Source organism: Pseudopodoces humilis, chromosome 17, assembly GCF_049639895.1.
Source record: "Pseudopodoces humilis isolate 2021_Gansu_Grassland_sample_001 chromosome 17, ASM4963989v1, whole genome shotgun sequence".
NCBI lineage: Eukaryota > Metazoa > Chordata > Aves > Passeriformes > Paridae > Pseudopodoces > Pseudopodoces humilis.
The window spans coordinates 6,521,583-6,799,548 of NC_142216.1; the positions used below are offsets into that span (position 1 = coordinate 6,521,583).

At 52.1% G+C, this 277,966-nt stretch overlaps 10 protein-coding genes, 1 long non-coding RNA gene and 1 pseudogene across 20 annotated transcripts in view; 7 read left to right on the plus strand and 5 right to left on the minus strand.

Annotated features, from left to right (window-relative positions):
* The first annotated feature begins 17,193 nt into the window (after positions 1–17,193).
* ARSI (arylsulfatase family member I) lies at positions 17,194–19,993 on the plus strand. The gene is made up of 2 exons (XM_005523575.2): positions 17,194–17,513; positions 18,589–19,993. The coding sequence occupies exons 1-2, from the start codon at positions 17,194–17,196 to the stop codon at positions 19,991–19,993; spliced, it is 1,725 nt and encodes a 574-aa protein (XP_005523632.2).
* A 6,691-nt stretch (positions 19,994–26,684) lies between these two features.
* On the plus strand, positions 26,685–60,804 carry CAMK2A (calcium/calmodulin dependent protein kinase II alpha). Of its 2 annotated transcripts, XM_005523573.3 has the most exons (19): positions 26,685–26,912; positions 32,446–32,540; positions 35,438–35,497; positions 39,169–39,223; positions 39,480–39,545; positions 41,052–41,124; positions 41,484–41,586; positions 42,046–42,129; positions 42,709–42,803; positions 43,190–43,312; positions 44,044–44,127; positions 45,443–45,485; positions 47,235–47,275; positions 51,790–51,822; positions 52,910–52,958; positions 54,243–54,318; positions 55,106–55,200; positions 55,556–55,794; positions 55,988–60,804. In XM_005523573.3, the coding sequence occupies exons 1-18, from the start codon at positions 26,851–26,853 to the stop codon at positions 55,786–55,788; spliced, it is 1,470 nt and encodes a 489-aa protein (XP_005523630.1). In that variant the 5' UTR covers positions 26,685–26,850; the 3' UTR covers positions 55,789–55,794; positions 55,988–60,804. The 2 variants fall into 2 exon arrangements, with proteins under 2 accessions (XP_005523630.1, XP_005523631.1); XM_005523574.3 differs by lacking the exon at positions 51,790–51,822 and having other exon boundaries at positions 26,710–26,912.
* A 2,443-nt stretch (positions 60,805–63,247) lies between these two features.
* Positions 63,248–76,614, minus strand: SLC6A7 (solute carrier family 6 member 7). Of its 3 annotated transcripts, XM_005523572.3 has the most exons (14): positions 76,557–76,614; positions 70,945–71,125; positions 70,124–70,255; positions 69,321–69,555; positions 68,693–68,831; positions 68,276–68,410; positions 67,540–67,643; positions 66,883–67,007; positions 66,403–66,515; positions 66,190–66,321; positions 65,775–65,874; positions 65,333–65,433; positions 64,982–65,149; positions 63,248–64,047 (listed from the first exon to the last, which is right to left on the minus strand). In XM_005523572.3, the coding sequence occupies exons 1-14, from the start codon at positions 76,587–76,589 to the stop codon at positions 63,832–63,834; spliced, it is 1,914 nt and encodes a 637-aa protein (XP_005523629.2). In that variant the 5' UTR covers positions 76,590–76,614; the 3' UTR covers positions 63,248–63,831. The 3 variants fall into 3 exon arrangements, with proteins under 3 accessions (XP_005523629.2, XP_087919595.1, XP_087919596.1); XM_088063469.1 differs by having other exon boundaries at positions 66,190–66,515; XM_088063470.1 differs by lacking the exon at positions 76,557–76,614 and adding an exon at positions 72,846–72,974 and having other exon boundaries at positions 66,190–66,515.
* Positions 76,615–81,187: 4,573 nt separating this feature from the next.
* On the minus strand, positions 81,188–95,249 carry CDX1 (caudal type homeobox 1). Its single transcript, XM_005523571.2, has 3 exons — positions 94,720–95,249; positions 83,383–83,528; positions 81,188–83,158 (listed from the first exon to the last, which is right to left on the minus strand). Exons 1-3 carry the CDS (start codon positions 95,144–95,146, stop codon positions 82,952–82,954), a joined length of 780 nt encoding a protein of 259 aa, XP_005523628.1. The 5' UTR covers positions 95,147–95,249; the 3' UTR covers positions 81,188–82,951.
* Positions 95,250–102,460: 7,211 nt separating this feature from the next.
* Positions 102,461–133,515, plus strand: PDGFRB (platelet derived growth factor receptor beta). 5 transcript variants are annotated; one of them, XM_005523570.3, is made up of 23 exons: positions 102,461–102,965; positions 115,717–115,793; positions 116,776–117,072; positions 117,490–117,759; positions 118,035–118,162; positions 118,442–118,616; positions 119,199–119,391; positions 119,601–119,716; positions 120,247–120,373; positions 120,506–120,717; positions 121,362–121,456; positions 121,715–121,847; positions 122,241–122,345; positions 122,444–122,554; positions 122,915–123,068; positions 123,872–124,038; positions 124,272–124,390; positions 124,923–125,045; positions 126,452–126,563; positions 126,841–126,940; positions 127,051–127,156; positions 127,641–127,879; positions 128,395–133,515. In XM_005523570.3, the coding sequence occupies exons 2-23, from the start codon at positions 115,745–115,747 to the stop codon at positions 128,543–128,545; spliced, it is 3,282 nt and encodes a 1,093-aa protein (XP_005523627.1). In that variant the 5' UTR covers positions 102,461–102,965; positions 115,717–115,744; the 3' UTR covers positions 128,546–133,515. The 5 variants fall into 5 exon arrangements, with proteins under 5 accessions (XP_005523627.1, XP_087919614.1, XP_087919616.1 ...); XM_088063488.1 differs by lacking the exon at positions 102,461–102,965 and adding an exon at positions 113,096–113,128; XM_088063490.1 differs by lacking the exon at positions 102,461–102,965 and adding an exon at positions 114,076–114,084.
* A 3,876-nt stretch (positions 133,516–137,391) lies between these two features.
* CSF1R (colony stimulating factor 1 receptor) lies at positions 137,392–157,259 on the plus strand. Its single transcript, XM_005523569.3, has 21 exons — positions 137,392–137,572; positions 142,110–142,355; positions 143,136–143,420; positions 144,130–144,266; positions 144,945–145,104; positions 145,967–146,156; positions 147,152–147,267; positions 147,520–147,640; positions 148,324–148,514; positions 149,156–149,268; positions 150,678–150,804; positions 151,292–151,396; positions 151,713–151,823; positions 151,985–152,147; positions 152,681–152,781; positions 152,926–153,044; positions 153,804–153,926; positions 154,051–154,162; positions 154,460–154,559; positions 155,138–155,243; positions 155,709–157,259. Exons 1-21 carry the CDS (start codon positions 137,524–137,526, stop codon positions 155,838–155,840), a joined length of 2,907 nt encoding a protein of 968 aa, XP_005523626.2. The 5' UTR covers positions 137,392–137,523; the 3' UTR covers positions 155,841–157,259.
* A 220-nt stretch (positions 157,260–157,479) lies between these two features.
* Positions 157,480–177,115, minus strand: HMGXB3 (HMG-box containing 3). 2 transcript variants are annotated; one of them, XM_005523568.3, is made up of 20 exons: positions 176,962–177,115; positions 176,141–176,291; positions 175,539–175,713; positions 174,536–175,099; positions 173,756–173,854; positions 172,114–172,245; positions 169,909–170,324; positions 169,380–169,555; positions 168,994–169,091; positions 168,328–168,426; positions 167,641–167,790; positions 165,698–165,999; positions 164,201–164,328; positions 163,517–163,648; positions 163,065–163,249; positions 162,348–162,567; positions 161,133–161,266; positions 160,638–160,754; positions 160,095–160,304; positions 157,480–159,389 (listed from the first exon to the last, which is right to left on the minus strand). In XM_005523568.3, the coding sequence occupies exons 2-20, from the start codon at positions 176,287–176,289 to the stop codon at positions 158,919–158,921; spliced, it is 3,957 nt and encodes a 1,318-aa protein (XP_005523625.2). In that variant the 5' UTR covers positions 176,290–176,291; positions 176,962–177,115; the 3' UTR covers positions 157,480–158,918. The 2 variants fall into 2 exon arrangements, with proteins under 2 accessions (XP_005523625.2, XP_014108623.2); XM_014253148.2 differs by having other exon boundaries at positions 165,698–165,996; positions 176,962–177,091.
* Positions 176,488–180,465, plus strand: LOC106628224 (uncharacterized). Its single transcript, XR_001331515.2, has 3 exons — positions 176,488–176,548; positions 178,180–178,240; positions 180,344–180,465. It is a non-coding gene; the product is annotated as an uncharacterized LOC106628224 (long non-coding RNA).
* Positions 180,466–186,244: 5,779 nt separating this feature from the next.
* LOC102112553 (E3 ubiquitin-protein ligase makorin-2 pseudogene) lies at positions 186,245–186,996 on the minus strand (annotated as a pseudogene).
* An 8,319-nt stretch (positions 186,997–195,315) lies between these two features.
* On the minus strand, positions 195,316–202,337 carry LOC102110970 (neuropeptide Y receptor type 2-like). Its single transcript, XM_005523567.3, has 2 exons — positions 202,189–202,337; positions 195,316–196,517 (listed from the first exon to the last, which is right to left on the minus strand). Exon 2 carries the CDS (start codon positions 196,498–196,500, stop codon positions 195,316–195,318), a length of 1,185 nt encoding a protein of 394 aa, XP_005523624.2. The 5' UTR covers positions 196,501–196,517; positions 202,189–202,337.
* Positions 202,338–213,969: 11,632 nt separating this feature from the next.
* LOC102112360 (zinc-binding protein A33-like) lies at positions 213,970–219,720 on the plus strand. The gene is made up of 7 exons (XM_014253029.2): positions 213,970–214,022; positions 214,534–214,808; positions 215,367–215,462; positions 217,060–217,293; positions 217,670–217,689; positions 218,435–218,550; positions 218,648–219,720. The coding sequence occupies exons 2-7, from the start codon at positions 214,536–214,538 to the stop codon at positions 219,190–219,192; spliced, it is 1,284 nt and encodes a 427-aa protein (XP_014108504.2). The 5' UTR covers positions 213,970–214,022; positions 214,534–214,535; the 3' UTR covers positions 219,193–219,720.
* Positions 219,721–223,923: 4,203 nt separating this feature from the next.
* Positions 223,924–277,966, plus strand: part of FLT4 (fms related receptor tyrosine kinase 4) — a 57,690-nt gene continuing 3,647 nt past the window's right edge. Inside the window, exons 1-30 of one of the 2 annotated variants that reach the window (XM_014253184.2) lie at positions 223,924–224,050; positions 245,115–245,211; positions 251,275–251,546; positions 255,231–255,343; positions 256,234–256,396; positions 256,644–256,783; positions 257,450–257,618; positions 258,176–258,293; positions 258,884–259,035; positions 259,667–259,829; positions 261,574–261,718; positions 264,279–264,387; positions 265,450–265,809; positions 266,059–266,205; positions 266,857–266,988; positions 267,268–267,374; positions 267,676–267,811; positions 268,620–268,724; positions 270,121–270,234; positions 270,472–270,560; positions 270,795–270,942; positions 271,511–271,605; positions 271,948–272,070; positions 272,436–272,547; positions 272,928–273,027; positions 273,524–273,629; positions 274,577–274,716; positions 275,313–275,433; positions 276,201–276,286; positions 277,627–277,966. The exon at positions 277,627–277,966 is cut by the window's right edge and continues 3,647 nt beyond it. In XM_014253184.2, the coding sequence (XP_014108659.2) occupies positions 223,993–224,050; positions 245,115–245,211; positions 251,275–251,546; positions 255,231–255,343; positions 256,234–256,396; positions 256,644–256,783; positions 257,450–257,618; positions 258,176–258,293; positions 258,884–259,035; positions 259,667–259,829; positions 261,574–261,718; positions 264,279–264,387; positions 265,450–265,809; positions 266,059–266,205; positions 266,857–266,988; positions 267,268–267,374; positions 267,676–267,811; positions 268,620–268,724; positions 270,121–270,234; positions 270,472–270,560; positions 270,795–270,942; positions 271,511–271,605; positions 271,948–272,070; positions 272,436–272,547; positions 272,928–273,027; positions 273,524–273,629; positions 274,577–274,716; positions 275,313–275,433; positions 276,201–276,286; positions 277,627–277,846 (4,140 nt within the window). In that variant the 5' untranslated portion in view covers positions 223,924–223,992 and the 3' untranslated portion in view covers positions 277,847–277,966. The remainder of the gene's footprint in view (positions 224,051–245,114; positions 245,212–251,274; positions 251,547–255,230; positions 255,344–256,233; positions 256,397–256,643; positions 256,784–257,449; positions 257,619–258,175; positions 258,294–258,883; positions 259,036–259,666; positions 259,830–261,573; positions 261,719–264,278; positions 264,388–265,449; positions 265,810–266,058; positions 266,206–266,856; positions 266,989–267,267; positions 267,375–267,675; positions 267,812–268,619; positions 268,725–270,120; positions 270,235–270,471; positions 270,561–270,794; positions 270,943–271,510; positions 271,606–271,947; positions 272,071–272,435; positions 272,548–272,927; positions 273,028–273,523; positions 273,630–274,576; positions 274,717–275,312; positions 275,434–276,200; positions 276,287–277,626) is intronic. The other variant, XM_014253185.2, reaches the window with a different exon arrangement.

Consider the following 277,966-nt stretch of genomic DNA (forward strand, 5'->3'; position numbering starts at 1 on the left):
AATGTCCCTGGTGGATTTCAAAAGCCAACCTTTCTGGTATGTGCTGTCCATGCCAAGACACTGAGTCACGAAGAGATCGGAGGAAGCTGTTGGAAGTCCAGACAGGGATAAAACAGCTGTAATTGAGGAGCCTGCTCAGCTCTGTCTGCTAATAACCACAAAGCCCTTCCCTGCCCTCAGCCTTCAAGCTGAGGTCTTTGCTTGCTGCCACTTTCACAGGCTCCCTGGTTATTGCTTGGGGTCAAGCTTGTCCACACCTATTCGGTTCTGAATGACTGCTTGTGTGCCAGCCAAGCCTGGGGTCAGGGGTGTTCCTGCAGGCTGGGGAGCACTGTGCTCCCAGCTGGAGCTGACAGCCCCCAGGCACGTCTGCAGGACCCTTGGGCTTTGCTGTTCCCCAAGCTTCAGGTTAATGTCTTTGTCCACCCTGGCACGTCATGTGTTGTAGCAGTGTGGGACAGTCTCTGGTCCCGGTGTTGCCTTTTGTTTGGTGCACATGGGGCTGCTGATGCCCGTTGAGGGCTTGCAGAATGAAGGGAGTGTGATCCATAGGGATCACGGGGCAGGGTGGTGGAGCAGGGACAAGAGGAAAGGTGCTCTGGTTGCTCCTCAGCTGTGGCAGCCCCTCTCCTGACATGTTTCATGGCTGCTGATTCCATCCAGAACGTGAGCTGCAGGCACAATGCTCCTTCTGCCTTGGCTCCAGAGCAGGGTGTGACAGGTGGCCAGGGACAGGAGCCTTGAGACCCCCAAAAAGCGACTCTGATGTGTCTCATGGGTCAGAGCATTGGCTGAAAGTGCAAGTCATGTTTAGAAGGATAATCTTCATGGCCCAGTTCAGAAGCTGAGCTGAATTTCCCTGCCCTGGGGGCACCACCTGGACTGGGCAGAGAAAGGAATATGGAGGAGGTGCAGATGGGGCAGGACAAGATGTAAGAGATAGATGGAGATGAAAGGTGTTAAGGGACAGTGAGGAGAGAAGGTGGGAGCATGGGGGGAGAGAGGCAACAGGGGAGCAGTGAAGGGACAGAGAAAGGGGTTCTTATTTCCAAGGGAAGATGAGTCAGGGAAGGGAGGTAGGAAGCAAAGGAAAATCTGATGAGGCATGGAGAAGCAGAGGAAATGACAAAATTAGCCTGGGGGGATTTGGTCAGTGGGGCCCCTGGTTGGGCAGCTCTGGGTGTGGAGGGGGTTGCCAGGTGCTGCTCGGCAGGGATTTGAGTCACAGCAGATCTCACCACGTCTGGGCAATGTCCTGGGCTGCAGCTAGGAAGCTCTGGAGGCAAAATTGCCGATGGCCAATGCCACTGTCCTCTGCCCAGCCAGTGGTCTCAGGCTTTGCAAGGACAGGGAGCTGCTTTGGGACCAGTCTGACTCAGGAATCCCATTTTATTCTTCCCCCCTTTGTTTTGCTGTACTCTCCCCCCTCCTCCTTTTTCTTTGTCTGCTAATGCACAGCAGATGGGAGGAAATGCCATTTTAAATGCCACAGCATCCTGATGAAATGCGATGGGTTATGGCAATCTCGGATGAATCATGGCATTGTTTTGTGCACACGGCTCTCTCTCGGCCTCGCTTGGGCAGCTTTCTCCCTCCAGCTTTGCAAGTACACCGAGGATTGCTCAGGCATCCCCACCAGCCTGGTGGCAGGTGCCCTCCCCGACCTGGGTGTCCAAGTCACATTCATTAATTTCACCACCCGCATTTCTGGAGGGCAAACCAAGCCCATGACCCTTTGCCAGTGGTGAAACCAGCATTTAGTTTGGAAACATCTGCTCCACATTGCCTTTGGGGACTTCAGGGGTTGTAAATGATACTCAGTTCTCATGTTATGTACATAGGATTTTTGCACAAGGTGGAAGAACAAGCTCAAGGGAGCCTGACCTGGTGAATCACAGCCATCCCCAGCACCTCCAGCTTAGCCCTTGGGCCCTCTGGAAAGCTGTGTCCCCACACCTGCCTTCTCCTTGGCCCCAAAGCCAGGATGGACTCACAGAGCCAAACCTCAGGGCTGTGATGCGGCCACTTGCTGTTGAGGCTTTGCTTGGGGTGATCAGATCATTTCCCCTAAGCTATGAGACAGGCACTGAATAATATTGACTCACTCTCTGGCAGCTTGCTGCCAGATGAGAAGGAGCAGCCCAGAAGTGAAAAGAAAAATATTAAAAATATATATATACACATATCCCAACAGCTCCATCACTGGAACTCAGAGCAACCCAGCCCTTTTAGTTTCAAACTAATTAATTGGGGGGAAAAAAGTCACCTTTAAGCCTGCGGAATATAAAGCAGTCTTTTAAATTTGGTAGCTGAAGGAACAGATTTGAGAACTCCAACGAGCAGAAGACGTGACATTAACATTTTGTTGCAATATGCTTAACAACCTCGATTGGAAGTGTCTCTCTGGCTGTGTCTCACTGCCTGTGTGTCTGCCGGCGTGGCAGTTATTCAGTGCTGGCACTGAACATCAAGTAGCATTAAGCCATTTAATTTCTCATTTTTTTGGGAAGTAGATCCAATATACATGGATGCAGTGAGCAGAAGGGCTGTTATTATTAATCAGCCCCCAGCCCAGCCCTGCTTTCCCGCAGGCTCTTGCTCTCCTTTGTAAACCTATCCCTGTTAAAAGGGCTGGCAGCCTTGCGCGCAGCACAGCCAACACCAACAGCCACAACAGCTCTGCTGTGTTGATCCAGGACTCAGCAGCTCTACCTGGGAGGAGAGGAAAGGGGCTCTGTTTGCCTTCATCAAGCCAGGGATCTGGGGTATTATTTTTCTCCCATCAGGCATCCTTTGCTGCTCCAACTGGAGTCCAAAGGCGTGCGTTAGGAAAAGGAGGGGAAGGAGGCAGCAGGGGGAGGCAGGGACTGTTTGTGCTGGGGTCATGCTGTGGACCTGAGCTGTGGTTTGTGTCCTTCCAACATCCTGAGCTTCCTCAGCTCCACTCTGACCAGAGCAAAATCTTGCTCCTGGTTAAGTGCCACAATATGAGACTGAGAAAGGAGGAACAATGCCTTGGTTTTCAGCAGTGAGCTGCCCCACTACTTTGGCTGTATCGTATTACTTCACCTCAGGACAGTTGGCTGTTGCTTGTGCTCCCACCAGACCAGCAGCATCTGTCCCCCCAGCCTGGCAGTCTCTGTCCCACAGTCTCTGACCATAACCACTGCCTGTGCTGGTGGTTTGCTCTGAATTCCCCCCTGTGTAGGGTCTGGGAGGCTGGGAAAGCTCAGGAGGATGGATCACCCAGGGGAGGATCACTGCAGCAGCATGTCCCACCACCCTCCCTGTGGGGTACAGCCGTGTGCCAACAGTGGGGAGGCAGCAATTTGAAAACAGGGTTAAAAAGAGAGAGAGAAAAAAAGGAATAATTGAGGCCTCTCTTTCTGAGGGTTTCTGCTTTGTACATTAGTGTCCCTTCCTGGTCCCCTTGTGCCTGAATGTGGCTGCTGGGCACGGGAGCACGCCATTAATGGGCTCTTGATGTGTGTTTATTTCGTTTAGCACATCCTGAGAGCCGTGGTGAGAGCCTCAGAGACGTTCATTACGCTGATTGCTTTCCCTGCTTATGAAGATGGAAAAAGCCACAGTGGTTAAGGGAGTGGAATGGACAGATGCCAGATGCATTAGTGCTCTGGGCAGTCATGGAGGGCTCCTTCCGTAGCAGTTTTGGCTCAGGAGGAGAAGAGTTGAGAAGAACATGGCTTCCCCAGGACCTGCACTCATTGACCAAGTGGCCATGGGTTAAGGGGCGACCCCACAAGGGACATGACACTCTGCAAGGGTCTTCCCTGCTCTGGCAGGGCTCAGTCTGAAGGCAGGGGAGACCAGCATGAGCCTTGCCTCGAATCATGGTGCTGCCAGCCCTTCCTGATGCTTGTGGCATGAGCAGCCTGGGGTGGGCAGGGCAATGGTCCTGCTCACAGCATCCTCATCCTCTGGAAGTGTGAGTGCTGAGCCAGCCTGACTGGCTGCAGCCCAAACCCCCTGAGCCTGCCCAGGCAGCCACAGAAGGGTGAGTGGTTCACCCAGCACAACCTCTGCTCTCTGCAGCACAAGCTCAGCCTGTTCTCTGCCAGACAGGAAGGTGGGCAGGATGGAAAGCTCCTGGTACCCAAACCTGTGTGCTCCTGGGCTTCCCAGGTGAACTGTGAGGAACTTTGCCTCTGCTCAAGTGGGACACAACCCCACACTGGCTCCAAGCACATTCTCCAGGCTGATGTAACTTTGATGTACCAGAAAAACTCAAGTTTAAGGCAGGAGCGACATGTACACATGTGCTTGTGAAGGAGTAACGTGGGGGGGACCAGATTTGGACCCTGTACTGATGGGGAGAGCCAAGATGGGTTTCTGTAGCAACATTAGTCCCTGTTCTCCCTGCCTTGCTGAGGGGAAGCATGGCCAGAGATGCCCGTTTATCTGTGTATGACAACAACACACAGGAATTGAAAACAGATTTTTGCATTATCTTGCTCGAGGGTTGTTGCAGTACAAGGATTTATTTTGGCTTTTCTGCCAAAAAAATGTATGCAGAGATTCCACCAAAGCACATATATATATGTTTCTCTTGGAAACAGAAGAAAACCATTATCCGAAAAAGCCCTGCACTGTTATTAATCTCTGGGGCTTTATCCAAGTTTCATTAGGAATCTGGACATACTTGAAATGGCTTTCAGATAAAACTGAATGAATTTCTCTCAGTCTCAGAGGCTGATGCGGCTTAATTTCCTAGCTGAGATTTGGGTGGGTTGGGAATTGGGCAGGAGATTTTCAGCCACCTAAACGGGGAAGGAGGGAGTGCCTTAAAGCAAACCAATCTGAGTGACTCGCAGGCACTATCCACGGCTCGCTGGGAGTGTGGGGTGAGCAGGGATGTCGAGGGAAGCTCTTCCTTGAACTTGAAATTGCCTTGGAGACTCCTAATTCATGGGGCAGGAGAGCTGGGAGAGCCAGTCCTCCGGGGGTGGATAACCTCCCCTGATCCCTGGGAGCAAAAGGCCAAAGCAGGGATTCTGGAATAAGGAGGATGCTGAAGGCACTCTCCTGCCTTCCCTGGACCAGGGGTCCTGGTTGTGGCCACCTCAATGCCACAGCCTGCCAGCCCTTGCAAGCCACAAGAGGGTGACAGAGTGCCATCCTGTGCTGTGGTGGCCCAGGACAAACCCAAAGGTGTCCCGGGCTGGCAGAGGACAGCAATCTCCTTTGGAAGGCAACCAGAGACTCTTGGAAAGTCCTTGATGAAGTCCTGGATGGGAGAGAGTGCTGGCTGGAAATGGGATGCTGGTACTGAGGAGCTGGGGGCTTTTTATTCCACCTAGCTTTAGTTAGCATCAGTTCAGGCATCAGCAAACCATTTTTATTGCCAAAAAAGGGGGGAACTCCCCAAAATTGCTGTAGCAGACAGGGAGAGAAGCCTTGCCCTTGCTCCCCCTTGGTGGTCTAATGTGAAACCCATGTTTTATAGTAATTCTGGAAAAACAGAGAGCTGCTCCATGTCTGTCTTTTGTGCTCATGCAGAGCTCGTGGCCTGCCAAACCTGCACCTCCCAGTGCTTCAAACATGCTGAGGCTTGGAGACATGGATTTGTGGAGGAGCCACCTGAACTCAAACAAGGTTGTGATGGAGGCAGCTTGGTGCCACTGGAAAGGATGCTCCAGGAACATCTGTGCCATCTGAAGTGATACTGAGAAGGAAAGATGCTCCTGTTCCTCTTCTTTCTGCCTGGGATGTGCCCAAGATGTCAGTGTGTGGTCACCCTGGACATGTCACACCTCACAGGCTGCAGCTTTCTGTATGGCCACAACCATGTACTGCTGGTTGTCTTTTGGCCCTGTGGGGGCTCTGTTGCAGATCCCAATCCTTGTGGCCTTCCCTGGACACAAGCAGTGGTCCCTTCTGGCTCCTCTCTCCCTGAGACCATAGCATCACCCCTTGTGTAGTGTGGTCAGGGACCGAGGAGCTTCCTGCAGGATGATCTTTGCAATTCTGCTTCTAGAAGGACAACCTGTGCTTCTGAGCAGCTGCCCGAGGCAGTGTCCAAGATAGAAGATGGAAGAGCTCTGGGAGGTTTCCAAGCCGGAGTCTCATCCTCCCTCCAGGAGGCTGGGGCAGTGGGCTCCACAGCATCTCCAGCCTGGAGCACCAGCCAGCTCCCTCGCAACTTCATCTGGGCTGGGCTGGGAAGAGCCCGCAGTGCAGCAGACAGGAGGCTGGCTCTGCCAACCTCTGATCTTATCTGCTGCTGAGAGCAGCTGGTGGGGGCTGCTCCTGCCTCCCGGGAAATTTGGGCTGCCTGGCCGGAGAGCTGGGCAACATTTTCCCACAGAGTGTGGATTCCTTTTACCCCTCACGCTGCTGCAGGAGTGCACGTATGGATATGGCATATTGGGATGTATATTTGCAAATCCCCTCACTCCTAAGTGTTGTTTATGCTGTTATTGGTAAAAAGACAAGGGGACAAAGGGGTGATTGCCCCCTAAGTGCCTCGGGAGGTGCACGTGTGGCAGGGACATGGGGTGATGTGAAGGAGGGTGTGTGCCTGAGTAACACAGGCTTTTTCTTGCAGCTGCAACTTCTTCACTGAGTTTACATTGCAAGGATATTCTTCTCTGTTCTCTTTAAATACTAGAAGTAATTAGAAGCTCCTTATGAGTAATTGCTTGGACTAAGCAGTCTGGTTTCATTTAAGTGGTTGGTATGAAATGCCTGATGGTTTGGTAGGGAAAAAATGTAAGAAAGACTCCTCTTTTAGGCTCCCAGGAGCTGCCATGAGGTTAAAGCCCACCTTTCCTTACCATCTGGGACTGTGAAGCCCTCCAAGAGGGAGGTGGGAGAAAACATTTTCTCCCTTGAGAAGGGTGGGGAAGTTGGAAGAGGGGCTGGTTATGCCAAAACTAACGGGGCCAGGGGTTTTCAGTGAGGAACAGCTGATCCCACACTTACCTTCAGTCCCACAGCAACATACAGAAACATTTTCTGCCACTCCCCAAGGCAGAACTGTGAAAGCCTAAAGCCAATGTTAACGACCGGCTTGCAACACGCTGGATTTTACCGACCTCAGTGAAAATTGTGACAATAAATCTGCCTCAGGCTCCAGTCGTTAAGTTGTCCTCAATACCACAAAAATCCCTGCAGATTTCGTGTTTACTTTGGCCCTGCAAAGGCCGTGCTCTGCTACAGTGTTAATGGCAAGAGAGATTTTCGGGGCCTTGGACGCTGTGGTGCTGGTTTGGATGAGGCGGCGGCAGGGAGCGGATGGAGGGAACGGGCTCCGTTTGGTGCGTTCAGCACATTTTATCAGCTTATCCGATCCGTAGGCAGATGAAACAGTGCAAGTCAGGCGGGGTGAGAAGAGATTTCCCAACAGGGTAAGCAGGCATCTGGAGGCAGGAGGAGTGTGGGAACTGAAAGGAAGAGGAAGGTTTGGGACCTGGGGCTGGGGAAGGCTCTGTTCCCCTGGCAGAGAGCTCGGGCTGAGGGTCAGGACCATGTGTATGGCGTCCCCTTGCACAAGCTCTGTGTTTATGTCACTCCTCGTGCTGGAGGCACATCCTGATGCATCCCAGAGACCATCCTGGAGATGTGATGCTGAGGAGCTGGACCAGGGCTGACCTGCGCAGCCGTTCCCATGTTATCCTCGCATCCTGGGCTCTGGTCACCTAGCAACTGTGCATCAGATCGCACAGCAGCCTTAAATAAATGGTGTTCAGCAGGACCATGAACCCTGCAGGGCCCCACATCCGCATCCCCACCGCTGCAGCCTCGGCTCTGGCAGCTCTGCAGTTGCCAGCACACAGTCTGTCATGTGCTGCCAGGGCAGCTACATAATCCGTGCTCATGCTTTCCCCCTCTCAAATCCCCTCTGTCATCCTGGATTTAAGCCTGTCCTGTGGCACCTGGTACACTGGGAGTTGCTTTCAGTGTATTTGAGAATCAACTTCTCCCAGAGCGGGATCCCAGCCCTGCCTTGGATCCTGGGACTGAGCTGCATCCCCTGTTTTCATTTAGCTTGGTGTTTAGGGGAGCTGAATATGGGTTATACCTTTCCATTTATAGTTTTAGCAAAGCATGATTGGATTGTGTTCCAGTCATTTTTTATCTTGACTAAAATGTTGGTTTTGAAGACCTATTATTAGCAATTTTTTGTATAGCTTCTGGATTACTGCAGATAATCATGAATCACCCTCTGCAGTATTGATATAGGTACTCCAAGCCTCCCAACAACCACCCTGTGAGTTATGCCTGTGATTACAAGCAGAAAACCCTCGATGGTAACAGGTGGGACTGGAATATGAGGATGGTGCTCCAGATCCAGTGTCTGCAGAGCACATTTCTCCAACATCCTTGTGCGTGGCATTGAGTCCTGGTACACATGCTGTGGTTCAGCTCCAGCTCCCAGTTCCAGCCTGGGACTTTGCTTCCAGCCCCTTCCAACCCCTTTTCTACATTTGTCCTGCTGGGTGCCAATGTTGGTCTCCCAGTGCTGGTTTTGGTGCTTTCTGTTCAGGAAACTGCATCTCTTTGCTTGATCTGGTAGTTCTACTGGTGCCTGGTGGGCAGCTGCCTGCACTGGAGTGAACACAGCTCACCCTGGCTCCAGGAGGAGGCTGCTCCAGGCCCCTCTGCCTTGGAATGAAGTTATTTACATAATAAAATCTTAGAATAATTAAGTTTGGAAAAGCCCTCTAAGATCATCATGTCCAACCATTAACCCAGAACTGACAGTTTCACTCCTAAGCCATGTCTCCAAGCACCAAATCTACATGTTTCAACACTTCCAGGGATGATGATTCCACCACTTCCCTGGGCAGCCTGTTTCAATGCTTGACTACCCTTTCAGTGAAGAAATTTTTCTCAACATCCAATCTAAACCTCCCCTGGCACAATCTCACCCTGCAGAGTTTGTCTGCAAATGCCATGTGCTGCCTCTGAGGAATTACTCCTGGAGTTTTCTGAGTGTAATACTCCAGTATTCTCCTCAGGAAATTCAGCTGAGAGAAACTGGGTTTTATTCTCATTGTTCTGCTCTGTTTCCCATTCAGGAGGGGGGGATACAAGCTCCAAAGTTTAATCCTAGATTTCTCTGCTGACAGAGCTCACTGCACAGCCAGGAAAGGAAGGTCTGCCCGACTTTGGGCATGGCTCATACAGCATCACGGTTGTCCTGGACCTCTTTTCTGCTAGTTTAAGGTCCAGAGAGTGTCTGGGTTTAAACCAGGACCTTCTGGTTTGACTCCTCTTGGGAAACAATAGCAGCAACAAGGCTGCTGTTTTACAAACCCAGGGTGAAGGGAAATGTGGGTGCTCAGCGTTCAAAGTTCCATTCCCTTGTATCTTGCTTTCCACCCTGCTAAAATGTCTGTGGGCACCCTGGGCCTTCGAAGAAACTTCAAAGGAGGCAGCACACCCTCTTCTGTTAGCACTGAAGACTGATGAATAATAGAGTGGACCCACCCACTTGTACTTTAATCTGTCATGTTCTATGGAAATTAAGCCTTTCTCTTACAAGAAAGCAATTTGTGCTCTTGGCATCCTGGCCGAGAAAGAACTCTCATCTCCTGCTGGATTATTGATACCTTTTGTATTAAGCAATGCAGTGTCTAATTGGGCTTTTTGCCTGTTCTGAACCACTCCGCAGGCAGCGCTCAACAGCACAGAGTCCTTTTGAAAGGGTGGGAGCAGAAGCTTCCAACGCCTGTAGCCAGGGCTTGCTGCTGCCTGCAGGGATGGGGTGGGCAGACAGGAGCTGCGGGGTCGGGCCAGACATGCTCCCTGCCCTCTTCCTGCTCCAGCAGCGCGGTTCTGGACAGCCTTGATGTAAAACTCCTTGAAATGCCCCTCCTGAGCTTCCCGACTTCATCTCCTGCCAGGATGGAAAACAAGCCTTGGTGCTGGGGAGCAGCAGCATCTCTGCCGTGGTCCCCCAGGGCGCTGAGGAAACACGTCCTGGATAAACATGCGTCCTTTTGCCCGAAGGGGGTACAGGTGCGAGCCCTGCTGGCACGGGCAGGTGTGTTTTCCTTGTGCAGAAGCGAGGTTATAAACAAGCAGGGCGCTGAGGCCATCCTGCCCTGCCCTGCTGTGAGCTCAGCGGTGAGAAAGGGCTCCTTGTCTGGGCCAGGCACCTGAGCCAAGCCGGGGAGTGCTGGGCTTCATCCTCCTCATCCTCCATGCCTTGGCTCAGGGCAGCAAGCAGAGCTCTGGGTGGGCACCCTGCCCACCGGCCGTCGCATCTCCTGCCAGCCCAAAGCCACCACAGGCTGCCTTTGAAGAGGCTGCACCTGAAAGGGGAGATGGAATTTAAGGGCAGGCAGGAGCCAGGAGGCTGCCCAGCCCTGGGGAGAGGATGGCCAGTCCCTTGCTCTGCTGTGGCTTGGGAGGAGAGCCAGGACCCTGGCGGGGTATTAGGAGGACATGGAGGGGCTGGGGCTGCTCCCATGGACCCAGGTTTGCTGGGTCCCTGCAGACCCAATGACCCTGGCTGCTCCAGGAGGGAAGCCTGTTCAGAGGCTCCACCAAAGGTGCTGGGTTGCAGCCTGGAATGGCTTTGAGGTGGGGAGACATTTGCCATTACTCTTTCTTTCCCAGCCCAGGTGAGGCTGAAAGTGATGCCAGCATCTTGCATAATTTGAGCATTGAGAAGTTTCTGTGTCTCCCATGATAAATCGTGTCAGGAATGAAGGTGGGGGAGTCCAAAATCAATAAGCTGGGGAAGCCAGTGTCAGGGTCACATGGCAATGCTGCCAGAAACCAGCTATGCTAAATGCTTAAATCCTTCCTTCCGCTGCCTTGGGACCTTCTCTGCTTCAAAGAGAGCCCTCAGAGGCCAGGGAACTGCTGACTCTTTTTTTTATACATTTTTTAGCAATCCAGTCCTTCTGGAAGGTGAGTGTGTTGGGGACAAAGTCAAGTCCACCCCAGGAGCCTGGCAGGACCAGGCCCTGCCCATGTGCTCTCTGTCTTCTATCAGACACCACCACACCTGGGCAGGTTCCTCATCTTCAGCCTGTCCAGCCTGCAAAGCCAGACTTGAGTTGCTTCCTGTCACCCTCTCCAAAACCTGTGGGGATCCACATCTCAGTTCATCCCTGGCTCACAGCAAAGGGAATTCTCCATCCAGACTGCCAAGCCACGACGTGAGCCTGGGGCTCTGCCGCAAAGCTCCAGTGGGGAGCACCTCGCTTCAGGGGAGTTCTGGATTTTGGGCTTGAGAAGAGGGAGCAGGACGAGGAGGGAGAGCACCCAGGCGACGTGGAAAGCTTGCCATAAGGCATGGGAAAGAGGGAGCGGTGCCAAACCCATGGGCTCCTCTCCAGCTCTTCAAAGCAAGTCGTTAGAGAAAGGAGAGGAGAAGGCGGTGAGCTGCAGTTTCCCAGAGGGTGGAGAAAGGCAAGGGAAAGAATATTATGTGAAGGAAGGGAAGCTGATGGACTGAAGTCTCCTGAATGAAAGGGAAGGAAGAAAACAAATATGAGCAGGAAGGTGTAGAAGTAATTTCACAGGAGGATTTGCAGAATCATTGAGATGCATCATCACAGTGACCAAAACCAAGAAAAATTCCTTACCCTAAGAGGAACTTTTCTTATTCAGGGCTTCGATTTCCTATTTTTCTGGTACTGCAGGACCCAGAGAGGAGGAAGGGGAGCAGCAGTGTTTTGATGGGGAACAAACCCTGGCCAAGCCCAGCATGTGTTGTTAGAGGCTATGGTTTACATTAGAAAAGACTCTAATACTATGCTATGGCTTCCAAGTGCATTTTGATGGTGATGATTATTTTCAGCTGCTCAAATGGTGTGAAATACAGGCAGGGAATTGAAAAAAAAGACCATTTGGATTTTGAAAAAAATTCAGAGCCCCTGTCAGAGGGACAGCTGATGCTCTCCTCTCTGCTCCACAACATGCTACCCTGGTGGCTCTGGCATCCTGTGCCACGGCTGCTGCTGCACCGCTCCTCGTCCTTTCAGCAATGATTGCATAACCAGGAACTGATGCAGATTTGCTGTTTTCTCCTCCTCTGGCTCCAGCTCCCAGAGAGTGAATTATGGCGTGTTCAAAAACCTCTGAGTTCCCCCAACCCAAACCCCACCCCTGTAATCTGGTCGCGGTCTTGCCGCAGCGGTTGTCACTAAAAAATTGGTTTCTATCCACAGGGTCCATGTGGCCAGAGGCAGAGAGGTGCTGGGCTCTGTGTGGGAAAAATGAGGTCCTAGACTGGGCAAAAGAATATGGAGGGCTGGTGGGGAGGAGGCAGGTCCTGGCACTGCCTGGCAGAAATGCTGCTTGCCTGAAATGCACCAGGGAGGGAAGATGGGCCTTGGGGCTATCCCTGGAGGATGACGCACTGGGGAGCAAAGAGTGCATGTGGCAGGGAGAAGTCCAGGACAGAGCCATTCACCAGTTTGAGGGCATGATGTCCAGAACTACTTGGAGGCTCCCAAAGTCAATGGAGAGGTGCTCACCTCCAGCCCCATCCTCTCCTGGGCTTGGGACTGGCAATGCCTCCAGCCTCTTTCCTTCATCACAAATTACCTGGCCAACCCCTTCTGTCAGCCTTTTCCCCCACTTCTAGACAAAACAACCTTTCCCCATTCCTGGGGCTGCTCCCTTCTTCTCCAGACTTGCCTAGGTTCTTTCATCATGCCAATAAAAGAGTAAATGCATCACACGTTGGCCAGGGAGAGTGGAAACCCTTAAACATCTAAGAGGCGAGAGCGACAAGAGGTGTTTTTTCGAGGCTCCCTCATGCCCTGTTAGGTCAAATGTCTTGCTCTGAAGCAGAAGAGAGGGGACTTATTAAAAACCTTTCATTTTTCTGATTTTTAAGGTCCTGTTTCAGCAGGCCGGAGGCTGAGGCGTGAGTGGGGCTGTCGAAGGGGAAGGGCAGTGAGCTGACGGCGTGCAAACAGATTGTGCAATATTTGCCTTGCACAGAGCTCCCATTGTAAAGCCTGGGAGTTCTGCTTCCAATAAATCCCCTGCCATAATGCCCCATTGATGGCAAGAGAAAGGCAGTATTGAGGGCTGAAACAGCTACAGCCCCGGGAAGGGTTAAAAAATAAAGAAAAGGGGGAGAAAAAAGTAAAAAAAAAAGAGAAAGATTTGAGGCTTAGTTTTAAACTTTGCTGTGTGGCCCTCGTGGCAGATCTCAGGCGCAGAGAAATATGTGGAGCCTGTTTGCATAACCCCATTTGCAGCGAGCACTTTCGGAGCCAAAATGCAAGTGCGGCCGGAGCCGAAGGGTGGTGGGGAGAAAAAAGCAGGAAGGGCTGTGTTTATTTTCATTCTTGCCCCAGGCCACATAAAATTAATGCTTAAAAAAAAAAGAAAAAGTAATAATTCAATATTTGGTCAGAGAACCAGCTGTGCAAATGGGAGGAGCTGTGCCAGCTGCAAGGACATGGAGGGACTTGGTCCAGGCACTGGTCAGGGTTTGATGCCTCACAGGTCGTGCTCCTGGGTGTAAAAGCACCAAAAAGGAGCATTTTGGGCTTTGGCTGGTGATTTTACCCTGGCTGATGAGTGATTCCTCAGCATGGGGACCTTGGCTCCAGCTGGGCAGGGTCTGCAGGCACCTGGAAGGGCTGAGCCAGGGTGTGGGTGGGTGATGCTCTGCCCACAGAGCTGCTGCCAGCCCCACAGCCAGCACCCAGCTCACCTGATGGGCCTCCCCATCACCCTGAGCTGGTAATGCCACTGCAGACCAGGCTGGGAGGGAGATTCAGTGTCTTTTGTCACAGCAGCTGCAGCGACAGGGAAGAGCAGGGCTGTCCTTGCCAGGGCAGATGCAGGACCAAAGCAGGCAGGGTCTGCTGGCTGGCTCAGCATTCATGGCTGGGCCGGCTGCCAGGGGAAATCTCCCCATTGTGCAACATGCTGGAGCTCTCCAAGGAAGCTCCTGGCTCTTGAGACATCTTTGAGTGAGGCTGGACAAGTCACTGCCTTGAATTAAGAGTGGCTGAGGGGTTGCCTGCAGGCCCTGAGTACTTTTTCCTTCCTTAGACCTTGTGATGCATTAATCACTCTCAGAGCAGCTGTGCAGACAGCTTAAATCGTCCTGACCCCAAAGCTCCAGGCTTGTCATTTCTTCCTCCTCCTCCCTGCTAGCTGCTCCCTGCTCCTGTCTCCTGCCATGATATCAGTGAGGCTGGTTGGAGGGCCCCATTGCACCCCATTTCCTGGGATCTAGACTGTTTTCACTGTACCCCTTGCTGCTTTTCACCCTTTTATCCTTTCTTGGAGGAGCACCCAGAAGGTGTCCATGTGCTGCTGAGACTCAGCCAGCTGTCCCTGAACCTTCTGATCAGGGTCACTGCCAACAAATTCACTATTTAGTCACCCTTTGGCTCTTGGAAAAGCTCCCTCAGCTAAGTTAACCCTGCTGTTTCCTCCCCAGACCCGGGGCCAGCTTGGACCCATCACTGATTTAGCTGAGCTGGCTGCCCTGGCTGGCACAGAAAGTCCCCTCTCCGTGTCAGCATGTGCCCACATCCCTGCTGCCATCTCCTTCCCTCCTTTCAGCCCTCTGAGCTTTGGCCACCGACAGCAGCTTAAACCCAGGATGACTCTCCCAGTCTGTGTCTCCTCATCCTGAGGGTGTGAGCTGGATGTGACCCCACCACACGGCTGTGGAGCAGCAAATCCACACACCCTGAAGGTGCTTGTCTCTGCTCTTGCTCCTCAGAGCTGGGATCCAGCCCTGCTCCTCGTAGGTGGGCTCCAAACCACTCCTGTGGCCACACATCCCTTCTGCTGCCCCTTCCTGCACCTCCCTCCTCTCATCCTCTGGCCCCAAGCAAGACATAGTTTATCACTGATCTGTGTTGCCTTGAACAGTTTCTCTGCCATGTCTCAGGCCTGACATCTTCAATTTCCTCTCTCATCTGTAATACTCACCCAAGTGGACCATTATTTATTATTTGGAAAGAGCTCTGATTACAACCCCTGGTGATCACTCTGTCTCTGTTTTGGGGTGTGTACAGAGCCATGTGTACAGGAGAACACAGGACCCAGGAGACAGGGATCCCCCGCCTCTATTTCCCTTCAGTCAAGTCCAGGTTTTTCCAAGAGGAGGATATTGTTCAAAACTAAAGGCTTTGTGGAAGAAACGGGAGGCAAGTGGTGGGAAGGACTGAGGGAAAGGGAGAGGAGGAGCGGGCGGAAGAAATGAGAGATGAGCCCCTGGGGATTAATCAAACCTCACTGAAGGGCTTAGCCCAGCCCTTCCGAGCTGTTGAGTGAGCAGGGGTTCCTGCGTGCAGGGAAGAGCACAGAACACAGTTATCCATCCCTACCTCCTGCTCCTGTCCCCTGCACCCCTCCCTGTGCTCCTGCAAGCCCCTGAGCCCTGGCTGAAACTGGCTTGGTCCTGGTCCCTTGACTCCATCCTCCCTGCCTGTGTCTAAAGCTAGGAGGGAGAAGCCCATCCTCCCTTTGCTGTTCTTGGGAGTCCCTGGGACTGAGGAGCCTCGTGATCCCTCTTCCCCACCCCTCCATGGTGCCCGGGGTCCTAGGGAGCAGGCTGGCGTGGGGCAGGGGGGACACTTGGGGACTGAAGGGTCAGTGGAAGGACAGGGGGTGTGGGAGGAGCCTGGGGAGGGGACCCAGAGGAGGGGATCTGGGAAGGGGACATGTAGGGGTCCTGGAGCCACCAGTCTCCTCTGCTCTTCTGAGCCAGTTCTGAAGGCAGAGCCCTCCCAGGCCCCCAGTGAGCCCCCACCACAGCCCTGCAGTTGTAAAGGCAGGTGGGGTGGCTGGGCTGTGGCTTTTGGGTGTACTGGGACCCCTTGTGCACCCATAATTTTGGGACTGCAAACAGCCACAAGACTCAGCTCCCAGCTCTGACAGGGGTGGGTGAATGTGAGTGGGTTTGTGCTGCCGAAATCCCCCTTTCTGGGCCATGTCCTTTGCTGGGAAGGTGGGGGGGACAAGATGCATACCAGGCAGGAGGGTTTCCTGATGAGTGCTGGCCCTGCAGAAGTAATTGCGTAGGGCCATTGCTCATCTCTACCAAAGCCCCCCAAAAGCATAAGGGCACTGGCCCCTTGTCCCAGCACCTCAGGCTTGGGTCAGTACCCTTACACTGGCAGAATTCTCTGGTTCCCACCAGACCCTGCCCCTCTCTGACTGTGACAATGGCCCTTCGCTGCCTCAGTTTCCCCACTTGGAAAATAAGTGCAGCAGCACCCACCGCTCTGTAGTGCTCTGCAAGTCCCCGGGTGATTTTATTAACACTGAGGGTGTTCAAGCAGGTTTTTGCAGCTTTTCCATGTTCAGGATTTATTTGGATAGTGATCCTGTCCGTGTAGGCAGCCGGCCCCAGCAATCCCTCCCAGAGATCCAGCCCTTCCCGCTGCCCTCCCGGGCTGGGTGCTGCGGGGGCTTCAGCTGAGCATCCCACAAGGATCCTGATCCATGTGGCACACCCCTCGGTGCAAGCAGGGAGGGAAGCACCGGTGGCTCAGGGAATGTCCCGCTTAGGACCCTGCATGCTCTAGGGCTTCCCAGCTTTTTGCTGGAGCTACTGAGCTGGGAGGGGCCGGGCCGGCAGCTTCCCATAAACCTGGCGGCTTAGACCAACTCCTGGACAGATGTTGGGACTCTGCCTTGGAGCGGAGGTTGGGAAAAGGAGAGGGCGGCTCTTGCCCGGAGAGTGAGGAGGAGAGCTCGGCACCCTGGGCTGGAACTTTAGCACCCTCTTCCGCAGGAGTTTAAAGGCGAGGATCGCCGTACCCCGAGCGGGCCGTCTGGAGAGCCGGGCGGGCGCAGGAGCGGACGAGAAGCCAGCAACTTTCTCTGACGAGGATTCTGTGGAGCTCTTCATAAAGAAATAACAGCGGGGAGAAAACCCCGGGAAGCCGGGAAGCGTTTCCAGCTCTCGGGACGCTGGTGAGCGGCTCCGGGCCGCCGCCGGTCCCTGCGAGGAGCCCGTCCTGCCGTGCAGATGTTTGGGGTTGGAGCAGCGCGGGGGTTATTTGCCTCGGACTGAAGGCGATCCCAGCCCCGGCGGATTAAGCTCTTTGTGTGCACGCGAGTGTGCCTTGATGGAAGCTGCTCCCGCAAAACCCGCTGCGGGGAGCATCCCCTAGGTCAGGGAGCCCTTCTGGAGGAGGGGGAGAGGGGGAAACCTCCTGTTTTCGTGGCTCTGAGACGATGCTGGGGCAGTAACTCTCTCGGCAGGCAGCACGGTGCTTCGGGATGGCCGTCTATGCCCTCACGGGTTTCTCGCTCGTCAGCCTGCTCAGCTTTGGCTATTTATCTTGGGACTGGATGAAGCCCAGTTTGGTGGCCGATGTGGCCACAGACCCCATGGAGAAACCACTGCCTCCCACCTTCACCAGGCCACCCCACATCATCTTCATTCTGACCGATGACCAGGGCTACCACGACATCGGCTATCACGGCTCCGATATCCAGACGCCGACGCTGGACAGGCTGGCAGCGGATGGTGTGAAGCTGGAGAACTACTACATCCAGCCCATCTGCACCCCGTCCCGGAGCCAGCTGATAACTGGCAGGTAAGCCTGCTTACAACCTGCTCATGTCCCTTTTTGGTCCTTTCTGTAGGTCTGAGGGGCTTAACCCCAGCTTGCTGCCAGACTGATGCCCTGGTGTATTGGCAGAGGATGGAGATCCTCCAGTGGATCTGGATTTCTCTAGAAAGCTTCCTGGGTGAACAGTTGATTTCCACACAGGATAAATGGTGGCACATGGCAAGAGCAAAAATGTGCATGCTGCTGGGTAATGGATGTCACTCTGGGAGAGGCTGGTCTCTAGACAGGAGGTGCTTGGTGCTGGGCAAGCAGCTGTGTCCCCAGGTAGTCCCTGATACACTGGACTGTGGAGATTTGCTGTGAGGCCCTTGGTCCATGCTTTCCCTGCATGCATGTTCAGTGCTGCACTGGCCAGCACAGGCTGGATGTTGCTCCTTTGCCCTTTCCCATAGCAGCACAGTCAGATGTCCCCTTATCCTGGGCCATTCTGCCTTCTAGGATAGGTGGGGTTTCTTTGGAGCAGTGCTGTGTGGTCAGCACTCAATGGCAGGAGTAGGTAGGAGGCAGATCCCACCAGTCCACCTCCTGGTGAGGAGTGAGCCCCAGGGAGGTGCCTATGGATGTGGTCACCTAATGCCTGGGGTGGTGGAGCCCACCAGGGTTCAAACAAAGTCCTCCCTTCTCTCCTGATGGTTCTTGAGGAGTCCCAGACATCTTTGTGGTGTGCAAAGCAGGGGAGGACAGGGATGGTGGGGGACATTCAGGTGGGGTATTATGAACCCACTTGCTTGTGCTGCCCAGCCCTGACACAGTCCAGCCACCTCCCCAGGCTGGCAGCAGAGGGGACAAATGCTGGTGGCATTTTTGAGAGATGTCTGCTGAGCCTCACCCTGTATTCTTTGCATCTGCTTTTAGTAGTTAAGGATGGATGAGGAGCTCCCTGTCCCTGGCTGGAGCTTGCTTCAGTGGGTTGGGTTGGGTGACATGGAGATCTGTATTTTGTTTTGTTTTGGGTCTCTAACACATAAAGAGCCATCATGTCCTCATCCAGTGCTGCTCCTCATCACCAATGCTTTCCTCTGGCTCTTCTTCCTGGCAGGTACCAGATCCACACAGGACTGCAGCACTCCATCATCCGCCCTCGGCAGCCCAACTGCCTGCCCCTCGACCAGGTCACCCTGCCACAGAAGCTGCAGGAAGCCGGCTACTCCACACACATGGTGGGCAAGTGGCACCTTGGCTTCTACAAGAAGGAGTGCCTGCCCACTCGCCGGGGCTTCAACACCTTCCTGGGCTCCCTGACAGGCAATGTGGATTACTACACCTACGACAACTGCGACGGGCCGGGCGTCTGCGGCTACGACCTGCACGAAGGGGAGGACGTGGCTTGGGACCAGAGCGGGAAGTATTCCACCTTCCTCTACGCCCAGCGTGTCAGCAAGATCCTGGCATCCCACAGCCCCAAGGAGCCCATCTTCATCTACGTGGCCTTCCAGGCGGTGCACACGCCCCTGCAGTCCCCCAAGGAGTACATCTACCGCTACCGCTCCATGGGCAACGTCGCCCGCCGCAAGTACGCGGCCATGGTGACCTGCATGGACGAGGCGGTGAAGAACATCACCTGGGCCCTCAAGAAGCATGGTTATTATGACAACAGTGTGATCGTGTTCTCCACAGACAACGGTGGGCAGACCTTCTCCGGGGGAAGTAACTGGCCACTACGGGGTCGCAAAGGGACCTACTGGGAAGGGGGAGTGCGCGGCATTGGTTTTGTCCACAGTCCCTTGATCAAGCGCAAGCGTCGAACAAGCTGGGCACTGATTCATATTACAGACTGGTACCCGACTCTGGTCAGCCTGGCCAGGGGCAACCTGAGCAATGTCCAAGGCTTGGATGGCTATGATGTCTGGCCTGCTATCAGTGAGGGCAAGGAGTCGCCACGCACCGAAATCCTGCACAACATCGACCCCTTGTACAACCATGCCAAGTACGGCTCCTTGGAGGACGGCTTCGGCATCTGGAACACAGCTGTGCAAGCTTCCATCCGGGTGGGGGAGTGGAAGCTCCTCACTGGTGACCCAGGGTACAGCGACTGGATACCCCCACAGACCCTGACCAACTTCCCAGGGAGCTGGTGGAACCTGGAGCGTCTCACTGATGGCCTGAGGAAGTCTGTGTGGCTCTTCAACATCACCGCTGACCCCTACGAGCGCTACGACCTCTCGGATCAGCGCCCGGACGTGGTCAGGACCCTCCTGATGAGGTTGGTGCACTACAACCGGACGGCCATCCCGGTGCGGTACCCTGCGGAGAACCCCCGGGCTCACCCAGACTTCAACGGCGGTGCCTGGGGACCTTGGGCCAGTGAGGATGATGGGGAGGAGTGGGAAGGCGGCCGGGAGCCCCTGAAGAGCAGGAACAAGAAGAAGAAGAAGTGCAAGATCTGCAAGCTGCGCTCCTTCTTCCGCAAGCTGAACACCAGGCTCATGTCCAACCGCATCTGACAGGACACTCCCCCAGCACCCACCCATCCTGGCCAGGGTGGGGCTCTGGACTGCTGTGTCATGGGGTGGGAGCCAGCGAGAAGGAGGGGAGGGGAGGGGAGGTGGCCAGTGCTCTCTTGCTCTCCCTTGCTCCAGGGTTCACTCCAAAACGCTCCTCCCTGGCTGGAGTGGTGGCCACAGGGAATTGCTCCCAGTGGGTGAGGAAGGGCGATGTGGTCTCTGCTGCGGTGCTTGGTGGTGGTGAATGGCAGTGCTGAGCTGGGCTGGCCCTGCACAGCTGCTTCCAAAGAGAGAGACCTTTTCCTCAAGGATTCTGCAACCAGTCATAAGCTTTAAGTGTTGGCCATCACAAGGGCAGGAAGAAGCTTGGGGGGCTCTGCCTTCATGTTAATCCTCACCATTTCCCTCTATTTACTCTTGGCTCTCAGCCTGCTGCCAAGCAGCTGCAACCTTTGTTCTTCCTCTGGGAACTCGAGAGTCTCGCCTTGAGGGGTGGATTCCTGACCATGGATGTCAGACCTGAGATCAACATGGCTGGACTAAGTCATGCTGCTACAATGACCTCATGTGGGGCTATGGCTTCCTCTCTCCACTGGTTTGGGGGGCCGGGAACAGCCCTGATGAGGATCTGTGGCCCATGGAGGCGTGGTTGGATGTTCTCAGAGGACAGGTGCCTCTCTTTAACCCCACATTTGGGAGGCAGGTTTTCCCCCAGGTTCTGGTGGTGGACTCCACAGGTGTCAGCCACCCAGCAGAGCCTTTCACCCAAAATTTGCCTGGCCAGCCCCTTCATGTGCAAGCCTCTAGGCACCCCTGCTCCTCCTATGAATCCTACACATCCAACCAGCCAACCACCCTGTCTGCCCCATCCCAGTGCTGGAGCTGTCCCTCTCCCCACATCCCATTGCTGAACCTGGGGCAGAGGGAAGATCTCAAGAAGGTCTCTGCAGAAGCTGATCTGCTGTTTTGTAGCTGCGGGACTTTGAAGCCGCGGTGGAGAACGGGGATGATGGGGACGTCTCCCGCCTGCCAGCACCACGCCGCATCCGCAGATGGGCACTGCTCTTCCAGCAGCGCACGCGTGGGGAGGAAACCACCTCCCCATCATCCGCTGCTGTGGGGAGCCAGCCCATCCGATCGCCAGGGGCCAGGGAAGCCAGCAAAGCTCTGGGCCCCCGCGCCTTCGGCGGGGTGCGAGCGCGCATACGTGCGCTCGCAGGAGAGCTGGCAAGGATGAAAGGGGGTAAATAGCTTTAAAATCGTTTTGGATGCACGGTGCATTTCCATTTACACAATGTGTTTTACATTTCTCCCCACAGGTTTCTCTTGGTGCAGCGTGTGTAGGCGAAGGCCCTGCTGTGAATTTTGAAAATAGTTATTTTTGTCTCTGGAAAATGAGGCCCGTTAGGACTTGTCAGCTCTTGGATGAGCAGTGTGGGCTTTCTTTTTTTTTTTTTTTTTTCTTTTCCCCCCCTCTCTTTCTCCCTTGCAAAATAACATTCATTTAAAATCTGTCATTGAAAGATGTGACAATTGGCAGCGCGCACACTGAATACCTTTCAGTGCGCTTTCAAGCCCTGTGTGTGAGAGAGGGATGAGGATGGGAAGAAAATGCAATGACATGTTTGTATTTTTTTTTTCTTACTCTTAGCTGGATTATTTGGGGGTATTGGGATTTTCTATAGAAACAAAGGAAAAAAACCCAGCTGACAGCTAGGCAGAAGAGAGGAGGCCTCTTCTTGTAGAGCTGGGAAGGAGTTTGAAAAGCTGGAGTGTGGCGGTGTGTGCGCCAGTCCCCGCTGCTCCGCGCACGCCCATCACCGTGCCATCCCACCCCTCTGGCTCCCTGCATCCCTGCAGCCACATCCCAAGGACAGGTTTTGGAGGGGACTCAGCTCCTCCATCAGCCCCATCTCCATCCCTGCTTCCATAGCATGCTACTCCAAGAGAACTGGTCCCCATGGCACCACCTGGGCGCAGGTGAACCCCAAGAGGATTCTCCACATCCTCAAACTACCTCAAATCAGCCAGCCTGGTCCCTGGGGATGTGCACCACCAGCAGTGCTGTGGCACCCGCTGCCATTTGGCAAAGCCAACCAGTTGCTGAAAATAAAGCAACACTTTGCTGAAGAAGAGGAGGCTGCTGCAGGCAGAGCCAAAGCCAGGGGAGAGCAGGGGGTGATGCTGCAGGGGCTGGGGAACAAATATTGGCTAAGGGAGAGTTGGTGCTGAAGGGAATGAGAGAGCAGGGCTGGACGTGGGGTGGTGACAAGGCTCGGGAAATGGCTTTCATTTCCATATTTATATAAATGCATCCAAGTTTAGTCCTTCTTTTATTTTTTTTTCCTTCAAAAATGGAAATTTCCATGAAAACATGCTCAATTTTTCTTCCTTCTCTTTTATTAACATCCCCATGAAAATGTTCACCTGGTCTCACTTCCTCTTTCCAGGTTTGGATCTGCTGGGCTGATGCTGGGTTTGTAGTCAGCCTGGCCACAGTGGTGGATCTGCTGTCATCTGTATTTTAATTAAAAAGAGTTGGATTTTGAATCTTTGCAAGAATAAACAACTGAAGGAAAATCTTAGTCCCTGAAAACAAAGAGGAGAAGTAGGCAGGAGCATCTCTGGGTGCTTGGAGAGAGCAAAGCCTCCAGCCCAAGGACAGCAGTTGTCCTTCACCACTGATTCCAGCTGTGCTGTGTCTGAACATTGGACTGGGAAAGGAGATGCAGCTGCTGCCACGTGTTCTCCTCATCACAGCAGTGTTCATTAATGGTCTGTGCTGGGAAAAACGCAGCTATGTGCCAAAATCCCATGTTTTCAGAGAGCTGAAGTCCCCTGGGACGGTGTGTGAGCTCTGGCTGCCAAGGTGTTAATGCAGCTGGAGAGATGCTCAGGCGGTGGAGTTCCCTGCACCCGGGAGATGTGTTTTCACAGACAGGCTGAGCCTCCCCTCCTTCCCAACCTCCCTTCAAAGCACCTGGCAAGCCCCAGGCAGCTCCAAAGCCCGGCAGGAGCTGGGCGTAGGATGGGGCCTGGGAGGGATGGGGCAGGGGGATGCGTCCGGGGCCATCAGGGATGGAGGGGTGGGGGCTGCGTCTCTGTCGGCATGGACTGCCTGTCTCCACCCTGGCTGTTTCCATCCTGCTGGCTGGAGAGAGTGGGAAGGGGATGGGCTGGGAATGAATGGAGTTGGGATGGGATAGAGACGGGGAGGAGGATAACAGGAGGGTGGGGCTGGGGCTGGGCCGGGCTGGGCTGGGAAGAGGAGGGGAGTGGGATAGGACGGGGATGGAATAGGGATGGGATACGTCAGAGCCTCTCCAGCCCCGCAGGCAACTCCCACCCGAGAGAGGGAAGAAGCCCAGTATCCGGACACGGGATGGGCATCCCAGCGAACTGCCCCGCAGGGAGAGTGCAGAGCACCCTGAGCACCTCAGAAGGTGTTCCGCATCAGGTTCTGCAGCAGGGGCACTTGTGCCCTGTCTCATGCCAGCGATCTGAGGATGTGTTGTTTTGCAGCTTCCCCCCACTCAGACCCAGCACACGACGGTTCCAGGGAGCCACATGGCACCTACTGAGTGTCCCCAGGTGTCATGGACATGTCCACAGGAGGCTCTTTGCCTGTGAACGCTGCTGCTGGGGAGAGGGTGGCACTGAGGACACCCTGTCTCAGCCAAAAGCAGCTTCCTGTGGTTGCAGGAGCAAGTGCTGGGCCCGCAGGGACAGGGCACGTTTGCAAACACAGCCCTAAATGCAAATCAGCTCTCCTCACCACAGTATTTATAATCTTATCTAAAAATAACCCCAAATTCAGCTTCCCAGAGGACAGCAACTGAGCATCCCCCAGACCCCAGCTTGCATGTGAAACTGTCCCAGTAATTTTGGGATCTCTGCAATATGTAATTGACAGCCTGGCTGGTTTGGTGTGTGAGGCACTGCTGCAAGCCCCATCTCCTGGGATCAGGGCCACCTGCTGCTGCTCCCCCAGGACACGTGGTGCCCCCAGATCCTTCCTGAGCTGCCCATCCAGCGTGTTTGGGGTTCTGTATCTGACCTCAGGTGCCCACTCTGCAGCAGCCCCATGCTGGGACACAGAAACCAAAGCTCTGCAGGCAGAGCTGGAGCAGGGTGTGGAGAGCAGGAGGCATTTTTGGAGAGGCAGCCTAGTGATGGAGAGGAGCGCTGGGGATGAAGGTCTCCATCAGGTGGCCAGACCTGAGCACGGCAGCAGGAGAGCATCATGGCTCCCAAAGCCCCTCAGGAGAAAATATTGGGATGGCTGGGAACAGACACATCCTAAGAATATCCTGAGGCCTCTGGGAGAGGACTGGGACTATTCCCCTCTACAGGGGAGCCTCCAGCCCAGAAGTGGAAGGTTCCACCCAGAGCTCCTGCTCCCCTCGGATTGTCCCCAGGCACCCAGGATTGGGACCATGCAGCAGTTCCTGCTTGGGAAAACATTATCAGCAGAGCAGAGCATGTTCAGCACGCAGAAGTCTGACACCCCCTTACCCTCAGAAGGAAAAATGTCGAGGAAAAGGGAAAAAAAATCTGAATAGAGAGAAGAGCGGAGAGGGAGAAACTTTTCCTGGAGAGCTGTGTTTCTGGCAGGCAGGAGAACCCTGGGGAGGGAGGCAGGGTCCTCGTGGGGGGCTTTGCCATCAGCCCCTGCCCAGGTGAGGGCTTTGGGGTGCAGCAGGGGCCCCAGAGGAAGGGAGGGACAGAGCCCTCCTCCTGGCCCCAGGAGCACGCAGAGTCACGCGTGTGGGGTTGAGCACGTGTGGCAGCGTGGGGGTGGGCACGGGGAGGGGGCAGGTCACATTGCGGAGCTCACGGGGACACGAACATCAGTGCAGGTGGGAGGGAGGTGGGAGTGAGGCAGGGGCACAGAGCCGCCCACGGGCATCCATGGGGTCTTGGGAGTGGGGGGCTCTTGCTCTTGCCTCCCTAGGGTTCCAAGGGGCTGGCAGCAAAACGCTGGAGGAGAAGAACACTCCCACAAACATCCGGCAGCACCGGCCCCCACGGCAGCCCCCCACCTCCTGGCACAGCCCTGGGGTGGGGAATGAAACCCTCTTTTTTATGGGAGAAACATGGGCAGGAGTTGTGCAGATGCCTGGAGGCGTTTTGGGGACCAAATGTGCATTGTCTGCACCCCAAGTGAGAGTGCCTGGTGTGCTCTGCCCATGCCAGGGCATGGCCAGGGTGGGTCTGGAGGTCACCAACCCTTGGGGACTGTGGCCCCACCACTGTGCCCATCCATGACTGGGAATCAGTCCCTGCTCTGCCACCAGGGTCCCCTGGATGGGACCAGAAAGGAGCAGGAGGCTGGATGCAGGGATGCAAGTTGGGGAATGAAGGTGGGTAATGGTGCAATTAATGGAAAAGCCATTAGACCTTTCTCCTCCTCCCCCTCCTCTTCCTCACTCCGCCACTTGCTGTCCTCCTCCACTTCCACCTCCTTTCTTCTCTCCCTCTCTGCTCCTCCTCTCTCCCCTCTCAAAGATTTCTCCCTATTTTTGTCTGGTTAGAACCTTTTCTTTTCCTTTTAACCCTTACATGGCAGCCTGAAAGGGAACTCAATCCATCTCAGCTGCCAAAGGCAATGCCCTCCCAGCCGGCACAGGGAATCCCTTCTCTTGTTGTGATGAGGGTCCTGTTACTGCAAAACCATCCAGAAACGGGACAAAAGCTTAGTAGAAAGCTGTTCTGGGGGAAGTCAGCAGGAGGAAAGTGCAAGGGGTGGTGTAGACAAGAGGGGGTTGTGTTGGATCCCCAGTGAGGGCTGGTGGGGACTCAGAGGGAAACCCCTTCCCTGCGGTTTTGGACCTCACAACTCCACTTTTATTGTGCTTTTTGTGCTTTCTTATGCTCAGCACAGCAGAGAGGCAACTCAGCAACAAAAATCCAATGACTGGGGGGCCAGACCTTCCTCCTTTTCCCACTTTGAAACTCCTCCTTTCTGCCCTGGCTTGGGCACCACAGGGACACAGCCTTTTTGATCCCCTCTAGTTGTTCTTCAGGCCAGGCTGCTCACCCCTCTCTGGGAGGGACCCTCAGGAGCTGCTCCACTGGAACCCCAGGGCCCCTGGGGGGATGCAGTGGGCAAAGGGGGGAGTGGGGAGCAGCCAGCCCTTCCCTGCAGTGTGATCGGGGCCAGCCCCTCTGGGGACCCTGTCTGCAGGCAGGACAGTGTGGGGACCTGGGGACCTGCCATGGTTTCTCCAGCTTCTCCTGACACACTTCTGCTCCATCTGCTCCCTCCTGCCGCAGCATGTCCCCGTCCCACAGCCCCCAGGGCCCCCAGGAATGCTGCTGCAGGTACCAGCAGGGTCTGTATTTTTTTTTTTTGGGGGGGGGGTGAAATAAACAGTTGCTGGGGTGACAGCATCCTCCTGCAACATGGAAACCACAGTTTCCATGGAAACCTTTTTTGCCCCAATTATTTTACCACCGCCACAGCCTTTAATTTGCCTCTAATATTTGTATTTTAGATACCACCCCTCCGCCCCCCGCAGCAGGTGGGTGACCCCAGGGCAGCCCCCGGGCCAGGTCCCCAGCAGGGCCCTGGTCCCCACGGAGGGCGGCGGGTTTGGGAAGCAGTTGCCCCGGCAACAGAAACAGGGCGTTTCTGGCAGCGGTGGTCACCATGGGGACGGGGATGCTGACGAAGGCTTGTGAAGCTGAGAAGACAAATTGCCCTCATCATTATCTCTGGGCTTGTCAATCAAATATATTCCCTTATTTACCTCAGCGAGGAGAGAGCCCCGGGAGCACACGGAGAGGGAGGGAGAGAGAGGAGAGCTGCTTGCCCCAAATTCCGCACCAGGAGGGAGCATTTCCAGCCCCTCGGGATGGCCACCATCACCTGCAATCGCTTCACTGAGGAGTACCAGCTCTTTGAGGAACTGGGCAAGTAAGTTGGAGATGGGGTTGGGATGCTCAGAGCGGGGCTGTACCCTGGCTGGGAGAGAGACTCAGCAGTGCTGGGAACTGCTGGAGATGAGGGAAAGGAGATGGGCATGGAGAGAATGCAGTGGGAATCGGAGAGGGCACGCGTGTGAAGATAGGGCTTCCAGCCCCAGACCTGCTTCTCTGTCCTTCCCTGAGTTCAGGAGCTGCTGATACGTGTTTGGCTGGGGGCTTAGGACACCCCAGAGGTCTGGAGTTGCCTGGGAAGGGCTCAGCTGCCCCTCTTATGGAAAACCTGCTCCCAAAAAAGAAGGCTGCTAGCTCCCCTGGGAAGTTCTCCAGCCGGGAGGAGGGACAGGACAGCTGAGGAGGAAAGCCAAAGCAGTGGGCACCCCTCACGTTTCTTTAGGGAATTCATCTGTGTGGATTCACCGGGGCTTGACTAGACTTGCAAGAGACCCAGTCTGCCTGGGAACCCCCAGAGAATCCTGGTGGCTTTTGGAAAGATCCAGGATATTCCCCACCCCTGTCCCAGTGCAGGTGAGCCGTAGCCCTGTCTGATCCTGCTTTCCTGCGAGGGAGGGCTCAGCTCCTCCGGTCCGGGTGTCATCGGGTGTGCCTGGATCAGTGCATGAGTGTGTGTGTGTGTGTGTGTGTGTGTGTGTGTGTGTGTGCAAACAGAACTGCCTCTGCACAGCGAGGGGATCCTGGGGAGCACTGAGCACCCCGGGGTGGAGCAGGGGATGCCAGGCTCCCCGTGTGGAGGGATGCTCCGCGTCCCGCCCAGCGTGTGGCTACAAAACGGGCGCAGGAGTGAGCAGACATGTGCCTCTGTTTTGGTTTCTGTGCCTTTTTTTTGGAGCTGGTGTGTAAATCTGGGCCGTGTGGCTGCCATCCCTCTGGAGCAGCTGGCAGTGTGGTGGTGGGTTCAGGGTGCCTGTGCTCCAGAGGGGAAGCTTTGTCCATCCGTGGGCACCGGGATGCTCCAAGCCCGCAGCCCTGCATCGCCCGGGCACACAGCAGCCTGTGCCTAAGCGTGTGCCCACATGCACGGGGGCGAGTGAAATGGGGGCGAGGGAGAAGGGAGAGGGCAGAGATGGGGAAATGGAGAGGCTGAGACAGGAGGACTTTGTGCTGGCTGGGCTGAACGCTGCTCACATTCCCCAGCCAAACTGGGGTGGCACCGGGGTGCTGCTACAAAGGCAAATGGACCTCCCCTGTCCCGGGAAACTCACACCCATCCCTGCGGCATCAGGGTGACAGAGAGGGGCTGGTGGGCAGCAGGGGATTGGGTTGGAGACTGGGTCCCTGTGGCAGGGACAGCCCCAGCTGGCACTGCAGGCAGGGGGATGGGCGCTCGCCGGGGAGCTGGTGGCAAGGTGGGATGTGGGACCTGCTTTTTCCAGACTTTTCTCGGCTTTTCAGGGCTCTAGGGCTTTGTGGTGGTGCCAGGGGCTGGGCAGGTGAGGCAGTGGCTGCTCCGTGACTGTGGTGAGGCTGTGGGGCTTTGTCAGGGCAGAGGTGGCTGTGGGGATGTGGAGGGGAGTTCACAGGCCAGGAGTGATGGGGGAGGACCAGGAGGGCTCCTGAAGGTATCTGGGCTGCTACGCTTTGCTGGGTGGGTGCTGACTGGAGGGCTGAGCACCCAGGCTCAGGGGCTGCCTGCATTGCCCAGCACTGTGGTGTAAAACCACCTGGACAGATGCATTTTAACAGGAATAAAGGAACAGAGCTGGTGCAGCAGCTCACCAGCCCGAGAGAACCGTCCCCAGCCGCCCCAGTTCTGGAGTTATGCAGGGGCAGCAGCTCCGGCTCGGTGAATCCCACAGCTTTCCCATCCACTCAAGAGGGCTGGCACAACAGCAGCACTGAGGTGTTCCCGAGCTAGGGGCTTCACCAGCTTAGCCAAGGTGATGTGGGGCTGGTTGGGGATTTTCCACTGGGATGGTTTCCAGCACATCCTGGCACATTCAAAAATCAGCGGTTTCCCATGGGGGAATTTCTACTTCATGGGCTTAGGGAAATCAGGACGAAGTGCCGCACCTCTGCTCTGCTGCGGCAGCTGCTCGCACGGGGAAGTGTCGTTCCCCCGCCGGAGAGATGCTCCCGGTGCCAGTCGGGGTGGGTCTGTCCTGGCAGGGTTGGGCAGAGCGGATCCCCCCCGCACCAGACCCTGGAAGGGAGCGGCGTCCTGCAAGGATTCAGAGCAGAGAGGGTCCATGTTGAGTTTGCTGTCCCCAGGGGACTGGGGAGGGCTGTTGTGGGGGACACGGTGCGTCCTCAGCCCGGCTGGCAGGACGGCAGGTCTGGGTCCCTGTTTCTCTGCCGTTCCCTCGGCTGTCACCCATCCTGACAGCCGGGCAGGTGAGGGTTCGGGATGCCGCACACCGAATGGCAGCACCGCGGTGGGGCTTTGGGGGCAGGCGGAGATGGGGAGGGAGATCTGCAGAGTCTGCCCAGCAAGGCACAAGCCCTTGGCACATCCCTGCACCTCCCAAGCACGGGAGAACATCTGTCCCGAGCGGGGGACACGGAGCCGGGGAAAACCCACTCCTGCGGCAGCCCCCGCAAAGCTGAGCAGGTGAAGGGCTGCTCCGATCCCCCACGCCTGCAGGAGGGAATCAGGCGGAGGGCGGGGGGCAGCGGGGGGGACAGGGAGAGGATCCTGCCCACGGCCCCCCGGAGTAGGACAAACATGAAGTGCAGCTCCATCGGCGCCTCCAAATCCGCCCCCGCAGCAGGTTCAGGGAGAGGCTGGAGACAATTACCGTGCCGAGCCGTAGGATCAGCCCCTCCGCTCCCGGAGCTGCAGGAGAGGGGGCTTATTAAAAAGGAAAAAAAAAAAAAAAAATATGGAGGAACAAAAAATCCCCAGCCCACACTCTTCTCTCTAGAAAAGAGATAAAATGCCTCGGAGGAGGAGGAGGTGTTGAAGAGAGGGAGGGCGGCAGCAGCACAGCCGGGCGCTGGCAGGGAAGGTGTGAAAAAGGGAGAAGCGGAGCATCCTGGTGGCAGAGCCACTGCTTGAGCTGGTGGGGAAGGCCGAGGGGACAAGGCATGGGGTCATGCCTGGCCTAGGGACCAGGGCACAGCGGCTGCAGGGCTGGGGCTCAGCACTGCCAGGGCTCAGGGCTGCAGGGACAGACAGGGCTGTGGGTCCAACATCACCCTGCGCTGGCAGCCAGCCAGGTGACAAGGACACGGTCTGTACCCGTGGTCCTGCAGGTGATGTACCCGTCCCCTGCTCAGACTGGGACATGCTGTCTCATCCAAGCCAGCCAGAGATGGGGGTCCTCAGCTGCCACCAGGGTTGGGGTGATCCCCATTCAAAGACCCAGCACCCTGGGAGCAAAGTGACACACTGCTGCCCATGACCAGGGAACAGGACATGATTCCTTTCCTCCAGAGGGGTTTCTTGCAGCTCAGGGGAGCTGAGCTCCCTCCCCGGCACCTCCAGCGCTGCCTGCAGTGCTCCATGAGCCCCTGGTGTAGAAGGGGATTCTGCCTTTGCCATGAAGATGCTGTATTTAGATGGAGCAAAGGGGTTTTTTTTCCCCTAGGCTGGAAAAATCCTACATGGGACTGAATAGTAAGGCAGCAGCCTGGCACAGGGAGCAGAGCTTGGCTGGGGGTCAAACATCCAGTGTGGAGGGCTCGTGGTCAGTGCGGACCCACTGAAGGACCCAATTGGAACAAGGATGGGCGTATGGCAAGCATGCTGTACCCCTGCATATCCTGCACCTGCATCCAGTGTTCCATGCTCCACCCACCCTCCAGGCACACAGGGTTTTACTTATGCTTTACAGACCACAAATAGACATTTGGATTCTGTTAGGAAGGTCTGGAGGAGCCAAAAGCCAGGAATGCAGCTGGGGGAGTGAAACAGCCGCTTCTCATGGCTCCCCTTTTTTTGCCGTTCAATTCAAATAAATAGATGAGCAAGTGGCTGTGGACACTGGGACCAGGAGTGACCATCAGTCCCCAGCCTCCAGCGGATCTGGGACACCTACACCCTTCCAGCCTCATGCTGGGCTCTGCAGTGAAACCCCGAGCTGGGGCAGAGGGACATCCCTGCTTGCTGCACTCTCTGCTGCAGACTGTCCTGCCACTGCAGGAGCATCACACATGTCTTTAGGAAAAATAAAAGAGAGAAGATAAGTCACAGGGATCCACAGGAACCCAGAAACCCTACACAGCGTGGCGTTCCCAGCAGGATGAAGAGAGCGAGACCACAGGACTGCCAATAGCTCTGGCCTGCCTACCTATGGCAAGCTGGATATGAAGCATTTCGCCCACCCTTTCCAGTTAATTCTTTCCCAGGATTCAGGGATATTAACAGCTCAGCTCTTTCAGCAGCCAGGCTTAAATGGCAGGACGGGGAAGCTGGGAAGCACCAGGATGTTTTCCCCCAACTCCTGCCTGGCACGTGCCGTGAGCGATGCTCTGTGCGGCAGCACTGGGCGCGTGGGCTGCCAGCTCTGCTGGGGCTCCATCCCCATCCCTCCACACCCGCTGCTCGCCTGCTCTCCTAAAAATCACATTCAAACCCAAATTGCCCGTCTCCACCCGCCCCCGCCGCTAAAATCAATTATCCACCGCTCTCGCCAGCCTGCGGCCTTTTATTCCTCGGCAGGGAGTTGGAGTGGGGTGAAGGGGAGTGGGGGAAGGTGGGGCAGGAGGTGGGATTGCTTTTGATAGTTGTTATTTTAGTGATTGGAGAGGTTTGGCAGGAAAGGGAACCTAGCACAAAGGTTGTGCTCAGCAGGGCTGGAGCGTGCATGTGTGTGTGATTGCAGTGCTGCAGCTCCCAGCACTGTGCCGGCACTGGCAGGGCCATGAGCTGGCAGGACTTGGGCTGTGACGTACCAGGGCAGACAGGAGTCTTTGGAGTGTCCCAGGCACTCGTGTTTGCTTTTCTGCCAGACCCCTGGAGAGCTTTGCACGTTGGTTGTGCGTGTGCAAGGTGCAAGAGCATCCATCTCTGTCCAGCTGGGCTCCATCCTCGCAGCGTGCCCTGAGCTGTCCCTGCCTGGTGACAGTTTTGCAGTGGGGGGATCTGGCACTCGTCACAGCTTCTAAGTCCTGCTGTGACTGAAAGGTCTAGAACAGGCAGAGCCACACAGACTGAAGTGGCCGAGAGCTACGTGGGGGCTGCAGCCATCACTGTTTCCCTTGGGAACCAGCGCCCCCGGTAAATCACTGCCCCTTCCAGCCTGGCAACAGGTAGGGAAAAGCCAGGAGGAAGAGGAGAAAAGGTGCACTGTGCCTGGTGTCCCAGAGGAGCACGGAGGGGAGAAACCCACATTCATCCCTCGGTCTGCATGTGCCTCGTCCCATCATTCCTCAAGGACAGTGGTGCAGGGAAGCCGCTGCGATCCCTCCGTGTTTTGCCCAAGTCCCTGCCCCAGTCAGCAGCTATCCTCATGTCCATCCTTGTCCCCATGCCTGCGGCTGCCCCTCACCCCACAGCCACAGGAGGGCTGAGCTGTGCCCCTTCCCACACCAAACCCTTCACCTCTGGCTTATTCTGTTCCCAGGGGCGCTTTCTCCATTGTCCGGAGATGTGTGAAGGTGTTGGCAGGACAAGAGTACGCGGCCAAGATCATCAATACCAAGAAGCTCTCTGCTCGAGGTAAGCACTGAGGGTGTTTTGGGGAAGGCGAGAGGTGAGCAGGACTCATGTAGCAGGGAATTTGTCCCCTCTGCATGGTGCTGGGATGATGCCTTTGATGTGTAATGAGGTGGGGCCTCTTTGATTGCAATGGGGCCCCCCTCATCCCACCCTGTCTCACACTGAGCTCCTTGATGGATAGAGTGAATGTCCTGAGGAGGTGTCTTGGTGGCTGCTCTCCTCATCCCATCCGATCATAGGGATGCACCCACAGCCTGGCTGTGCCAAGGCTCAGGGGAACTCCCCGACCCCAGTCTGCCTCAGGAGCCAGGGGACCCCATTTCTGTCCCTGAGACCCCCCCCCACCCTGCACACACATTGCAGCTAAATGATGGCTACAGCCTTGCAACAAGTCAGACCACTGCCAGCTTTGAGCGCAGGGTAGCACAGTTATTTTGGGAGCACAACCTTCTGAGACAGCCCCCCCTGACACTCCATCCCTGCTCTGGGGCCTGTAAGTTTTCTTACTCATATACACACATCAGTGAAAGGGGAACATCCCTTCAGGTGGGGGTTTGACTTCATTCTACCTGTAAATGGGTCCTCACCCCTCGCTGCCGTCTGCTCTGCTGGAGCACATGGGCAGTTTGCTGCTGGACGAGGTGCAGCGGGTCTGTCCCGGTGGGTCTATGCCAGCTGCTCCTCAGAGCGAGGCTGGGATGAGCCAGCACAAAAGTAATGAACCAGCCCTTGCCCCAAGCCAGGGACCCCTCTGCCCCCAGGTACCTGGCAGAGGAGCTGTGATGAGGTGGATTGTAAGAATGAGGCAGCAGATGCCGTGTCCCCGCTCCGGCTCCTCCCTGGCTGTCGGGAGTGCAGGATGTGTGCTGGGAGGAAGCACCCTGCCAGGAGGGTTTAATTAACCTCCCTCGGTTTCTCTCCCAATTCCACTGCTGACCTCCAAAGGCAAAACTGAAATGCAGAAAAGAGTGACAAGATCCTTTCTGACCTGGAATTAAACCAGTATGTCGCAGAATCCCTCCCACAGCGCTGCCAAAGCAGCACATCACCGGCACTGAGCCCCTCAGGTCCTCCAGCGCTGACCCCTGCCCCTCTTCAGGGATGAAGAGCATTTTTTTCCTTCAAAGCCAAAGGCTGGGCTCTGGGCAGGGTGTGCAGCACTGGGCTCAGCCCTTGGTTCCTGCCTGTGTACCCCAGCTGGCAAACGCCTCCCAGTTTTCAGGGCTGCCTGGAGCAGCAGATTGAGCCACCCTCCCTTTTCTCCCTCCTGTCTTCGCTCGCCTCCTCCGGCAGTTTGCCCCTCTCCATTCTCTCCTGGGGTTTGTGCTGTCCCTGCAGTGCCCAGCAGTCCCCTGGAGAGGCTTCACTGGGGTTATTTTCCATGCTCTGCCAGCTGGAATCACCAGAGACTGGCTAATGGTTTGGAACCCCCCATTTCTGCAGTGCTGGCAGGGAGGATGACAGGCACTTGCCCAGATACAAAGGGCAGGAAAGAGAGAAGTGGGGAGAAGGTGAGAGGAGCTGCAAAACATCCCCAGTCATGGTGTGTTTTTTTAGACATCCTCCTAGCTGCCAACACAGAGGGGCCAGGAGGAAAGAAAGTGGAGATTTTGGAGGAAAAATGGGTTTTGGGTGTGCAGGAGCTGTGTTTGTGGGGAAGGAGAGGCTGTAACCCACCTCCCCAGAGAAGTGCTTGCCCCACTGGTCACACTGTCCCTCCATCTCATCCCCATCATCCACCCCACAATGGACTTTAGTTGTGAGAACAGCCTGAACTCCAACCTCGCCTTGTCACCCTGTCCCACCCTGGGAAGGGAAACAATGTGAGGACCTGAATGAGGCCATAAAGGTTATCTCAGCCTTCAGCTCAGAGTCCAGCACAGGCTGCAGAACTCACCCCAAGCCCCAGGGTGCCTCTTGGACAGGACACTGAGCCCTGGGGAAGGCTGCAGCCCTGCAGAGAAGAGGCTGAGTCGCTCTCACGTCTCAGCGGTCGGAGACACCCAGGTTTGGTTTGATGTAGAGCGAGACTCTGGAGTGTGAACCTGCAAGGTAGCGATGATAGCACTGAGAGACAGCAGCCCTAATTATATCCTCTTGTCCTGGCTGCTGAGTTCCTGCACAAAATGCCTTCAGTCAGGCACCTCCATGCAGGGTGGCTGGGCCAGGTGTGAGCAAGGAGAAAAATGCAGAGGAAGAAACAAAATGATTTTCAGATTCATTCTGAGCTGTCCCAGGGCAGAGGATTTTTTTGGCACAGCTCAACTTGCTTTGCCCAGAGCTCTGTTGTCTCACATCCCCAAGCCTGCTGAAAGCTGGGGAGTGGGACCTGTGCTTCCAGTTTGGAGGCAGGCAGCGGTCCCAAGATAGGGCTCTGCAGTGTAGGAGAGCAAAGCCCTGGTGTGGAATGGCTGATGATGGAGAGGGGGAGTGAAGCCCATAGCCTCATTTCATCCTGACACCTCTCACTGGTTCACTCTGCCTTCAATTGCTCAAATTGTACCATGCAGGGCCAGAAATGTCCTGGCTGAATGCCTGTGGCTGGATGAATAGGAGAAAAAGGAACAGTGCTGCCAGCAAGGATAACCCAGACAAATCCAGGGTATCTGGGAGGTGATCGGAGATTGTTCAGCAAAGATAAGGCAAAGGGGAGAGCGAGGGATCCTTCCAAACCCAAGATTGCCCACGGCATCAGTGCCTGAGGGGCTTGGCCAGGGACTGCATATGTACGAGGATATTCCCATTAGGTCCTGATGCTAAATTTCCCCCCAAATCTGTAACTCTTTAGCAAAAAAAAAAAGCTGCTCTGTCCCCCCAGGTTTCCTGTGCCAACACCTCCTCTGAGAGCCATTGAATCCCTTCCTCAGATCCTAATTTAGGGCCGTTGCCTCTTTCAGATCACCAGAAGCTGGAACGAGAAGCCCGGATCTGCCGTCTCCTGAAGCACCCCAACATTGGTAAGTGCACCCTGCATCCCAGTGGCTGGTGCTCCATACCTGGCTCTGCTGCCCACTTGCCTCCCCATGTCCCAGCCAGGGCTAGGGGATCTCCATCCATAATCCAGTCCTGTCTGCAGCAGCACAGACTGTTTGTCCCAGAGGCTGAGAAGGGCTCAGTGTCGTCCTGCCCGGTTGATCTGTAGAGCCATCCCTCCTCTTCCTCATGGGAACACCTTCTTCAAACGGGGTCATGGGCAAAAAGGCCCCCACTGGGCACAGGGGGACTGAAGTAGGTCTGGGCTAACCCACTTGGCCATAGCTCCCTCAGGGAGAAGCAGAGCCCCAGGAGGCTGCAAGAGGCTATTTTTACTGCTCTCCCCCCGCTGGGGTGCCGTATTCCTCTGCATGCTCCAAAAAGCGGCTGCAGCTCGGAGCAGCAGCAGCAGCAGCGCGGGGCGTGTAGGAGGAGCGATGGCGGGGGGAAGCGAAGACTTTCCCACCGACCGTCCATCTGAAAGTAGCCTCCTTCGGAAAAGCTGTTTCAGGAAAACTCCTGAGCCCCTGCAAAAGACAAAAATAGGCCAGAAGGAGAGAGAGAGAGAGAAAGGGGAGGGGAAAAAACTGCAGTAAAAAAAAAAACCTCCCAAACTCCATCCTGGAAGTGATGCTGATGCAGGCTCTTGATCCCTGTGGATGGTCTGGATGAAACCCCTCTTCCCTCTGCTGCACCCCAGGATGTACCAACCCCAATGAGATCCTGCAGCTTTTGGGAAGCATTTGGTGGTTTCTGCAGCCCTCTCAACCCACAGTCGGGAGCTGGGAGGGTTCCCCTGTAGCTGAGCTCCTCCCTGGCCCCCTCACTGCTCCGGTGACCTGGATCCATCCTTCCCCAGGAGCTGCTGCAGCAGATCCAGGGAGCTAGATCCAGGGCCACTGGGACGAGCCATGTGGCCCCTGTCCCATAAATATTTCAGTTCCAAAAAAATCTGTCAGCTTCCATCTGTCTCGAGCACAAGGCTGCATGGCAGGTCTCCCCTTCATTGCCCGGGTGCCGGACCCTGCAGCATTCCCCAGCCTCTGCTCCAGCAGCACCAGGAGCTGTCCTGCAGGGGTCCCTCTGGGCTGCCCTTGCCTCCTCTTTGCACCAAAATACATGTGGGGATTGCTGAGACCTGAAGGAAACACAGTGCAAAGTGTGTGAATAGGGAAAAAATACTAAACCCGGAGGACCTCACCGCATGAGATGTGCAGGATGGCACCTGCAGGTTCCCAGGCTCCCAGCTTGGCCACAGCTCTTTCCCACCGCTGTCTTCCACCCTTCCCTCTCCATCACCTTCCCATGGTGCTGGCAAGGTCTCTGAGGACTGAAACACCTCACCCATCCCTGTCCTTGTCCCCCATCCCTACACTGCCCCTCGCAGTTTGTCTGTGACCTGGCAGGTTCAGGGCTGCAAAGTCTGGAAGGGGTTAACAGCATGAGATGCTAACAAGCCCAATCTGCTGCTATTTATACCCAGGAGGCTCTTGTCTACCCCACACCCCACACCCTCTTTCCTTTCACCCCCCTCCACTGCTCCTGCTGCCTGGAAACTTGGGCTTGCAGCTTCCCTTCCGTGCAGCAAAGGCGGCTCCTTACCCACACAGGAGCTGGAGCGAGCGGTGCCACTGCAGAGCAGCCTGGCGTGAGGAAGAGGAGGCACTGCTGCTAGATGAGGCAAAACAGGCCTGTCCAGCCCTTCCCAGGGAGAAGCACCCCAGCTGCTAAGGGGTTTGCTGTGCTCCTACTTGTCCCCTGCAGTGAGGTGGGGTCCTTCCATCTCCCATGAGAATGCCGTGCTGCTGTTCCTGGAGGAACCAGCCTGTGCTCTGCACCATGCCTGCTGGAGCCTCACATAGAAAGTTGTGCATGGGCAGTCAAGGGCAGGCCCAGGTCCCCAGGACCCCACAGCACATGCACAGCACGGGGTGATATACTAGGGAGAGCTGTTTCCATTCAGGGAAGTCTTGCTTTATTGAGAAAACTTTGGCTGCACCCTGCCCTGGAGTTTGGACTCCAGGTACTTGTCCTTGATTCTCACTTCTGCAGCTGTGTCCTGCTCCTGCCTTGGCTCTCAGCTCTGAGCTGGAGTGGTTTGGCCAGCGTGGCTCTCTCTGACTATGGTCAGTAACAGATACTTGTAGGATCAGGCTATATTTAGAGCAGCTGCTCCCTCTTACACCTTCCTGGCTCCTGGCAGCCACAGGCTTTGGGACTTCCCCAAGCAGGGAACATATCCGGACCATATGCTTATGGTTATGCTGGCCCTATCCTCACCAAACTCACCTAATCCCCCTGAGAATCCTTTAGCTTCTGTGAGATCCCAGGCGTGATACCCCCAAATCCCTCCCAGGCGAGATGAAACGGGAGGAAATATGTTTCTTCCAGCAGAGGAGGGCAGAAAAGCTGGGCTTGTATGTTGGAGGGAAAAACAGAGCAGACACAGATGTCGGAGCACAGGGGATGTCTGCAGAGGCCAGCAGTGGGGAAGGATAGTTGGGAAATAAGATGAGCAAGTTGTGTCAGTAGTCAAGACCACAAGAGATGGAAAAGACCAGCTCATCAGACCTCATTTGCTCTGTGGCCTGGCCAGGTGAGGTGACACTGCTGGCAACATGCGCTTGGCAGCCACTGGATTTGCCGACAGAGCTTGGAGACAGGAAAAGGACCAGCAAAGTGGTGTTTGCTGGCCTGGCAGATAAGAGTGACACAGTGCAGCGTCTGCTCTCAGTGCTGGGGTGGTTATCTCCCCTGGCTGGCACTGAGTCTGGAGGATGTTTCCATATAAGGCTCAGCTGATTTTAGGTGCAGCAAAAGGGGGCTAGGAGTAAAAACTCCCACAAAATCTCTCACCTGAATGTTTCTTTTTTCCTCCCTGATTCCCAGCATTCTCAAATATGTTGAAAGTTGTATCAGGCTGAAACCAGGTGAGAGAGAGGAAACATTCATTATTCATAGCCTCAAGAGAATCAAACAAAATATGAGGTAGGGGACAGAGGATGCTGGACAAGTCTCTGTTTATCCACCCTACCTGTTTCTGTGCCTGTCCCCTTGCTGCACACCTGCCTGCTCAGTGTGAGCAGGGATCTGAGCCTGAGTAACCAGCATGCAGCTCCAGGGTGACAGGTTTGTACCCACCTGTACCTGGCAAGGAGTGTGCCCAAGGGGAGAGGGTGCCAGGAGACGGGGAAATTCATCCCTTGGAGATTCCCAAGGAGAAAAGGAAGAAAAAGAAGGTCATGAGCAGAAAATAAAAAAGCCCTGTGGGTGCCAGAGCTGTCAGGTCAACTCCCTGCTGAGCTCTCCCTCTGCTTGGGCACGGCTCCTGATGGGACTGGGGACACCCATGCCTGCAGCCTGCCCAGTGCCCAAGATAGCCCAGCAGCTGCCTGGAACCCTGGCCAGGCATGGCCCAGGGGCAGTCCCCGATTTGGATGTGATCTTTGAGCCTTGCACAACTGCCCCAGGCTGGGGCCATGGCTGGGGTCCCCTGGTGAGCAGGGACTCCCACCCAGCCAGTGGCAATAGCAAGAGGAATAGCCCTGCTGCTCCCTTCTCCAGCTCCTACTTGTGCCCAAAGGGGAGCAAAGGCATTCCCAGGGAGCGGGGTGGGAGCCAGGTGCATCCCATAACCCTTCTGTCTCTGCCGCAGTGAGGCTCCACGACAGCATCTCTGAAGAGGGCCACCACTACCTGATATTTGACCTGTGAGTAATGGTTCACCACATCCCCTAACCCATGGGCAGCTCCGTGCTTCCCCCGGGGCGACGTGACCTCCACCTCGCCCGAGCCCCTCCTGCAGGCTGGCTTTGAACCAGACTCGGGTTCCCCAAGCCGGGCAGAGGGCAGGACCCTGTGCTGCTCCCCTGCTTCTCCCCCCATGCATGGTGCAGTGACATTTTTGGGGGGCTTGCCAGGGCTGAGTGCGCTGTCAGTCAATCAGCTGCCCCTGTTCCCTCGCAGGGTCACCGGCGGAGAGCTGTTTGAGGACATTGTGGCCAGGGAGTACTACAGCGAAGCGGATGCCAGGTGAGCCAGGCTGTGGAGGGGACAGGAGGTGTCCCCTTCTCCCACAAGCTGCTCCCTCCCAGGGTCCTACACGATGGATTTCTGCAGCACCAGCTCATTCTGTGCTGGGAGGTGTTTTACAGACATTCTGCAACACATACTCATAGACCAGAATTGTGGTGCAAAAAAAAAAAACCAACCCCATCCAAAATGCTCTTTCTAACTCCCTCAACTCCTGTGCCAAGAAGTTCATGTGCTGCCATGGGACTGGTTTCCACTTTGAATCAGATGGCTCCCAGACATTGGCCACAGCATCCTCATTCCCCAGGAAATTGGGATAGCCAACATCTGACCTCACTGTAAATGAACAGGGTGTTGGGGTTGGGGGCTCCTTGGTTTGGGGGCACCAGGACTGCCTGTTCTGGGGGCACCAGGGCTCCCCAGGCTGGCAGGAGGAAACACAACACCAGGCTGGTGGCCAGCCAGGGCCACCATAGCACAGACACCCTGTGGATGTTACTCCTTCCCCCTGGAGCTGCATTCCAGCCGTCTGCAAGCGTTTCTCTGGCATTTGCCACTTGAAAGCACTGAGGTGGAGCAGTCAAGACAGGCTGTGCTGGAGCTCTGCTCCCTCCCACACTCCCACTGGCACTTTCCAGGTACCTTCTGCAGAGCCATCTCAGCCACCCCTTTGGTCTCTGCAGTTCATCCAGGGGACAGCATTAGTCTCAGTCTTTTGAGGGGACATGATCTGGCCTTCTCCAATCTCCAGGTATCACTGTGCCTCTTGGCTTTGCCCCCAGGCTAAGCAGAGCCTGTATGGATATCCAAAGGGGTTGTAAACTCTACACTACCTCTCTGCACGGAAATATTCTTTATTTCTAGGCAGAAAACAATCTCATTTAATGGGCTGCCTGCACTGAATCCACTTACAGCCCATCCACTTATTAGTGTCATACAAATAAAATAAAATGCATGTAAATAAAGACCTTCTGCCTTGCACACAAGCTGTTTTGGAGCAGAAGTGATCAGCGCCTCTGTCTTTTTCCCTTCCTGTCTCACGCACACAGCAGAGCTGGAATGTAATGAACTAGATATAAAGCAAGCAGACACAGCAGAGCCACCTGCATTAGAGGAGAGCAGGGAAATGGGGCTGGAGCAAAGGTTGCATAGAGCACATCTCTGCCTGGGTTTGGAGACCAAATCTTTGCTGGTGTTGTGGTTCTACTGTTTGCCTACAGCTCCCCGCCTCCAGTGCTGCTCCTGTGGGGTCCCCACGGGCTCAGCTGTGTCCCCTAAGCTCCTGCTCACCATTACTTGGTGTCCAATAGCTCTGCTGGGCTCTTACTGGGTTAGAACTGCTCCCCACAGGTGTGTGGGTTTCGGTGGAGGGGGATGCTGAGCTGTGCTGCAGGGCTGCTGATGGGAAGTGTGAGGGGGAGAGGGATGAAATGCAGCAGAATAGAAGTGTCTGACAAAACTCTGCCTCACCGGCCACTTGTGTGAGCTTCCTCCTCTCTCCCACAGCCACTGCATCCAGCAGATCCTGGAGGCCGTCCTGCACTGCCACCAGATGGGGGTGGTTCACCGGGATCTGAAGGTAGGAGCTGCAGGGGGAGTGCCTGTGGGAGGACAGGGGACCCCATCTGTGATGCAAAGCACTGTGGAACAATGCCCGGAGTCCTTCAGGGCTGCTGAAACAGCAGGGAGGAACACGTGTAGGGCTGCGGGAAAGCCACGGAGCAAAGACCAGCTCCGGAGTGAAATGACACAAGGGAGATGGGGTAGGGAGGTCTTTGCAGTCCATGATCCCCTACGGATCCAGGGACACCAGAGCAGGACAAAGCAGTTAGGGAGCACACCCAGAGCTTGCTTTGTGCTGTGCTGGGAAGCTCCCCCTGCCAAAAGCAGAGCCCCTGAGGGGTTTTCACTCCTCTCCAACCCCATCTCCTTCTGCAGCCCGAGAACCTGCTGCTGGCATCCAAGCTGAAGGGTGCTGCCGTCAAGCTGGCTGACTTTGGCCTTGCCATCGAGGTGGAGGGGGACCAGCAAGCGTGGTTTGGTGAGTAGGACTGGCCAGAGGTGAGGTCTCCTCCAGCCCTCCTTGGCATGTTAGTTCAGGGGGGCTCCAGGACCCCGAGCCCAGGTTGTGGGAGGGTCCCAGCAGTACCAGCCCAGGCTGATGTGGAGCAAACAGCTCCACAGGGACTCTGTGAGTCACCGAGGTGTCATGGTGAGATGGACAAGCTGGCAACAGGGGCAGACCAGTGGGAGGAAAGCCTCTTCCAAGCGCTGGAAGTGCACAGCAGGGCACTCCAGCCCTAGGCGCCATCTGGGCTTTGGCGGTGCAGAAAAGCAGAGTTTGCTCTGCCCTCGGGAGTCCCAGAGGTTTGTGGAAGGAGGGTGTCTGTCCTAGCGGGTCGGGATGGGGCAGCACTCGGCTCTCGCTGTGCCTGGCCGGGGGCAGTCCCTGCTGTGCGGGGACGGGGCTGTCTGACGGCTGTCTGCCCGTCTGTCCCAGGTTTCGCCGGCACCCCGGGATACCTCTCCCCCGAGGTGCTCCGGAAGGACCCTTATGGCAAAGCCGTGGACCTGTGGGCTTGCGGTAAGTCAGAGCGGGGCTGGAATGCCGGGAGCAGGTTGGGCTGGGCGGGATGAGGCTGGCCGCTCATCCAGCATGTCCCAAGTCGCAGTTGCCAGTCACATCTCAGGGAAGTCAGGGTGGAGGATTTACTCAGGAGGTGGAACATTACCCTGGGCAACACACTCTCTCCCAATTCAGTGGCATCCTTCTCTGAAGGATCACCCCCCTTGTTATGTGCCCAAAGCCCAGTGAGGTGAGGTACTGCCTCTTTTCCCTGTGGTGCTGCTGGAGCCAGGCAATACCTCCATGCAGTTGCAGCCATAGGGAAGCCCTTTCCCATCCATGGTGAGGAGGAACCATCACCCACCCTTGCCAGGGCACCCACTTTGTGCTCTGCATGGTGGCTGCTAGAGCCTTGAACCTCCCCAGGTGCTGAACTGGACCCACCAACAAGCCTTTTGCTCTTTAAACAGCGAGCAAATCTTCATGTTTCCCTAATTTCTGTTTCTTTGCTTGAGTTTGACCAGTCCCCAGGCTTTGTGTGCTCCTGCCTCCAGCAATGAATTCTCTCCCACTGATCTCATCTCCTCTCCTGGGCAGGTGTCATCCTCTACATCCTGCTGGTTGGGTACCCACCCTTCTGGGATGAAGACCAACACCGACTCTACCAGCAGATCAAGGCTGGGGCTTACGATGTGAGTGGGTTTGTCTTGCTGCCCCTTTTCACAGTCTCCTCTCTCTCCTGCTGTCCCTGCCTCACAGCCTGCTGCTCTGGACGAGCAACCAGGACAGATTCAGACAGATGGGAACGAGTACTTTCCTCTGCCCTGGTCACAGAGCATTGGCCTCGTTGCCATGCCCAGGTGCACACACTGGAGTACCTCAGAGACACTTGGTGGGAGAGACAGGTCTTGTCCTGAGCCTTCCAACTTTCTTCTTCCACTCCTGCTATTCAGTTTTCTACCTGGCAGCTCTTTCCAGCAGCTACCATTTCTCCAACCTGTCCCAACTTGCAGGAGAAGTAACCCAAGTGCAGAGGGGCTCTCTGCCATCTCTCATTCTCGTTCCTTTGCTTTGGCAGTTCCCCTCCCCTGAATGGGACACGGTCACTCCTGAAGCAAAAGATCTCATCAACAAGATGTTGACCATAAACCCATCCAAGCGCATCACGGCAGCAGAGGCTCTGAAGCACCCCTGGATATCGGTGAGTTGGGACTGAAGGTAGAGAGATGTGGGGATTCACAAGTGGGGAACATCTCACTGGGGATCACTTGTTAACAAACATGCTGCCAGCTCTCTTCTCCATCCTGGGAAGATGGTTTCCTGGCATGGTTCCTCCCAGTGTTCTCACAGCAGCATTTCCCCTGGGGCTTTACAGCAGAAAAAAGCTTGTGAATGTGAACAGCATGTTCCTGGGGGTCTTGGTGATGGGAGGGACACACGTGCTCCCTGCCCTGGTGGGGACAGGCTGATTTCTCAGTGTCACACTGTGCTGGGGGGGTCTTTCTTCAGAGGCAATGGGAGTGGGCTCGTGTTTATCCATCCACCCACCCCAGCAGCATTCCTCCACCCTTCACTGCATCCCATTGTTTCAGCTGCTGGTTCTTACTCTGAATCAGATCCTAAAGGCAGGAGGAGTCAGTGTGCTTAACCACACACGTGCAAACCCTGAGCACATTGCTAAACATGGCTGGTCAGTCAAGGGGTTAACTCAGGGGGCAGCCAGTTCTCCACACACCCCCACCACCAGAGCAGATCCTGCTGACTCCAAAGCTTCGATCTCCCACTGCCCATTAAACTTTAATCTGCTGCTGCAGGCAGCTCTGGCCCGTGCTTCGGCCATGGGAGATCATACACGTGTGTGTGCATGTGAGAGCTGGGCTGGGGAGCCCCTTCCCTCCAGCACTGCTCTGAGCCAGGTCTCTCTCCCCCCAGCACCGTGCCACCGTGGCATCATGCATGCACAGGCAGGAGACGGTGGACTGTCTGAAGAAGTTCAATGCCCGCAGGAAGCTGAAGGTAACTCTGTCCAAGCTGGCTGCCAAATGCATCATCAGGTCATTGGTGGGCTTGTTCCCTGGGTGGGAAATGACAGGGTGGTGTCTATGGGCAGTGGTGTGGGGGTGATGGGCATTTGGGGACCCCCACTGTGAAGAAGGGGAGAGAGACTGAGTAGGGTGACAGCTTCATCTGGCTGGGACTCCCAGCTGCTCAGAGACAGGCACTGAAGGAAACCACTGAGTCACACTGGACACTGGAGTGAGGACTTTTCCACTGGAGCCACTGTCAAGATAGCTTCTTTTTGGGGCTGGACACAGGCCTGAGAGGCACACTAAGACCCTTTGCCTGATGGCCAAGACTCTTTGCAGCCAAGAAATAAAGTGATCCACAGACAGACAAAAAACTCACCCAACCCAGCAGCCCCACAGCCTTTCCCTTCTTGGATGCTGCCGAGTGCCGCGGCCTGGACCCCTCTGAAATCACCATCACCAGCTTGAGCACCCCCCTGAGGCACCCATCTCCGCGTGCTGCTCAGTCTCAGCCAGCAGCAGGGAGCTGGGAATGGGCTCTGGAAATCACAATGCCTCCTGCAGAGCAGGATGAGGCTGGTCTGTGCCACAGCCAGAGCCGTCAGTGCTCCAGGCCTGAACTCAGTGTGGCACAGAGCAGTACAGCTGCAGGCTACTAACAAGATTATCAAGCAAAGAAACTGGCTATAAACTATTATTACTTTTCAGCTAGACAAGTAATCAAATTAGTTCAGGCATACGCTTCAAAATAGTAATCCATTACTGTAAGCAATTAGTCCAAAGTAATCTCATTATACACTTAGCAACTAGTTAGTAGACTCAGCTGGAAAAGGGGAAAGATTTTTACAAATGTTGTTTTGTGGTGGTGATCTTTGCGTGGCTCCCATGAGCAGTCCCTGCCCTGCTGCTCTGAGCTGGCACAGCTTTAATCACAATTAAATCCAGTTCCACTCCCAGTGGGTCCCTTTTTTGCCAGCTGCTGGCCCCAGTCCGTGGGGTTGTGCTTCATCTTGGACAAGGTAGTATGAGACTGAGAAGTGCCCCACAGATATTTATTATCCCTTTAATCTCAGAGGGAAGGCAGTTTTGGAGAACGCAACCCAATGCCATGGTGCTGGGGATATGGAGTCAGGTATTGAGAGCTGCTTTTGATGGCAGAAGAATATCAGTCCGTGGGCCAGTTTCCTTCCTTCCAGTGGCTGGGAGACAGGTGCTGAGCAGGGCTTTCCTCCCCCAGAGATGGGGGGAGCAGCAGGGGGCCAGGGTCTGGCACACCCCTTCCTTCTGCCTTCCTTGTCTTTCAGGGAGCCATCCTCACCACCATGCTGGCCACCAGGAACTTCTCGGGTAGGTGCTGTCTCTGGGACTCGTCTCCTTGTCTTACAGGATACCCAGGGCAAATCTGTATGGTCTCTGGAGAGCTGGCTTTGCCTCATGTGTCACAGAGAGGCTGAGGTTGCAGCCTTGTGCCTTTGGGGATGTCTGGCTTTGGGTGCTCCTCTAGGAGAGGTCATCCGGCACCTCCAGGCTGGCTGCTGGCTTGGGATGCAAGAAAAAAAGTGTGTGGTTGAGGGTCAGTGATCCACAGTGCTTTAGGGTTTTGGGGTGTGTATGCACCCAACCATCTGGCTTGTGCAGGGACGGGGATGTGGGTGCTGGGGGTAGCCAGAGCTCAAGCAGCTGGTTTTGTGTACTCCTGGAGATGTTTGTGGCTCAGGAAGAGCATCCTCTGCATCGGGAGTAGGGAAATGCCCCTGGTGCCACCGCAGGCAGAAGGCAGCAGGATCTCACAGGTCTCTCCCCAGGCAGGTGGATGCTAATCCTGCACGATTCCCCAGTCTCTTCCTGCCTCCCTACATCCCGAGGGCTGCTATGGAGACAGGACCGAGCATGGCAGCCCAGCCTGTGCACTGGAGGGGTCTCAGTGCAGCCAGAAGCCCCTCTGCTCCAGTGCCCTCCCTGAGAGCTGTTCCCTCTGGGGACACCTCACTGCACTTGGGATTTCACAGGCGATTCCCCAGGCATGGAACCACACGGAGCCATGCGACTGCAGAGCTCATCCCGCCGCTGTCACTTCCAGCCCTTCCCAGCGCTGGGGGTGGCCCTGCAGCGCTTCCACAGGGCAGGGACACACCAGCCGAGCCCTGCACGCTGCTGAGCTGGCTGCTGGCAGCTGTTTGGGGTTAACTGGGTGTTCCAGGGTGCTTTGCTGAGGCTCCCCGAGTGCCGGGTGTAGCAGGTGGGCAGGGGTGCCAGGGCAGAGGGCTGTGGTCAGGGCTGGTATCTGCATTTGTCGTGGCGGGGGGATCGTGCTGACACATTTAGCACTGTGCGGCGGGCGCTGGAGGAGTCCAGCAGCTGGGGGGATCCGATGTCAGGCCCCACGCCAGGAGAGGCGGACAGGAAGCATCAAAAGGCAGGAAGTTCAGAAGCATCTCCCCAGTGCTGCCCGTCCCACGCCCGGCCCCGGGGCTCCGCAGGCTCCGCAGGCTCCCCGGCCCGGGAGCACGGCGGGCCGGGCGGGCGATGGGCGATGGGCTCCGTGGGTCCCGTCCTGCGCTGGGGGCTCAGGGACGGCTTCTGCAGCCGGGGGAGGGGGGGGCTGGGGCAGTGCCGGTAGCGGTGGGTGGGCACAGGGGAAGGCGCCTGCTTTTCATCCTTGTCAAAATGCGGGCTTGCAGCTGTCGGGCCGGCGGGCCGGCAGCACATGATCCCGGCAGCATGGGGCTAAAATTAGAGGGTGGCAGGCGGGCAGCCCATTCCTCCACACTGCACCACGCCGGGTCAACAGCACCGCCCGGCCAGAGCCCGCCTGTGCTCTGCCGGCCCCCTCCAGCCGCCCCGGGGCCTTGGCGTGACGTTAGGACACGGGTCATGCCCCTGGCCAAGAGCCACTGGGGTAGGACAGGACAGTGCTGGCAAGGTCGCCCCTGAGCTCCCACGGGTCTCACCGGTGATTGCTGGAGAGAAGACGAACCCCAGCAGCCGGGCCTGGGGGTCCTGCCGCCCTGGCACCCGGCACCATGCTGCTGATCCTCGCCCTGCTGGTCTTGGTGCCCTGCCTAGCTCTGCTAATCTCCTTCCTCCTCTCTCCAGGAGGCAAAAGTGGTGGCAACAAGAAGAATGACGGCGTAAAGGTAAGCTCAGCCCCGGTGCCCTGTGTGGCTGGGGCGGTGCTGGGGGTCTCTGTGCCGTGCCGGCGGTGAGCGTTTCCCTGCCCTGCTGGCCGTGGGGGTCTCCGTGCTGTGCCCGTGTGCCTGTGGCCGGCAGTCCCTGCGACACCCTGCACTTTAAAGGGCAGCTGTTGGCTCGGCTGTCCCGGTGTGTCCCCGCGCCCCCGGCTGCGCTCCTGCCAGCACGGGCAGCGCACAGGAGGCTTCGCAGCGCAGCGGACGAGGGGAGCGGGCTGGTGCTGGAGGGTGCACTACGGAAACTCGCTGCTGTCCCTCTGCCGGCAATGTGCACTTGTTCCTCGCTGCCCCCAGGAAGGGGGAGAGGCAGAGGCTGGACCAGGACAGGGGACAGGAGGAGGCGGCTTTGCAGCCCAGAGCCGTGGCTCCGACAGCAGCTATCTAGCGGGATGGGTGGCCTCATCTGCTCGCTCAGCATGGGGGTCCTGCTGCAGCTGGTGAGACTGCTCCCAATTCCTGTCCTATCCTGTCCCGAGGGCTGGTGTGCTGTGGGGTGACACATGAGTGCTTTCAGCTCCCTTGGCAGTGCTGCTTTTTCTCTGTGCCCAGTGCAGACAGCAAAGAAACATGGTGATGCTTCGACAGAGTAAATGGCTTGGTAATGTCCTAAAAACAAGCTGGTGCTTGGTGGGTCTTGGTTTTTGGGCTGCAGAGCCTGCAGGTTCCTCAGCACCTTTGAGGTGGGGCCACAGCTCTGCTCCAGGACAAGGCAGCTCCAGGAGGCAGCAAAATTGTGCTGTTTCGGAGATGTGGTGGATAGCAGTGGTTATTGAGCTCTGTCAAACTCCTCCTGCAGGAAGGAATGGTCCATGAGAGGGTCTTTCTCTCCTTACCCGTTTCCTTCGTGAATACAATGGATCACTCAGCAAGGGAGAGCTGGAGACATCCTCCATCGTGGTGACATCCTCCATCATCGGGCAGAGCTTTGGGAGCCCGACTGCAGTGTGGCTGCTCTCCTTCCTCCATAGGGGCCCTTTCCTGGGAGAACCTACAGAACCTTCCCTTTTGCAGGGACCCAACTGTTGGGCTGTGATGGGTGCAGGGCTTTGGAAGAGCAGAGACCTTTGCCAGCTTCTTCCTTCCTCTGTACAAATAGTTGGTGAAGCCAGAGGCCTAGGGATGGCATATGTTTCTCTCACTCTTCCCAGACCGAGCAGCTGGGACAGGAGAAGCCTGCAAGGACTGAGACCATGCACAGCTCTCCAAACGTGGGCTCAGCTCCACAAGAGGCCATTCTGGCTGTGCAGTGTTATTCTGCAGCATGAAGCTGACGGCCTGCATGGCTCTGAGAGGACATTACTTTGGGCTGTCAGGATATCATGAGACTCCCAGGACAGAATTAATAGGGCTAGTGCTGGCAGATCCTATGATAGTCACAACACCCCATGTACCAGCCACTGCTGGCCTGTCCTCTGCTGCTCTGAGGTCCCAGTGGCTTCTGAGAGTCACCTAAGATGTGACACCACAGGTAGAGCTGACTTGGTACAAGTTGCTGGAGCACTGAGGAGACCAAACAGAAGATGCATTTTTTAGCTGTTAAAGGAGAGATTGCTGGATGAAGAGGCTTCATCAGGTGCAGTCCTGAATCTACTTTCCCAGCAGAAAGGGACAGCTTTGAATTTCTGTGTTGTGGTAGACAACCATTTGCCAGCTCAACTTGCTAATGATGCTCCCTGTTGGACTTCAAAGGAGCTTTGAGGGCAGACATTATCCTGGGAAAAGAGGCACTTCCTGTTGTAGCAAAATAGCTTGTTTGGGTGAACAGCCTTCTGGTTCTTCACTGAAACTCAGTGAGGAGAGTCTGGTTTCAGAGTGGGATCAGAGAGGCTGGGTTGCATCCCCAGCCCTTGCTGGCAAGAAGGGAGCAGATCATGAGGCTTCATTCCAACTGCAATCTACCCACCAGCACTCATCTGAAAAGTGTGAACCAGTCCTGAGAATGAATTTGCTTTTTTATTGCCCCCTTTTCAACAAGTAAAGGGGAGACAGCTTGGCTAGATGGCCAGGAAGGTGAAGGAGGAGCAGACAAGGTAGAGACAAGCTCACTCCCAACAGCTTCCTTGCATTATCCACCTTCAGCATAATCATCCCTACCTCTCATTCACATGTTCAGCCTGGGGGGACCTGCAGCATAACTCATTCAGGGGGGCACGGGGAGGCTGGGTGTTGTGGCTGAAGCTCTAATGGCCCACTGGGCAACCAGCAGATGTAAGGACACTACTGAGCAGTTTAACTTCTTTAACTGCCTGGGAAAGCAAGGTAGGAACCTGGAAGCCTGCCTTGAGTGGTTGGCATAGTGGGAAGGGAATGGCCCTGCCTGCTCAGAGCAGGGCCACATGGTGTGGGTCACTGTCAGAAGAGTTGTGTCCCCTCTTGGAGTAACGTGCTGGACTGGCCACCCGTCCCAGGCAGCCACCCTTGCCTTTCCTGCCCAAAGCTGTGCTGGTGGGCAGCAGGCAGCTGAAGCTGCCCTCTGGCCTGTCTGCACAGCCCTCCAACACCAGCATGGTGCCAGCCCAGGCTCAGAGGGCTTGAAACTCACCCTCCTGAGGAGGTTCCTCACCTACTAAAAGCATTCCTGGGACCAGAAATCCCCCTTGAGCCCTGCTCTGGGGTCTGTGGGAGGTCCTCTGGTCCCAGAAGCTATGATACTTTCACTGCCCTGTGTAGTGTCACATCTCGTCCCATTGTAAACTACTGGAATCACTGCCCCGTGTCGCATCCTGTCCCGTCCTGAACCGATGAGCTCACTGCCCCGTGTTGCATCCTGTTACTGTATGTCCAGACTTGACGCGGTCACTGCTTTGTGTTGCATTCTGTTGCGTCTGAAATTTCTGCAGTTTGCTGCCCCGTCTCATGTCCTTGGGTAGCAGAAGCTGTCAGTCCTTCCTGCAACAGCCCAGCTCCAGTGGCTCCCTTTCTCCATGAGGTTCCTGACAAAATACCACAGCTCATTCTGCCCTTTAGGACACCTTTATTTTTTGGTGAAGGAAGGGCCAGAGTTGACAGATGGCCCGGTGCCTAAAGGGGTTACAGGAGTGCTGGAGAGGGACTTTGGACAAGGGCATGGAGTGATAGAAAAAGGGTGAATGGCTTCACACAGATAGAGGGCAGGTTTTGACTAGATATAAGGAAGAAATTATTTGTTGCGAGAGTGTTGAGGCACTGGAACAGATTGCTCAGAGAAACTGTGGGTGCCCCATCACTGAAAGTGTTCAAGGCCAGGTTAGGTGGGGCTCTGAGCAATCTGGTCTAGGAACTGGATGATCTTTAAGGACCCTTCCAATCCAAACCATTGTGATTCCATGATTCTATGACCTAGTGAGGAAAGGGAGAGCAGCAGTAGTAGAGGGGAAAACTCACTGAGGGTGCTGGTGGGAGCCAGTTAGGATGTGAAAGGAGAAATTTGGGGCAATGAATATCACCACTTTTTATGCTGTAGCCCTCCCACACACCCTAATGGGTCCCTCCATAGACTTTTCCAAGAGATTTGCACAGTGTGTGCTGCTTTCCCCTCTGCAGGGCAGGCACAGCTGGTGCCTTGTTAAATATGCTGGTACAGTACTTTGTTACTTGGCAGTGCAGATTCTGATTTCTGCACGTTGGTATTCCCTGACGCACACTGGGATTCATTCCCTGGGAGCCAGAGGTGCAGAAGGGGTATGAGGTCAGCATGTATGTCCCCCTGTCTCCCAGCTAAACTAAAGATGGAGATGGGGAGCAGAGCACAGGAAGGAAGCAGAGTCCAGAAGTAGTTTGGGATTGCAAGCAGAAGAGTGGATATGGGGTCATCCAACCCAAAAACCTTAAAGCCTAGTGGTAGTGGTCAAGGATGGAGATAAATGTGCAGGTCTTCTCTTTAGAGTCCTGATTTTTTGGAGCTGTGCTCAGGACTTCTTCCCGTGCTGTGGGCCTGCCTTGAGGCCTTAAGGCCTTGCTGGCCTTAAACCAGCCAGCTTAGGACTGGTCTAGTTTCCAAGCTAAAGGAGTGTCTCCACAGCAGTCAGTGCCATCAGCAGATGCACCCAGAGCAGATCCAGAGAAGTCAGTACAGCATTCACACTGGGCACAGGGCTGTGGTGAAGCTGCCTCAGCTTTTCAGTATCCCGCTTCTGTTCCTGTGAACTTGCCGGCCTGGTCACAGGCCACCAGAGTGGTCACTGACTCCTAGGAGATTCCCTTCTGGACTAGCCAGGTCCTTGGGACGAACAACCCCAGAGATTGCAGCAGGTCAGGAGAGAAAAGTGCTGTCAGGAATGTGGGGAGGGAGCTGGCAAGTCACCCACCAGCACCGCAGCCAGCAGCACATCCCCGCAAGGAGCAACGAGTCCCTCTGCGCCTTTCGTTTGCCCATGAGGACCAAGAAGGGTGGCTCAGGAGCTGCTGCCTTTCATGTGCTGCTCTCAGCCTTTCTCACTCTGTGTCTCTTCCTGTTCCATCTCTTCTCCTTGTTTTTCCAGAAAAGAAAGTCCAGTTCCAGCGTTCAGTTAATGGTGAGTGTCCTTCGTCTTCCTAAATGCCGATATTGCTGGGCCTCTTCACATGTTCCAGCTTCCCCTGTTTTTGGAAGTTACCTCGGGGTAGGGAAGAAGGGACAGCGGGGTTGGAGGGAACATCCTCAAAGCCGTATCACCCACAAACCCCATTAACAGGGTTGGTGCAGGCACTTGCTGGCCACCAGCTGGTGGGAAGCCAGCCCTGGTTCTTGCTGATGGGTTCTCATGCCGTTTCTCCCAGTTCTCCTGACTCAGGTCTGCAGGCTGCATCGGTCCAAGGAGCCTTGGAGAAACATCTTCCATGCCTCTGCGGGGACTGTATGGTCATGGGACACCTTGCCAACCTACATCGGGGTCTTCTGGGTAATACACAAGCAAGGCTCTGCTGGGAAGAGCTAGCAGAGCCATTGCTCTAGCTCCGCTAGCAGAGTTGCCTTGATGAGGCTCCTGGAGAGAGACGGGGGGTCAGTACCCCTCTCCCCCCAAATCTGTGTAGTGCTCAGCTGTTTCTTGAAAGAGCTGTGTCTCAGCCTTCAGTGGTCCATGTGGGTCTTGGAAGCACTGTTTTATTGTACATTTCTCTCCCTACTCTGCGGTCAGTGTGGTCTCTCTCACTCCTGCACAGTCCCCTCTTTCTCATCCCAGCTCCTCCTCGCTGTTAATTTGTACATCTCTCTCTTTATTGTACAGTCAACATGGTGTCTTCCACCCCTGCACAGCCCCTCTCCCTGCCCCTCCGGCAACGCTCCTAGGAACCCACCACATGGCCCCTGGACCTGCCCCCATCTCTGTCCCCACAGGTGTCGGTAGGAAAGGCAGCGCCGTTCCTACGAGACCCTCCACAGCCCACCTCTTGTGCCCTTGGCGACAAGGAGTGGAGGTCAGGGAGGGCTCTGCCAGTGCTGCCCTAGAGCTGTGGTTGAGGACAGGTTGGACCTGCTGGCGTTTTCCTTGGTTTCTGTCTGTTGGCACAGTTGAGCGCTGTGGGGTCAGACTCGGGGGGCTGTCGAACACACGAGCACCATCTGTCAGGGGGAGAAGACTCTTCTCACCACCCCATGTCTCCTTTCTGTTCTTTGCTCAGGAATCGTCGGAGAGCACCAACACCACCATTGAGGACGAAGACACCAAAGGTACCAGTGGGGGGCAAGTGGGAAGGTGGGCAGGTGGTTTTGGAGGGGTGCCCATGGGTCTGGCCACCCATCACGAGGTATTTGCCACAGCAAAATCCACCACCATCAAACTGCCTCAGGGCCTGTCAGAAATTGTTTTAACTCCTCAGGTGGTTTCACTGCTGGGTTGCTGACACAAGCAGCTGGGGCACTGCAGGTGAGGAGCGAGGTGCTCCCGTGAACAGGGATGTTCCCTGAAAGCAGGTGTGGAAATGGCAGAAATCTGCAGGGATAGCAGCCTGTCTGCTCTTTTAAAATAAGCATCCTTTTGGGAAAAGCCTCCAGGGGAAATCCCTGTCTGCCGCCCGCCTGCCTGCCAGAGGCAGCTTTCCAAGAATAACCCAGGGCATAATTTATCGGTGTTAATTTGTAAAGTCTCTCGAAGAAGTGACCTCTGCACAAAGCAAGATGGACTTTGGCTTGACATGAGAGCTAATGGGACAACTTGTCCTCCTGGAGAGGGGCTCCTTGAGCCTGGCTGTGGAGGCAGGTGGTGCTCAGGAAGTGAGGGGATTCCCTCACCTTTCTGAGCAACTCCTAGGAACACGCTCCCTCGCCTTTCATTAGTCACAATGCAAAGGGAAAAAAAAGTCAAGCATGATGCCAATTTGCATTTGTAGCAGAGCCTTGTTAATAAGCCTGGGGTTACCTCTGACAGCTCCTCCTGCATCCCTGGGAGCCCCAAAGCCACTCTTGCAGCCCATCCCTTCCCAGATGAACTGGCAGTGCCTGGAATCTCTGGCAGCAGCTGTACAGTTCTGTGCCCTTTGCAGGGTCCCTTATTGTATCTCCTGGCGTGGCTGCACATGTTACTCACCTGTTCTCCTCCCTTCTGAGACCCTCTCCTCCTGTTTCAGAGGGAGGCGAGAGCATCCTTGGTCCAGCTTGCCCTAGTTGGCCTCTGCTATGAGTTCATGGGGTAGGGGGACCCAGCTTAAAAAGGCTTTTCAGCCAAGAGCAGCCTGTCCCAGCTTTTGGGCTGAGGGTAGCTTCCCACTTGGTGATTAACCTTCTGGCTCTTTAGGAAATTACAGGCATTTTCAGTTTTTCCCTTTAATAATCTGGAGATGAAGAGCCCTTCTCCACCTCTCTCTCCCCAGTCGCTCTCCTGCTTTTTCCCTGTACAGTTCCAAAGGCTCCCCACATCCTGTGGTCTGTTTCTTATGAGATAAAGATATGGTAACACTAGCACATGATTCTGGTTTGTTTTATCCTTTTATTCCCCTTTTCTCTTTAAACCAACAGTACGGAAGCAAGAAATCATTAAAGTCACAGAGCAGCTGATTGAAGCAATAAGCAATGGCGACTTCGAGTCCTACACGTGAGTGTGCCCAGTGTGGGTTTGGGCTGGGTGAGGGCTCAGCCTCCCAGACTGGGGTCTCTCACTCTCACACCACTGCCCAGGGCAGGGTGACCAGGTTGATGTGGTGGGAGAGAGCGGAGACCATCCAAGAGAAGAAGGAGACATCAGTTTCCAAGCCTGATGCTGCTCTTGTGCTCAGCTGACCACAGTTCTCTGGTCCTGGATGAGCCCAATTTTTGGTTTGCAGAAAGAGGAATAATTATAAATATGACTTATGGTGAAAGAAGTGTTTGTATCCATGGAACCCATTATATCCAGATTGCTACAGACTGCTCTGAAGTGTAGATGATTTCTGCTTGCTGAGCTGATGCTGTTCAGAGTACACCTCTTCTGTGTCCAAGGCTGATTTAATTAGTGATGTCTGAGTGAGTGCAGGTTGTCATCCCTGCCTCAGAGGATCGCAGCAGGGGTATTTTGAGACAGAGCAGATAATATGAGTTTTTTCTCTGATGTCTTCCTTTCTTGTAAAGAAGATGACAATGTCTGAGGAGGTTTAATTGCAGAGGGTGATTGATGGAGAAGGCACCCTGCTTTGGTGGGGTCCTGACTCCAATCAGGGGGGAGGAGGAGAGGTGGGTTGGGCAGAATGCGGGGTTGAGGTCAGATTTTGCTCGTTGTTGCAGACACTCCTCGGCCTCAGCCGGAGGGAGCCATCCTGAGCAGGAAGCATTTGGGTTTTTCAGGCTCTTATGCCAGAAGTGGTGAGATAACCTCTCCCTTTTCTCTCCCCTTCCTGGCTCCCCAGGAAGATGTGTGACCCTGGAATGACAGCTTTTGAGCCTGAGGCTCTGGGCAACCTTGTGGAAGGCCTGGATTTCCACCGATTCTACTTTGAAAACCGTAAGCAGCTCACTTGCTTTCTAAGGGACCCCTCCCACCTCCCATGTGCCTCCATCAGTTAGCTGGAGGGAATAGGGTTAGGGTTAGGGTTGCTGTGGGAGCATCTCTGGTTGATCTGGAAGATCCCAGCAGGAGGTGTTAGGTCAGCTGGGGCCAGGTGTCTGTAGAGGATTTGTTGGGTTAGCTGTTTTCTACATGGACCCATCCTGAATCCAGCTGTACAGCATTCACTCAGCCCCATCAAGCAGAGAGCTTAACACAAGTGTCTCCCCTTCCCACATTGCTGCCACCCTGAGCAAGAGCCACCCAAACTCCTTCCCCTGCCCAAATCCACTTGTGCTTGTCCCCTCTCCAGTGTGGTCCCGGAACAGCAAGCCCGTGCACACAACGATCCTGAACCCTCACATCCACCTGATGGGAGATGAGTCTGCCTGCATCGCCTACATTCGCATCACGCAGTATGTGGACTCTGGAGGGATCCCCCGCACTGCCCAGTCCGAGGAGACCCGCATCTGGCACCGCCGGGATGGCAAATGGCAGATCGTTCACTTCCACAGATCTGGCGCGCCCTCGGTCCTACCGCAGTAAAGCCCTGTGAGCATCCAGGGGTGGGGCACGGGGGATAGGGAGGGCTGGGTGTGGGCTCCCTGCAGCGTTGAGGCTCACAGGATGTGGAATCTGTGGTGTGGAGATGGCCGATTGATGTGAGATAGCAATGGGGAGAGGGATGTTGTACCAAAGGGATGGTCAAAGCAAATTCCGGCTCTTCCCGGTTTGTGTTTTGCAGCTGAAGCGTGGCCCTGCCCGTGTTGGGTTTGTCACTGACTCACTACCAAGGGGAGACCCCCTCCGACATGTTCACCTACGGGACTTTGGCTGTTGGCTCTGCTGCTTGGTTCCTGCTGGAATAACCCCTCGCTTCTCACCGCACACACACGACAGCCCCACCGGTGCAGCACAAACATCCCATCAACCCCCCACCCTGCCGGGGTCATGGCGCTGGGCCCCCATCCTCTGCATGAACCAGAAAAAGAGAAACCGTGAACTTAAACCCACGCATCTGGCCAGTGTACAGGCCCCCCCCCATCAGCTGCATAGTGTTGGTGGGCCTCCTCACTACCCAGCACATCTCCTGAACTGGGCTCAGACTCATCATCCACCTCCATCCCCACCTCTGCTGGAAGCCCTCCGAGGAAGAGGAGGGCAGTTTGGAGCTGCTCTCTGCTGCATCCTCCCTGCGTGCTGGTGGATTTTGCTTTGCTGCTATCAAGGTCCTCGTCTGCTGCCATGACTCCCACCTGCTCCCAACTCTCTGAGTTCCTGCTTCCCAGCAGCCTCATCCGGGAGCTGAAATTCAATCCATTTGCCAAGTCCATTTTTCACGCGTACCTGTGCAAGGAGGGCCGTGTTTGGATGGGTGAGTAAAGACTATCTGTTCTTTTTCCCTTCCCAGCACAGGCTGGCTCCTTCCCAGGAGAGCAAGTAGGTTTGCACCCTGGCTCCAGGCAACTGCTGTGCCAAGAAGGATGCTCTCCCTCCTTCCTCCCTTCTCCCTTTGGAGCAGAGACTGGCGATGCTGGGAGAAGAGAGGAGGAGAATGACGTCTGCTTCCCAGTACCACATCAGCGCAGACGGGAGCTGGGGATCTCCCATCCATGTCCGGGTGGTAGCATCGCCCCTGTGCCCTCCTCACCCACCACCCAGCCCGGATCCTTTACCCCAGCACATACCCCTGCCCCCCACATACAGCACTGGCATTCCCTTGCTCCCAGCTCCCAGGATAGGATGGGGGCAGCCAAGCTGGCTGCTGGCTCGGAGCACAAACCTCCATGGCCCACGTGACTTCTTCCAGCGACAACAAGGAATGCAAGCTTTAGTGACAAACTGCAGAATCTGATTGTGCTTCAACAAAAACAAACAAGCCTTTCGCTGTCTTCTCCTTTGAGCGCATGCCTTTTTATAGGGAAAAGAAACCAACCTGCCGTGTATTTCGTAACTTGATTTTGAGTATTTGCTGAAATGGATCTTTATGTAATAACTAGAAACATTCAACTGTTTAAGTGGGGAGGGAGGGGGGATTTTCAGGGGTTGCTGTTTTTCATTGCGTTTACATTTGAAGTGGGGTTGTTCTGCCACGATGCTCCTACCAGGGGTGCCACGGCTGCCAGCCCCCTCCTCACACCGTGGTGGCTTGTCCCGTTCTGTCCCACAGCATTGGGTGGCAAAGGCACCCACCTCCAGGGGCACCCACATGGCCATGGCACCTTCCTCATGGGTCTTCCTGCAGGGCAAACCATGGCAGTGGCTCTGGGAGTGCCACCAGCGTGTGGCTTTCAGGACAGAAGACACGGCCGGGAAGGGAACGTTGGTCTCACCTCTTTTCCATCAGGTAGAGATCTGAGAGTGGGTGTTCTTCCGGCAATTCTTCCACTTCACATTCTCCTTTTTCCAGCTGGAGCCTCTTCACTCACTGATGTGAGGCTTCTGCAGCACTGCTGCCCCGGGGTACTTTCTAGCTCCACTCTCTTCGTCTGCATGGTGTTTAACTTTATAGACGGTGCGTGTGTTGAAAAACAAAGAAACGAACAAAAACTGCTTGTTTTGGACCTTAAAAAAAAAAAAGAAAAAGGATAAAAAAAAGGAAAAAAAAAAAAAAGAGGAAATGTTTCCTCCATGTAAATTCTGAGCGTGTATTTTGCCTTTTCTGTGGTTTTGAATGCTTTGCTCTCTGTTGAGGCAGGGACGGCCACCATGCCAAATGTAGCTGCATCCTTGCAGACTGCAAAAATATTTTCCCACTGGATGGAGGGGAAGAAATCTAAACTGCTGGGGCATGGACAGGCCCTGAGAAATGTTTTGGTGTGTTCTGTGCCAGCAGTGCAATGGCTGCTGGTGATGTATGTAGGAGATGCCTTTGTGGGGGCAAATCACGGAGCTGATCCATGGGTGCCCATGGGGTTCGCCATGCCTTTGGTGGACCTGTGCACCATAGGCTTGCAAGAGTTCCCCAAAGTAGGGAAATCCATGCAGGGAAAGGATTGGCTTTTAAGGTAGAGTTTGGGTGTTTTTACAGATCTGTTTTTCTTCCTGTAGTCATGTAGTGCTGAAGTTTTTTTAATTTTTAAAGGAAGGACTCAGCTCTTTCACAGTTCTCTCTCTCCCTCTCCAGAGCTGGCTCTGAAGCCAGCTGTGGTCAGTGTCATCCACCTTCTGGTGTCCAAGCTCTCCAGGTGTCAAGAGGATTTTTGGGAATTGGTATAAGGTGGATGGTGACGGAGGACATCATATCAGGCCTCTGCATGGGGACTGAAGGGCAGATGCCATGTCAGCCTGGTTTTGAAGCTGTTTGGATGGGCTGTGAGGGGGAAGCTGCTCCAGCAGCTGCTACTGGAGAAAGAACTGGGGTCTGGTGGGATTCACTGGGAATGACAGATGAGATGTTGGGATAGACACAATCTTCTTTCACTGAGAACCCACAGTTACTTCTAGGGAGAAGCATCTTTGCTCCCAGGAAGGCTTTGAGGTGTCTTCTTGGAGGGAGTTTCTCCTCCTTAAGGTTTCCCTAAGGTCATCTTCCCAAGTGGCAGCTGGATGTCCTTGCAACACTCCTTTCCAAGGGAAGCAGAGTCTGAAGTTTAAACTCATTCTAGTCTTCCAGTCAAGCTGCAGCCTGACCAAGGAAGACCCAACTTCCCAATATGCCCATGCTGGCAGCATTAAGCACCTGCACTTTAGGGGTTTGTCCTTCCTGGTGTCTCTGCCCCACTTTGCCCTGCTTCTCCAGAGCAGGTTCCTGTATGTCCAGAGCATCTCAGCAAGCACTGATGGACCACCACCTTTTCTTTCAGTATCCATGGAAAACATCTGTTTCTGTCTTCCTCCACATTTGCTGATTTCTCCTAGACTTTCAGGAAAGCTATATAAATAAGTTTCCACCATCCTTCTTTGACTAGAAGAAGCAGGCATGCAGCTGTTACATCTCTACTTTTAAGCTGTTGACACTGTCCCTGACACATTCAAATGAGCATTGCCCCAACAATCCCACCATGGCTCTGGGAATGATAGCATCCAGGCATGTTCCTAATAAGCAACATGGACAAGGCCACCTTGTTGGGGTGGAGTTTGCCACCGTGGACCTCCTGTCCCATCGGCCTCAAGGCTGGAGACCAGGCTATGGCACATTTAATTTCCTGGCATAGACAGAACTCCTCTCCTCTGGTCTCCTGGTGCCCAGGTCAAACCAAGTGCGGAAGTCCCCCAAACTCATCCTCTCTTCCACCTCTCCCAGACCAGAGGGGATGTCTAACTGGAAGCACTTGCTGTAGTGGTGTCACGCTCCCAGCTCCAGAGGTGCCTGTTTTCCCTTCCTGGCTGCCACAGTCCACTGGCAACATCATAATTTCTCACATCTTGCTGATCACAGAATCACAAGGTTGGAAGAGGCCTTCAAGATCATCAAGTCCAACCCAGCCCTAACACTTCAACTAGACCATGGCACTGAGTGCCACATCCAGTCTTTTTTTAAACACATCCAGAAATGGTGACTCCACCACCTCCCCAGGTAAACCCTTCCAATACTTTATCACCCTTTCTGTAAAAAAAAAAAATGATGCATCCCCTCTGGAAGACAGAGGCCACTCCTGGGCCTTTGCTTTTTTCTGGAGGAGCAGGCACTTTCCTCCTCACCCCAGCCAGGCACAGCTGGGAGAGTTGTCTTTCCTCCCCAAACCTACATGAAATGCCCCTTCTGCCAGGCACCAAATCTTTGTCTGACTCCAAACCTGCCTCTCCTCCCATGGATCCCCAGAAGCTGGAGCAGGCAGCAGTCATCTACTCCCACTTGAAGCTCCCAGTGGGCTCTGCAGCCCGTGGTGGGAGAGGACAGCCACACAGCCCCATGGACCAAGAGGTGTCTGCCAGCAGGAGATCACATAACCTCCTCTGACCACCCCAGGAGACAGACTGACCCTTCTTCCCCACCACAGGATGGGTTATGTGGTGTACCCCACGCTCTTGATGCTGCACAGATCCTCCAGCCAGCAGAGACTTTGCCTTGTCCCAAGATGCAGGTCCCATCCGTTACAGACAGGGAAACCCAGATGTGAGCAGGCTGTGGGGACACCAGAGCAGGGGCTGATGGCCACTCTGCCACCAGATTCATCTGATTCATGCTTCCCTCCTGCAGGTCATCAACAGGGAGGGGGAGAGAGGGAGCAGTGGAGGGGACTGGATTGAGTGGCTCCTTCCTTCTTTGGATTGTTGTCCCTTTTTTCTAACTGTTGCACAATTTTAGGGCTTTTGTAACATTTTTTGGACAAGCAGGGAAAATATGTTAACAGTGGTTTAAAGGAAAAAAAAAATGAGATCTATCTCTCTCTCTTATATATTATATATATATATAAAAATATATATACTTACAGGAAATCTCTATGGAAATATTTATTTAAGATGATTGCAAAAAATATATTATAATTAAGAGTATACCAAGCTTTGTCACGTAACAAAAAAAATCAAGCCCCGGGGAGGGGTAGCTGCCTGTCCCCTCGTGTCTGTTTGTCCGTACGGTTGCAGCTGAAGCCTTTCTCTCTCTTTTTGTAAATGCACTCGAACTGTTGAGCAGTGTGACCGTGTTGGATTCAGTGGGAATTTGGGGGGGGGGGGGGGAGGGGGGGAGGATTGATTTTGTTTCCTTTTCCTTTGTCTTTTTTTGAACCTGTGGCTGTGAACAGAATGATCACTGCTCAAATCGGATGCTCTGTTTGGGGAGGGCGGTGGTGGGGGGGACGGGGAGCAGGGTGGGTGTGGGAGGGAGGGCGAGTGTCAGTTTTATTCTTGGTGTTCAAGTGCAATAAATAGCTACCAACTTCTGAGCATGGAAACGGATGATTCTCCGTCACTGCAGTGACTCAGACCGTCTGCCACCCCCTTGTCCCTCCATCACCGCACTCCAGTCCTCGAAAGCATCAAGGCTGGGCCCAGGCCTTGGGCAGGTGCTGCAGGTATCCTGCTGCCTGCAGGATGATGGTGCTCTGGACACTGCCCACCCCTGGTCTCCAGCATCTCTGGGGTTTCAGGGAGTTTAATGTCTTGCCCAGACCTAGTTCATTACAATCCAGCCCCTTCCCCAGGGACAGAGCTCTGGGGGCTTCAGGTGTTCAAGCTAGATGGGAGCTGGGGGTGGCCAGTGGGAGGTTTCGAGGTGTTTAGTGGAAGCTGGTACTACAGGGTGAGGGGCACAGGACCTCCAGCCAAGCCCAGGGGCAGTTTGGGGGCTCCCAGGGGCACCTGCTGGGCTTTGCTCATGCTGGTTCCTCAGGGGGACTGAAGTCAGGCTGCCACATTCCCTGTTCCTGCTCCACCCCAGGCCCTGGGGTGCCCCTTTGCCCCCTTCTCTCTGCCATCTGCCCCAGCCCCGGCAGGTGTCAGCACTGGAATGTTCCCGCTGCTGCATCCCCCCCAGCCCTGGGCAGCCACGCATGGCGCAGGACACGTGTCCTCCGGATGTGCCACTGCCCCACTGCCTTTTGCCCTTGGTGTCCTCCCTCACTGCCAGCTTTGCCTCCCAACCACGTCCCTGCCTTGGCTCCATCTCTGACATTGCTCTGCAGCACGGTGCTGGGCGATGGCAGCTACCAAAGGAGAGCCCTGAGGATCCCAGGATCGCAGTGGGGATTTGGGGAATATGGCAGGACCCCATGCAGGTAGAAAAAGCTGAGAAACATGCAGAGACTGGACTATCTTGGTCAGCCCAGAGCAGCTTCAACCCCATGCTGTGGGAAGGTGTCAGTTCTCCTGGTTCTTCTGGTACTTTGTGGCTGGCAGCAACATCACGAAGCACTGGAGTCCGTCACCCTGCACAGACCCCTGTGTGTGCCCCCCCAGGGGCCAGCCCAGCCCGGGCTCCCTGGCCAGCACCATGACCTCCTGAGGCCTCCTGCTCAGTAAATAGTGTCAAGGTTAGAGCGAGGGATTCATTGGGGCCATAAATGTTTATGGCAGGCCCTCCCTGCTCCTCAGCCGCCATGGCCTGAACTTTCCATCAGCCATGCTTTTATGGCCGGACTCTAATGATTAACCTGGGGCCTGCAGTCAAAGGTGCTCACTGCCACAGCCCCACACACCCGGAATAGCTGGAGTTGGGGGACCCCCATCACCCCCATGGGCTGCAGCCATGGTGGGGTATGGTGAGGGGGATGGGGAAAGCCATCAGTGCTCCTGCAGGAGAAGGGAAGGGCACAGCCACCTGGGAATGAGCTCAGCATCCCTGGACAAGAGGTGAGCAGGCAGGAGGACAAGGTGTAGGAGCCGATCTTACACTCTTGGAGGGGCAGAGGCAATAATTAAATATCCTTTGCTTGTAGGAAAGAGGAAGACTAAAGCCTCCTGATAGAATTCACCCTGGAGGCTCAGGCCACAGTGCTGGACCCATTGCACCAGGAGCACATCCACAATCCAGACATAGACCCTAATTTTTTCTGGTTGTCTTATGATTTTGTCTTTTACCAGCACAAAGATTTGCAAAAAAAAAGACCAGGAGGAGCTGTGCCCTTCTAGACACACATGAGAAGCCCTGGGAGCTCCTCTAGATGTGCCTTCCATGCTGAAGACCCCCCAAATAACCCAGGCAGGGGCTGTGTCACACAGCACTGTTACTGGTGATGGCACACAGCAGAAGGCACACATGACACTGGGATAATGGGGACTGGCAGCATCAGCTACAAACAGCCCCATTCAGGAGGTCACCAAGACCCCCAGGCCAGCAGTGTCAGCAGGAGGTGGGGCATGGGCTGATCTACCCCAAAATCACACACAGACACTGAAACCCAGCCCTTCTCCTTCCACTGGGAAAAGCAGCACTCAGGGCTGGGGCCACACCTTGGACCTCCCTTGGTGATAGACACAGGTCCTCCTTGGACACTGGGTCCAGCTGAAACCTGTCCCTGACCTCCTGCACACAAGAGAGACAGGTTATACCTTCCTTCAAGTCACCCCAACCCTGCCAGGCACCACCCTGACACACCAAGGTCCTTGGGGGATGTACAGCCTGTTTTGTTTATAAAGCCTTTTATTTTATTCTTCTGCTTGTTTTTAACTGCTCATTTATTAGGTCCAATTGCTTCAGGAGGACAGCGATTTGTGCTGGTTTTGCTGGAATACCTCCATGGGATCAGAGCACTCTGGCACATGCTGTCCTTGGGGCATGGAGGCTGTTACAGATTCTCTCACATGAGGTTATTGGAGTCAAATACAGACAAACAGAGAACAGATCAGCACACAGGAGCTCCTTCTCCTCCTCCCCACCTGCTGCAGCCTGGACATCCCTGAGAGGGGATGGCAGGGCTGGGGCTGCGGGTGGGAGTGGGACAGCCCTGACACTTCAACCAGACACTGTCACACAAACACACGGACTCATCACACAGTTCTTCACACTGAACAGAAACACATCAGGGGCACCAGGACAGGCAGCAGCTCTGTCCTGGCAGGGCCAGGGTGGTGATGAGGAACCTGGCAGAGTCAGCAGCTCCTGACTACTCCATGAAAGACCCCCCCAAGCTGTCCTGAAGTGCTGCAGTGCAACCTGTGCAAAATGGGACGTGAGTTCCCACCCAGCCTATGGGGCACTGGATCCCCTCATATCATGGACTCCTCGTCGTCCTCCTCCTCCATCTCCCGGTCCACCTCGATGGCCGTGTTCTCGTAGCTGGTGATGCCCCCGTATTTCCTCATGTGGACCATCAGGGGTTTGGGGGACTGGCTGCCAGCCAGGCTCGCCACGTACACGCCGGTGCGGTTCTCCTCCAGGGATGGGCCCCAGTCCATGGCCGGCCGGCTGGCTTGCTGGACTCGCTGTGAGGGGACAGGCAGAGGGAGCATAGCCACACTGCACCCTCCACTTCCCAGGCAGCACCCCACCCACAGCTCCCAGTGCCCTGCTGGCCCCCAGGGACTGAAAGAATCCCCACTGAGGATGGGATGAGGTCAAAAGCTCGTCCTGAAACCTTTTGGGAAGGCAATCCTGTCTAAGTGTCTTGCTGTGGGGTGGGGAGGTGTCATGGGCTGTGGGTGCTGGTGGTGAGGGCTTGCAGGAGCGAGGGGCTAGTGTAGGGCTACAGCCCTGTGCTATGGGGTTAGAGCCACCCAGACAATGAGTTAGGGCCAAGGTGGCTCCAGGCCACGCCACAGTGCCCATGGCTGTGTCAAGCCAGGTTACAGCCAGCAAGTGCTCCAACAGGGGATTGGTACCTGGGGAGGGCACCAAGCTCTGCTCTTCTGCTTTTAACAGCCTGTCGAGAGCAGTGAAGGGCTGGGAAAGCTGTGATCAGCCAGCAGCTCTGTAACCTGCTCCTGGGAGAAGCCTTTCAGTGCAGGGATCCCATCTGGCCTGCCTGCACAGTCTGGCAGCTGCCTGCCTTGCTGTGTCATTGCTCTTGCCAAGTGGGTGCAAAGTCCCAGGTGCCCATGGCCACCCCACGCTGGGGACAATGCGATTCCTCACAGGGCACAGCAGGCTTGTTCTGGAGTGGGAATGCACACTGGGCTGCCCCTTGGGCAGCAGTTTTACTCAGTACCTGCCTGGCATCATGGGAAGCAGCATGGCTGGAAATGTTTTGGGGTGTGCTGCCTCTCACAAACTGTGGATAGCAAGGGGGAATGGGCACACACACTTTCAGGAGAGAGGATACAGAGATTTCCAGAGGATACTGACTTGGCAGGGGCTTGTGCTCACTGCTGCATATTTCTGGGGTACTTCCCAGGAGTGTCAGGCCCCAGTAGCTCCTACCTCCCACAGTGTCCCTTCTTCTTGGAGCACAGCCACCACCATGCCCATGGGAATCATCAGGCAGGAGAGGACTCCCATGAGGATGCCCAAGACCTCTGCCCAGGTGGGGAAGCGGTAGTTGCCATACTCAGAAGGCTGGTACTTGACAATGTTATACACCAGCAGAGCCTGTGGGATGGGCAGAAAGTGAGGTCATCCCAGGGGTCTCAAGCCTGGAGATGATGGACACCTCCCAGCAGAAAGATTGTCTCTGGGGCAGGAGATGCCAGCAGAGTAACTTATCACACTGGGAGGTCACCCAGGGATACTGGCACCACCATGGTTTTCCAGCAGCTCAAGCTGAGCAGTTACCATCATTGTTGCTGGGGACAGGACCATCCAGCAGGTTCTGAAGTAGGGCCCTGGTTTGAATCCCAGCATCATGTGGATATCTCGGCAGAACCTCTTCATGCCTGCAGGAGGGAGGGGGACTCAGAAGCTTTGATCCCTCCCCCAGAGCCTTGAGCCTGTACCAGGCTGTGCTGATCACAGGCAGTGGTTTGTATCTTCTGCAGCAGTCTCCCCACACCCAGCTGGAGTGGAGCCCAGCTGGTGCTGCCTGAAGGACCAGGGTCAGAACCACCATATCTTTGGAGAGGTGAATCAAGTGATAGCCAAGAAAAAACAGGTGGTGGGAGCAGAGCCACATGCTCCCCTGTGAGGCTGTTGGTTTCCCCACTGCTCCCTCTAAATCACTCTCTTCACACAGACAGCACATCCTTTCCTGTGGCCCTGTGGGGACAGGCACCCTTACCATAGACACGTGTCACCACAAGGCAGGTAGTGATCACCACCACCATGAGACCAAAGCCAGCGCTGTAGTCATCCAGGAGGACCAGCCAGTACATCCCACCCTGTGGAGACAAAGCACAGAGGCCAGCATCTCCAGGACCATCATCCCAATAAACCTCCAGCCATGTCCTCTGACTTTTGGGGCCCCTGGGAAGGACAGGAGTCAGCAGCCTCAAGAGACATCAGTCTCCTTATGGGGTTGGTGTAGGGATGGGAATAACACTGTGTCACCCCTCACACCTTCTGGAAGCCCAGGCTTGTCTCTCTTTCACCTGGCTGATATGAACACACATGTGAAAACTTGGCCCCTGACCTAACTTCCCCCTAAAAGGAGTCCCTAGTTGGTCCCCACAATGGATCCATCCCCACACCCTCACCTCTGTTGTGAGGATGAGCCCCATCAGGAAGAGGGCGATGCAGATGATAGCTGAGAAGGAAGCTTTCTTTGGCCGCAGGTAGTAGGGGAATTCGTCCGTCACTGCCGTAACGATGGTCTCCATGAATGCAAACTGCATGCACAGGAGGAGAGGGTCCCCTGAGCCCTCAGGCTGCCTGGAGTCCACGGCTGCCTCCGTGGGCTCTGTCCTTACCTGGCTGTCCAGGCCCAAGGTTAACAGCATGAAGAAGAACAGGAATGACCAGAATGGAGAAAGGGGGAGCATTGTCATGGCCTGGGGGTACACCACAAATGCCAGACCAGGACCTAGGGGAGGCAAAGGACAGCGGGGTGAAAAGGTGGTGACAGAGCTGGGAATGGGGAGGAGAGGAGAGCTCAGCAGAGCAGCACCATGGCAGAGACTTGCCAGGACTCTGGCAAGATGGGCAGGAAGGGTCCTGTGGCAGAGGGTGGAGAAACAGCCAGCTCCTTGCTCAGACCTTCATTAGACATCATTTGTTACTCAATATTTACACCACAGGAACTTGTCTGCCCCCTTCTCTCCCCCTGGCCAGCTGAGCATCCACCTTCATCCCTCATGCTGACACTCTCTGGTGCCTTCCATTCTGGAAGGGATGCTCCTCAGCACACCCAGGCAGAGGGGGAAGGGGAAAACATCTTTCTTTGGCCTCACCTGCTTTTGCTACCTGGTTAACAGGGACCCCAAGCTCCTGGGACATGTATCCCAAAACGGAGAAGATGGCAAAGCCTGCCAGGATGCTGGTAATGGCATTGCCCAGGGTCACTATGAAGGTGTCCCTACAGAGAAGGAAGAAGATGCTCTGAACATGTTTGCTCCTTCCCACCCCACACCAGTGCCCGGTGCCATTGCCAGCCCCAGGTGCTGTCCTTCAGGGCTTCTCATGGCAAGTGCTTTCCAGGGTCAAAAGGAGTGTATATTTTATGGATAATACCGTGGAGTTCCTCCAAAGCCTTCTGCCCCCCATGGATGGGATCAGACCAAATGTCCAACACCCATTTTTTTCACTGAACTACACTGGATGTTGGGGACAGGGCACACATGCACAACTCCAGCCTCAAATATCCTCAGCTTTCAGCACCTACAGCCCAGAACTTCTGAGCTGGGTGCTCTACTGTGGTGATTGGGAGAATTTTTTCCCACAGATCCCTCTGTTCCTCTCAAGCCTCTATAAACTGCCAGGTATCCCCTCAGTGCAAGGAGCAGAACAAGACTGCTGCACCACATGCTTCTGGTGATTTGAATCCACCAGCTCAGGTTTTCACGGCACCCCCAACCCCTAATTTTTACAAGACAGCAGCTGACTCCCACCTGTAGATATTCTGATGGAAGGTGTTGTACGAGGCAAAGGTGAGGAGGCCCCCAAAGCCCACCCCAAGGGAGTAGAAAATCTGCAGGGCTGCCTCGATCCACACCTGGGGGAAGGAAACAGTTCTGAGGAGAGCAGAGCTTTGGAAATCTCCACATGAGGAAGATGGCATTAGAAATCTGCTTCCCAAGAGCCCTGGGCACATCTTCCCCAGCACTCCAAGCATGCAGAGCCTATGGGATATTTGTCTTTCCTTGTTCACACTCACCTCTTACAGTGGATCAGCTGGCTAATGGAAGGGCTAATAAGAATGTTTTAGGGCCAGCCCAGTGTAATTAAGTGCCCTTGTAAAACTGGGTGGTCTCTTGATGATCACCACTGCTGACCCCCACTCCACATGCTGAGATCTCTTGAGAACAACAAACAGTGAAATCCACCACTGGCACCTATCAGCCCATCACAGGGGCTGGGATGATCCTGGTTCTGGTGCTCAGGGGAGTCTTGGTGCCATCCCATCCATGCAGAGCCATAAACACGTGCATGGGGTGGGACACATGGGAATAGTGGCCCAGACAAGGTGTGGGACAAAGATTCTTGGTCTAAGAGCAACCAAGAGAGCTTTAGGTTAGGGTGTGGCCAGAAAAGACACCTGAGTAAGGGAACTGCCTCTGTTGCATTCAGGAGGTGGCAGAAAGTTCATTTTGTTGTGGTGAACAAATTGCACAACATCCTACTCACCTTGGAAGACAGCAAGTGATCAAACTGGGGTGTGAGGTAAAACTGGATCCCCTTCCAGGCCCCCTCCAGGGTCACGCCACGAATGAGCAGCATCACCAGGATGAGGTACGGGAAGGTGGCAGTGAAGTACACGACCTGTGGGAGAGCAGGACCAGCTGGGACAGCTGGGAATGAGAGAACAGCATGACTGCTGTCTCCCTGCTCTGTCCCTAGGGTGGGACACATCACCCTGGGGTCCTTGGGCTGCGGCAGGACTGGTGTGCCAGCTCTGCTGATGGCTGCGTGTGCAAGGCATCCCCAAAATATCTCATACCCAGTGGATGCTGTTTGTGGGTCTCACTTTCCCAGAGGCGCAGAGTCACATGCACTGGTGAGCATTGCTGTAGGTCCCCCACCCAGAGACCAGCCAGCCCTTACCTTGCCAGAGGATTTGACTCCCTTAAGGATGCACAGATAAACAATAGTCCAAGAAAGAAGCAGGCACAGACACAAGTTCCAGCGGATTCTCCCAGGATCCCCAATCCCCGAGCTTCCTTGGATGTGCAGGACATACCGGCTAGGGAGGAAGGAGAGCTGCCAGTGAGCAGCCATGTGCTGCCTTCTTCCAGAGGCCCTCTGACCCTAGAAATGCCTCCGCTGCAAAATAACCTTGTCAACAATCACAGGCACTGCCAGCTCCTTACCAAGCAAACAGGAACAGCTGGAGTGATTTCTCCACCATGTATTAGAAAGCCTGGAAGGGATGCCTGACATCTTGAGAGCAAATTCCCAGCCATTCCAGATGTGGGATGCATTTTAGTCTAGTATATCTCCAGACCAGCAAAGCAGTGCTAGAACATGGACACCTCCCACATCCCAGGGGCTAAACTGAGTTGTCACCCACAGCTGAGCACACGAGCCCATCGCTGCAGCCACACCACCAACCAGGAGTGAGACCTGCAGCATCTGGGCTGTGAGACGTGCAGATCCTTCACCCCTCATCCCATCCTCTCCCTGACCAGGTACCAACCACCTCCCCACAGCCGGCTCGGGCTGACCTCGTTACCTCCAGTACTCCTCGCTGGGGCTGACGGTGTTGCTGATGTTGACGGGGAGGGTGTTGTTCCCCGCCTTGATGACGTGGTGGTCCAGGCACAGCTCAGTGTTCCACCAGTTGCCGCAGTGCTGCCAGGGCAAGTCGCTTGTGAGGGATGCAAAGAGGTAGAAGAGAACGTAAGCAATGATCATATTGTAGTAAATGGCCACCAAGGAGACGATGAGGATCGTGCCCATGCCAACGCCTGAAGGAAGGAGAGGGTAAAGAAGGATGAGCTGGAGCAGAGCAAAGCACATCCAAAAGCAGGGTCAGACACTGCATGTCAGCAGCCAAATTATCAACCAGTCCAAGGTTCACCTGCTGAGGAGCCTCTTATGTCCATTATAACATCTGGACATGCTTTCTCTTGATGGTCTATTGCCTCATACAAAAAAACTTTGCACCAGCTTAATGCTGAGAATAAAAGTATTTGATTTGAACTTGGTTTTTTATAATACTTTATTCTTACCTTTGTTTTTAACAGGTATTGCTTAGCTTTCATGCTCTATTTTGTACAATAGATGGCTTAATAATCTTCATACCATTTCTAGAGCTGGTCATGCTATCCAGAGCCCTCAAAGACTGACCAATCTCATGCACATCCTGTGGCTACTAAAACAGCTAACTCAAAATTCCAGCCTGACACACCTTCCCCCAGGTTATTTTGATTCTATCAAGAGCTTTGGGGATCATGGGATGCTGCTGGTGGTGCATGTTCTCATCAAAGAGCTCTTGAAGATGTCCCTTAGAGGCTCTGAACTTCACTCACGCACCTTTAAAGAGAGGGCTTATCTTCCAGACTGCGAGTGGCCCTAGGCTGGAGAACTGGCCAAGTGACAGCTCCATGAAGAAGATGGGAATCCCACAGATGGCTAGCATGATGAAGTAAGGAACCAAGAAAGCTCCTGCAAGAAAAAAAAAATAAGAGAAAAAAAATTAAAATCCTGGAAGTAATACAAAACAAACACCTAAAGCCCAGCTGTGACAGGGAATAAAGCTCATTCAATATGTGTGGCTCTGAGGGATCTACATCAAAATCAGGAAGATAGGGAGGAGCAAGAGCTCACTGTTAGTGCAGGAGAAAGGGGCTGTGATTCGCCAAGTGCTGTGCTTCCCCTCTGCTCCCAACTCTTTTCTCTTTGAATCTTTCACAAACATCATGAGATTCTCCAGTTGTTATTGCTCTGGGAGGAGTTGAACCAGGATTTTTCACCATCACCCAGGGCTCTTGCATTGCAAAAGGTTCAATTCCTCCTTTGATAGCTGGAAAGTGTTTGCTGACCCAGCTGAGTCCTGGAGGACACCAGACCAAGAAGCTGCTGGACACCAGGAGAACTGGTGTGTGATTCAGCATGGAGACAGGGGTTTGTCCAAGGCCAGGAATGCAGAGACAGGCTTGCAAGTCCCTTCCAGACGTGGATACAGGTGGTGAAAGCCCTAAACAAGCATGGGGAGGGCAGGAGGAGGCTTCACCCCGCAAAAAGTGTTACTTTCCAGCCCTAGGATGGGGAAGGAAATTCTATATTCTCAGGAATATTCTATCAGCCCAGGTCAGTGGGTGGGAGACTGACTGCTGCAAAGGATGCCCAAGTACCTCCTCCATTGGTGTAAGCCCTGTAGGGAAACCTCCAGACGTTCCCAAGGCCCACGCAGTATCCGATGCAGGAGAGGAGGAAATCCAGGCGCCCTGTCCAGTTCCCTCTGTCTTCTGGGCACTCGGAGCCCAGGTCCCCATCCTGGCTGCTGGGGCTTACCAGGAGATCTGGTGTCACTGGCTGAGTGAGGGACCAGGGTATGGGAGAGGGCAGACAGGGGTTGAGCAAGGAAGAAAAACAGAGAATGAAGAATGGGAGAGAGAGAAGGAGTGCCAAGAACTCACGAGTGAATTTGTGACCCCAAGCCACAGCATTGACACTTGTCCCTTGGGAACACCCTGTCCCAGCAGCTCTCTGTTCCCCACCTCAGGCAATGCCCTGCTCTGCCACTGTGGAAACAAAAGGAATAAATGTGATCCCACTTGTTCACAGCTCCCCTGGGAAAGGTAGGATTGTCCCAATTCATTTTGGGAAGGTTCACCAGGACCCAACCACAACCCCAGGCTCCACAGACATCCTTTCAGGGGATCACAATGAACTTTCTGGATCTATGGGCATGAGGACAGCAGGAGAACCACTGTGGCATGCCAGGGAGCGTGACACCCAGCCCCATGTGTGCTGCCATGCCAGGCACTCGCTGGCTGCCGTTAATTGCGCCGTGCATTTTTCATGCTTTTCCAACTGCCAAATCCTGCAGTGTGGGAATTTACTGATACTCCCAGTTGTCCCTGCTGAGATGAGAGATCTCCTTCCAGAATTCCTGATGTGCTCTGGATCAATGCAGCACAGGCAGGGCATTAACCCATTCCCTTCCTCCCCACTGCCTCAGCTCTGCAAGTGGAAGTGCGAGTCCTGCAATCCATTTGGGCTGGGGTGATGCACCAGGAGGGCACCTCCATGTTTGTATGGGTGTACATCAAGTGTTCAGTCTGAATTCCTCCAATTTCCTGACCTCAGGAGAACAGGGAAAGCATCCCCACTGACTCCAGAGCTGAAAGCCTGAGCCAGCAGCTGCCAGATGAGATCCCATCACAGATACACCCACAGCAAATCCAGGCAGCACAAAGGGGTGGAATGAGGATCCTGTCCCTGTGCCACCAGGTGTTGTTGTGCCCTGGCATGGGACCTGATCATGTTTGTATTGAGGCACAGGAGGATTCTGATGTCCCTGCTGACAAAGTACCAGGACCAGGGCAGGAGGAGCCCATTTAGGAGCCTTCTCTTCTTGGACTCTCTGAAGAAGCAGCCATCTCCCTGTCCTTGTTCATAATTGTAGGGAACAAACCCACGGGATGTGGTTGAGGGAGAGGGTCCTGGGTTTGGGGGGATCAGCCAGAAGGAGTTGTGGGTCTCCTGTACCAGTGTGCACTGGTGCTCAGAGCCTGCAGCAGAGCCCAGTCCCCAGGAGGCCAGAGCTGGATCAGAGCTCAGTGCTGCCCTTTCACAGCCTCAGGGAAGGTGGCAGCCACCTCCTCTCCTCTCCAGCTGGACTGGACTGGAGGATGCTCCTGCTGCTGGTTCCCATGGAGACACCGAGCGATGCTGAAGGAGAGGGCTGCCAGCTCCCACCCTGCACAGGGTGCTCCCCAAACCCCCAGCCGCTGGCACTGCAGACACGCTGCTTGCAGCCCAAAGGCACCAAACACAGAGGCAAACTCTTCCCCATCCCCACCTGGTGCACAAACACCTTGAGGGACAGGACAAAGGCAAACTCTCCCTGAGCCAGCCTGAAATGTACAGCTCCAGCAAAACTGTTACACCAAAATCCTCTGTGAAAAGCCCACCCCTGCTGGGTGCCACTGTCACACGGCAAGGGCCAGAAGAAAAAGCTGGAAATACACAGGCTGACAAGTCAAAATATGACCCAGATGTAATATTGTTGCTTTAAAACTGTCTCTACCTGGCAGCACTCCTGCACTTGTTCAACACAGCTCTGAGGTTTAACAACACCTCCAGGCCATGGCAGTGCCTGCTAATTAGCCCAGCACACACAGTGTGTGACCCAGAGCTGTCTGTGCTGGCAGGGGATGGACAGGCTGCTCTGAGCTCCCTCCCAAAGATTTCAGCACCTAAAACCTGTATTCACAAAGATCTCTGCCAGGCAGGGGCTATCACCGCTGGGTCTTCCTCCTGCAAAACAATGCTTCTCAGTCCATCACACTGGCTGGGGAGCTCTTGTTTTCCATGTTTGAATCACAGAAAACCAGCAAGCAGGGATGCTGGGAGATCATTAACTCCTGTTGCCTAATTCCTGCATCTCTGTCTGAATCCTAAACACCTGCAGGCGGGCACAGGTAGAGCTGCAAGATCTCATTACGTGCGGCTGTCTGCCCATGAAATGTAACACAGAAATCAACATGGACTCAACAACAGAAAATGAAAGGAACCAATGGGACCATTTTCAAACTGTAAATGGCCTGGTCCTCACCTCAGTCACCATTTCAAGGGCCACGGGATGTAGTTTGCCACTTGTGTCTCAATAACGACTGCCTCCCTTGTTAATATCTTTATCTGGAGCTCTACAGCTCGAATTTAGGACCCCAGCTTGAACTTGAGCTTGAACAGATCGGAAAGCAGAGACCACTCAAGTGTCAGATAAACCCAAAGGACAATGTCAGTTGTCCCCATTGGGCAAGCTGAGGAGATACAGGTCAGGGATGCTGCTGGAAAACACACACAAAAGCGGCTCCCTGACTGCAATGCTCAAAATTCCCCCAAATCCCAGCCTTTCCATAGAAATCACAGAAAAACTGGCCTATTTGCCTGACTTGAAATGAATTACAAAGCACAACATTTAAGGCTTCCAGCTCATCTTTGTCCCAAATTGCAGAGGGAAGCACATCTCCCTTCTTCTGACTGCTGGAAATCTCACACACCAGCTTGATTCTAGAGCTTTTTTTTTAGGATTAATGCTCTCTTTCAGGCTCTGTCTTAACAGGAATTCTCTTCTACAGCAGCAGCTGAAGTGCTCCAGTGCTCCAGTATTGCTCTAGAGCTTTCCACCATCAGCTGCCATCCTACAAACCAGGCTCCCATCTTGCAGATATAAACAGATGGGGACTAACAGCTCCCTTGGCAACCACGGCCTCTTTGAACACAGCATCACTTTCCATTATTCACCAAAAGATGCTCCCAAAAAAGTCAGCAAAGCAAAGGTCACCGAGAAGAAAACGCACTTTAGTCTCTGCCAAGATAAGAGCTCAGGTCTGTAAGGAAATGGCTCTGTGCTAATTATTTTCTCTAAACCAATTTACTTAAACCAAAACTCGGCTGTATCTGAGTGAGAAAACTTCAGCCAGATCAAAGGTATGTTTTCATCCTACTTTGTCTCCATTCAAGCTGGTATTGTGGGGTTATTTTGTCAGTGTTTTGTGCGTGGATCACAGCCTTTGAGCAAGAGAAATACCACCCAGCACCAGATTTCTCCCCTGCGGGTCTGAGCACAGTGAGTCTCTAAAGTGTGAGTCACTTCAGATTAGTTTGAATTGCTTGTTAATCTCTGAGAGAAAAAAATCTTAAAAAGGCATAAAAATTAATTCAAATGCTATATCACTTAGAAAACAAAGTAAATAAAGCACTGCTATGGTGAAGAAGAGCCCCTTGAAAGGTTGCACTGACCCTGGGTGACCCCAGCCCAGGCTCACAGCCAATGCCATGAGAGGGAGCAAGTGATGGTGGAGCCAGCACAGGGAGGTTGGAGATGGCTGAGGCTGAAGCAAACCCATTACAGCAATCTCCAAAGTGTAGGGAGTATGCATAGATACAAACATTTTGGTTTTTCTGGTGAAAACACCAGGGAAGTTTCAAAGTTTGTGGCAGGCAGAGGAGGGCAGTGGCTCAGGTAGGAAGATGCTGCTCAGCAGCCTGGGCCAGGTATGGGAAGGAACAGCATGACCCATGGCTCCCACCACTGGCTCCAGTGGGATTTAGTCCATTTCTACCAAATAAATCCCAAAGAAAACAATCAAATAAATGAAAACAACCACTCAGCTCTTCTAGGAATACTGTTATGCAAAAATCAACCTGAAATCCTTAGAGTCTGAGAAAGGTCTTCTCTAATCAAGAGGTATTTCCACATGTCTGAAATATGTCTGGTAAGAAGGTTTCCAACTCCAGCTCACCAATGGGAAGTGGATCACAATGAGAGGAAGAGGAGGCTGTCAGGGTCCTGGGTGGGTGCTGCAGTGGGGATGGGCACATCTTTTCATCAGCCACCACCAATTCCAGGCAAGCCCAATGCCAGCATTGGACACGGTGGTCCCAAGGGGGCTGTGAGCACCAGTTCCTCCATCTGGAGCTCAGCAATAGTAGTTTTGGGTAATGAAGAGGGCTCTGAGCAGCACTGGGAATGGGGAAAGTAACTCCAGAGACATCTGCTTTCCATCCCAACTGATCACCACGGGACTAAATGAATTCCTGAACAAATGCTAAAGAGGGTCACCAGCATCAAGTAACTCAGAAAGGCATTGGAAGGGGCAAATACCACTTTTAATGGATCTTGCAGTCACAAAGCCATCTGGAAAAGCAATTTATAGGAAAGAGGAAGAAAGAGAAGAGCTGAATGATGCCTCCAAACATGAGTGGAGAAATAGGCTGTCAAGGCCTGCTGGCTGTCACCAGGATACTGCTGGGTTTTTTACGTCATTTCCCAATATCCTAGGAATTTCCTGGCAGGGATGAAACTCTCCTGGGTTTTCATTCATCTCAACAGGGTCAACCTGTCCTGTGTTCAATGGGCATGGTTTGGCACAGGGTGTAGCTGAAGAGGCTCCCAGCCCTGGGTCACTGTCTGGGATGCTCCAGGAAGGGCTGAGCCATTCAGCAGCAGCACATGCCCATGGTGGAGATGTGGCTGACACATCTCTGCCACCCTGCTCCACCGTGTCCCCAGGAAAAGGACTCAGTCCCCACCGTGGGGGGAAATGGCAACTCAGGCTGGCAAGAGCAAAGCGGCAGCGGAGGGGAGCCTAGCATGGGAAAGCCTGACAGCTGGGTTTAAAAAGGGTTTCCAGCAGGATGTAAAAAGGGTTTGTAGCTCTGCCAGCTCTGCCCTGAACCCCGAGTTCAGCGTCCAGCTGACCCCACATCACCAGAACCTCTTTAAATCCCACGGAGGAGGATGAGGAGGCAATCCGAGCTGCAGGTGGGAAAGGCAGTGCCCAGCTCCCTGTGCCCATCCCGTGGGAGGGACCCCATCCCGGGCAGTCCCCGGGGTGCCAGGCTGGGGGGCTCTGCCCCCGGTGCCACCCACGGCTCCCGGCCAGACACGACATGAGCCACCCACCGCCGGCAGCACCTGCGGCAGGGGAGGGGGGAACACAGCGGTGCCTCCCGCTCAGGAGGGGCGCTGGGCACGAAATGCCCCATCCCGCTGCCCACGATCTCGCTTTGGCCCTCGCACGAACACTATTCCCTAATGCCCCACTGATCCCTGTCGCCTGCCCACGAAGGCTCCCGGGGACGGGATGCGGGGCGATGGGCAGGACTCCCCCGCTCCCAGCCCGGGGTTATCCTTGCTCCCTCCGCCAGCCCTGGGGTACCCTCGCTGCTGGCCGGGGTACCCCTGGTCCCCTGCTCCTGTCCCTGCGGCATCTCCGCTCCCGGCTCTCACCTTCCGAAGATGCTGCTGCCGAACGTGCTTCATCCTAGACCCTGTTGCTATGCGCTCCCCGCTCCGACACTTTTCGTCTCGCTCTCTCCGGCGCTGGGGAAGGCGAAGGGAGAGCGAGGAAACGATGGCACGGAGGGGTGGGCACCCACCTGCTGCCGGGGAGAGCTGGGGACGTGAGGAGAGAGGCTGAAGGAAAGGTTTGCCTTGGGTGGAGGATGGCTGCGTGCGGAGCAGGGAGGGAGGAGAGAGGTCTGTCTGTCAAAAGCACTCCAGACGGGGAAAGGGGGGCTCCGGGACCTCAGCCCCCCACCCGCACAGCGAGGGGAACGGCTGCTGCCTCACTCGTGCCACAAATGCATCAGGTATCCCTAGGGAAGGGCCTGACTTTGGGGTCACTCTGTCACTGAGCACACCCCGTGTGGTGACGGCAGCAGATGCCAGAAGCTCACAGCACCTTCCTGTCTGGTTCTGAGATGGTTTTCCTGTGGCAGGACACAGCTGGAGCTTGAACAGATCAGAAGTGATTGTTCCCCATGATGCCTGAGCCCAGCCCTCAGAGCAGGGGAGGGGGATGCTCCACAGCCATCAGTCCCTTTGGGTAGGACCAGCACATCCCACCACACTGAGGGCAAGAGCCATCCCTGGGCAGCCCCCAGGGTGAGCATCTGAGCCCAGCATATCATGGCCCCAGTGCTGGAGCACAGGTCACATCTGCAGGGTCCAGATGTTCCTGTCTGAGTCAGCAGTGGGATACTGGAGCCCCAGAGCCCAGAGAGACGCTGGCTTTTCACCCTCATACTCAGTCAAACTGAGTATCTGCCACCAGTGAGGTGGCAGAGCTGGTCTGTGCCTTCTCCTCCCGCTTTCATGGTGGAAATGTCTCCTGTGTGTCTGTGAGAAAGGACAACCTCACATGCTCCAGGGCCACCGTGGGACCAGGACAGCTCTGGACTCACAGTGAAAATATCCACTCTTTCCCATGATAATATCCACTTGTCCATCACTTCACCCCTGGACTGTGCCCAGTGCTCTGACACTGGATGTGTCCCTTTTCCTTGCAAGTGCCCTACAGGCTCCAACCTGAGCCAGACCTCTGCCCAGATGCTTTACTGAGGTTTAAGGTGAGTGGGCAGCACTGGAGATGAGGAGGACAATGACAGGGCTGGAACAGAGAGAACTCAGCCTGCCTGATGTAAAAGCAAATCTCCAGGACATCTAATGGCAGTAGTGCTCCTACAGCCCTCTAAGCACTTCTGAAAATTTTCTCTGAAAGGGAAGATATCCTCAGCATAAAGGCACATTTCTGTAGGAGTCCAACACAATGAAGTGGCTCAGCATTTGCACAATGGGTCCTTCAGAGCTAATATTTACCTGGATTTCCCAGGGAAAGGAGGAAAGAGCAAAACTACATTACCCAACAAACATGTCTTTTCACACACTCACAGCTTCCTCAAAAATAAAAGTGTCTATGGGAATTCATCCAGGTTGGTTTAACCTGCCTTGGACTTGCCCATCAATTCTCCCTCTCCCAGATGCTGGCTGGGAATGCTGAGCCCAGAGCTGGCCAGGCTGATGGCCAGGGGCTGCATCAAGCACCGTTCCTACCTCAGCCTTCATGCAGGGCAGGGATGCTTTGTTTGCCTTTCATGCCACTGCAATCTGAATCATCCCTTTTAGACCTTTTCCCTGGGATCCACCTAAAGATAGACATCCCATGGCCACCACCATGTCATGGGAGGGGAGAGCTTGGTGCCACCTTATTACAGCTGTCCCAGCCCCATGGCACCTACATGATCTCTACACAAATCATTCAGCACTCCTGGGCAGATTTCATGGCCTCAACTTCTTGTGCCCTGGGCAGTATTTTTCATTAGAGACACCCAGGGCTGATGGGTGCCCTGAAATATCCATGTTGATACCACTTCTTCTGGGATGCTCTGTACCTGGAACTCGCTTTTCTGGTTTGTCTGGTGCTGCTCTGGTAGCAGCACATTGCATGGGATCACCAGGGAGTAGATGTCTCACCCCAGGCACCTGGGATGTTCCAGCTTAGCATTGCAGGGCTGGAACAAGTCTTGCATTGCCCTGGAGCTGGCAAGAAATGCACTTCATGGAACAGCACACACCAGAGGCAGTAATAGCCAGAAAGATCAGCGCAATCTAGGGACCCCAGAAATACCAGGAGAGGACAGGGGTGTGCACAACTGTCCCCATGCCCTGATCCCCAAGGGGCTGGCACTAGGTAGCACACACAGAGCTTGCAAGCATGTTCTAGCCAGCTTTGTTTTCTCCTACTCCGCCTCTGAGCCACCCCCTGGGACACCAAGTAAACCTTTCCCTTCTCATGGGCCAAAGCACAGCGCACATCCTCCACCCCAATGCAGCACTGACAGACACTGGCACTGTTTTTGTCTTTGTGAGACACTGGAGGGCAAGGAGAGGACAGAACACAGGCTGGGGAAACACCCCTGCCCACCCTGCCTGGGCAGCCCACACACATCCGGGTGGCAGCCGCCTGGGAAGAGACGAGAAGGTGGCTGGCAGCAGGATGGGACCGTGCCCAGATCTGCGCCGCAGACACGAGGAAGGCGGCAAGGCAGCGGTGCTCTGGTTAGTCACTGCTGGGATGTGTGCCATGCTGGAGGCTGCTGGCAGGATGGGTGCGCTCGGCCACCTGCTGTACGTGGCCTTATTTTGATGATAGTTTCAAGATTTCTCCAAGGAAGGGTAAAGTGGGAGCTTATGGAAAGTGCAGGGGGAGGAGCAGGGATGAACTATGGGAACTTGTAAAGGACAGCCCCCAGGGTCCCCTGGCTATGGGGGCAGGCTGTCCCCATAAGGACCAGGTCCCATATGGGACACGTGGCTTGGAGGCAGCCGCAGCAGCTGCTAAAACCAGGTGTTCTTCACCTGCTGGGGTGAAACCATCGAGGTGACACGTGTCCAGGAGGTTTGAGCCAAAGGTTCCAGAGCTGCTGGGGACATGGTGTCTGCCGGCCCCTTTCCTGTCACAGGGAGGGCCCTGCATGGCTCACCCATCCCTGCCCAAACGGCAGATGCAGGGCGCAGGGGAGGACATGGGAGGGGGAACAGAGCAGATGCATTTCGTCACCCGGTCAAGAGGCGTGTGTGTGTGTAGGGGGAAGGGGTGGCTGGGTGTGTGGGTGCATTTATTGCCTCTTCCCGCCAGCGCCGGCTCCCTGTGCACACACGGGTGGCAGGGACCCAAGGGCACAGCCCACGGCTCCCTGGACTTTTACCCTGCTGTGCAAACAGGCAGGCGCCAGATTAGGGTATCAGTTGGAATTTCATCCTGTCAACGGCACCTGCAGCCTCTCTGGGCAGGCAGTGGAGCATCTTCCCAGCCCCTCAGCTCTCTGCCAGCCACCCAGCACCGCAGGTGAATTTGGGAGATGCACATTTCACCCCCACCAGGACTCTGCTCCCCTCTCCACTGCTGTCTGCAGGCAACAGTGCTGCCCAGTGCTGGGCACCCCATCCCCTGCCGGGGCAGGGTCCCATTGCTGGTCTCCACATGGCAATGGCAAAATTGGAACCAAAGGCAGCCAAAGCCCAGTGTGGGGGGATGAGTGTGGGGACCACGGGGACCATGCTGGAGTCTGCACACAGAAGCAGCTCCAGTTTCCCCAGTCCAGCCCAGCTCTTCAGGCAGGTGCCTGATTCAGTCTCATCCCTTTCCTATATGGCACCAGCTCCGTTGCATTTGCATCCTCCTTCCTGTCTTAGTTCCTGATTCCCGTTTCCTTGCAGGGGTGCATGAGGTGGTTCTCCTGCGCCGTGGGCAGCCTGGCACCATGCTGGTGAGTGCAGGGTCACCAGGGTGCAGCCGTAGGTGCAGCCTCTGTTGCAATTGCAGGAAAAAACACTTTGCTCTGTCCCTCTCTCAGCAATGCCACCTCATCCTGTTCCCACTCCTCCATCTCCTCCACCCATGAGGACTTTATCCTGCTTCAGGTGTCCCTCCACAGCCAGCTTGCCCTGCCCTGGCACCTCAACACACCCCACACAATGCATGGCACTGGGAAGAGTTTTGGGGCTGGAGGAGACATTTGGGACAGGGATTTGAGGCCAGCCCCTTGCTCAGTGTTCTTCTAGATGAGGGGAACACTGATGGGATGGAGAAGGGAGAGTGTCAGGCATTAATGCCAGCTGTCCCAGGCACTATCTCACATCCTCATTCTCTGTTTATTCATCTTGGACAAGGAGGATATTCAGCCCATCGACAGCCATAAAGTGAGATTAGAGACCAGGAGGCACCAATGGGAGGCGGCCACATCCATGGGCAGCTGGCCTTGTTCTTTGGCCTCTGCCAGCCCAACAATGGCCTCACCCTCTCCCCTGTCTCCAGTGCTGTGAGTCTGCAGCCATTGTGTCACCCAGCACTGCTGGTGCCAAAGGAGTGAGACGTGGCAGTGCCGTGCCATGATACGAGCCATGCCACTGCCAGCAGTGCCCCTGTGGGTCAGGCACACCGTGTGCTACAGGGACAAGGCTCAAGATGCCCTTCCCAACCCTGGCTGTGCCCGGGAGCATCAGCGCTGGTGCGACCCCAAAGCCAGCACCCTCCCCTGCCACAGCGCCACAGGTCAGGAATGACAGCGACAAACCCGTGTCACACAGGATTCCTGCTTGTTTTTATTTTCACTGATGCCTAAAAAATAAAAAGGAAAACCAGTTCTGCCTTATGTACACAAAAACTGAGCTGAAGTCCTGGGTAGATGCAAACATTTGTCCTCGTCACCGAGCGCACCAGGTAACAGTGGCCGTGGGAAGTGTCACTGGCAGGAGGGAGACCCAAAGCCTTTGAGAGCTGGAGCAGAGCAGTGGACACAGTGAGATAACAGGAACCCACTTGGAAAAGCCACAGCACACCTGGGGATTTTGTGTTCTGGGGGCTGGGAGTGATGGGGGCTGGCAGTGCACAGTGTGGCCAAGGGATATGAGGCACAAGGAGTGCCAGCTGGGATGTGAGGGCACTTCCTCAGCAGCAGGGACATGTCTGCTGCTCCATCTTCCCAGAGCTTGGAGGGAAAATTCTGAGAAATGTCACACAAGCCACCATGCAAGGCTCATGCTCCCTCATCCCTATCTTGGTCTTTGGAACTACGGCTGAAGAGCAGGTGATGCAGCCACAGACCCTCCTGTGTTCCAGCTGGGCCTATAAAATGGTCAAGACTCAGCAGGATGAAGGCACTTCTCAGCTGCAGTTCACCAGTAGGAATGGATGTGGTTTAACTAACTGGCCTAGGGAACACAGTGGGTGAGAGGAGTGCAGTGCATGGAGGAGCAGGGAGACAGGGAGGACAAAAGCTGTAGTTGTGATCTGTTCTAAACAAAATAGGAAAAGAAATGCTTCTCTATCTTTCTGTAAACCACCTCTCCATCACCTGACACCAGGGCACATGCCAGTCATTTCTTGCATGCCTGAGGAGGCCCCTGCCCACCTGGCAGCAGTTACTGTGCTCCCTTGGATCAGCACCCAAAGCTTTCCCAGTATTGGCCCTTTTGGACAGCCTGGGGCTGGTTCTTGGACCCTGTTCCAATGGCAAACCTTCTGTTTTCCTTCCCTTCCCCAAGGAAGGGCTCAGCAGGGTGGTCTGCCCCAAATCTGCCTGTGCTGGGCATACTTCTACCCTCTCCCTGTGTACCAGGGAGGGTATGGCACAGCCAGGGGAACCAGGGCTGTCGGAGATGCCTCCCCAAGGCTCTGTGTGGCTGCAGGGGCAGGGCTGGGGATACAGGGTTGGGTACTGCCAGGGTCACTGGGGACAAGGGTGGGGATGTTCAGGTACTCTTGTCAAGGATGTGCTCCAGCTTGCCACCATCACTGTGGTTTGAAGGGCTCCCATGTCACGTCCTACAGCCGAGGGTCTTGCCTGGTCCCCAGAGCCCAGAGCTCAGCCCTTCTCACCTCACTTCCCAGGAGACCAGCTCAGCAGAAATTCATTTGAGTCCAGCCAGGTCTTTTTTCTGTTTCAGTCTTGTTCGAACTGCCCTAAAGCACCAGGCAGCTGGATTGCCAGGAACACCAAAGGAAGCACCTGGAGCACCAAAGGAAAGCTCTCTTCCACTATCACCCCCTTCCTTCTGCTGACATCAGGACCTTGCCGTGGGCTACAAAGAGCAGAGACCAAACCAGTGTGTGGTTCCTATGGGAGAGCAGTACCTAGCCCATGTTTTTTACACAGGGGAGAGCCCACCAGTCCCTTGGGAAGGCCCCAGTGCCACCTGGCCCAGCCTCGCTGTCTGCCCCCTCGGTTCAGCCAGGGACAGTCATGTCTTTGGGAAGGGACTGTCACCCTTCAGAGCACATGGGCTGGCAGGGCTCTGCTGCATAGTGCTTTTCTCTTGGGGTCCGTAGCTGGTGAAGAGGGTTAAGGCATGAATTCTTCCTTGATTGTCAGTGGAGATGAGGAAACGAGGTTGGGGGCATTGCTGCTGCAGAGGCCTCCGATGGGTCCCAGGGTGCTGACAGCTGGTGGGGTCGGCGTGGTGGTGCTGGTGGGCTGGCTCTGCTGCTGCAGCTTCTTCTTGTTCACCTTCCTCTCCTTCGCCCTCCGATTCTGAAACCAGATTTTCACCTGCAGAAAGGAAAAGATGGCAATGAAGAGACGAGGATGGACACAGACAAGGATAACAACCCCCAGACCTCATGGGGCAGGGAGAGCATCCCAAAGTTTGGAAAGGAAGGGATGTCTGTGGAGCGAGGTGGGGCCTCCTCTGACTGCTTGGGCTAAAGCCCTCACCCTTCCCCATCCCCATCTCCACCCTGGACGTGGTTTTCCCGGGACACTGCAGCACTGACCTGCCGTTCTGTCAGGCCGAGGGCCGCGGCCAGCTCAGTCTTGCGGCGGATGGTGATGTAGCGGCTGTAGTGAAACTCCTTCTCCAGCTCCAGGCGCTGGTGGTCCGTGTACACCACCCGGTACTTGTCTTTTGTCCTGGTCTTGCCTGCCAGAGAGAGAAGAGTGAGGGGTGAGCCAACAGGAGAAGAAGGGGAGCAGTGGAATGGAAGGATCATCCCCAAGGGAACGGAGGAGACACACAACCACCTGTGGAGAGCTCAGAAGAAACATGGCAATGCCCTGGGGACCAGTGGGAAAGAGAGTCATGAAGTTCCTACTGGCTTTATAATCCTTCCTGTTTCGCACCAGAATGTTTCTTCTTGTTGGGAAGTACCTGGGCTTTGGTGGAATTGCTTGGTGGAAAGAGCAGGAGGGGTTCAGAGGCACCCCAGGAAGGTGAATCATAAATCTCCTGTGTCATGACACATGCTCCCTGAGAGGAGCAGAGCTGCAGCTCCTGTGGTGGGCTGAGGAAAGGCTTCCTGGCAGGGCTAAGGAAAGCCCAAAGCTTTTTTTTAGGAAGCCCTAAACCGAGGTGCCATCACTTGAATGTGCATGGATCAGAGCAGGGGAAGGACAGAAAACCCTGGAATGACCACATTTCTCTGCCACCCAGAGGGTTACTCTCCTCTCTCTCCCTGTACTGAGCTAAGACAGAGGGCAGTGCTGCAGGTGCAGTCTTTAAGATGTACTGGAGAAAGCCCACATGATGCCTAAGCATTCCTGGGGACTGGACTAAGCCTGAATCTCTCCTTGGTCCTCCCAGCTATGGACAGAGCTTGGGGCCATCAGGATCCAGGTCTGTGCACACAGATGCACATCCCATGGGTCTGCAAACAGCACCTGCTGCTTCCTAGAAGAAAAATACAGTCAAAAATAGCCCAGCTGTCTCTTCCTAAGTTCCTCTGTTATTCCACAGGCACACAGGGTGACCCGTGGAACTCTGTCTGGGCTGTGGGAGGCAGGTGGCAGTCTGAGGGAGGATGCCCATGCCTGGCAGTTTGCTGACAAGTTTCTGGTGTTTTCCTCTGCAGAAAGCCCAGAGGCAGGGAATAAACACAGCTGTGAATATTTGAATCTCCACCCAAAATTACAAAATCCTGTTCCAGGGAGTCGAGATGGATGATGCCTGGCCATTTGTTTGCCTGGCAGATGTGTTTGCCTATCCTCTCCTGAATTTCTAAGGCTGAGAGCAGTGCTGCTGTGGGAAGGAGTGGGAGCAAGCTCAGAACAGCTCCATGGACTTCCTGGGGCTGCCTGGGTGTATCAGCATGGACAAGTTACTGCACACCACTGCTGCAGATGTGCAGAAAGGGATTTCTAGTGACCCAACAACCTATACAAGCTTGCTTGCAGCCTGATTCTGCCAGGAAAGGGGATCTTTTTGTGCCTGCCATCCTGCTCATCTGTTTTCGCTAATGAGTCCTTTGCACATCCACCCATTTGGGCCAAATCAGTTGGACACTGGGCAGTCTCAGCAATACAATTAAATTCTGATCTGAGTAGAAGCAGGAGTTTAGGTGGTGCAGAGGAAAACTGGGCTCTAGACACCCAAATAAGACATCAGAGAACATCCACAGAGCAAAACCCCAACCTCTAGGCTGCAAATCTGTTGGTAAACCAGCTCAGTTTTATTTTTGATAGTTTCTCTCTCCTGCTCTCCCATTGCTAGAAGATGGAGACATTCCTAAGCCACTTCTTATGCTGAAACCTAAATGTAAAATAGTTCAAGACAGGACAACCCATGGCCACAGAGTGCTGCAGGTGGGAGAGGTGATGCTTGCAGCCTCACATGGGATGGAAGAAAGCAGCTGGTTTTCTGCTGAATAAGCAGGAGCCACGAACATCCAGCTCATGGCATTGACCACCGAGCAAACCAAGTGTGGAAGCACGAGTGGGAGCAAGCAGGGCCTGGGATGGGCTGGGAAGGCATCTCACCCTGCTGGGACTTGCAGGCACACAAGCAGCAGTCACCCAATTCAAGTTAACATCCAATTTCCAGGGCTATGCCACTGTCTGTGTCCTCCTACCACTGCTGCTGGTGCTGCTGGCACGGGCTCAGCACAGAGTGAGCAAGGTGATGGCTGAGGGTCCCAGCACAGTCTCTAAGGAGCACTAAAGCTCTCCAGTGGTCCATGGAAGAGGGAAGGAGCCCAGCAAGGCTGCAACATGACCAGGAATAGAACCAGAGTTACAGCACCTGGCAGGACTTCAGCTACTAACTCGTATTTGAGGGATGTGATGAATTCAGTGGATGTTTCAGAGTGGGAAGCCCAGTTTATCCCAGAGCTGGACAGAAGCAAACACCTAATCTCTCCTCACCACCAGCAGGTCAAACCTGTGCATGCCACACAGGGTGACTCTGTGGGTTAAAAAAGGGTAAAAAAGGTTAATTTGATTGAGCAAGGTGTCCATGGAATGTCTGCAGAGACAGGGCTGAAATGCAGATTCCGTGTGCAAGGGACCAATGGCAGCTTTGTGTCCTCTCACACATCAGCTATGACAGCTCCAAACAAAACTGCCCACAGAGACTCTGCCGGGCTGGAGCGATGCTGGGGGCACCCAGCCCATGCAGGATCTGCACCCATGCAGGATCTGCACCCTGCCCTCACCCTCCCACAGGGCCCCTGACTGTCCTGGGGGTCACTGCTGCCTCTCACCACCCTGCAGGGGAAGGGTTCACCAGCATCAAAAGAACTTCTGCACCCCAGCCCAGGAGGGACCTGTGCTGAATCTGCAAACACAGCAATTCCCAAGAAGTTACAGAATAAACCAGATGCTCTGGTGGAGATTTATGTGAGGTTTAGCAGCTCTGTGAGAAACTGGGCTCCCTCTGGCTGCTCCAGGCCCAGGGACTCCTGCAAGATTTTTCCTTCTCATAGATTTCTCTTTTTTTTTTTTTTTTTTTTTTTTTGAAAGCAAAAGCCTCTCTAAAGAGATAATAACTTTAAAATGGTCTTACTTGCAATGTTTTTATTTTAATACCACTGTTTGGAAAAAAGGAACACCTGAAAAGTGAAGGAGTTGACAGATAGAGTAAAAAAAATAAATGGAAGTCTAAAGAAATGAGGCGGTTTGTGAATATCACATATGCCATGAATTTCAGTAGGAATTATTATTTCCTGCTGCAGCTGTAAATAGATCCATCACAGCCTGTTCTTTGTTATTCTTTCTTCATCCTTCATCCTGGATGGAGGCTGGGCTTTGCCTCAGGGCTGGCAGAGCCATCTCGGGGTGAGCTGGGCACCAGGTTCAGTATCAGTATCAATATCATCACTTGCTGCTCAATATCAGGTAGGAAAGAGTGAAAACAGAGGGCTGACGACCAAGCCAGAGATGGAAAGTTATTCACCTCCACTAATTGCTGGTTTCGGATGTTTGCTGAATTCAGGGATGTACTGTGGGTGATTCACAAGGAAAATAAGAGGATTTGCAAGAAATACTATGGACAATGAATAATTCAACTACCTTGAATATGAATGCTGGCTTACACTTAGCTCTCTCCTGGAGACTTTTTATGGCTCTGTGAAAAGAAAGAGGAAATTTGGGACAAGCCAATCCGGTTCCTTATGTGGAGCCCTCATGCCTATGGCCAAAGAGAGGGATGGAACTGCTCCTGCATTTCCAGCCAAGCCTGGCAAAGCTGAAACAGGCTGTCCCATGCTTGGGATAACCTGGAGCTGGGGCTGCTGCCCCAGGAGGGAGTGTGCACAGGGTGCAGAGGGGGTGCCAGTGATGTCCCTTAGCACAGTCAGCCCCTCCCAATCCTGCCGTGCATTTACAGCCCCTGGCGCCTGTCCCCAAAAGACCAGGCACAGGAACTGCTTGGACAGGCAAACGGAGCCATCCGTGGGGCCAGTGGGAATGGTTTCGGCTCTGGGATCAAGGCAGGGCCAATGACAGCGTGGGGATAGGGTATCGTTACCACTGTTAATGTATAACCCTAATAGCACTCACCTGAGCCACGATTAGATAAGGGAATAGCTTTAATGTGCTGTGCAAACCCCGAGGGACGCGCTCCCGAGTGTGCACGCACACACACGGGGGGGATGGAGTCCTGAGCCCAGCCTGGATTCACTCCCCACAGCAGCCCTGCCCCAAGACAGGGATACCAGAGCTCCTGCCCTGGCCTGGATCAGGAGCCTGGCAAGGTCAGGGAGAATCAAAGTGGATCCTGTGCCCACCATCCCAAGTTCTCTCCCCTCTTAGCCACAGTGAAGGCCGCCAGGAAGGGGATATTTTACCATCCCCACCCCTGGCCTGCCCAAAGGATGGCTTTAAGCAAAAAATTGTGCCCTGAAAACCCTAACAGACTGAGAAAATGGACATTGTGAGAATGGTGCTGAGCAGCTCTAAGAACAGCTGGGAAGGGGCTGGCTCAAACCAAGGAGGAAAGAGACTGTGGGGTGGCAGTGGCACCCTGGGTAGAGGTGGAGCAAAAGCTGGCATGTTATGAAGGGATCAGCCCAGCTCCAAACAGAGGATCCCCATCCGTGGGACACATTTCTCCCAGCCACAGCAGGAGCAGCACAGCTGCCAGCAGCCAGGAGCATAAACTGCAGCGCTTTTCTAGAAGTCTCAATTTCACAGGTCAAAGCAGCTCAAAATTACCACAACCACAAACTCTGGCTCTGTGGGAAGCTGCTGTGCAGCCATCAGGGCTCTGGTCAGGGAAGCTGGGGCACGGCAGCCCCGACCCACTGGCTGGAGCCACTGAGATGACAGCCCACGGTAGTGACAGCTGTTGCTACCCACAGCAGAGGTCCCCAAGGCCGGGGGACACACTGGATGTTGCTTTGTAGAGGAGATGCTGGCAGGGGGGATGGAGGCATTGCTGCCAGGCTGTCTTAGCAGCTCTCATGCCTTGCTCTGTGCTGGCTCCTTGTGCTCCCAGGGCCATCCTGCCTGATCCCATCTTCCTGGCTGTGCTCTGGCTCCACACTGGCTCTATCTGTACAGCCTTGTTTGCCCATCTGTCTGGTCTGGGGGCCTGGTCCCACATTGATATATAATATTAGAATGCTGAAAAACATCTGGGGTAGAAGTCCTGTCACCATAGAGCACCTGGGAAAGAGCTGGTCCATACCAGAGGTAAAGTGCAGCAAGACAGGACACAAGGCTGTCCCCTCCATGTGGGTGCTTCCTCTCCATGACAAAGCTGCTCCATTCTGAATGAGCAGCATCTACTTGCAAGGAGGATAAAATCCTCCCATCCCACAGGAATCAGTGCTCTGTCAGGATCTGCCATTTCTCCCCAGGGAAAGGATCAAGGAAAACTTCCCTCATCCCCAACAGAGCTCAGGCAATGCAACAGCAGGAGAAACTGAGGCACACAGTCCCAGGGTCAGAGCCATGAGATTCCCTGGACAACTTAATCTACAGTCCTTCTGCAGCTTTCCCATGGGGGGAAATCCCCTGCAGAACCCCACAAAACTGAGCACAGCCAGCAGAGAAATGCCCCATGACAGAGACCCCAGGCCCAGGAAAGGGCTGAGGTCGGCTCCTAAAGCTCAGGAGCCTCCAGGCTGGCTGGAACCACCCTCATCTGGCAGCCAGATGTGCTCCAGCTGCCTGTGTGCAGAGGGGTCGATGCTCCCTCTGCCGAGCAGCGTTGATGGGAGCCGCCCTGCACAGAGCTGATGCTGAGGCTCAGGACAGACAGCCCAGCTCATTTCACAATCCCTAAACCGACCAGAAACGGGAACCCCAAAGTCTGCACTGCTGAATTATTGCACTGCTGGTGGCAAGAGCTGAGCCTCTGATGCCCTCCCTCTTCACCCCCTCCCCACACTCATTTTCCCCGCTCCTTTCCCCTCCAGCTCCAGCAGCCACTCCAAAACACCCACGCTCCTCTGTGGCCTGGGAGGGGGGGATAAACCCGAGCCCCTCACACTCCCTGAGCGCTGGGAACCAGCAGCTCACGCTTTTCACAAGCCTTCCCCTTCCCTTGCATACTTTAACATCTTCAGCTATTTTTCCTCTGCCGCAGGAAGCAGAGGAGTGATGGATGGGACGATCGACACGGGGAGAAGGACCAGAGCCATGTGGCTTGTTTCATCACAGCCAGTGAGAAAGGAGCCCCTCTGTAGGGCAATCCTTCCCGAGATCCCTGCCTGACATCATTCCCCAGCCAGAATGCATTGCATTTAGACAACGGCTGGGTGTCAAAAACTGGGTGAGAGGAACAACTCATCCTCTCTGTGCATATTTAATGTCTCAGTGCTGTGGAGGGAGGGAATGCTGGATGAATCCTCACTGAACCGACTCTGCCAAAGCTCCCCCATCTCTACTCTGGGTTGGAAAAATAGGCAGTTGAGACATCAGGGTTGACACAGGACTTATTTTTGAGTCTGAGGGCCCCTCCAAGGAGCCCAGCAATGCTCCTGCACCCAGGGTAGCTCTCTCCGTGGCGGTTCACCTTGCACAACATGAATATTCCTTCCTGGTGCCAAAGGCTTCAGAGCAAACTGCAATTCTCCCATGTGTGCCAGGTAGCAATAACACCTGGTTCAGCTTGGTATGGTGAGCACTGGAAACATTTCACTTGCCAAATTGCACCGCTTGACCCAATGGCTTTCTGGTCTCTGCTCACTGAGCTTCAAGCTCTGTGCTCCCTAAAAGAGCTTTGCTCTAAGTGAGAGTGTGTGGCTGGGGAATGCATGCCTGGGGTTGTGGCCCTGGCAGAGCTCGAGGCAGAGCCCAGGCTTGGTGCACAGCACAGCCAGGCAGGGCAGCCCTGCTGACAGGGAAGGGCAGAATACCTGGTCAAAGAGCTGGATTTGGAGAGTGCAGACCGGCGCACAGGAGAACAGGCTGGCCCTGACTGGGTTTTGCACAGCCAGCACAGGGACAGAGCTGCTCCCACATCCACACCCATTGGTGAGGACAGCCCTCCTGCGAGCCTCATCCTCCTCCCAGGAGGTGCAAACCCCGAGGGGATGAAGAGCAGGTGCCTGGTGCTTGCAGCGAGCTGGCGATTCCCCATCACAACCCCATGTTCTTGGGTATGGACAACACAACCAGACACCCTTCATCCCCAGGGGCAGCAGCATGGAGCTGGGTGTTGGGGCAAGTCTTTCCCAGCCCTGCAGTAATTCAATCCTTTATTTTGGCATCTGGCAGATTCCTTCAGTTGTTCCCAGGTTTTATGAGCACTGAGCCGAGTGCCGCCAGCCTGGCTCCTGCGCTGGGTCAAAGACCGCAGCAGCGCGGGAGGACGGGGAGCGCCACGGTGACACACGGGCTGCTGGCACGTGTGGGGTGGCACAGCCCCATCCAGGACGTCACCACACTCCAGCCCTGACCCAGCTCATCCCAACCTACCACCTGGCTGGACGTGGCTCATCTGCAGTAGGAGGAGGAGGACAGCAAGGCAGTGGAGGCCCCCATGGACACCAGGGTTCCTCTCCCCCTTTGCATCCCCATAGGATTGGGCCCATCCTTGCCATGGGGCAGTGTGGGGGAAGGATCCAGCCCCTTATCCAAGCAATCACAAAGCTAACAGGACTGGAGTGGGTGTCCTTGAAAGGTCCCCTATAGGAAACATCTGTCATTGGCCAGAGGTTTAAAGTGTCCCTCTGCTAATCCCGGGGTATTAGCCAGCCAAGCCTATCACGTAGGTACTGCCAGTGCTCCAGGAAAGCCCCTTTTTGCTCAAGGAAAGTCAATTCTAGGAAAGTTTGAGAGGCCTGTACCTTGGCCAGCAGGCTAAGCAGTCAACAAATCCCAGCTGGGGCCAGGAGCAGGTTGTGGGTTAATAATTCAAGGGGAGAAGACCGATGGGGCCCAACACACACACCCCCAAGTGTCCCAGTGAAGGAAAGGGTCTCACAGGGCATGAGTATGTCCTAAAGAGAGGCTCTCCATGCAGGGACTGACCAGGGAAATGCACAGTCCTCCAGCAAGCACCATCATTCCAAAGCATACCAAGCGCAGCATGGATCCCAGCAGTCCAGGGGAAACGTTTCTGTCTCATTACTGGGATTTTTACGCTTTCCCCCAGTGTTCATGGGCCCCACTAGGAAAATAAACAGAGCTGGAAAACTGACCCAGAAATAATAAAACTGAGATGGAAAACTGCACACCCAGCAAATCACCACATGCTCAGAGCATCACTGCTTGCTCTCCAGCACCCCAAAACCTACGTGGGCACCAGGGCATTGGTACCACACCAAGCCCTGAGCACATTTGCCTCTGCGAGGGTTGCTCCACTTGCACTTTCACTTGCAATATTTAGCACTGCAGCCCCTGCTCAATTAGTGACCTAAAAGCCAGACCCGAGGCAGTATCTGAGGATTTGCATGACTAACAAGCAGAGGGTGAATTTCAAAGTTCAGCCAGCCCCGCTTCCAGCCACCTTCCTGAGCTTTTTATAAACCCTGGGTGCAATTCACAGGGAAGTTTGCAAATAATTGCGAATAAGGAGGAAGCATGAGGCTCTGACATGCTGCTAGTGAAGATTTTATGAGCAGAAAAGGAGGTGACATTGGAGAGAGAAATGAGGCCTGGGGACATCTTCCAGCTCGGCTCCCTGTAACTCCCAATTCCTGGTGACTGGAGTTGCAATCCCTTCTGCTGCTGGGTTATCTCAGCTCAGCCACGTGAAGCACGCATGAATGTAGCAACAGGTACAGGAAATCATCCCCCTGCAAAGCCTGACTCTGCAGTGAGTCACTGGGACACTTCTCATTGATTTTTCTCAAGCTCTGGATCACATTTGCAGAAGTGCCCAACACACTCATATTCCCTGCACAACATTTTATTTTACTACCATGCAGCTCTTCCCCAAAAGCTTTCAAACGATGGCCAGGGGCTGTTCATACGAGCCAAGACAGAAAAGGAACATTAATTTACAATCCTCTGAAGTATTATGATTTATAGCATTCACCATGAAACTGTTGATATTTATGGCAAAAAGCTCCATGTATTCATTTTCTATTCCCACTGCAGTGAGATGAGTTTATCAATCCAGATTGATTAAAGTCCAGTTTATTGGTTTCAATAAAATTATTCATCTAAGAATTTCACCCTTATCTATGTTAAACCTATCTCTGCCCTACTCTCTTTGAGTCTTATTGAAGACTTTTATTTGAGGGGCAGCACTGGAAAACACCAATTGCACCTCACCATCTCCCAGCTCATGGTCCCACCAAGGCCAAATCCTGCAGTTGCTTGGCAGCAGCAGCCTCGGGCCTGGACCCAGCAGAGGTGCAAGGACAGGTCCTTAATCTGTGGGTGACTTAGAAAAGGAGCTTACTGGTCACCCATCCTAAGGAAATCACCCCGAGAAAGAGCCTTTAACGCCTGCATTGCTGTGGTGGGGCTGGGGCAGCTCCTCTGTGTGTGAGGAAAAAGGTTGATTTATTTGTTCCTTTGTATGCATTTGATCTAAGAGATACAAACTAAGCAACTAATGATATTTTTTCAGAATTCAATCAACTCAATTGTCATCTAACTCAATCAGAGGCACTTTCAAGCTCCTGTTTTATCTTGGCCCCACTGCTGGGTGTAAACCCATGGCCTTGATCCAGAGGAGAGGTGTGCTGATGGCTTTCCTTCCCCATTCATTTTCCCTCCCACCTCTCTTCTCAGAAGAAACCAAGATGTTCAGACCTACAAAACCTGCAGAAGTGGCAGGGTCCCTGCTGCAGGGGAGGGCTGCACACCACATTTCCCTTTCCACCCTGGGCAGAGGGAAGCCCTCAGCCCTGGCATGCCTGTGGGTCTCCATCACTGCATCTGGGGGAAAGCATTTTTCCTAAATAGTTACATTCAGTGCTTAAAATGGGACAGGAAATACCAGCCTGCCTCTCCCTCCTCTTTCCAGACTGGGGCTGGGTTTTTTTCCGTTTATCAGGATGTTCTGCCTGCTCCACTGCAGACACTGGTCCCCATCCCTGCCACACATTCTGGGAATACGAGTAGGTGTTTTCCATGCTGGAAGACCCCAGACATCTCTTCAGAAGACCCTTACGTGGCCCTTGGCCACTGGGAATAGTGCAGAGGCAAAAACAAGCCAAAAACTGCAGGCACTTTGCAAACAGGCAGCCCAGGCCCTGATTCCTGGGATACAGGGCAGCAGTAACTCAAAGTAAACTCGCCCCCAAGAGATGCCCACAGTCGCTCCTGTAGTGAGTTTGGCCCCAGCAGTGCTCTGAGGAGTTCATGGCCAGCACGGGAGAGGAGAGGGGTGGCAGGTTCAGGCAAGCCCCATGGGTCCCCCTGGGAAGGGTCCAGGCTGGGAAGATGAAAGGGTGAGGGTAGGTCAGGACAAAGGGCCCTCACCTCACCTCACTGCCAAAGGAGCCGGCCACCATCTCCATGACAAAGAGAAGTCCTTGTCAATTTGGGCTGGCCCCAAGGGGGATTTGCCCACTGCCTTTGAAGTGGGCAGCAGGCCGGGTAGGGGGCTGGGGTCACCCAGACGCTTCCCCCAGGTCAGGAGTTCAGCGGGGACAGGACCCTGGGGACAGCAGCACCACCCGATGCCCAGTCCAGAGTTAATCACAGGAACCAGGACACCCTTTCCTGCAGAGCCAGGCACCTGCTGCACCCACAGCCACCCTGCATGTGGCATTGTCCCCAAAACACACACAGTGCCCCCCCACCCACACACACCGTTCTTCTCACAGCACCCTGCACACACACTGAGCACCTCACCTCCCCCAGACACACCTGGTGTGTGTGCTGTACACACACACTCCTCAGGGTGCCCTGCACACTCACACAGAGCCTGCAGCACCTCACTGATTCCACCCCGTTCATGCACACACAGCACGGATGCACACACAGCTCCTTCCCTGCACACGCACACAGCTTGGGGCACCTTGCACACACACACACACACACCTGCACACCCACCATACACAGGCCCTCACAGCCAGCTCACACTCTCATGTACAGCCACAGCCCCACACTCTCATCCTCGCACTTTTGAGACCCCCCCCCCACCATCCAACACCTCCCCAGGGTCCTGGGGGTCTCTGGCTCTGCCCATCCTCCCCAGTGGCCGCAGACAACGGCACCGGTTGGGGAGAAGGATTTTCCATCCATACAAGCCCAGCTGCCAGTGTGGAAGGACAGCACCCTCCCTGCCCATCCTCAGCCCCTGCCACCTCAGAGCTCCCCTGCTCTTTGAGGACTGGGTGTCGTGCCAGGGGCAGGCCGAGCTTGCTGTCCCTCTGGCAGTCCCCGCGCAGGGACAGCCGCAGAGCAGGGTCCGGCCCTGCAGGACTCCAAACCCAGGGCTCCCCTGCTCTGGGGCCGCTGCGGGGCTGCGGGACCGGGGCTTTCCTTACCGTTGTTGCTGGTGCTGGGAATGTTGCGCCTCATCCACTCATATGGGGTGCGTCTCTGGGCATTAGGGGAGAGCTGGGGGACCGAGCTGCTGATGGGTGGAGGCAGGAGTCCAGAGCCCGGAGGCTGAATGGGGTTAAAATCTGGGGGGCTGAATCCAAACTGCCCTGGGCTGGCGGTGGAAGGCGTCGCGGCGGTGCCATAGGAATGCCAGTCCTCCTTGGCAGGGGTGTAGGGAGAGCCCCAGGCAGCCGCGGGCTGCCCGTGGTGCAGGTCGTTGTTAATCCCCGGCACATGGTGGTAGCTGGCGAAGTCCGAGTACTGCGGTGGCCCCGGCACGTAGTTCTGGGGGTTGAGGTTGAGGCTGGGGTGCCGGACCGGGCTGGGATACATGTTGGTGTCCTTATCCACAAGATATCCCAGGTACATCTTGGCGGGCCGTGCTCATGCTGCGCTGCCGAGCCGCGGCCGCGGCCGCTCGGCTTTGGAGGCGGCCGCCCCTCCTTCGCCACCGCTCACCTGGGCGCCTTGGGGAGCCTGTCCTGGGGCCAGGCACCTCCCTGCCCACAGGCTTTTATTGGGCCCAACCTCTCTCAGCATTTGCATTGAAAGGCAGGTTTGCATTTCAAAGTGCAGAAACCCCAGCGGGTGAGGGGGACGAGTTCAAACTTCCCACTCTGAGTGCAAGGAGGATGAGGCAGGGGGTGACCCCAGGGAGCACAGAGGACCCCCCCAGCCCCTCTGGCACTACCCCACAGCTGTGCCAGTGCCACAGGACGTGGTCCCTCTGTGGCAGCTGGCTTTGGGGACATCAGGGCGCCGCAGGAGCCCCATGAGGATGCCCCGGGGACCCCACCACCCTCCATACCCCAGGAATAGGGTGCCTTGGGATGAACTTCTGTATTAAAAGCTGCCTGCACAGAGGGGACAAGCTGGCCTTGTGTGGGTCTGTCTCCTTCCCTGTCTCCACACTGGGGGACATCAAACTCTTGCTCTGAATGGTGTTTCCCTGTGCCCAGCAGCAGCATCTGCCTCTTTGGAAAAGAGAGGCTGGTGGAGGCTCCGGGCCTGCATTTCCTCCATCCCAGGGCAAACCCACCCCTCCAATCCCGACAGCAAAGCTCAGCCCGGCCTCAGAGAGCAGGACAGATGGGCAGACTCCGTGTGCAGGGAGAATGTCCCACCATGGACACTGCTGGGGGTACCTGGGCTGAAACATCTCCAAGGGGCTCACGGCCCTGCAGCAAGAGGACTTTCTCACCTGTTTTCTCTCTTAAGAAAGCAAAGCCATCCCCATATGTTGGTGATAGGAAAAATCAAGCAGAAAGGGGACGCTTGTGAAGCCCTGTCTGCCTGCAAGGTGGGAGCTGCCAGCCACAACCACGCCAGCAGAGATCACCCACTGGTCACCTGTCAGGTCAGACACACCTGCACTCTGGAGGGGGATGAGGGACTGAGTGACACACTGCCCCACCACTGGCAGCAGGGAGCCCTGGCCCCATTGATGTCCCCCTCCCCTCCAGTGTCACTCCCCAGCTGCACAGGCCACCACTGCAGCCACAGTTGTCTTTTATAGGCTGGCTTTTCCTCCTCAACCAGAAGAAGCACCCACAGAGGCCCTGGGAGGGTGTTTTGCCACTTCCTCAAGGCCACCTCTGTCCTTTTCTCTGCACCAGCCCCTTCCCCTGCTAGAAATGTGAGCAGGGCAAGGACAATCCTCGCCCTCTTGGGACAAGAACAGCCTGCAATTTGACAATAGGAAACAGGAAAAAATAAAATAGATTAAGGATAGCTTTGAGAGGAGAGGATAAAAACTCTGTCATGGAGCTCTGGACCATCAGTGGTCTGTGTCAGTCCCAAGAACCTCATCCCATTGGTCTAGCCCCAGTTCTACCTGAAACTGGGTGCACATATCCCCTGTGCTACATCCACTTCCTGCAAGGAGGTGGGTGCCGGGATGAGATGGAGGGGAGATGGGTGAAGGGTCTGTTTCATGAGGACAGAGAAGGGTAAACCCCCAGCAATGGGAAATCACCCCCAGAGCTGACATCACTTGTGTTCTGCCTCCCCAAACCTGGCATGGCCGGAGGCACCAGAAGAGGTGAGCACTTTGCAGCATCCCCTCTGGGTCCCCAGGGTCCCCAAGGCCTTGCTTAGCCTTGTCCCAGGTCCCTTCCTTGTGACAAAGGTGACTGTCATGACCATCTCACCCAGTGATGATCTCAGCTCACCGCTCAGCTCAGATTGCTTGGTGTGCCATATAACTCCATCTGTCCTGGATTTTCCCCAAGATCTCAATACAGCCATGGCTTTGTGTAAACTAGAGGCTCAAGGCCACCCTGCTCCTCCTACCATCAGCAAAGATGCTCAGGAGGTGGGGAAAAAAATAAGAAGAGAAAATTCCCCTTGAGCAGATGGTGGGAGGTACAGAGGAACACAGGTGGCTGTTGGGTCCCATCCCAGGGGTGGCTGCCTTTTAGGGACTGGGGTTATTCCTGCCACTGGCTGTTTCTTACAGGCACTGACAGGGAGTTCAGGCCCCCTTTACCTTTTCCCACTCTGTGGAACCAGTGCCAAGGGCTCAGGCAGTTGCTGGGGACTGGGGAGCTCAGGAGTCTGGGGCAGCAACCCACACCTGCAGCTTCCCCAGGGGAGCAGGTGACAGGCTTGGCAGGGCACAGCATGGCCAGGGGCCCACTGACAGCTGGGTGTGATCTCCCTCCGTGGGGGTGAAGGGACGGGGAGGACAACTGGGCCATAAAGATCCACCAACAATAACTTCCCTCTTCTTCTTCTCTTTGACCCATTTATCACTGGTGGTGGAGTTTGTGCTGGGGAGGAGCCGGGTGAGGAGCCCTTCATGGGCTCCCCAAGGAACATTTCAGCTGCTCAGCTAGGGCTGAAGGGTGCTGAGAGGGACCCTTGGTGCCCCAGGATGCCACCTGCATTGGGGTCCCATGAGTGAGCAGATCAGGGACTGACAGAGCCCCTGGGGGTCCCCAGCTGGGTGGCAGCAAGTGGCAGTACCCCCTCCATCCATCCTGGAGACCCTCAGAAATGTGTCCAACCCGGGGACCTCCTCCCAGTCCTTCAGACCTGGTATTCCTGGTAGAAACCAGGTGGAGAACAAGAGCAGCCAGGGCTCCCTCGATGCTCCCTGGGGCTTGGTGCTGCTATCTGTGATCAAGTGATGCCATCTCCTGGAAGGAGGAGGGCTGGGAGGTCCCTAGGGCCAGGCTGCACGTAGCTGTCACAGGTGGAGCAGGGAAACCATCCCATCAGCTCCTGCTCCTATGAAGGAGGCACTCAATATGGGAAACCAAGTCCTTCCTTGTCCCCCAGCTTGCTCTAAAGCCCACCATGGTTTCCACAGGAGAGGGAGATGCCTGCAGAGAGCCAAGTAGGTGTCTCCCCTTTCTTCCCTTTTCCCCCACAGCCTCCTGCCCCACCACCTCCACACTCCCTCCAGCTCCTATTGTTCCCAAAGGCAAATCTGTGGCTTCAGACCAGCATATCCCAGAGCTGCATGGCCCCACTCACATCCCAGCCCAGCCAGGACCTTTCACTCATTCCTTAGTTTCTGAATGCCCCAAGAGTAACCTCCCCTCTCTGGCAATGGAGACATCAGGGCAACCCTCTTGCAGAGGACAGCCCCCTGCCTCATCTGCCTCAGCCCCACTGCAGACTCCTGTGTGGCCTTTGGTGCCTGAACCACCCCTGTGCTGTCACTTGTGTCCCCATGCTGAGGAGAGTCTGCAGAGCTGGTCCCCAGGGAGATGGGTGCTGGACTGGGACAGCCCCAATGGATGTGCCACCAGTGCTGCCTCTCCCTGTCCAGGGCTCAGTGATCCTCTTTGGGATCTGGATCAGCTTCCCTGGCAAATGCAAAGGCCACAAATATTGTGACTATCCTCAAGAGGGCACTGGGGACAGGGACACACGCTGGCATCCCTCATCACTTCCCAGCACGTGTGGGTGCTGCTCTCAGTGGGTTGGGGTTGTGACTCCCCCTGCACTGGTGGGGAGCATCCTGGTTTCACTCCCTCGCTGTGTTTCAGGCTCGAAGCAAGCAGAGGGTTAACGATTCCCACATTAAGTGGCTGCAGATGTGTGGGAAAGTCTGGGGCGAGCGGACGGCATCGTTATTAGTATTCACCCAGGAGCCTGTCGCTGCCTCCCGGGGCTCTGCCGAGCACATTTAATACCGAGGTTCGTGGTGGGGGTTAGGAAGAGTGCGTGGGACAGGGTCGGAAAGGCCCCGAGGTGGGAAAGGCAGTGGGATAACATCGTCTGCTGGCTGCTGCCTCCTCCGAGTGCCCCAGCCCAGGGGAGGTAGGGAACTGGCCAGCACCCACAAGGACACAGCACCACACGTGTGTATGGCCCAGTGCTACCTCCTGACACTGCTGGCACCCTGTGGTGTCCATGGCCAGTGTTTCCAGTGCTGCAGGAGCGTTTCCAGTGCTGGGGAATGCTGCAGGATACTCCCCAGCATGCCCCCCTTCATGTTATGATTGGGCATGCGGTCACTTTGGAAGAAGCCCAGCACTTTATGCCTCCCCTTTTTCCCTGGGCACTGGTGTTACCCACCCTGGCAAAGCAGGATCACACACACTCACATGGGGTACAGGCTCCTCTGGACACTAGGGCAGAGCTTTAGAGATGCTGGATGAAGCCTTTTTGCAGCTCCCTGCAGGGCTCAGGAGCTGGATCCAGCCAGGAGCAAGTGCTGGCAGCTGCCACAGCAGATGGGCTGCCCAGATGTGGTGCTGTGCTCCCTGGCACCCACCACTCCTCTCTTGTGGTCTGCAGCCTGACACCACTTCAGAGCAATGCTGAAATTCCTGGGCTGACTTAGAGTTGATAGAGGCACTGAAAAACTGGAGCTGGAACAAATCTGGCCCTCATCAAACTTTCAGAGAAGTGGGGTAGGCCAACATCTGCTGCTCCTTTCGTACTTGCCTGTCACCTGCTGGCACATGGTACATGCTGACCCTGGCATGGCTGTTTCCACCACTGTCCTGGGTCACCTGGCCCTGGTCTCTCTCCTCTATGTCAGGCATGGGATATAGGCTCTTCTCTATGGTCCCAGCTCTTTCTGGGATGGGACAGGAGTTCAGAGTCGTACTTTGATCCACATGATGCCAGAGCAGACCAAATACCCTGGAAAGTCCTGCCTCAGCGGCTGATTTCCCCACCAGAGATGCTGCACTACATGACCTCAAGCCCCCATTAGCACTTAACAATGCTTATTGAGGCTGGAAATCTCAGCTGAGAGAGGTCTGGCATCCCACACTGCAGCTGTCCCAGCCCCAGGGGGACCACTGGGTCCTGCAGCACCACGAAGGGGGGTGCAGGCACCAAAAATAGAGGTGAGCAATGAAGGGCTGATGAGGCTGAAGTAGCAGAGCTGCTGCCCTCCACCCACACACTTGCACAGGCGAGTTCCTCTGGCTTTGGTGCTTCCTCTGAGCTGGCCTTTCCCAGGAGCTGTCGTAACCCCAACGTGCTGTTCCTAAACAAAGTGTGCGGCTGTGGATGCACCCTGGGGATGTACAGAGTGGGCTGACATGTGCTTGTCGGGATGCTTTGGGCTCCCCAGGCTCTCTCAACATCCCCAGATAATGAATCCTGGCCTTCGCTGACTGGGAGGTTTTGTTTGCCAGATTGTTCCTGGTCCCAGCCTGGAGTGGGTATTGGTGCCATCTGTTTGCAAAGGACAGAGGGGGAATATGTCCCATTTCAGGCTCAGGGTGCTCTGCCCTCAAGCATGGTCTGTGTGAACTTTTCCACCCCCTGCCCATCCCAGGTAGCCCATCCCCAATGCAAGGGGCCCAGCAGCATTGCACCAGTGGGTTTCTCTCTCTCCCACTCTGTCTGGAGCAGTCATGTCCTTGGAGCGGGGACACTGCCAGGAAATAGCTTTGCTGAGCAATTCCCAGCAGCCCTTAGGTCCCCACACATGGACCCACCAGACACATCTTTGTCCCTTGGGAAAAGCGTTGGGAAGAGCCATGTGCACAGCACGTCCCCTCTGCCGCCTGCCCCCCACACGAGCTGCTCTCACGCTCGCTGGCTCCATCGGCCCAGGGAGGGGACAGGGCCCCTGACACAGGGACACCAGCAGGTCTGGAGTTGGGGAATCCATCCAAGCCAGGCCTGCATCCCTCCTGCAGCTATCCTGGTGCCAGGGCACGGAGCTGGCACACCAGCCCCAGTGGCACACAGGGATAACCTGGGTGCTGCAGCCTGGCTCTCCTCACCCTCCACAGCTGCACAGAAGAAACACCTCCCCTTTGGTTTTCCATAGATACAAAGACAACATGGAGATAACGCAAGATAAGCAGCAAATCTCTTGGGCTGGTCCAGCCAGGGAATCATTCCCAGTGGCCATTGTGCAGGCATTTACTAGCTTGGCAGGACGGGATGAGGCTGCCTTGCAAAAAAAGGCAGAAACCCAGATTTCAGCAGTGTTGTCATTATGGGCAGGGCTTTTTAAATATTAGACAGGAAAATTAAAGGAAGATGGACAGGTATCTTTTTAGGATAGCCAGTGCAGTTTTGCACTTTTTCTCATTTGGATCAGAGAGAATAACACAGAATGGTTAAGGTTAAAAAAGACCTCTAAGATTATCGAATTGAATCCACCATTGCCATCCTCACCACTGAACCATGTCCCCAAGTGCCACATCTAGAAATTTTTGAACAGTTCCAGGGATGGTGATTCCACTAGTTCCCTTTGCAGCCTGTTCCAATTCCTGACCACCCTTAAGCATCCCTAAGATGAAAACGGTGGCAAGAAGTCATGGGTCAAAATGCAAACTCATGGGTCCAAAGATGACCTGTCCCCTGTTGCAGTGCTAAATTGAAAAAAAATCCCCTTCTGGACACATGATAAGGTTTTGCCTACTGGAAGTTTTTCAGAAACTCGATTTGAACTCATTAAGATGCTGGGAGGATTTGAAGCTGTTTCATCACCTGGATTCCATCCCCCCAGAGCAGTAGGGGTGTAGGATATCTGAGATGATGGCACGGCTGAGGTGATCTCCCCTGCCACCTCTGCAGCTCTGTGCCCTCGGCAGCCCCAACAGCCCCAAACCCCAGCTAAACACACTAAACACACCCTCTGCTGAGGCGTCCCGGTTGCAAAGACCTTTAATTCCCCTTTTCTGAAAAACAAGAAGAGCTGCAAGGGTGCATTGGTGGTCCCCAAGGGGCAGTGGGCAGTCGGGGGTCAGGGGCCAGGAGCTGCAGTGCCAGCACAGCACAGCACAGCACAGGGAGGCATCTGGGGGGAATACACGGAGTCAGTTCAGTACAGGCCTTCTTTAATAAAAACATGAGTCAGCTGCTGGCGTGGGCAGTGGATTTTCTAAACATCCCCTCATATCCTGAGAAAGGGAAAAAAAAGAAAAAAAAAGAAAACGGGAGGGGGGGGCTTGAGGGAAAAAAAGAGAAAGAAAATAAAAGAAAAAGAAAACAGGGAAAAAGGCCAGAATTGAAAGCAGACACAGGGAGAGAGCAGCTCCTTCCCCCCGGTTTAAGGAGGCGATAGTCGGGCTGGTCCGAGCTCCTTTTGTTCCCTGTTATCCGGGCCGTCATCGCCTGCCCCATCGCAGCCCGCAGCAGAACTCCCCTCTCCTCGCAGCCACTTTGGCTTCTCCTCCTTTTAATTTTCTTTATTTATTTTTATTTTTTTTTCCACCCATCACACTGGTCCGCCGGGCGTTAATCTCAAGCTCTGCTCTGCGAAGGGTCCCCACAGAGGGTGGAGGGAGGAAGTCGGAGGAGCTCCGCTCCTCATTGGCGAAACAGCGTCCCCCCTTCTCCTCCTCCCGAGGTCTCTTTTATTTATACACGCACACAACACGCGTGCACATCCCTCGGCCCCGGGCTTTGCTCCGAGGAGCCTGAACCCCCTCCCAGCTGGGCTGGGGGCTGCCCAGGGCACTGCTGACATGCACTAGAGGAGCGGAGCAGGGGCTTGGCCGCAGCCCAGCCCTGGCACAGCCTCACCTCGCCTCGCCTTTTGATTTGATTTTATTTTTTTTCCCCCCCCTCCTCCCCTTCCACTTCATTTCTTTCTTTCCCTCTCTTTCGCCTTTAAGTGGGAAAGCCCTGCCGGCTGGGGAAGGCTGGGAGGGCAGGGAGAGCCTCGGCAGGCAGCAGATAGAGAGTGCGGAGGAGGAGAGGAAGGAATTTCGGGGACGTGCGGCGCAGGCACTCGGCTGGTGGGACCCTGCCCAAGGTAAGCTCTCGTCCCGGGGGCTGACTCGCCCTCCTGCTCAGCTCTGGCTCTCCAGATGGGAAATGTCCCTTTGGAGCTGGTACAATCCCTAAGGATCCTGTCCCTGAGCCAGCCCGTTGCTCTGGAAGGGGCTTTGCTCCCCTCCAAGGGGTTGGCAGCCTGAAATGCCCCACCAGGCTCTGGGGAGATGGTGTTTGGTGGAAAGGAGCTGAATTCTGTGGCATCTCAAGGGAAAAACCATGCCATTAGCTCTCACCAGGTCCTGGACTGGGACGGCTGAGAGGAGCCCAGGCGATGCTGCGGCTGTAGGACAGGAAGGGGGGACCCCACTGCAGCAGGAGTAGGGCCCAGGTGATCTCTGCTTCTCCCTGGATCAGGCTCTGCAGGCTGGTGGCTGTGGAAGGGCTGGAGTGTGCACGGGGCAGAGGCTGCTCACCATGCCCAGCGAGACATCCTCTAGAGGTGTGAGTGTGCCCCACTGCAGAGCAGGGTCACCCCACTGCCAGCCTGTCCAAACACACCCACGGCCATCCCTGAGTGCAGGCTGCTCCAAGGGCCATGTCACCTCTGTCTGTGGCCAGGGCAGGGCTCCTGTGCCTGTGGGCCATGGAGAGGGAGCCCTGCCCTGCCCAGGGTCTGTGCCTGGGAGTGCTGGGTACTGGAGAGGGCAGAGCTTGGTAAAACCCTGCTAGGCATGGATGTGGGCAACTACTCTGCTGTCCTGAAAGCACAAGAGCTAAGGGCCTCCAGCAGGGCAGAGCTGGTCTGGAGCAAAGCTCTGACAGCCCAGGGGTGAGCATGACCTGCGGGTCTTTGGTGCTCACTGTGGGCTCAGAGTATCCAGCTCCTGCACTCACCTGCCAACTGAGAGTCATTCAAAACAGAATTTGTGGTGGAAGGAGATGTTGTGCTCCTGGTCCCAGAGCAAGTGGGGTTTTTGCTGAAGCATGGGGCAAATAGCTTAAAGCAATTGGTCTGGTGTGCAAACCCTGTGTTGGTGGAGGCTTGGCATCCCCAGATCTTTTCAGAGGGTCTCCCATTGATGACAAGGATTAGCAATGTTGAGACCCAGTACTTCCCAGGGGCCATTGAGGGGTGGGTGAGAGGGTCATTTCCCCATCAGCACCCTGCAGGACAAAGTGCCTGTGCCTCCCATGCGCTTGGGAAAGGACTGAGTTTCATGTGGTCCACATAAGCCAGTGTCAAGGATGTGGCTCTGGCTGGCAGAGGACACAGGCCAGGCTGGCTTGGAGGGGGAGCTGCCAGGCAGCTGCCCTTGTTGGGTCTGACATGAGGCTTGGAGTCACCCCTTGACAGGGATGTCACCCAAGCTTGGGTGTGCTCTGGCTGTTGTGGCAGCCACCAACCCTGGGCAATGTCCCTGAGCCCAGGAAAGAGCCTGAAATCAGGCGGTGCATCAGGAGGGATTGGCGTTTTGGACAAGCACCAAGTCACAGCAACCCAATTGCTGCATGCACAAGGCTTTTCTCTCTTCCTAAAACCAGCTGTCCCTTCCTCCAGCTCGAGAGCATGGTCTCATAGAAGGAGCAGGCAAGAAGACAAGAGCCACTCAGTTCCCTGTCCCTGGATCACCTCCTGCATCCCTGCACAGGACTGGGAGCGTGGGGTGCCCGTGGTCAGTGTCAACACAAGCATGGGCAGCTGCAGTACTGCAGCCAGGGAGAAGTTTGCCATGGCTTATTGTCCACAGTCCTGGGCACATCTTGTACTGCAGGGCTCTGGCCTGGGCTTGGTCCTCTGCAATCCCTACATGAACCACCTGGGAGATGGCTGAGCACACATCCTACACCCTGGGATGGCACCAAGCTGGGTGGGCAGCTGGTGTGCATGGGAGTGTGGGAGGATCCCAAGAACTCCAGCAGAGTCCAGAACCAACCAGAGTGACTGTAGTGGACACAAACCAGATTGCAGCATGGTGCCAGGAAACCCAAGCTCTTCCCGAGGGATCTGATGAAAGATGGATAGCTGGAGGCAGCTCAGAGAGGCAGGGTGGAGGGAATGGGTCCTCCCCAGCAAGCGACACTGAGTACTTCAGCAGGGATAGACATGGAGTGTGGAGGCTCAGGGACAGCAGTGAGGACAATGAGAAGTCTAGATGAAGCTGCAAAGAACTGGGAGAGTGGCTGATGTGGCTCATTGGTCACTGGGTGTTGTGGGAAGGTGACACACAGTCTTCATACACAGGAAAAGTCATCACAGAGAGAAAAGCGCTTTTAGGGGAAATGTCTGTAGGATTAAAGACAGAAGGCTGAGTTTCTTCAGCCTCACAAGTCTCAAAGCACGTCAGGGAAAGCTCTGGCTGGGAAGACATGGGCACAGCAACAGGACAATGACACCATGATCTCTTTCAGCCTCATTTTTGATGGGTCTGTGACAGGATTTCCAAGGCATTCAGAACACTGTCAGGGAGAGGAGAGCACTGAGCCTGTCTGCAGCAGTAGAGCAAGACAGGATTGTCTCAGTGAACACCAGAGGAAAGCTGAGATTAAGAAATGCTCTCTAGCTATGGGAGTGATTCTGTGCAAAAACAGACCTTGTTGGCTGGACATGGCTTTGGCCAAATGTCCAGCTGCTGCCAGAGGCTCCAGGCAGGGACTTATCTGCCTGGTCTTCAAGGTTCCTTTGGTGTTGGTGACTTATGGGAAGTGGGATGGGACTGCAGTGCTGTCCAAAGTGTCAGGCTCCAGCAGAGCATCTTCCTGGGATGGAGTGGCAAAGGGCAGGGAGCAGAGGTGGCTGAATCCCGTGGGAGCACAGCGCCGGCGCTGGCAACAGGGGCTGCCTTTGACCCAGAGCTGGAAGGAGCTGGGGACCGTGTGGGCTTGGGGTTGGCTGGATGTATCCTATCCCTGCAAGGGAGGATTGGAGCTGAGCACTGCATGGAGTTTGTTTGTTTGTACTTGAACCAAGGGAAAGAAATCCCCTGGAGAGGAGCTGCAGGGGGAGGGTATAGACTGGGTATTGTTTCCTGAGGGGCTGGAGCAGCTCCAGGAGGCTCCTTCCGCTCCACCAGGCAAATCGGACATAACGAGGCTTGTTTTAGGGGTGGTTGTTCCCCCTCCTCCTCTCCCCCATTGCCTAATTAGGGTTCCCAAGCTAAGCTCACCTCTGTCCTGTTCTGCTGCCACTGAGACACCTCCTCCTGGAAGGGCAGCACGTTCCAGCACCGTGGGGAACACGGAGCAGTGCCAGCTGTGACAGGGACACGTGCTGGGGATGCACAGAGGGGTGCTGGCATGGGTCACGTGCTGAGCAAGGGGGTCCCATGGGCCCATTGTCCCCCAGTCTGGTAACAGGAGCTGTACAGTGATGTACTGCCCCTCACACCCTGCTTTTCCAGTATCCCTGGGTGCACACCGGGCTGTGGCATACCCTGGTCTGTGTGTGTGACCTTCCCTTGGCAACCCCCCGCCTGCACAGCCAGAGGATCATGGTGTGAGGAGCCGATGCAGGGAGTGGGGAGCTCACAAAACTCCCACAGAAAGGCTGGTGCCAGGAGAGCCAGGGTGGGCAGTGTGTGGTGTTTGTCCTGCACCTGTGGATGGGCTCATCCTCTCCAGGCCATGCCTGCAGGGGCACCTGCTTATCCACCCAGGAATTCACAAACACTCACTCATCCTACACTCTTCCTTGGCCTCGGCAAGAGCCAGTGTGTGATGGAGCTGGCGGGAAGCTGTGGGGTGCAGGGAAGGATTGGAGAATGCAGGGATATATCAGGGCACTGCACGGATTGCTAAACCCTGGAAATCCACCAGGAAACAGATGGAACACCTTCTCCCTGCCGTGGAAGGGGCCTGGCAGGTCTCCATGGGCAGCACAGGGGTGATGCTCCTGAGGCCGCAGGAGATGGGCAGCCCTGCTCCTCAGCCCCATCCTGCCAGGCCCTCTGCCTCCCCTCTTCCGGCCCAGCTACCATGAGAGAGAGGCTGTGACTGAAATCTTAATGCTACCAAGACCCAGCAATTGGCACCAATTAAATTGCTACATTCATGTTTGAATTGCTTTAACTGGCGAGACACACTGTCTTATTTATACAAAAAAATATGTTTGCTTGTGGGTTTGTCTGAACCGGTGCCAGCAGAAAATACACCATTTCAAGCCCTGCACTCTTCAAGCTCATTCTCCTCTTCCAAACTGGAAGTCACCTTGGTTTCAGCCTTTGCCAAGCAATGGTGGCAGAACAGAAACTGCTTTCCTCGGGGCTGGGCGCTGCAGGCACCACGAGAGGGGTCCCCTCCTCTTTCCCCACAGGCAGCTGCCAAGTTTCCTTCTCCAGCCTGGGAGCTGTTTGGGAGAATATGGTCTGATTCAGGAACAGGACTCAGTGCCCATTTAAAAGCTGCACTCAGGGGGAGGGCAGGGGGTGCTGGCAGCTGCTGGTGCCAAATCCTGCCTCAGCTTCTCCTCTGGAGGTTCTGACAGGTTCTGGGGGTAGGGGCTGTTTGCAGAGCATGGGTGCAGAGGGGAGCTGATTTCTGATTTGTGACTGAGAAGTTATAAAGGCCCTGCATACGGGTTGGCAAGAATGGCTTACACTGCTTGTACAGACCAGCAGGAGATTATCCATCTCTGCAGTCCTGGTGCCAAGTGACACCATCCTGGTCTTCCTGCCCCATACATGAGCCTGTGCAGGAGAGGGCAGAATCAGCTCGCAGCACCAAGAGCTGCACCAGAAGTTGCATTTTGCTCCCTCTCAGAAATCCAGAAGTAATAGGGCCAAACAAAAAACCCCTCTGAAAGCAGCCTCTGCCCTTCGCACCCAGCACTGCTGGCTCCATCCTTTCCCACCCTGGCCACAGTGCCAGGCTGCTCTCCAGTTCCTGCAGATTGGCAAAGGGTGCCTTGACCACAAAGATGGTGAGTGCCTAATCCCGGCCACGAGAGCCTAAAACCCCAGAACAAAGCAATTAAGTTTGGGTCCCTTGGAGGCAGCTGCGAGGAGCTGGTGCATCCACAGAGATTATCTCCTCCTCCACAGATCTCAGGGAAATGCTCACAAGAGGATCAGGTTGCTCAGCCTTTGCTGGGATATGGGGCTGGTAAGACCACAACACTCTGCCTACTCCTGGGGCTTTACAAAGCCCCTGCATCCTACTGGGATTTAGGATGGCTTTTTTTCTCATTCTGCCTCAGTTGCCCTCCCTTCACAGCTTATTAGGGGTTAATTAGAGCCATCTGGGACCTTTGGCTCCAGCCCTGACCCCCCCAAAGCAGCCACCCTGGATCAGTGTCTGTGAGCAGGTGATGGAGGTGCTGACTTGCTGGGGACTGTTCTCCTCCCTGTGCAGACATCAGCAGAGAGCTCCCCTTGAATCACTGTGGGAAGGCAGACATGGCTTTTTGGCAGCCATGGGACAAGAGTGAGGAAGGCCCTGGGGATGCCAGGACAAGGGATGAGAAGCCAGGATAGTCCCTGATCTTGGTTCTGTGTCCCCTGCTTTCCTCATTCTCTGCTCTGGTGGGGAGAAGCAGCAGGTAAGCAGATGGACTCTGCTCAAGACATGCAAACCCCATCCAGTCTGACATCCCCAGGAGCTGGGACCCCTAAATATGCCAATTTGGGGGTGGAGGGATTGGAGAGCTCTGAGTCACTCAGCCAGCCCCAAGGCTTTGCTATCCAGTTGGAGGGGCCAGCAGGATGTGGGGAGATGTGTGGGTGCTGGTTTGGGTCCCTGCAGCCATGTTCATAATTGACATTGCTCACATATTTGTGAAACGGCGTGGTATGTTCTCCCAAAAATGTCTTTGCTGTCAGGGGTAATGGAGAAATTCAGGGACAGTCATGGCTGGCCCTGGCTGGGCTGTGTTGGATATTTTAGAGCATCCTACTGGAAAACAGCGCTGGGAAGGGCTGAAATGCTCCCAAGGGGCACATTTGTACCTCCCTGGGGGGGTTCATTGCGCTACAAGGGGTGAGCCCTGAGTCTGCACAGGGCTGCTCCCCACACCCGCTGAGAGCACCCCCAGACATGCACAATGCCAGACTGAGGGCTGTGCTCCAAAACGCTGGCCAGCCTCCAGCACCACCCCAGAAAAGTCCCAGCACCACCATGAGCCGGTCCCAGCACCACCATGGCCCTGGCACACACTGTCTGCCCCAGGGAGACCAAGGTGGGCAGGATTTGACCGGGGTGAGGAGCAGGGGATGCAGCAAGGGACAGCTGGGCATTGCCTGGCACGTGGCAGCCATTCCTCCCAACACCCCCTCCCTCCTTCCCCAGGCCCAGGTGAACCCTGGTCCTCACCCAGGGTTTTCCCACAGTCCAGGCCAAGCTGCAGGCTCGGGGGAGCAGCCTGCGGGGTCTGGCGTTTCCTCTGAAGGTGGAAGCAGGGGAGCATGCGCGGCCAAAAGGGCCATGAATGCCATAACTCGGGGCTGGGGGATTATTTATAACACTGGCACCTCTCCAAACAGATGTTTCTTTTTATTCTGAACTTGCACTAAATGGGTCACTCATTTCCTCTGTCTCCCATGGGCTTAAAACAGAGGGGGAAAGAGGAGGGGATATGGGTGAGAGTGCAGGGCTCGCCCTGGTCCCACGTCCCTCTGTGCTGGCTCCTCACAGCGACAGTTGTGGAGAGCCCATGGCTGGAGATCTGCTGGATTCTGTGTGTGGACACTGTGGCCTCCCCTCACTCGGACAGGGAGGATGGCCATGGTCAGGCTGGGCTGAGTGGGGCTTGCCTCCCCACCCCATTCCTCACGTGGCTGACCCCAGGGCAGCTGAATCACTCTGCTGGGGCTCAGTGTGGACTTGTCATCCCCCATGGCAGTCTCCCTCCCCTGCTTCAGGGTCACAGTCCTCATTTTCATCTTTCTGTTGGATGCTGTCAAAGCCTGTGGCAGGCTGGCCTGGAGGAGGCTGGGTGTGCCACCTCGTGTGCTGACATCTACTGCAGGACCCTCATGACCACACAACCACTTTCTCCTGGTGCCACTGAGGCTGGGGACCAGAATCTGGGGTCCTGGGCAGGGGCTTTGGTCATGTCAGATCTGCTCCCCGATGCAGAGGTCAGCAGGAGAGCCGTCCCCTCCTGTGGACACAGTGTCCCTCGGCTCATCCCCAGAGGTGGCATCTGCCCATGCTTTGCCTGTCTCCTAGAGACCTCAGTCCATACCCAGACTGTGGCTTTAGTCACATCTTCACAGCCAAGGAGCTCTCACAAAACCACTCAGAGGGTTTTGGCATTAATGACACTGTCTGTGCTTGCAAAACTTCACCTCCCCCAGACTGAAACAGCCCCAGATCCAGCACATTGCCAACAGGTACCCAGGGCTCTCAGCATCCTCTGGTCTCACGGTGTCTGGGTTAAGCCTCAGGGCTCCCTTGGCACTGGCAGGTGGCCAGGTGAGGAGGGTTTTGCCCCCAGGTGTTCATCTCAGGGCAGGGATGGTCTGTGGGACACAGAGACTCCCCAGCCTGGCTGCTCCTCAGTCTGGTTTCAGATTTCCTACTCCTGTGTTTTATCAGCAGGCATTTATGGGCCTTGGGATGACAGGGTCCCCATGTGTGTGCTCTGCCTAATTCTAGCCTTTTGCTGGGAAAAAGAAAAAGGGCTCTGTGGTGATAATCTGGCCTGTGAGTAAACACGGTGTCATGGGAGCCAAGGGACCCCAGAGGAGAGATGTTGCAACTCTGGACAATTCCAGCCAAGGGAAAAAAAAAAAGAAAAAGAAACAACCACTCAGTTTTATTTAGATTAAAGGGTGGGAAAGAAGCAGTTGCGGAGGCCAGAGGGAGGGTGGCAGAGGAAAACAGGACAAGCCAAAGAGTTTCACTGTTGGACAAGCAAGGTTTGGGTTTCAGGGGTCACCAGCCTTTGTTCAGGAAGCCTTTGGCCTTCAAAAGCAGGGGATGGTGCCCCCGTCCCCCTGCCAGGAATGCCTTTGCTCCCTGGCCGTGAGCAGTATTGATCACAGGATCCATACAGGGAATTTTCTATTGCATATGGGCACCCATGATCTCACTTAATGACTCAGATGTGCTTAGACAAAGAAGAAATAAAGTATATTTGACTTCCCGCTAATTTGCACCAGATGTCCCTTGCCTGCTTGGCAGGGCGGCGGGGCCATCAAGCATTGTGGGAGCGCCTGGAAGCACAGCCCTGCAAGAAAAGGGGCTAGAAATAGAAATCCAGAGGAAGGGAAAGGATTGGCAGCTGTGTGAGAGCTCCGTCCCAGTCAGATGAGATGTCCCCATGGGCAGGGCCAGCATCCAGCACCTCTGCCCAATACCACAGGAGCAGCGATGAGGGCAAGGAGAGCATGGCCAGAGATAAGAGCAATGTGGGCAATGGATGCAGGAATTGCCCCTGGAAATACAAACCAGAGTTTGCTGAGAGGTGGCTCAGCACCCTGACTTCCAGCAAACACTGCATCCCCTTGCTGGTGCCTAATGGTCTGTAGGGACCAGAGCTCCTGCCAGGGTGGCTGTGGCTGCTCTCCCAGTCCCCAGCATGCTGAGCCATCCCCTTCCCTGTGCACCAGCTCTGCAGGCTGGTTCTCAGCTCCCACAGCTCTGGGGGTGCTTGTGGGACCCCACACACACTGGTTATGCACAGGGCACTGGTTGTGGAGAGGCAAGAAACATAGTCTAGGCAGGCTGGGAGGAGGGCAATGGACTGGGAGGACATCCTTGGTGTTCCTAACCCATCCTGTCCCATGGTTTGTGATGTTTACAGGGCTGGAAATGGCCCTGTCCCACATGATCCGTGCTTGGGGATGGGCAGTGCCATGCAGTGTCCGTGCCAGCAGTGACTGCCCTGTGTGTTGTGCCAGGATGCTGGGAGACACACAGGGAGCAAGTGCAGAGGGAAGGGGGCTCAGAGTATGGCAGGACACACAGCAAAGTCAGAGGAAATTCATGCCTTGTTACCCAAGAACAGTGAAGACTGAACCCACACAGCATATTTTGGGCATTAGCAAAGGCATCTTAGGCTTATGAGCATTCTTAAACAAGAGAGGTCTGGAGTGGGGGAACATTAATGAATCAGTAGGGTTTGGTGATGCTTGAGCTGCTTAGCAGGGCACTCTGAGGTGCAAGGAATAGTAGAGATGGCTCCCTAAATGAAGATGGTACCATCCCCAGCAAAGGCTGGATACAGCTCTTGTACCCAAACTCCTGGGTGTTGCCCTGCTCTGGCTGCAGAAATTCCTGTCCAAGTTCATCAGCCACAGAGGCATCAGCCCCCGGCCACTCGAGCGAGGGAGTGGGAGAGGAGGCGCAGGAGAAAGCTCAGCTGTCATCAGATTTGGGATGCAGGAGAAATGGGAGCGGGCTGCTCTGGAAAGGCTGTGTAGTCATGAGATGGGGAATCATGAGACTTGAATCCCAGTGCTGGCGCAGCCGTGGCCCTGGCCGTGCTGTTTGACTTCTGCTCTGTCCCTCTGGCCCGTGTTCTGTCTGTGGGATCACAGGCCATCAGAGCCCTGTGCTCAGTGCTGCAGCTGCTCGGGGATGTTGGGGTGGCCACTTTTATTCCATCCCCAGAAACCCCCTCAAGAGCTCAAGGCTAGAGATGCTCAAAGAGGATTCCAGCGGTGCCTGACCTCAGCCAGCCCTCAAACATTTTCCTTTGCCAGCTGGGAAAGCCAGCAGCCCCAGGGTTGGCTCAGCTCTCCTCATCTCCGCTGCAAACTCGGCTCTCTGCTCTGCCAGGCTGGTGTGATTACAGAGGGGAGATAAGGACAGGCAGTGTCTGTGTCACCAGTCAGGGACAGTTGCCTGTATCTGTGTCTTGTTTGGACTCCAAACCCTCCCAGACACTCTCAGTCCCTCAGTGCCCGGCTCTGGCCTGGCTGGGCGTAGCGTGGGGGCGAGCAAGGACGTGCCAGCTGTCGGGGACCAGCCTCCCCCACGGCACTTGGCCAAGCCCCAGCGTGGCCCCGGGGACCCCCCCTGGGACCTGAGCCCCTGGGGAGCAAAGCCACCCCACAGGGATGTGGGGCTGAATGTGGTGTGGGGCTGTGTCACCCAGCCAGCGCTGCTGCCCTGTGAGCCAGCCGACCTCCTGCCTCCTCTCCCAGCCAAATTCCTCCTTTAGAATAATAAACAGTGTGGCTCAAGAGAAAAGCTCCTTTCCCTGCCTGGCTAGGACTGGTTTGCCTTCACATCGAGGAGCAGCAGAGGGGCAGAGGGAAGGTCTGTACCGGTGCTGGGGGGGAGGAAGGATGGTGAGGGGTGTAACATGGGGATGGAGAGTTGGAACAGCACCTTGGTGGCTGCAAGGTGGGAGGCTGCCAGGGAGCTGCAGGGCTGAGTGAAGGGTGCTGGACATGGCATTGCTGCAGGAGCTCCCTGGCCTCCATTAGTGTGCCTGGATGGGTGTAGGCAAAGGGTCCCACGGCTTGAAAATACTCAGGTGTTGGCTTGTGGGAAGGATGTAGGAATCTGAGGGGTGTGTGGCACCCTGCTAACCCATAGGGGTGAGAGGAGATCACCCAGGGCAGCTGATCATCGTGTAGGTGCCGGTGTTTGGGTCCCTGGGTGGGATTACGCCTGGGTGCCTGCTTTCGTATCACGGGGTGGGATTGCTCCTCCTCGTCTGGCACTCTTAGCGGCACTCACAGTTCCTGCTAAGAACAAAAGCTGGGACTGAGGAGAGGAGCAAGCGCTCTCGAGGCTGGCAGGGTGCTTTGGCATCCCTTGTGAGATGCCTGTGCAAGCACACGTGTGACAGGGAGGGGACAGGCTCGTCCCTCTGCCCTCGCAGGACGGGCCGGGCTCAGCCCCGGCCGGAGCAGACAAACAAGGGAGAGGTCACCGCTCTTTGAGAGATGTTGCCACCCTCCCACTCTGCTTGGGAAGCATCTCCAAGAGAAATGCCTTTCTGCAAAAGCAGCCGCTTTATTGAAAGCAGCGCAGGCGGCAGGCGGGGGCTGCGGGGCTCTGCCAGCCCAGCAGCGGCACTCAGCCGTGCCCGGCTCCCTGCTCCGCCTGGGCAGGGCTCTGGCCATCAGTGACCCTGCAGAGATCACTGCTGGGTGGGGACAGGAGCCAAGAGCTCGCCCGCAGCAGGACTGACAGTGACAGCCACGCTGCACGGGCAGATAAAAGCTGGGCATGAGTTCGGGGGGATCTTGGCCGCTCACAGACAGGTATCGGGGGGGCCGGGGTGGTGGATACAACCTGGCTTGTGCGTGCAGCCAGGGAGGGGTGAAAGGAGAGGATCCCAGTTGTCCTTACGACCTTGAACATTGAATAATGGATGAATCACACACCTCTGTAAAGCAGAATGGGGAAACGAAGGTAATTGTTCTCATGGCAGTGCCTTGGGGGGCAGAGATTAGATTGTCCATCCTTCTCTCTCCTGCAGCTTGGTGTTCTGAGGGTGGGTTCAGAGAGGTCACATTCATGTACAGCCTGAATTTCACCTCGGTCCTTTCATCCTACCCACCCCCATCTCTTGCCCGAAGTGCTCTTATCCCCTCTGGCAAACGAAGAGAGAGAAAGAGTCATAGAGGTTTTTTTCGGGAAGAGGGAGATGGACGCTGCTGAATAAGCTGGAGACCTGGAAGGATTTGTGGTAGATCAGACTTCTGTTGAGCCAAAGCAAGAGAATAATAAAAACATCTGACAAGTGCACGTCATTTAAAAACCATTTCCTCCTTAACATCAAGCAGTCCGGGAGGCCGCTCCAGGGCCAAGAGGCAGCGGAGAGCTCAGTAAGAGGCCGGGTCAGCAAGTCTAGATTGCCACTAGCCCTCCTTGAGCCTGGCAAGAGCTCCCCAGAGCACTGCCAGCATCACAGGGGGCTTCTCCTCGGGGTCTGCCCTGGGAGGTGGCCCAGGCAAGGCAGGAGCTCAGCTCTGGGTTGCAGCATGGTCGAACTGTGAGGTTCAGCTCCATGCAGGAACATCCCCAAGTTCCCCAGGGAATTCATTTCCCCCAGGCTTTGCCCAGGCACAGAGAAAGCCTTTTCTCTTCCCCTTTGTCAGTGTGTTCATTTTGCTTTTCAGAATGACTCGTTCCCACCCCTGCAAGCACCATGGGGAGGGGTACCTGTCACCCCAATACACAGGAGACAGAGCCCTGCTCTTAGGGATCTCTGGCCTCATCTCTTTTGGCTCCTGGTTTGTGCCAGGGAGGGCTGAAAAAGCTCTGTGGAAAAGATTTCTTGAGAAATGTTGATTAGAAGGGTTTTAAACTAAAAAAAAACTCTTAGATATTCTCTTAAATTTATATATTTAAAAGTTAAATCCAAGAAACACAATTTTTGGTGGAGTTTTTTCAGGCTTGTTGTGGCTTAACCCCAGCCAGCAACCAAGTGCCATGACAAGGCTTCTTTTATTTCATTGGAAGGAGCAAACAATGTGGGAGGGTTGAAGGGGATCTGTTTTCTAGCAAGTTTTATCTCACTGTGACTGAAGGAAGAAAAACTAAGGAATAAAGGCAAATGGTAAAGCAGAGGGAGGGAGGGAGGAAGACAGGACTCTGCCAAGGAGGGGAGAGGTATTTCCAGCTGAGATGAGCAAAAGTTGACGCAATTGCTGGAGCCTCCAGCAAAATCCCTGTTTACCAGTGGGAGAAGCCTTAGAAACTGCAGATCCAGCATGAGGGGGAAGCACCACTCCCCAGGAGGGAAAGGCTGAAAATTGGACAGATGGAAGGTTTCTGAGGTGGACAAGTGAGGCCAGGGCTTGGGTGGGGGCTCAGGGACCCCTGCCCAGGACAGCTGAGTGATCCCTCCTCTGCTGAGTGCTGTGCTCATGTCACTTTGCTCTTGACAGGACTCAGACGCCCAGCCCAGAGCCCAGCATGCTGTGCCCCACTCTCAAGACATGTCTCTGGCTCCTCATCCTCACTGGTGAGTGCTGTGGCTGGGCAGGGGTGTGAGGTGGGAGGAAGGGGGCAGTGCCATGGGGAAGCACTGGGGTGCACAGCGTGCTCCAGGCACATCTATCCCTGCTGATGCCTCAGATCCATGGGCTGGCACAGTCCTGTGGCGGGGTGGATGTAAAGTCCCCACCTGCTTCATGGTGATGCACAGCACAGTGAGAGGAGGAGACCTTTCCACAGGCAGCAGTGCCAGGTGTGCCCAGACCTTCCTTAGCAGACACCTGAGAACCCACATTAGCTGGACACCCCACAGCAGGAGGGATTTGGTCAGATCCCATATATCCAACAGCCCCTCACAGCAAGGCACCAGGGCTCCTGGCTGCACCTGGTGCAAGTCCCTGGAGCTGTCCCCAGCTGTCCTGTCCACCTGTGGGGACACCAGAGAGGAGCATGTCACAGCCCCATTGGGACATCTGGGCAGATGGTGAAGCAAGGCAGCTGGGAGAGACATGGGGAGCCATTCAGGAAGACCTTGCCTGCTCTATTACTTCCAAAGGATTTCCTGCAAGGTTTTGCTTTCATTCCTTTTTCACTTTCTTGTAAACTGACATTGTTCCAGCCTCGTCTGGGTCCTGTCTGACATGTGGACAGTCAGCCAGAAGAGCAGGGAATTGCCTCCTATTCTCCTTGGGGATTCTCCACCCAATATTGCCACAGACAGCAATTAGCTGCATTGAACACTGCTGAATCTTGTGGTGTCTGATTTGCTCTCCAGTAAGGGTTGCAGGAGGTACAGGGAATTAAAGGTGACCCACCAAGGTCTCGATCAGCAGGACATTTTTGAGGAGACCATGGGTTTGTCAGTGGTGATTACACTAGGGAAGGCAAACTCAAGAAAGTTATTTTTCAGTGTAAAGGCTGACACTACAAAGCAAACACATTGCCATGAGGTGTGCTTCTCTGTGGATTTCAGAAGAATTCAATTTGGTCTCATGTCACTTCTCTCTCAGGTCTGCTGGAGGTAACGTTTGGGGACAGCAGGCTGCACATCGAACCCAGAGACACTGAGCTTGTCCTCAGCCTCCACAGCACCTTCTCCCTCCTGTGCTATGGGGACAGGGAGCTGGTCTGGGAACGGGAGGGACAGCCCCTCACTGCCTCGCTGGAGCACAGGGACGGTGTCTTTGTCAGCAATCTCACCCTCAGGAACGTGACAGGCCATCACACCGGGGAGTACACATGCACCTACAGCCCTGAGCAGGCTCCAGAGCCAGCGGAGAGGAGAGCCCTGTACATCTACGTTCCAGGTAGGGGACAGCATGTCCTTGCCTCTGGGCTTCCATGGGGTTTAGCAACCAGGAAAAAGAGGGCTTTGACTTATTGTTCTGTCTCCAAGCAACTGGCCTCCCCAAATCCCTTCTCCAATAGCCCTCATGGTAGGTCTCTGGCTGTGGCATATCTCTGTTGTGCCAGCTCATGGAGAGTGTGGTGTGTTGGGACAAGTGGTGGGGGAGCAGTGGTGCTCAGTGGTGCTGGGTTTCTCCCAGGAGACATTGTATGAGCACACAACATGCAGCTCTGCTTTCCCAAGGGAAGTGTGGGAAGAAGCATCCCGCTAGCATGGAGTCAGGGCCCTGTGGTGGAGAGTTACTGGAGGAGCACAAAGCAGCCCTGGTTAAGCTTCCAAGCAGCTTTCTCTAACCAATGTTCCCTCTTTCCCACAGATCCCTCCCTGGTTTTCCTCCCTGCAGTCACCTCTGAAGAGCTCTTCATCTTCATCACAGGCTACACAGAGGCTGTCATCCCATGCCGTGTGACCAACCCACAGATGCAGGTCACCCTCTATGAGAAGAAGGTGGAGAACCCCATCCCAGCTACATATGATCCACAACAGGGATTTAAGGGCTTCTTTGAGGATAAGACCTATTTCTGCCGGACATTTGTGGATGACCAGGAGGTGGATTCAGACACTTTCTATGTCTACAGGATCCAGGGTGAGCTGACATTGTTTTAGCACACCTGTGCACCTGCTGTGGCTGTTTCTTCAGGCCAGTGGCAGGAGACACCAAAGCTCTCCTCCCGTCTCCTCAGTGATGATCAGTTTGGAGGCTGGATTTAGTCCTGTCTCCATTAGAAAATGGGTTTTGCCTACAAGTCAGCTCCATCCCTCAGGGAAGACAGTTTCCAGTGGACCAGTCTCCCCAGGGTAAATGGACTGGGTGTCCACTTATCCCTTCATAATTCATTCCTTTCTTCCACCTTTCCACAGTGTCATCAGTGAATGTCTCCATCAGTGCAGTGCAGACCATGGTGCGCCAGGGAGAAAATGTCACCGTGATGTGCACCGTGAGCGGCAACGAGCTGGTCAACTTCAACTGGGACTATCCCCGCAAGCAAGTGAGTGCTCCACACCCACAGGCTCTGGGCAGCAGCTCCAGCCTTTGCTCAGATGTGCCATGGCAATCACTCATCAATATCCCATGCCAGAAGTTATGGGTAGCCACGCAGAGAGGTTTGACGGGGATGAGCTTGCAGCTGTCTGTGATCAGTGCATGTTCCCTGTACTGAGGCAGCCAGACTGGGGTCTTCTACCATTTTCTCCCCCCTCCCTGTGAGCCCAATGGCAGAACACGTTTTTGGCTCCTCAGACCATGTCTCCGTGTCCCCTTTTTGCAGGCAGGGAAGGCTGTGGAGCCAGTGACTGACTTCCTGCCTGGATCCACTCATGAGATCCGCTCCATCCTCATCATCCAGAACGCAGAGCTGGAGGACAGTGGGACCTATGTCTGCAATGTCTCCGAGGGCTACCATGAGAAAACGGACAGGAAAGACATCACCGTCCAAGTGATCGGTGCGTTGCTGCCCACACGCCCAAAGCCAGCAAACCGTGTGGGCGTCCAGGCAGGATGTCCCAGAGTGACCCCCTCTCCTCTCTCACAGCCTCCAGCTTTCTACCCTCCTCACTTCTGCTCTAAGTAACCATGACAGTGAGCCAAATCTCACCCCATGTCACCCCTGCCCGCTTCTTGGCTTCAAAACATCCCAAATTTCCCTTCATAGCTTTTGTGACCCTTTAAAACTCTTGAGGGTATCGGTAAGAGTTCCTCTGCACTGTGCAGTGCCAAGGTGATGTGAAGACATGCTGTTTTCTGTCTGCATCTGACCTTCCTTCATGTAATTTGAGGAAACTGCCCCATCTCCATTATCTCCACAAGATAACAGGCACATGCTTCTGCCCTGTGAGCTCCTCTGTTCCAGTGTGGCTTTGCACCCACACTCCCCTCAGACACAAACCTGAGGTCTTGAGGGATGCATCTGGAGCTGCCTTACCACTTCTGGGTGTTCAAAGAGTTTTGCTCCAGATCCATGTTTATCCAAAGGACCAGGGAGGAGGTTGTTCCCCTCTCTGACCCCCCTCTTTCTCTTGCCTCAGAGCATGGCTTTGTGCACTTCCACACCCACCTGCCCAGCACGGTGTATGCTGAGGTCCACAAGAGCCACACTATCCTGGTGGAAGTGGAGGCTTATCCCCAGCCCAGCATTGTGTGGCTGAAGAACAACAAGACATTGACCATGGAGAGCAGCAGCGAGTTCACCATCACCAGCAGGAACCTGTCAGAAACCAGGTACGGGCCCATCATTCCTCCCCAGGGTGCAGAGAGGGGGTAACTCACAAAGGAATCTCCAAATTGCTGGTTGGACACAGCTGATTATTGAGTAGTTTTCTGTGAGTGGATTTTGAGCACTCCTCAGGTGGGTGGGAGCTGGTTGTCTCCAAGCACTCTCAGTCCCTGGGTACCTTCCCACATCCCATCTGGGACTGTGTCTCCCCCAGGTACCAGACAGCTCTGGTGCTGGTGCGGGTGAAGCAGGAAGAAGGAGGATTTTACACCATTCGGGCTTCCAATGATGATGATGAGCAGGAGCTCTCCTTCCATCTGCAGATAAATGGTGAGGATGGGCATGCACACATATGGCTGAGGAGAGTGGGAGCAGCCTCAAGGGGTGGCACCATCCTTTGCTGCAGAACCCCCAGAATGAAGCCCTTACTCCTGTGGTTGCAGCTCCAGAGTGGTCTTGCTTAAGGAAAGAGATTTCAAGCAAGAAACTCACTTGGGTGAAATATCTCACACTTGGCCTCAGAGCAAGGGGGACAGGGAGGCAGCACAGACACATCAGCTTGGCCCAGGGTAGTAGATTAGAGATGATTGTACAGCTGTGATGTCCAAGATTTTCCTCCACGCTCACCCTGCTCGCCAGTCAAGCTACATGGGGGTAGATCTCCTCCATAATCCCCTCAAACTTTACCCTTTTTGCTTTTCCCTTTCAAAAATAAAATACAATGGACGTGATGAGTCCTACCTCATCCCAAGACTATGGCAGGGATGCAGTAGACTCACATTCCCCAGAGGAATCATGTTCCCCTTCTATCCTGCAGTCAGAAAGAAAGATTAATTCACATCAGTGTCTTTTTGTTTCAGTGCCAGCTAAAGTGGTGGATCTCAAGGAGAACAGCAGTGCCAGCAGTGGGGAGCAGACAGTAACATGCTCTGCTGAAGGCATGCCCCAGCCGGAGATCAGCTGGTCTACTTGCAGCGACATCAAATGGTGAGTGGAGGGATGGAGGCCATGAGAGCAGCTGGGCTTTTATTTGTTAGAATAATAGGCTATTACTTAATTGTATTCTGGTGGCATGTGGTCCCTGCTGCCTCTCAGCTGTCTTTATCCCCTCTGGACCAGGTGCAGCAGCAAGGGCCAGCCCACCCGGCTGCTGGGGAACGAGTCGGCCGAGATCGGCGTGCAGACCAACGCCTCGTACCACGCAGAGCGGCAGCTCTACCGCGTCAACAGCACCCTGCAGCTGCACAGGGTGCACGAGCCCCTGCTCCTCAGGTGCACTGTGCAGAACTTCCTGGGAACCAACTCCCAGGACATCACTCTGGTCCCACACGGTGAGGGCTGAGACAAGTTTTGAGCCAGCAGTGGGGAGATTGACCTTTCTGTGTCTCCAGCCTGGAAACCTGTGTTCTTCTGCCCCAAATGAAGCTTCCTTTGGGTTGAACAGAAAAGACTGTTTCAGTTGCAGTGTGGAGCCCTTATGTCCAATGGCCATGGATATGCTCTTCCCACTACTGGCAGGGTCACCTCTCCAGGGAGGCAAGACAAGAGTGCCTGAGCAGGTCCCCAGTGTCTTGTTGTTAGCCCGTGGGTCACTAGATGGTGCCACGGACTTGAACATCCATGTGCTGAACATCCCAAATATGAGGAAGGATGGTCTAAGCTCAGGCCCAGGGCTGCCAGCTCTCCCCCAAGCAAAACAGCCTCTCTAGATCTTTTCACCCTCCCATAGCCAAACTGCTCCTGAGGCAGAAGCCAGTAACAACCCATCACCCCATCATCCCTGGGGGACTGGCTCTGCAAGTGCTGGGAAAGTCTGCCCAGGAGGAGACTGTCCCTACCCAGAGAACAGCTCAGGGTCAATGTCTGGGGGAGGAGAGTGCAGGGACCTCTCTGCACTGCTCTCACCTCCTTTCCCTGGCTGCTCAGGCTGTGGAGGGGTGGAGGAATCTGACTGCTGTCTCTGTTATCTTTGTAGCCTTGCCATTCAAGGTGGTCATCATTTCTGTCATCCTGGCCTTGCTGGTCCTCACTGTGATCTCACTGATCATCCTGATCGTGCTGTGGCAGAAGGTAAAAGAGGAGAGTGCTCCCAGGCTGTCACAGTGGTACCCCAGGGTTAGGGTGGCTGGGCCTAATGATGTCCCATCTGCATAGATCCCAGGATCTATGGGCCTCCATCAGTTCCTGCATGCCCCTGGCATCTCTGGGGTAGATGGGGAATGAGACAATGGCTGTAAGGACCAAAGGCTCCCTAACAAGCACATCCCCCATGCCCTCCCTGACTCCCAGCCTCTCAGATGTCTCTTTTCCCTCTGCTCCCTTTTCCAGAAACCTCGTTATGAAATCCGCTGGAAGGTGATTGAGTCAGTCAGCTCTGATGGGCACGAGTACATCTATGTGGATCCCATGCAGCTCCCTTATGACTCCACCTGGGAGGTGCCCAGGGACAAGCTGGTGTTAGGTAAAGGCTCTGCAGGTGCCACTGATGGATCCCTGAGGTCCTGGCTGTTTGGGGTTGAGACGTCCAAAAGAGACCAACCCAGAGGAGACACAGAGATCTCTGGAGATACAATGTGGTTCTGGAACAGGGGGGGGATCATCTAGGACCATGGTGGGAGGCCAGCTGCCCCCTTTGGCATTAAGCACCGTGTTGTTCCGGGCTATCCCACCCTGTAGCTGGCAGTTCTGGAAACCAGCCCCAAGCCCAAACATCATAGCTCATGGCCATGTCCATGCCCAGCAGAATGACTGCAGCAAGGCTGGTGTGGTTTTAGACAAGCAGTTTGTATTTTCCAGGCTCCTCATTTCTCCTCTAGATCACTGCCAGCTTTGTCTCCTGGCTGTTTCTTTGTAGGACGCACTCTCGGCTCCGGTGCCTTTGGTCGTGTGGTGGAGGCAACAGCCCATGGCCTGAGCCATTCAAGGTCCACCATGAAAGTGGCAGTCAAAATGCTCAAGTGTAAGTTCTGCCCCTTTTCCCTCCCTAAAGCCGCAAGATCAATCAGTGCCACGCTCTCCTCTCCTTGCCCTGCTGCTCACACCGGCTCTCCCCAACAGCCACAGCCCGCAGTAGTGAGAAGCAAGCCCTCATGTCCGAGCTGAAGATCATGAGCCACCTGGGACCTCACCTCAACATCGTCAACTTGCTGGGGGCCTGCACCAAAGGAGGTAGTTGAGCCCTGAGCACCTTGTCTCCTCTTTCTGCTTCCCTGGGCTGTGCTTAGGAGGACAACTGTCCTTAGATAGAATAATTCCTGTTTTCTGGTTCCAAATGATTCAGCCTTCTCCTGAGAAAGCCTTGTGGGACTCTGAACACCTTTCTTCCAACCTGATTGAAACTGGGAAGGCACGTGTCTGTGTCACCTCCCTCCACAAACACAAATTTCAAATGCCAAAAAATGCTCAGGACCAGAAAGGTGGCTCTTCCCATTGGCCCTGCCTAGACAGCCTGTTGTCTGGTAATATCCTTGTGAAATTCACGGCCACAGTGGCCAGGGCAGGGCTGATGCAGGTGTTCTGTCCCATCAGGACCCATCTACATCATCACCGAGTACTGCCGCTACGGGGACCTGGTGGATTACCTGCACCGCAACAAGCACACCTTCCTGCAGTCCTACGGGGAGAAGGCACGGCGAGAGGCAGAGCTCTACGGGAACACCCCCAAGGAGGACCATGTGCACAGGTACCAGGAAAGCAGCTCTCTCCTCCTCCCTGCCTACCCCATCCTAGCCCCACCGGGGAGGGAGGCTGGTACTCCCAGGAAGGATCCTGCATTTTTAGAACTGTGAAATAAGCACTGGCCCAGCACTGAGGCACAGCTGGATTCTGTGTTGCCTTGTTAGAGCAGCCCATGTGCCAACCAGTGACCTCCAAGCAGCTCCTGACAGTGAGGAGTTAGCAAATTCTGTGTCCTGGAGCCTGAGTTTGCCAACACACATGCCAGCTTCTCCATGCCAGTTGGGAATATTTCCTGGCATCATTAATTTTATTAGCATAACCACAGCCACACACTGAGTACAGAGACACAGGGTTTTCCAGCGTGTCTTAACCACTGGAGATCTCAGCTCTGCATTTCCAGGGCAGGTTGAGTTGCTACTGAGCCTCAGGGAGAAGTGCTACAAGGAAAAGGAAATGGTCCTTTATCTGGTTGCCAGCTGTAAGGGATGCAGGCACAGCAGCACAGAGAAATGGTCCCCAGGGAAGTTAGAAAGCAGTGTTTCCTTCCAACACACCAAAACAATAGTAAAACAGAGCAGTGTTACAGCTCCCCCTGCCCTTTTTGCCTGAAGGCAGCTGAGATCTTCCTAAGCACCATTTGCACACTACTTCACCCATGATGCAGGGCTTCTTTCCTGGCTGTGTGGAGCATTTCAGTGCTGGGGCTGAGGGACTGGGAATCTCACAAATCATGGCCCTCAGCCCTCATGTCTTCTCCTCTCCTCTCTCTCCTCTGGATCTGAGCAGCCTCTTTGCTTCCCCCCACAGCCACCTCTCCATGTCTGTCGAGAGTGACGGCGGCTACATGGACATGAGCAAGGATGACTCCTTGGACTATGTGCCCATGTCTGACATGAAGGGTGAAGTCAAATACGCTGACATCGAGTCCTCTAACTATGGCACCCCCTATGAGCTGGACAGCTACTCTCCCTCAGGTAACAGCTTGGCCACAGCAGGAGGGAGAGCTGCTTTGGGTGCTGGATGCCTTTGCTTGCAAAATCACTTCTGTGTCTCATCCAGCAGCAGTGACAGATGTCCTCACAGTGAGAGCTCCTGGCTCTGTCCCTTTGTTGCTGGAGGCAGAGCATTCCCCAGTGTGTCCTTCCACTAGTGGGAGGCTCCCCAGCGTGCTGGGTAACACCAACATCCATCTCTGCTTGCCCTCCAGCTCCTGAAAGGACAGACCGGGTGACGCTGATAAATGAGTCTCCACTCCTCAGCTACATGGACTTGGTGGGCTTCAGCTTCCAGGTGGCCAATGGGATGGAGTTCCTGGCTTCCAAAAATGTATGTATGCTGCCTGGTCTGTGGAGTGTGTAGTGGTGGTGGCCAGCAGTGAGTTTTCTGCCATGTCCTGTGGTCAGCTTCCTCCCACTGCCCCTCTGTCCGTGCCAAACTCCTTGTGGGATAAGTGGCCATGCAATTGAGGAGCCGCTGACCACTTCCCTTTGGAAACACAGTCCTGGAGATCAGTATGACTATATTTGCATGTGACAGCTAACCCTGGCTCACACTGAGCTTCAGACCTCAAATTCCCTGACTCTGTGCTCCTCCTGAGCCTTGTTCAGCACAGCTGTGGCATTATCTCATCCCTATTTACTGGGATGACCAAACTGTGTACAGGGAGCTAAAGCTCAAGGCACCCTGCAGCAGAGCAACTACTCTTCCTAGACACCCTTATTGCACTGCGTGCTCTGAGCACCCCAGGACTCAGCAAAAATGTGGTACCTCTGCTAGTGGTTGAGCCAAGATTGTCCCTAGAGGTGAAGGAGACACCTGAAGCCCCTCGCAGTGACAGTGCTCTGTGTCCCCCCTGCAGTGTGTGCACCGTGACCTGGCTGCCAGGAATGTCCTCATCTGTGAGGGGAAGCTGGTGAAGATCTGTGACTTTGGCCTGGCGAGGGACATCATGAGGGATTCCAACTATATCTCCAAAGGCAGTGTGAGTACCAGGAGCCTTGCAAGCTCCTTCTTCCCAGGGCTCTGGGCCTGGCACGCCCTCCATAGTCCCCCTGTGAGCCACCTGTCCATCAGTGTGCCCAGAGGTGGTGACAGGGCAGGACTCCCAGGAGATGACATCAACAGCCAACCATCCTTCACTTCATTTGCTCTGCACACTGAAGTGGCAGAATTGCATGCCCACATCTCCTGGCTCTTTACAGAAGAATCTGAGCAGTAGCAAAATTCAGGATTGTCCCCTGTACATTGTCCCAGTAATGGCAGCAGTGCTGCATTGTGCCAGCACTGAGTGTGTTCCTGAGCTTCAGGCAGAAGGAGGGCAAGGTTGGGCAGCTTGGTAGGGCTGTAGTGACTCACTGGCCACTCTGGGAAGAGATTCACAGGACTCCACTCTAACCACTAGACCACAAGTTAAGAAGTGTCTTCTTGCAAGCAGCTTCTTTCCAGAGAGATGTATCAAATCTTTCAAGGCAGGAGAGGATAAGGCTGTAATTGAGCTTTGCCAGAAAGCATTTCCCTGTGATTTCAACAACAACCTATCCACTCCAGCCCTGAGGCATTTGTGAATCTCCAATCCCAAGCAAAGCAGGCCGTGTAATTCCCAGAGAAACTGAGGCTGGGGGAGCTGAGAATAGAGATAGGTGCCTTAAACCACAATCTTTATCTAATCTGCAAACTACTTAACTTCTCTCATGCTTTCTCCCATGTGCTGTCAAACAGGTACGCAGAGCTTGGTCAGGGGGACCCTCTCCTAGAGGGGTCGGGGTTTTTAGTCCAGCCTTGACATAGCTGGTTTCCTGTCCAAAATGGGAAATGAAACTGAGCCCCATTGCAATCCTTCCTGGAGATTATTTTGGTATTCATTGTGCAAGAAAATCCCACAAGCATCACAGCCAGTGCTGCCTACAAGCTGGTCAAGTGAGGCTTTCTTTGTTATTACTCTGTGTGAGTAAGAACAGAAAAGAAGCTGGATGTATCCTTTGGTTCTTTTCTGGTCATCTCCTAGCCTTCTCCAGCCTGGTCTCAGGTTTCCAAATTCAGATAGGCCTGTACTCTCTTCAGGAGTCTTTCGTCAGTAGCCTCCTCAAGAGCGAGGGAACAGAGAACACACACTGGGACGTGTGTGCATTCATCATGGCAGGCTGTGATGGAAATGGATACAGCACATCCATTCTTTCCTCCTGCCTACTGTGTCTGTTCTGCACAAAGAAAGAGGCAACTGGTCCCTCCCAGAACCGACTGACAGCAAATGTCAGCAGATGTGTTGGACTCACCAACAGATCTGAAGGGTCTTCTTTGTTTGTAATTTGGGTGTCAAGCTCTTATCTTGAAACAAGTGCTGTGGGTACAGCTGACTCTCTTCTTGTTTCATTTTTGATTCTTTCTTAGACTTTCTTGCCCCTCAAGTGGATGGCTCCAGAGAGCATCTTCAACAACCTCTACACCACCCTGAGTGATGTATGGTCTTTTGGGATTCTTCTTTGGGAGATATTCACTCTAGGTAAGTGCCCTGGAGATCATGGTGGTGTCTGTAGTTCTGGTAACATGTTAGCTGGACCCCTTCAAAAACAATAAAAATGCATTTCTAACCTTCAAGTCCCTACTTCACCTGTCAGAGTAGCACTTCATTCCCTCTCTCCTTCTTCCCCATGCTCACGTTGCATTTGGAAGTGAGATGAAAGGTAAAGAAACAAGAAAATCTTGGTGTGAAGTGCATGTTGGCTGGAGGGATGGCAGGCAATCCTGCAGCCTAATTCCTGATCTCCATTTACCCCCAGGAGGGACTCCATACCCTGAGCTGCCTATGAATGAGCAGTTCTACAACGCCATCAAACGTGGCTATCGGATGTCCAAACCCACCCATGCCTCTGATGAAATGTGAGTGCTGTCAACATGTGCTCACCCTGGATGTGCTCTACACACCACAGAAGCATTTCTACCTGCTTTCCTCACCTGCTAACTCAGTCCTCTCCCTTCCCTCTTGGCAGCTACAGCATCATGCAGAAGTGCTGGGAGGAGAAGTTTGAGATCAGGCCATCTTTCTCACAGCTGGTGGTGCTTATGGGAAGCCTCCTGGTGGATTGCTACAGAAAGGTACATCCAGAAAACCCTGTGCTGGAGGGACAGAAGAGGGTCAGTGCCTTGGTGAGGGCCCCCAGTGAGGGTTTGGAGACCATGTTTAGTGCTGCAGTGCCAGAGGATTCTGCTGTGAGCAAGGCTGCGTTAGTTGGAGCAGCCAGTGAAGGTGGTTTGGGCACCCCAGGAACGTTGCCGAGACAACTGCCTCGCCAGACAGGCAGCTGGTAACTCAGCAACTGTGGAAATCAGAGCTGGCAGGAGATCAAAATCCTGCCTCCAACTGTTTGGGATTTTGGAGCTGTGAAGTTGTGCCACTGATCGCTCCCTTACGAAAGGTTCATGGCCTGTCTTTATTGGAGTAAGGGCAGCTGGACCCAGCTAGAATATTCCAGCCCCACAAGGAAAACCCTGGCAGGCAGGAAAAGGAAACATGACTCAAGTACATTCTCCCCACTCACCAGACCTTCCCTTTCTTTGGTAACCTGCCCTGTGGGAGCAGAGGTACCAGCAGGTGGATGAAGAGTTCATGAAGAGTGACCACCCCGCTGTTGTCCGCACAAGACCCACCATTCCTGTTCTGAACAACGCCCGCCCTGCTGCCAGCTCCCCCAGCAGCAGCATCCTCTACACAGCCGTGCACCAGAACGGGGGAGAGAACGATTATATCATCCCTCTTCCCGACCCCAAACCTGAGGCAAACTGTGACCTCCCTCAGGAGGCCTCCCTCAGCCGGGCCAGGTAAAAACATTGCTTCTGAGTGTTGGCCTTTCCCCCAACTGTCCAAGTCTGAAACAGGGACCTCAAGAGGAAAGGGGGATGCTCTGTTGAGGCACAGACTAGGGGTGGATATACTGGGAGAGAAGGAGGGCAGTGTCACCCCATCTGAGGTGCTGTGACCTGCATGAGCCCACAGGGATGGAGATGAACCAGTGGAGCTGGGACATGAGTTAAGATAGGGCACAATGTCACATCCCTGCACATCAGCCTGCACAGCTGAGGACAAGCAACCCCACGCACAGGGAGGAGAGCACACAGGGAACCACGTTCTGTAGAGCCCAGCCAGCTGTGTGTTGTGTTTGAAGGCTGAGTAGACCCTTCATATGGTCTGATATGGTCTGTTCCACTGTGGGAAGCTACTCAGATAGAGTGGGGCTCCTGGGAACTCAACACACTTCTCAGTTTCTGGGAATCCTCTCCCACCAGGAGGCCTGGGACAGGACACTCATTTCTCTCTCCCTCTTGTCTCCCTTCAGCTCTGTGCTGAACGAGGCCAACACATCATCTACAATATCCTGTGACAGCCCTCTGGGCCTCCGGGAGGACGAGGAGCAGGAATCTGACCCACAACCAGGCTGCCAGGAGCCAACCACAGGACACCAAGAGGTGGAGGAGAGTTTCCTGTAGTCACAGCTGGGATGACTTTGCATCTCCTCATGGAGAGGCCAGCTGAGGGGCTGACCCAGATGTCACAGAGAGCTATGTTTGTGCTTGTACATCAGGACATCCCCTCCTGTCCCAGCAGTCCTCCTTCCCTCCTGTCTCCCAGTGCTGGGTGGGGAATTAAGGACTTTTCCCCACTGCCATCCCCTTCCCCCTTAAAAAAGAGGTGGCTCAGTGCCAGAAACCCTCAATATCACTGCCACATCCTCCTCAGTGATCAAACCACTGCAGGAGGGAGACATCTCACAGACCAACATCTTCTCAAGTGGAAGACGTGGGTTGGATCTCCATGGGACGCCACTTTCTGCATTGCTAAGATGATACTCCAGCCTCTTCCTCCTCCATGGCAAGGAGTTTCGTCTCCTTTGCACCAGCACTTCCCTGATAGTCTCAGCAGCAGCCACACCGTGGTTCTGTGAAATACCACTGGGACAGAAAATCCACCTGGAGCCCATTGCTGGGGTGTAGAGAACCTGTAACACCAACCTTCAGCTGCTGGAGGTCAGGAGTACATTGGATTCTCCCCAAGCACAGTCAAGTCCTGAAGAGGCCAGCCAGTGTCTCCTCACTTGACAGCGCTTCTGTGGTGGATAGAGCATCACAAGCACTACAGGTACTCACAGCTCTGGGGCACAGCTCTGCATTCACCTGGAGGCTGTCACACCCTTTTGTGCCCAGCATGGCACCAGGAGCCCCTGGGACATGCCAGGAGCTCCAAATGCCCTCACAATGACTTGGTTATAGAAGCAAAGAGGGTAGTCACTGTTGTTCGTGTTGTCTGTGTGGACACTAAGCTAATTATTCTCCATTGAAGATTTAAAGGGAACAAATATATTAATACACTAGCCAGGGCCAGTATAAGGAAGCAATATGGTTATTCATTAATCTACTGCCACTACACCCAGCTCATCTGCTGGGAAATCATATAACCACGCCAGCTGCAGAATCCTTGTGCCTTGTCTTTGGGAAGAAAAGGCTCACCTTTGATAAACTGTTCACCCAAACACCCTTCCTCTGGATGGGAGGACTCATCATTCCCTCCTGAGTCACAGCAAGACTATGGGCAGAAATAAGGACGCCAGAACACCAACCCAGGGATAGCACCAAAGAAAGAGAGGGAGTCTGGGAAGCTCCTTGGTCACAGCTGAACTGTATCTTACACCCTGCCACCTTCTGGGGTCAGGCAGAGCCACTTGTAGCCTGCCAGGGCTGTGAAATGTCACAGGGAACCAAGCAGGGTAAGAGGAATTGGGGAGGATTCCTCTCTCTTGGAGAGTGTTTTGAAAACTAAGCAGGCCTAGACCTTCCCCCTGCTTCTCACCTCCTTCCCCACTTCTCACAGATGGGTCAGGGGCTTCTTTTGCTCTCAGCTGGCACTTGAATGAGCAGACTCAAAGCAGGAGGAACAACAGGCGTTGGAAATCAGTTGTGAACCCCACCTCTGCAGAGATGAAAGCTGGACCCCCAAAACCACAGGTCTGACACCACAGAAGACAGCAGGTTTTTCTCTGAAATGAGTTTCACTTCACACAGAGCTCTGTTCTCTGCATGTCCCCTGCTCTCATTAACTCTTCATTGCCCTACTCATGCCCATCTCTCTGTGCATCCTACAGGAGCTGCACAGGCAGGTTTACAAAATCAGAAATTCAGTCAGCATCTTGCTGGGCTTCTGCCACCTCAAAGCCACTGAGAATTTCTTTTTCTTTTTCAAAATATGGAACTTCTGCCAGCAATCTCCAGCAAAACAGCTTCTGTTTCAAGTTTTCTACCGTTCCAGTGCAGCTAAAGGAGGAGTAGGTGTTTTGTGGGCCGATGTCCTTGGTAAAATGTGAACATAAGAAATAGCACTTTTATTGGCAGCCAGCAGAGGATATTTTCAGCCTATGTGGTCAGATTCCCCACCATCCATAGGAAACATACTGTGAATGACAACTGTTTTTCCATCCTCTGTTCCTCCTGCTTGTAATGAAGGAGCATGTCCTATGGCCACAGTTCATTAAATGATTCTCACTGCAGAGAAACAATAATTTATGAGATCCTTTGGGTCAGATCACTTGATTTTTTTTTTAACATGTAAGGTGCTTGGTAAGGATCTGTGTCACTGCAACTTGAGCCCATAGGATGGCACATCAGATTATCCTAATAGCCCCTGTCTGCACCAGCTCCATTTTTAATTCATCCTTCTCTATCAAAGGTGACCAGAAATACCCAGTACTCCAGGTGAGGTCCAGCCTAGCCCTCACACAGGGCATTAATAGTTCTGGCCTGTGCTGGTCTCAACTTGCCTGGTGTAGCTTTGGATAATATTGGCTTTTTCCCAGCCACAACATACTGAGAGCTTAGAGTCATCCTCTGACCAATCTAGGCACCTACATCTTTCTACACTTCCAGCATTTCTAACCAGGCTACTCCCTGCTGTTCCAGACATTGGGTCATCAGCAAATTTTGTTAACGAACTGTTTTTTTTGGGCTGGACTGACTAATAAAAATATTAGATACTTCTAGCAACAAGGACAATCTGAGAGAGCTACTTTTACTACCTCCATCCAGCCCAAAGATTTCCTCATCAATTAGCACCTTCTCACTTTCCCTTTGGCCATTTGCTTATTTCAAAAATCCTGTTCTGTACTTCATCTTGTACAGATTTATTTGCTAATTAAATTACTAATTTCCCACCATCAAATAGTTTCCATGGTCCTGAAAGGGGAGGTCTCCCTGCTGGGGGAGCTCAGGTATCCTGTCCTATTAGCTGGGCATTAGCTACATTTGAATGCCTATTGCATTTTGTCCTATTTGTAGATTCAATGCAATTATTATTTCAACAAAATCTGTTCTTCCTGCTGATGGGATGCTACCTCCACCTCCCTATTCCTTTTTATAGTAGGTACACCAGACTCTTTGCAAAATGGTACATTTCTGCACTCCAGAGGAATATAACCAAATACTTGCCCTTGGCTCTGTGATTTTCAGGGCTGAGTCTTGCACTTGGTGGTATTTTCCTGTCCTTACTCAACCTCTCACAGCACTTTTAGCAAGTTGCAGTGACCAGACCTTCTCAGCCAGGGAAAAGCTGGCAGCTGGACAAAGCCAACATATTTTGCTAAGCATCCCTCAAAGAGAGGGCTTGGCAGAGCTGGGAATGACAGATCCAGCCCCACACTCCCTCTCTCTCTGCTGCCTGCGTTCCAGTCCCTGCAAGGGCAGGTGAGAGCCAGGAGAAATGTTTGGCTGTTCTGGGCCCATCAGTTTTGTAGCCATAATTTCTCCAGTGAGACTCTGAAGGGAACTGGTCCCACTGGGGTTTCTGTTTTGCCGATCAGTATTTTTGTTTGGGTGTGTTTTTGTTTTTAGAGGTGGACCCAAACTGAGCCCCCCCACCATGAAGGGGCACATGCCACAGCTTGGGCCCATCTCTAGTGCAATATATTTTTATTTGTAGATTATATTTTACTCTACGGCTCTTACATTGTTATCAGAACCAGTATATGCATAATCCTACTGCCAGTCACTATTTCATACATGTATCCCAGAAACTAATGCAGCACTCTGGTGTCTCTTTCCACATTTAAGGTGTTCCTCAGACTGATGTGTGCACAGGTTTTAATCCTTTTGTCCTTCTCAGTTTGAGTGTGTTATTTTCTAAGCGCGAGTGTCACGTTCAGTGTTTGTTTGTGTTATGTTAAGAAATCTAGAGCACAGTGGACTTTACTTGTAACTAAATTGTCTCTGTTCACCTGCCAAGGGGACTGTGACAGGGTCCCACGGGGATGGGGGGCAGAAGTGCAGTGCAGATGTGCAGCCAGGGGAAGTCAGCCAGAAGTGAGAAGCAGCTCTTCTCTTTCTTCCCAGTCAGGGCTCTGGGCTGAGGGAGAGACAGCACCACAAATGAAGGGCACAGAGCACTTAGGGTTTGCCTGTGAGGAAGCCCAAGGTCTGTGCAAAGTTGGCAGATCTGGAGAAGGGGATTTCACAGAGTTCTAAGGAGACAAACCTCCTGTTCCAATGCACAAGTGCAAGAAAGAGCCCTGCTTGGGCTCAGTGCTTAGCTCAGGTTCCAGGATGATCAGGGAGCCTGGAAGCAGCCTGGTTGTGTTCCCACTTGGAGAACACAAAGGTTGCCCTTAGGTGGCCCTCAGTAACCTTTTGGCATCCTTTGCCTCCGGTGGTTGCCCAGGCAGAGAGCAGCCAGGGCAGCTGCAGGTTCTCCCTGAGCACTGGGCAGCTCCAGGGCCACAAAGGTCATTCCTGCAGCAGACCCCAGCCCTGCCTGGATGCTGAGTGGTCAGTGCTGACTGTAACAGTGGAGGCACCGTGTTGTCTTCAGGACTTGCCCAAAGCAGGCCAGATATTGCTAAGAATAAGTTTTCATAGGGTTCACACGGGTTGCTGGGCTACCAGCATCGTTCCCATGTTTCACCCGGAGACCTGAGGCCTCTGGGAAATGCCAAGGTGGATCTAGTCGGCTTTGGCAAAGGTGGGGGAACTACTCCAGCAACCTTTTGGAGAGATGACTCTTGCCTGAGGTGGGAGGAGGCAGGGAAACCAGCCTGTGCTGGGAGGCCTGCAGTGTCCCTTCTTTCCTCCTTCAAGGACTGATTGCAACCAGAACTATAAATCTTGCCCAAAGTGTGCCCTCTCCCCATCCTGCTGTGCTGGCTTGCTGGCATCACACTGTTCCTCTGCAGCCTTTCTGAACAGCAGCAGCAGCACCTATCTCCATGCTCTCTGTCAAAATCAGTATGAGGGTGAAGGGAAAAACAGAGTTCAGACTAAGGTACCAAAGAGTTAACATTTTTCTAGGTTTACAGTTGTATTTGTAGGATTTGTACTATGTCACATTTATAGCCATGAGATATTATTTTTATGCTGTAAACTTTTACAAATACGTTTTTAAAGAAAGAGTTTAAAAATAAAGGTGTTTTTCATTTTGCAAAGTCCCATCTCTTCCTTTATTTGCCTGCTTTTGGTTGCTCCCGCTCAGAGGGGGCTGGGAATACAGCTTAACCCTGTGGTGGGTGAGGGCTAAGCATGTTAATACACTGTGCATGACCACAGTGCTTAGTGAAAGCCAAGCTGGGAGCCAGGCAGGGAGAAGCCCTGCAAGGAGCAGCCGAGCCCAGAGACAGGGTAAGGAAAAGGGGCAGGATCTGCCCCATCTCTCTGGTAACTGTGCAGCTTGTGGGTGATGTGGCAGGTGGGTAGAGGGAAGGATACCAGGAATGCTTCTCATGTGTATCCCCACTGCCTGGGGTTTGGGCCAGCAGTCCCAGCTAAGGACTTGGCTCCTCGGAGCACTGTTGTGTCTGTGCTCATATCAGGGTGAGGATGCAGGAGAAATGACAAACTGAACAGTGGCTGGCCTGAAGGAGATGGCAGATACCACAGCACTGATTTTCCCACATAGTTTAATAGCTCAGGGCAGTGGGAGGGCCTGGAGACAGCAATAGGGCAGGGTACCAGCAGGAGCCACACTGCAGCACACAGGGCATCCCATGGCCAGCTCTCCTCTCATCCCTGTAGGATGAGGAATTTGCTGATACCCTCAAAAGATGCAACTCCAAAATCCTGGCTCCCCACACCACCACTCTCTCAAATCCACATGTCACTCTGCTCCTATCACCTTTCCCCAGCCACCTTTCCAGAGCACTGAGGTCGCCCAGCCACGTCAGAGACAGGTACCTTGTGAGCCTTGCCCAAAGTTTTCTCCTCTCTCTAGCTCAAATTTAACTGCTCCTCCAAAATTCATCTCAAGCTGCAGAGCAGGGATGTTTGCATCTTCTCTGAGCCATGGGCTTGGAAAGCCCAGGGTTGCTACAAAGAAAGGCTTTTGGTTCAAACATATCAGTGCTGACCCTTTTTCTGGCTACATGATGCAGCCTCCACTGGCAACAGTCGTGCCTCCTTCAGCTCCTGGAAACTCCCTGTGTACCCAAAGGTCCAAGGCATGGAGTGCAGCACAAGCAGGTCCAAGTTCCAGCAAGGCTTCTCTTTCCAGCACAGCCTGTCTGGGTTCCTGCCTTTGCTCATTTTTCCAGAATGGAGGTTTGCAGTGTCCCTGACCAGCTCAGGCTGATTGTCCCCAGATATGCTCTGAGTCACCTGGCACAGCTCAGTCAGGGCATTTTTCTCCAGGAGCTGAATCAGCAGGGAGAAAAAAAAATCCCCTTTTGCCCAGAGAGGCTGCAAAAGCTTGGGGGGAAGCAGAGAGGGGGAACTGACAGACCTCAGCCCTGAACCCTGCAGGCTCCCACTGATCCCCACCTTGCAGACCTTTTGCATGTCAGGATATGCTGGAGAGGGGTCATGAAGCTGGAAATGAGCAGGCCAACACATGGGCCCCCAGCAAGGCATTTCCCCCAGCCCAAAACAAGTCTCCTCTCCAGTGATGAGACAGACACCCCATGGAAGAGCTGAAAAAAGCAGAGACACCGCAGTGACAAACCCTGTAGCTGTGACAGCAGCTGAGTACCAACAGGACACAGGTGATCCACGTGTGTCCCCAAACTGCTGCAGGGCAGTTCAGGCAGGCAGGGCAGCATGGCACCATGGCCAGCTGTGCTCAGTGCTGGGCTCCCATAGGGCTGGGAAAGAAGCCTGAGCTCCCAGTTCTCCCAAGCAGGACTCACAGCAGCCTCCATTCCCCCTTCCCCAGCCAGTCTGCCAGGCAATGAGCAACTTTCATCCCATCTTTCACAACCACCAGGGCCTCCACAGATATTCCTGGGCTTCAAATTGTTCAAAGTAAGGTTGCAGCTTCTCTGAGAGCATCCCTGCCCTGTGCTCAGGGCACATGAGTTCCACCTGCACTCCTGTGGCTGAGCTGCTGCTTGCACTTAAGATTTGGGGTGCAACCTGCAGGAGGAAGAGTAGGACACAAAGGAGGGAGGAACCCCAAGTTTGTCTCAGTGAGCACCCCCAGGTGTGCCCAGCTCAGGCTGGGGACCCATGTGTCCAGGCTGTCACCTGGGGATCACTGCCATCAGAGATGCTCTGCATGGGGCCCCCTCAAAGAGAGGAAGGAAGGCTGAGAGATTGTTTCCCTTCTCTCTATTAAACCTGTCTGGTTTAATACTTATTCACATTGGTGAGTCAGTTCTCTTTGAGCTGGCATTTGTTCCTGGAAAAAAAAAGAAAAAAGAAAAAAAAATACTTAAAAAGAAGAAAGAGGGAAACAAACATCCTTTAAAAAACCCCTTTGGCTTGAAAGGAGGAAAGAATAATCAAGCAGACATCTCCTGTGGCACAGCTGCTTGACAGCCCCCCAGCTCTGGGCAGGAGCCCCCCAGAGCATCCTTCTGCCTCTAATTCATATTCTTCTTCCCTGAATCCTGCCAGGAAAAACTGCTGAGGGGAAATGTTCTTTGGCCAGAAGCTGCCATTCCTTCTCTCTGGACTCCCTCATGCTCTCCAGCCATCCTCCTGGCCAAAACCAAGAGCTCTCCACGTTCCCATGACTCTTAGTCATCTCCAGCACAGTCAGCCGTGCTCTCATCTCCTGGCCCCAGGACCTGGTCTTGCTGGTACCTCTCTAACTGCCCCCTTTGGAGATTCCCCTCCAGGCTATGGAGGCTTTCAGGGCATTGCAGGTGCAGATTCAGCAGCCACCTCTGTGCAGATATTTTGGAACAACTCTTTCTGCCCATGGTTTGTCATGGTGTTCCTGCCACCTCCCTGCTGTTGGGGCTGCAGCTGGGGCAGCTGGCAGAGCCCTGGCTGGACCTTCCTCCCCTGTTCTTCCTTCCCAGCACTGTCAGGAGATGGCTGTCACTTCCCACCCCAGAGCTGCTGTGAACAGCCCTGAACTTCTGTTGCAGCCTGAGGTTATCCAGAAACAGAGCAGGGTGCACCCTGTCTGACAGGATCTGCTAATCCTGCTGACTGGGGTGGCCCTGGGAGGGTTAACAAAGTGTCTGATTTATTCATTACTAACAGTGATAATTAGCTAACTGTTTAATTACCGCTTCAAGGTGCCTGCCAGGTTGTCAACTGCAGAACAGCTCCAAGCAGCCTCCCCACCAGCGAGGCAGGATGGCTGGGTGGGACTGGCTCCAGGGGAGGAAGGGTCTGTGCTTGAGCCCTGTGGCTGCCTGGTGGTGACAGGGTCACTCTGACCCCCGGGACAGGAAAGAGCAGGGGTCCCCATGTGCCCCCCAACCCAGCCAGGAGCCAGAAGGGCTCTGCATGCTGGACTCCAACACCTCTCCCTGACAGAGGCGGTGGTAAGGCTGGCATGGGGCTTGGGGGTGATCTTGTGTGGCCACAAGACCCCTCTCTGCACCAGGGATCACACTTTCGGTTAACACAAAATAATTTGGCATCTTCACAGGCTTTTTCCCACCTGGGAGCTGCCCCAGGCTGAATTGCCTTTGTGGGCCTGTTGTGAAGGAGCCTGCCATGTCCTGTGGGGGTCCTTAGGTCCCAAAGCCAGCAAGAGCCACTGGGCCTGAGGTGAAACTTGTCCTCCTGCTGAAATAAAATGGAATCCACTGCCTGCAAGTGTGGGGACACTTTGTGTGCACGCACAAAGTGAAAGTGTATAAATGTCGCTGGGGATTAGAGTGGCAGTAGCCAGAGAATATCAGGATTATCCCAAACCCCAGCAAGGTGCAGTGGCCCCTGCCAGCCCTGGGGAGTGGTCTGGGGGTGGACACCTCTCTGAGACCCCCCAACAACAGGGGAGCCCTGCAGCAGGGTGTGCACATGGCCCCACCTCTGCCATGCAGTTTGTCACTGGTGACGTGACAAAGTGAGGCCTGGTTTTTTTTCCCCTGTTTCAAAAACAAACAAAATAGGGAATTTGCTAACTTGTGGTCAGCTCAGAAAGGAGAAGCTCCCGACAAGGGAGTGCTGGGGACGGTGCCCACGAGAAGAGGCACCCACTGCTTGAGAGGATCCTTCAGTGGCATCAGCTCCACGCTGGGGACACCGCAGTCCCTGGGGACATGGGTCCTGCTCTCCTCCTGCTGCTCGCAGCAGCTGGCTTCTGGCATGGTAAGTACCCTGACTCCCTAAGCCCCACGTCACTCCAGGGGAGTTTTGGGATGTGGGGAGGGTTTCCTGGGTGTCTGGTGTGAGTGCCCCATTCCTCCTCAGGTGAGGAGGGCTGATGGCCTTGGTGGGGATGGGGCTGTGCTGATGCTGGACTAATAGGCACACAGCTCCTGGAGGTGAAGGGTGAAGCTGGGCTCCCAGTCATGTGTCCCAAAAGGCTGCTATGGGCTGGCATGGTCCTTGTTTCTGGAGGCTGCTGCTGTGGGCAGGTTTGAGGATCCTTGGCATGGGTAGGCAGAATGTGTGGCACTGCAGGGAAGAGACACCAGCGCCAGGATTCAGAGCAGACTTGGCTGTAACAGCTTTCTGAAGGTCATCCAGAGCTGGCTGCAATTAGAGAGGGAGGACAGTGGTGGAAAGAGGGTGTGTTGCTTGTCTGTGTTGGCTCTGGAGCTTGGCTGCCCTGCCAAGGTCAGAGGAGAATGGAGAGGTGCACGTACCATAGGCAGAGCCTTGGCTGTGGGGAGATAAGAGAGGGAAACTTCCCACCCTTTGGGTTTGGACAGGGTTTAAGATGAAGGAATGGTTCAGCAGCAGCTGTGTCCTGAGGCCCTTTCCAAATAACACTTTGCTCAGATGGGGAAGGAGTTTGAGATGTTTGGTCTGTAGGTGAAGGAATTGGGAAAATCAGCTGCACTGGCACCTTCCAGAGCACCTCATGCCCAGCTGGAGTGTCTGAGGATTGCTGGTTTCTGGTAGTGCTGGCATACACAGCAGGGCTGTAGAGCCAGGATGTGAAGGAAACAGAGCTCAGCCAGCCAAGAAGGGACAGGTGAACACACCTGCTTTTTAAGGCTGCAGAAATGGCCAAGAGGTGATAATCCACCAACCTCAGAAAAGAGTCACTAAGCCTATTTTGAGATTTACAACCAAAGAAGTGGAAACCAGCATTAGTACTCTTGCATTTTGAGGTGCTAGGTACCTCTCAGGTCCTGTGTGGCACTCACCTTAATACTCCTTTTGAGCATGCTTGGGGCCACAGTGAGACTGTGGTGTGAAGTCCTCCTTGGAAGGGGACAGCCTGTGGGGAAAGCACTTAGCATGTGGTAGGCAGCGAATCCTTCTTGGGGCACTGCAGTGCTCATCATTTCAGCCCAGGAAATTTGCATCCCTCTCACTTCAAGTGATATTTACAGCATGTTAAGCAGAATTTTCTAGGTCTGCTGTGCTGGGTACTGGGTTGTGAAGGCTGCAGGGTTTTTAATTTCTTGTGGTTTTGTAGGATAATAGGGACTGTAGGCAGGTCTAATACAGATCTGTGAGAGATCATAACAACAGCTGTGAGGATCTCTCCAAAGGTTCCTTGAGCCATGGCCAGTGCAGATCACAGCTGTGCCATCTTCATGAGGCACTGTCTGCCGTGTCAGGCTGTAGGACACACATTTGTGTGAGTACCAGCACTGCAAAGTTGCACTGTGCCAGGGTTCTATAAAGTAATAGCCTCCAGTAGTAGTCAGAGCCTGACTTCCTTCTCTGACCTCCTGGATTGCAAGTGCATCTTCTGTGAGTACCCAGGGCTGATATAATGTGATTGTTGTGACCTGGGCTCTTGCAGAGGGAGGGTAAGGGGCTCAGATCAAGCAGAGAAAATGTTTTAAACCTGATAATCTTGCATCTGTGTTCTTGACCATCTTGAGGTGTATCCCTGGGGGGTTTGTTTTCTTATTGTGGGTAATCTAAACCTCTGAGGTAGAAGCCCCAAGCAGAGCTGTCATGAGCACGCTTTTCTCCATCCCCGGTCCCCCAGATACTGTAGATGACTCTGGGGAAGGGGTCCTCAGAAATCAAACTTTTCTCTGCTATCATTGAGGGTGGGACAAAGGGAGCTCAGGTCTGGTATGGGCCAGGGCCAGACCTTAGCCTAGTTACTCCCCAGGACTAACTCAAGATCCTGGTGTCTGGCTTCTGTGGTAAGGATCCTGGGCACTGCTGTCATGCCAGCCTTCACTTCTCCTTGGGCCCCAAATGCTCAGCAGAGGAAAGCAGTGTTTTGACTGGCACAGGAGAGGCAGGGACAGAGTCTGCAGCTGTAAGGAGAGGCCATGGTTACACAACCCAAGTGTGGTAAAACCTCTGGCCAGCAGTTACTGGCAGTGCTGCGGAAGCTGCTGGAGAGCAGGAGACATCCTTGGGCTTCGTGCAAGATTGCACAGTGGTCAGCAGGGAGAGAGCCTCCCCCAGCAGCCCTGCTTCCCCATTCTGGAGAAGGACCCGCTGCTCTGACTCATCCCCCAGCACACATGAAGGAGTGGGTGCTTGGTGACCTTCACCTCACCTTGTCCTGCATTGTCTCTGTCTGGTCTGTCCTCACTCCACCTGTGTGGTGCTCATATTGTTGATGTGAGTCTCTAGTGATAGCCTGAAGGCTTTTTCCTCACTGCTCTGGAAGGCACCTACCCAGAGCCCTTTCTGGCCACAGCATCTCAGTAGTACCTGCAAGCTGATGACAGCAAAGATGCACAGTGAGATTACTCCCATTCATTTTGTTTTCTTTCCTTGTCCTCCTGCTGTGGTCAAACCAAGGACAAGTGACAACGTGGTCTTTCTCTGAACTTGTTTGAATACAGCTCTGAGTCAGAAGAGCTTGGTCCCCATGAAATGGTGCAAAAGCCCTGGATGTGGATGGATGGCCAAACCAGAGAGTAGGTGAGGGAAAAGGATCCAGTGACAAAGAGTTAAAGCAACAGGATTATCAAGCCCCACCAGAAAGTGCAGCTTAGCAAAAAGGGAGTAATGTTTTGCCTCAGATATGTGGAAAATGTAGCTTTGTAAATTATTCTAGGATATGTTTTTCTCCACTCTGGGCTCCTCCTCTTTCCACAGAAAGATAAAAGTATAAAACAAAACAAAAGAAACAAACAAAACAAACAAACAAAAAACCCAGCCTGGGAGATAAAATGTCAAATATTCCATGCTCCAAAGATCCTTGTCTTCTCCTTCTCCCCAGAAGGCGAGTGACTTTGAGCTAGGCCTTGTCTGAGCTTCCCCATGGCAACTGTGCCATTGACACACACCAGCAATGCTCTCCAGGGCCTTGAGTCTCATCTTCTCAACCCTTGGTTGCAGTGAGGGAGCCCTCAGCCCAAGATGGCAAAAATGCTGCTCCTTGGGCTCTGAGGTGTGGGCTCTGGATGGCACAGCCCTGAGCACATCTTGTAGCCCAGGGCACACAGTTGCACCTTGGCCATCGCCTTCCTCCCCAGAAGAGCTGTGAGCAGGGGTGGATGAGGATGGGGGTGTTGCAGGGACAGTGTCCATGGCAGGAGGATCACAGTCTGCAGAGAAATGAACTGATAGGCTGCACAGCTCCCTTTCTGATTAGTACTATTTGAATGAGGGTGTGTGTCCCTTTAAGATGTGAGGTTGGGTTAGTGACAGGGAAGGAAAGCAGAAGTTGGAGAATAGCCCTGGATAGGGGCTGGAAGGGGGTGCAGAGCCCCCCAAGCACAGATAGCCATTTGCAATGTGTTTCCTGTCCTCCCTGAGGGACTGGCGTGGGGTGGCTCTACCACTTCTTCCCCAACCCTGTGGAACTGATTCATTTTGCACTTCCCCCCACCCTAAATATAGGTGGTAACTCGAAGAACTCGCTGACAGGGCAGAATGGGGAAAAAATATTTCCCTCTGACACTAAGGCAGAGTAGGACCCTGGTTCCCCTTTATTCAGCCAGCAGAGCAGGCATCTTCAAAGCAGAGATGCATCAGAACTCCGTCTGGTTGTGATGCCAGTGCCCACAGGACTGGTGTGTTGTCTAAACAACTGCAGCTATGGGCTTTCATCAGCTGTTTAGCTTTTCCATGCCTCAGTTTCCTCTCCCAGATAGGAATAATAATAATGCTGTCTCATTTCATAATGTTTTACTGGTGTCTGTGAGGAGAACGCAGTGTGTGACTCCATGATACACATGAGGAGGTTTCCTTCAAAATCCAGTACATGGCAACAAAAAGCCAGTTTTCCACTTCCTAAAGAGTATGCACTGACCTGCAGGAGCCCTCCAGGTCTGTTCTAACTCAGCACCAGTGCAAAAGAGAGCCCCATGCACCAAACTTGGTTTAAACTCCACCAAATGATGCTATGGTCTAACCCAGTTCATAGAGCAGCTCCAGCTCTGCCACAAAAGGAAAACTATTGTAAGAAGAGGCAAAAATCAGCAGGAACAATTGCCAAGCTGGCATTTGCTCTAATCAGCTCCAGATGATTGTTTTCCCTGTCCCAGTGCTCTAAATGTTCAAATGGCAGGGAAGAGGGAAATGTGGAGGGTGGTGTTTCTTCCCTGAAATTCATTCCTTGGAGTATTGAGCCATATGGACCTGGTGGGACAGGGAATGAGCGGAGTGATGTGAGCCAAAAAGCCAGTCTGAATCCCAAGCTCAGCCTTTTCCTGATGCTGAGCAGTGTGAACTTAGCAGTGTGAACTCCAGCAGAGAATCTTTGGGCATCATTTTTGCATTCTCACACTCTCTCTTTCCCTTGCAGGCTCAGCATCTCCAGTGATCAGCCCTGACCTCCCTGCTCTGGTTGTCAACACGGGTGATCCAGTCCTCTTGCACTGCTCAGGAGAGTCTGAAGTTGCATGGAACAGCAAACAGAATACATTCAGTAACCACACCATCAGCACGCTCAGTATTCCCAAGGCCACTTACAGGAATACAGGCACCTATAGTTGTGGTTATGTCAACAGCAGTGACAAGGGCATTGCAGCCATCCACCTGTTTGTGCGAGGTAACCCTGCTTCTCTCTTCCCACATCCACTGGCAGAACAGCCTCCTTCCAGGGAGCCCCTGCACAGGTCCTTTCTGCAGTGCTGTGCTCGTGTGTGTGCTTGGGGAGCACTGCAGCTCCCAGTGGAGCCACAACCATGTGAGTCCACATAAAATGGGGCCCATGGTTAAAGCACTGGGATAAAATGCAGAGCTACATCTCATGTGTATGTGGATCTCTCCTGGATCTCTCCCTCCTTCCACTGTGGCTTCCCTTCTTGAAAAAACACGGATGTAAGGCTGTTCAGTGTTGTAATGAGTGGTGAGATTTGCAAATCAGAGAACTGTATTGCCAGTACCTCGACAAGGGAGAGAGTCACATGAATTACATCCTCACAATGTGACCTGAACCCCAAATATTCATTTATCCCAGAAGAAGCTATGCTGTGGTAGCTCTACCACTTGACTTCGCCCCTTCCCTTGTACCAGACGTGCTGCCCTGAACAGGGATGCTGGAGGTCACATCAGTAAAACTAGCAGCCTGGTGAAAAGTTTAGTTAGAAGTATGCATACTTTTCAGCCTCTCTTATCCGTAGACATTTGTGAGCTGCTTGCTGTGATCCCCTCAAATGCCTTAACTGGAACTGGGTTTGTCATGTGAGTGTTTGGAGGCTGAGTCAGGCAGGCGCTGAGCAGAGCTGCCCCAGCATCGAACTCCCACTGGGGAGCAATGCTGGAGACTTGCCTTTGCTGGAATGTGTTTCTCAGCTTCAGAGCATTTTGTGACCCCTCTCCTCCGCAGATCCCGATAACGTGTGGTACTGCCCCTATTTCCGGATCCGGGGAATTGAAGGGGGGAATGTTGATTTCCCCTGTCTCATCACGGCCCCCGAGTACGGATCCAGTGTGACTCTGGTAATGGATGACTCCTCTCCTCTCCCACCTGGAACCAGCTACTCCTTCAGTGCTGAGAAAGGAGTAAGACTGTACAATGTGCAAAGCAAGCATAAAGGTTTTTACCGATGCCAAGCACAGATAAAAGGAAAAATAATGAATTCATCAAGAATAAAACTGGTTATGGAAGAAGGTAAAGAACTGGGGTTGTTGCTGTCCTAAGGGCCACAAATAGCTAAGCTGGCCACAGTAGATAAGGAAAAGCTCCTTTCCAGTGGCAGGAAAGACCTTCTGAATCTGCAGTTTCTAAAGGTTATTTAATGGAGGGAAAATTCCATCAGCCTCTGGCAAACTGGTTCCTTCAGATGGGTTTCCATGGGTTCAGCAGTCTTCAAATCTTTGCAGGCACAGACCAGAGAAAAGTGTCCACCAATCTCTGCAATGTTCTGCAAGTCCTTGGGCCCCAGTGCTCTGTCACCATGGCAAAAGCTTCTCCTTCCCTTTCAACCCCCAGTCCTGACTGCTGTGTCCTCCCCACAGACATGTGCTCAACAGGGAGCGGTGATCACTAGGGAAGGGGAAGGTGGGGGGTAAAGAGGCTAAAAAAGATGGAAAGGAGGAGGTAGAATCATAGAATAGAGTTCAGGTGAGAAGAGACCTTGAAAATCATCTAGTTCCAAGCTCACTGCCACAGGCAGGGATGCTACCTGCTAGATCAGGCTGTTCAGGCCCCACCTAACCTGGCCTTGAACATTTCAGGATGGGGCATCCACAACTTCTCTGGGCAACCTGTGCCAGTGCCTCACCACCCAAGGTAGCCAGGTCCTGGGGAGTCTCCAAAGCACAGGGAATCACTGGACAAGCTGACAAAGCTGGATCTTTCCCTGCTTGCCTTTGTGCAGCACTGGAGAAAGCGGTGTCAGTGATGATGGACCCTGCAGACCACGTGCGCATCGTGGGTGAACCTTTCCAAGTCACCTGCAGAGTGATTGCTCCTTCCCACAAGTATGACATCAGATGGGTGACAGCAGCACAGACAGTAAGTTGGGGTGTGGGGCTTTCCTGGAACCTGGGGACACAGGGTGGTAAGAACTGCCCAGACCCACAGCAAAGCCTTATACTACCCAACCAAAGCAGCAATTCAAGGTGTAGAAATTTGAATATCCTTTCTTTGGGATGACACAGGATTAAGAAACACCTGCCTATTGTCAGAATCTTGCTGCAAGAGAGGGGAGTGTGTTGTTTCAGCTGAGTCTATTGGACAGGAGCCACAGTACCTATTAAAGCAACATTTCTCCACCCAGCCCTGCCAGGGCTTATAAAGCAGCAAACATTTTCAGGACAGAGTTCTCCAGAGAAAAGCTATGTGTGAAGAAAAGGAATACAGTTCAAAATCTCTGTGATACTGACTTCTAACTGCTAGATTAGGTTAGATGAGGTTTACTAGAAGTCCTTATTATAACTGATGCCTTTATTAAGGAGATGAAACAACACACAAGGTATGTTTGGATCACACAGTATAAGGCCAAGTTGCAGTCAGAAGGCTGACAATAGCTATAATCTAACTGCTGTGGAATATCTGCCCCGGATCCTTGGGTTTGTTGTGGCTCTGGGTCTCCACACAGGTTGCTCTCAGTGGTGAGCTCTCCAGCCCAAAGCAGGCAAAGGGTGTTTGCTCTGCCCTTCCAATGTGTGCTGTTCCCTCTCTGCCTGACAGGTCACGAGAACTAAAAGGACTGACTTTGAAAATGGTGACTACTTCATCAATGACTCCCTGTCCATTGCAGCCGTGACCATGGAAGACAGTGGGAAGTACATCTGTATAGCTAACAATTCAGTAGGATTCAGGAATGCCTCAACAGTGCTCCAGGTAGTAGGTGAGTACTTCCCCAAAAGGCTGGTAGGGCTGAATCACGCACAGCCTTGAGCATTTGATGCTTCTGGCTCCATTATCTTCCTAAATTTGTTGTTGAGAACATAATTCTCACTTGTGCCTGAGGATTTACATGAGAGCTATGGAGCTGCTAGGAAAGGAACTGGTGTTCCCTTTGTATCTTGAGGGGCCAGAGGATATGTTTTGGGCTCTGGATTAAAAATTGGAGTGCTCTTCTCAGTCTCTGTGCCTTTATAAACAGCGTTGAGACAATAAAAAGGGAATGGGGCAAGGTTGTACTGGAAGATCAGGAAAGGCTGGTTAGAAGGAAGGGTGAGCCACATGAGCAGAGTGTGGATCTTTGTCTCTTCCAGTCACAGATCCACACAAGGGGATTCAGGCCTTTTACACACTTGTTTGTATCTCAAGATGGAAAATTCATCCTCATAGCTCACAGGCTGATGATCCAAAGCTGCTGCATACCACAGCTCAGAAAGAAGGCTGAGTCTGAGTTATTTCCTAGTGAGAGGCCAGGATTTTAGCTAAAGGGCCTGTCTTTTATAGTCAATTAGGAGATACTGTTTTTAGCCTCATCACTTCTTAGGATACAGCATGTAAAACTTCTTTCCCCATATGGCTTCACTAAGATTTTCTAGCTCTCATCAGGCAGTGTAATCCAAGGTGCCATGACAAAGAATCGATTTAGAAGTACTCCTTTGGCAACATACCTGTGTAATGTTTCACTCCCTCCTGCAGTCTCCCAGCTGAGGCTGCTCTTTCCAATAATGATCCATTTATGGAGCTGCTATAAGGTTATTCCAGGTCTCTGAACATGCCTGCTGACGGTCATGCTCTCCACCCTGCAGAGAGAGGTTACGTGCACCTGATCCCAGGGCAAGCCACCAGCCAGGAGGTTGCTCTGGGAGAGAATGTGAAGCTGCAGGTCCACATTAAGGCTTACCCAAAACTTCTCCAGTGGGCCTGGGAACACACAAATCCTTTAAAGAACTCTAAAACCACCATATTCAAGGACCAAATGATCTCTGGAAACAACTGGTACGTGCTCTTTGTCTTCTACACTGGCATGTTTCCAAGAGAGCTTTCCTTGAGACAGGCAGGCCCCATTCTACAGAAAACTTTCTGGTTTTAAAGAGGGAAACTGTTCTGCATTTCTGTTTTCTCTTTCCAGTATTATTAGCAAACCACAGAATGATCAGATCAAGGAGGACACCACCCTTCTCTAAATTGGCAGTCTTCTATTTAGAAAGCCTTGTGGAAGTCGCTATCACGTTTGTGATCTGCTTGATCAATTCTGCACTCTCCTTACCAGGAGAAATTGCAGGAGTGGATGAATAGTGCAAAAAACCTTAATTCCCTTACTGGTCCTTGGACCCATCCCCTGCTCTGAGGTTGAAAGAGTGTGCACTGAGAGGCACTGAGAGCCCCATGTCAAAAGAAGTCACAAACATTATGTGAATATGATCCAACAGAGCGTATGGGTCTGCTCTTCCAAAGCCTACAGCCAACTGAGACCAAGAGGAGACTGAAAGAAAATCATTCCATTTGTTGGGGTTTTGGGCAATTCCCGTTTCATTTTCTTAGGGGAAAAAAAAACCAAAACAATCCACAAGAGGAACTGTGCCACTTGGCAAAAATTAGGGCTTTGGGGTGAACTCTTTCTTGCACTGAGTGCAGAGAAATGGGCTGGGCGCAGAGGGGAGTGGGCATTAGCGAGCACAACTTCATGGAAAAACCATTCTGCCAAAGGCAGGAGGACCTCTGACCCTTGAGGGCCATGACTTAGATGTTAAATTGTTTCTGAGCCTTCACCCACCTGTAGCCTTTCAGAAGTGCTGAAGTGCACTTGGTGGCAAAAGGTATTTCCTCTAAGGAAGATGAGTCCCTCCCCACTTCCCCTGAAGAAGCAACTAGCAGGTTCCCTGATGGGCTGGGATTAGTGCTGGGAGTGTTCAGTGCTCCAGAGCACAGGAAGCAGCAGCATCTCACTGAGCAAGGCCTGTGTGCTCTTCACAGTGTTTCTCTGTGAGCAGGTACAACAACACGCTCTCCCTGAACCGCCTCAAGGAAGGAGAGGGAGGGTTCTACACATTTTATGCCCTCAACAATGCGACCAATGAATCAGTTACCTTCAGTATCTCTCTGAAATGTAAGTGCCTCGCCATCCTTTCACCCTGCTTGCCCCTGGGACTGCTTCTCAGTTGGAAAAAAGGTTGGTTGGGGTGCCAAGCTGCTTCCAGCTCAGCAGCCACAGGACACACAGACCCAGCCCAAACATGCCTGTGTGTAGCACAGAGGTTCCTTCTGGTTTATTGTTGCACACATGGAAAGGAAACAGAGCATGGGGGATGTGCTGTTCCTCTGATCACAGCATTCACTTTTTATGTGACTTCCCCAACAGCTTCTCCAAGGGTCTGCAAAATCAAGGTGCCAGCCGATGACCCCAGCACCCTTCAGTGCGTGGCCATCGGGTACCCTGCCCCACGCATCGAGTGGTACCAGTGCCCCGTCCACTCAGACAGGTAAGAGCTGCCCAGGGGATGGAGCAGCTCCAGGCTGTGCCCCTGCCATGCTGGCATTCAGCACCACATGGGCTCCTGGACAGGCAATACAGCAGAGCCTGTCCAGTAACAGCAACAGGGAAGTTGCTCTGCTGGAAAAAGAGGTTCTTGGGGTCTGACTGAGAAGAGGGGGAACTTTTTATTCCTAAAGTCCTGGGCTTGAAGAGATTGCCCACCTGTGATTTATGTTCTCCCCGTGTTTTTCCAAGGAGCAGATAGATCCCTTGGAGAAGTGCCCTGGTGTATGTTACTGCAGAGGTACATCCTGGCTGGCCCAGTCATCTTTTTGGGACTTCCATAGGTCTGAGGTTCTGCAGAGCATGGGTTTACTGAGCTACAGAGTCATGGGAAGCAACTGCAGCTGCCTGGACAGGGCTGTTGTGTCTCAGGACCAGCCACACTGAAAGGAATGATGGCAGAAGACATAAAGTGTTAATTATGTGTGTTGAGCCACATAAAGGCAGTCATGGCTCTGTCTATACAGGGCTGTGGTGTTCAGAGAGAGGTCTTTAACTCAGCACAGAATTACACATCTCACAGAGCTGCAACCTTATTCCCACTGTCTTCTCTCTAGTCTGACAGCTCAGCTGTGAGCTGCTGTGCTGCAGAGGAGCACTCACTGTCTCCTCTTGCCATCCCCACAGGTACAGTGAGGACTACAGATTGATACAGAATGACTCCAGACCCCAGGTGGTGAATGTATTGCCCTTCCAAGAGGTGGAGGTGGAGAGCATCATCCTCTTCCAGGAGCTGGGTGACAATTTCACCTTCTGCTGCGTGGCCATTAACGGAGAAGGGAACGCCTCTGACATGTTTCACTCACTCACCATCACCAGTAAGATACAAACCATCAGTTTGGCAGAGTGGGGGAGAATCTGGGGGCTTTGAGATTACATTCTTTATGCATATCCCCACTGTCTTGCAAGTGAGCTGGAACAGATTCCATAAGCCTTTTATCCTCACAGGTGTGAGGCTTTGGCATTTGCCAGCCCTAAGAGCCATGTGGGAATTTCTGGCTGGGTTATAGCCTGGAGCCAAAGCCTGAGCCACACCATGAACATCTTAGAACTGCAGGACTCATCTCCAGGGCATGGTGCATGCAGCAGTTTCTCAGCCCATGAAAATACAGGGGCTGCATCTTTTGGTGGGGCTGTTCTTGCTGAACAGATCTTGGTCCCCAGTTAGTCTGACCTGCACCTGGTGATGTTTGGGTGGAAATAGGGGGGCATGAGGAGAACCATTGCAGCCTAGAGGCTGGCATGCAGACCTTTCCTCAGCTTCCAGCAGCTCCCAAAAGGGTGTGCTGAGGGTAATGCTGGGCTGTGTGGCATACAGAGGAAGCCAAAGTGAATATCTGGATATTCAACTGGATATCCATATCTGGATATGAAGTGAATTCTGGATATTCATGGATAATCCCAGAGTTGGGATTGAAATAAGAGTGTTCAGTCATCCTGTTTTTTTCTCCTCTTCCAGGGAGTGTCATGGCCCTTCCAAACAAGCTCTTCAGCCCTGTTCTCTCCTCCTGCATAGGGGCATTGGTGCTGCTGCTCCTCCTACTCCTCTTCCTGCTCTACAAGTACAGCCAGGTCAGATTCCCTGCTGCAGGGCAAGGGCTGCCCAGCCTGAGGCCACACAGCCTCTGCTGACAGCCAGGGCAAGGACCATTCAGCTTGGAGGTACCAGGCAAGCTGCCTCCTTCACCTCCCCTGCCTCCCATCTTCTCCCTGGAGTTTCCTGCGGCAGGGCAAAGCTCATGCACCCAGCCTGGTGTGTTAATACCTCCCTGCCCTGGTCCTGAGCCCAGAGGTCAGTGTGGTTATTGTTTGTTGTCAGACAAAAGTGTTCACTCTGTGCTGTCAGTTGCAGCTGGTTTTGCTCTGAGGTCTCCACAAATCCATGGACTGAATTAAGGGAGAAAAGAAAAAACAGTGGTTTGCAGTTTGCATTTACTTTTTATTTGACTCATGCCTTTATAAAAAAAAACCCTGTTTTTATGGAGAAACAGGATGATGTTAGAAGAAGTTGTTTCCAGGAAGACTTGGTCACTATTTTTATATAAGAACTTGCCCCATTTTCTCTGCAAGGCTCATTTCCAGAATTTGGATTCCTTCTCTGTTTTTCCACAAATGGAACCAATCAGTAGCAACCTCTGCTTCATCAGTGGGTGAAAATCTCCTGGTTTTCATCTCTCCCTTTTGGCAGCCTTCCTTTGACAGCCTATCAGGGCTGAAGATTTTGCAGCAAAGTGCTGGTTGTCAGAAGATACATCAGAGCCCTCTCTCAGACAAGCGCCTACAGCTTAGCAGGCAGAGCTGCCTTTGGACAGTGGTCCAGAGGCAGATGGATCAATGTGTAAGCACAGATATGAAATTAATAGCTTTTTGGAAGGGCTTGCAAGCCCAAGAGAAGCAGGACATGTCTATAAATAACATGGTTACCTATCTCAGACAAGTAAGTACCAGCCTTCTCTGCTCAAGGACTCCAGCACTGCTTCTCTGCCTTGCCTGGTTACTTCTGCCATGGCATTCTTGGAAAAGAGAAATTCTTACTTCTCTTTCTCCTTTTTTATTTTACCCCTGTAAGGGAAGTGGGGCTGGGCCAGCTCCAGTGTTCTGCTGTGCTCAGCAACCAGGGCTCCAAGGAAGGAGACACAGTGGGGACACCTCCCTCCAGCTTTAGCTGGTCACTGTCAGCCACTGCTCTGGTGGGACAAGCTGGATCTCCCAGCTCTGCCATCCCAAATGATGGCAACAGGCTGCTTCCAGTGGCAAGAGAGCCCCCCTCAGTCATAGGTGATGACCTGGGGGGACTTCATAACTGCCAAGAGTCCAGGCTGTCCAGCAAAAGCCTCTCTCACTCAGTCCTGATTCAAAAGATATTTGATGGGCTGAAATCTGTACCTTCCCTCTGCACCTGCAGAGCTTGAGCCCCAGCTGGGGCTGGGAAACCCTCCCAGCTTGGGAAACAGTGAGTAACTGGAGTCTCTTCCTTACAGAAACCCAAGTACCAGGTGCGGTGGAAGATCATTGAGGCCTGTGAAGGCAATAATTACATCTTTATCGATCCCACTCAGCTGCCATACAATGAAAAATGGGAGTTTCCAAGGAACAACCTCCAGTTTGGTAAGAAGCCTTCCCTTCTGCTTGCCTGCTGGCATGAAGCTCATCAGAGAGCAGAAATGCTTCAAGAGTCAGAGCCAAAGCTCTGGGTGATATCCAAACTGCATCCAGACATTCCAGCAGCATCCTTAACCAGCCTTGTTGCTCTCCTCCACACAAGGTGGCAAGTGGTAGGGTGTAACCTTCCCTCCCTCCTCCTTTGCTCCAAGGAAGGCTGCAGGGGTCATGTCCCTTCTCTTGGATGTGGGGTCATTCCTGAAGGACAGACTTGGTGAGGCAAGGTTTGGAGATAGCCTCTTTCACACCATCTTTGCTCACAGCAGAGTTCCCCACAGCTGTTTGCCAGTTCCTGACTAAGGGATGTGTCATCTTGTGTGAGCCCAGCAGGAATCCCCATCCACCAAGCATCCTCCTCAAGGTTGTGTGCAGGACAGCTGATCAATCTTTCTCCATAAAATGTCTAAAAAGTACATTTTTCTTCTCTCTGCAGGAAAAACTCTTGGAGCAGGAGCCTTTGGAAAAGTGGTAGAAGCCACAGCTTTTGGGCTGGGCAAAGAAGATTCGGTGCTCAAAGTGGCTGTGAAGATGCTAAAGGGTGAGCACAGAGCAACTTGCAAGGGCTAAAATCCTCTGAGCTCCTCTGGGCAGGATGTAGTGTGTGTTCACCACATGCTGGTGCTCACAGGCTGCAACAGCTCCTTTTTAAAGCTGTTTCTGTGCCAAGTACCAGATGCTGGAATCACATTCTTGCCTTTTTTGTGGACAGAGGAACAGTTAGAGACACAGTTTTCACTCTAAGTGTGTCTCCTCCTTTTGTTCCATAACACTGTCAACAGCTTTTTCTCTCCTCTCCCTTCATCCACCCCCCTTGTCCTCCCTCACTCCTTCACAGTCCTTCTCTCACCTCACAGCATCAGCAGACACGGATGAGCAGGAGGCTCTCATGTCTGAGCTGAAGATCCTGAGCCACCTGGGACACCATGAGAACATTGTTAACCTGCTGGGGGCATGTACCTGTGGAGGTAGGACCCCCCAGCCCTGCTGCCCCCACAGACCCCTGGCAGGGCCCCTGAGTGTGAGCTGATGAGCTGTGTGGATTCTGCTGCCCACCCAGGGAAAGCAAACCTCAGGACAGGTCACAATAACCCCATCCCTTAATGAACCCTTTCTGCTGCTCTCCCAGGCCCAATCCTTGTCATCACCGAGTACTGTCGCTATGGAGATCTGCTGAATTTCCTGAGGAAGAAGGCTGAATCCATAATTATCCAGGATTCTGCCCTGGACACCTCCTTAGACAGTGCTGCTGATTACAAAAACATTGAGCTAGAGAAAAAATACATCCGCAGGTAGGAGCAGAGCTCGGGTGGCTGCAGGGCTGAGCAATGCAGGGCCTGGGTACTCACTGGGAGAAGTGTGAAGAGCACTGTGCTGGGGAGAGATCAAAGTCAAAGGTCTGGGGACTGGCAGGATACCAGGACGTAAAACCCACTGGGCTTGCATGTGTTTAGACCTGCTGATAGTTCCGAGTTTTTCAAAGACTTTGACAGCAGTCACTGAATATCCCACAATAAATCCAAGTTTCAGCTCTGTCTGTCCTTCCACAATTCAGAAACAAAACTTTTTGGTTTCCTGCTCTATTGGGTGCATGGGTTTAGTAGGAAGAAGCTCACTGCTCCCCATCAGCCAAGAGCTTAAAAAAGGGGGAACAGTTCTTGGAGCCCAATAACACAGAGGGCCCAGGTCCCCTTTCTGAATCAGCTTCAAGTTTGCCTTTGCCCTTAAGTCACCTTCTGCAGGCTTGTTTCTCCTCTTGGAGGGTGAAAGGTACTGCTGGAGGGTTCTAACAGCCTGCCCCCCCTCTCTTTTGCTTCTTACTCAGTGACAGTGGCTTTTCAAGCCAAGGTTTGGAAACATATGTTGAAATGAGGCCTGTGTCATCATCATCATCTTCAGCAGCGTCAGATTCTGCGCAACTCAGGGGTGAGTCAAAGGCTCATTTCTGTGACTTCATGACTTCTTTCTTTTGGCCATCCTGTCTGGTTTAGCTCTGGGAACCACAACATGCCACAGTTTGTGTTACTTGCCAGCTTTGCAGCAAATCTAAATCTCTGCTTTGAATTTCAGGGAGAAGCTCAGAGGAAGAAGGTGAAGCCAGGGAGGATCTCCGTCCCCTCAATCTTGCTGACCTGCTACAGTTCTCCAGCCAGGTGGCCCAGGGCATGGCATTCCTCGCATCAAAGAACGTGAGTGCCAAGAGGACCACTGCCCCCTGCACACCAGGTGGGAAACACCAGTCCAGCCAAGCAGGAGCCACTCATCCTGGCTGCAGAAGGCTTGGAGGTCTTTGGATGGGGTAGCCAAGCTCAAGAAAGCTGCTGCTGCTGGAAATGGGCCTCTCTGCTCTGTCTGTTGGGTTCAGACAAGCTGGGCCCTGGTGTCTGGTGTTTACTCCAGAGCCTTTGTCTCCCATGGCCATCATGGGAGGGCAGTGTTACAGGGGGAACCCAGGCCTGTGCATCATGCTGGTATCAACATTTTCTCTCCTGTTTTGACAAGAGGTCAGGAACTTTCTCGTGAATCTTTCTTGTTTTGGCAGCGTCCCTGCTACCCCAGGGACAAGGAACTGAAAGTGGCTGTTGAGCCGACTGCCAGAGCTGGCTCAGAGTGTCAGAGTCACCCTGTGACTGTTTCAGAGATGAGGACACAGTGTCAACAGCCTCCAGTTCTGAGCCTCCCCCTATGGAGAAGATGACAGCCCCTTAAGTGATTAAGGAACAGAGCATGAAATGTCACGGTGTCTTAACATTGCAGATGAAGTGCTTGAAAGAGAGCTACAAACACGTAATTTGTATATGACATGGTGCCTCAGACAGCTCTTCAAGCAGTACATGTTTCCCTTGCCCCTACAAGAGTTGTTTTGGTGGCAGACCTAGGCTGTAGGGAATTGTTTGGGACTGTTGGGGGCCAGTGGCTGGGTCTCAGTTGTGGTCTCTTCTCCCCAGTGCATCCACCGTGACTTAGCAGCCAGGAACGTGCTCATATCAGACGGACGGGTAGCCAAGATCTGTGACTTCGGCCTGGCCCGAGACATCATGAATGATTCCAATTATGTTGTGAAAGGCAATGTAAGTAACAAAAACGGGCACAGGAGAAAGCACAAGGGATGGGGGGGCTGGAGCATGAAGCATAGACAGGGTGTAGCATAAGCTGCCAGTTTGTCCCAGTCTGCAGGACTCTCTGCTCTTCCAGGCCCGCCTGCCCGTGAAATGGATGGCCCCAGAGAGCATCTTTGACTGCATTTACACAGTGCAGAGTGATGTGTGGTCTTACGGCATCCTGCTCTGGGAGATCTTCTCCCTCGGTAAGAAAGAAGTGAGCTTGCAAACATCTTTTGTTTTCTGTGGCTCACTACTGCCCAATGTATCTGCAGAAAAATTTCCAAGAAAGGAGGAAGGTTGACAAAAATCTAGGTTTATCAGGGCTATAAAATGCTGTGTTATGTTTCCAGAGGGACCATTCCAAACAAAAAATCCTAGATCAATTTCTTTAGCTCAGACCTCCCTGGGTAGCGCTGGCTCAGGCAATGTTCCAGGCTGCCTAAAGGCTGCAGTGTTGAACTCTGGTCTGAGAGCCACCTTTGCTCCTTTTCCTGTCACAGGGAAGAGCCCCTATCCTGGCATGGTGGTGAACAGCAAGTTCTACAGCATGGTGAAGCAGGGATACCAGATGGCGAGACCTGACTTTGCTCCCTTGGAAATGTGAGTGGATGCACTGAGATTGACACAGCAGCAACAGGGGGGCTGCAGCTGCCTCATGGCAACATGGCAGGGACATGGCACAGGGACCTTGTCCACAGGTCTGCCTGCTGCTCCCAGGTGTCCGCCTTGAGGTTAAGGATGGATCCTACCAGGCTGCCCCTTGCTCCTGTCGGAAAACAAGGCCTGGGGCAGCCTATCCAGCATCTCATATTTAGGGACAGGAGGATGAGAACATTCATATTACATGTCTACATTCCTGAACTTGGTGGGGTTTTCTGCTGTTTTTTAGTTAACTTCTTTTGGCTCTATGATTATGAGAAGACAAGCCTGAGTAGGCTACAGGAGGGTAATGAGTGTAAATCTGAAGTCTTGGTGGCATAAATCTTGCTGATTAGTTTGCTCCATCCACTCCAGTGCTCACCATTCCTTGGAGCACTGCACTCACCATGGGTTTTTTGGAAGACAAGGGACTGCTCAGTACCGTGTCCCTGATATATAGAGTGCTGCAGGGAAGAGCCTGGGGTTGCAGACCCTCCAGCAGCACCATGCAACCTCCCTGTCCCTGTCTGGCCCTGCAGGTACAGCATCATGCAGGCGTGCTGGAGCCTGGAGCCCACACAGAGACCCACCTTCGACCAGATTGGCTGCTTCATCCAGAAAGAGCTGGAGGTGCATAAGGAGCAGGTGAAGACCTCTGGACAGGAGAAGGGGCAGGATGTCTTTCTCCCTACATGAACACATTTTCTGTGATCTCCCCTAGCTTTAGTTGATGGGAGCAGTGTAGTGGTGGTGGGAAGTACAGAGGCATCCAGCTGAAGGCCTGTCACCCCCCACCATGGCCAAGGAGAGCTGGACAAGGAAGCACAGCTTCTTACCAGAAACCTCTCTGTGCCAGGCAGTCACACACTACCAGGACAGCACCCAGCCCCACTTTCCTAGAATGCTGTGCATTCTCTCAGGATTAGCTGTCCATAAAAGCACAGGCCCATGCCTGCCCTGCTGGTTTGTCAAGCTCTGTGGATACAGCAAAGGGTGGTAATGTGGAGTGAGCACATCCCCAGCTGGTCACCTGCAAGGGAACAGGTGTCATACACAATCAAAGGGACCAAAACACACTCAGGGTGCTGTGTTTCTTCCTTTTCTTTCAAGGACTACACCAACCTCCCCTCCAATGCTGAGGAAGACAGTGGCTGTGATACCTCTGGCTGCTGTGAGGAGTCCTGCGAGCAAGAGGAGAGTGGGCAACCCCTTCTCAAGGGCAACAACTACCAGTTCTGTTAGGTGGCACCTTCACCCTGGGGCTGATCCTTGTCTTGGCTCCACAGAGCTCACCCTAGGACAGACACCTTCTGCTTTGGCCTTCTCTGTGCTTTCTGAAGTGTGAGTGTTACGGACTCTCACCAAAAAGGAGAACGAAGGAGTCACCTTGGGGTCCCTGAACTCTTATCTCACACATAGCACAGAGATGTTAGGATGGGAACAGGCTCCATCTCTACAAGGTACACAGAGGTCCCCAGCACCTGCCTCCCCATGCCCCAGAGAAGGCTGTGGGAGTTTGGGTTTTGTAGTTTTTAAAAAAATACTAGTCACAGCCAAGTAAGACATTTCCAAGTGTCACTTGCATTACTGAACCCTTGTGTTTTATAAGCACATCTTGAAATATGTCTTGGCACTGGAACTGCTCCATACCGTCTCTAGCTGGTTCTGCTCTCTTCCCTTTGTCAGTCTGACCGTGGATGTTGCGGTGTGTTTAGATATAGGTAAAGCTTCTACGTAGCATTAAATATGCACTAACCCCTGCACTTCCTCATGCAATCCACCTCTCTGCAGCTGATGCTTCTGCAGGGAATGTTTGGGTGAAGTGAGCCACAGAGCCAACCCCAGGGTTACGTGAACTTGTGCCTCACTAACAGGACAGAGGGACAGTTCTTTCTCAGGTAAAACACAGCAGAAAACAGTGATCTTCCATGAGGGCACTGACCACAACCCCAATCCAGGAAAGAATGGCAGCTTAAAGAGGTCTAGAAATGATCAATATTACACATATCCTACAGAACTTCTGAGTTACTGAGCACGTAGCAATCACTGCCTTTGTCACTATTACAGACTTATACTAAATTTCCTAAATGTACTTTTACTAGTACAACTGAGGTGATTTTTTTCATAAGCTAGGGCCTAATGCCCTTCAACCTATTTCTCAGCTAGCTCTTGCTCAGGGTTACTACTGCCCCAGCCACCCAGCCCTGTGTACCTACCTGAAGTAGCTGAGGAACCTTCTCAGCTTCACCTGACTTGATGGGTAAAGGATCTCTATTCCAGGTACAGGCAAACTGCAACTGACAGGGCTCAGGCAAACTACAACTGCACGTGGTCTTTGCCACACTGAGCAATTTCATTGTGGGCCATTTCTGATTCTATTAAATCTGGTTTTATGCTAACACCAAGTGATTCACTCCTCCTTACTAAATGAAAAGCTATTGTAACTCTATCTGTCAGCATTATAAAAAAATAAAATAAGATGTTTAACAAAATGAGTCTCTTTAGGGCTCTAAGGACTGTTCTCAGAGAGGAACAACTCAGAGCATGGGTGATGCACTGGCCTACCCACTCACCCTGCAACTCTGTTCCTCAGTACCAGTTCTCAAAACTACTCATTCTTGTGTAACGCAAAAACTTATTAAAAGCAAGATTTTAAAGCTCTGAAGTAGTCCCTGTGTATGGATATAACAGAATGTAATTTCAGTTATGATGATGGGACATCTGACAAGTCACCATGTGGCACATGGCAGCAGTCTCTGGGGCAAGTGCAATGCCAAAGGCAGACAAATGCAGAAGAGATTCAGCAGTGTTTGTGCCTTTTCTCCTGAAGCCATCCACATCTTGTACACAAAAAAAAAAGCAAACCAACAAACAGCCCAAGTCACTTGACCACAGTTTCACCCCCAAAATTGGAGATAATTTATTAAACTTTATCACTGACTGAAAAAAGTCACTAATGTCTCTTATAATAAGTTAATGTTCTTAACAGAAAAACCCCAAGCCATGATTACTGCATTTGCTCAGACTTAATACATTTACTTTAACAGTATGGTACTCAATAGGTTCCCCTTCACAGAAGGGAGTTTTCAACCACACCGCAAGCCTCAGAATCTTCCCCACTGCTCACTCAGACAAAATAAACTCCCAAGATGGCAACTTAGCAGTCTGGCATCCTGCTTGTCTCCTCTGCGGGTCACAACAAACATCAAACACCTTCACCACCAGCCATGGCCAAAGGGAGCCGCAGCAATGACAGCACAGCTTTGCACCCACAGCCCCAGGTGTGCTGCACAGGTCTCATCCTGACTCCTCTAAAGGGGCTGACAAAGCAACCAGGGCAGCAGGAGACTCCTCCAACTCCCAGAGCGCTGTGAGAACATGGGCAGGGCAGGTGTGACGCCTGACAAAGTGATGAGATTGCACACGTGGGTGGCAGCTCTCCCAGCACATCCATGAGGGTGGTTTACAGAACCCTGCTCGCTCTGGTGACACTGAATTCATCATTCCTCCTTGATCCCACAGAGAGTGTTTGGGTGTCCCACCCATCTCCACAGCACTTAAACCATCCTCCAACCCCTCAGCTGCCCTGGGACTCAGTTCTTACCCTACCATACAGAACACATTCCTCTCACTGTACCTTTTGGCTTCTAAGTTATTAGTGCTCATGTGAAAGGGACAAACAATTCTAGAAACTCCCTGCAGCCAAAGTACCCACAATCCTGGACCAGGAGTGCAGCCTTCAGGGAGGCTCCCCAGATACAGCATGTTAAAGCAGCACAGCTCCTCCTCCTCAAGACTCCTTGCAGCCAATGCCTATGAGAGCTCTGCAAGATTACCAAGCAAAGAGTCAGTATCCTAAATTCACCTATTCAGAATGTTTGAGGGAAATTGTTGTAGCCATCTACCTTTTATGCTGGTCCCACACCCCCAGCCCTGCCACCAATAAGCATAAAGAAGTCAGCAAGCAAGATTCAGAATTAAAAAAACCTGTGTGTGTTTGACCACGCACACTCCCTGCTATCAATAACTCCTGTCTCCTCTCCAGCTGCAGGGAGTGCAACATCCCACAGCCCAGAACAGCAGGTCCATCACATGCCTTGAAGGCAGCTGCAGCCTTCTGCAAAGGGGTGACAGACCCATGCTCGCAGCAGCTATCACGATGCTATGGAAGCACAGAGCTCTTTGGTCAGTAACAGCAAAGCCACCAGCATCACATCTCCAACCTGTAAAAATAAACTCTCAAGCCAGACAGCTACAAAAGCTGGCTCAGCCCACCCATCCACACAACCAGAGAGAGAAACCAACAGGCTGTTTTGTTACTCAGCAACCCCTATCCTCCTCCTGCTTCCCCTCTTCATCCTCTTCCGTTTCTGTTTTGATCTGGGCCACCCCGAGCCGGTAGAGCGCGTCACGGATCACCACCTCCCCCGGCTGGCAGCTCTGCACGATCTCCTGGATCTGCCTGTTGACGATTTCCCTGCTGGTGAGGAAGTCCATGAGGCGGTTGTAGAGGTAATAGTGCGTGGGGTTCTCGAAGGTGATGGGCCTTTGGCGCACGTTGCTGGTTTTGCTGTCGTTGATGGCGGTGATGATGGCTCCGTACGGCTCCAGCTCGCGGCACAGGGAGATGCAGTGGTGCCGAGCCGTGGGATCCCAGGGGCTGCTCTGCTCCGAGCCCGTGTGGACGATTCGGCGTGCCGAGGACTTGGTGATGGGGTGCTGAAGGGAGTGCTCAGCCACCGTCACGTCCACGCTGTAGTGCTGGTCCAGCAGTTCAGGGCAGGACACGTACTGGGGGAGAGACACACGCACACCAGGTAGAACAACAAGTAACTCCCTGCAGCTGAGATGACAAAATTACTGGCTGGCCAAACTCCAACCAACACTACGACCCAGGACAGAGGGAGGGCTAAATGATCCAGGCTTCCCCTACATGCCACAAAGTACAGTCCCTCCTCACTTGTATGCCCTCAGACAATCCCAAGGCACTAGGAACCACCTTCCTCCCCCACTTCTCCAGGAATATCAGCAGTTTGAAAGAATTGAGTTGCTGTATCAAAATAAGTGACATGCAAAGTTCTGATCTGAACTGTTACAATGCACTTCCAGCACAGCTCTTCCTGTTAAGGACAATCAAACACAATCCCCAGGCAACACCTAATACATTCTGCTATGCTTAGAAGTGATGCACTGGCAAAGCTTAAATCAGGAGATATTTATCAGGTCAAATTCACCTCTGGCAGTGTTCAAGACCAGGCTGGATGGGGCTGTGAGCAACCTGGCCTAGTGGAAGGTGACCCTGCCTGTGGCAGGGGGCTGAACTGGATGAGCTTTACAGGTCCTTCCAACCCAACCCATTCTGTGATTGTATGAAATTATCTTGAGCCACAATGCTCAAGGTTACATATGGGGGGAGTGGAGGGGGGGTGTCATTTTAATCTCTCTTGCAACTTTTCCAGCTGGAGTGGCACAGCAGAGAGCAAAGACATAACTAACCGTTGGAGGTTCCATGGGGTCAGAGAAGCAGCCCTGGTTCTTCCCCCACATCTGGGAAGTCAGGTCAGGCCAGCAGAGGTCTGCACATAGTGCCACTGAAGAGGCTGTATCAACAACATATACTGGAGGCCAGTGACGTGAGGATACCAACAAGTCCACGTGATCCCGAGCATTTTCACCTCTTACTATGTACTTTGAGCCACACACAACCTAGGAAAAAAAAAGGATTAACATAAGCAGCAAAGTAAAACTAAAAACTTACAGAAAAATCCTAGTCTTAAAAAAAATCAACTTATTTTACTTCTTTTCAGGTATTCCACATTATACAGTAACCAGACAGCTACTTTCTCTAAAGATACTCTGTTTCCTTCTCATACACATTCACCTTGTCTTGGGGAATTTTCCAAGCCCCAAGGAACATGTTTCATTCCCAAGGCACAGAGAAGCCCATTCCATTGCTTCTATTCAATAAGTAAGTTCCATGCTGTTAAGCAAATAACAGCTAAGGAAGAAAAAAAGTATCATGACTCCAGTCTTCCTTACCTGATGTGGACACACTTTGTAGATTTTCCCTCCTGTGTGATGAGCAGAAGATGGTGTAATGCTTGTCCCATTCTGTACAAACTCACAGAGAGCCAGGAGGGAGTAGCAGAGCTCCTCCTAGAAAAGAGGCCCCAGAGAAAGTGTCTAAATTAACATACTCCTGCAGAGATGGGAAAGGCAATATGCAAGGTTTCCCAAATCCTAATTTGCACTTCATCCAATAACTTCCTAATCCCACACTCAGCACTGTGAGGGTGACAAGCAATTATACAACACTGAGCCAGTGACAAGGTAATTATAGGCTTCCTTTCTTCTAGCCCACAAAGGTTCAATTTATTTCACCATGTGTAAATTATCCTATAACCTGCTGGCACCCATCCCTGCCCTTAGTGCAGTCAGATGAGAAATTAATTGTCAAGGATGGCAAGAGTGGATGAGGGAAAGACAGTGAAGAACAGCTCCTGCAGGCTTGTATGTGGGCAAACAAGCCATTACCTTTGTATGTGATGCCTCCCAGGGGATGCCACACTGTGTCAGAAAGCTCTGCAGCTCTTCCTCACTGTAAGAGTTTATCAGCTCAGGCCTGAAGACTTCTTCCTGAAGGAGCCTCACCAAGGCACTTCCATTGCCTGCAAAGGCAGGAAACAGGTCTCAGCACTCATTGTCAGGAAGAGAACTTACCAAAATAATTTCTTACAAAGACTACAGAAGCAGAGATTGCACAACCCACAGCCAGCATGAGAAAGCTGTGAACAGTCCTACTTGCAAAGCACGTCACAGCCCACACTTGTCTTGAGCCCTTCGCTGCTGAGGTCACCAGACTGAGCCCAGCATAGCAGCAGACTCCATAAGCACTTATCTATCCTGTCATTTGTAACCTTTAAATGATTGATGTGAGGATAACCAAGTGAGGAAGAGCAGAGATAAATGTTACTGTAGCCTTTGGACTGAACAGCTCCAAGCTCAGCCTTCACATCTCCCTGGTTCTTTCTTTGGAGCTCCACTTCCACAAAAGCCCACGTAGCTCTTCTGCAGCCCAACTCTGATGCAGCTGCAGCCCTGTCTGCAAAGCCAACTCACACACTTGTTAAGCTTGCAAAGCCAGTTTTCCTTCTTATACCCAATACCTAAATTCTTAAGGGAACTAGGTGCTAACCAATCTTAGCTCTCAGATCTGAGATTATTCCTCTCACTGTTTCTTGTTCCAGGCAGTCAATATGCAGTGGATGTAATGAATGTTGACAACTCTGATCAGGACTAGCACACCACTCTCCTAGTTTTTTTCTCAGGTTTTGTAAAAACTTATTCATCCTTTATTGAGGTTGTAACACTGAGATACCAAGCACTACATGTAACTTCCACACTCCAAGTATTAGTCTAATATGAAACAAACACTGACTGGCATTCAAGATGCGCATGCATCCCTCTGCAATCAGATTCTATCTCACCTGGGGTGCAATGCTCTCATGTCCCCCATGTCTCAAATGCATCAGAGCCCACCAGTGCATCCAAACTTCACAAGAAAACCCAAGCCTCAAGCAGCAAAGTAGCCTGAGAACAGGTGAAATCACCCCAATGCTCGTGGCTTTTCTCAGCACATGTAACTTTTAAAGTGTCATGCAATCAGCAATTCTTAATGCTAAACATCACCAAGACTGAAGTCACTAACACATCAAGCACTCCCTTAATAAGCACAACCTGAGCCATTACCTGGCACTGGCTGTTCATGCAGGTTCTTGTCCTTCTCTGTATTAATCACCACTGCTCCTCTCATCAGTGGAGGGAAGAAAGGAGCAACAATAGAGGCATCAAACTTTGTGATGGGGATGCTAGAAGGAAAAGCCACCTGCTCAATCACCTCCGTCTCCATTGTGGACCAAAAGTCTTCTACATTCACTTCACTTGATGGCAAGTATTCTGGCCAAGTAAACTACAGAGAGAAAGAAACAGTGGTCAAATACAAATAACCAGAGGTCATTTGACAGTTTTGTGTCAGCCTCACTCATGGCATTGAGGACTATCCAGGAGAGTGCTCCTGAGTAAGATGATTTCAGTCTCCTAAAGCTTCCCACAAACACTTTGCATCGGCTAAGACTCAAAATTTGACATATTTGACATAAAAGCCAGACATACTACATTCCCCTACAAGGGCTTTTTTTCCATCCAAGGATCCTACTGCCCAAGACTGCTGGACAAAAGCTGTGGTCCAGGGACAAAGGATCTTGTTTTTCCTGAACTGTACATCAACACCTCTAAGAGGAAGCACAGGCACTGCTGCTCCAGCCACATCCTCTTGTCAGGCATCAGCAAAAAACCACTCACAAAGATCTCGTGCATTTATTGTGTATCATGAAGACCAGAGTCAGCAAAAAATCATTATGATCTGCTTTGAACATGAACAGGATGTGAGCTGTGGGAAAAACCTACCTCTATATTTTTCAGTGCTAGGACATTTTCTGTATTCCTCTGGGCTATTTCCACCTTGGGGGTTATGCCACAGATTCCACAGATCATATCATTGTAATCCCGGACTGTCAGGCATTCAAAAGCCCAGTAGCCATTGCACAGCAGTTCCTGGAGCTGACCCTGCTCATCAGGGCTCAGGCTTTTGTCTGAAAAAAGAACATGCCACTGTTACAGTTTTCATGTCCTGAAGCCAGTGGAGAGGTAGTAGGGGTCTCCTATGCAGGATAAAACCAAACCTACCCACCAGAGAATTGTTACAAAGTACTGGTCATAGAAGTACTGTTTAGTTAAAAAGTGATTTAATAGAAACACACCACACTAAAATAGGTGAGTTTTTGCCATTTTATAACCTAACAATCATCATCAGGTCACAGTTTGATATGTTATGATAAAAAGAAAGATGGAAAACCCACCAGTTTGCTCCTGAACAGAGTCAAGGATATTGCCAACAGCCACTCTGGGATCCTCTCCAAGTTTAATGTGGTTTCGGATTGCAAACAGAAGATCCAAGCTCACTAACAATTTGTTACCCACATTGAAAAGGCCTGCAGTTAAAACAAGACAGTTATTATCCGTAGGGTTCCAGATCTTCCTCATAAAGAAATATATTCCTTACTGATACACAGCACATTCACAAGAGTACAGCTTAGAGGATAATGGAAACACAAACAGTGCTTCTGCACCTCTGAAATGCAGAGTTCCCTGCTCAAAGATTAGCTCCTTTCACAGACTTGTCTATTGATTAAAAAAGCAACAAGGAACAGCTGCCAATCCATCTCACTAGCCAATGCCATGAAACAGCGCTCTCCAGAGATGTCTGACTGTGATCTCAGGGGTTGCCCTGCAGAACTCAACACTCACACAGAGACCTACACCAGTGAATCAAGGAAAGGTCTTCCTCACCAGAACATGCATGTGTTTTCACTCAAGATATAGATTTACTTGCAGAATAAGCAGAAGCAATTAAAAGATAATTCAAATTTAGTACACTGGGGAAGGGAATAAGCTTTTCTGTGCCTGGACAATGCCCGGATACAATCACAAGGCTTCTAACAGGTTCAGACTGTAGTCATTCTGTATGGTCACATCTTTCCTACCTGTGTAAATGTCAGTGAAGCTATGGAGGGCCAGACACTGCAGATTCAAGCACACTTTGACCTGAGCTGTAACCACCTGTAACCGATTGGCTGTCAGCAGCCAACACTCCTGAGGACCAGCAAGAGAACTGCAACACACAACAAAAAAAACCACTCTGAGTGAAGCAAATGGGTTTTTTAGTCCAGCCCTGCAGTAACTTCAGATATTCCAAATGACATGAGTTTATTACTGTGTAAATCTAAGCCAGCTCACCACATCATATCACACCAGGAAAAGAAAAGTTACATTTTAAAACAGATTTCACAGGCAGAGTCAGGTCACTGCTCACATTCTCTTCAACAGCACTAGAGCATCCCTCCAGCTCCATACACTGGGCATCTACTATTGGAGAGGTGGAGAAAATCTATGGCCCCAGCTGCCACGGGAGAAGGGTCTGTGCCATAGCTGTGGTGATCAGTAACACATTCCACCCAACAGCCTGTCCCTGCACACAGAGATTCAGAAAGGTCTGCTCCTCTACGGTGTAACTGCCAAGGGGGAGGTTCAGACAGGAGAGTGCCAGTGGCTGAAATACTGCTGTCCACCTGAGAAAACAGGAATCAAAGCCAAAGTCACCTCCCTCCCACTGGCAGGGCTTCAATTAGAGCCAGTGCAGGCACATGGGAGAGTCCCAGATGCAGAGCACTGCAGAGCAGCCAAGCACAGACAAAGATTTACAATGCACAGGTTGGTAAGTCCCAAGGTGATGGACAGGGTGTGAGATTGCTCTGTTCTGGGAAAAAAAACATAGAGCATAAAAAGTATCTCTTCTGGAAAGATCTCAATCAGTGCTAGCCTGACCAAAGCAAATATCCATCATTTGTATGAAGAATTTTTTGTGGAAGAAAGAAACACAATGTTAAACTCCCCGACATTTTGCTGTAGGAAAAATTTTAGATCATGTTTTCAGAAACAGGAGGATGCCTGGCAGACTCAGGGAGGAGATATCCTACAAGCCTTCATTCAAATCTAGCTAAGGCAATCTAGCCTATGTACTAAAAGTTTCTGAAAGTCCTTCAGGTTTCTATTTGGATATTTGTTCCAGAAGAGCAATCACTCAAGCACACACTAAGAAATTAAAGGAATGAAAATATCATAAGTAAAAAGATCTACGTAGAAAATATTCAGACTAGGCAGAGAGAGAAAAAGGAAATCTCAACACACATCAGTAAACACAGGATTTTTACAGAGTTTTCCTCTCTCAGCCTCAGAGTATTAGAATGGAAAACAGAGAGGGGATGACTAATGAAAATACTCTGTTTCAATAAGAAAAAAGTTACATCCAGACTTTGCAGTCACTCTTTGATCCTGCTAAACCCTTTCCACACACTTTATTCAGTGTCACTTTCACCAGCTTCACTACCAGGGCTAAAGCAAATATTATTTCAGACAGACTCATAACAAAGAAAATCAGCAAAATGAGTTTGAAAGAGTCAAAATCCAAAGCAGAATCTTACTTCTGTCCCCCTTTGAACAAGGGGCTGTTACAGAGGAGGCACTGCACACACGGAGACTCGTAGTAGTTGGACCAGGAGGTCTGCTCGATGGTCACAGTCTCCTCACTCACATTGGACAGGATGAGCCGGGAGCTGTTGAGCTCATGGATGAGGGTGAAGATCTCTGCCAGCTCCGACTCGTTCTCGGGGATCTGCATCACCTTGCGCAGCAGCTGCAGCGTGGACTGACGCTGGATTTCCTTCTGGGATGGCGTTAGGGGCTCGCTGGTGTTCAGCACATCCGACTGACCTGGACTGACCTCCTAGAAAGCAACATATCCAACTAGGCAAGCATGGGGATGAAATATTAAGCCCAAAGAAGTCATAAAAGCTAGCCAGAAACACAGTAATGTTTGCACTCAGTAAACTTGACTTCTACTCTACTGAGGAATCATTGACTCCTCACAGGAGTTTCAAGCCCAGATTACTTTAACAAAAATACTTTATTACAGCCCAGCCCTTCAGGAATTCCTGCACTGCCAGACCATCACAGATTGGCCATTAAACTGTTAAGTGCAGGGACTGTGGTACATAAGGTGATGATAACCACCAATAGGTATATAATCACTTCAATAACTCTCATCACTTCTTTCACTGTCTTTCTCCACAGGTTATCAGGCACAGGCTCAGGGAGAGCCTGGACAGCTCTCCAGAAACTGGAGGAGCCATGTACTAATAGAGAACTGGGGGCTGTGACATACAGAACACACTAATCAATAACAATTGATCAGCTATGGTCTACCCTTCTCCAACACACATACCATCACAACAAAATGCACAAAACACAGGAGAACCAAACTCCAGGTTGTCCCAGCAGAACAGAGAAAATACAAACAGGCTGACCTGTTTAATCCCTGAAACTCTCCTGTCAGCATTTCAGACTGGTTTTCTGACTAGTCTAGCAATGAGATAAATAATCAGTCAAAAGCCCAGAGACAACAATGAACTATGTGACAGGAAAGTTAAACAGATCTACAACCAGAAAAAAAAGAAAACTAAATGAGGAAGAGACAAGCCACATGCCTCTCAGAATGCAAGCTGAGCTAAGCACACTGCTGTTCCTTACACAGCTGTTTGTATATGAGTTTCACACAGGCCATTTCAGTTTGTTTGTTTTTAAAAAAAAAACAAAATCACTACACAAAGTTACGTTCAAAATAAAAAAAAAAAGGCAAGTGGATGAGTCATTACTACACAGACTAAAATTCTGACTATTTGCTGGAGTAGGCATTTCAGCTAAGAGCAGGAAAGCTCCCTTTTTCATTTATTGTTTTAAAAACATGACAAATCAGTATGAGAAAAGCTAAACTTTGAGACTGTAAGGGCAAAAAAAAACAATCCCAGAATTAATTACATCCACATAGAACAACTGACAACTGAAAACATATTTATGAAAAAAACCTCTACATCCAGAAATAAATTCAGGTTGGAAGTAAAGTTGCTCTACAAACCCTTAAAAACAGGAAGCTCTAATACAAAACATACTAACTTAACTGACACTAGCCCCAAACTGCTCACAAAGCAGAGCATACTTGGGAGTTTCTTGATGAAGTCTGAAGTTCAACAAAGCTGACACAGCAATGCTGTGACTTCAGGGTTGATTTTCCCAGCACGTACTGACACAACAGAAGCATTTTTAAGTTGAGGAGACACCCAGTGGTAGCACTGGGTGTGCTCAGACTCACTCTCAGCCTGAAGCATCACTGCTACAGGAGCTCAACAAACATCATCACAGATATTTTAAACAGGAACCATTCTGCCAGAAAAGTTTATCATAATGAAAAAAAAAAAAAAACCAACCCAAAAAAAAAGCCCAAACCATGTTTCCACAGGGACTTGCAAACTAAACTTCTCTGCCCAGCTCACAACAGACAGGTGATAAAACAAGCCAGCTTGAACCTTACCAGGGATTTTGCTGTTTTCTCAGTCCTGTCTTTGGCAAGGTTGTATCCACAGCTTGGACAGATGCGTGGCTTGTGCCTGTTTGTGTACACATAACTGCAGGAGGGGTTCTTGCATTTCCCTCTGCCACGTGATGTTGCTAATCCCAAATCCTGAGTGACACAAAAGAGATGTTTGCTGACCTTGACTTTTAATAGTTGGATTTCTCGATCTTAAAGGTCTTTTCCAGCCTGAATGACTATGATTCTAAGCCAACAAGATTCTAAAAAATATTACTGTATGTTTTATCTCCACGTTATAGCATCCTGTTTAAACATCAATAGCAAGCCCTGTCACTTTGCACAGAATCTTTTAAGTGGCACTTAAAGATTCTGGGGCCAGTTCTCCAGGCCAAAAGCACATTAAATTCATTCAGAAACCCCTGATCCTCCCTGCTGAACTCAGGGAGGGATGGGAATTATGCACAGGGACATGAGTTAAAATCCATCTTTTAACAAGGCCCCAAACTTAACTGCAAAACAGAGCACAGTCATCCTGGACTAGGTCTAGAAATGACACAAAGTACAGATTATTTCATGCTAAAAATGAGATGTATTTGTGCAAGTCAGTAAAACAGAAGTCCCAGAACATTCTCATCCCAGCGAGGACACTCCCTGTGGCAGAAGTCACACTATTTGAAAAATCCTCACCAAAGTTACGGTGCAACTGTACTTGTAGGAAGGGAATATGTCTGGTTTGACCTCCACAACTTTAACCTGAGATGCCCTGTTTGTCACAGAACTGTGGAGCTAGAAATTGAAAACAGAAAAAACAATACCCATCAGACACCTACTACTAAATACATACATGCATCAATAATCAGTATCTATTAGCATTCCTGCCCCCAAGAGATTAATGTTCACTTAATAGCTATAATACCATAAGACACTATTTTGCATGCAAAGGCATTGCAATTCACAGATTCATTTCAGCACCTTGGCATACTCAGTCATATTTTATAGGTGAAAAGCTCAGTATTCAATATTGCATGCCAGATTATCAAAGCACAGCAGATCCTCAAAACAGTAGCTCAGAGTAGCTCTGAGATTCCCAAAGTAAGCAACAGATGGATTGTCCAACAGCATCTCTCAGCTCAGTTCCCACACTCAGCCACCAGGCAGTCATTCTACCCGGCCACACAGTAAAAGCAGCCAGTCCCAGATCTCATCATCATAAGACTACTGTATTTTTTGTTCTATTTCTCACTCAGGTCATATCTCTCACCTGAGAGAAAAAAACAAACAAACCAAACAAAAACCACAAACAAAACCCTCCCCCCAAAAACTCAGGAAAATAATTTGCATTTGAAGAACAACCTTTTGTTCCTCAGCAGTTGGTGGCTGCAGAACTGACTGGCCCAACTGTTTCAGTGTACTGGGCTTCAAGCCTGACGTTCTCACAGGGGAATGCTTGTCTAGAAGGAGGAAAGAGATGCACCAGGTTAAATGTGAGAAAACAGGTTCTGTTTCCTTCTGGCATCTTTGGTAAATGCCACTACAGTCACGTGAGATCTCTCCTATAAGCCTGAAATAACCCAAGAAGGTGTTTCATGGCCCATTTACTGCACTCAGGCAGAGACAAAGGGTTTTTTTCCTAGCATTGGTAACCACCTCCCTTGAAACCTATATTATTGGCAGACACCACTTCAGCATGGTGAGGAAAGACAACAGCTCCCAAAGCACACAGAAAATGCTGCTTTTACCAGTACTTGTAAAGGCCTGTCTGCTGCTCGGCTGCTCCGTGCTGGCTTCTCTCCCCATGCTGGCTGGAGCAGGCAGAATGGCTCGCATGGGTCTGGCTGCAGCCAGCAAGGAGGGCTTGGGTCTTGGTTTACTCTTTACTTCTTGTCCCTTGTGTGTAGCAGCTGTTGCATCAGTTCTGAAAAACAACAGCTACAAGTGGAAAAATATTCCATCGATTTCCCCTCAGCTTCAGTTTTCCTTTTTTTCCCTGAATTGTGCTTTGTTAGCACACTAATCACAGCTATTACAATAGAAAGAGACAGTGCTAAAGACTGCATCTGCCCTGTGACTACAATATGTCACTTGAAAAAAAATATTAGCTCTGATGGACAAAGACTCAAAGGAACAATCCTGAACTGGCACAAAACAGACAGCAAACACAATAAGTCTTAGAGGAAGTACTGCCAACAGCCTTCAACTTCTTGGACTAGTCTCATGAGCACACAATAGATATCATATGCTCCCATAACACATGGAAAACTGACTCACCCCACCACTGGCTTTTTCACAGAGGCATTTGGACTCAACACCTCAGAAGACGTCGACATCCCCAGCCCTACACTTCCTTTCTCTGCCTGCTCCAAAGAAGCGTCTGCTTGCCGCTGGCTCTCTTGGCCCAGCACCACTCCAACAGCACTCTTCCTGTCTTCAGCAAGCACATTATTTGGGAGAAAGTGGCGCTCAGAGATGATCACTTCCTCCCACTCCATCTCAGGCATCTGCCCTCCGACAGGCACAGCATTCAGCAGCTGGCTGACAGCTTCGGAGCTCTCCAAGGCAGACTTGGAGGAACTCTCGCTAACGGCCGTGGGTTCTGTGAGGGCTGACTGCTGACCTCTTTTAGCTGCTGGAGTTTTAAGAGAGGTGCCTGAATTTGGCTCAGATTTGCTTTTTGGTTGCTTTTCCTGGAAACAAGGAGAGAGTCACATTTCAGAGCTTTCACAGATAAGCAAGTCCCCTGCACATATGCCATGTTTCCTGTGACCTATTTAATGCTGGATCAAAACAGCAAAATCCTAAGTGTTTAAGCAGTGAGTTGTATGGGAGCAGACAGCATCCCCTACAACAGCAAAGGTCCTACTAACATTGTATCTGGCTTCTTGGCCCTTCATGTATTATTTTTAGACACTGTTCACTTCAAAGAAACAATCTTTCTTAAACTCCCTTAAATATCACCATTAGCATCAAAGCCACAAAGTCACCCGCTACCCTCTGTAGCAAGGGCTCATCTCCTATGCTTCTCTTTCATGGCTTCAGCTCTCTGATGCTGTCTGTTCTTCCACATTATTTGAGCAATCAAAGGGAGTCAAGACAGAGAATTTGCATCTTTTGGATACATACTTTCAGAGAAGCAAGCATGTGAGCCAACCAGAAAACAGGATTACTTATGAAGATTTTTTTGACTTTAAGAAAAATGTTACTTCCAAGACTAAGGCTACAGAAATCATTCTACTGGCGTCAACAAAGGTACAATGAACACTGAATTGGAATATGGAAAAACATATCAGAAATGGAATCCAGCAGATCAGAGTAAGTCTGAAAGACAGAAAGGAAAACTCCTAAAACCTTTCAGAGTTCTAGGGTAGGACTGAACAGCAACAGACATGCCATGTTCAGGCAGAATCCAGAAATACTTTTTTCATTCAGCCATCTCTCTACCTCAGCAAGTTTACCAAACAAAAGCAAAGATGTCACCATCACTATTTGTACCCTACCACACAGGAAGCGCAGCCTTCAGCTCAGACACCACAGCGTTTGCAAGCTGCCTGAAAGAGTTCTCATCCCTGAATGTTTCATGGATCCAGACTCAAAACAAAGAAGGTTCAGAACAAACCCACACAAAGCCACCAAATGTCAATGCCAATTTTTACACTGAGATCATTTAAATTGTGCCTGAGGAGTCTTTCTTCAGACAGAAATGCACATCTGTTCAGAGCTGACTAATTAACAGGATAGTGCCAAGGTTTAAGGATCAAGTGTGTTTTTCTGTACACAGCTAGTAGAGATGCAAGTAACTTAAGCAGGGTAGGCATCATGTGGAGAAAGACTTTTCCATTCAGACAAGCTTCACAACTCTACCAACACCTAGAAACTTCCTTCCAGTCACAGGTCAGACACATGATCAGACACACGGCCATTAGACAACAATACCCAACAGCACTTCAGTTTCCACTAGATCGACTTTAGTAACAAGCTCCTAAAGGATAATATACCTGCTATAGTTGAGTTGTTCCTCCTCTCTGTTAAAAAAAAAATAACTTGGAATGTTGAAAGACCACAGAAAATTAAATTTGTAGAAGAACTTCAAATGTTGATATTAATTACCACAAAACTTCCCAAGCTTGGGGCTGTAGCAGGAAGAACAGGCAATATCTTCCAGTCACAGGAACTGTGCAGGCAGAGGGCCAGAAGAATGTGTAGTGTCTCAATGAGAGAGTTAGCAAATGCAGCCCCATCTATTCTAACAGATACGAGCAGCATCTTTACCCAAGGTGTGGTGATTTCAAGTCTCACCTTGGTAAAGTGTCCTCTGCAATAGTGACTTGCTCCAGCACATGCACTGGAAAACAAATGCTGGGATCCTTTCTGGTGTATCTGACCTCCTGCGATAGATCTATAGCTCTAGAAATACCACAGGCATTCACAAAACCAGCACTTTTTGTCTCAAAGTCAAGAAAGGAATGACAAATTTACCTTTGGGATCCATTTCCCTCCCAGGAAGTTCCCGCAGGTTGGGCATTTTGGTGGCTTATGCCTGGTGACGTAAGTGAAGGAACAGCCAGGATTGGTGCAATTTCCATGTCCCCTGCGAGTATAGGTGGTTGTCTGAAACAAAATTGTCAAGAATTTGTCTACAGACCTGAAAAACACAAAGCTGTGCTGATCACTTCCTTTTTCCTCATAAGCCCTTTACAAATGTTATTTGGCAAATCCCCAGCATTCCACTATTATTCATTTTACTGAACACCACACAGCTGGGTCAGGGTGAGTCAGCACCAGAACTACTGCAAGTCTAAATGCTTAGTCTACATAACAGCCTCTGGTATTACCAGCATTTAGATCAACCTGCAGAGCAGAGATGAGCAATGCACATAACCTCCTGGAGAAGCTAATCTTGCACTTACAGTGAGGTAACAGTTCTTTTTGAACATGAAAAATTCATAGTAAGATGGCATTAAAATGCTTCTAACAGCAATCCACAGTAAGACAAAATGTGATTAACATTCATGACAAAGCAGCAAAAAAGACTTGAAGAGAAGCACTCATGATGCAAAGGCAGTTTTGTCAGTAATTTGTTGCTGTATGGGACGGTCAAGTGTTCCCAGGTCCTTCACTGTAACTTGCTATGAACTACTGAAACATGAGCAGCATCACCAGGCACTATTTATACAAACAACTAGAGCAGAACCTGTCATCTTTGCCAGGACAACTGCATCAACACATCTGAGTTTCTGTCAGCAGAGCACTTCCCAATATCCTGCTCTCAACACTCCCGAGGGAGCTGTTGTACTGTAACTCCCTAACTGGGTACAGATTTTTTTTCTAGAAATGCAAATGCTGCTGTCAAAAAATGAGTCAATTTAAACCAGATCCTTCTCAGGAACAAAAACCTGAGGTATCTCATTCTCCCTGAGACAACTGGAAGAGCATCACACCATGCACCACTATAAATATCTGCAGTGTTCCACCAGCTGGAAGCACAGAGAACCTGGAAAATAGGATTTGATGCCACTTTATATAACAGAAGGAGCTGCAGTACTGACTGTACAATGAACTCCCAAAATGGATGCAAAAACACAGGTGGCTGGAGTGGTTAGATTAGCGATTCTTCCTCATGCAACAGGCCACACAGCCTTTCATACGGCTTCTCAAAACTGCAGGTCATTGCACCCTTCCTGCCACCTGGCCAAAACAAGAGCTTTTTTGCAGTTTCCTGTAATAAGAGCAGATCCTTGCCCTTAAAGGGATGGACACTGACTTTTTATGAAGATAAATATGCATCCAAGTAGTGGATGTAGATGGCTATACAGAAACTGCTGTTGGCCAGATGTGTTGTGACAGCTTTATCTACTCCATCTGTTTCCAAGAATTCCCTGAGGAAGAAGGCAGAAGAAATGGGCCCTGTAAGATACTGTAGGAAGTCAGAGACACTCTTAGCCTATGCAAGACATAACACAAGGGACAAGAAATACATCAACTGATACAGTGACTCCAAATTGGATTATCTTTAAAAACTGAACCATGAGCAAATCCCTCCCACTCTAACATCTTTAAGACAAATCTATAAAAATACATTGAAACCTTAACATACCATACAAGACTCTGAATTTCTTACCAATTTAATTGATGCTGGGTTCTCCAAAACAGAATGAGCTGGCAAAGGTAACATGATAAACTGTGTTGCAGGAGTGGAAGAGCTACTCTCTTCAGTATCCTAAAATGAAGCCAAAGGGAAAATACATGCAGAAAACAAAAGAGAAAACCATATCCCTCCCTCTCATAAACATTAATGTGTCTTAAGGACTGATGAGACCAGAATACAGAACAGAGCAGCAACTGTTTTAATAGCAACAGCCTTACCAGATGTACTCTGGAAATTACTGAACTCCTCACACTTTGAAACAGAAAACAGAGTGTGAAAACTCTTCACACTTAGGTTTTCTACGACTGAGCCCTAACACCTCAGCTAAAAAGGACTCCCTTCTCTGCAAAGAGGACTTCCTACCTCTCTGCAAGCAGGACAACAGCTATCAGGAGCAGAGCAGTGGCATTTTTTTCTCACTAAAATCTTGCAGTGCAACTGCAGAACCCAATTACTGGCACTGCAATACCCCAAATATTGTTATAACAATTAAAAGAACTCAGTTGTGTTAAGACACAATTCATAGCAGCAGATGGCTGAGTCAATCTGCAAGCAGAGACAACTTAGTCACAGTGTTACTTTTGTATCATTGATTATAAAAGTCTCCATTTCTGTCAGCATTCAGATTCAGCAAGTTGGGCAATCAGAGGATTTCCTGCACCCACTGAGGATTTCAAGTAAAATGGGGGAAACAACACTCAGATGTTTCAGGTGACATCTTGCAGGAGTTTGAGTGCCAGTGGAAAAACTTACCCTTCCAGTCACCACGGCCACCACAGACACCCCATTGGGCACCTGGGGACGGGCCACAGCGATGCTCCCATTGGAGATGTCTGTGGAGCTGCTCACCATCGTCTCCTCAATCACCACTCGGGCTGTGTGGTACGGCTGTCCTTCTATTTCCAAAGAAGTCTCATCCAAGAGGATATCTCCAGCCACTTTCTCTGTCACAGGCCCAACATAATGAGAAAGAACCTCTGAGGCAACCACTTCTTCCGCAGCCTTGGGCTGGGCAAAGGCTGCCGTGTCCTCTGGCAGCCCATCGATGGCAATGCGCTGCTCTGAGACGCCGGCCTGGCCCGAGTCCATGGAAAGGATGCTCTGCATGGTGTCACGGGACACGCCGGTGTCGCTCCTGGGAGCCACCAAGCCTTCGGATGCTGCCGGGCTCTGTGTCACACACAGCTCCAGAGACTGCCTGCTCCTGTCTTCTTGAAGAGTGGTTTTGGGAATAATTATATAATCGGAGCGAGGAAGAATCTTACGAAAGCCTGGAATGTCAGGGACGACTGCAGTTCGAGTGGATGCCTTGGAGTTCTACAGGCAAAAGCAGAGGATGGAATAAATGATTATGAGAAAAGGAAGAGATTCAGTTCTCAATCCTGCTATTTTAGTGCCTAAGATTCAAATGGTTTCCTGAAGTAGTTTGCTGGGAATTTCTCCACATGACAGAACCTGCAGAAACCCTCTCAGTCCAGGTTTTATCACCCACTTTACCAACACTCACTCAGATGAAAGGACACAAAAATAACTGCTGTGAGCAGGTACCAGACATATCCATCTTGGATTACAAAACATCCTCCTTCAGCTGAACAGAAGGCAAAGACAAAAGGCAGTGGCCTCACACTGCTTCTTTAAAGGCTGCCCTGAGCAAGGATACAAACTGGAATTTGCAGTTAAATAACTCTCCCACAGAGTTTTATGTAAGCAGGCCTCTCTCTTCAGCAGCCAAAGAACCTCCATAAAGACAACTTACCGGGTCCAGTCCCTCTTTCTCTAGCTTGGCTTTCTCCAAGTAGTAGCTCTTTTCAGCCACACTAAGCAACCTCCAGCTCTCACTGATCTTTTTGTTGATTTCAGATTGAGGGAGGTGTGGAAGCTCTTGCTGTACTTTCAAATAAATATCATAATAATAGAGAAGGTAAGCAGATCTGAAACAACCAGAAATTGAAACATTAAAGTTATTCTACATAAATTCCTTGGGGAAAAAATAAATCCACATGGTTTAGGTTTGTCTCAAGGTCATGTGACAAGCAAGTTACATTTAATTTTATCTATAAATGCATTTTTTAACCAAATGAAAACTCTCTCTCTGAGGAGAACCTCTGAAATAAAAAAGAGAACCTCTGAGGAACAGCCTAAGGCAAATTATTCTGGGGCAAACAAACTTTAAACTGAGCAACAGTGGCACCTGTGAAGAATGTCTGAGCAGGCCCAAAGTATCAAGCTGATGTTTCATATATGATGTTTTACACTATGAAGTGTTCCAAGTACACTGCAAAGTCCACTCATGTCAGAAACAAGGAAAACTGCTCCCACACCCTACAGAGGAACTAAATGAAGACAGAAAGAACTTACCGAGGCTTCTTGGCTTTTTCTCCGTGATCACCAGCACTTTTATGTTTCTTCTTCTTCTTCTTGCATGGCACTGGTGACGCATAAGTGTAAGTGCTCTCTATCTCCTCCATCACCACGGTTACCTCAGTGCCATCATAGGGAGCCTCCATGGCTAAAACAAATATTCTGGGTTATGCTCTTGCCAAGTCATACAGTGTTTCTGCCAACAAACAGCACTTTTAATCACTTAAGTTTCAGTAAACTGACAGCACTGTTGGCATCTAAGTTTGACCCTAATTAAATCAATATGTTCTCTATTTATTTACTTTTAGAAGGAAACTTCTGCTTCTATAACCCAAATAGCCTCAGTTCAGTGCAGATACACCACATGTGCATTTCCAGAGCTGCAGTTCCACGGGGAGCTCTCAGGTAAGTTTGGTGAGCCAGAGGGAGCAGTACACTCAGACATTGTCTGGCTACAAGGTGTCCTTACAGCCACGCTACAAAAGCGAGGCCAGAAGCTGAACAAGCAAGAAGCTTCACAATTCCCTTACCCACAGCCAGCTCTCCGCGGCTTCTCGCTCGACAGCGATGACGGAAGGCTCCAGCCCCCGGGCTGAGGGGTGGGAGGACACAGGGAAAAAAGGCAGCACCACCTAGGGCAGGTACAGTGCCGGCACGGCCCGCAGCTCGGCCCCGCGCAGCCGCTGAGCCCGGGCGAGCCTCAGCCCGTTACTCCGAGCCCCGTCTCCTCCACACCGCCCGAGGCCAAGCGGAGCGGCGAGGCTCCCTCCGGTCCTGCTAAATGTTACCCTGGCCCCCTCCCAGGTATCCCCACTCACCGGACAGCTCCGCGGCCGGGAGGGCGGACAGGCGACGAGCTGTGGTCACGTCCCCGCAGGGGCGCGGCGGCGTGGAGGAGGCAGCGCCGGGGCCTCGGGCTGGCCGCGCAGCGGGGAGCGTGCGTGCGGGTGGTGCGGAGCGGGCGGGCTGTGCGGAGCGGGCCGCCCCGGCATGCTGGGCCGGCTGCGGGCCGGGCCCGGGCGGAGCGGGGCTGCACCGGCGCCTCCGCGCCGGGGCCGCCGCCGGAAGTGACCGCGGAGAAGGCGTCCGGGGCACGGCGGGGCGGGACGGCGGCCGGGAGGGGTCACTCCTCCTCCTGCGCTTGCGCGGCGAAGCGAGGGCGCGCGCGTGCCCCGTTCCCGCCGTTTCTCGTGAGGGCGGTGCGCGACGGCGGGGTAGGGCAGGAGCAGCGCGGCGCAATTAGTGCTTAATTAGCGCTTAGTTAGCAAAGGGCTCGGGCTGCGGCAGTGGGTGTGCTTTCTGCGGGAACAGCAGCGAGCTCTCGGGTTCGTCAGTGTGTGTGCTGTCTTCACGCGTTTCTCCCTCCTGTGCTCCTCGGAGCAGCGGTCCGGGCCTGGCCCTTCCCCGGTGGAGCACAGCACTGCCGGGGCAGAGCGCTGCTCCAGGCTCCGGTGATGTCGTCCCAGCAATCACACAATCAATTAGGTTGGAATAGACCTCTGAGATCATCGAGTCCAGCCTATAACCCAACACCAACGTGTCAAACAGACCACGCATGCCATGTCCAGTCTTAAACGCCTCTCTGGACGGTGACTGCATCCCCTTGAGCGGCCCATTCCAATGTCTATTCACCTTTTTTGTGAAAAAAAATTGTTCAACATGGATTACTAGGGGAATGTGAGTCAGAATATAGTACTCCTACCAGTAAAGAAGCCACATATTAGTGAATACAGTCCAGTACAAGATCTCAGAGCTATTAATAAGATAGTTTTCCAGGGAAATCAAAAGCAGTAGAACCAGTAAGAATACAGCTGAAACCTGACTGGTAAGGCAGAAACAATATACTTAAAAGCTAGAAAAGGGTTAGAAGAAATTTGTGAAGAAATTCCTTTTTTTCAACCTAAACCTCCCCTGAAGCAGCTTAAGTCCTCCTGTCATGTTGCTGGTTATGTCACTGTAATACATATATATCTATTAAGTAAATTAGAAAAGTTAATCAAAACAATTAATTGGGAACGTTATATCATTTCCAACAGTTACCTGGGAACAGAGGCTGACTCCCACCTGGCTACACCCTCCTGTCAGGGACTTGCAGAGGTAAGGTTACCCCCAAGCCTCCTTTTCCCTGGACTAAACACACCCAGCTCCCCCAGTTGCTGCTAACAGGACTTGTCCTCCAGCCCCTTCCTCAGCTCTGCTCCCTTCTCTGGAAATGCTCCAGCCCCTCAATGTCCTTCCTGAACGGAGGGGCCCAGAGTCAGACCAGCTTCCCAGTCCAGTGATGAGGCAGGTGGAGGCAAGCAGCAATGCAGCTGGAAATCCAGGGAAGCTCAGTGCTGGGTGTAAGGGCCAGCTCTGTGTCACCACTGTGTCATGAGAGTTCCCAGAGATCTCCCTGTTGGGAGACAGGGAGTCACCCCAGGTACTGCAGCCACCCCAAGTATTCTCAGGACCTTTGGATCCCAGCATTTCTTTATCAGCATTTCTCTCTGAGTTTTGAAGGCTAAAAGTTTCCATACACAACAAAGTAATTATTTTCTCAGTTTTCATGAAAGTTAAAACTTAGTGCTTTGCTCCTCAGGTAACAAACAGACCCTCTAGGACTCTCTACCCACAGCTCTCTTCCTTTGAACCTTTTGGGAAGCAGGATATTGTGCAGCTATCACTTGAACATGTTTTTCAAATTACACATTTTCGATTCTTTCTGTATTCATGTCTATTTCTGCAATTTACATCATGACTTCTAACTTTAGATGAATGTAAACCACATCTATCTCGTGCCTCCTCTGATTGTGGAGGAACAGAAAAAAGCCTCTCGCCAAGCCAGTCGTTAATAAACCCCACAAAGCAGTGATACGACAGCCAGTATTCAATCTGCAAATGGTTATTTATTCTCCTGAAGTCCTGCAGCCATTTCTGTGCTCTGTTAGTGTTTATTTGTGATAATTGGAGGCAAGCTGTTTCTTCTGCATCAAACACTCCACCCAACCCCTCTACTTTTCCAGAACTCCATACTTTTATTCAGATCAACACACGACCACTAGAATTTTATTGGAATTATTACCTAGCCAAATATTTGGAACAAAATGGCTGGTTGACTTTACAGGACTAATGTACAACTGAAAATAGTAATTTAAGAGAAAGCCACTTGAAGGAAAGCAGATGTGTTTCTCTTGTTGTTCACGGAGGAGTTCTGACAACGTGCATACTGTCAATGGCATTAGAAACTCAAATTCTTTCCTAAATTGGGCATTTTGACTCTTCCATGGACATTTACATGACTTTATCTCAGAAAAAAAAATTACATTAAAAACATGTAAATTATTTTAACTACACTGTGATAACACTTTGAGGAGCAGGGGAAGCATCTGTTTTGGGGTGTATTATGAGCCCGAGAGGGGCTACAAAGGAGCCCCCACTGTGTCAGGAGGGGAAAGGCTCTCTCCCCAGGACACTTCATGCATCATTACCTCGGGAAATGAAAGGTATTGATGGAGATTATACAGGAATCTCCCTCTTCATTTTCCTGACAAATTACAAGGGCTTCTTTGAAGGAGTTCTAAAGACAGGCAGGCACACAGAACTGCAGCAGGTACCAGCCTTTACTTCTGAAGAGTTGACTTCAGAGTCTGCTTAAATAGACTAGAAATCGTAACAGATTATTCAGCTACTCAGTAACAGTTCGTCCAGCTCCAGCTCCCCCACCCGCAAGCTTTCCAAGGCTCCACCCCTGCTCCAGGTCAGTCACCACAATGTTGTCCTGAGTGCTGTGGGGCAGAGGCGTCGTCTCAGAGTTTTATTTGACATCATCTCTGTGTCAGCCCTCAAACAGCACTAGTTTCCAGGAGGCTTTCATGACCCCATCCCCTGAAACAAAAGCCAAATGAGATTGAGATGGCGTGGCAGCAAGGAGAAAAACACTGCCAAGGGCTTTGGAGGATCATGTTCCCCGTGGAGGTGGAGAGCTTAAACCGCCATGAGACCTGCTGTGGTACAGTGTGGTAGGGGATTTAGGAGTAGCCAGGTGGAGCTGCTGTCAGCTGTAGTCACCAGGACAGCTTCCATGAGTCCTTCTAAGCTGCTTTAAACCTCCCTGAGATTTACTCTGACACTGTACCAATGACTGTGGGGACTTCCTTTCCTTTGAGAGTAAACCCACATTGAACCTGTCCCTCTTTCTATGCACACATCTGCCCACAGTTCCCGTGTCATCATGCCATCCATGGGCTTTGTGATGACAGCAACTGCACGGTGTGACAGCAGCAGCCAAAGAACTGGAGACACAGAAGGAGAATCTGTCTGACTGTTGAAGGGTAAAGGAGCCCCTTTTCCTCAGAAGTGTTGAAATAAAGATGTTACTATTTTTAAAATGGCACCAGTAGAAAAGCAACAAAGGGATTTGTTGTATTTCTGATGAATTCTGGTCTGTTTGGGAACTCTTTGCAAGAATAAACATTAAGGATCCCAGAAATGTTAACATTTTCAGTGTTTCTGGTTATATACACAGGTTTTAGGGTGTGGGAGTAACAAAATAAAACTTAGGCTGTTACTGAACTCACAAAACAAAATCAACAAGGAAAGGGACCAAAAGTGCTACATTTGATTTAGGCAGCAAAAATCTCTTTTTATGTTATCCAAAACAAAGCATACATTAAACCAATGGAGTTATTGCACCAATCTCTCATTTAGTCTTCTAGGATCATAAAAATTTCAGTTTCTCTGTGAGGACGGTTCTAGCCACACACAGCACTTGGGATTTCTGTGTTTATAAAATAAAATCCACCTCTCTTCTTTGAAATTGCTTTGGCTCCTGTGTCACCATCCAACCACTCTCTTCCTCAGCAGGCAAACAAGCACATATTTTACAGTCAGTGAAATATGTTTCTTTCAAAAAGGTTACAGAAAACATTTTCTAGACATTTATTCTTTTTTTACCTAAGTAATAGAAGAGAAGCAATGATTCATATGACTTCTCTATTTTAGTTGTTTCAAAAAAACTGTTAACAAGGCTTAATATTTTAGATAGAAATTTGATCTTTGCAGTTTTCTACTAAATGAGGCATAAAAGTATTATATGTTAGCTGTTTAAAATAATGAAAGCTATCACAAGAAGCACAGTTTAAAAGCCTGTCTGTAGAGACTTTATAAAGAAGAGAAACCTAGTGATACATTTGTACAAAATAATGAACAGTGCAGAACAGGCCAGGCAAGTGTTCCCATTTCTTCTTTATTGCTGAAAAAGGAAAGGGGAGAGCTTTTGAAACTGGAAATTCTAATTTCATTCAGATTTAGAAAGTGAAATGGAAACATAACCATTCAAAGCTCAGAAGAAGAAATACCTCCAGCTTTACTGCCAGTTGATAACAGAGCAGCATAGGATATCTGCAAGTATCCAAAACCCACTAAAACTTCCCATGGATAATGCACCCATTTAAAAAACTGTGTCAAGATGAAAAACATAGGAGCTGAACAACTTCCCATCTAAAGAACAATTTCATCACCATCTAAAAGACCAGGAAAGGTTCCCCAAGGCCCTGTATCGCCCTAAGAGTGTATTAGAGAGGATTGACTACAGTGCTGTTGGCTGATAAAAGCAAAGTCTTGGTGTAGTCTGACTCTTCATAAGATCCAGAATATATTTTCTTTAAGTAAACATTTTGGTCCTACTAATTTCTTTCCTTGGGAACATCAGGAATAACATATCATTATTCCAAATTAAACTGGAGCTCTCCTCAGTGAGCCAGAAAAATGGTCTGGCATTGAGAAAGAGATTCTGAGTTTTCTCCCACTCTTTGTAAGTTGTGTTCTCCATTTACCTGCACAAAACCCTGTAGGTCCCTGTGCATGATCTGTCTGTGGCACACTCACAACATCTTCCTGAAATGAATCAGGATAAATCCCTCCTTCCTTTTGTGAGCATCTTGATGCATTTGATCCATGTTGGATGTTTTCACTGTTCCAAATGCAGTGTGTTTGCTCAGATCCCTTTACAACTAGTGAAATACAGAAATATGTTTCACTGAATTGGAAATTCATTCATTAATAAGGAGCTGCCCCTTATGAAAGCATCATCAGGTGGAATTAGAAGGTATCAGAAAGTGGAATTAGAGTGTGCTTTGTGCTGAGGCTGTTCACTGTGACAAGCCTGACTTGATCTATGTGGTTTGTGAAGGAAAAGCTACCCAAAGCTCCAACACTTGAGGGTGCAGCTCTGATCTGAGACTTTCCCAGCAGCAGCAGTAGTGAAGCCTCCTCAACAACAGTATATATGTATGTCATGGGAGACAGGTAAATGCTGCTTCTCATTCCCCATCTGAATGATTAAAAAACTGAGGTATAAAGAGATTAAAAAGAACACCTGAAGATGGATATCTCCCAAACCGAGTGGAGTTACTCACTGTTCAGCATCCCTGAAAATTCAGAACAGTCACGCATGATTTTTGGGGTGCCCTAAAATATTTTCTATGCAAGACCTGTGAACTGGATTAAGATAAATGTTCCTGTCGCTGTGAAACTGCATCTTTCAGCACAGCTGCCCCGCAGCTGTCACTAAAACAGCAGGACTGCAGGGTGACCCCACACCATAACTTAATATTATTGTCAGGAATGTAGAGCCAGCAAGGAAAGGGAATCTTCAAGTCCAGGTCTTGGCCTATATTCTCTGGCTGACACTATCTGATGTCTCTGCCCTACAGTGCAGACAGGAGGCCCACACATATCTGTACATTACCTGGCACATGTAGAGATTTGGTCACTGTGTAGCTGCAGCAGCAAGGACCTTGGGGAGAACAGGATCAGGTTCCTCAGGAAGGCTAAGCCTGACCATCTCCCAGCAGTGCTCACCCCTCCCTGATTAAAGCTTCCTCAAAAGGCTGACAGAAGTTATGGACACAGTTTTCACTGCAGTAGAAAAGGGCAGCACAGTGCTAGGGGTGAAAGCTACAGCCAACAGCTTCTCTCCTGCCACAGCACAGCTGGTTGTCACAATAATGGTAAAGCTTGACTGGGTAGGAAACAGAAGAGTCTTCTCAAAGCTGATCTCAGAATACAAAATGAGCAGGATCCCAGGACCTGGGATCCGTGATAAATTCCACTGATTTCTGATCCCAGAGCAGTGAGACTGTTTTTTCAATCTTGCCTCCTACAAGGTAATTAAATACATATTTTTTTAGAGATAGCCACCAGAACAAGCCACTCCTTGCACTTACATCTCCTGGAGATGAAATGAGCAACAGGAGAGATGTGAATCACTGGAAAACACTGCTACACTGGAAAGAGCTCGTGGACCACTAGTGCTTGTCTGGGATATACACAACACATCTGAATCTCTCCAGAGGCTTCCTCATTCTCCTGCTTTGCTGTGTCTGTGAAAACATTGAGGCTCAGGTGTGCTGTCCAGTGTCATGTCTGAGGTATGCCTGGGATGCTGACAGTGTTGGACCAGGGCTGTACCATGAGAGCACAGCTAGAAGAGAAATGGTCCAGCTTCTCCTTCAGTGGGAGCTGCTGGCTTACACCACACTACTGCTCTGGGGCAAGTAGTGGAATGCCATGCCAGCAAGAAGGCATTTTTCTTGAAAACAATAGCCAGCTCCATCTGTCAAGTATAAAAGGTGCAGCCCTGGTCTCAGATATTAATCTGGTTTCAAACAGAGCAAACTGATTGGAGGATCAAGTACCTTGACACAGTGACATTCAGAACAACTGCTTCCCCTGGTGTTTCGAGCAGGATAATGCCATTACTGAGCACAATGCTGCTAATCTCAGCTCCACTCTTTCCGCTGAAGGGAAGAACATCAAAGCTTTAACATCTGCACCTCCTACCTGGTATCTGTCTACTGTCTCTCTCCTCTGCCCTCCCTGTTCCCTAGTCCATTTTGTACTGAAATTCTTGCCTTATCACATTCAGCAGTTGTCTGATCATTTCAGGAATTAAAAGAGCTTGGAGCTGTATCTTGGCTTGCACGATAGCATTTAAATGTCTGCATGTCTCTGGCAAGCAGAACTTGGTGCCAGGGTCTTTTTTCGTATAATAGCTTGGAGTGACTTGGCATATTCATCACTCTGGAGAGTCCCTGAACAGACCCTCAGTAGCACAGTTTGCATAGAGAGACACAGGCAAGCTGCCTCCAGCCTTCAGAGATCCACTGTCTTAGAGAGGTTTTGTGGACTGTGAAGTAGGATGACAGCCAGGAATGAAGTCCCATACCCATGCTTCCTTCCAACAAGCCCTGACTTGTTTATACAGTCCCCTCTGATAATATACTGTTGGAAAGTCCCAGCCAAAATAATTTCCTTGTCACACTGTAGGGCTGCACCTGTTTGTTAATGCCCCAAGGCATCTATCTCATATTTATTAGCACAATGACCTGTGAATAGAAGGAATGAGCCCTATATAACATTGTGGTAACCATGAAACTCAAGAAGTCCTAGATGTTATAAAAGGGCTATAGACATCCAAGAGAGTTTATTAACCAGCAAATTAAGCTACCCCAATGCTTACAATGCAACAGAGATAAGGATTTTATAATCAAATAGTCTGATAAGAGTGCACACTCTTGTGACTCTGGATGGAAAACATCAAATCTGCACTGTGTTACAGTCACTGTAATAGCAATGCTATATTAAATTCTGTTTAGGAACCTCATTTGTAACTTGCTTTCATAGATCACCAGTTATCTGAATGCAGAACTGAAGAATTTTTGCCACAGGACTTGTTTTTAAGTGGGCACAGGGAAAGGTGTGCATGCAAGGAAGTTTATTAATTTATTTCTCCTAAGATAGTGCAGAGTACCAGAAATATCAGAATGCATGAGAATGTGACCAGACCTGATGAGAACACTGTAACAAAGGGGAAATATGTGCTGAGAATCAGAAAGCAGCTGCTCATTCATTCATGGAATGGTCCCATAAGGATCGAAGGGGCATCCATGACTTGAAACAGAACTTGAAGAGACAAAACAGAAATGATTGCACTGGAGGGCAACAAGAGTTTCTGCCCCAACTCTTCCATTTGACAGGATACCCATGTAGCTGCTCCCATGAGCATTAGTGCTTGCTAATGAGAAGTCTCAACAAGAGGAAAAAACTCTGCTGAAAAATTTCAGGCACTGTCACCCCTAAAAACCCTCCCACACCTGGGTTCACAAATCACTACTTTTTTGAGAGTCTGGAACAAATATTTACCCCTGAGAATTCAAAATTTGCTTTTCTCTGGGTATTTAGCAGCACTTTCCAAGTAAGATCTGCCTCCTAGATCCCCAGCTGATGGCAACAAAATCGTTGGAAGATGTGTTCAACGACAATGCTTTTTACTGCAACAGCATAGATGACAGGATTTACAAGCCTCTGGGTGCTTCACTTGTCCTGTCTCATAGAAGAGGAAAGCGAGGCTCAGCAGTCTGAGATCAGCACATCAGGGATTTAACCAAGCTGGAAGAGAGAAGTAGCTGAAAATAGTTATGCTTTCTATTGACAAGGAAATACAATGTAAGTGCTGTTCTTCAAGGGAAGGTGGAAGAAGTAGCAATTAAAGGTTGTCTGAGCAGGAACCACGCAGGACAGTGAGAAGGAAGTGACTGCTGCGCTCACAACAGGGATGGGGAGTGCAGAAAGGTGAAGGCAGTGCGAGAAATAGTCCTGAGGTTGACTCAGAGACAATTTGTGAGGCACCAAGTTCCCGAGGAAAGGCTGGTTTGAACATGATCACTGTGGCCTCCTGTCACTTGTGTCCCTCTGTCCTAGAGAACCATGGCCATGCTGTGAACATACCCAGAGCTGCGCACATGAGGCAACACCCACAAGGAGAAAAGTGAAAAACTCCACATGGCTAGTGCACCTTGTAGGGAAACTTTTGCCTTATAATTGTTTTCACCTGTAAGGGCTTGAACACTGCTGCAAATGCTGCTGCTTTTACCAGAGTAGAAACAGCCGTAGATGAGTCAGAACGTGGAAATAGCTCAGCTGACAGTGAAACAAAGACCCTGGTCTCCTGCCATAGTGTAGAGTCAGTCACTGTGTTTGGAAAAGAGTAGTTCCCTGTTGTGCATTCCAGTATACAGAACAATTGCTCAGAGAACCTAACATTTCTGCAGAGCCTTGTTACCTCCTCAGCCCTTTTGTTCCCTGCAAAACTTCCTTCCAAAGACACTTTCCTCCAAACCAGTGCATTCCTTTTCCTTTTTCAAAGTAATTGCAGGGCTTTTTTCCCCTCTCCGCTTAAATTCTTTAATCAGTTCGTTTTTCTTCTGCTTTTCTACCCAGTACACACTGGGAATGACAAACTTGAATATTACTTGGCACTCTGGACAGGACTTGATGATGGATTTCTTGAACTACTTGGCACATCTCCACTGCCAGATGCAGGACAAGAAGTATGTGTGGCTGGAAAGGATCCCAAATCTCCTCTTAGAGTCTGGTGGTTTCTCACACAGCACTTCCATACAGGTGCTGCACACCTTGACCTGGCTGGCCTGGAAAGCAAGGGCCTTCTCCATATCAAGCTCAAATGTTGCCATGCAATCATCTTGTGAGCCTCCCTCTCTTCCTGGCTGAAAGGCTGAAGCACTTGCAGCCCACATATCTCACCCATCACTCTCCCAAGTGCCACATTCCTTCCACCGTGTATGGACACAGCTGCTCCCTGTCACCACAGGAGCCCACAGATCTTCCAGTCCACTGCAAATTGCTTCCAAGTAGTAATGGGGCTTCACTTCCAGATTGTTATTTTGGTCACTGCAGCACAGAGCAACTCGGAGGGCACTGGACTTCTGCTTCACTCCAGCTGCACATTTTTCTGTCCCTGAGCATCCTCTTACTCTGCTTGCTCCATGTGGTGGTGGGACCACACTCATGGGCTGTTGGGGACTGCCAGGGGCAGCACAGTGGCTGTGGTGCACCCCGGGGCTCTGAGCCTCATCAGATCACCTGTACCAGTCACTGTAGGCACACTGTCCCTTCTGGCAGTACTTGAAGATGGTGGAGAATTTGCTTATAGGCAAATTATGTGAGAACAGACACTTGTTTGTCCCCCAACACACTCTGCAGGTAGCACCTGCACATCACTGCTCTGTGCTCACCGTGGCAGTGTGCTGCCTGGCCCCTGGCCCCTGACTTCTGGCTGCTCAACACAGAGAGTCCAGAGGACAGCTGCAAGAACAACCAGAGGTACGGCAAATAAGCCCTGCAAGGAGGTACAGACAAAAACTATTTGATTTAGTCTGGGGGAAGAGATGCATGCTAATACCCTTCAAATAGGCAAAAGTGCAGTACAGAAGGTAATAAACTATTATCTGGGAGACAAGAAGTGATAGGTTGCAGTAAGGTAGATTTATTGGTTACAATTAGGAAGGGCTCACATCAGACTGTGTGGGGAGCAGATAAAACCACCATCACAGGAGCCTTGGAAGATGTTAGACACCCTGTGATCAGGAGTGGATTAGCCAAAGAAGTTCCATCTCCCTCACGTTTATTTCCTATGATCTTTTCCTATACTATGCACATGATGAAAATATTCCAGAACCTCTCTCCACTCTCTGGGAGACCTGTGAGCTGTGCTTTAATAGCTGTGTCTCAGAGACAGGCTCTTGCCAGGCTGTTCTAGCTGCTTGGGTTGCCGTGAGGTTAGCTCATGTCCTTTTAATGATGTTATTAGAAAAACCAGGATTCCAAATGAACTACTGGGTATTAACAACCCAACTGCTACTGATTTTACGTGAAGCCAACTGGAATTTCACGGAACAGACTGCAGTGCCAGGCAGACTTTGCAAAAACATCTTTGCCACTGTAGCAGTAAGTGGCAATAAGACATCTTTGCCACTGTAGCAGTAAGTGGCAATAAGACATCTTTGCCACTGTAGCAATCTCGAGTTGCTGCACTCCTTGAAGCAACAGACCGTTTCAATCAGTTCTTGCCATGGTAATTTTGTTATCTTACTTTTATGTAATTGGTTACTGCAGGGTTGTCTTGGAGACTTAAGATCTGCTCTTTGAAACCACTGGATTCTTACATGCAACCTAGGAAAGAGAAATTAGATTTCACACAGTAAAGTTGTCAGTAACAAAACTGGACCAAAAATGCTGAACCAATGCATTATCTGGTGTCCAGCCACACAGCCATCTGCTGAGCTCAACCTTGGAGATTGGCTCCCAGCAACTGAAGCCCTAAATTATTATTTTAATAATCATGTCTGAATTCTTGTCTGAAGTCAACTGCCACTGCAGAGGGCAAGTCAAACTACCCTGGCCTCACTGCCTGGGTTTGCTATCCCTGTGTGTACACTCACCAAGCCCCTAGGTTTGACTGCCCCTTCCCCAGTTCTTACATGCAGATCTCTTGCTGATTCCTCTTTTGAAGGTTTTTGTTTCTGATGCTCAGATCTTGGCTGACAGGAGTGCAGCCATGCTGTGTGCTGATTGCAGCTGGCAGGTGGATTAGAGCCCATTCAGATGGCTGTGAAATGCCTCTGCGAGACAGAAATGGCAGAACAATGGATTAGTTCACCATGAAGAGCCCAGAAACTGATGCAGACAGTCACGTTGAGAAGACAAGCTGAGGAGCATGAAGACATAAAGCAATTTTTACTTCCACAAACCCCACGAGATCTTTCCAGCTCAAAGTTTTAGAGATCTGCTGCCAGCTCCCTTCCTCCTCACCTAAGCTGGTTGATTTCTCTGAGGTACAGGATGTTCTCAGTTTTTTCCAAAATATGTGGGAGCTACAGTTGCCAAGTAACAATACCTCATCACTCTTTTCCTGAAATGCATAATTCCTCATTTCTCAGTTTCATGGAATGGACAGATGAAGCTGTGATCTATGACACTTGTTCAATATCAGGATCATTTAGACTCCAGTCTTGCCCCTGGATACATCTATTGCATACAGAGTTTAGGGTGAGGAAGGGATCTGACTGCCCTTTTGTCTCATCTTCAAAAACAAAACTGGGGATGCATTTCAGGATTCTCTGAACTGACTCAGTGACCAGTGTAATGAGATTTCATTAAGAATACAGCAACACTGCAGCCAAGGAGAGGCAGCCTGACATTTTTTTCAAGAGGTGTCTTTCCTCCTCACCTACTGAAAAGTTGATCCAAAGCAAGGTCAAAACAAAGCTGATAGATCCCACTCCTCCACAGTAATTAGGAGCAAAATTCAGCTCATTGTAGTATTTGTGGAACTAAAGGAGGTCCACAGAAGGACAAACAAGATGATGAGGAATGAAGAAATTGTCTTAGGAGATGTGAATTGAACTAGGAGAGAAGAATGCTGAAAAATGAGGCCAGCACCAAGATCTGTAAAATGAAGAAGACCCTAGGTAAGCTCTGGTTCAGCTGCTGTTCAGGAAGTCCTGGAACCAACAGGCATTTGCTGAATCTAACAGAGGGTTGGTTTTAACAGATAAAAGGAAGTGCTTTTTTGCACTGTGCAAGTGAGCTTCTGGAACTGGCTGCCCTGGGAAGCAGACAGAATTGTCAGAGTCAGGCAGCAATTAGACAAAATCACAACAAAAAGTCTAGACATGGTCACTAAATGCCCTAGGCAGGGATGTCCAGTTTAACATAGCGGATACAACAATTGTGGCTGCTGTTAGAGGAATGAGGGGGATGGACCACTAAAGTGGCCAAGAAAGTGTGCTTTCCCTAAATAGCATCTTTTATTGCCTCAATCTACAACAGAGTACTGAACATGAAGGATCCAAGTTTTCTGTTATTTCTTTGTTGTCTCTAATTTGATAGATGCTGTGTTCTTCCTGCACCATGGCAAAGTTCATTCCCCTTTGATTCTGCCCCTAGTAGAGCCAACAATCTACCCCAGGTTACATAAAGAATAATATAACCTCTAGATTTCATCCAAGGGTTCATATTCTTCTGAATATCTTGAAATCTTGTTCTGCCCCCTAATTTCCTTCTTCCTTCCACACACCAGCAAGAAGCACCATGTGGCTGAGCTGCTTGTGAATCTTGAAGATGTGCAGTGTCTGAAAGTTTGTGACACATTAGCAGAGCAACACAGTGACAACTCCATGCCTGTGCACTTCAATAAGCTAGTTATAAACAAGAGGGTTTCTCCTCTAATGTTCTCAGTCCTTGCTACCACACTGGAGAAGGCTGGACTAATAAAGATTTCCTCCTGTGAGCTCCATGAGGCATCTGCACTATTCCTTGTCAACTCATTACAGTGAACAGAACATAGACCAGAAAAAGCATTCTTTGCTAGCTATAAATCATGAGTGACATTAAGGTATTGCTATTAGCAGCAGAAAAATGCTTTCCTCCCCCACTCTCATCCAGCCTGGTGTACATACAACACCTTGGCAAAGGGTGATGGGATGGAAAATTAAATAGAGGTTGTGTTGTCTGGAGATAAATTGGTACCTCCCTCGGCGTGAGTGACTTTGTCTTTTTCTGATTTGTCTTTTAACTTAAAAACCACTGAGAATAGAGATAAGGATGAGCTTTAAAACCCTAGCCTTTGTCCCCTCCCAGGCTCTCCTGAACAAGTCCTGTCTCTGAAATGAGCTCAAAATGAAGATAAATGTTCTGGCAGTAATATGCAATATTATTTTGGCACTCGAAGAATCTCAAGATAGATAAGGGAAAACTGAAAGGAAGACAAAGCTCTGTTTTTTTCAAAAGTAAGGGACCAAATTCTGCCTACCCATATGAAGCCAGAATCCTTTATTTTTTTCCAGATTATTGCAGTAATTCCTGATTTTCACCAGAGTAGCTGATTATGTGGCCCTATTTAAAACCCAGCACATTCAGAGACCCTGGTGGAATCACACAATAACAGAACTGAAAGACAAAGGCATGTGAAGACAGTGCCAACTCCCCAGCTCCTGCCCAAAGGCTAATTTGGTTTTGGACCATGTTAACTGTAACAATGATAAGATTAACACCTGATATCAAGGAAAAGGCTGAACTGTCTGAGACCTCCTTCATCAGAACAGAATTTGCTCCAGCCCCTCTGGCTTATTAGCATATGTTAGAGGAATGGCTCCTTTCTTGGACTAGTATGTATTTCCCTATAGAGCCTTTGTGCAAAGCTCAGAGCAGTGTTTCTGCTGATATATTTGTGGGTACGTTGAATAAAACATGTACCATTTAACATTGTTTGCATGGGCTTCCATGGAGAATGGGAGAGGGCACCAACTACTGCAGGGCAGACAGCCATGAGAGGCTGAATCTGGCCTTTCTAGGAGCAGGAAGAAGCACAGGCAAATGCAGGAGCATGTCATGTTTTTGATTCTGAGAGAGCCCTGACCAAAGGACCCAGCTCACCTTGCATTGATTGAAGTGCCAGCTGTATATATTGCCTTAAGACAAGGAAAAGTAAAGAGCCCAAACCTTTGCTCTCTGTACGTGCATTACTGCGTTACAAATGTGTATGCTTTGAAAATTAAATGGGAAGGGATTTGCAGAACAAGCTGAGTGTTTTAGAGGCAAAATTTCTAGTGCTCAGAAAGGCTCCTGTGTCCAAAGCACAGCCTGTGCTCTGCAAATTTCAATATGCTTTGTCAAGGCTGGAAGTTTGATAAGAGATTCTGGTTCTCAAGAGCTCTTAGAGCATCCTGTTCTAGGGAACAACAGTTATTGATGCTGCTGGTTTTAACTAAGAAGTTGTCACAGCTGTTCTTGGATTTGACTGGCATGTGAGGAATAGTTACATGGAATAGCTAGAGGCATTGCCACCTGTTGTGTCTATTCAAAGTTAGTAATTTTCTAGGCAATTAAGAACTGTTCAGTGGTACATTTTATAATACAATATTTGTATGATGTGACCAGAAGGAGCATCCTAGCATAAGAAATAGGACATTTCTAAAGGAATTCAGAATCTCCCTCCTAAAAGCTCTGAAATATTCTCAGGTCAGTTCAGAGAAGCAGCATATTGAGAAGGATGTCAGCAAGAATCAGGAAGAGCTCTAGAGGAAATTCGTTTGTCCAACAGGTACAACACTGTCACCAGATAAGCTTTAATGAAACACTTGTTCATTTTCATTTCTGTCACCATGTTTCCAGCTCTGAAATGAAATACCTCATCCCTGTCAGCTGTTGTGCCAGTGACAGGAGTTGTTCTGTCCCATGCCAGTAACACCAGGGCCAGCTCTGCTGAGAGGAATTCGGCTGGCCAGGCAGTCATGGATGTGCCTTTGGCAAGGAACAAGCAGTGGGAAGATGACTCCAAGATTATCTGTAACTACTAAAGTATATGCTCTTGACTCCCACAGAGCAGGATCATACCCTGTCCTGAGCTCTAAATAGTTCAATAGTTCAAAAAGCTGCTGGTCTTTCATTTCATGGAGCTGATCATGGCAGTAAGGCCATCTTTTAGCAGAGTGTTAATATTCGGGGAATCTTTATCTCCAAGAGATTTCTGTTTCATGGAAACAAATTAATTCTTGTCTTCTATGCAGTCACAATAGTCAAAACATACTCTTTATCTGTTCTGATCACCTTTTGTTAAGCAGCTTTGCTTCCTTGCTCCTCACCTGCTCTTGTTCTGTTTGGTACGGGACACTAAGGCCACTTTCCCTCAATAAAAGCATCATAGTTTTCCACAGGAACAGCTGTGCACAGCTAAGAGCTGGTTTCCTTGCCAGCAATGGGTGTGGAAGGTTGTAACTTTTTCCAATGGCAGGGAAAAACAGTGAGCTCACTGGCACAAATCTATCAGTGAAGCTGCACAAGTATATTAAACAGAGCAAACAAGAACATTGCTGTTACCTTTCAAGTAAATAGTTTTCCCTTCTCAGTTTGCTCCAGCATAAAAATCCGTCTGCCCTGTACATGCCACTGCCAGTATTTATTTTTTAAGAACTTGGATCTGTTTATTTATTTATCCATATTTAGTTTAAAAGTCTGAGCTCAAAATTAAACAGTCGTTCATAATGTCATTATCTGCCTTGCTCTGCAGTTAGATACCGTGTGTGGTGTCACAGGACAAAACCTCTGGCAAGGCCTCTAGAAGAGCAATTTAGCTCCTCATCCATCTTGCCTGGCATTATGATTGGCTTCCAAGCTTGCACTGCTAAATTTGTTATTTTACTCTGACTTATATTATTGAGTGTTAAATCACTTTCTGAAGTGTTTATTGGTAAAAGTTGAATTCTTTCCACCCATTTGAACTACTTTTGAAACATAAACATTTCCTTATATCTTGGAACTTGATAGCAAGGTGGGGAGAGTTCCTCAGGAGCATGGATTGTATAAATTACCAGCTCATTAAGCAAGGACAGAATTTACCAGTGCTGTGGAGGAGAATATCCTCCTCCTTCCATCAGGAAGAAACAGCAAACTCCCACAGCCACTCCACAGCACTCACATGAAGAAGGTTAACTTGTGTCTTGTTCTCCCATCATGTCTTGGCCTGTCAGGAAGCAGATGACCCATTTACTGGAACACCAATGGCTTCCTGACAGGATCTTTATAGATCCTGAATCTCCCTGGATAGAAAGCCAGGCTGTGATCTGCAGGATCAGGTACTGAGGAGGTTATTAGGCATCAACATGCCCATGCTTCCCAGTGTGAAGTGTGGTCTGCAGCCCCTGCCTGGAACTGACGTCTCTTGGGAAGGAACCAGAAACAACTTTTTTATACCTATTTAGGAAAATGGAGCAGAGGATCAGAGAGCAGAAATAAACAAAGAACTTAAAATCTAGTCTGAAAGTCAGAAGCTGAGATGGAGAGCAAGGGCCAGAGGCAGGTCAAGCTGAAGAGGGGGCAGAATTTCAAATAAGCCCTTTGGCAATTGATCTCTTGAGGACCCAGATGTGACAGCCCAGCAGCCTGATCCAGGCCGGTGTACTCAGTACTGCAGGTCCTCTTACCTCTTGCCCTTGCCTCAGGGAAGACCTACAAATCAAAGTTTTTATCTTCATTTTATTTTTAATGTGGAGGTCTGTTGAGTCTCTTTCCTGCATCTGGGAGTTACTTTCCAATCTGAGTTTTAACACAGAATTTTAGAGATGACACCAAGATCACTGTAGCAATCAAGGCTCCTTTGATGGCAGTGCTAAAAATACACTCCCCAGCTGACACAAGCCTTCAGGAGGAGAACATAGAGTTTGGTTTGAAAGAATACATCTTCCTTAGTATCCATGTCTTCTGCCAGAGGACACCACATCTGTGACAACCATGCAAGCAGGTTACATCTGTCTTCTGAAATGAAGCACCCACATTCAGACCCATACTACCTTCAGCCTCAGCAAGGGGAAAGCTTTAAACCCTCTGAGTGCCTTGGAGAATGGTTTCATTGGCAGCTTTTTGCCTCTCTGGTCATGTTGGCATATGTCAAGTTATTGCATGCCAGGACCCACATCTTAGGGTCTTCAGCTTGGCTTTGCCAATCCCTTAGGAAAGGAAATAGCCAGGGATCAGCTGGGGCTGTTCAACAGGACTGAATCTGAACCTGGCTGCTTCACTTCCTGCTCTCCACCCTGCTAATTCCAGGGTGCTGGCACACAAGTCCTGGCTAATGAGGCATTCCCAAAGCCCTGCTTCTACACTTGTAAAGGAGACTGTGGTAAGTAGTGCCACCTCTGCCACCTCCTGGGCTTCTGAGGACTTGAGCAACCTGAGACTTTGAACCGTGGGTTGCAAATGCAGATTTATGCAAATGTTGAGCAATAGATCATGGATTGCCCAGCTTCAATCTGTGCCAGCTCACTCTCTCCCCAGGTCAGAGAAGTGATGGCACTAACAAGCAGGTGTTTGCAGAACAGAGTGCAGGTCTCCCTCCCCTTGGAGTCATTAGCTAAAGATGGATCATTAAGGCTTTTGGCTAGGAGATGTACAGATGGACAATCACACACAGTATCAGCTCCACATCTGTAATGTGTAATGTGTCAGGGGGTAAAAGGTTGAGCAACCCACTTTGGCAAATGGAAATAGCAAGAAGGGTGTATTTTTCTGGCTAAATGAAAGTGTTCTCTGTGTGTTATTTTTTCATGTATCTCCATGCATAACTTGAACGCAGTGAAAGGAAAAATTAATTTCTTTGGTCAGACAAAAATACACCAGATTTATTGTTTTGAGAGATACAGGGGGTATTTAGTATTTCTACATGGCTGCTCTAGCTATAATTGGCAGCATAAATGTTCTGTCAAAAAAAGGCATTCACCCAAGAATGTCTCTGGGCTCAGCCAGCCTCAGTCCTGGAGGTGGATGTCCCATCCCTAAACCTCTGTGGGTAGTGCTCCATTGCCAGGAGTCTGTTTGATGCTCCCATTTAGGGTGTTGGCCCTGAAGATGTAAGACCTCCCTCTAACTGAGCCTTCAGTGTGGATGCTTTCAGGCTTGTTCTGGCAACGGAAGAACATAAGGAAGCCATTCCTGTAGTTCTTGTTCATCCATCCATAGAGCAGGGGGTTGACAAATGTAGAGCACATGGCCCCAACATGGAAGACAGTGTACAGGAGTTTGTACTCATGGAAGATAAGAACCAGATCAAGATCGATGGCAAGCTGGAATATGTGGAAGGGGAGCCAACAGACTGCAAATACCACAACAACCATCACGAGCATTTTGGTTGTCTTCCTCCTCCGGCACTGGTTTTCATTTCTAGAAGTGGGACTGACATGGTTTTTCAGCTTGAACCAGATCCTGGTGTACGCATAACAAATAATTGCAAGAGGAAGAACATACTGAAGGAGGAGCATGGACAGGCTGTAGATGGTGGCATCTCTGTTGTTACCAGAGGGCCATTTTTCTGAGCAAACAGCCATTTTGAGGTTAATGGATGGGATTTCCTCATATCGGTACTCCCTGAAGATGGCCAGAGGCCCTGCTAGGACAGCTGCTGCCAGCCACATGACAGCTATGATGGTGAAGCTGAGCCTCTTGGAAATCCTGCTGTCCAGATGGAAAACAATACAGCGGTACCTATCCAGGGCAATCACAGTCAGGGTGAGAGTGGACACATGGACACTCAGAGCTTGAGCATAAGGAACCAGGTGACAAAGAACAGCTCCAAACTTCCACTCATCCAGCAGGGTGTACACTAGGGTGAAAGGCAGACAGAGTGTGTCCACCATCAGGTCTGCCAGGGCCAGGTTAGCTATGAAGAAGTTGGTGACAGTCCTCATGGTCTTGTACTTCACTATGATGTAGATGACCAGGGAGTTCCCAATGAACCCTAGCAGAATGATGAGTGAGTAGGCAGCAATCAGGATGACCTGGACCCCCAGGATCTTGGTGCTGTCCATCATGACACTGTGGGATCCGGAGAGATCCTGGGTTGGAGTGACAAAGTCCTTGGTATGCCAGCCATGTGGCAGCTTCTCATCTAATGCTGTCTTCTCCATGGTGAATGTGCTGTTGGCTCCCTCCAATGGTCCCATGCCTGGCCCAAGACTTTCCATAAGGAGGAGAAGGAGGTCTGGAACACAGACATAGCAGAAGTGAGAGCATGGGTTACATTCATCTTTGATGAGATTTACTTGCCTACAAAAATTCCCTAACACCTTAAGAAGTAGGAAAGGAGAATAACAAGGCACTCTCAAAGTCAAGGTGTTCTTCTCTACCTCCCCATAACAATTTATTTATTTCTAGAATGTGCACTAGGGTTTTGGTTTTTTCTGTTTCTTATTTCTCACTTCTACAGATGAAAATATGTGTCCCCCTGCCTCTGCATATGTCTCTGCCACTTCTGCTGCTAGTGATGCTACCACCCAATCCACCCAGTACTGTCTGCTCTCCCTTCCAGTAATGTGGGTAGCATAACTAATGCCATTTTATGATCCATTATCAATGATCAAATGTGTTGCATAGTCATTCCCTGACCCTCAAGATCTTGTGAATCAATCACACAAACCAGTTTTCTTCTTTCTTTCCCTGCCAGTCTCACGGTTCCCAGGCATCAGGCAATTGTTGCCTTCCTTGCTGGCTTTGAAGGTCACAGGCATCCAACCAGGCAGGTGTTGTTTGTGTCCCCATCACAGGAGAGGGAAGTGTTACAGCACACAGAGCTCAGTTACAAGCCTAAGTAAGAAACTACTGGACAGTGAGACCCATGAGCCCTATGGCCAGGAGATACCTCTACCATCCTCTGCTTTCTCCAAGGATTCAGCGAATGGCTCATATTCTTTTATAAAATTTTTGAGCCTAGATTATGATTGTTACAATGATACCACAAACCATGTATTAGGATTTGGCCCAGTCTGAAGAGGGTCTAGGTGATTATAAATTATAAATTGTATTTTAAGTTCTGTATTTCTTAGGTGATTAGAAATCATAATTTATTTATAAATTCCGTATTTTGCCATTTGTAGATTGTACTGTGTTGATTCTGCTTGTAGAAATCTGGTGCTGTTTCAATCATAAATTCTGCTCTACACTAATCATAATACCCTGATAAAGAAACAAAGATTTAACTGTCATCATGATTTAGTGCCATCTTCATTCTGCCAAAGATCCCTAAAAGAACCTCTCTGTCCTCTCAGTGTTGGTGACACCCAGGCATCCGCTGGCTTAGCAGAGGAGGGAGCTCCTACAGGGACATGCATGTGCAGGGCATAAACCACTGAAGCTGTGAACAAGCCTCCCACGGAGCTGCTGCTGAGCATCCAGGCACAGACAGGCCGAGAGCCAGAGCTGCAGTGTCCATCAGCCTCCTGCCACGTGGTGTTCAAATGCCTGCGTGGGATGGCTTTGGGAGCAGGGAGCCTGAGAGGCCACAACTGACGCAGCCTGGAACCCCTGGCTGGCATTAGGTGTGACTGGAACAGCAAAGTGCTGTCACAGCAGGGTGTTCATTGAATCCAAGCACAGCAGGAGAAAAGCCAGCTCTGTTACTGGCTCCTCCTCAGCCTCCATGGCTCAGAATTGCTGTGGGCTTTGTGGAGAGGGGTGGACATGGCCCCTCACATATCCCCGCTCCCCAGTGAGTAGGGCCCCACTCCCACTGCAGAGGAGAACTCATTTAAAAGTGAGCAAAAGTCGTCACTCTGCCCAAACAGGGAGGTCTGCAAAGCATTGTGTTTTCTCTGGCCTGCAGAGAGGGGAGAAAACGCTCTTTCATTAAGGGAGGGCTTAAATGAAGTGGGAATTAGAGGCAGACTGCTGGGTATCTTCTCAGGCTCCTCGAGGAAGAACTGGGTTTGTCTCAGAAAAGATGTGAGCACTGCTGACCGGGTGCTGGTGGGCTTCCTGCAAGTCCCATGCAAGCCAAAGGTTTAAGGACAGTCTGTACTTGGGAAGGGAGAATGCTTTGCAATTACATTGCAACCCAAGCCTGCTTGTCCTGTCATCCCTCAGAGCAAGGGGTGTGATTCCCCCTCAGGAGCTGCTCCTGGGAATCTGCTTGGCCAGCTGAGGCCCAGCAGAAGAGCTGCCTGCAGTAAAATCACCCCTGCTGGCACCCTTTCTCTTTCCCTCTCCATGTCCAACTTGCCAGCCTAACATCTCACCGAGATGAGTCTCACTGGGACTGATTTATGACACTGGTTCCTGTAAATGAGGCTGTTGGGCTCAGACACTGTGGGATAGTAGACACCATATAGCTACTGCTAGGAGGGTAGGAAGCAGAGATAAAATGGGTGGGTCTGCTAGGGTCAGGGTTTGTTTAAAGGTGATCTCAGACCTCCACAACACCCCTGCCCCAGCCTTGGAAAGACCAAGGAGAAGATCCAGTTGCTAAGGAGATCCAGGAGCTAAGGAGAGATGGGTGCAGGGGAACAGCAGGGCCCTGCGAAGGTGGCACAGTCACAGCCTCTTTGGCAGAGCCTGACCCCGTGGCAGACACCTGTGATGCAGCTGGCCCTGAGCAAACCCCACTGCCAGGAGAGCAAGGTCAGCCAAGGAAACAGAGCAAGTGCTAGGGACACTCTCAGTGACTGTACTTTCCCTGCTTGCCACCCATCTGGGATTTAAACCCTCTGGATTGTCCAGCATTACTTTATCACTTGTTATCACCTTTCCTGTGGCTTGCCTGTTCCATTTATCTTCAGTACCCTAGTTCTGGCACCACACCAATGGACACTCCCTTCTCTTTTTCTCCATCTCATCCACCAACTGGCTGCCAGTTCCCATGCTCACATCTCAGTCTATTTCCTTTTGCTGGAGACTGGCAGCTACCCACCAGCTGAGAGGAGCCAGGAACATCATGGTTACGGGAGCTGCTTTGCTTCCTAACAAAATGGCCTTAATGGAGTCACTATTTGATTTTGTTTGGTTTGTTTTTTCTCCAAAGGGGAACTATTACAAATCAATTAAAACATTTTAATTAAGAGACAAAATGATTATAATAAATGTTCCCACTCCAGGGGCTGCCCAGAGGTCACTGGGATGCTGCTAGGAGTGGACTGAGGTCTGTTCCAGCAAGTAATGGAAGTGCTGGCATATGTGTAGGCTGCTGTCAGGCCTCGTGCCTAACAGGCCTGCCAGACTAGATTGAAAAAATCCTTGGGACTGAGAGCCAACTGTTTTTGGGGCAAGAAAGCAGCAGGAGAGACCAGGAGGAGGCAGAAATACTACCCAAGTCCTTTCCTCTGTGCCAAGTTGTCATGAAGGGATGCAGAAACAGGCTGATGTTATCTTGATAAGCCCAATCCTCACCCTCTGCTCCAGCTGAGGCTCAGCCTGAGGCAGGGCTGGGACCCAGGGATGGCTCCCAGCAGGACAGAGCTGTTCCCTGTGCAAGCAGGCTTCAGCCTTTGGGAAGTGGAGCAGCACAGAGGAGCCCTTCACTGCTGTCAATGACTGGGACAGTGACCAAAGTGACGGCTCCAAAATCCATTCCTACAGAGGCCCATGACCAGGTGCCCTGGGACTCATCCACCTCTGCTTTCTGGGGCTCCCCAGCTCCCTCCATGTCCCTGCTGCAGCTCCAGGCATTCAGCCAAACTGGAAGAGATACATCCAGACCTGGAAGAGACATCTGAAAAGCTGGCAGGGTTCAGAAAACAGGGCTGGAGGGGTGGGAAGAGGGCTGGAGAAAACAGAGTTTGTTAATTAGAATTTCTCTTTTTGTCCAAGCAGCAAGACTGGAGTCCATGGAATCAAAAGGAGGGAGTGAAGGGACTTGGGCCAGTCTCTGCTCTTCAGTTAATGACAAACTCTTTCTACAGCAATGCTGGAGTGTGAGGGCTGGGGCTGATGTATAATTCCATGGCTTGGCTCACTGATTTATTCCATCCTTGTCCTTCCTCCAAAGCAGCTCAACTCCACCAAATCCCTTAATCTCCAGCAGCCCAGTAAGGAGCACTGACACATTTCATCCCCAGACCTATATCCAGACAGACATCCATGACAAGGAGGTCTGAGACCATCCCTCATCACGAGAAGCTGGTGCTCACCCTGGGACAAGCCACCTTCTACCACCTTTATGTTCCCTTCCAATACTCAAGGGGCAGCAGTGTTCAGTGTCCCTGCACCCCACAGCACAGCACTTAAGGGAGGACAACACAATAAATGCGGATATGGAGGTTAATCAGTCTGCCAGAGACAACACAGTACATCTACTGCAGGGTTTCGGCAGAGCCCAAGTTTTCTAACTCCAGCCTCCTGTATTCACCACCAGAGAGGACTCTGCATCTCAGCATAAAACCTGAACATAGATCTCAGGATCTGCATGAAAATGCAAAATGTGACTGATGAAGTTGGAACAAATTTTGTCTTCTCTTTGCAGTGGACAGATTTCAGGACAAACAGCAGCTCTAGAGGATCTCCTGAAGCCAAAGAACAGATAGAAATTATCCTAGCTCCTTCCATCTCTGGTGAAGGTCTGACTGCCTTGCTATGATACGCCAGCAAAAGGGAAGACCCTCTGACCTGCCCACCATCTACTGCAGCTTTGTAAGTTATCTATCCAGCTCAGGGCCACAGGTGCAGAAACCTCATGGCATCAGACATTCATTGCCACCCAGAATTGCTCCTGGGGGACACCAGCATAGAACTGGCACTGGGAGACAAAATGCAAGGATGAGGAGATACACCAGGGATTTCTTGTGGCTCCTCACACTAAATATTTTCATGTCTTTGCCTAGAGCTGGAGTCATGAAAGACTCTGAAGAGGATGAAGCAATGAGGATGCCCTAATCACCCAGCTCAGGACAGGATGAAAAAGGAGGTGGTGAGAAGAGATCTGTTTGGCAGTGATACATGCTTTTTCATGGGAATTTATCCTACAGAAAGCAGGGGGGAGCAGTGCAGGGCCCTCTGCCGTGTGGGATGTGCCATGGGAGCAGAGGAAGGCTGGCTGGGACATAGAGATCAATGGGTGACACAGCGATGGAGACACCCCAGTTGCTGGGGCTGCAGAAAGGAAGAGAGAGCTTGGTGGATGGATCCTGGTTAACCTGGGGAATCTGTTAAATCCTGAAATTTACAGAGTCTGGGATAGGTGAGACAAGAGCAGAGGGAAATAACAACTCACTGAGAGAGCAAACAGGGAGAAAACACAGTATCCTGCTTTGGGACAGAGCAGAAGCTCTGTAGGTGAAATGCATCTGCAGCAGGACTACAAGAGGATTTCCCTGCTCAAGGACTAACATGCAATGGGTGCTAAGAGAAAGCAAGCACTGATTTTTCTCCTGTATCCCATATCCCCCTTTGCATCTCCCTCTCCAAGGATGGTGATCTGTGGTAGAGAGCAGAGTGCCAGCAGCGTGTGCAGTCCCATGGAGAAGCTGACAGAGGTTTGTACCAAGCCACGAGGAGGCAGACAGCAGGAGAGATTTCTCAGACAGCCACTCACCTCAGCCCCACACCTGCACCTCTGGAGCTGTATGTGCCCGGGTTCTGCAGCACTCTGGAACAACCTGCTCTCCTGACTGCTCTCACTCAGCATCCTGCTTCCCACACTCCCTGTTTTGGCTCAGGGACCTTTCAAAACTCTCCTGACAGTATCTCTTGTTTGCCTTCTCTATTCCAGCTCTCAAGGCTGTCAGTCCCCAAATCCAGTTTCCCAAAGATGCTTGGACCTTTTTTGCCTAAACTATGTGGCATGGACAAGACCTGGCCCCATCACAGCCCTGCTGCTCAGATTAGCCCTCCCTGACCCACCTGCAAAGGCCAGAGTGTTCTCCTCCTCCAGGAACCAAGCCACTCACCTCCAGTCACTGTCTCATTGCTGGCCAGGACAGAGTGCTTGGTCCTCTCCACTGTCTGGAAGTCCACCTGTGGCAAAGGAGTGGAAAGCACTTTTCTTCAACTGTCCTCAGAGAAGAGAAGTCAGGTGAGGATGTGGGCTGCTGGAGAGTGCTTCATCGCCAGGAGTAGCTTTGGAACCCCTCCCTGAGCACACGGAGAGCTTCCTCTTGCAGGGCGACCGACAGCCCTGTCTCATGAAGCTGGATGCTGTCTTCGCTCCTGAATGAGAGAAAGGCAGAGAGCGTGTGTTTAACAAACAGCAATGGAAAGGGGGAGGGAGCCTGCTGCTGCTGTTTATACAGTGTTCAGCCACTGAGGGGCTTCTTGCATCGAGAAGAGAGAAGCTTTTCCACCACATCAAGCTTTCTATCCAGGGAGAAGTGCTGGGAGCTGGAGCTCTGCTTCCCGTCCACACCACGGACCTGGACAAGTGTTATCTGCCCTCACTCCACAGCTGTCCCATCTCGTCAAGCTTTAAACTCATTGGGACTGGCACAGTCATGTCCAGAGGGGGATCTCCCCTACAGCAAGAGGTCTGCAGGTCCTGCAGCTCAGCAGAGCTTACACAGACCTTCCTGCTCCCTCCTCTCAGTGTTTGCACAGTGCACAGAGCAATCTGCAGCTGTGGGATGGGACTTCAGGGACTCCAGAGATACAAACAGAAGTAATGCTGGAAAGGTTTAACTACCTGGCAGTGGCTTGGTCTGCTCCAGAGCCAGATTTATTGTGGACATGGAAACTGAGTGACTTTCAATTTTAGGATGCTCAGCTTTGTCCAGACACCTGAAGCAAGAAAGGGAGAGACAGAAAAGCAGCATCCTTGTGTCCAAATCTGCAAAATCCAAGCTTGCTGGAGCCCAGGAAAGCACTCTAAAGGCAACACAGGGAAGCAGATAAGCACAGATAAGCCCTGCCTGTTCAAAGATTTTGCCCTTAAGGAGAAATCATGTGTATTCTTAGCATAGGATTTCCAACTCAGGCAATGTGTGAATTTGCAGCTCATTTGGGCTAGGAGATGCTCCCACAGGCTGAGAGGAAGGACACCTCTCCTAGGCTTTAAGTACCTACAGCTGGAATTTTATCAGAGAATTCTTGTTGTTTACCCCCATATTGAACTTTGGTCTCCTTTTCTTTGTGAGAACAGAAACAGGGAGGCTTTTCAACGACCCCTTTGTACCAAAAAGTCACAATACACCAGGAAAAAGAAAACACTCTGATGGCTCAGCAGAAAAAAAGGAATGAGAACATTCCTGAAATCACATGGAAAGTGACACTTGAACCCAAGACTTGGACAAGAGTCCTCATAAGTCCCATCCTTCCCCCTCCTGTGTCTGTCTCCCCTTCAGAAAGGAAAGGACTAGGCATGAAATTCACCAGCTGTGCTAACTGGATTTTTGTGGGAGTTTCGTGTCTTCTCCCCCTAAGGCTATTGATTTAACAACTCAGGAAATCTGGGGGTGGAGGGAAGCAGGACAAGACAAAACTGCTTGGCAAAAGCCATTGCTGTCTCCCAGTGGTCTGCAGAGAGAGGCAAAGAGCAGCTAAGCAAAGTGAGTGGTGCATGCTATTCCCCCTGTTCCTAGTGGATGAATACTCCTCCTCTCCAGGGAGGAGATCATTTATCTTCAGGTCAAGATTATTTTCTTCCTCCTTTCTCTTCTGTGTGAGATTTTTCTTGCTTGCTCCCCAGATTCCTTTGCTACCACTCCCCACTCTTCTCTTCCCAGGGCTGAAATAAGATGCCTGGGGAGAAGGCAGTGATTGGCGGGAGAGAAATTTGTGCAGCCTGAAGCTGTGAAGCTTCATCAGGATCATGGGGTGAATTCCAGTCATTTTTGGCACATGGTCTTTGCTGGATGATAGCAAATACAAACTCTTAAATCATGGATTAGTCAGTGCAAGTCCCCAAGATGTCCTCTCCCACAGTCTAAGGGGTCCAGTGGAGCATCGAAGCCTGCTCTGCTCCAAAACATCACCTCAGCTCTTCAACCAGACAGAGCAGTGCAAAAAGGTGCAGTTGAGCTCTCAGCACACCTGGACTGTCATCCCAAATGGTACCCACCAATCTGGAGTTTGGTCTCCATCCCCTGGATACTCCCATGCCCTCTCCCTGGGAGCCAGGCTCTTCTCACAGTGCACAGACACAGGCTGCCTGCCAGTCTGCCTAATCTGACCCAGCTACAACAGAATTATAGCCAGCAGTGGCTGCAGCATAGCCTTGGCTTCTCTACAGAGAAGGGACACCTGGGGGCTGCAGTGCCAGACCCCTCACACTCCTGGTGGGTTCAGAGGAGCAGTCACTGCACCAACTGCAGCAGCCTGAACACCAAGGTGCAAAACAACCTCCCCACACAGTTTACAGATCCCAAAGCAGCTGAGTGTCTTCCAAACCCCAGCCAGCAACACTCTGAAGGAGGAGAATGGGGGAAGACAGAGATGGTGTGCTGTCCTGGGGTGTGGAAGGCTGTGCAGCCCCAAGCAGAGATGCCAGAACCCACTGCATGCACTGTTGTAATCTCAAACCTGAGGTATTTTCACACACAGGCTGGATGCCCACGGGTATCCTGCGCAGGTGTCCCAGGAGCCTCATGTCCTTCCAGACATGATGGGGTCATTCAAAGGGTCTTTGCAGCTCAAAAGCCTTTCCCAGTGGTTGGGCTTTCATTAGGCAAAAGCGAGTCTGCTCAACCGTGCTTCTGAGAAATACAACAATGAATTTTGTACTCCAGGGAGCAAAAATGATGTCAAAATGCTGAGAAATGGGGCAGAGAAGAGGGCTGTCTTTTGATCTGTAATCTGCTCTGCCTCAGTGAGCAGGCAGGTCCTCAGTCTGACCACCTTGCAACTGTAAGCCATCTGCTGTAGTTTAACTTCTGTCAGAAAAGGAAGGTGGATTATCTGTTCACTCCCTGGGAGGAATCTCTAAGAAAACTGTTACCAAGGCTTCCAGATGCTCTGGTTCATCCTGCTTCATCTGGAGCAGCAACAGTGACATACTTTAAAGAGCAGCTTTTCATTTTTTAAACATCTGTTTAATTCCACCTGCATGTAACCAAAATATTTCCACTGCTCCTTCCTGAGGTGTCATGCCTGTGTTTTCCTGAGCAGTCTCCAAATTATCAGTAAGTTTTGGTAACACAAAAGCCCCTTTTCCATTTGAACCCCAGAGTTCACGGATGCAGTGGATTTGGGAGTCTGATGCATTTGGGAACTAAATGAGCAACAAAGAGACTCAGGGGTGGGAGGGCGGATAGAAAGCTGTCTGTACCCTCTCTGAATTTAAAAACAGTTTCTCATTTCATAACAGCTTTTTGTCCCCATGTGAACATTCCTGGAATCAGTGAAGGAGCAGAGACACTATCAGGGACAAGGTTTGCCTAAAATATCTGAGCTATCTGACTGATAGTGAGTGCCAGTGAGAGGCACTTGAGAAGCAGGAGGGGAGATGAACCATGGGTTGGCCTGGGACTGGCCTGGGTCTGCCACAGCTCTGCTCACCTTCAGGGCAGGCAGAATTCAGGGGTGCTGAGTGTGTCTGCAGGATGAGGGTCAGTGAGTCAGGAAGGAGATAATCATATGGAAAAAAATTAACAGGATTCATCCTGCTGAACACATCACCACACTTCAGCTCCTGCCCCACTAGGGGCAAACCCACAGGGCTCCTTTGAGTAAGTCAATTAATGCCTAGGAAGGTTTACCCCTTCCACCCCCTTTCCACCCCTGGATCTCACTCTGACACACAAAATCTCCTTTATCATCCTCACATCAAGACAAGACTCCAGGCAGTTTCTCCAGGCAGACATGAGCACTGCTGAGCCCAGAACTGGCCCCTGCATTTAGCTGCCATTTCTGCAAGTCACTGCTCTCAAAGCTTTGTTAATTTATTATAGGGTTGCTTGTTGTTTGTGTACTGAGCCAGGTAGAAAACAGCTTCTGCATAAGAGGATAATTGCAGTGAGATAAGCTCTTCAGAGCTGGGATTGCAAAAATACGATACGATGTAGACCAGCAGTTGTCTGGGTAAAATAGAAACATGGATGAGTTTTTGGGTTGGAACATTCTTCCCCCATCTATCACAGACTCCCTGTCTGCCTCTGGGCAAATCATTTGATGTATCTCAATTCTCTGTACATAAAAAAGGTGATAAAAATGCTTCACTCTGGCAAACTCACCCCTGGAGCAGAGAACCTGGTACTTGGATGTGCAGCAGTGGCAGCTGCTTTCCCACTTTGCCCTATGGGATTTCTTTCTAAGTTGCCCATCTCATTTAGTCAGTGTGTTCTGACATCAGGGTCTTGCTCACCCAGACTGGATACTCCTGCTTCACAGTCCCACAAAGAAATTTTTGCCCAGGCTTTCACTCCTGTTTGATGACAAACAGGGCTATAAACACTGGATTGCGTGATGACAGCAGGCACTGCTGGATGGGCTGATGGCAGCCTCAGCCTAAACTCTTCCAAAGCATCAAGACTGAAAGTGATGCAAGTGGCTGGAAAATTCAGAGCATGACTTGGTTTCTATGGGCACGGTGTTGCCAAAAGGCACCAGGTATCCAGGAGCTGGGATCCAGTTCTCAGCACCAGTGTAGCAGCACCAGGATCATGTTTGCTGCTTCATTGCCTTGTTCCATCTTTTCTGTTCCTGTGGGGACCCACATCAGCTGTGGGCAGGGAGCAGGTTACCCATGCCCTGCTCAGCTCAGCAGTGCTGGGCTGGCAAAAGTGTTTGAGCACAGGAGGGTCAGATCCACTCCTGAGATAAAGCCAGGGATTTGTCTGAAAATCCATTTGGCTCTGTGTTCCCAAGAAACATGACTCACAAGCCAGTGTCTGACACTGAGAGATAGGTATGACACCGAGTGCCCCATGGGGAAAAGCTGTGTCCCCGGGGTATGAGCAGAGCCCTGCAGAGCTGAGCAGAGATCGTGCTGGAATGCACAAAGCCTTATAAAGGCAGTGCTCTGGGTTTGTCCTTCTCTCAGCTCTTCAGGCGATGAAAAGGACGACTCACAGCCCTAATTAGCTGGAACATGCTAATACCACTGAGCTTCCCTGGCCAGCAAATTTGGCACAAGGCATATGGGACACTTTCCAAACAACTGCTCAGGGGAGCACGTGCCTGCAATTTATTATTCGATGAGCGGTTTCCTCTCTGCCTTCGCTGAAGAGCTCACACCAGACACGAGGGAGGTGAGTCTGGAGCCTGCAAATCTACTTTGAAAACCATTTCGTGCTGAAGAGAGAAGAGACTTATTTCTCCCCAGGCATTTAAGATATTTAAGGTATCAGGGGAAATATGGCTTTGCACAGCATTACCTCTGGGAGCACTCAGTGCCTTCAAATGGTGAAGCTTGTAGTGCTCAGCTTCTCATGGGGAAAAGCACGTTCCTTCAGGGTGACATTCACTCTGGGCATAAGATGCAGGACCAGAGTGTGCATTGCTATTTTGCAAAGTAAAGCAGAAGAGCACAGCCAGCCCAGGTAGCTGGAGAAAGGGGAAAGGTAGTAGGGGCTCTCGTGCTGTGTTTCCAGTATGGGTTATTCCCTCTTTTGACAACTGTCCTGGACAAGGCAGTACCCCAGCTTATTGCCCTGAAAAAGAAGTAGGAAGGAGCCTCCTCGTCTCCTATTACAAATAAATCAGTTTGTGAGCTTTGGATGGGAAACAAAGGGCAGGCCTTTGAAAAAGATCAATTAATTCCTGTGGTAAGATCATCACTCTCAGTATTTGCTGTACCACCAAAACCAGAGGCAGGAGCTGCAGCCTCCTGAATGCCACCACTTGCCCCTGGCCTAGCCTCTAGCCTGGCTCCTATGGCAGCCCTGGCCCCAGGACTGTTCAGGACAGCTCTGACACAAGGTTTGAGTGGCAGTGAGCTGCCCAACCAAGCACTGCCACAACCTCATCAGTACAGACACTGGGAAGAGCTCAGGTTTGTACAATGTTCCCAGGACTACTCTGGTTTGACCTGCCCCTCTCCTTGGCATCACCTGCAGCCATCGGCTGCGTGGTTGGGCAGGGCACTCTGTGCTGACTAAGGGCACATCTCTCCCTGCTCCCTCCCCATCACATCCTTTGCAAACATTTGTTGTTATGGTGACAGCTCCAGAAGGAAAATAGTTTTGAAGATCTTTCATATTTTTTGACAAAGGTACAGCCACTTTAATTATTTTCTTTAAGAGAGATGGTTGACTCGTTCAACGGCAACTGAATTTCTTTAATTTTGTTTCTGGTGGCCACCAGAAACTGGTGATTCTCAGGCTCTGGCTTTCAGTGTGTGGCTGTAAGAAAATGGAAGGGGGAGTAGAGCCAGGTTGTAAAGATCTGCTTTTAAATCCTCTCGGGAGCACAGGAGATGCCTCCAGGCTGAGGCTGCTGAGCTGCAGGCAGTGTGGAGTCTGAGTTTCTCCAAAATGAATGAGATTTTGGAGCACATCTGCATCTTGCTCAGATAGCAGAGTGGAAAATAGATAGCAAAGGGAAACATTTATGCCCAGTAACCTGTGCTGTGTCTGAAATGCTGCACTGACAAATACTGTTCTTGTGAAATCTTCTGCAGAAATGTCCCTTGGCTTTTGAAGTCTGCATGCTGGTAAATGAATTCTCTCCGTTTCCACTGAATGGACTGAAGACTTTCATATGTGACATCAGGGACAGATCTGGGCTCTGTAGATGTCTCTAATTCAAGTAATGTATATATCAAACAGCCTCAGCCCAGCCAGGAGAAAGCAATCTGGGTATGTGATGTGACCACAGGCGTGGATTTCATGGTTACTGTGTTCTGACCCTGGAATGTGGATGCTAATGGACAAGACTCCAGCCAAACCTGCCCAGCCTGTTTTTGTAAGATGAAGCCATGAACCCTTTTCCCACACCCCTCCTACAGAGAGCTGAGGTCAGAAACCTAAAAAAACATTAAAAATCAAAACCTGCAAATGCTTCAGGCTCTGAAGGGGCAGCTTAGCACATCTATGAATGCTCAGCACCCTGAACCAGAGATCCAAATGAAGGAGAAGAGCATTCTGGCCATCCTGCACACAGTGACCAGCGGGTTGGCTGGGGCTGACACACAACCCATCACAGGGAAGGCTGAGAGGACAAAGCTGTTCTGGCCAAGCCCATGCTGCGTGTGGAGTATCAGAGAGCTCAGAGTAAACAGGCAAACAAGCAGCAGCCAGAAATGTTAATATTTGCAGAAATCTCCTGGTTTTGGCGCCTGGGTGTGGGGAGCTGAAGGATGCTGTTGGAATGCAAACGTGATGGATTCTTGGCTGCCCAGAGGGGTGGCATGGGGAATTTCACAGGGCAGGACAGACTGCCTGACAGGCCTGCTCATGATGGCTCAAATGAGGAGTCCTGGGGAGGGAGACTGGGCTGAGAAGTTCAGTAGCACATGAAACTGGTCTCCTGGCATTGAGTTATTTGAGCATCCCTGAGGAAAAAAAACCCAAACATGATTAGGCCATGTTCATCCTCCTTTGCCTGTTCCAGACCTTGCTTCCCTCCCTCCATGCAGTAGGAGATGGATTTGTCCATGCTGATCCCCAACCCTTCTCCTGGATATATGATGGGGAAAATGACACAAACCTTCAGACTCCTGCCCTCCCTTCACCTGGGTCCTTTCGTGGGATGTTTAGGATGGTTTGAACCTGCTCAACACCTTTTGCCATCTCTACAGGGCTTTTACCTGGACCATGGCTGCCAGTTCATAGCCACATAACTTCAGAGGCTCCAAAGTCTTGAAGGCTCTGGCTTTAGCAAAACAGCGATATCATTTTGGACTGGTAAGAAAATATTGGCAAATAATGGCCACCTCTGGTCACCTTCCTCCTGCAGCTATTTATCCAAAGATACCATATCTTGGAGCATTGCTTCATTTCCTGCTCACTTTTCTAACCGAGGCCTCTAAATCATGTCCCTGCAGCTGAGGTCACGGAGGGAAGTGTAATATCCATTAGCAGTGATGCTGCTATTACCTCAACCCTTCTTTCACTCCTTTCTGTTTACAGCAACCCCTTTCTACTTCTTCCCTCTCCTGGTCTCAGTACAGGAAAGAGCTGGCAGGAGCCTACAGAAGCAAAGCTTTGGGGATGCAGCCTGCTTCTGGGGACATGGGGAGTCTGGAGATTTCTCCTGGACCAGCAGCACTCCACTCTTTCCTGACCAGAGATGCCAAGGTGAGTGGGAAGGGCTGGTTTCAAGCTACCCCATCCTCACCCTGATAGAGTCCCTCACCTGGGGCTTGTCCAGGTCAGCCCATGGAAAAGATCAACTCCAATTTACCCCTCTGCCCCTCTCCTGTCCCACAGCTGGGCACTGCTCACGGAGAGCCACAGGATCCTCCAGGAGAGCAGGATCCAGAGAAATCAAAGTCTTCAGAGTGTATTTGCACTCAAACCAAAGTGAAACAGGGAAATCAAAATGCAAAGCTTCTTGTCCCCTGTGGAATTTCCCTGCCTGCATCTGGAGAGCTGACACAAGGGACTGACACTGGGATCAGCAGTTGCTTCCCCTTCCCTTCGTGTTTTGCTGACACCCCAGGGCAGCTGGACCCACTGCACTTCCCACGTCATCCCCCTCCTCCTGCAAGGCCAAACAGTTCCTCTGACACCCAACTCCAAGAATACATATTTACTGCATGGAACAGAGCACGGTGAAGAGTCTTGGACCCAATCCATGTGCTTTGAGCCAAACCCTTCTCAATCCATGTTATCCTTCACCTCCCCAGTGCATAATCAAACTCTAAACACAGCATTCCCAGCCCAGAGCTTGGAGCCTCCCGAGAGGAATATGCTAAAAAAAGAAAGAAAAACATTACATTGCCAACTGAAGTGAGTGCTGAAAGGAGGGAGATGCCAGGAGCACTTAAACAGGAATCTGAGACCGGGGGATGCTTGGGTGTGTGTTTTCAATCCCCAGAAGGGAGACGTGTTCATTGGGAAATGACTGTCACTCACTGCTAGTTTTAGACCTTGTAGTTGATGTCCCAGAAAGTGAAATGGCCATGACAAGGACATCCCCATCTGTATTAGAACTTTCTTCTTGGATTGATGCATGCAGTGCATGGTAAAATGGTGCCACTCCTCCTTTGGCTCTGAAATCTGCATTTGCAGTTCAAACCTGCAAAGATGGAAATAGGAAATTTTACATGAGCAACAGGTTCTGTTGGCAGCAAGGGGAGTTATTTGGGAAAACCTATACATCAGGTGGTCCAGGACTCTGTTGGGTGCTGGAGGATGTCCTGCAACACCTGAACCCAAGCTGGCAGCTCCACACCCTGATGCAGAGACTCTCTCTTCCAGGAGAGCAACATCCCACAGCACCATGGCAGTCCTGGGCAGGGTATGTGCTGGCACTGCCCAGCCTGGTGCCATGCCATGAGGATGCTCCTGCTGTTCACACTGCGCAGAGGGACCAGGACTGGGCTCCAGCTGTGGCTAAAAGGGGAACTGATGGGAAAGTTCAACATCAGCTGAGCTATCCCAAATTCTGCTGTTTCAGGGTGAAGCTTCAGTTATCCAGCTATAGCCTCTCCAAACAATGGGCCTCCAGATGCCCCAAGGAGGCTGTCACCTGCTGGGCTCCATAACGGAGAGAGATGAGCTCTGACCCCAGCATAGATCCTGATTCACAGGGACACCTTCCAGCATTGCTGGCTTGGGCTGCTGGGGGTACATAACCTGTCACAGCACATTCTAGATCTCTTCTAAAAAGCAATTATTGATGCTTTTTCCTCTCCGCAGAGCCTCACAAACAAAGGATCACGGTCCTGCAACAGGTAAGGGACCAGCATCCTGACTCACCCTAGGCTGTGTCCTGTGCTGAGTCTTGTCTGTGTGTCTGTGCCTAGTTTATAATGTCTCCTGGAGGAATAGTGGCAAAGCCAGGCAGCTGGAGACAGATGATAAAGCCATTTCCCTCTCAAAAGGATGCACCTAAGGGGATGATTCAGCTCCCACCCAAAATCCACGAGTTCAAAGCCAGCTGTTTCTCAGGATTGCTGTGGCAGGAGGATGGGGGGGTAACACCAGCCACTGTCCCGCTGCAATGGCATTGCTCCCATTCAGCCCTGGCATGTTCACATGGAAGCCTAGTGGAAACACAGATATCTAAATGTGGGGACTGAGGTTTTGCTGCAGGAAGAACACAGCTGAGAGGAGATTGTTCAGGCATCCCTGGATCCTCGTGTCATCCCTAGGTCCCAGTGTGATCATCATAGCAATATTCCCAGGGGCACTCTTCTGTGTTGTGCAGTGGAAAGGATGAAAGGGCAGCAATGGGAGCAGATTCAACTTGCTGGAAACAATCCCTGCCCAGTGAGTTCTTGCCCTTTAGTGCCCAGTGAACAGTAGGGATTGAGCATCCCTGTCCCAGAGCCACCATGAGTACTGGAGCAGGAGGGTGCAGCCAACACCCACCTTGCTCAGAGAGCTGGAGCAGTCCTGAGCCCCCACAATAACTGTGTGGGAGCTGCCAGCCCATTTGGCCATGGCCTGACCTTGCTGGTGTCCATGGATGTCACTTGCTTGGGCAGCCAGAGGCCAAGGCGTGCACCTCGCTTGCCCATGGCCAACATCCCCCAGGACTGATTGCTCCTCATGCATGCAGTGATGTTTCATGTCCAAACATCAGCATGGGGCCGTGGCTGAGTGTGTGAGCCCAAGGGGCTGCTGGGGACAAGGCAGAGGCCAACACCTGCAGGCAGGGCTGCTGTGGCCACATGCCAGTGACCAAACACGCACAGTGTGAGAGGAAGCCTGGGAAAATCCCTCAGATGAGCAAATGAAGATGGGCAGAAATACTTTCTGCACTAACTGCACTGCTGTAATGAGCAAACCAATGAGACCACCAAGAGGAGGAGGGCAGTAGCTGGACTGTGCCCAGCACATTGCCCTTTTGGGGACATGTTCTGGTTCTAATGGTGGTTAGGAAGGAGACAGATGGTCTGTGCAGCTCTTGTGAGTCCCTGTGTCCCCTCTCCTTTCAGTTTTGTTTTTACTTCCTGTATTGAAAGTTCTTGTGATTTTTCTCACATGTCCACCAGTGTCTGCTACTTCCCATCAAAGGGTTGAAAACTTTTCCCTCTTTCTTTCGCTAACAAGCCTGCAACCCTCGTGATTTCTGAGGTAACCCAAAGCTGTGACCCCAAAGCATTGGCCAGAGCTGTGTTCTGAAGGCACTGTGAGCAGGGGACAGAGAGAGAGGCTTTGGCCTGGAGCTCATTTCTGTGCTCTTTACTGAATGCAGCAGTGGGGCAGGGGCAGGGCAGGACAGTGTAAGGGCAGTGCAGGGGAGGTGCAGGGGCACTAAAGGGGCAGTATACGGCCAGCAAAGGGACAGTGCAGGGACAGTCCAGCCCAGTCCAGTCCAGTGCACTCCAATTCAGTCCTGTCCTATCCAGTCCAGTCCAGTGCACTCCAATTCAGTCCTGTCCTATCCAGTCCAGTCCAGTGCACTCCAATTCAGTCCTGTCCTATCCAGTCCAGTCCAGTGCACTCCGGCCTCGCACGCGCTTTCCCGCAGGCGGCGCGTGAAGCCCCCGCAGCTGGCCCGGCGCGCTCGCACGTGACCGCGTCACACGCAGGGACCCAGCCCCGCCCCCTCGGCTGGCTCCCACCCAATGAGCTGGCGGGAGCGCTGCGTACCCGCGTAATGATTGGTCAGGACGGACGTCAGTCAGCGGGAGGTCCCGGTTCGAAGGGTCGGAGGTGGGAGAGTGACGGGACGGGACGGGACGGGACGGGACGGGACGGGACGGGACGGGACGGGACGGGATCGGATCGGATCGGATCAGGTTAGACCGGACTAAACTAAGCGGTTTCAGCACGGTGGGGTCCCGGGGATGGCGGGGGAGCGGGGCTGCGCCCAGGGCAGCGGGCGGTGCGCACCGCGGGACTCGAGCCGCAGGGGTACCGCACACGGCAGCGGCGGTGCCGCATCGGCCCTGGAGCTCCTCGGGATGTGGCTGGGCGCTGACAGCCCTCGGGCCGGGTGACCGCTGCGCTGGGGCCCTGCGGGGACACAAGGCCGGGCCCTGTCAGACGCGCTGGGCGGTTTTGCTGAAGTGACGGGAAACTGAAGGTTGTTCCCGTGCAGAGGGAGTGACCTTCGGCCAGGGCTGCTCTGTAACTCGGGGCTTTCCAGCGCTGCGTGCACCCAGTGTAGCAGCTGGGCAGGCCCTGTGCCTCCCGCCCCAGGTCAGGTAACCAGACCGCAGGAGCGGCACAAGTTCGGCCCAGTGCAGGGGGATGTGGTTCCGTGCGTGGTGGTGGCAGGGAGCTCAGGTGGGACCCGTGTGCCAGCAGGGATGGCCGGCAGCAGCCAGGACCGGAGCCTGCGGGAGGAGCTGACCTGTGCCATCTGCTGCGAGCTGTTCAGCGAGCCCGTCATGCTGGACTGCATGCACCACTTCTGCAAGGGCTGCATCCAGGAATACTGGGACAGCTGTGCCCACGTCCCCTCGTGCCCGCAGTGCCGCCGCAAGTTCCCCAGCCGCGCTTTCCGCACGCATTACCTGCTCGCGGGGCTGGTGGAGAAGGTGCGGCGCTGCGGCTCCGAGGAGCATCAGCAGAAGATGCAGGTGAGTGGCTTCTGCCAGGCTGGGGAGAAGGGGCCAGGTGCCACATGTGCAGCCACCGCCCCTCCTCCCACAGGCAGTTGCCCCACTGTGAAGCCTTACCTGACCCAAATGGAGTGACATTTGTGTCTCTTCCCTATTAGTCCCTCTCCCTGTTTCCTTACAGCTGTCTGTCTTTTGAACACTTCTCTTTTGCATTTGTTTCCCTCACTGCTGTATCTGATTCCAACCACAGCTTTGTCGTTTCTTGTTTAAGGACGTGTCCCCTAAATGAGAGGGAGGTGAGGGCTGCTTGTGCCAGGTGCTCTGCTTGAGGGGACAGTCCCTTCACAACATGCAGCATTTAAAGCTTGTGCAAATAGATATTCCAGGCTGGAGTTCCCAGTGTTAAAAATAAATTGGATTCATTACATGCACAGATACTTAATTCTGTAGGCTGTGCATCAGGTGCTTGCTTCTCCTTACAGCCTTTATATGAGATCCTGTTGCAATTTGGGACTGTTCCTGAATCACAGGAGAGTGGTGAAATGCCTCTTTACCTTCTTTTCCTTACTCCTGCAGAAGCACCTGGAAGATGCTTTGCAAGCTCGTCAGAAGGAGATGGAGAACTTGGTGCAGAGGAAGCGTGTGGTGCAGGAGGACATCTGCAGCCTGACGGTAACAGCCTGTGGGAGCTGCTCTTCGGGCAGCTTCTGGGGCACTGTTCACAGAGGATGTGTGTATCACTTCAGCTGAGGTTTAGCTCAGCTTCCTGTAAAAATCTAGATTAGCAGCAGTGGGGATCTACACAAATTACCCTGCATGTAGGCCCAAGTTCATCACTGCTGGATATTCAGCAGGGATTTTAGGAGGAGCATTAGCAGTCATTAATGCAGTGTTTACAAAGTGTATGGGTGCAGCAGAGCTGAGACTTGGTGAGAGCTGTGAGCAGCCTGCTCTGGCCCTGGAGTGCTGCCTCTTTGGGAGAGCATTGACTCTCTTGGCAGCTCTAAAATCCTCTCATGTCAGAAGGGATGGCAGCAAAGCTGAAGGAGCTGGGAGTGGCAGGGTTGGCACTGCAAGAGTTGTGGCCTTGTCACAAGGACAGTGTTGGGATTCACTGCAAAGCTCCGAGGTGAATGAGGAGCCTGACTGCTCTCCATGGGCTTGAGAGGGACCAGGCTCCCTGTTGGAACAGATCCATGAAGTGAGAGCAGCCACAGGCTGACTGTGCTGCTTTCTTGGGTGGCATAAAAGCGTTAAAACCAAGGAAAGAGAATTAAAGGAAAATGGAAGTAGTTCAGAGATGACAAAAAACTGAGAGGGAAAAAAAAACATTTTTTTCCAGTCTCCTAGTTGGAGGGAGCCCCTGATCCCCCAGCCTGCACCATTTCAAACCTCTGCCCTCTTGCCAGATGTGGAATAGACTTGAGATTAATGAAGAAGTGTTAGCAAATATTCACGTGTTTTCCTGTTGCTGTGCAAGAACCAAGAGGTGTCTCAGTAGTAAAGGAGCAAATTGCTGATCTGAACAGGGAGGCCCTGCACCTCCTCTGTGGTTCTGGTGTGTCAGCACAAACACCTGCTAGAGAAAGAGGAGGCTGGTGAAGCTTCAGATCTCTGAGGGAGATGGGTTTCTTTTTGGGAGAAAGGGATGTGCAGGAAGCACTCCTCGAGAAAGTAATGAGGGCTAAGTTGCACTTTGAGATTAAAAGCTTAAAGATTTAAGGAAAATAACAAATCATTGGCTGTCTCTTGTAAACAGGCAGGAAGGCAGTGAGAACACAAGATTGGCTGGCGAGTAACAACTGGAAAAAAGTGACCTCTGGATAGAGCTGAATGGGATTTCATCAGCCTTAATGACAGAGATTAGTTTGTGCAGTTTGCCTGTCAGGCAGCTCTGCTCAGGGTCTGGAATGATGTGAAATTAATGCAAGCTAACCTGAACAGCTGAGTCTGCAGCTCCACAAAATTTAAAGAGCTCCAGTCTTGCCCACAGGCAAATTCCTGATGGTGTGGGAGAGGACAATGGCTGCATGTGGAGATTTCCTTCACTAGATACAGTGACCAGGGTTTTTTGGTTTTGTTGGCATTTTTTTCCTTTGTCTCTGCAGTCTTGAAAGTTGTCCTTGTGCCCTGTTCTCCATCCAAAAAGTCATTGCTATGTCTAAACCTCCAATTTTCAGGGCTCTGTAAGCAGAGTAACAGGCACAGCCATCCTGTGCTTGTGTGTTTTAGGAGTTGGACTCACCTTCTGCCTCTTTCCTCTGCTCAGAAAGTGTCTGGGGAGCTGAACTTCAAGATTCAGTCTGAGTTTGCTCGCCTTCATCAGATCTTGGAGGAAGAGGAGAGAGCTGTGCTGGCAGAGCTGGGTGAGAAGGAGGAGCGGTCACTGGCCCAGCTGCACAGGCACGTTGGCCAGCTGGAAGAGGGGATGGAAGTGCTGCAGAGGGGCATTGAGCACATCAAGCTGACCCTGAGCAAGATGGAAGATGTGTCACTGCTGGAGGTGAGATGCTTTGCTGACTCTGGCAGGAGGCTGAGGGATGTTTCAGGATCTCCCACTGGGATGTGAGAGTCTTAAATGACAGCACTAGGCTGTACCCCAGAGCTGTTCTCACTGCCATCCTTCTGGATTATCTACCCAATCCCTTGAAGTCTGGAAACTTTAGCCACAAAGGATACAGTGACATCAGATATGGTGGGTCTTGGGAGATTTCCTCATTCTCCATCCAAGTGCCCAAACAGTTTTCCCCAAGATGCTGGTCCTGGTAGCTTGGTTTCCTCTCTCTGTGCTGTGTGGCAGCAGGAGGCAGGACAAGGAACTTATTTGTGCAGCTGCATGAATTAGAGCGACTGCTAATTCTCTCTGCTTCTCACTGCAGGTGGAGAGCCTGGATATCAGGTACGTGTCTGGCATGAAAGAAGCTGATTGCCTTTTCAGGAGCTTATCTTAGTCCCTGGCTGGGACTACATGAGAGAGACACTTTATCTCAAGTTTAAAAGCATCACAAATTGCTCAGGAAGTCGCTGGTGCTGTGCAAGGTGGAAGCTGGTCTCCAGCATACACTGGGTGCTCTTCCCAGGGAGCATCCTACGTGTTGGCGTGGCTGGAGGAGTGGGTACAGGAGACAGTGGTTTGGAATGGGTGCAAGAGCCATGCATGCTGCAAGAGGGAATAGGCTTTGGGTGCTTCGTCTTCTCCCTGCCCTTCCTCTGCTTCTTACTACTCGTGAGGCTGCAAAAGTGACCCTGAGGTTCAGGTTTGTCTGAGGCTGGGAGTAGCTGAGGGCCAGAACTGCCATAGGGGAGTGTGTCCTGTCCCCTCCCTCCCTGGAATGCAGTCTGACTCCGCAGGCCCAGCCTGTTCAGCCATGCAGGAATCCTGTTGGCTGTGCTGGGTGTGGGTTTGCCAGCTGTCACTGCTCCACAAGCAGTGCTGCTGGTTGTCTTGGACACCTCTGCTCTGAGCCACTCACTGCACCGGGGGCAGAGCTGCATCAGGCAGAGCCAGCAGAGACATTTGTGTCCTGTCTTTACCAAATCTGTCACATGCAGTGCTGTCCTGCAGCCCTGCCCGTGCTTTTGCTGCCTGCATTGGCAGTGGCTCAGCAGAGGGATTGACCCTGCCTTGCCTCTCTTTGCCCCAGGCCCTTGGTGCATGTTGAGATGCAGCCTGCCCTGGACCTGCAGCACTACAGGGACAGCCACAGTGGTCCCTTGCAGTACATTTTCTGGAGGCAGATGCTGCGCTCCATCTGCCCTGGTGAGCACATCGCTGTGAGGGATGGGTGTGGTGGGCCAGGGGTGCTCTGCAGAGGGGGTATACAGCTGGAAAAATGTCATGCTCGATGTCTCCACAGCTCCTGCCCCACTCACCTTTGACCCTGAGTCAGCCCACCCCAACCTGGTCTTCTCCAGAGATCTGACAGCAGTGACAGAGAGGAATCAGGCCCAGCCTGTCCCCGTCAGCCCTCGGCGCTTCCGTCAGTGCGTCAACGTGCTGGGCTCGCAGGCCTTCGACAGCGGCCGGCACTACTGGGAGGTCTGGGTGGGCAGCAAAACCAAGTGGGACCTGGGGGTGGCTGCTGAGACTGTGGACCGGGCAGCCAAGGTCAAGCTGTGCCCAGAGAACGGCTACTGGACACTTCGCCTGCGGAACAGGACAGAGTACTGGGCCACTGCCACCCCCTGGGTGCGCCTGACTCCCCGCCAACCACCACAGAAAGTGGGCGTCTTCCTGGACTGCCAGGAGGGCACTGTCACCTTCTTTGATGCTGGGAACATGTCCCACCTCTTCACCTTCCACCAGGTCTCTGCAGAGAGATACTGCCCCTTCTTCAGCACCTGCTTCAGTGACGGGAGGGACAACGTGGAGCCCATGCGCCTCTGTCACCTGGCCCTGTGAGGGACGAGGGTGCCCTGGGGACACCAGCCTGGCTCCTGCCCGGGGCTGCACTGAAGGCCAGCTCTGCACACACAAGCCATCGTGACGGGTGTTGGAGGAGCTGTTTTGGTTTCAGTTTTGGGAGGGAGGAGGGGATGAGTTTCTTCCCAGGTCCCGTCTGCCCTCCCATCCCTGTGCCATGGTTGTGGTTGCCACAAGGCATTCACAGAGGTTCCTGGCACCCCTAGAAGCACAACCTCCCATTCCTGAGCACGGCACAGTTCAGTAACAGCAGCCACGGGGCTGCGGGGGCGGTGGCTCTGGGTTGCTGGCACCTCCTGCCTCTCTGTGCTCCCCTGGAGGACGGCAGCGGTCCCGGGGCACCATTGGGTGCCTCTCCACTCCACATCCCAACCGCGGGCATCCTCTGCTGGAAGAGCTTCCCGGGGCAGGGCTGCGGGCCGGCAGCAGAGGGAGCCCGGTGCGCAGCCCAGGGACTGCAGCGCAGCTCCTTCACTTCGCTCTCTATTAAAGCTCGTTAGAAAGCCAGTGGTGCCTGCTGGGCCTGCTCGAGGCTTGTGTGCTTGGGGGGATCTGCTGCTCTAGGGTGTGGCACAGCCTGGGGGCACCGAGCAGCCCCCGGAGCTCTGCTCCAGCTCTGGCTCTTCTGTGCCTACAGCACAGGAGGCTTGAAAGAGCCACTGCTCCCACACAGTTCCTTGGAGCACTCCCTGCACATCTTGCAGTGGCTTTTCACCATTTGCTGCTTGAGAACAAGAGAGAGAGGTCCTCTGAGCCTAGCCCTGATCTTGGGCTACAGCACTTTAAGATTTGGCCATCTCTGGCCTGGCTGGGTCTTAAGAATTTGTACATGCGTAAAATGCCAAGTCCTAATTCTTTCCAAATTCAGCAAGAATGTGTCTCTTTTCCTGTCAGCCCCCCGTGGCCCTGCTGGCAGTGCAGCACCTGCAGGAGGGCAGGCAGGAGTCCCTGGTGGGGGCAAGTCAAGGGGGTTTGGCTGCTGTGGTTTGTGCCCAGGAGGTGCTGGCAGTGTCTCTGCCTCATGAGTCAGCAGAGGTGCTGGGATGGGTCCAAGCCTGGCTGGTGGAAGTGGTGGGTGGGAGGGGGGATGGCAGTGCCTGGGGTTGGTGGAAATGTCATGTTTTTCCCACCCAAATCCATTCTAGGCTGAAAGCAGAGGCCAGAGCTCTGCAGTACTGCATAGTCTCCAGTGCTGGCTGGAGCCAGACACCTCCGGCAGAGGCTCAGCTTTCTGTGGTGTGGGAAGGGCCAGGTGTGAGGCTTTCCAGCTCCCACAGCTGGGCACAGGGACACTTGCCAAAGCAAGGCCTTCACTGCCTGCCCTGTTCCCCTGTGGTGCCAAAAGGGAAGTTGCCTCTCCTGCGTGCTACTGCTGCAGTGTGCCAGGGCTGGGGGGGCCTAATGCCTGTGCCAGGGCAGGAGAAGCCAGAGATGAGGATATCCCATGCAGGGTTCAGGCAGATGTGTCCTGTGCAGGAGTGTTGAGTACAGCCCAGGGCTGCTCCCAGTGATCAAGGAGCTCTGTGCAGCCTTGCTCGGGGCTTGGGTGTGGAAGTGATGCTGGGGGTTTGTGCTCCCTCCTGGTCCTCAGTGAGTGCTGAGCCCATGAGGTGGATTCGGCCTCCTCTCCCAGCTCTCATGTCTTCCTCCTGCTGCCCCACAGCCTCAGCTAAAATGAGAATGGAAAAGAAGGAGTTGCTGGCTTGGAAATGGTGCTGCAAGCCGGGCTGTGTTACCCCCTGAAGGGCTGGAAGCCTCTGGAAAGATGAGGCTGGTTTGATCACAGCAGGGAGTTACGCTGGGGAAAGCTGAATTCCATCAGCTCCCCAGCCTGCCCAAACTGCGGCCAGGTACGGCTGGGCAGCAGCAGGCAGCGTCCCCAAGGGGTGGGGGGCAGTGGATCTGGTGAGCCCTGGCAGGGGTGAGCACAGCCAGGCTTTGTTGTGTGCCAGCTCCCGCTGCCCAACGCTGCCGTGTGCTGCGTGGGCCAGCGCGATGGCACAGGCTGCCAGCGTGTGCCACTGCCACTGCTGCCACCTCCCACACCCTCCCCGTGCCTAAGGCAGAGCTGGAGAGCAGCCAAACCTGCTTGTCCCAAATGCTCCTGAGGAAGCACATCCTCCCTTCTCTTGCCGGGCTGTGTGTGGTGGCCGTGGTGTGCTCTGCTGCCAGGCAGAGCCCGTTTTGGGGTATAATGTCCTTGCCTGGCCCTGCTGCATGGGCAGGGCTGGGGGGGCAGAGCAGCTCCTACAGACAGGGAAGATGCTGCTCTGGGCTGCCGTGCGTGCAGCGTTAGGCCAGTGAGGAAATGCAGTCTGCCACTAAATGCTGCGTGGAAAACAATTCTCTGACAAACCAGAGCACCGTGGAGTAGGAACCATGGGCGTGAATGCAGTGAGTACCTGAGCTTGGCTTGGGTTCAGGCTGGAGGGGATAGGGATGGGAGAGTGGGCACCATGGGGTTACAGCACCCCTCACCCCAGCATCCAGACTCTGCACCTGCCAGGGCTGGCTCTTCTCATCTTCTCCCAGGGCCAGGCTGTATTTTTATTGTGGGTTACCTCATTGCTTTGTCCCTGGGTGTTCCCAGAGCCACCCCAGTGTCCCTTTCCCATAGCTGTGCTAGGGCTGGGCAGTGTCCAGCAGCTCCTGCCTTGGCAGCATTCTGTGACCTGTGTGTGTCTTTATCCAGTGCTTTGGGGAAACCTTTGCTTCCTCGGGTCCCCCCACGTCCTGGAAAGGGGACAAGATTTTAAAATAAGATCCTTTTGTTTCCCAGGGCTGCAACAATGGAAAGATCCCATCGGTCCCACAGTCGCCCTGCGTTTGTGATGGAAAATTCCCCGCCGTGGCAGGGCGAGCGCTCCGCGGTGTCCTGCCCTTCCAGCCATTAGATGGCAGCATGGACGGGCTGGTCCCGGCCACCGCCGCCTGCACCGTGCCGCCTTCCGACTGCAGCGGGTGGAGGATGCCAAAATCCCTTGACTTCTGGGGTGCCAGAAGATGCCTCTCCCCTCAGCCCTGTGTCATACCCTCTGCTCCTCTCGCACTCAGCTTCTCCAGGCACGCTCTGACTGCGCTTCGGCCAGCAGTGGTGCCCTGTGATTCGTTTCCCTGTCACTATCCAGCGCTCAGCATCGCTCACCTCTCAAGGGCGCTGACCCCGATGCTGTCCCCAGTATGGGTGCACTATGTGGCTGCCCCTTCTCTGATCGCAGCCCCTGGGGAGGGGTCTGATCCCTCAACTTCAGCTCTTCACTCCTTACTGCTGGTCAGTGCCGCCCCACTGTGACATTCCAGCTCTCCCTTATCATGGCAAGTTTTGGAAGTCTCTCCTCAAGCTTGTAGGGACTTGGACACCCACCTGGGGTGAAGGGACTCGGGCGCTTTCTGCTCTGCTGAGATCCAGGAGGGAGGTGATCCAAAATGAGTGCGCTCAAGAGCTGGCACTCTGGGTTTAAAACTCACTAATCAGGATGGGAGTTAGGCAATGTGAGAGTTGTGTGCACCAGAAGTTTTCCTGCCTTTTTGAAGCCGTGAGCACATGGCTTTCATTCAGGCTCTTTCTTCACTGCCTACAAGTGAGCGTAATTAATAATCCTCCGGGGCGCAGCTCGGGGCCGTGTTAATTTATCTGTTCAGCGCTCGCTGGGTGCACAGGCAGCTGGCCAGGGCTGTGCCGGCCGTGCTCCCAAAGCTCTGCCATCGCCTCCGCCTGTTCGCAGCCGCTTCGCTCCGAGCCGGAGCCGCTGGCGCTGGCAGTGGCAGCGGTGTGGGGGCAGCGCCGCTGGCACCAGCGGGACGGCACCGCTCGTCTGCCAACGCCACGGGCGGGTGGGGTTTGGTTTGGTGTGTACCTGCCAGAGAACCGTGCGGGTGCCACACCGAGCCGTGATGAGCGACAGTGGCTGTTCCACGCTGCTGGCGCTGTGCACGCGTGGACGGCGTGAGTGGGGGGCCCTACTGCACCCCCGGTGAATAAAGGTGCAAGTGTGAGCACAGCCAAGTGCGTGTGTGTCTTTTTGTGCCCCAGGGAGTGTGTCCCAGGGAGGAGGAGGGAGGTTCAAGGCGTGTGCGCAGGACTGTGTGCCTGGGTGTGTGAGGTGTGGAACTGGGGGGGTGCGCAGACATGAAGGGGTGTGTGCAGGCAGGTGCGAGATGTGTTCCATCGCATGAGGTGCGTGCGTGCTGTTGTTGAGAGCGTGTTTGTGTGATTCCCACTGCTCCGAGGGGCCGGGATGTGCACCCAGGCACGGACAAGAAACAGGCGATGTGCGGGCATTCTCACACAAGTGCAGGGAGATACACGCGATGCACACAGGTGTGAAAATACACGCAGTTGTTGGGGTGCTCGTGTGCCCATGGGTCAGGGATGATTCAGCCCCACGCAGATGGGTGGGAAACACATTTTTCCCCCAGATGCAGGGGATGCAGACCCACACACACAGATGGAGACAGCCAGGTGCGAAGGGATGTGCGCACCCCCGCTGGTGCGGGGAGCGCGGATTCCCCGTCAGTGCCCGGAGATGCAGGTGCGCTCCCCCCAGCCCCCTCTGGCTCCCCGCCCGCCCCTCCCCGTCCCGCCCCGCCCGCCCGGCGCCCCGAGGCTCGGCGGAGGGCGGCGGGCGGCCCGGGCGGGCGGAGGAAAAGGAAGCGGCCCCGGTGCTCCCCGCCCGCCGCCGCCGCGCGTCGCCGCAGCTGGGGCGCGGCGGGAGCAGAGCTCGGGCGCGGGGCGCTCGCACCGCTCCGCATCGCACGGACCTGCCGGCAGCCCCGGAGATGAGGAGAGTTTGCACGCTGCCCCTCTGGCTCTGGCTCGGCATTGTCTCGGAGGCAGGTGAGCTGCCGGGGCTGCGGGCTGCCCTGCCCGCTCTGATGCCCGCTCCGCACCTGCGGGCGCGCTGGGGACGGGGATGCTCGGACGGGACGGGACGGGACTCGGCGCCTCCGCCCGCGTGTCCCGCAGAGCCCGCAGGGACCGGCACTGCCCGCCGCGGCGTCCCTCACCCGGCACTGGGATGTGCCGTGCCCTGGCGCTGCCCGTCAGGGCCCCCCCATCCCCGGCGGGGACCGGCGCTCCCGGTCCCGGCGCCCCCGATCCCCGGCGGGGACGGGCGCAGTCCGCCCTGGGGTGCCCCGTCTCCGACCGGCGCTGCCCGACCCGACCCCAAGCAGGACGCGCCTCGGTGCCCGCCCGGGTGTCCCCGACGGCGGTGACAGCCTGCCCGCCGCGACAGCACGGGACGGGAGGACCCTGCAGCGGGTCCGGGGCCGCGGGGAGCCCACGCCGTGCTCGTAGCGCGGGTGTCTCGCTGCGAGCGCGGACAAACCCCGCGGGACCCTCGCGGGAGGGATGGCGCTGCGCGGGATCGCGCCCGGCTGGAGGCCAGCCCCGGCTCTGTTTATTTATTTTTTCACGCAAAGAGTCATTAATTTGTGTGTGCCGGGGAGGAAGGCGCAAGGAGGCGGGGGTCCGTGCAAAGCTGTCCAGCCTGCCTGTCCCAGCTCTGGTCCGCCTCGGAAGTCACCCGAGGCAGATCCCAGTGAAATGCCTTCCCTTCCCATAGCACTCCTGTGGCAAAAGGCTGTTGGGCAGAGAGTGCAGAAGCACGGCAGGGATGGGGCTGCAACGCCCTTCTAGTAAGCAGAGCCCGAGAGACAGGGCAGAGCTGGGTGGGCACTGCCCGGGCAGTGGGGACAGGACACCCCAGCAGATACCCCCAGAGGAGCTCTTTCTTGCACGAGTAAAGCATTTACAGCCCAGATCAGAGCAAGACTGAAAGTTAGTAATGGTGGAAGCTTGCAGTGTGGGGAGATGAATTTTGGGAGCATAAATAGAATTTTCTGTAGCATCAGCTCAGTGAGTCGCTATCACCAGTGGCATTTGCTGCTATCGTTGAAGTGAGCTCACAGGAGAGCTGCAGGTGTGGCATGAACAGCATCACCAGCATGTCAACCCACTCTTCCCAGAAAGCTGCTGATGGCTCTGGTGTCTCGGGGCCCAAGGACACAACGGGTGGCTGGAGCCCAGGGGATGCTCAAGGAGGCTGAGCAGAAAGGAATCTGATGCTGGTGGCATTGCAGCGGGAGCAACTGTTCAAAGCTCTCTTGTTAGCAATTTGTAAAGTGCGGTGTAGCTGCTCCCGGGTTCTTTCATCTCCTGGAGGTGCAGGAGCAGTGCCTGGGAGGCTCTGGCCAGCGCAGCTGTGTGGCCTCGTCGGCACAGGGCTGAGCAGAGCTTTGAAGCTCTCGGAGCTGCCTGATTAGTGCAGCGATGAAGGGCGATGTGGAGCTCAACTGGGGGATGGTACCATGGGGATTTGCTTCCCCTCCTTCCATTCTATCAATGAGGACAATTTGTCAGTGCATGAAGGATGCACAGATTTCTCATTAACCATAATCCCAATGGGGTGCAAATATTTGCTCCCCTCAGAAGCAGGGATGTGTGTGTGAGACTGTTCCACCTGTGAAGGATGAAATAATCATCTCAGGATCATGAAAGGTCTGCTCTGGCACCACGGTGCCTGTTTAAATGGGCCAGCATTAGAGGATGCTGTGTGTAAGAGCACAAAACTTACACGTTCCAGCTCCATGGTGCTCCCAGGAGTGGAGCTGGGGAGCTTCCCTGTGCAGGCAGTGATTTGGGGGGAACAGGCAGAGGTTCAGTCCCAGCATTCTAGATCATCTTGGCCTCTCAGGGTAAACCTTTGTGAATGGTGATAAGACCATGTGCTTCCTGAGCCACCATCTTCTGGACACAGAGCAGTGCTGAGCCCCCCACAGCCAAACAATCCCATTGGGGGCACTGGCTTGCTGCTTCCCAGGGTGTTTGCCCATTGTGTGGGGAAAGGGCCCGTGCTTGTGTAGGACCTGAGCCGATTGTGTTGGCTGCCGCTGCCTGCTCCCCTCTCAGATCACACAGAATTCCCGGCCGGGTGCTCGGACAGCCCCGTGCTGACCGTGCCAGCAGCAACAGTTGCCTGTGCAGCTGGGATTTGAAGCAGTTGCTTTATTGCAAGAAATAAACATGGGCCGTTTCAGCAACACCCTTTCATTCAACAGGCCTGACCGCGCAGCATCCCCGCCAGGCTCAACCCAGGGCCTCCCAGGGCAGCGGGTGTTTGGAGGATGCAGCCCATGGTCCCTGGGGGCTGCCAGGGAGGGGACAGTCACGGCTGCTGTGCCCAGCTGTCTGCTTAAGGATGATTTCAGATGAGTGAGCTGCAACTACCACCCTGGGATTTGGCTTGGGCACGCGAGCCTGCGGCTCACTGCCTGCACAAACACCCACCAGGGCGTCACTGAGCCCAAATTGACGTCTGGTCAGAGGGACACTCCCCCAGCAGCACAATGTCCCTGGCCAGTGCAGGCAGGGTGGACGGGGCTTCCTCTGGTGTATCCCGTTCCACTCTGCTGCCTCTCTCCCATGGGCTTGCTCCATGCAGGATCGCTGTCCCCAGGGTTTCTCTTGGCCCTGTGTTGTTGCGGTGTTTTCCGGGGCAGGCGTGGGAAGGGCAGGTGCTCCCAGCCAGCCAGGAGGGAACAGGCTGTTCCCGGCATCCCGAGGCAGTTCCTGGAGAAAGAAGGGGAGAGCGGGATCCCACGGGAACGGCGAGAGGAGGGAGGGGACCGTGGCCAGGGAGCAGTTTCTCCAAAGCCATAGGAGACATCCACCACACTCAGGAGATTGTCTTGCAGAGCAGGAGGGGGCTCTCGGTGGGTCCCCAGCTCTGTCGAGCTCTTAGCAGCTTTGGGGTGCAAGGTGAGCCGTGGAGATAGCACCTATCTCACTCACCTTCTCAGCTACTCAGCTGGCACAGCAGAGGTGACTTTGCATTCAGCCTGATGGACTGAAACAGCCCCAAAACAATGGGTGCAAGGCAGGGGACTCCTCACTTCCAGTTTGGGGGGGCTGTGCATTTAAACCAGGAGGGAGGGGAAAGCTGCCATAGGCTGTGGGTGATGGGGATGTCCTGCAGGTGCAAGGAGAAGCAGAAGGCCCTGTGATGGCCAGACCCTGCAGGCTCCACTGCCTATGGAAGGTGGGGAGCCAGCAGTGCTGGTGGTTTCCGTGTGAGGAATGACTAAAGCCTCAGGGCTCTTCCGCTGGGGAAGACAGGCTGGGGCATTGTGACCGAAGGCTGCAAAATCACAGCTCGCCTGGAGAAGGCAGTTCCTGGTGGATTCCCATGTTGGGAGCATGGTGGGAGGCTGGTGGCTTCTTGCCCGCTGCCGAGCAGCAGTGGAGCTCACCTTCACAGGGCCTTGTGGGTGTGAGATGTTTGCCTGGGTCCTTGGGCAGTTGTGCATGATAAAATATATGGGTTTGCAAGAAGAAAATCCACAGATGGTTAGTTCAAGCTGAAAGCCCCCCTTTTCCCACCTTGGACTGTGAGCTAGAAGTGCCAATGCTGTGTTTTGCCTTGACCTGCCCCGTCTTCCCCTGCAAATCTCCGGTTGGGCGAGGGGCAGCAGCCAGGTACACATCCCACTCCTGCTGGGTGCTGTGGGAGGATCGTGACCTCCTGGTGCATGCCACGGTTTTCTGGGGAGACCAGAGCTGAGCCTTGCCCTGGGCCAGAGATTTTGTCCTTCTTTAGGAATAGAAATACTGCTGCAGCTGCACTGGCATCTAGTGACTGGTTAAATGAATTCCAGGGGTTTTATTGCCTCTGGCTATCCCAGACCTTTGTTTCTCGTTTCACGTTGTTAAAAGAGGGGGTTAGCCAGGTCCCAGGGGGGCTTTTTCTCTTTGGTCAGAATAGTTCTGAGGTTTTCGGCGCAGCGTTATTGCCCATCTGCGGTGCCTCATTGTTAAGGCAGAATAGTGGAAGCGGAGGTGGCCTGTGGTCAAGTCGGCAAGGAGGCACAAGCCCTGAGCCCAGCGTGGCCGCTCCTTTTGTCCAGCAAATCGCTCCATCTCTAGGTGCAAGTTCAGCAGAAGGAGAGTGAAAAGCCTGGCCCTGCAGCATCTGGTGCTGAAACTCCCACTAAGTTTTATAAGCTGAGGATATTAAGTGGGGAGTCTTGGAGTCTCTCCTGGAGTCGTTTCCCTGCTGAGGTAGCAGAAACAGGTTTCAGCCAGTGACTTGTATTTCACCTTACAACTTCTCCCACGAGTGAATTGTTATTCTTGCTGTGTTTCTGCCTCCTCCTTCCAGGGTGAGGATCCCTCACGCAGCCTTTGCGGCCAAACCTGGAGGTGCCGTGGGACGGACATCGTGTGCTAATGAGGGAGGATCAGTTTAGGGGGTCAGGAAAAGACTCTCACTGGGCAAACAGGATGGGGGAGGCAAACTTAAGTGCTGTGGTCTCCTGTATCTGAGCACATAATAACCAGGCAGCTGCTGCTCCCCTGCTCAGCTTCTATGCAGTGAAAGGCAGCAAGGACCCAGGGCTGTTCACAGGAAGGACCATGGGAAAGGGGAAAGTGGATTGCAGACTGTTCTGGTCCCTGTTACTGATGGGCAGAGCCCTGGAGTGAGCAGAAAGAAAACACAGATAAAATTTTACCTGTCTGCAGCAGCCAGCCGAGGGCTGGTCACAACTCCTGGCAGAGCCTGGAAAACTCCAGCTCTGTCTCAGAGGAGTTGGTGAAAGAATAAGTTTGACTCTGCTCCTGGTGTAGGTGCATGCAAAGGGGGAAGTGATGGAGCAGCTCACTGATGTTTGTGGGACCCGTTGTCTCTGTGTGAGGTGTAGCTGCCCACCCACGTGCAGGTGTGGAGGGGTTAAGCCTTCTCCTGCCTGTGGCTCCAGCTGGCTGGGCAAATGCCAAGCAGTGCACCGAGTCTGCCCGCCTTGCTCTGTGCTGCCAGCCACAGTGACAGCGCCCAGGCTCCGTTCCACCATGGCCACGCTGCCCTGCCTGGCGAGACCACCTGCTCAGCGGGCTCCAGGGCCAGGGTATCCCCCAGGGAAGGGTTAAGCAAAGAGGAGCAGTGCCAGTGCCAGGCTGGGTGTCCAGGTTTTCCCTTGGCGGAGGTCAGTGGTGGTTCATGGGAAAGGAAAAATTGGCAGCTGGGCCGGATGTCCCTGCATTTCCCCTCTTCCTGCAGCCGCCTGAACGATGTTCCTTATTTAGCTTTCCTGACGGACAGGAGGAATCTGATGGCGGAAACTGTCACTGCCTGATAACAGTTCAGGGACCCCTTTATGATGGGCGGCACGGCAGGGAACAGGGCAGCGCTGCCCTGGCTGGGAGGGGACAGCCAGGGCTGCCCTTTGCTCCGGCTTCTCGGGGACAGCCAGGCAGGGTGGGAAGGGCACTCACAGCCTTTCTCTTATTGCTGCTCTGTGTACAAACCCCCTCAGTGCTACTTAAAAGACTCTGAAGACCAAGAAGTGTGTTTATACATCTGTAATATTGGCTTTTTTCCTTCTTTCTGGTGAAGCATCTGGGCTGGTGGAAAGGGCCATGGATGGGCAGAGGAGAGGCATGGAGCAAAGCCACCCTGCCAAGGTCTGAGGCTAGGTAAGGCTTTGTACTCACTGGCAATGAAGATGTGAGGGGCAGCCAGGGCTGGGATGCTCCAGCAGGAGCTGGGAGTGATGACCACTGCCACTGCACACATCAGTACTGGGAGCAGATGCCATGTAAAAGTGCACTGCCCAAGCACACGGCAAACGTGTGTTCATGCCCATGAACACAGCAAAGGAGATGTTCCTCCATGTTTTATTGTCCCCAGCTTTCTCTCCATGGAAGGTGGCATCTTCTTAGTGTCTGAGCCATTCTCTCATGTGTGCCCATGGTGATCAGCCTCAAAACCACAAAAAGTCCTGAAACACAGCTTGTATGTCAATGTATCCATTGATTTTTTTCCTTGCATCTGTGGAGGCCACCAGGCTGCTGCCATACCAGTAACAGCATTGTTTCCATGGCAATTATTGTACTTTAAAAGGGCAGAATGTACAGCAGGACTGTATTTACTCAAGACCAAGCCCTAAGCAAAGCAGCCCTTGCCACTGGCCAGGGCATTGCACTCTCGCAGGACATGGTGAGTTGTTTTACCCAGGCTGGGTGGCACAGGGCTCCCACACACCTGTGCAAAGGCTGTACCACAGCCTTGTACCTTGAGACCACCATTCCTCTGCTGCTCAGAGCTCTGCATTCCCTGGGGTGGTTAGAGCTGCACACTCCAAAGTGAGCCTCTGTTTCAGTCTTAGCTGAGGAATGTTAAAAATCTCACTGCAAGATGCAAAACCTCAGCAGGAACTCACAGGGGTTGTGTCAGTTCTCTCTGAGCCATCCACTGTCTGACCAGGTCACACACATGAGCATCCATGAGTTGCAAGACTGCGGTTTAGGTCATCAAACCGTGGTGGTACCTCAGGACCAAATGCTTCTCACTTCAGCTGAGTTCAAATTCCTTTTGTGTTTTCGGAACAAGCAGCACAGGCAGGGAGACTGGTGCAAAAGGAGTTGCTGTATCTGTCCATGTGTGTTCCTGTGCTGCTCTGTCTGTGTCACAGGTGTGTGCAAGGCTGGTGGACATGGGAAGGAAGCATGAGCTCCTGCTCCAAACCCCAGTGCATGTTTCAGATGGTCATGCTGAGGATGAGATGCCCTTGGGGAATGACAGCGATTTGCATCCTCCTGGCTATTTTGAGGCAGTAAAAGCAGCAAAATTAATTTTGCAAGTTATTTGTTTAAAGTTGTATGTGTTTTTTATGGTGTCACTTTCTAGCATGTGTCATTGCAGTGAGATGAGTTAACTTCCTGCTGTACTTTCCTGGGCAAGAATCATCTCACCCATTCCCTCACAGAAAAGTTTGGTGTAGAGCCCAAGGCATTTGCTCTGTGCTCAGCAGGGGGGAGACAGGCATTTTTGGAGATGCTCCAGCCTGTCCTCAAGGAGGCGTTGAAGTAATTGGGGAGGTGATGGCAGAGCCAGCTCCCAGCCTGCATGGTGTCTGCATACACCCACGTTCCCAAGACCAGCTCTGTGCCTCAGCCAGGTTGTATTTAACCCCACAATTTCCCCCTCTTCCTCACTGGCCACCCCAGCTCTCTCCACCTCAGCAGCTGCATGAGGGGACTGGCATGGTCTGGCTGAGTGTAAAATGTAAGAGCAACATCAAAACAACTGACGGCCGCAGCCTCGGGAGCCGAGGTGAGGAGGAGGCTGGGAGGTGGTGGGATCATTTAGAGTGAGCAGTAGACAAAGGAAGGAAGTTTTTATTACTGGGCAAAATCCTGAACTCCTTCAGTTGTATTTAGGCCAGTGTCTCAGTGACTTCAGTGGAGCTTCTGAGTAAAGAGAGAAGGAAGAGCTTCAGAATCTGGCCCCTGAGTAATTGTGTCACGTGGGAAGTTTATAAAGAATTTGCAAGCTCACGGTGGCTGAGCAGCTGGTGGTAGCCAGCAAACAGCACCCCTGGCACCCATCCTTCCCCCTGGGTCACTGTCCCCATCCTGCAGCAGGGTCTCCATTCCAGCTGCTGGCAGGAATGGGGCTTGGCAGGCCTTGCAGGACACAGCAAGGTGCTCTGAGCTGGGCAGCGGCTCCACAGGTTTATGAGGATCTATCTGCATCTCCACAAGACTTGTGAGACCCGTGGAGGGTTTTAGTGTTCTCCATCATCCTGAGCTACAGAGGCACTCGAGCTCTTCATGTAGCAGGGAAATCTGTAAAAGATTTACTGATTTTATTTATTCCACAAAAAGGCACAGGGCTGTGTAGCAGAGCCTGGAAATTCCTCCAGTAATTTCCCAAACTGATTTGGTGCACCATGTATGTGTCTGCACAGACATGTGTGTGCTGACAGTGAGGTTCGGCTCCAGGCTTAGCTTTCCATCTGTAACTTGTTTTCCCCATTTCTGAAGTACTGGTGTCCATTGAGATGGATATTAGATGTAGTGACCAAAAAAAATAAATACTGACGTAAGTGCAGGTCAAGCCAGTATTTTCCATGAATTACAGTAAATCTTGATATTTGCTGAGGCAAGAAGATTGGGCATGAATGGTGGTTTATACTCAGATTTGGAAACTGCCAGCTCAGAGTGATGGCAGCAAGCAAAATCATGTCCAGCAGAGGTGACGGCATCCAGTGCCCACAGAAATCCATCACTCACACCCTGCATCATCCCAGCCCAAGCAGAGTCCCTAGAGGGACATAACTGGGTCTGAGTGGCCATCAATCCCTTCCCCACACTGCAGCCCCCGGCCCTCGGGAAGCAAAGGGCAGAGGTTTAACAGCATGTCCCAGAGTGTGGCAGCCAGCTGCAGAGCAGAGTGCCCCCACAGGAGGTGCACACATCCACACCAAGGAGATTGCTGCACCACTGGGCAGGCCCTAGTGCTGGGATGAAGCACGGGGGAAGAAACTGTCTTTCCTCCAAAAGGAGTTACCTGCTAATGCCTTGTAAAGCAATTTAGTTAACAGAGTGTGCATCTGGGCCAGATGCCTCCTCACAGGGTTTGTTGGCTGTTGCCAAACTGTCAGACTTGGCAGATCCTGGGCTGTAAGTGCTGGTTCTGGCAGTCCCGCTGATGCTGGGATGGGATCAGGGCATATCCTCGTCTTTCATCTCCTCTCTGTGCTGTGACATCCCAGTGTGCAAATGAAGGACAGTTGCAGCATATCCTGCAGTAGTGCCCTGTTCTGGGCAGGCAGGCACTGACCCAGGATGTGTCCCCTTGGGTGACAGCTTTGAAGTGGGATTTTCCTCACCATGTTTGCTTACTCCTGTGCTACCAGGACTGACAGAGGCACCGCTGTTCATGCTGCACTGGGTGTAGCGTGGTGTCCACAGTTAAAACATGAGGATGGAGTTTGATGTTCCTCAAAGTCCCTCTATTGTAAGGAAGCAGGAACCTTCCCAGTGACATTGGTCACACCAGGATTGTGTCCAGCCCAAGACACAATCCCTGCTGCCAAGGTGCCTGCATTGCCCAGTGTTGCCCCTCCACAACGTTCAGCATTTCACAATATTTATGGCTGTTCCTCACCCTTGGCTGCTTAGACAAATAAAGCTTGATGCAGCCTGAGGCAGTTAATCCCTGGCTCTCCAGCCTCCCATCAATAACAAGGAGTGGGTGGCATTTGAAAGAATGCACTGGGGGAGAGGGGGAGTGCTGGGATCTATTTTTTCTACGGAGGGGGAAATCCAAGCCTGCCTTCATTGAAGATAAGCAACGTGGCTGGTCTGAGCTCTGGCTCAGAGGTTTTAGTGGTGATAGAAGGCAGGAGACTCCGCACAGTGTTGGCCCCATGGTAACCTTTGCCAAAAGAAAAACACTTCTTAATACAATAGTGATTTTAAAAAAAGGAAAAATAAACAGGACCCCACATGAACTTAGGAAACCTGTTCTGGCATAAAGAGGGATGTGTATGATGAAATGAACCTGAACGGCACTTGGAAGAACTCTCGCCTCCAGACCCACATTTCTGGGAGAGGGGAAGGGCCAGTGTCTGTCCTGGCCCCTTTGGTCCAGTATGGTGCCAAAACACCCCTACTCCCAAACAGCTTCATTTATGGACCAAGATAATGTGTCTTTCCTTCATCCACACCTTGAATTCCCAGGGGGATGGAGAGGCCACCACCAGCCTTGCCCCACAGCTCTGAGCCTCGAGTACCTCATGGTGACCAAACAGGGCGAGCTGAGGAAGTGGCGCTGTTTCTTTAGCAGCGTTTCCCTGTTGGTACTTGTGCTCCTTGGCTGGAAGTCATTAGCATGTGTAAACGCTTCCTTCCCATCTCGTCTGCTTGCGTGCTCTTCCCACTGCGCTCTGTGGCAAGGGAAGCACCTTGGAGCAGGAAAACAACAGTCAGCTCTGCGCACTAACAGAGAGTAACTGCATGTTTGTGGAACTTGGTCACCCTGTCGTAAGCTATTTTTAAAAAGCAGAAGAAGGAGGTTTAGCTTATTGGCCTTCAAATAACACCAGAGTCCTATAGTGCCATTTAGGCTGGGCGTTTCATTGTAGGAATTGTGCTGTGATATACAAAGTGTGACATTTCCAACTCAGCCTTTCTTGGAAGGGAATTAAATTAGTTTCATAGCTGCACAAGGGGTGTTATGTGGAGGTGGAGAGAGAAATCTGTGCAGATGTTAAACAGCCAGCTAATCTCAAGTGACGCAAATGCCCCAATACACTTTGGCTCTCAGAGATGATGATTATCATCTCCTGCTGCAGCGGGTCCTGGCTTGTGGTCACAGCTCTGTGCCAAGAGAAACTGAGAGAGTGTGCATCTGTAACTTGCCATCAATGCCCTGGACAGCCCCACAGGGCCAGACTTCCTTCCATTGCCCTGAGTCTCTGCATCTCTTTGCCCAGCAGGGAGCAGATGGGATCACTGACCCAGGGCTGAGGTGCAGCAAAATCCTGTGAGGGGAGAACTTTGCTGTGCTCTTAGAGCCCATCCCTCCTGGGGATTCTGCAGAGAACGGAATAAGATTTCATTAACCACATCAGGGAAGACTGGGTTTGGGCAGCTCTGGCTGCTTTCAGGAATGGCAGAAAGCCAAGCTGAGATATGCAGCGGAGGGTTGAAATTCCTTATCTCCTATGTGCTGTAGGTGCATTTACCCCAGGGATCTCACCTCCCGTCCTGTTCGCGCCGAGGGCTCTTAGATCTGCAGCGAGCGCTCAGAACTCCTCCGTCAGCCCTCACCGCTTGTGTCTGACCTCGTACCTGAGCCTTCCTTCCTCTGCCGCTACCTCTGATGACTAATTCTTCTTTGAAGAGTGTGTGCCTGTGATCTTCCTGGCTCCCCTTGTGCCCACCCCACCCAGGGTCGTGCCAATGCTCGTGTGTGCACGTGCAGGTGCACACGGAGAGGCTGCGCAGGGAGGAGGACTCGTGCTCCCCATGCAGCAGCTCTCTCTGTGTCCCTGATCACTCTTCCCTTTGCTTTATTATTATTATTTTTAGATTATACTCAGCACTTGAAGTCCCCTCTTTGATAATCAGGAAGTTTAAATTCCTCCTGCATTTTGCTTGTGCTTCCTACTTTTTGCACCCATCCTCATCTAATGTAGCTTTTTCATGTTGCATTGACTCTGGGCTAAATTAATTTTCTTTGTTCCCTGTGTACCTTTAATTAGAAGGAATAAGGATCCCTCTTCTCTTGCACCAGTATATGTTTTTCAGGCAGGGATGGAGGTACATGGAAGCTGTATGACGGCCTTCCAGGGAGCCTAGAGCAGATGGGGAGTTGAAAGCAGGTTTTCGAGGGCCAAGATAATCATCTAATTGCAAAACTATTTTTTCCCCACTTACCCTGTTTATCAATCAGCTGCTCTTGCACCCTGCAGCTGGAGATCAGCTTGAGGGTGGGTTGTGCTGCAGAGAACAGGGACTGTCAGCTCGAGGGCAGCTCTTTGGTTTGAGGGCTCTGAGTTGATTTCAGTTCACAGCTAAGTAGCAAACATCTGGATGCAGACTCCAGGGACATGAAGGTGGAGGAGCAGGTCTTTTTCACTCAGTACATTGTCTCCCAACACAGCTGCAGGGCTTGCAGACCCCTGAATAAGCCCAGGAAAGTCAGTCTGGCACAGCAGGCTGGGCAGGAGGCAGGTAGGGCACCCCAGGCTTTGCTCACATGGGGGAAACCTGCCCTGAGTGGTGTAGAGGGTTTTTTCAGTGTCCTGCTAAGTCTGTCCACAAGCAAACAGTCTTGGGAAGAGTTAAACTTCAAAGGCCAGCAATTAAGCCCACACACATCATGGAAAAGCAAACCTGTGACTTGTTTTTTTCTTTCCAAATGCTACTGCCCTTTTCTCTCTGTGCTCAGTACCGACCCTCGGGCTCTGTCTGACTTCCCAGTCAGCTACCTCTGCCTTCTCATCTCCCAGCAAGAGTTGGATACTGAGGCCTCACATGGCTTAAACTCCATCTTCCCCCAACAGCACACCCGCAGTTTGCTTTGGCAGGAGTTTACCTGAGCCTCTGAAAATGGGTCATGATGGAGCTGTAGGTGATGATGTTGAATCTAAGGGTCTCTCTCCACTGTTTCTTAGGCTTTTCCCTTTCTCTAAAAATCCAGGTGCTGTGGGTGGAAGCCTCTGCCCAGGTGCTGAAACTGGTCTTGGCTTTGCCTGGACTGCCAGCAGGCTCAGCATGGGCAGTTGGGGCTCTGGGAAAGGGGGTGATGCCCTGGCATGGACAGGGAGATCCTGGATGTACCCACTCTGATATGGCAGTGGGCGGTTTAGAGACTCCTGGACCTGGATGTCTCACCTGGATCATGGTGTGTAAGAGTTGGTAATGACTTGTCTTCTAGGAGCTTATCTCTCTTTGGGAATCTCTCTGTGGGTATCCCACAGTGGAAAAATCCACAATTTAGCTGAGTTGCATGAAGAGGTACTTGGTCATCTGCCTCGTAGCACCATCAGGTACAGTGTAAGAAGCAGTGGATTGTGATTTCGTTCCATCATTTCCTTTTAACCACTGATGGGCTGCCATTTCTTCTCAGGGGCCAAAGATGTGTCCTTAGGGTTCCACGGGTTTGTACCCACTGCTGCCAGAGGTACCTCAGCCCAGCAAAGCTCCTGGAGCTACACCTGGATAGTCACGGGGTGGAATTAAACTCTGAATCCTGCAATGCTCTGGCAACTCCTGCGCAGTCCCAAATAGATTAACTGGAAGGAGCAGCAGTACAAACCTTTCCCAAAACACTTGCCCAGAGATTCCAGACCCCCAGAGCCCACAGGAGGATGTCCCTAGCTCATCCTGGCCATGCATTTGTGCTGGCAATACCTTACGCCAAGTAGTGGACTTGGACCAACACTCGTTTCTCACAAGCTGTGGATCATCCTTTGCATCCCTTCAAGTCAGAGATGTAATGAACGGTGTTAGTTGCCGATATCAGTCCCCTAAAGCCATCCAATGTCTCTGCTCCTTCTACAGCACGTTAATCACACCCTGCTGGGGCAGAGAATGTGAGCAGGGCAAGATTTTGAAAGAAGTAAATTAAAACAGGAAGAGAAGCAACCTGACAGTCCTTAAGATGTAGGAGGATAATTTTAATTGAGTTTTGCAAGGGTTTAGCCGTGCAGTTAATAGGGGCCACTGGAAGAGGGGTGGTTATGTATGCTAAGCAGGGTGGCTCCCCCAGGACTCCTGCAGAGCCACGGCGGTGGCAGAGTGGGAGCTGCCACAGGCGTTTGGGTAGGTCTGAGGATTTCTGCCCCTTGGGGAGTGAATCCTGTGAACAGAATAGGTCCTGTTCCTGTCTGAAGGCGCTGGGCTCCCCCTCCCCTCCCCGCGCATCCCGCTGAGCCGGAGCTGCCCTCTGAAATGTCAGGGAGAGGAAGCAATCCTTGGCTTGTTAGTTTCTACAAGGAAATAAAACACACAGATGGCTCGAGCATCCTCTATCTCAAAGGCAGGAAAAGGATTCTCCGGGCAGGACCAGGCAGCCAACAAACGCGGAGCGATCCAGTGAATGGAGGACCAAACAAAGCAGCGTCTGGCCAGCCCTGGCCGCAGCAGAAAGGGTGGGCCGGCGGCCACCGAGGGGAAACCAGCCCTCTGATGTGCCGGAGCATCCCTCGCTGCAGCGAGGGCAGCGAACAGGCGCTCCCCTGGGGCCCGGGGAGGCTGCTGACAGCAGAGATCCTGGAGGAGGTCTGCAGGGTGGCCCCGGCTGACCCGCTGCCCCCGGCCGGACATGTGGCTACCTGACACGGGCTAACTTTGGCTCAGGACGGAGCCTCTCGGGGAGGATGGAGCGGGGAGCGAGCGAGGGGGGGCACGGCTAGGGAGAGGAAAGACGGCAGGAGACAGAAATGCAAACATGGCCTGACAGCCGTGGGGCAGGGGGAGGGGAGGAGGAAAAAGCAGGGTAAACCTGGCAGGATGGAGCAGGAAACAGGGCTGGAGCGAGCAGGGCGATGGTGAGATAGTGCTTCCTGCCAAGGGAGAACGGCAGACAGATAAACACTCCCAGACTGACCCCTCTTCGGGATGCTTTGGGATGACGTGGTGGCAGGACCCTGGGGCACAGCAGAGTCCCAAAAACAGGTGAGAGCATGGCCAGGCATTGGGTGTAGCCGTGCTTTGCTGCCCAGGGCAGCTGGCTCGGAAATACCCTGTTATAAATCCCTCCCTGGAGGCACCAAGGGACAGGGATACACGGGTAACTTTGCTCCTCAGGACAGCCCATCCCTCTTGGAAGCTTTTGAGCTGCTCTGTTTCTCTTCCCTGATGGACGCTCAGCTCAGAAGATGAAATGTTGAAGGAGCCCAGAGAGCTTGTGCCTTTTTGCCTCATTGCCCATCAGTACAGGTGGTAATGGGATACCAGAAAAGAACCAGTTAATTAAAGTTGCTCAGTCATGAGAGGCTAAAGAGACCTGTTGGGGTGCATGCACTGAGGCCAAGCAGCTTTTCGGACTGAGGCCTGTTTGGCCAGAGCCACAGGCACTGGATGTGCAGCTGTGGAGTGCCAGGGGCTGGGGAAGCAGGGTGGAATGCCCAGCCTCAGGGTGCTGCTGCTCTGGCTGTGGCTTCTGCTTGTGCTGTGACCATGCTGCTGTCCTGTACTGTGCTGCTTATATCTCTGCCCACCCCATCCCTCTCCTCACTTGGCTGCCAGGTGGGGGGGATGCTTTGGCTGGGGTCTCACCTGGTTGCAGGTGCTGAGCTGGAGGACAGCCCTGTTCCTTCAGTCCCCAAATGCCCTGTTTCAGCACATGTCCTTCCTCCTCACCTGGCATCGCTGCAGACTCAGGATGTTTAGGGTATCTCTGAGTCTGGTGCCAAGAGAAAAGCATTTCCACCAGCTCTGGTGGTCCTCTGGTGGCCCCTTCCTCAGCCCTCCTGTTGGTTCCTGCTCAGGGGGCTCCTGCCTCCACACACCAACTTGCCCACAGGTAATTTGGGGCAAAGATGATGTCCCACACTTCTGGCGGAGGACAGGAAGGATCAGACACCCAATAATGATGGTCACCTCTGTGTTTGTATTGACTGAGTTTCTATCATTATTTTTCCTTTCTGTCCCCTGAGAAAGGACACGTGTCCTAATTGAAGCAATGGAACATCTGATGCTTTAGGAAAGTCCTCATAAACTGGTGAAGATATAAATCTGCCCCGCTTTGGTTTGGTGTTGTTTCAGGGCTTTGAAATCCATGGACAAAAATTCATAGACCAAAGGACTGATGCCTTGCCGTTGGCACTGCCCGCTGTGAGAAGGGGAGAGGTGCTGCCCAAGGCCTGAGTGAGCCCTGGGGTGTGGGCTCAGTTGTGTGGCTGGGACTGTGATGCTGTAGCCCAACACCAGGATCAGAGGGGCTGGTCCTGCACTGAGAAATGCAGCCCCCCTGTTTAACCCTTCTGAAGCAGGTCTGAACTGAGGGTCAACCCTGACTTATGGGACAAGGAAATTCTTCCATGAACCTATAAAAGAAGGAGTCTTCTCTGTTTTAACTTGTGCACATGCATAGTTTGGGGGTGATTTTCAGTTTCATATCATTATCTTTTCTCATTTGTTCATTGCTTGCTCATTAGCCTGTTTCCATCTCTGTTTTCCTCCCAGCTTCACTGTGGGCCTGAATGGCTGTCACCCTGCCCTGGCAGTCCTTGGGCACAGGCTTCTGGGCAGAATCTGCTCTATTTTGGTGTCAGTTCCCACTATGGTTTGGGGCTCACTCTGCCCACTGTGAGACTGGAGAGTAGACACCTGGTGTTTCATCCCTACATCATCTGGAGCCTGACGTTTGTTTCTCTGCCTCGTGTGTTATCTCACCTCTCTGCAAAACAAGCCTTCCTCCCTGCTGGAGAGCACTGGGAGGAGGAAGAGGAGGAGCTGACAGCCCTACTTCAAATTTCCCCTGCTGCTCTGCCAGCTGCCTGCTCCTTGTGTGACGTGACACTCACGCTTTGCCGCTCCAACCCACAGTTGGATGCTTGCCCCATGCATGAGAACAAGTTGCTCTACGGGGGAACTTCAGCCCTGTAGGTGGGAATTTGGCCTGGCTCTGCCTCTGGCACGTGGACTTTCCACATGTCTGTGGGCAACCACAGGTCCTCCAGCACGAGGGCAGTGAGTTATACCAGCACAGGGCAGGTGGGGAATTGTAACTGGAGTCGGGGGGAAATGACACCAGAGGTGCAAGAGTTAGTTCCTGTGGGGCACATGCAGTTTTGCCAGAAAATGCTGCTAATTTAGACAAGTCCAGCCTGGAAAGCAGGAGAAGTCTGCAGAAAGAACAAAGCAAGGCTTCTCCTCCCTCTGCCCCAGTGCTAGCTACTGCTGCTCTTTTGAACAGTCCCTCTTGGCCAGCAAGGTACCAGAATTTTACTGTTGTCTATTCAGGAGCAGAGCTCATATATGCCCACAGTAATTGCTGTAAACAAAATTTTCCTTTTTAGAAAGTGTCCAAATCTTCAGTTCCTGCATTGCTTTGTTGAACAGATGCTCATTGCCTGGGAATTTTTGTCTGAAAACAGCAAAGTAGAGGTGGGGTGACAGCAGGGTCAGGGAAGCTTTGCTGGGGGAAAGGACACTTTTTTTCCCTTCCAGCCTATCTTTTGCCCCAGTACAGCACTGGAGTGGGCAGGCTGGGCTGGGTGTGCAAGGTGCAGGGAGACAGGCGTCACCTGGACCAGCTTTTCTTTGTGCATGTTATCTTGTAGCTCTTGTCACAGAACCCCAAGGTGTGGTGGCAGGAGCGAGAGCTGTGCTGGTTAGCTGGGGACACGTGGTGGCTGTGACCAGAGCGATCCAGCCCAGAGCAGGGAAGGAAGTCAGCGAGAAGGACAGAGTGTGAACAAAATCCCTCTCCGGAAAGCCGCCCCGTTAATCAGTCAGCAGGCCAGCTCAGCAGAGAGGGAGGGAAGGGGAAGCAGAGAGGGGCTGAGGTGGTGTCTGGGGGCTTGGGGCAGGATCCGGTGCAGGGCTTCCTGTGAGTGGAAGCAGGCGGAGAGCAGGAGTGTGTCGTACTGTGCCATACCATGCTGTACCTTGCCCCAGACACAGCCTTTGCTCGATTCCCAAAGCCATAGCACGCTCTGGCAGTGCTGACTCTGGCACTGACGCCACTCTGCAGGGATTTAGCATCTGCAGCCATTGCAAGGCAAATCCAGGCCCTGTATGGGGCTTTCCACATGCCCAAGGAGGAGAGAAGAGGTCAGGCTGTGAGATGCCCTGGTGTGGATAGCCCTTTCCAGGGTGAATGTGGCTTTCCCATGAGGCAGGGAGAACCCTGGATGCAGGATGCAACTGAGATCAGCAGTGGTGTCAGGGAGCAGAAAGAGGTAGAGGGACCTGAAAATGAAGCAGCCACCAGCGATAAGGAGAAGGCTCTCAGTGCAGCCTGGCCTGTTTCAGAGCCACGCACTGCAAGATCAAGGCAAGGAAAACTGCTGGGAAACGTGCTCCTCTGGAAATAGACAAGGTGCGACTGGCTGTGTGATCCTGCTTCCTCTCGCCACATCCCATCAATCCCCCTCTGTTTATTTTAATATCCTGCTGCCAACTTGCTTGAAAAAAGCTGCAACCATCTTAAAAAAACAAAGCCAGAGCTGCTGCATGCCTTTTTAATTACATTAATGCTCTCCCTGTGCAAGGGCACAATTGGGTGTGCAGGAGAAAGCGGGAGCTGCTCAGAGGGCTGAGGAGATAAAGCATCACAGGGGTTGGAGGTGGGGAAGGAGGGACTCAGAGGAGAGGAGACACTCCATGCTCTGGAGACATCTCCCTCGCACCCTGGGATTTGCCAGAGACACAAACCATCTGTGTGTCGGTTAGCAGAGATTTAATGGCCAAACCCAGCACCAAGTTCAGTGCTGGAGAGAGCGAAACGCAGGAGAGAGCCATGGCAGGGCATGCGCTCCCTCGGGGAGGGAAAGGGCAAGGCCAGCAATGGGGTGGATCCATCTGGCAAGCACAGAGTGATAGAGAATTTTTGCAGGGAAAGCTGATGTCTTTGAAGATGATTTTGCAGGCTGAGAATGAGTCTATGCATCACTTTGCCTGTCCTGGATGCCATGGGTGGCTCTGGGCATCGGCACCCCAAAATGTGAAGCCTAATGTGGGGCATCAGCGTGAGCAGTGGGTCCCCAGAGCGAGCCAGTGCAGGGAGTCCCCAAAGTTCCCAGCGATCCGGGATGGCCACGAGAGCTGGCCCAGCAGTGCTGCCAGCACCAGGAGTGTCCCCAGCCCCACGCCACGGTGCTTTCGGAGTGAGCAGTGGTTCCTTTTCCTGTTGTACTCACAGAGAGCCATGGACAGGATGCATCTGCAGGAATCCCACAGCCCCAACCTGCACAGATCGTACTTTTCCTTTCTTCCCCTCCACCCCCTGGTGTTGTTTGCTAACAGGTCACCAGGCAGCACGTGAAGGGAGGCAGGGGGATATTTCTGTCGCTGTCCTGCTCCCCCCAGCCTCAGTGCTGGGTCACAGCATTAGCCAAGACACTTCTGCCACATTGGCACTTATTTAGCGGTTCAAGCAGAGGGACCATGCCAGTTTTAAGACCTAATTCAGTGCCTGTTGCAGCCAGCCCTGGAGCTGGCTGTGCCGGGGTTTTGGGGATTACCTTTCTGCTCGCTGCCCCAGAGCACGGACAGGATGAGAGGGTTTGCTGTCCCCAGCCAGCCCCGTGCAAGCCATTATCTTCTGCATTTTGGGCTGAGCACTGTGGGGGTGGTTGGCACCCCCAGCTGCTCCCTGGGACGATGGACAGGGAAGCTGTGGCCATCTGGAGAGCAGTGTTTGCACTGGGATAAGCATGTCCGGCATTAATAGGAAATGCAGCTTAGCAGACAGATTCCTTCCCCCGCCTCCTTTTTTTAATAAACCTTGTTACATTTTGAAGGGATTTTACAAAAAATGCGGTCATTTATTTTCACAGCCCCAGGGCACATTTTTTCTGTGTGACATCTGAGGTGCCCTCCTTTGGGGAAGGGGAGGTTGGAGGCGCAAGGCGGGGTGTCCTCCATGGTGGCCGAGCGCACGCAGCCCCAGGGATCACAGCGACACCGACCCGTGTGTTGAGTGACAAGTGGTGGCTGCTGCTGTTGCTGTTGAGGGAGAGGTGTCTGTAGGACAGGCCGTGGCAGCGGGACATGCACACAGGAGGTGGGCCAGGACTGCCCCTGTGTTGATGCTCCTTCATGTGGGCAAGCGGAGGGGAGGCGGGAGATGGCAGGGGGAGATGGCTGTCACCCTGCTGTTGCCATGGGGGCAGCCATGGGGACACCACCTCAGGGCTGCGCGCAGGCGGGAAGGAAGTGGAGAACAATTGGGGAGAACAAGGCCGGCAGCCCGGGCCTGGCAGGGCTGGCGGTGCTGCTCCGCACGTCCCTCACCGCTGTGACCCCCCTCAGCAGCCTCTCCCGGTGGCAAGAGGGCCCTGGACACTGTGGCTTCTCCACCAGCCTGGATCCCCATGCCACCCCTGTGTCTGAGAAACTGGTGGCCATTTGTTGTCTCCTGGATCAGGGCTCCCCATAGAGAAACATTCCTAGAATCATTGGATGATTAATGCTGGAAAAGACTTCCAAGATCATCAAGCCCAGCCATTAACCCAGCACCACCGTGTTCACCACTAAATCATGTCCCCAAGTGCCACATGTCTTTTGAACACTTCCAGGGATGGTGGCTCTACCACTACTCTGGGAAGCCTGTTCCAATGCCTGACCACCTGTTCAGTGTAGAAATTTTTCCTAATATCCCATGTTAACCTCCTCTGGTGCAGCCCAAGACCATTTCCTCTCATCCTGAGGCTCTCAACCTGGAGTCCTTCAGTCACAGTTTTGGAGGAAAGGTGTTACAGCTGCTTGTGAAACACGTGGAAACACCACACGCTTGAGACCTCTCCAACCCTGCCAGATCTCTCTGGTACCTGGGTTTGAATGTTATAAGGGAAGGAAACAGACATACATAGAACACAGTTGCAAAAAACCTCATGTTTTTGTAGAAAGTCAAGCTAGCAGCATTTTTTTGCATTCTTTTCTTCCTTAGCATTTAGCACCTACCTGAGTCACAGTCTCACATTCCATAACATTTTTCCCCCCTCTCTATTTCTGGTTAGTTTGCTTGTTTTTGCAGTCAACGAGACTGAGACTTCTTTTGAATTATCTCACATCTCCAGAAGCTGGAGTTTTAAGATAAAGATCATGAAGTAATGACAGTCAGCAACACTGTGCTGATGAAAAACAACAGTAGTCTCTGAGGGTAACCGGTACTTCGAGATGTTTTGTCCATGAGGAGCTTGCTTAGGGTGCGTGTCTGGCATGCCAGAGATGCAAACACACAAAAAGTGGGACTCTCCCTGAAAAAATCTGGAAGAAGAGCATGATAATGTTTAACTGCCTGTCCCTGAGCCTGGATAATTTCACTCCTGGAATGTCTGTCTGGTGGTACAGGGAAGGGGGCTGCTGCAATCCACAAAGGTTGGTCCTAGTCAGGTGACTGTACCTGAGAGTGCGGCACAGGAGAAGGGCATTCCATGAATGCTTCGTGGCTCCAGAGAGCATCTCAGTATACCACATTTGTGGTATTTGGGCATCTCTGATTTGTCCCCCTGCTTACAGAAAGCTACATGTGTATGGAAAAATCTGCCAGACTCCCTTCGGTTAGCAGAGGGGATCATTTCAGAGCCCTGGTCCAAGCAAGCCCAATATCATTCACCTGGTGAGGAATGGTCACAGCTGAATTTCTCAATTTCCGATCTTCCATTCTTTTTGTGGCCCTCATCCATGTCTATCAGAGCCCAGAGGCTGTCTGGCCCTGGCCCAAGAGCTGAAGATCTGCCCACTGGAGCCAGGAGGGCTGCAGGCAAACCTTTTGTGTCCCACTGAGCCAGCATTAACTACCTTGTAGGAGCAGACCCCAAGGAGATTTTCCCTTCAAAAGCCTTTGTCCCCCTCTGTGGCACCAGGATAGCTGCTGACCACAGCATTAGGCCCAGGCTTGTGCATCATCCCCTCTCCTTTCTCTCCACAGATCTGGTGAGCAGCTATTCTATGACCCCTCCTACTCTGAGCATCACTGAGGAGGAGCACGTCATCAACGCCAAGGACACGCTGACCATCACCTGCAGGTAGGCACCAGCAAGTGTGGCTCTGTCTAGACTACTCTTGCCTGGTGAGTGTTGGAGAACCAGGCAAGGAGAGCCCACCAGGGACACCTTGGCTGTAGTACTCCTGCAAATTAGCATGTCTGACTACAAATCTTCCACATCTCCCAAGTGTGAATTTGTCTAATTAATTGAAAAAGGAGCAAAAGACGTCTCAGAGGATTCAGTGATAACCTCTGCTGTAGTCTTTCAGAGAAGAAGAAAAATAGAGAAACATTTTGTGTGATTGGATAGCTTTCTTGTAAGCTCTTCAGGGAAACTGGTCTTCCTGACTCTCCTTGTCTTTCTCTTTCTCTGATGATGCTTATTCTCACCTCATTGGGGCCACTGAGATTGAAGCTCTGCTTTCTAAATCTAGTGGGACATTTGGGAGACACTGAGAAATATCCATGGGAGAAGGCAAGGCTGTACTTAGTGGTGGCTATGAGCGGCCTCCAGCTGTTCTAGGGAGGTGAGATTTAATGCTCTCCCTTTCTATATGTGGGTGAAAAGAAGCCACAGCCAGGCCAGGTGAATAACTGTGAGAGGAGCTGGAGAATCTCTGTTTTGTACACTGTGGCTCTGAGGTGGTGTGTCTGAAGTGATCTACACTGGGACACTTGGCTATGCATGTTTTCTGGACTGCCTCTTGTCCCAGAAAGCATAAAAAAAACCCAACAAACAACCCAAAAACATAAACAAGTGGGAGAATTGCCCAAGGTCAATTTTCCTGGAGTTTCCCTTCAGCAGCTGAAAACAGATCCATGCTTGGGATCTGAATGCTGTGTGCAATGGGGATCTAAATTCAGCGTGGGCCTCAAATGGGTGTTTCTCAGTGTTATATATAACCACAGAGCAATTACTGCAAACACTTGGCTGGCATTGTGTTCATGTCTTGTCACAAACATATTTAACTTTTCCTGGAACAGATGGCATTGCTTTTCCTTTATGAACCAGTTCATAACCAAGGGAGAAGGACAGAGGAAAGGTTGTTGATATTAATTACTGAACTGATTTCACTTGGTCTGGGAAGCTGACTGGTTGTGGGCTTGTTTTCATCTGGTGACTTGGAAAGCTATCATGTGTGATGAGATGTAGGAAATGTGTGAGTTGGAGGTCTGTCCATGACTGTCCACAGGGGGCTGTGGTCAGCCATAGAGCCACTGTGGGAGCATAGAGGAAGAGAAGGGAGTTCAGGGATTCCAGTGCTCTGCCGTGGTACTTTTTTCCACAGAGGGATGTGGGAACTGACAGTCTCTACTAAAACCTTAGAAGAGGTGAGATTCAGTGAGGATATTCTGAATGAGCTTAGAAGAGAGGCAGACTCTTTCTCAACAGGGGCCCAGAAAGGTATGCAGAAAGCGCTTTCAAGACTGTTGTCTATAGATTGAGCCAAGGTTCAAGGACATACTGAAGTTACAGTTGTGGTAAAAAAAAGTGTCTTCTGCAGCTGTGAAAGACTGAACTGGCCAGCCAGAGAGCACAGGACCATCTGCAAACAGCATTAAAACCCATCTACCCTCTGCCCATATTGCTCCTTGGCTGCTCCTTGCCTCTGCATCCTGCTGTCCCAGCTGTGCTCCTTGGGGCTGTGCAGTGTCCTTCACACCATGTGTAGATAGATAAGTCTCAGTATCTCCTGCATGGCTCAGAGTGTTCCCCTTTTTCTTCTGAGCTCTTAGTCCTGTGTTTGTCTGTCTTGAGGAGAGGACTTTGACTGTGGGACACTTACTTCATTTGAATGAAGAGTAAATCTTTCCTGGTCCCTGGATCTCTAATTACACCCAGCTGCTTCTCCAACCTCTTCTCTGGACCATGGCCCACCCTGGGAAGACCTGGCTTGTGTTAGTGGGAGCTGAAGGGAAAAACATGTAGACCACCAAGAGAACAGGCAAAGGAGAGGGTGGTGGGGCAGGGTAGGGCAGAAAAAAATACGAAATCAAATCCAGGATCCAGGGATTTCCTGCTGAGCATCGTGTTGGAGGTGACTTCTGTTTGACCCTGGTCTTCCCTTGAGAGCAATGTCCTCTGGCTGCTCTTCGAGCTGCCCTGGAGCCAGGAGTACAGGCTTTCTTGAAGCAGTGCTTCAGCAGAAAGATGAGCTCAAAACCCCCGTGTGAGACTCCCTGGAGACCTTTCAAGCTTCACCCACCGAGCGTGAGAGTCCTGTAGCCAACTGTGCTCTCAGGCTCCCTCGCAGCAGCCTGGATCTCAGACATCCACAGCTCTACAGCCCTGCTCCACAGCCCACCAAGCCTCATCAGTGACCAGAGTCCAGTCCAGGCCATGGGATAAGCAATGCCTCTGGAGCTGGGCATGCTTAACAGATACCCAAAGGCACAACACACACACAAGGAACCACCAGATGCTGGGGCTCTGCTTTTGCAAATGCCATCACATGCAGTCCTGTTCCCTTGTCACCCAGCACAAGGCACCCTTGAGAGACCCAGACAGAGCAGGGGACCAGTGCAGGAGCATTCCCCAAAACAGAGATTGTGCCAGGGCTGGCTGAGAGCCCCAGGGGTGTTTTGATCCAAGCATGTGGCAGAACAGGGGGAAGGGACTGATGCCTAAATGGACAGTGCAGCTTTTATTAGCTCATATTCTTAGAAGGAAGGAAAGAATATTGTGAATCTCTGCATTCATGCCCTCAGCAGCCTGTGTGGAAGGAAAGCAGAGAGCTTGTGCTGTTCCAGCTCATGAGCATTGGAGCAAATCGCACAGGAGCCAGCTACACAACAGCAGAAACCTCTGGAGGGATCAGCTTGGTCCTGACTGTGCCATCCCATCCCATCCCATCCCATCCCATCCCACAGGTGCTGGGCACACAGGTGGGTGTCACAGTATTGTCACAGTACAGCTGGCCTGGACTGGACAAAGTAAATCTGATCATAACACAAATCCAATTCAGCTATCCTAATTCATGCCGGAACATGTCCCTGGATAAGTTACAGGGGACCCTCAGCTGGCTCCATTCAAGATGAGAATTAAGCATACCACTGGCCAGGAAGCTGGGCAGGGAGAGAGATCTCAGCCAATAGATATCAAGCCCAGGAGTTTTTGAATTGGGTAAAGTGAGTTCTGAATAATAAACAAGGCTGTCTCATGAGCACCTGGAGCACAAGTTATGGATTTTTCATCTCCCCACCCATGACCAGCATGTTACAGGTGGGGAGCAAACCAAGCAAAAGAAGGGCCAGGATGTCCTTTGCTGCCCAGTGACCTGTTACCAGAGCTGACTCACAGATGTGCAAACCTGTCTGTGGCAGAGAGGAAATATTTGACCCCATAGCCCTCTTGGCTCCTGTGGAGGAAATGAGCACTGTGGCAGGGCTGAAGGAGCCTGAGGACAATGTGAAGCCCCATAACCATTGCTCCAGAGTGGTATCCAGGAACACACACCACCTGCTGCTCTATCCTACATGTTTGTGGCTGCTATGAACATCCTCCACGGTTCTGAGAGGAATCTGGTTTATCCCAGCTAAGCCACAAAGCCACAACCAGCTTTGCCCATCATACCACACATGGGAGTTTCAAAGAGGATTGAAGAAGAGGGGTGCCAATTGCAACATCTCCCTTGAAGAGCATCTATCCTAAAAAGATTGAGGAAAACAGCTGTGGAGAAGACTACAGTGCATTTTTTTCCAGCTGGCATCAGCAGGCTCCATCGCCAAGAGGCACATTATCACTGAGCTGAAAGAAAACAACTTGGGAATAAATCTTGGAAGGTGACAGATAGGAGAGAGAGAACTATCCAAAACTTCTGCTTGGACCAAATGCACAGGGTAGATTCAGAAATAAATCCACGTGAGCCTGGCCTGTCCTCATTCCTGCCTCCTTCTGGTCCTCTTAACACCCCAGTGACACTAACTTGGACTCACAGTAATACCCACACCTTCTGTGTCCTCACCAAGCCTATGGACACATGAAAGGAAATGAAAGCACATCTGAAAGGAATGCCTGGGTTGAGCTGCCCACAGGCTGGTCAGCATGTCTGTGTGCACTGGCCCATCCATGTTTATATAAACACACATCACTCAACTACTGCTGGCCTTGATGGTTAATGAAACAAGTGGATCTGATAATGTGTGAAAATCCCAGTAGGTAAACAAACAGAAAGCGGAAGCGCTGGAGACTTTTACAATTACCCTCCTCCAAGTGGAGTGCCAAAAATGCCTGGTCTGAAGCTCTCAGCTCTGGGCTGAAAGCAGGGACAGCCCCATGGTCTGTGCCATTGCAGCGGGGCTGTGGACACGGCAGCAGCAGCTATGGCAGAGGCCATCAGGTGTTCCTGGTTTAGTGATCAGTTTTACTGTTATTTTCCATGTGTATGAGTAGGATGGGAAAACCTCAAAATTCAGTTCTTATTTTTATTGAAGTGTTTGTGAGACTGGTACTTGGGAGAAGCTTGCCTGTGCTTCTGCACAAGCTGCCAGAGCTGTACTTACAGCCCTGCCTCAGGCACTGATGGCATTTTTAGTGAAAGGAGAAGTTTGAGCTGGGTAAGAGGGGTTGTGTGGCTGTCCCCAAGGGCTCATTACTGCCTCCAGAGCCCTTGTGCTTGGCAACATAGGAAGAGTGCAGAACTCTCTCCAAACTCATCTGCAGCGAGCTGGAAGGGAGCAAAGTCTGCAGGAAGATATATCAGCTGCTGAAGACAAACAAAGGGGCAGGTCTTTCCCCCATGCTTGGGCAGAAATCCTGTCCTCGTTGTGTCTGAGCCATTGTGCCTTCCAATGGCACCTTATCTCGCTTCCTCCTCGCTGTCCCTTGCTGTCTGGTGATGGTCACAGTCTGGCTTTAAGTCAATGTACTTAAAGGCATCTGCCCACAGAGCTGTCCTGGCAGAGGAGCTATGTGTGCCAACATGTCTATTCCCAGCTTGCATAATAGATGAACCCAGTTTCCCCTCATAGAGCCAACTGTACTGACAAAAGACCATTTTTACCCCACAGCTGTCTCTTACGATGGCTTCTTTTTTTCCCAGTTTCTTTTTTTTTTTGCACGTATTTAAGTGACTTTCAGCTATTTGGCAAACTTTCAAGTGGGGGCTAGGCCTTCCTCTGAAAGGGGCTCTGATTTCACAGAAGGAAACTTCCAGTGTGGAATAAAAGCTTTTTTTGTTTGTAGTAAACAAGTGCGGTTATAACAAGCTACGGTGGCACGTGTGTGCACATGCAAGCTCCCGCTCTGGAGATCCTCAGCTGTATATAAATACACACTTGCACGTTCTGTCTGGGGGTTTCTTGAGTTCGTGGACTTTTCTGTCTGTCTTTGGGCTGCTGCTGAACAGGCTTTGTGGTCAAGCCATCAGCTCAGTGTCCCTGCAGAGGTGGGAAGGGGCAGCAGCTGGGGTTTTGAGGGGCTGCAGGATGCTGTGCAGAGCATGGGGAACCCCCTCCCACAGCAACGGGGAAGCAAACAGCTGGCAGCTGGCCAGAAGGCAGTCAGCTGAGCCTCCTCTTGTTTTCCCCTTGCTGTCTTTTATCCCTGACTCCCTCCTGCTTTTCTCTTTTTTGCTTTCTTTCCAGTCTGTTCTCCTTCCCCCATTCTTCTTCCCACTCCATTCATCACACAATGAGCCCCAGCCAGCAGCTACGCTGAGCCAAGGGAAATCATCACATACATGTGTTTCCCTAATAGCTCTGGACCCTTTTAATAATGTGAGGGAATAGAAAATAAATGGAACCTTTCCCTCAGGGCCCTGTGTGTTTCACTGTCCTGGCATTCATACCAGTAGGACAGAGCCATGGGACAGAGGGGCCTGCCTGTGAGTGGGCTGATACCTTACAGCTTAGCATGGCCAGAGAGGTGGCCTGGGGAAGGGGATGATGATGATGATTTGTTTGCCCAGCACTTAAGGAATCTGGTTGCCATTTCCTTGTGCCTGTTTTCTCCCTTGAAGGATGGCCATTCCTCCATGCCTCAGCCCCAGACTGGTGTCTGCCTGGGCCACGTGCAGGTGCGCACAGAGTCACACAGAGCAATAAAACCACTGCGGTCACCATGCTCAGCCCCAAGCTAATGCTGCTTTTTGCCCATGTCTAGAGGCCAGCACCCTTTGGAGTGGTCGTGGCCAGGGGGCAAGGTGGATCCTGCTGGGAAGGAGGAGACTGAGTTGGTGGCTTCAGCAGCCCCCAGCAGCGGCCGGGCAATCCAAGAAGAAGACTGTGAGGGGACCGGCACAAAGCCGTACTGCAAAGTGCTGCTGCTGACGGAGGCACAGGCGAATGACACAGGTTACTACCGCTGCTACTACAAGTACATTGATGCCAAAATCGAGGGCACCACAGCAGTCAGCACCTACGTATTTGTGAGAGGTAAGAGCTGTCGGTGGTGTGCACCTGCAGGCTGGGGGCCTCGGGGCAGCCAGTGCACCAACATAATATCTGAAAGATTAACCATCTCAATGTGCCTCCCAGGGCAGAGCGTGGCTCCTGCATTCCTGGGGAGGGGACCAAGGGCCAGTTCCCTGGAAGTGCAGGTGACCAATATCTGTCCATGGCAGCAGCGCCTGGGATTCAATTATGTCTCATCCTGGGGGCATCTCTCCAGCCGGGCTGGAATGCAGGAATTCAAGGTGTGAGAGCCTGGCCTCAGAGACGCTCCACCACTAAAAAAAGCATAGGAGTTATCTTTTGGACAGCTGGGGACTCCCTGAGGTGCTGGTGGCCAGGGGTGGTAGTGTTTCATAAAGCTGAGACTGAGAGGGAGAGGATAAATGGTACAAACACTCCATGTGCAGTCTGTTCCTAGACCTGCTGGCCTGAGCTGCTCCATGGTGACAGATCCAGATGCTCCTCTCCACAGTGCACAGGGGCTGCCTGTGCAGGCAGGGTTATGAGGTGCATTTTGGCAGAGGAGGGGATGTTCACCAGGCTTGGGGCTGGAAACAGCTTAGGGAGTGGCTGTGGGGCCAACACTCAGCATCTCTGTGTCCCAGAGGTTCCTCCTCTGTCGTCTCCCCCACTGCTCACAACAGGCTCCAGCAAGATAAATGAACTCTGTCCCTTGGAAACAGTTGGCTGAGCTATTTCTCTTTCCACCCCCATTTATTAGTTTGTGCAGTTGTCATGAGCCAGGCAGGTCATGACATATAAGATGCATTTTTCAGAAGTCCCAGGGCAAAGCCAATTTTGCCTCTGCAGCTATGCAGAGAAAAATGCAGGGGCAAATCAGAAAAGCTGGGCAGCTGTTAGAGAGGAATTGAAGTCTGTTTGGGCAATTGCTTCCTCTTTCCATGGGCTATGCTGCCCACCCTAAAACAGGACAGAGCGTGCCTGGATTTCAGACATCTGTGAGTTGGACAGGGGTGTTCAGACACTCTAGACAGCTATATCAGGATGGAGGCAGAGAACGTCTTAGATACACTGAAAATGAGTACAACCCCACAAGCTTACATGCAGGGAGTGCTTTTGCAAGAACTGATTTTCTTTGTGATCCAACAAATGGCACTTTGCCCCCTGATGCACCTTCTCTCACCTCCAGCCTCTCTGTAGCTCAGGAGCTGCTCTCCTGCTTACCAGAGAGTGCACATTGTGCAGGTTAGGGGCAATAAATCCCACATTGTCAGGGCCCGTGGGACTCACAGTGCCTGTGAATGGCGTGTGTGCAACAGATCCTGCTCTCAGCACTGCTGTGCACATGGCTACACAGCACATGTTCATAGTCAGTCCAATCAGGCTGTCCTCTCTTATGGTTATCAAGCATCTAGAAAACCTCAGTATCTGCCTTTCCAGACAGGGCAGGCTTTCAGGCAGGAGAAGGGAGATGTTAGGAAAGCCCAGGCATATGGTAAGCAGAGCCACTGCAGAACATTCAGATAAAGCCTGTTCCTGCTGAACTGGGCTGCAATGTGAGATTGTCCCTGGAGAGCTTGAAAGAGCTGATGTAAGTGTTGGGGATGTTTGGAGACAGGGTGATCAGACCACAGATTTATCCATCAAGCTCATTTCTCATGTTAAGAGCTTGGTGAAATTGCCAGGAACAAAATATTTGTGCTTGCCTGGAAAAATGGGTTCTTCTGTATATTACCTGCAGTTCAGTTCTTAAATGAACTCTCCATGAATGTGTCTCCTTCACATGTGACTGGTTAGGTGTGGATTTTATTACAACTACAGATAGCACTGTAGCCACAGAATGCCTCATCAGGGTGGGATGAGCTATGTACAGCCCACATCTCATAAAGCTTAGCATGTATTAATGAAGAAGATGCTAAATTATTCCCATCTGACCCGTTAAGGCAGTCTTAAGGAAATTTGTGATGTTGTCAGAGAGGGGAGTTAGTGCATGAATAACAAGCTCATTTGCAGCTGGACCAGCCCAGTAAATCAGTTCTTGGCTGCCATCTGAGCTTGAAGGGGACTTCATAGTCTCTCACCTCTGGCAGTTGTGCAGCTCCTCCTTCTCACACGTCCAGGGTTAGGGAGAGGAATGAGGAACATGTTCACACTGGGAAACAAATCTGTGGTTTCAGAAGTCAGCAATCCTGTGGCAGTAAAAAAAAACAAAACAGTAAATAAGGTAAGAACTCTCTAGGAAATCCATGTGTTCCTAAGAGCTGACCAATACAGTTTCTTGAGTGTGGGTTGTTTCACCTACACTGTAGAAAAAGTGCTTCACACAGAGGAGAGAACTTTGCAGTATGACTATCACTGAAGCAGCAGCTTTACAGACCAAAATTTAAAGATTTATGCACTTAACAGTGGGAGAACTGGGTTGGATTGGGTCGGGCCCAACATGATTTGAACAATAGATCCCCAAGTGAGGATCATTTCCAAATTCATCTTTGACTTGTCCCTTTAGATGGTTCTCTTTAAGGGTTTGGTATCAGAAGGAAAGAATCTCAGGTTGGACAAAGGGATGTCCTCTCTACACTCTCTTGAAATCAATGGTTTAGCTGAAACACAGGTGAATAAAACTAAATGTAGGCCACTGGGATCATTTGGTCTGATTCCAGTGTACCAGAAGCTGTAAAATCTCCCCTAGCAGGGGAGCATTACTCTGAGGCAGCCCAGTGTCTCCCATATGAGACCAAAGACCCCCTTATAAAGCCCCCTTCACCCAGGGGGTGATTACCATGAATAAGGCCAATCATGACCATGTGCTGGATGGACATTTACAGAGGAGAGGTGCTGACAACACCATGCTTTTGAGACACTAGGAGCCAGTCTCTATTCAGAGCATCCCGTGAGGCATACAGCTCTGTGGAAAAGGGCAGGCAGGGCCTGACGGTACAGAATAAATCATCTGTCACTGAGGCCACCAAGCAGCCTCACAATTCTTTGTCTCTTCCAATTTTGTCTTCATCCCATTTAGTCAGCCTGGGTCACTGCTGATTCTACACTGGCTGTGCACAGAGTTTAGTGTAACATCCCTGGCCTTGCTAAGTCATTTCATAATGATTATTTTTGGGTGGTTTTGCTCTTCCTGTCAATATTTGTGCTTGCAGCCGTTGGGAGGCAGTGGGCTGGCAGCCCTGGAAAGCTCAGCTCATGTGTTTCTCTGCCGGGATGGCTGCAGGATGACATCTGCATACCCTGCGCTGCGGATCACTTCCCCGCCCGGGAAGGTCGCGCTGCACCAGGCCAGCACAGCCGCAGCATCCCCACGCCGGCCCTGCCAGGGGACACAGCCACAGCTGGCCAGGCGCCGAGCCCAGGACACGACGCACTGGTTCACAAAGGGCCAGGCTCAGGCAGAGACCGTGAGGGCTCCAGGAAAGGGGAGGTCATTTCCCGCACTGCCCAAATGTCACACAAGTGCCGCTGCACCCGTACGGGGTTTGGTGCGGAGGAGCCGGCTGCCTTTGCATTCCCAGGCTCCAGGTGTCTCCTCTGACTGTCAGATGTGGCAGATGGGGCTGAACAGCTCTACACCGCTCCCTCTGTGAAACTTGTGCTGTGTTAAGGAAATTCAGAAAGCCTCCTTTTCTACTGGTTGTTGCCTTTTCCCATTTTTTTCCTTCTTTTTTAGTAGTTGTTCTCCTTGTATCTTTTCTACAGATTTTGAACAGCCATTTATCAACAAGCCAGAGACACTTCTCATCAGCAAGAAGGAGAACATTTGGGTACCATGCCTTGTGTCCATCCCAGATCTTAACGTCACACTGACCTCGGTGAGAGCTCAGCTGTTGGGAGACTCTGGACCGAGATGTATTGCATTTGTTCTGCATTTGTAATTGCCTGGGTGGAAGCATGACAGGCACTGCCAGGAAAGGAAAATGCATGGGATACATTTTCCATGGAAAGTACAAGCCACTGGCTTCCTCGTTTTATTTGCTGGTTGGAGCTGTGTTATCCAGTTCCCTTGGGCAGACCCCACAGGTTTCCTGCCAACCTTGCTTCTCTTCCCTGGAGCTCCATGAAACAAAACAAGACTTTGATTTAAACCCATTTCCCCACAGCATCCCCTGTTTGCCTTGTCTCTGTGATCTACACCCCTCTAGGTGGTCGGCATCCCCACAAGGGAGGAGGCTGCAGCCCTGGGGCTCATGACTAAAAATAGTTCTCTTATCAGTTTGCTTTTGCTTTTGCCTTCCCCCCCCCCACCACCCTTTTATTTTTTCTTTTTTTTTACAATGAAAATACATCCTTCCAGGATGAGTGTTACTATTGTACAAAGGCCTCCAGGGACACTCTGGGGGCCAGGGGCCTTTCCCTTGCCCGGGAAGGACACTACCCAAGGTCAGCACTCATCCCGGTGGGGCTGATGTTTGGGACATCAGCATCAGTTTCCTTAGCTATCTCTAGAAATTTCCATTCCTGGAAGTCTCTGGCCCACTCTGCAGATGGGGAGGATCACGGTGCAGGATGCAGCTACTTGGGGTAGAGGGGAGGCCACAATTCCTAGATGACAAACCCTCAGGGTAGAGGACAGGAGCACAGCATGATATTGCATCATTTCTTCCCACCAAAGGGATGTGTTAGCCAGCATAAAGCCTGGGAGGGGTGGAGTGGGAATGTTGTTACCCTCTGATTTCAGTTGGCAAAATGTTGATTTTTCCAGCAAAATTTCTTCATCCACCCTGACGGGAAAAGCACTTTCTGGGACAACAAGAAAGGAATGCAAGTACCCACACACTTGATCAGGGACTTACTGTATGTCCACTGTGAGACTGTAATCGACAAGAAGGTCTTCAAATCCAATTTCTTCATCATCCATATAGCAGGTGAATATTTGGGAAGGTTCAGGGGAGAAATTTGGGTGGCTCTGAAGTCCATCAGTGTGGCTCATGGGATTGTTATGGTCCTCTCTAGCTACACAGACTCTGCATGGTGCTTATATATCTTCTACTGTGTGTTGGACAGAAATACACCATGCAGCAGGAGGTTATTCCCAAACCTCCTGTAACTGCACAGTCTGAGTCAAAGAATTACTAGATCAGAAATGGTTTTTTATTCCCTCTTCTGCATCAGGGAGTGAGCTGTATGACATCCAGCTGTATCCCAAGAAAGCCATGGAGCTGCTAGTGGGAGAGAAGCTGGTCTTGAACTGCACAGTGTGGGCTGAGTTCAACTCTGGCGTCCGTTTCCAGTGGACTTACCCTGGCAAACAGGTACCAGCAAACAGAGCAGCTCCCATGCACTGAACTGTTTCCCTCTGAACTGCCCCTTCCTGACCTTTCATTGTTCCTCTTCACATCATTGGCAGGGCTGTGCTTCATAATCCTAACCATGCTGGACATCTTGGTCATGTTTTCCCATTTTTTTCTTCTGCAGCAGAAGGAAGACCCCTTTTCCTGGCAGAAAGCTCTCTCCTTGTTGAGGTGTTACTGCTCTGGGGTTCTTGGGAAAACACTGGCTTCACTTTGACCAAATCCAGAGCAAATGTGGTTGATTTAAAAGGAGCTACTCTAATCAGAGAGCCCTTGTTACCAAAAGCCTGTGAGGTCATCCCCACTGTGTTTTTCCCCTCTTGTATCCTGTGTCTTTTTTGAATGGTGAGACAGGGGAGTCTCTTGAGAACATCACTCAGTTCATGGGGCTCCCTGCCTGGTTCCTGGGCTACAAGAGCAAAACATGGTAAGATCTGACCCCAGCCTCAGGCAGTCAGTACACAGAACATGTGTCCTTCCATCCCTGAGGATGGCAGTCAGTTGTGCAGAAACCTGTCCTGGTAGAGGGAAGCACTGAGCATCAGGAATCACAACTGTGAAGAGCCCATCCACACAGCCCCATCCCATTGCTGTCTTTCATCCCCTTCTCTCTGTCATCTCCCACAGACGCAGCGAGCAGTGATCGAGCCTGAGCGCCGGTCCCTGCAGACACACACGGAGCTCTCCAGCATCCTGACCCTCCACAACGTCAGCCAGCAGGACCTGGGGAAGTACACGTGCACTGCCACCAATGGTGCCCAGATGCTGGAGGAGAGCACCGATGTCATTGTGCACGGTACAGCACCTGCCACAGCCCAGCTGTAGCAGAGCCAGCCCCAGATTGCTTGGGCAGAGCAGCTCCTGAACCTCCATCCACTCTACTGAAACCCAGCTCTCCTCCAGCCCCTCAGCCCTCCTGCGCCCCAGCACCATGCTGGGAGCAGAGTCACATTCAGCAAGGTCCCAAAAGGGAGGGAGAGGGAGATGCCAACACTTTTGGCCCAAATGCAGTAGAATGGCAGGACACACATATCTTGCAGCCCTGTGGCAAAAGCAGTGACCCTGTGACATGGCTGGCCTGAGGGGCACCAGCTGTGGGTTCACAAGGCACCATCTGCTTTGGGTGGCTGTTTATTGGCAGCAGAAAGTCACAGGGCAGCCCAGCCTTCCTGCATCCCCAATGGTTCCTGAGAGGGAGACAAAGGCAGCTCTTCAGCTGCCAGGATCTCAGCTGCACTGTCATGACACCCCACCAGTCCTTGGTCCTTGCTGTTGGGCCCTGTGGAGAGCAGCAGAGCTTTGTGACACCCTGTCTCTTTGACTTCTCCTCCATGGTCCCTTTTTCCCTTGCAGAAAAGCCCTTCATCACTGTGGAGTGGAGGAAGGGCCCGGTGATAGAAGCCACTGCAGGAGACGAAGCCGTGAAACTGCCAGTGAAAGTCGTGGCTTACCCCCCACCAGACTTCCAGTGGTAACTCACCTTTCTTAGCTTGAGCCACCTTCTCCTCTCCTCCTTTCCTCTGCCAAATAGTGAAGCCTAGCCTGGCTTCCTTGCTAGGTCACTCTGTCACCAAGATTGTCACAAATGTCACTTTTTTCAACCCATGGGGGTAATTTCTCCCATGTCCTGGCTCTCAGCTGCACAGCCTGGCTTGGCAGCTCTGCACTGTCTGGAGGAGCCAAGTGGAGCTCCCACAGGAGTTGTCCCTCTCGTCCCTCTGCTGTGGTGATCACAGCTGCCCAGAGGAACAAGGTGGTGGGATGGGTTATGCACCTCATCATGCTGCACTTCCATCAGAGCTGACTGGACATGGGAGCTTCACACCTGCTCACTGCTCAGGGCAGAGCTACAACACCCCCAACCCCACACACATCCATATGACACAATGTGCAGACCCATAACTTGGGTCCAGGGAAGGCCCAGGGGTCTCTCCAGAGAGGTCCTCAGTGCTAGCAAGGGGCACCCTGACTGCACTCTTGTGAGGACCAGCAAACCCTTTGCCCAGCTTCCAGTGGGACACTTCCTCCCCATGGCTGCATTTTCTCTCTGCCTCCCCGCAGGTACAAGGATGGAAAGCTAATTCCCAAGCAATCTCAATCTTCAATGCAGATCAAGGATGTGTCGGAGCAGCACGCTGGGACATACACGCTGGTTCTGCGGAACAGGCTGGCGGGGCTGGAGAAGCACATCAGCCTCCAGTTGGTCGTCAATGGTAAGGGCGGGCTGGGGCTGGAGTGGGGGGAGAGTGCTGAGGCCATGGGCCCAGCCTTTGGGCTGCTCCAGGACCAAGTCCCCATTGCTGTCCTACAGCAGTTGGTACCTACATCATCTCTTCCTCTCCCATGGCACGATTTTGTTCCTCCCTCACTTTGGGCAGGATATGTCATTGCTTGGGCCACTTCCTGATTGCAGCTGGAGATGCTGCTGAGGGTGACCCTGACTGATGCGGACTTGGGAGCAGGGCAGCTGCCACACAGATGGAGTCTTGATCTGGAGTAGTTCCTCTGGGTGGGAAGCCCCTGTGGGGCTATCTCACAGCAGAAACTGGTCCCAGTCATGCAGAAAACAGATGCCAGCTAAAAAAGCACTGGAAGGGCAGTGCTGCCCAGAGATGTGTCTCCAGCAGGATCTGTGGCCCTGTAATTTGAGCCCTGCAGCATCCAGACAGTTCCACTCACCGGAGAAAGGAGAAACAATGTCCTGACTTCTTGACTTGAATCTGCCTGAGGGAGCCAGAGAGCTGTAGTGCCCTGGCTGCTATAAGGGGGCCTGGGGAGAGCTGTGCCAGGCCTGGGGATGCAGTGGCTGAGCCACTGCTTACAATGTCACTCTGATCCTTGCAGTTCCTCCACGCATCCATGAGAAAGAAGCCTCTTCCCCAAGCATCTACTCCAAGAGGAGCCCCCAGGCCCTCACCTGCACTGTCTATGGCATCCCAGCACCAGAGGTGATCCAGTGGCAGTGGAGGCCATGGATGCCCTGTCGGATGTTCTCCCGACGCAGCCTGTAAGTGCCATTTCTTCCAACACCTGTGTCTTGTCAGGCCATCATTGTGGTGTTATGAGCTTCTTGTGACCATGGCTGTGCCCCCAACCATGTCTTGCTTTTGCTCTCCTCCCACAACACAGCACCTTGTGGGAAGGCAGAGTGGAGACACTTGTTGTCCGTGTGGGAGTTTTGCCCAGGCTGGCTGGTCCCAGACATCAACAGCTTCCACAGCATCCTCTGCATCCTCAGCCACCTGCATGTGTCAGTGGATGTCCATGGCCCAGCCACAGCTCACAGCACCTGCAATGAAACCACTGATCACTGTGCTGCTAACAGGGAAACTGAGGCAGATTTCAGGAGAAATTACCACAACCCCTTGGAAAAACCCCAAGACAGCAGCTGGGGCTCACACCATTCCTGCCCTGAGGTCCCCGTGGCTGAAAAGCTGTCTTTTATCTTCTGGGAATTAAAGTGCTGATAGGCAGCTGCTGTTTGTGGGGAAGAATTGCTGAACCCTGGGGAAGTGCCAGATCTCTACCAGCTGCTGGGATGACTTGCCAGCAGGGCACTAGGTAGGCAGGAAGGGTGCAGACCCACTGCCCATGCCCTGGGAAGCTGAGGCAGCATCAGGCAGGTCTGCAGTAGCATTTTTTAATGACAGCCTCACTGGAAGAAGGAAAAGGGATGCTCTGGAGTTGTAGCCAGAACAGTCAGGGTGGAGGACATCAGGGTGCCTGGAGGAAGCCAGGTCCTGCAGCCCTGTGCAGGCTTTTGCCAAGCCAGGGACGCCAGAGAGCTTTCCATTGCATGCAAGTGCACTGTGGCCCTGTCAGGAAGCAGAGGGGCCCATGAATTATGAGCACTGTCTCTCAAGGCCACCATATTTCTGCCTAGCACAGCTCCAGAGGATGCAGGAGGCTTCTTTCTAGCTTCCTGTTGTTTACACAGCTCACCAGTGTGCTTGCCCCGCCAAGTGCTCTGACCTACACTGCCAGCACACACCTTTGCTACAGCTCCTGGGCCCTCAGCTCCCCTCTCCTTCCCTGTTACCCAAAGCCTCTCCCTTCTATCCCAAGCCATGTTTTTGGACAGACCCTCCCATCTTCCACCCCAACCCACATTTCAAAAGCATCTTGCAGGCTGCAGCATCCCAGGTCCCTGACAGATTTGGACACTTCTCCCCACCAGCCTGTCTCAGTCTGAAGAGGTACCATCATTCCCGTGTGAGACACCAGCAGCACCTCTACCTGGGAGATTTCTCTCCTGGCTTTTGCTGAATCAAGGGCAACAGGAGCACCCCTGGGTGCCGCACACTTGTGTGTTGCACCATCTGCTCTCCAGGCCAGCACCAGCCAGTCAGTGACACCCCTGACTCTCGGACCCAGCAGGGCTTTAAGGCCTTGGGGCTGAGCAAAATGAGCTTTCCTAGGCACATGTGAATCGACTTCACCCCTGCCTTTCTCCACCCTTAGCAAGGAAAGATGAATCTCCAGGCCTGTGGGTGAAGACATTGCTCAAGACACCTGTATCGGTTCCCTGCCTCAATTTTCACATCTACAGATTTTCACCTCACTGGTGGTTGCAAGGCATCCTTATAAAGCACATCAAAATTGTGTAACTGAAAGACCCAGGAAATTTTGCAGAATTATTGCACAGGGCCATCAGTTCTCTGACACAAAGCTGCTTTTGCTGCCTTTTTCCCAGCTAATTTTCTCTCTGTCTCTCCCCTCTTTCTCCTGCTTGTCCCTGGCTGCTGGATTAGCAATAGCAGGCACCGAGCAGCAAGACGCCATCAGCGGGACCGGATGCCCGAGTGCAAGGACTGGAAAGACGTGTCAAGGCAGGATGCTGTGAACCCCATCGAGAGCATTGACACCTGGGTGGAGTTTGTGGAGGGGCGGAACAAGGTGAGGCTGTATCCCAAACCTGTCCTGGGACAGGGATCTGGAGACGGGCACGGGACTCCTTTGCAATCAGCCAGGAAAAGTGGCCTGGAAAGGGGCCTGGCAGAGACAGATTTGGGAAGGGCTTCACACCTCTGCTTCTAAAGTAAACCATCAGTGGCAGTTCCTGGCCCTGGGGCTCCGCAGTACCAGGCAGCCCCAGGGCGAGGGAGAGCTGTCATCTTTGAGAAATTACCCTGTGTCCAGAGAGGCTCCCACTGGAGCTGGCTGCACAGAAGGGATTTCATGGATTGTAATTAAACACGAGGCATCCAGCTAGGGAAGACATGTGGGACAGTTGCTCTGGGGGCTTCCATGGCCATTTCTGAGCATTTTGCATGAATTCTGAGAACCAAATCCTGAAGAGCATCCTGGGCAGGAGAGAAGGAGTCACAAACTGACCAGGAAATCTCTGGCCTTGGGAAGGTTCATGTGTCTGGTGGGGCATTTCATCCAGCTGTCCTCATCCTGGCGGGGTGAGGGTGGTTTGGAGAAGCTGGTATCCATTCCAGAGCATCACTCTGCAGCTTTGTGAGTGGGAGCAATGTGTGCTCCACAAAGCCACTTCTCCATCACAGCATTTCCTCTCTGGAAGGAACAACTCTCCCTCGTTGCAGTGTGTGACCTGCTTGCAGCCTGTTTCTTTCTGTCTCCCGGGCAGCCATGAGTGTCAGGTCTGCACCATGACGAGGTTCCTGTCCCCACTGGTGTCGGGCACCAGCCGCTCACAGAGGGATGCAGAACAAACAAATGGGCCCCTGTTTCCGAAAGTCACTTCCTGTTTTCCTACACACCTCTAAAGGCACTTCCCGTCCCCTGGCCTGGCCAGAAGTTCATCACTCCGCCAAAAGGGTGGCAAGGGCAGATGATTCTCCTACCAGAGCAGCTGAAGGGAGAGTGAGGGACTGATGCTCCCCAGGGATGCAAGCAGGAGTGGTGGGAGCTCCTGGGTGAGAAACCCTTGTGTCCCACTACAGATGTGACACTTGTATTGGTTCTTTTTGATCTTTCCCTCTTTTCCCCATTTTATTTCTCCTATTCCTCAGTCTTTCTCATTCCAACTGTTTGGTTGTAATTGTCCTGGAGCTTCAACTTAGGTTGTGCATCCCCATGGATGTGCAAGAGCATTGGGAGAAAAGAGTTCTTCCATTTACAGTGGGATGCTACATCCTAAAATATGCTTTCTCTCTCTTGTTGTCCTTTCTACCTGTCTTCTCTTACCATCCTCCTGGTTTTTATTCCACCTGTAATGTCCAGAATGAGCCACAGGATGTGCCATGCACTGCAGGCAGCAGGATGATGTCAGATCAAGAAACCCCAACTCAAACATAACACTGCAGATTAGAAGGAAAATCCCCGAGAAACAGGAAAGGCTGCACACAAAAGTGCCAGTAATAGGGTCACTCTGGTTGTATGAATAACCCCAAGAAACGGAAAAGGCAATGCACAAAAGTACCAGTAATAAAGTCACTTCAGCTGTGTTGAGTATGCACTGAATGAATGCCTGTTCCTTCTGGTTAACACAACCTCAATACATTGCCCCTCAGAACGGAAATGATTCCCAAAGTCTATGGAATGTAAAGGCAAAGAAATTCCCCTGTAGGAACATGTTCATTTTGCAATTTAAACAGCATCTCATTAGAGGGGTTTCTGCATGTGTTTAACTTGTCATTTAAACTGGAGCCTCAAACTGTGAGTCTCCTCTAAGGGGAGTGCTTGTAACACATTTGGTAACTCACACATGTGCTGTGTGAGCCAGGAGGAGGAGGATAGCAGCCTTATTCCCCAGCTGCTTTTCCTGGCTTATTTGGAGGCAGCATCCTCTGGGTCCATGCTCCCAGGATGGCAGCCTGGCTGTTTGCCCAGTCTTAATCATGTCTTGCTAGAGGGAGAGATGAGGAAGCTTTTAGGACAATATCTATGTACACTTGGAATTCAAAGAAAGATGACAGCTATTCCTGAAGGGATGAGAGCTGGGATGTTTTCACAGGTTTGATTTCTCCTTATGAGTAAAAGGAGTGCTTGCAGCTCTATAAGTACCCATAAATTCCACTGAACCCTGTGGGACACTAAGTAGTCACTTAACTGCAAAGGGCTCAGGGAATCAAAGCCCTGGTGTCCTTTCCCTTTCTTCCCAGTGTTATAAATAAAGCTTGTCAGAAGCTTAACCATCCCCTCAGACCTGCATCATGTTACTGTCCCCCTTGCTGAGTACTGTCCCCATTGTGACCTGAGGTGCTTAACAAGAAGTTTGCTCCCATGGAGAGGCATTTATGCTGACTGGACTCCATAAAAAGATCCAGAGATTTGGAATAAAATCATGTTGTTGTTGGTAGAGACAATGGATAAAGCTTGAAATGCACAAAGAGCTGTAGAATAAGGGTCTGTTTTTGCATAACCCTTTCCCAGGGTTATGCAACAACAGCTGTTGGGGGCTTTGCCACCTGCCAGAGAGCAGCAGTGATCCTACTTCATTTTCCTGATGCTCTTCCTAACTCCTCCTTATGTTCTCTTCCCCCATCAGACAGTCAGCAAACTGGCCATCCAGGAGGCCAATGTCTCAGCCATGTACAAGTGTATTGCCTCTAATAAAGTGGGCCGAGATGAGCGGCTGATCTACTTCTATGTGACCAGTGAGTACTGTAAAACCCCTCCCACCTGCACCAGCCAAACTCTCTGCTTCAAAATGTCGGGTCCTGCCATTCACAGTTAGGATCTTCAACAATAATTGGAAAGCCAGCAGGAAAGCCGGGCTACCCCAGAGCTCTGCTGGGTAGCAAATGTCTGAAGCCCTGGCAGCTGATAGCACAGGCAGAGTTTGTCAGGCAGACCTGGGAATGAGCCAGCACTGCCTATTCCTAGGTCCTGAAGCAGCCCTGGCAGGTCCTGGGCAGGTCTTGGGCTGGGGACATCCCGCTGGCACAGGCAGCTCCGTGGGCTGGGGATGTGTCTGGTCCAAGAGCATCCTCTAGTGGCACCGCCCGACCCTATCCCAGGCCAGGTCCCGCTGGCCCCAGCCCCCGGCAGTGATCCCACGGGATTTTGGTGATGGGAGGAAGTTGATTTTGTAGGAACCAGAGCCAAGCGGTGTGGGCTGGAGTCATGGCCCATAAGGGGCTGTATGAGCCTCCTGCCAGTGGTACCCCGTCCTGACGGGAGCTTGTCCCTGTCTGCTGAGACAGGGAGCCCAGCAAGGGAACAGCAAAAGCTCATCCTATGGAATGAGAATTCCATAATAAAATTCCCAGCCCAGAAGGCTGGGCTCATGGCCCTTGTGGTAGTACCTGTGCTGTCAGAGCCACCAGCTGTTGTGAAACTAGATTAACATCTTCAGTCACTGTTTCAGTAATGCTCTCTGTGTCACTGCCTGCCCATGTGAAGGTAAGCATGTGTGCAAACCAGAATGCTGCAGCTGAGCTGGGAGCAGTAACAGCCTAATTCAGACCTTGCTGGCTTGTTTCATTTGTGACCCCATCTTAATTTAACCATGGGACTTGAGCATATCCCATAGCACTTGCTGGATTTAAGCTGTGGTTGCCAGCAGTTTGCATGTCACAGTTCTGGTTTACAGTGGTTTCCTTTACCCTGGCTGAGGACAGGCACATCTCCGAGAGCTGAGCCCAAGGAGACAATTTCATTGTGTCTGGCAGCTCAGCCATGAAAACTCATTCACATGTTCATTTCCTTCCTGAAAGCCATTCCAGATGGGTTCGAGATTGAGTCCCAGCCCTCAGAAGAGCCCATAGAGGGGCAGAACCTACAGCTGAGCTGCAATGCAGACAACTACACCTATGAGAACCTGCAGTGGTATCGGCTGAACCTCTCCAAGCTCCACGATGAAGAGGGCAACCCCCTCGTGCTGGACTGTAAAAACGTCCACCACTATGCCACCAAGATGCAGGGGGAGCTGCGCTTCCAGCCCGACTCCAACGATGCGACCTTGCTGCTCACCATCCCAAACATCTCCCTGGATGAGGAAGGAGATTATGTGTGTGAGGTGCAGAACAGGAAGACTCGGGAGAAACACTGCCATAAGAAATACATCTCTGTGCAGGGTGAGGGTCCACAGGGCTGGCGGGAGTGACAGAGGAGAGCTGGTGCTCTTGCTGCCATCAGCTTCCCAGTCCATCCCCAGGGGAAGCCACACAAGCAAGTTAAACTCAAGGTGGCAAAGGCAGGGCACCTGGGTTCTCAAGACACCCTTCAGCAGGGGTCAGACACCCAAAGCCCCCCAGGAACACAGATATTATTTTGATCAATCAGTTTCCCGTTTTCCCCTCCTCCTCTTTGTGCTGCTCCTCCAGCCCTGGAGATCCCCCGCCTCAAGCAGAACCTGACAGACATTTGGGTGAACGTCAGCGACTCCATAGAGATGCGCTGTAAGGTGGACGGCAACCATGTTCCTGAAATCAGCTGGTACAAAGACGAGAAACTGGTGGAAGAAGTGTCAGGTACAGTGGGCTGGGGGTAGATCACAGGCAGGGCAGTATGTCCAGCAGCAGGAGAGCTGAATACTGCTGGGTTCTGGGAGCTGCTGTGCCCTAATAAAGGCACCTGTTCTCTGAATCAGCCAGATCCTGGTTTTAATCACATTCTGTCCTAATTTGATGCAGTCTCACTGGCCAAGTCTGTGCCCTAGGGCCTGGCTCAACACTGTCTGTGCTTGTGCACATTCAGCTGGAGAGCAGGGAGAGAGAAATCATTAATGTTCTTACTCTCAGCCCAGTGCTTGGCATCTGATTATGCAGAGACTGACCCAGATCTCATGGAAGGAACGTGCAAAGGATCCAGGCAGATTGCAGAGGGGAAAGGAACAGGTTCTGAAGCTGGAGCAGAACTTGACACACCAGATGGACTGTCTGGGCACTGTCCCTATTCAGCACATTCAGTGAGGGATTTTTACCCTCCATACACTGCCTGGGGAAGGCCCCTCCAGGTTATTTCTGGGGCCATCAAGAAAAGAGCCTCTACCAGCTGGTGTGATATCATTCTGACATCTAAAATGAATCAGCCAAAAAATACGAGCCTTATTTTGAGCCTGAGTTCAGTGTACTAATCTTCCCTCCCTGTGAGTGACCACCACATCCCTCTGTGCCTTACAGGGATTGACCTGGCAGACTTCAACCAGAGGCTGAGCATTCAGAGGGTGAGGGAGGAGGATGCTGGGCTCTACCTGTGCAGCGTCTGCAATGCAAAGGGCTGTGTGAACTCCTCAGCCAGCGTCTCCGTGGAAGGTACCAGCAGCCACAACACCCCTGGGGATGTGAAGGGATGGAATAAGAGTTATGGCCAAGCTCCCAGGCATCTTCCCTGTGACAGTGGGAGGTAGTGAAAGCTCCTTGGCCTTGCTGGTGGCATGGTGCTCTCACAGGAGGATCTGTAGTCTAGAGCATGTTTAGTTCGGGCAAACATGTCTCCAATCAACCCACATCCTGATGCAGGCCATAAGGAATGGCTGAGTTGGAGCATGGAATGGGAATCTCTGAAGCTTTGATTTCCCTCCCTTCCCACAGGCTCTGATGACAGGACCAATGTGGAGATTGTCATCCTGATTGGGACTGGAGTTATTGCTGTTTTCTTCTGGATCTTACTTATTCTCATCTTCTGCAACATCAAAAGGGTATGTGACGGTCACTGCCTCAGGCAGCGGGGTGGCATATCAGGGCTTGGGGCAACACCAGTGCTGTGATGTGGGGCTGCATGACAACTCCTGCTAAAGGGAGGTCATTGAGTGATGCTTCCAGTGCTCTCACTGCCAAGGACAGGGTGCTAAGGGCTGTGGTAAAGGAGGTGATGGGGAATGGCCTTTGCTTGAGGGGGTAGCAAGTCAAGGCAGGCAAAGAATCCAAATCCCATCTGGAAGTTAGCTCCCCGGGCAGGGAGGGCACCTCCTGACCCTTTGTGTTGGCTGGTTCCTGCAGCCAGCCCACGCAGACATCAAAACAGGCTACCTCTCCATCATCATGGACCCTGGCGAGGTGCCCTTGGAGGAGCAGTGCGAGTACCTGCCCTATGACTCCAGCAAGTGGGAGTTCCCACGAGACCGCCTGCGCTTAGGTGAGCCAGACCCCCTGCCTCCCTTCATGCTGCAGCCAGGGCTTCCCACCAGCCCTACAAACTCACTCTTCAGGTGTCTTAACACACCTCTGTGTATTTAATGCTTTCTCTCTGCATCCAGAGGCTTCCCATCCTCTTCCCCAGGCTGTCCCTAAAGCCCAGCTGTGCCTGGGAAATCTTTTAAGGTCTGACTGTAGACAGGCCTGAGCCAACTGTAAGCCCAGACTTCCTTAGTGTATCTATACAGGTATTACTGAAAACAGAAGACCCCTGGGCATGGTTTAAAACACATCCCCATATTTTCCAAGTGGGAGTCTGGACAGAACAGCCCAGTTCACAGCAGGTATCCCAAGTTCAGGATTGCATCCATTATTGTTCTCATGTTAAGACACCTACCTGCAGCCTCTTCCCTCTGTCTGGCAGAGTTTAAAGGGCAGCAGGCTACCTTTGAGGCACAGAGCAGTGACATTAGTCCTGGCTGCTGTGCTGCAACGGGTCATTTACCTTTCCCACACACAACAACTTGTTGCTCGAGGGCAACAAGCAGCCCTCACTTCTTCATGGCCTTTTCCTTCCTCTGCTTTGTCCATGCCAGCTCTGTCTCAGTTCCTCCCATCGTCCTTTCTCTTATTCTCACCAACACAGCAAGCAGCCACCTGAAAGGGCACATGTTCCACTCCTTCCTTTTCCTTTATGATGTTTTTTCTTTCTTCTTCCCATGATTTCCTGTTGGGATTTTTGTTTTGCTTCATTCTATTCTGCCTTTTCTGCACCTGCCTTTCTTCACACTTACTCTTCTTGTCCATAGGTAAAGTCCTGGGTCATGGTGCCTTTGGAAAGGTGGTGGAAGCCTCAGCGTTTGGGATCAATAAAAGTAACAGCTGTGAGACTGTAGCCGTCAAAATGCTGAAAGGTATGTGAACAGTGAAACAAAACATGAAATGTGTGTAGACAGCAATGAATGAGGCTTTCAAGGAACATTCACCCTGTAAATGCCTGTCTTTTCAATGGCTTCTTGGCCTACAATGGCTTCTTAGCCTCAACACAGTTGATCCTCTTTGGCTCCATTCAGCTTCACTGGGAAGCTGAAGTGGCAGAACAGACAGCAAAGACTTGGGGAACTCAGCTTTCAAGGAAATTTAGCTGTCTGCAAAGGCAAAGAATGCAGTCTGTCTCAAAGGATGAACAAGAATCCAAATCCCCTCTTTGGCAGGTCACTGAAAAAAGTGTGGCTCCCAATTGCCTTCTTCCAAATGTGCCTGTATTTTGTGTTTATGGGCCAGATCCAGAGCTGGGTAAGGAAGCAGGTTGCAGCTCTTATCCATCTCTGAGGGCTAAATTGGCTTTGCACTGAAAGCCTGGTCTATCCAGAGTTTGATTTTGAACTTTTATAGCCATGCTTTCAGAAAGGGATCCAAAACATTATTCTGTAATTTGGCACCAAACAAAACACTGAGGCAGTCTCTGGCCAGAAGTAGCCTGTACATAGAAATTGTGTCATGGCTCATCTGAACAGTATTTACTGTTGTAAGTGTACAGGTCATCTGCACAGCAGAGGGGAGCTTGATGTGCTAGGTTGCTTTACAGTTCTTTGAGGCAAGGCTCTCACTTGGCCATCAGCTGCAGCTCAAGAGAGTGCTTCTGTCTCTCAGGCTAAATTTTCAAACTCTCAAGTAAATCAAAATGCATATGGGGAGGCTGAGAAGTATGAAAAAGGCACAGAAACCAGAGAACACACCCTGAGGGTAAAACAAAGGGTCAAGAATTGATGTGAACTGGACACTTGAGAGAAGATGTGGTACAGAGAGATGGCAGGAGCATGACACTATGTTTTCTATTGAAGAGGAATCATCAAAAGGTATCTGAATTTGAGTTGAGACAGCTCCTATCTTCAATTGTGATGAAAAGAATCAGATGTCTTTTGTTCCTAATTTTCTTTCAAATTGTTTCATGGCTCGTTATCTCTGTTTGGAGGCCAAAAGGGCAGAGATTCAAACGGGTGCATCCCAGTGAAAGTCTCAAGTGATGTTTTCCACTGCACAACTATCATAAAGAAAAATCTCTTGGGCACAGATTGTGTTGTCCTTTGTTCTGGGTCCCTGCACTTACAGAGAGCACCCTACGTGTTACAGCAGGGATCCTGGGATCTCCAGACAAGGCTCAACATTTCATGTGGGAACATGCAATAACAAAATGTACAAGGCTTTGAGGTCACAGCAAGACTCACATTAACACACTGCTAGAGAAGGGTGGTGAGGAGGAATGAAAAGCTGTGATGAGGTGTCATGACATGGTTCATGTGTTTCCAGAGGGGGCTACTGCAAGTGAGCACAAGGCACTGATGTCAGAGCTGAAGATCCTCATTCACATCGGGAATCACCTCAACGTGGTGAATTTGCTGGGTGCCTGTACCAAACCAAATGGTAAATATCCCAGGGTAGCAGGCTGTTCCTGCTCCTAAAAATCAGAGCTTGTCCCCTGTGTCTTTTTGCTGTCCACTTGTGTGATCACAGGGACTTGTGGAGAAGTTATTACTGTGTTTGTGTGCATTTGGAGCAAATGTCACAGCTCAGCATGGCTGCACATAACACAAGTTGTGGCAAATTGTGACCAACTCAAGCCCTTACCTCTTGCCCTAACCTTTGGTCTCTTCTCACCAGGTCCACTCATGGTTATTGTTGAGTTCTGCAAGTATGGAAACCTCTCCAACTACCTGCGGACTAAGAGGGAAGGATTCAGTCCTTACAGGGTGAGTAGATTCCTTTGCCACTAGGGACCTGTCCCATGTCTAGGGAAGGAAGATGTGCAGCCTAATCCATACTCTGACAATGTGACAAAGATACCCTCTGTCCCTTTTCCTGCGATGGTAGATGCTTCCAGGCCAGAATTACAATTTATGAACAGGAAGAGACTGTGCAGCTCATGGGTGCAGGGGTTACAGTGTGCATTGCCTGATGAGGGTCTTGGTTTGGTCCCTTGCCAGGAGAAGTCTCCCAGGCTGCGTATTCAGGTGCAGTCCATCGTGGAGGCTGTGAGAGCAGACAGGAGGAGCCGCTCTGGGACCAGTGACAGCGCCATCTTCCATCGCTTCCTGATGCACAAGAGCCGTACAGCACTGCCCATCCAGGAAGGTAACACTCCAGCCTTGGCAGCAAGCTCCTCACCTGGACCATCAAAGCTATGCCAGACTTGGCTAGCTTGGGGAATGGGCAGGGAATATCAGTGAGGAGCAGGAACCCACCCTTGGAACCGAGCACTGTTGCATGCAGTTCCCTGAACAGGGCTATTGTATCATCTGTTGTCTCTTGTAATAGACACCAGAAACCCAGAAAGGAGAATTAAATCCCTTTGGATATTTTAGCCTGAAGAAAAGAGAACTGAGGGGGATCTTGTTGAGTCCTCCCTAGGACAGAAATAATGAGCTGACCTTCAAAGCTCTTTCCAGTCCTGTTCCCTACAACTCTGTCACACTGACATGTGATGGAGGCTGGACTCTTTCTCCTCACACTTGAGCAGGTTCCTGCCTTGTGCCTTCTGCCACCTAAGCAGAAAATCTTAGAGGGGAGCCGATTACTCCAGTTAGGACTGAGGACTAACTGTATTTCACTGAAAAACTGGCTGTATCCTGCACTCCTGGAGAGAGGCAAAGAGGACAACAGATCACCAATTGTCTAATCATTTTCTGTTACTTCTGAACAGTGGATGACTTGTGGCAAAGTCCCTTGACGATGGAAGACCTCATCTGCTACAGCTTCCAGGTAGCACGTGGCATGGAATTCCTGGCATCCCGAAAGGTGAGTTCAGGCTTTGCTCACCTGATCTTCTGTGCGTAAGAGAGATGAGAGAGACCTGACTACAGCCACCTTTCAGGTGACTCACAGGGAGATTCAGTGATCTGCCTCACACTCCTTAGGAAATCTGAGACAGACGTGTGTACATAAAGCTGGGAAATCAGTTCTCTTGCATTTCAACCTCTCCTTAACAATCCCTTTTTGAAATTTTTATCTTTAGCTTCTTCCCATTTCTACCATTCCCCCATTAGAGCTCAGGCTTATGGGGGAAGGGAGATGCTGTACACTTTCTGATTATGGTTTCTCTCCCTCTTATTTTGCTCCTTCCTCTTTGTGTGCCCTCAGTGTATCCATAGAGACCTGGCAGCTCGCAATATCCTGCTGTCAGAAAACAACGTGGTAAAGATCTGTGACTTCGGTCTGGCCAGGGACATCTACAAGGACCCCGACTATGTCAGGAAAGGCAGTGTGAGTGCCATTTTTTCAAGCCTTTTACAGATTAGGCCCCTATGGTGAAAAGATGAAAAAGCAGGAGTGAAATTACTTGCATGGGTGGGACAAAAAGCCATTGGACCAATGACACATCCTGTCCTCCTCCACCAGCAGATCTCTGTCTCCTTCCTTCTGCCCCTCAGCCTGTCATTAACTTACTCTTCCTTATGCTCTTTCATCCCCCTTTCAATGTTTCTGACCTAACCAATTCCTCCATTGAGAGAGGACTTGGGCTTTTGGTTCTGATTTCCTTCCATCCATTTCATCCCTTTTCTACAAGAAGGGCTGTCCTGGGACATGTTCTCAACTGAACATTTGTGCCTTGCCTCTCGCTCCTGCAGGCCCGTCTCCCACTGAAGTGGATGGCTCCAGAAAGCATCTTCGACAAGGTCTACACTACCCAGAGTGATGTCTGGTCTTTTGGGGTCCTTCTCTGGGAAATCTTCTCACTAGGTGAGTGCTAATGAGGGTCTCGTGCTGCTGAGGGAGACACCCCTACCCACGTAGCAGTTTGTGGGTGAGTCTGTGCAGGACAGACATTCTGAAGCACATCTAAGGACTGATGGGAAGCAACATTGGTGTAGAGAAATAAAATATGGAGGCCATATCCACCCATGAACAGAGTGGTGGGGACACAGGCATGCAGAGGTGGCCTCCAGCTCACTGAGGCAGAGAAGCCTGACCCAGGCAGCACCAAGGATTGGGCTGTGTATGAGTAGTAACCAGACCTCTCCGTGTTCTGGGATGAAGGGGAGTCTCAAAAAGGCAGTCTCAAAAGGACTGGTTTCTGATGGCACATTTCATGTACCCATCCTTCTCTGAACCTTTTTTAGGGGCATCTCCATATCCTGGAGTCCAGATCAATGAGGAGTTCTGCCAGAGGCTCAAAGATGGTACCAGGATGAGAGCCCCAGAGTATGCCACAGCAGAGATGTGAGTCAGAAACCTCAAGGATTCCAGCACTGGTCAGAGCAGAGGCCTCTGTGGGAGGGCAGAAACCTAGCAGATCCCAGCATAGAGCAGAACAGGCCCCTCTGTGGGATGCAGACCTTTAGCCGGGGTAGGCAATGAGCCAACACATCCTTCAGTCTAGGCCACTGCCTGTAGAGCAAGGCAGATGGGTTCTGATCATGGCTCTCTAGGTGTCCTTGCATGCCCATGCTGGGCTGGGTCTGTAAATGAGCACTCTGCTTTCCTGCTCTGAAGGGTATCAGAGGGGTCTGACTTAGCTCCTTGTTCCCTGTTACAGTAACTGGATAACAAACCAACACCCTGCCAGTAAGTCCACCTGGCCAGAGTACTGGGGGGGAACAAGGTTTCCTTCACAGTGCAGGAACTGGCTGTTCCAGTGGGCACCATGTGGGTGGGAGCTGTGGAGTGGGGCAGGAGGGGATTTCTGTGGTGTAAAACAAGCATCTGTTATTGGCAGCTACCGTATAATGCTGAGTTGCTGGCACGGTGACCCCAAGGAGAGACCGACTTTCTCTGACCTTGTGGAGATACTGGGGAACCTTCTTCAGGAAAACGTCCAGCAGGTGAAAACCTCTCTGTGTCCCTGCTCTGCTCTAGACAGCTCTTTCTTCTGTCATCACCAGCTCCCTCACTGTGCCCTCAGATGACTCCATGGTCACTGCAATACCTTTGTGTAGGCCACAGAGATTCCTGGGTCAGAGGTCTATTTCCCAGAGCTGTTGGAGAACTCATTTCTGCAACAGCCTTTTAGCTGCATCCGCATAAAACTCTGCTTCTTGCAGGGCAGAAGCCTTCTCCGTCGTCATCCTAGTACTTCCATCCTAATCCCCAGATGATTATTTGAAATTCTTCAGCTGAGTCAAGGCCCTGGTACTTCTGCCTCTTACACGCCTGCATAATGAAAACCAGGACTTGACCAGGGTTTCTGAAACTCTGTCCTCAGATTGAAATGTCAGGGCCATGTGAAGTAAACAACTGTTACATTACAGCAATCAGTAATACAGATTTCTTTGAATGTATTGCTAATCACTTCCATGTGGTAACTCACCAGGACATTTGACTGTGTTGAACGTGCAGCTCTGATTTTAACTTTTTCTTGATGTTCCCTTTCAGAAAATGATAGCTAAATGCTTGAGTACTTTCTCATCCTGACGTTCCTGGCTTTAACCTTTCAGCACTGGTTCCCAGTACAGGCATGACTAAGCCACAAATGACATTACTCTGGAGCACAGTACTCTGTCCATGTAAACTGGAGAATTATGGGATTATTATGGGCAGTTGTTTTCCTGCTCACACACACCTCCATGCATCATTCACAGCTACTTAACACAAAGGTCACAGAAATTTCCAGCCAGATATTTTGTCCTAGAGAAATAAAATTTATAAAACAGAAATTTTCCTTCCCAGCTCTGACAGCTTCTGCCTGTGGAGCCCTTTCTTGTGGGAAAGTCCTCCCCTTCTTGTAAGGCCATTTACTTCTTGTAAGGCCATTTACTGTTCTTCCTACCAGGAAGGGAAAGATTACATCCCGCTGAATGACTCTCACAGCTCAGAAGATGACGGTTTCTCCCAGGTGCCTTCCTCTGCCCAGCAAAACTCAGATGAAGAGGACTTTGACATGAGGATACGCTGCCACAGCCTAGCAGCAAGGTGAATCCCATCCAAAAAGGGCAGAGAGAGCACAGCAGGCAGCAAAAAGCCTGACTCGTAAGGGGACCAGAGGGATATGGGGAGAACCCAGATGTTTGGAAAATCACAGGTGATAATGAGTGACCCAAGCATTTAGGCCATAGCTTCTTGCTTATAAAAGCAAAATTACTTTATTTTGCTCATGAGGAAGTGCTGATTTGTAAGCCTATCACATTCCTTCTTCTCCTCCAGCTATGCTGCCAGAGTATCATGTAAGGAGCTTCATCCTATCTGTACCTAACTGACCCAAACAATTAGTCCCAGGCCTCTCCTCTCTGGCAAACTGATAATTTGATGCCTGGGATCTATATGACATTTTCTGCTTATCTCGTATGGAGAGGTTATTGGGGCCTGATTTAGTCAGTCTAGTCTCCTCTGCAGAAGTATTATGGGGTTAAGAGGTCTAAGGTGACCCCATTAGCCTCCCCAAATCTACCATTTGGGTCATCCTCCTCCCTGCATACTTTGGTTGCACAGTGAGGAGGTTGAGTTCAGGTCCTGTTCATTCAGGACATTGACTCTTGCCTTTACTGAATACTGTATGCTTTTGTTTGCAGATACTACAACTGTGTTTCGTTCCCTGGTTGTTTGACGGGAGGAAATCAGATCAGGTGTCCATCCAGGATAAAGACATTTGAAGAGTTTCCCATGACACACACAATGTACAAAGCACACCCGGTGAGTACCATCTGAGCGGATATGGGCAGGGGGCAGTCTTTTCTGACACCTTTACTGTTAAGACTGTGGAAGGAAGATCACTCCTACCTTATGTCAGTCTGTCTGTGTCATTCCTGTTTGGTCCATCCAGTCCTATGCACATTCATTTCTTCATCTGGCACACAGGGGTTTCTCTCCAGCACAGTTCACACTGCCTTAGCGGGAAACAAGGAGGTTAGATATGCAAACGGGGGGACTATAAAGGACCTCAGAGAAGAGCCTGCTCTTCACCCTCTCAAATCTGTGAACACAGCCTGGTTAAGCACACTGAAACCCTGCCAGGACTCGATAAACCTGGAGTGCTTATCTGCAGCTCCTGTATCTTGATCCACGTGGCAGTGTGCACAAGGGACCCTCCAGGTCTCTCTGAACTGGACTAGTACTGATATTTCCTCTAGCAGCAGAACTGAAGTCATACCTTAGTCTCAGAGGAAAATATCACCTCTCACAGATTTGATGGTAATACATCTTCCAGACAGGGAGTACTCTTTTTTTAATCCCCAAAAATGGCACTGGACTAAGCACACAAATCATAACTTTTTATGTGCTGCTTTTAAGAAGGTACCTAAGAAAATCAGATTCAGCAAAACTATGGAGCATGCTGGTAAAGTGCTCCTACCCCTTCTTCCCCATCACACATGATCTCATCTCCTGAATGATTTCTCCTTCCTTCCCACTCTGACCAGTTGACAAGGACATTACTGATAACTCCTGTTGCTTCCTTCCAGGACAATCAGACAGACAGTGGGATGGTTCTGGCATCTGAGGAATTTGAGAGGATAGAAAACCGACACAGAAAAGAAGGTGGATTCAGGTACTCCTTAAGCCTAGTCACTGAGGCCTCCCTGCTGCCAAATGCAGTGAGACCAGGAGGCAGCTCCTGGTATCTCCCCATAGGCTGCACTGCATGGAGCTTTCAGCTTTCAGATAAGTCCATGTACTCCTTAATGAGAGGCAAAACACAGGAAGAACAGACAAGCCTGCTGTTTTCTAGGGTTTAAAAATACAAACTGTGCCCATCAATGAGAATGTGCCTGTTAAGATAATGAGGCACAGTGGAGTGACGGTGATAATGCAACTGTTAATGCTTATTGACATTTTCTGGTGAAATATATCAGGGCCTGCTCAAGCAGTGGCAGATGGAATGGGCAATAGCTATGTGGCTGCCACCTTCCTCCCTCAGCCCTGACCCATGGGGTACAGAACCCTGATGTAGTGGTGCAAGGATGGGACAGGCCTTAGGAATTCCCACAGGCTGCATGGGGTCAGGCAAGTTGAGCTGGCACTCTCAGAGCTGAGGATGTTATGGATGATTATGTCCTTGACCCAGGCTTTGAAACTGGGTGAGAACCCATGCAGCTCATCTCTGCCAGAGCAGGCTGAGACCTTGTCTCTGTGACAGTGTGTTGAGCAAACCATGTCACCTCATACATAGACAAGGCCAGTCCCAAGCCTCTTCCTCACCTCATCTGCCTCCCAACATCAGATTGGACTGGTCATTGTCTTTTCTCTTAGCCATAGCCCTGCAGCCTTTCTGTTCTTGTATCAAACTGTCTCCTGCTTCTTGTCCTTTTCCTCTTTTCCCTAAGGCATTTTCCTGTTGTCTCCTACACCTGGTGTCCCATCTCCTGGAAAACACTACTCTTAAACCTCTCCTTGAACGTGTCCCTGCCCTTGTTCTTGTGATTTCTTGCCAGTCACCCGGTATTGTCAGGCACTGATTGAGATGGGACATATGATTTCTGTCCACATCATCATCATCTTCCTTTGTTTCCTTTCCCCCATCCTGGCAGTTGGTTTGTATCAATTTCTGTTATTCCTGCCAGGTCTAGAAGCAATTAAGGCAATGTCTCTTGTCTCTCCCTACTCATTGGGATCCCAACCCTTCCCTGTATCTAGAAAGTATCCCAAAAGGTATCTAGAAGAGCTGAAATAAACGTGCCAGGTTATGTGTGGATTTGGGTTAGGGCAAAGCAAAGGGTTTAGAGCAAGGCCTGGTTTTGTGCTTTGAAATGGAAGTCCAAATCCATTCCTGACCCTGTCTCTGCCACATGTATTAGAAGAAGAGATTTTCTGAAACTGGGATCTCTCTAAGCAGGACAGAGGTTTTCTAGGAGTGCCAAGGTTAATTCTCTGTGTCTCTCTCCCTCACAGCAGTAAAGGGCCCAGTCGAACCGTGGAGCTGTCAGGGGAACAGTCAGACCTGCGGGGCAGATGTCGGCCATCGTACGGGTCCCAAGTCGGAGGCCAGACTTTTTACAACAGTGAATATGGGGAGCTGTCGGAACACTCTGAGGATGGCAGCTGCACCCCACCTGGAGAAGGGGCCAGTCCCCCCACTCTCCACACTTCCTTCTTTTCTGAGCAGTACTAACGGCACCAGGCCCTGGAGGCCAAGGTCCTCCAGGCACGGCATCAGGGTCACTCAGAGCTTCTCCTTCAACCTATGCCCAAAACCAACAGGGAACCTACCCCAAACAGATGGGGAACACTG

Bases quoted from the DNA above. Each gene is read 5' to 3' on its own strand.
- ARSI (XM_005523575.2), top strand. From the start codon at position 17,194: ATGGCCGTCTATGCCCTCACGGGTTTCTCGCTCGTCAGCCTGCTCAGC. The intron at 17,514-18,588 runs GTAAGCCTGCTT...TCTTCCTGGCAG, and splicing joins AGCCAGCTGATAACTGGCAG to GTACCAGATCCACACAGGAC.
- CAMK2A (XM_005523573.3), top strand. From the start codon at position 26,851: ATGGCCACCATCACCTGCAATCGCTTCACTGAGGAGTACCAGCTCTTT. The intron at 45,486-47,234 runs GTAGGTGCTGTC...TCCTCTCTCCAG, and splicing joins GGCCACCAGGAACTTCTCGG to GAGGCAAAAGTGGTGGCAAC. The intron at 51,823-52,909 runs GTGAGTGTCCTT...TTCTTTGCTCAG, and splicing joins GTTCCAGCGTTCAGTTAATG to GAATCGTCGGAGAGCACCAA.
- SLC6A7 (XM_088063469.1), bottom strand. From the start codon at position 76,589: ATGAAGCACGTTCGGCAGCAGCATCTTCGGAAG. The intron at 68,832-69,320 runs GTAACGAGGTCA...CTTCCTCCCTAG, and splicing joins CCCAGCGAGGAGTACTGGAG to CCGGTATGTCCTGCACATCC. The intron at 65,875-66,189 runs GTGAGGGTGTGG...TTGTCTCCACAG, and splicing joins GGCTCATCCTCACAACAGAG to GGTGGGATGTACTGGCTGGT.
- CDX1 (XM_005523571.2), bottom strand. From the start codon at position 95,146: ATGTACCTGGGATATCTTGTGGATAAGGACACCAACATGTATCCCAGC. The intron at 83,529-94,719 runs GTAAGGAAAGCC...TCTCTCTGGCAG, and splicing joins TCCCAGCACCAGCAACAACG to GCAAGACCAGGACAAAAGAC. The intron at 83,159-83,382 runs GTCAGTGCTGCA...TCCTTTCTGCAG, and splicing joins TCGGCCTGACAGAACGGCAG to GTGAAAATCTGGTTTCAGAA.
- PDGFRB (XM_005523570.3), top strand. From the start codon at position 115,745: ATGCTGTGCCCCACTCTCAAGACATGTCTCTGGCTCCTCATCCTCACT. The intron at 124,391-124,922 runs GTATGTATGCTG...TCCCCCCTGCAG, and splicing joins AGTTCCTGGCTTCCAAAAAT to TGTGTGCACCGTGACCTGGC. The intron at 125,046-126,451 runs GTGAGTACCAGG...ATTCTTTCTTAG, and splicing joins ACTATATCTCCAAAGGCAGT to ACTTTCTTGCCCCTCAAGTG.
- CSF1R (XM_005523569.3), top strand. From the start codon at position 137,524: ATGGGTCCTGCTCTCCTCCTGCTGCTCGCAGCAGCTGGCTTCTGGCAT. The intron at 147,268-147,519 runs GTAAGTGCCTCG...CTTCCCCAACAG, and splicing joins CTTCAGTATCTCTCTGAAAT to CTTCTCCAAGGGTCTGCAAA. The intron at 148,515-149,155 runs GTAAGATACAAA...CTCCTCTTCCAG, and splicing joins TCACTCACTCACCATCACCA to GGAGTGTCATGGCCCTTCCA.
- HMGXB3 (XM_005523568.3), bottom strand. From the start codon at position 176,289: ATGGAGGCTCCCTATGATGGCACTGAGGTAACCGTGGTGATGGAGGAG. The intron at 175,714-176,140 runs GTAAGTTCTTTC...TGGTTGTTTCAG, and splicing joins GAAAAAGCCAAGAAGCCTCG to ATCTGCTTACCTTCTCTATT. The intron at 168,427-168,993 runs GTTGTTCTTCAA...TTCAATTTCTAG, and splicing joins CAACTGCTGAGGAACAAAAG to CTCCACAGTTCTGTGACAAA.
- LOC102110970 (XM_005523567.3), bottom strand. From the start codon at position 196,500: ATGGAAAGTCTTGGGCCAGGCATGGGACCATTGGAGGGAGCCAACAGC.
- LOC102112360 (XM_014253029.2), top strand. From the start codon at position 214,536: ATGGCCGGCAGCAGCCAGGACCGGAGCCTGCGGGAGGAGCTGACCTGT. The intron at 217,294-217,669 runs GTGAGATGCTTT...TTCTCACTGCAG, and splicing joins AAGATGTGTCACTGCTGGAG to GTGGAGAGCCTGGATATCAG. The intron at 217,690-218,434 runs GTACGTGTCTGG...TCTTTGCCCCAG, and splicing joins GTGGAGAGCCTGGATATCAG to GCCCTTGGTGCATGTTGAGA.